Source organism: Anas acuta, chromosome Z (assembly GCF_963932015.1).
Source record: "Anas acuta chromosome Z, bAnaAcu1.1, whole genome shotgun sequence".
Lineage (NCBI taxonomy): Eukaryota > Metazoa > Chordata > Aves > Anseriformes > Anatidae > Anas > Anas acuta.
Window position 1 is genome coordinate 63428650 of NC_089017.1, and position 284006 is coordinate 63712655.

Consider the following 284006-nt stretch of genomic DNA (forward strand, 5'->3'; position numbering starts at 1 on the left):
TAACAAATAAATGACAGAAAGGCAGCCGGGGCCAACAACGCCAGATGTGAGCTCTGCCTCGCAGAGCGGGGCTGCTGGCAGGCCGAGGCGTGCCCGTGGGCAGCACCACGAGCTGGTTGTGCGGCAGCTGCTGGGGATAAGGCAACCACAGATGTGAGCAGGGGGGGGACGACACTCAAACAGAGGGATCCTGCTTCTGTGCACTTCTGCTCGGGGGCACACTGCAGCAAAAGGGGCGGCTCAGCCCTGTCCCTCAGTCCTTCAGGCAGCCAGGTCCCTGCTTTGCTCCTTTTTTTTTTTTGTGCCTGACACTGGGCATGTCTTTGGGGATGTGCTATCGACAGCTTTGCAGGTAACTTTGGCAGCTCTGTGTTGAGACAGTCTGTAAACTAAAATCAAAAATTTGCTGTTTTAAGCCCTGGCACCCATTTTACCAGGGCAGAGGGTGCCGAGGGAGCTTGGCTGGGCAGTGAGATACACGTAAAACGTCCGGCATGCAGGATGCTCGAGCAGCGCAGGGCGGGCATGAGCTGGGACGGAGCTTGTCCTCTGGGCAGATAGTTTCAGCCCAAAGGACTCACCCCTGTCCTTGTTAATCTCATCTGCCAGCTCTCCATGCTCAGGGCATCCCCCCATTTCTGGGTGCTCGCCCGGTGTGTGTCCGGGACACCCGGCTGGATGCCACATCGCAGGCCTCAGGGGAGGCAGCCCCAGCCTGGGAAGTGGAAGCAGGCAGGCATCTGGCTTTCCCAAACCAGTTCTTCCTGAACTCCCAGCCTGAAGCTCAGCTGCTTTTTCCCCCTCTCCCTGGGAGGAAGGGAACAGACCCCATGAGCACCTCGGACATTTTCCAGCAGGACATTTACGCAAGGCCCTCCGCAGCCTGCCAGGGCCGCGCCACGTGGCCGGAGAGATGCTGAACAGAGCGGGTCCCTGGGGACACGGGGGATCTTGGCAGCCCGGGGTGGGGAGAAAGGCAGATAAGCCCCCAAAATGCCTGCTGGGCTGGGAGGAAGGCAGGACAGCTGAGGGGCTTTTGGGGCAGATGCCCGAGAGACTGTGAAACATGAGGCTGGTGGGAAGCCCCCCGGCTGGCCCCCGGCAGGAGGAGCTGGCACACAGAGCAGCTGGGGAGTGGGAACGGAGCCACCCCAGCCCCACTGTGCTGCTGCTGCCCCCACATCTGCCCCACAGCCCCCCTCAGGGCACGGGGCCAGCAGGCTGCTGCGTCCCATCCCCAGCCGGCCGCCCGGAGCCACAGCCGGAGCTTGCAGGGCGCAGTTGTCAAGCCCTTATCTCTGTGGTGATTATTCTCCCCACCACCACCTCCCCTCCGCATTCCTCAAATAGCAACATTTGTTTTGGAAATTCCTCTCCTGAGCGGTTTCGGGCTTGAAATCTGGGAGGGAGCTGGTGCGGGATGGGGTCAGAGGTTGCGCTTGCCGTGGTGCTGCACGGCAGAGTCCCGGTGATGGCTGGTGCCCGCTGGGGTGGCTGAGGGACCAAAGGACGTTGCCGTACTGTGCCCCAGCCCCACAGCCACCAAGCACATGATGTACATTGAGTGTCTAGAGCCGAGCGGGGAGGGGGCTGCTGCCTGCTCGCACATCTTTCACCCCCAGGCAGCTGCGCGGTGTCATCGGCCCCGGAGAGACGGCTGCAAACGAGGCACGCAGGGAACGTCCTGACCCGAAGCAGACGCGGCGGGGGAAAGGGTTTTTGGCACGGGACTGAGCAGCTGTGCTCCTATCCCCAGCCTGATGGCAGCTTGTGGGGCTGGGGAGCCCACCAGGGAGGTCTGTAGGGTACATTTCTGGGTGCTTTCCCCCCGGTCTGTTGCACGTGGCAGGAGCCCAGGCACAGCCGGGTGGTGGCGGAGTGTGGTGGAAGGAAACGATACCCTGCACAGCGGGGAAATCCTAGGGCAGAGGAAGCCCGAGTTGAGACATTTCTTGGGCAACATCCAGGAAGTAAATCTGCCTCGCTTCACTGCAAACAGGGAGTTTTAACAAAAATGTGGCCAGGCGGCTGACAAGGCCAGGGGGTGGTGGTCGTGCTGGAGAGAGGGTCCTGGGACGTGCAAGCCCCAAGCACGGGCTCTGCCATCATTTGGGATGGCGGGCAGTGATGCCTTGGAGGACAGACACAGGGCAGGCTTGTGGTCACTTCAGCCTGAGAGCAGCCCTGTGATGCGCCCTGAGGAGGAGCAGGACCTCCCTCGGAGGAGGCTCCTGTTCCAAGCACACCAGTATTTACACAGCACTTACTGGTGGTGAAACAGAGCACTTAGAGAAGCACCGGGGGACTTCCCCACTCCCCAGCAGTGTCATTTGTCACCCAGACCTGCTGCCCAGGTGGGTGATTGGAAGCTGTTCACACAGCCTGTGTGAACTGAAACGTTCCGGCAGGAAACCCATTTTGCTGCATGTGTGGCTTTTCTTCCAAGCTGCGGGCTGCTTTGAATGCCAGAGAGGTTGACAGAGTTCGTGCTGCCGGTGCCACTGCGCCGTTTCTTGCTCCAGGCAGGGGCACAGCCTCTCTGCCTGCCTGGCTTTTGCTGCCTGTGCACAAGGAGGAACGGCGCCCAATCCCGTACAGAAGCAGCGGGGAGGGCTTGCGCCCCTGCTCCCCACCATGTCCTCCAGGTGGGTTTCCTGCAGGCACTCCCCATTTTGCAAAAAGGGATTCCCACATTTAGCTGGCAAAATAAAATAAAATAAAATAAAATAAAAGCTGATTCAATTCCCTCTTGGGCAGGCAGGCTGCACGCTCCCAGGCCTGCTGCGTGCCCCCCACCCTGGGCAGCAGAGCCGAGGGGTCTGCGGGCTCCCCGCGCAGCGCAGCGCAGAGCAGCACAGCAGCAGGGCGCTGCTGACTCACGCCTGCGGGTTGCTGGGGAAACTGCAGTCATCACCACTGGAATATGCTGTCGCACGCTCACTTCTGCAAACCCTGCACTGCCAGGCCCAGAAAAAGGGAAAAAAAAAAAAAAAAAAAAAAAAAAAAAAAGCCAGCCGCAAGAGTCCAAGCTCTTCAGTGGGAAGCGGTGCTCAGTCCCGCAGCGGTGCTGCAGGGAGAGACCCCTCCTGGCAGTGCTGTCTGCAAGATGGGGGCTCTGTCCCCACCGCCACCCCCGGTGAGGGCCCTGCAGGGTGGGAGAGCAGAATCTGTGTGGATCTGACCTTCAGGAGGACGTTGTTCTCTGTTGGAGGACATTGGTTCTGCTCCAGGGCAGACGGATCTGGGGTTGGGGTTAGCGTGCATCGAGCAGGGGGTGTGTTAGGGGCCTCCAGGGCTCCCTGCTCCCCTCATTCCCTGCTGGTATTGCCAGCTGGTTGTGTCGCCCTCACCGAACATCCAAAGGACTCGCCCTGCGGCAGGTCCCCCTGGGCCTGTGACTTGCCCAGCTGAGTCATCCCCGCTGCTGGAGCACGGCGGTGACCACAGGCAGTGAGTCACCTGCGCCCTTCCACCGAGATGCAGGGCACGTCCCAGCAAGGGACAACCCCTTGGTCACCTCTCAGGGCAAACCTACCAGGGCAGAGGGCCCCAGAGGGGCGTTGGTTCACCCTGGCGGTGTTCCCTTGAGAAACAAGCGTGGGGACGTGGCCACGGAGGAGAAGTGGCTGGAGAGGGCAAGCAGAGAGCAGGGCTGGCTCCTCACCCTGGGAGGCTAAGCTGTCCCCACGAGTGGCTGCTCCAGCATCTCCACGGGGGCGTCTCCAACATTCCCCTCCCCTTTGCTCTCCCATGTGCGTGTTTCTGGGTGCCCACCCCAAGCAGGAGCCTCACCATGCCCCTCCGCACCCCACCGCGGGCCCACCTCGACCCCCGTGGGGACAGAGACCCAGCCCCTACAGCCACCCTCCGGACCCTCTCAGCCACCAGGCACAGCACCAGCATTTCTCCCTGCCACGTCTCCTGTCCTCCAGCTGAGCTCTGACTCATCAGAGCTTCCTTCCTCCCCAAAATTATTTATTGCATAAATAATGGCTGCTTTGGAGCAAGGCTAACAATGCACCGGGCAAGCCTGCCCCTCGGGGTGTGGAAGAGGGCCACGTATTTCTATCCCTCTTCCTCAAAAGCATCACCTGAAAACCTTGGTGTTTCTGATGGGGGGGGGACGATTCCCACCTGTCCCGCCCCTGCTTTGGGCTCTGTTTTGTGGGAGTCCTGGCTCAGTTCACCTCAGGCTCCCCAAGCTCTGCGCAAGCAGATGCTGAGGCTGGATGTAAGTCATTCCTCACGCTGGCTGCAAACCCCTGGTTGACTGAAATCCCTGAAAACAAATGCACATCTGTGTTCACATCCAAAGACAGAAACACTTTTCAGACTTCGTGCTAATAAGGGTCACAGATCTGTGTTTGGGAGAAGAAGAGGAAAATGAAAGAGGAGAAAAGCAGAGGCGGCTCTCGAATAAGTGGATCTTTTAGTCATAAAATGCCTGGATAGCTCTTGAGTCCTCTTGGCTCTTCGAGCAGAGAGGAGACAGATGTTGCCGATGCTCCGCTGCTTTAGCTGCTGGTCCAAAATCTGTGCCTGGACCTGATTAAGCTGAAATCCTTCTCTTATATCTTCTCCAAAGTATTCCATCTATGGTCATGTGAATGCGCTACACAAAGGAGACCAAAGAAGAAAAATCTTCCCCATTGTAACATTTCTGGATGAGGAACAAGTACCTATGGGAAAGAAATCAGGCCAAGGTCCTTGTTCTAAGACCAGGGTCTCCTATCTTCCATCCCCTCACCAGGCTGCTCATAACGGAGAGCAAATGCAAAAACCAGAACACAGGGAGAAATGTAATTGATTTGTTTTGGGATTTTGGGCTGGAAAAACAAAAACAGAAAGGGGTTCCTTTGTTAGCAAAGGCTGTGGCTTCCATGTGGTCGCTGGTTGCACATGAGTAAGTGATTATCCTGTTTCAAGTAACATCCAGGAAACTGAAAAAGCACCAGACATAATGGCATTGCAATGTCCTAACAAATCAAATTTCTAACCCCTGCTGTCAGAGTTTTAGCATTGCTGGGGCGACAGCACAAAATAAGGGCAGAGATCCTCCTTCGGGGGAGATGAGTGACTTCTGCTAACGTGTAAGCCTGCGGGCTGCTGTAGCAGCAGCAGGGCTGCCCCATCCCAACGCTGGCCCTTCGCATGTGCTGGGGGCGGGGGTCCTCAGAGGGAGCAGGAGAGGCGGTGCTGTCTGCACCGTGCACCTCAGGTTCCCTGGCAAAGGAAAGATTTTACTGAAAGCAATAAAAAAAAAAAAAATATTCAGGCTCAATCTACAACCACAGGAGTCAACGGGAGTCAGATTATTTTTTTGCCTGTAGATCCCTTGTGATGCTTATCAATAATAATTTGACTGGGGAGTAGCACTTCACACAGCAGGGGTATCCCTGAGACACGATGCTGATGGAGATTTGGGCCAGCAATGGAGAAGCAACAGGGCTAATTCTTTGTGAAATACTTACCATAGGCATTCCTCCTGGCCTGTAACTGAGGCATGCCATCACTGGATGCATTCCTTGAGCCCTGGGCAGGGTTTGTGAGAGGGGTGGTGGGGTGGAGCCCATGTGGCCCAGTGGGGCTGGCAGTGCGGGCAGGCTCTCCTCAGCACACGCATCACACCAGGGGCACAAAACACTTCTTTAAAGCCAGCAGTGGGTCTCAGGAACCATCCCCAGACCCTTGGCTGAGCCCCTGGGGTGGAGCCTGGCCAACAAGCCCGAGCAGCTCGTGGTGGTTGAGAGGCTGAGAGACTGGCTGTGGTGGGCGACCTGCCCTGTCAGCGTGAGCCACGGCAGCACTTAGAGTCCACAGGTGACAAAGGGTCACCACAGGCGGATGCTGAGCACACGCCCAGGCAATTTTTGGGATACCAGCAGCACCAACCGGCCTGCTGAAGAGCACTGTCTCAGGGGCTGGTGGCTCAAGAAGGACAGCTGAAGGACACGGCCACCCGCAGGGTGCTCCTCGCGACTGGCCAGCAGAGGAACAGCCCCCCTCGGGGCAGCTGAGGCAGAGACCTAGGTACCATGGGGAACAGCACGCCACGAGCTTCAAAATCCTTGGCACCCGACGTCTGGAGATCCCTAGGATGAAGAAAAGAAGATGGCCAACGCAGTGCTTCCTCACGGCTTTGGGAAAATCTCCACTGAGATCTCGTTTAGAGAAACGAGAACAAAAGCCAAGCACACCCGCAGCATCGCAGGGAAACTCAGGTTGAAAGGGACCTCTGGTGGTGCCTGTCTCCAAACCCTGCTCACGGAAAGGATCGCTTCGACAGCCTCCCAGCTCTCCAGCAGGACTCCTTTCTTCGTAGCACCGACACCAGACCCACGACCAGGGTGAGGCGGAGGAAGGCTGCCACCTGCCCACGCACCTGTGCCCCTCCTCGGCTACCTCTCACGTCACCCTGCCTTGCCCTGTCCGTAAAAACATCCCCAGATCACGACTTGGAAATACACAACGGGCTGCAAGATGATCAACCCCACTCCACGTCCCCCAAAGAGTGTCGTTGTTCATTATTAGTCTCCAGTTACACAGAAAGTCACCTTCTCACTGCATGCAGCCCTTAAAAGCGAAACACACATGTCAAATCTAACGCTGCCTGCGAACAACAGCCCCTTCAGCCCGATTTCTGATTTCACTTCTAACCCTGAAGTGGTTTTGACGTGAGTCAGATGTTAAAGTCACTCAGGCTGGCTGCGAGGGACGGCTTTGGACCTAAAGCTGTGGTGTAGCCTTCCCCTCCAGCAGCACACCGTGCCACGTCCTGCTTTTAGACGGCCTCCCCTGCCCTGTATGCACCCAGAGAAGCGCCTGGCTGTCCCTATGCCACAAATCATTTAGGACTTTGGAAAGCAGGCAGCTAAAGAAAATTGTGCGGGGGTGCCCAAGAGGCTGGTTTCGTGTGCCCCAGGGCCCTACACTGGTGAACAATTGCACGGGTAGCTCCTGCAAACACGTTTCTCATGAGGAAACATTCCTCCTGGTGGGAGCAAGGCAGGGCTTTGGGAGAAAACAAGTGCATCAGCACACGCCACAAGCTCCAGGCAAGCCAGGGGTGCCAGCACCCAATGTTCATGTGAACCAGAGCCCAGGCCCCATCGCAGTGAGATCCGGGCCCTGTCCCTGCAGCACGTGGCTAGATTTGGTCTGAAGGAGGATGTGAAACCTCCAGCTCAAGGGCTGCAGGTGGCCCATGAGCTAACGGAGGTGCAGAAAATCTCTGACCGCACTTGGGTTGTCCTTTCACCTCTCAAAAGCAGAAGTAAGAGTGGCTCCAGCTCCGACCAGGCTTTCACAGCAAAGCCACCTTCCAGGGAAGCAGCAGTTCCCACGGCTCTCCTGGGATGTCTGGAAAGCGTGGGGGCAATGCTGGGCAGCTCTTGGGACACCTCCAACAGCCTCCCCCATCCGCAGAGCGCTGGCACTCTGCACAGCTGCCTGTCGGGAAGGTGGGTCCCATCAAAGGAAAACGTGAAAAAAATAATAAATGAAATGAAATGAAATGAAATGAAATGAAATGAAATAAAATAAAATAAAATAAAATAAAATAAAATAAAATAAAATAAAATAAAATAAAATAAAATAAAATAAAATAAAATAAAATAAAATGAAAATAAAAACATTTGCAGTTAATGTCTAACTGCAGGAGTGGCCACTTAGCGTTACCTTCCAGGCAGTCTGGAGGAATGGGCCAGAAGAAACTCTGCCAGAAGAAAAGGCAAATGCAAAGGCCTGTCCCCGGGGCAACATATCCCCATAAAGCAGTGCAGGCTCTGCTCAGAGGTGCAGGAGAAGAGGACACGCTGGGGGAAGCAGGTAGATGCTGCAGAAAGGGGAATTGCCAGCTGTACCTGGGCTGGGAGCTGGGAGTTGGACTGCAGTTGGAGCTGCAGAGCTTTGGAGGTGCCTCCCCAGCGAGGCCTCTCCGCAGCCCTGTGTTACGGAGGGAGGGAATGCAGTTGCCTCCCTTTGGAGATTTCGGCTGTGCTCCAGTCTGAGACATCCCAAATGCCTGGGGCAGATCCGAGACACTACGTGCCTCCTTCACCCCTCCCGGCCTGCTCTCCGGTGCTGGGTGTCGTTCCTCCACGGGCTGGCCGAGCTGTGTGTCCCAGCAGGCTCGTCTGGAAGAAAGGTCGGAGATCCCAGGGCTGAGCTGGAGCTGGCCTCCTCGCACCATGCAGCGCTGTGGAGCAAGGACTGGCCACCATCTCCTTCCCAGCCAGCTGGGGAATTAATATGAGTGCTGCAACTCACACCCCCCTTAAGACTCTTTCGGAGGTTTTCTCTGCTGCCTCTTCAAGTGCTATTTCTGCTGGCGCATTCATGATTTTATTGATGCAGAGCAGTGACTGAGCAGGCAGAGGAACCTGATGAGAGAGGAAAATGACTGCAGGCATGTACTAAAGCATTCAGCTCTTCCAGCTGAAAGAGATTTCTGCCAAGCGATTTTATAAGGAATGAGGCATTTTACAGGAAAAGCAGGGCCTCTGCTCTCATTTCCTTTCCCCTCTTCTCCATGCACTTCAAAGAAAAGAGGGGTCAAAACAGAGGCCAGGCAACTGGAACCGAGTTCCTGAGCCCTACAGCCTAATTAGTCCAAGCTATGTTTCATTGGCTCACTCTCAGAGACAGGCCTGAACTACAAATCCTCCCCACAGTGTCACCAAAGTTCAGCCAGAGCCCTCCCTGATGCCCAGCAGAGGGGATAACACCGTCCCCCTGATCTGCTGGCCACGCACCCCTCACGCAGCCCAGCCTGCAGCTTGCCTCACCAGCCGTGAGAAGCAAAGCTTGTTTCTATACAAATTTAATGAGCGCTTAGGACCGCATGCCAGTTTCGAGTCACAAGCCTCTCCCTGCAAGATGCAGGTCTCAGGGTTTTCTTTTTTTGGACCCATTAAAAATATTCTCAAGAACAGAGAGCCAGAAATGACACAGCCCGTCCCCCCTGCACAGTCACTCTCAAGACACTGGCCTCAGCAGGGTGCATCTTATTTTGAGACCACAGTAAGTGCACTTTGGCGGAAGGACTCATTTCCGGCCCTGTGGTCTGAAAGCTGAGAAAAGCAAAACCCCCACCAGATCGTAACTTGGAAAGCAGAGAAAGGACATCATTGTCGCAGCAAGTTCATGCGGCCCTCTGATGCTACAGCACTGCTGTAGGGAACCAAGCCCTGCAGCTTGCGGGCTCACAAAACCAGGGCTGCAGGGAAAGCGAAGCCCTCCTGCTCCCCAGCCATCAGCGATCAGCGCAGGCTGGGACCAGCCAAAGACACAGCTCACTGCTGGCTCGGCCCTCAAGCTGTTCTCCCAGGGAAGTGAGAGCAGGAGGAGTGCCGCAGAGGGCTGCACAGAGCACGGTACCGCCACCAAATCCCCCAGCTTACACGACTTGCAAGAAATGGCAGTGTTTGTCAAAGACATTGTTTGCAGACAAACCGTGACTGAGCTCTTATTTGCTGAGGAAAGCTGGCTACTTTAGAATCAGGAAGGATCTGCATGTTATTTTTTCAATCCTTCTGCCAAGAGTAGAGGTAAAGTTCTCGCTGTAATATTTCTGACTCCATGTCACATGCTCAGCTTTCACTTGAAAGAGCCATTCTGGGGCTGACGATGTCTGGGTTCACCTCCCAGTTTTACTGGGAGTCATTTGCACTGCCTGACTGCAGCAAGACTGTTTACCTCCTTTCGCATCTGTTTCTCAAGCCAGACGATAAATTCTGGATATTTTCTTTTCTCAAGTAACACGCTGCAAGAGCTGGCAGCCGGCGCCTGCTGCCTGCAAGGACTTCTGGAGGTCTCCAGACGAGCCTCTCTCAGCGCAGCCCCGCTGCCAGCTCGAGATCAGGCTGGCTGCAATGGCGTCTTGCCACAAAGCCTGCGTCAGGGAGCCCACGCAGCCCGAGGTGCACGGGGACCTCTTGCCAGACGAAGTTTGCCGAGAGCTGTGACCCGCCTCGCAGAGAGGTTTAGCTGCAGTGTCCATCCCCGTCTGCCGCCACCGCGGAAGGCAGGCCAGATGGCGCGCACACCACCACCACCACCCAGCCTGATAGCACGCTCCTGTGCCGGCCTCACCGTTCAGAAAGACGTCGGCTGGAGGGCTGTGGCAGCTAGGGATTAGGCAGCCTGTCTGTCTGTCTGTCTGTCTTTTTCTGCTCTGGGGCAGTAACGCACGAGGGAGGGAGGGAGGGCAGGAAAGCATCAGCCATTCCAGCTGAATTCACCTACAGAATTGAGTCAGGCTTCTGTGTGCTGCCAGCACAGAAATAGCTGCCATGTTTGGATTTTACAGCCTGATGTAATTCAGCGTGGCTGAACCACTGACAGACAACTGGCTTTGCTTTGTTACAGCCTCGACCAGGGCTGTTTTCAAAACAACTTTAAGCAGATATACATTCACCTGTCACTGAACACAAACATGCCTGGCATGGTTAGCTGATAGCTCTCCACAGTAATCCCCACACCTCTGTAACAGCAGCTACGACAAAAGAGCCGGGATAGCTGAAAGGAAACAGCAGCATGCAAAACGTTCACCCTGTGCCTCGCTCAGTATTTCTTCAACTTTATGCTATTGGATTACTTTCTTAAGCACTCTGGGGACAGAGACAGTGGAGAACAGCTTTCATTGGCAAAGGCAGACAATTTCTCACACTGTTCTGTTTTCCATGGCTCATCCAGCAAATTGTGCACCAAGCCTAAACAAACAGCAAGGGACAAGCCTGTCTGAGAGGGGCTGACTACAGCAGATTTCACAAGTTCTTGTGCTGGCAGCCTGGTGCTGGTATCAGGCCCTTGCTGTGAGCGGGTGGGATGTGCCCCACGCCAGGCAGATATGAGCGGCGAGACCCTCGGTGTGGCCAGCCACCCATGCGAGGAGCTTCCTTCCTGGCAACTCCACCTAAGCCTACATGCAGCGAGGAGGGCAGAGTCAGCTTTGTTTGCCTTTTAGCATTAACTGGGGCTTTGGGACTTCTGGCCTTGGTCACAGTCCAAGCGAGCAGCATGGATGGACGCCCAGCCACCCTTTGTGTGTTTAGCTCGGGCGCCTCATGTTCCCTCTCACCACTGGAGGGCTCTGCCCGGCACAGCAGCAGCATTTGTCAGCCCTTACAGTACTCCATAATTAAAGCAGTCAGGATATGCTAATAAGTCCCTTGCTAATGAAATGCTGCCTTATGCAGCATCATAGTTTAGTGCAGCCTTAGCGGGTGACATTGGCGGTAGGGCGATGGTTGGACCAGATGATCTTGGAGATCTTTTCCAACCTTAACATTCGGGAAACAAGCTCTCGCTTGGTCGTCTCTAGGTTTGCAAACAGCGAGATCCTTGGTCTGGCATCCCCAAGCCTGCACATGCACCCAGGTTGGGGCTGACTCTGCCATTTCTGAGTGGCACCATGGGGAAACCCCACAGAGGGAAGGTGCGCGGCTCGGTGGGAATGACAGAACCGTAGGATCATTGGGGTTGGAAGAGACCTCCAAGATCACCTGGTCCGAGCATTGCCCTGCTACCAGTGTCACCACTAACCCATGTCCCCAAGCACCACGTCCAGCCTCCTTGAGCACCCCCATGGACAGTGACCCCACCACCTCCCTGGGCAACCTGTCCCAGTGCCTGATGGCTCTTTCTGACAGAAACGTCTCCTCATTTCCAGCCTGAACCCCCCTGGCACAACTTGGGGCCATTCCCTCTGGTTCTGCGTGTGGTTATGTGTACGGAGGGCCCGACCCCAGCTCCCCACAGCTTCCCCTCTGGTAGCAGCGAGCTCAGCCCTGAGGAGGCGCTAAAATGGCCGCGGGGGGGGGGGGGGCTGTGCGTGGGGAGCGGGCGGCCACGGGAGGCAGCACAACTTCTAGCAGCCCTCCCCGGGTGCCTGCAGTGCGTATCACGCTGTGCTCTGAGAGGCAAGAAAATAAAACGAGACAGTCCCAGACCAGCCTTTATTGCACAGCAAAGCTCCCCCCCTCCCACCGCCCGCCCACCCGCCGCCATGACAGGCCGCCAGGGGGCGCGCGCCCGCCGCCGCTGTTGCCAGGAGACGCCGCCCTGCCCCCCGTCACGTGACGCCGCTCCCCCGTCACGTGGGAAGGGGCGGGCGGGTGGGCGGCGGGAGGCGTCGGCGGGGCTTGGCGGAAGCGGCGTCACGCGAGGCCGGAAGCGACGTAGGCGGCGCGGGGCTTCCGGTGCTGGCGGTGGCGGCGGAGGAGCAAAGATGTCGATCGAGATCGAGTCCTCAGAGTGCGTGAGGCCGGGGCGGGGCGGTCCTGAGGGGGCTCTGAGGGGGTTTTGGGGGGCCCTGAGGGGGCTCTGAGGGCGCCTGGAGGGTCCTGAGGGGGTCCTGAAGGGGGTCCTAAGGGGCTCTGAGGAGATCCTCGCGGCCATGAGGGGGTCCTGGGGGGTCGTGAGGGGGCTCTGAAGGGGTCCTGGGGGGGCTCCGAGGGGGTCCTGAGGAAGCTCTGAGGGGATTTTGGGGGGGCTCTGAGGGGATTTTGGGGGGGCTCTGAGGGGTCCTGGGAGGCTCTGAGGGGGTCTGATAGCATCCTGAGTGGGTTCTGAGAGGCCCTGAAGGGATCCTGGGGGGGCTCTGAAGGGGTCCTGGGGGAGCTCGGGGGGCCCCTGAGGGGGTCCTGGTGGGGTGAGGGGTCTCTGAGGGGATCCTGGGGGGCCATGAGGGAGGTCCTGGGTGGGCGGACTCTGAGGATGTCCTGGGGGGTTGTGAGGGGGCTCTGAGGGCTCTTGGAGGGTCATGAGGGGCTCCTAAGGGGCTCTGAGGGGATCCTGGGGGGAGTCCTGGGGAGGCTATGAAGGGGCCCGGGGGAGGCTGGGGGGGCTCTGAGGGGGACCTGAGGGGGCTCTGAGAGGGTCCCAGGGGGTTCTGGGGGGGTTCTGGGGGAGTGTGGGGTCAGGGGTACAGCCCTGGAGGTGCGGGAGCCCCTTTGCCGATCCTCCCCTTTGATGCTGTGTGTTTTCCCTGCAGTGTGATCCGCCTGATCATGCAGTACCTGAAGGAGAACAGCCTGCACCGCGCCCTCGCCACGCTGCAGGAGGAGACCACCGTGTCGCTCAACACCGTGGACAGCATCGAGAGCTTCGTGGCCGACATCAACAGCGGGCACTGGGACACGGTGCTGCAGGCCATACAGTCGCTGAAGCTGCCCGACAAGACCCTCATTGACCTCTACGAGCAGGTGAGGCAGAGCAGGGACTGCAACAGGGCCCTGTGGAGGCATGCTGTGCTGTCCTGAGCTCACCCCATGCTTGTCGCCCTGCTGCAGGTCGTGCTGGAGCTGATCGAGCTGCGGGAGCTGGGTGCTGCCCGCTCCCTGCTGAGGCAGACGGATCCCATGATCATGCTGAAGCAGACACAGCCAGAGCGGTACATCCACCTGGAAAACCTTCTGGCCAGGTCTTACTTTGATCCCCGTGAGGTAGGCTGTGTGCTTCTGACACCGTGCTGTCTTGTGTGACTTCCTAGCCTTGCTCCAGGTTATTAAGGCTGTACAGCATCTTTTCCTTCTGGGAGCAAGAACAGGCAGCTTCACAGTTCTAGGTGTCTTAAAAAGTGCCTGGGAAATAATGGGTAATTCCTGGCCACAAGGCAACAGAACAGTAATTTTGAAGTATATTGAAGGCGGGATTTTAGGGAGTTGCTCCACTGTCGTGCCACAGGACGATGTTGTGCTCATCATTTGACATCTAGCTCGCTTTTCCTGTCTTATGTGTGCAGAAGAACATGTTTACTTTGTTTACAAAGCTGCTGTTTTATAATAGGAATGGTAAGGATTTATCTGATTATGAAGAACTGAAATTCTTAATGAAAGCATATCAGGAATGTCTGAAGGGTTGAAGATAGAGATGGGCTGTTTTGAAGGGCCTAGTAGAAAATTAATCCAGAAGGGGATTCAGATAAGAGCAGTTTAAAATTTTTATGGAAAACATATTTACTGCAATATTTTGAAGTACGTTTTTTTGAAAACTTTTTGAAGAGGATAAGATTTTTTGAAGAGAATTTACTTCATAAAGGTAACTTCTCCCTAGGCATACCCAGATGGAAGCAGCAAAGAAAAGCGGAGAGCTGCTATTGCACAAGCTTTAGCTGGAGAAGTCAGCGTGGTACCTCCGTCTCGTCTTATGGCATTGTTGGGGCAGGTAATTCTTGGAAAATTCTTCAGTCCTGACTGAAGGTAGCTGTTTTCTAAAGGGCTTGTATAAGACTCTGTCTTTTGAACAAAGTTCATCTATGTATTACAAGAAGGCTTTGGGGCCAATTTTAATTTATGAAGTTCTAGGCAAATAAACAATAGGTCAGGCAGTTCAAATGAACAAAAGATCAAACTTGTCACACTATTCATGTACTGTATCCTGCTTACTGATGATCTGAGCAGGGTGGGTGTGAAGTCATTCACACCTTCAAAAACACTTGGGGATAGCATTCTCTTCTGTTTGTGGTCATGACTTGGGAAGCATAATCTTGATAAGACTTGTTTGCTCTGGTCTTGAGTAAATTCTAGCAGTGTAATTCCCTTAGACTATAATAAAATTAAAAGACTATAATAAAATTAAAGTAATTCCCTTAGACAGGTGTAACAATTCCTGAGGGTACACTAAAATACTGCTGTATCACACTCATTGTAACAAAGTTTTGATAAAGAAGGTAGATATTAACTGATAAACTGATCAAGTATTGCTTTCAACTCCTGAAAAGGCGCTGAAGTGGCAACAGCATCAGGGCCTGCTTCCTCCTGGTATGACAATTGACTTGTTCAGAGGCAAAGCAGCTGTGAAAGATGTAGAAGAAGAGAAGTTCCCCACACAGCTGAGCAGGCATATTAAGGTGATGTTTTATTTGGTTTGTGTATTTATTACCAGTGTTTCTTCTTTCCTGTGCTTTACTTTGGAAGCTAAAAGTAAATGCTCTGAATTCTCTATTAAGTAATATCTCTTCCTTTCTTCCCCTCTCCCCTTCTTCTCCATGCTTTGCCTCATCAGGAGTCTTTCCTTGAGAGCCTGAAATGAGGTCCCTTAACAGTACTGGGTGCTTGTAATACTTGTGGATGTGATTAATTTGACTCCACAGTTCAGAATCATTCACCCTTAAGAAGTGATTTCCTTAGTCCTCTTCTTTGTTTCTGGAGGGAAATACCTTCCAGAAGTGTCTTAAGCTAATATGCTTGCACAAAATGTCAGTAAATGACTGAAGATAAGATCATGAACTCTACCATGTCTACTAGTGGATTCAGTATCTTCTTTTTAAGGATTTTGCCATGCAAATTTCAGAAGAGAAAGAAAAGTGTGCTGTAAGGACACTGTTGTCCTGCAGCACTTAGTATGGAATAGGCAGTTTCCTCCTGTGAGGGTTTTCAGCTTCACCACGCAGTTCTGTGCAGTGAGGAATTTCAGTTCACTGCAGTGTCTCTACTAGTTCTCACGGTGAACAGAAGGTACTGTTTTTCAGAAGTTGTTCAGTGGCAGCTTGCTAACGCTTTATTAGAACTTGCTTTCTTTTCCAGCACTGGTATTTGACTTCTGTAGTGAGCAAAAACATATTTTTATACTTGGTTGTTGTGCTCACACATGTTCCTTTTTCCACAAAAGTGGAAAAGCAAAGTATAAAAAACAAAGTACCAAACAAACATTCTCCATGAAAGCTTCATTAGAGAAACATCATTCCAAGTGAAGCAACTTGTACTACTTTGGAAGTCTCCAAAACCTGCCAAGGATACATATGCAATGATATACACATTGAGAACAGGGAAGGTGTTTGTTAACATTCACAGTTCACTGAGGAAGAACAAGCCAACCGGCCCTGCTTCTTCTGCAAGCAAGAAGTGTTTGGCTTAAGCTCAAGAGATATTACCAGATCAAAATGAATGCTTTTTTTAAATTTTTTATTCGTGTAAGTAGGTACTGACAGGTTGGTTTTTTTTGTACCTTAATATTAAATACGTGAATGTGTATCTCTAAGGAAGCCTTTTTTTTATTGTTGTTGCTGAAATGAGGCTACAGTTTTGTTTCAACTTGAATAGCTTATTTTAATTTAGGTTTCTTGCTAAGCTAAATTTCTATTCTTCTGTAAAACAGTTTGGGCAGAAGTCGCATGTGGAGTGTGCTCGGTTTTCACCAGACGGTCAGTATCTGGTCACTGGCTCTGTGGATGGTTTCATTGAAGTATGGAACTTCACCACTGGAAAGATCAGGAAGGTAAGTTGCTCCTTATGCTAAATGGGTAGTGGCCAGGGTACATGGATTTATTCTTTCTGGTTAGTCTGCATGTTTGTTTTCATTTCCCAGGGACTGAAGGATGTCCTCCTGGTGATTTGAGTGTTGGTCTGGAATCGTGATACGTGCTTAATTCTCTGTTCTGTCATAAACTTCCGTCTGCAATAACACCTTCACCACCACCACCCCCCTCTTTCCGTGTCGTTGCCTATAAAGCCACGACAACAGCACTTCCCTATTTTTATAAGACTGTGAGATCTGCTTGATGATAGGCTGTAAAATATAGCTGAAGTTAAAACTGCTAGTACCTTGGCCTAAAATTAAATTAATTTTCATGTAATTCACTGTTTTGACTGGTGTGTTTTCTGCTTTCGTTTAGGATCTGAAATACCAGGCGCAAGATAATTTTATGATGATGGATGATGCAGTGTTGTGCATGTGCTTCAGCAGAGACACAGAAATGCTAGCAACCGGAGCACAAGACGGAAAGATCAAGGTAGGATCTTTTTGTAGAACCCTGTGTGGGAAGGGGTGGTGACCAGAAAGAGTCATTTAACATTGCAATAGTGTTTCTGTTGTACATGGTAACAAAGTAAGTTTAGCATGGCCCTGAAACAGATACATAGTGAGGTCTGATGTGTCAGATCTCATAACAAAGTAACCACCTCTATTTTATTTGCTGTTTCTTTTTCAGGTGTGGAAAATCCAGAGTGGCCAGTGCCTGAGGAGGTTTGAACGAGCACACAGTAAAGGTGTTACGTGCCTCAGTTTTTCTAAAGACAGCAGCCAAATTCTTAGTGCTTCTTTTGATCAGACAATCAGGTAAACTGAGAGGTGTCACATATTGTTTAGGAGAAAAGAAAAGAGTGTTCACATTAGGGAGTTAAACTTTGGTCTGGAGCTTGATCCTTTTGCGTTGAGTTTTACTACTAATAGGAGAGCTTATTGCTGAGAGTTGGAGAGGAGCGGTTTGAAAGTTTGATCTTTCTTTAACTTGTTTTATCATAGAATCATAGAGTGAATCATCGAATGGCTTGGGTTGGAAGCGACCTCAAAGATCATCTAGTTCCAGCCCCCCTGCTATAGCCAGGGACACCACCCACTAGATCAGGTTGCTCAGGGCCTCATCCAACCTGGTCATGAAGGCTTTTTTCCTGCTTCAGGGGCAGAGTATTTCATCTGCCCTGTTGGTGTTGAAATTGGCCTTGAATGTTTCCTTCTGGGAGGTTCCTAGGCTAAGAAACTATTGTATCAACCTCCAGATACAACAGTTTTTGTAGTAAGCTTAGAGTAAGAAAGATCCAAGGATAATAGCATGATAATGTTATTTTTTGAAACAACCTAAATGGCCTAATCACAAACACTCATTAGCTCCAAAAGAAGTGAAAATAGTTGGTTCCATCCAGATTATTTTTCTTCACTCAGCAGTACAATGGGCTCTTTTTTTCTGCTGCTTAAAGAAATCCTCTGAGAGCACCTTTAAGTCTTTTGCTGCATCTTCTCTGCTTCCCCTCATAGTTGCTGAAGAGAGTAAAATTTCCCAAAGTGGTGGGAATATTTGGGAATCTCAACTGGCAATACTCTTGGCTCTCCTTTGGTCTGTGAATGAGGGCGTTTGTCTCTCCATGAGGTGCACGTGCATGAGGGAAGATACGGCTCATTCCAGTGCAGTCAGGGACAGTAATTTTTGCTGCTCTCTGTCTCAGTCGCGCAATACCAGTCCTCATCCTAAAAGGGTTCTTGTCCCAGTTTACTGCCCGAATCCGTATTATTCTTAAGTATCCTCAAGTTCAGGCCCTTAGATCCATCCCCCTTATCTCTTTTGGATCCAGAGGCCTCCTTTTGGAATGGGAACAAGAGGAAGGAGGACCCAAATGACCAGGCTGATGGACCCTGAGAGCTACAAGGGCAGGAGTTGGAATTTGTATCTGGAAGAGCCAGTACAGCCTTTCTGGTGCTTTTGCTCTCTCGCCAAAAGCACATGATGCACAAGTAAAGGCTGGCCCTGATCAACCTGGAAAACAGAAGGCTGAGGGGTGCCTAGCTGTCTTATCTAGAACTAGTCATACATGTAGATAAGGTGATGCCAGGCTTTTCTCAGAAGTGCACAGTTCTTAAAAAGGGTGAACAGCAGAAAAGGAAATTCAGATATATAAGGAAACACTTTTTTTTTTTTTTTTTTGAGAAAAACTACTGCTTGGACGATGTGGAGAGAGCTGGGTAAGATTGGGCGGGATCTCAACCCTTATTGAGACCTGATTGGACTTGGAAGTTGACATCGCTTTGAGGAGAGCATTGGAATATATTTTTCCCAGGGTTCCTTCCAACCTAAGTTGTCTTGTGATTCTCAGACGTGTACAGCAGTCTTGGAATCCCTGTTACAGGAGAGTCACGTGGCCGGATGGTTTATATGTTTGTGATCACAAGGTAGTAAAACTTATCTCAGTGATGAAAAAGAGCTATAGAGACAGAATCATTTCACTCCCCAAAAGTACTTCCCATTTATCCATGTTGTCTCTGCAGCTCCTGTGTTGGGCATGGGAGATTTTCCTTTCTTGTCCAAACCATAGAGCAGATCTGCTCCTGCACCTATCTGGGGTCTTCTGTGCTGTTCTTGTTGCTGAGTAGAATTTGGCCACTGCTGGGTAGATTTTGTTGGCAACAAAACTCTTTTGTTTATGCACAGCCACTTCGTTTCTGTTGACAGAACTGATCCAAGCTGCTTTCTGTGTCAGTTATTTTTCTTCTTTGGAATTATTCTGAGTTATACTTGATAATATTTTGTTTTCACATCTTTTGTCTATATGGAGGACAGCTGTCAGATGCCCCTTCTGTGATATGGCCGAGCCTTCTGGCCCCTGGATTCTCCAGCCTGTCCGTCTCTTTTTATAGCAGGGGCCCTGCACTGGGCATGGTACTCTAGAGGTGGCCTCAGCTCTGCCAGATAGGAAGGAGCCTTAATCTGTAGGCTGTGGCTCTCCTGATGAATCCTGGTATGTGGATGGGTCTCCCTACTGCCACAGCATGCTGATGGCTCTCAGTTTGTTCTTCACAAGGAGTGCCAGGTCTCTTTCTGAAGACTTCCTTGCCATCCAGTCAGTCCTTAGTCGATTCTGAAGCCTGAGATTGTTCTGCATTTTGCATTAATCAATTTTCAGCATCGGGAGGTTTTTCTTAGCCCAGCTGTCCAGCTTGTCAAGGTTTCCAGTCTCCTCATCTGTGTCTCTCAATCCTGAATTACAGGATATAAGACTTATAATATGAATTAGATTGATTCAGTGCTTGACAATTCTATACATACAACATTTAATTTAATGAGATTATGTAACTTTTAATAGATTTAGCCTCTTGCCTGTGCTGTAAACCGTAATGGTACTGCTGTAGATGGAAGAAAGGTACTGTTACAGATCTGGAAGCAACTTGACAACGAACAGGCACAACAAAACAACGAGAAACATTAATCTGTTTAAATCCTAGTATAGATGAACTATAGCATAAGCATTTTAATCGAGATTATGTAAGGATGGATGTTGAATCAATGCCAGCAAGCTTCAAACAAAATTAGGAATTTTATTGCCAATTATTCAAACTACTGCTTGAAAACTCTATTTCCGTAAGCAATGGGTATTGTAATTTAGGGGTTAAATAGATTGGCAATATCAATTTCTCATAAATAACTAAGCACATACATCATGAATTTGCACAGCAGAAAAGGTAAGAGGCAATGGGTACAGGTTGCAAAAGAGAAAATTCTGCTTGGGTATAAGGGAAGATGCTTTTCACTGAAAAATAGTGAGTTTCACACAGTCCTGGGGTAGATCCCAGAGAAAACCTGCATCTGTGGAGATTTTCTTAACTGGCCAAGGCCTTGCTCAAGGCCCAGAGCAAACTGACCTCGCTTAAAGGTCAGCTTGGCTTTGAGGAGTCTGAGTGAGAGACCTGCAGAGGTCAGTTCCAAACTTAAATCGTTTTGTAACTTTCATTTTGTCAGCATCATAATTTCTCATTCGTGCTCCTGTCGTCTAGTATGTGTAGGATATATTAAGAGTCCTTGAAGCTGAAAGTTGATGGCATTTCTGTAAGCTTTTTACAGAAACACATACTGCCTTTGATGAAAGGGGATTGTGGTAAAGAATTATGGTTTGGAGATTTAGCACTTCCTATTGTTGCCTGTTAGCTCAGATTTAAAATACAGTGAAGCCAAGGGGTGTTTCAGACTACTTCAGCTGCTCACTCAGTTGTGACCTCTCTTGTGTGACAGGATTCATGGTTTAAAATCCGGCAAAACTCTAAAGGAATTCCGTGGTCACTCCTCTTTTGTCAATGAAGCTACCTTTACGCAGGATGGTCACTATATTATCAGTGCATCTTCTGATGGCACAGTGAAGGTAAGATAGTGCTTATCTTTTGTAAGTAACGCATTCAAACTCTTTGCACGTTCTATATGGCGTGTTAACAACTACTGCAGACCTCATAGTTGTTCTGTTTGTTTGTTTGTTTTTGCTTAATATATCTTACTGCTTGTGCTCTTTGCTGTAGCTTGCTGTAAGTGAGAACTGATGGTGGTTCATAGTTCCCTCAGAGACTGCTGCAGAGCTCCTTTCTGCTGTATATATGAAAGGACAACATAAGTGCATAGTAACCTGCTGGTTACTGCTTTGATCTAGAAAAAGAATGGTCTGTGACACCTCTTTTCCTAGAACGTGGAAATTTGCCTGTCTGAAATAATGGCATTTTCTACCTTACTCTGTTGGACACCTGCTTATTTCTTGGTGCTTAGGAGTCCTTTGGAGTATAAAGGAGTGTTAATGAAACTGATTGTAGGAGTGAAAGGTTTGGCTTCTAGTCTCCGCAAAGACCATAACTATGCTGTGTAATAGGTAGGAGTAGTAAAATATTGTTCTGTACACTGCCCTAACAACACCAACAAAAATATGTGTGTATAAATAGAAAAAGCTACATTATGGAGTGTTTGAGGGTAAGTAAAGGTAAATGGTTTATAGACGGGGGAAAGGGGAGTGTGATAGATCTTGTTCATATTAAATGGGGTGTTGCTGCAAACTTGCACTCCTTGCCAGACTGCTCCTAATAATGGGAATAGTATAAGAAGGTGAGTCTCCCATTTTGGTTGTACTAGTACGTAAACTGCAAAAATATTCCACAGGTGGTGAGTTAATGCTTCATTTTGTATGCTTCATTTCATTTTTAAATGTAGGCTACACATATATTTACAGATGCCAGCTAAAACCATAAAGCAGGTGCATGTGCGAACTCGCCCCTAAGGGCAAATGCTTAATGAAAGGGCGCCAGGCTGAATTTGGGTAGTGGAAATTCACTTTCAGGTCAGTCATACTGCAGTTGTTCATGGTATCCACATGGTGTTCAGAATGGATCTGGTAATTTTCCTTTTAGTTTTTTACAATATGCTTCTATTCATATTTCACTTCGGGAGTTCTTAAAAGATTATCTGAATCCTATACCATGAGTTATCCCCGAAACCAGTCAATTTTGTTTACTGTTTTTTATAAAGCTAATTTTGTTCCTTGTTCTAGGTTTGGAATGTGAAGACAACAGAGTGCTCAAACACCTTCAAGTCTCTCGGCAGCACTGCTGGGACAGACATTACTGTGAATAGTGTCATTCTGCTGCCTAAAAACCCAGAACACTTTGTGGTTTGCAACAGATCGAATACCGTCGTTATTATGAACATGCAGGGTCAAGTATGTGATCTTACTGTCCTTTCAAGTCTCTCAGTCATTTTAAGAATGTCAGAAACCTAGTTAATAATCTAGTTAATTAGCTAGCCTGGGCTTAAACTTGATTTCTCCAGTTCGCTGTCATGGCAATTTCTCTGCACACAGTTTCATTCTTGTGTTGCAGAGAGTAAGTATAGATATGGAGAGATCCTGTTTTCTAAACAGGCCTAGTACTGCCTAAATATTTTTTACTCTGAAGATGGTGATTATGTACACACCTAAATCCTGTGAAATGTGTTCTGGGGGATGTTCTGTTACAGATTGTAAGAAGTTTCAGCTCTGGTAAGAGAGAAGGTGGTGACTTTGTCTGCTGTGCACTTTCACCTCGTGGTGAATGGATCTACTGCGTTGGTGAAGATTTTGTGCTCTATTGCTTTAGCACAGTGACTGGCAAGCTGGAGAGAACTCTGACAGTAAGTTCTTAGCTGGAGCTGTTGCAGAGTTTTAAACAGAGGGATGATATTAATGCTTGTTTTTTGTTTTGTTTTGTTTTGTTTTATGACGTCTGTAAGGAGAAATTTTGTACCAATGTGGCTTTCATTTCCAGCAGCCCTGATTGGTAACAAACGTGTTCCTTTTATGTTCCAAAATGTGGAACACTTGGCTGTGGAATGTTCTCAGACTTTTTATTAGAGCCATTTTAATCTTAGAAGTTACGAAAATATTTGTCACCAAGACAGGAATTCTTGGCTGAAACTATGACATGAACTTGAGCACATTTTAACCTAGGCTGCAGCTAGTGCAGAATTTGACCAAGCTGTCAGATTTCAAGGTGTCAGGCTTAAATTTGTCTTGGATTAAACTAAAGAGAGATGCCAGCTTCAATGTCTAAAGTGGGGAGTATTTCAATATAGTGGATTTCTGTTGGTGTAGGTGACAAAACTGTCTGTCTCCCCCAATAAAAAGTAACTGCTGTGTCACAAAAATTGGAACTTAATACTGTTGGGGTTATATTTCTGCTTCTGCTGTATGCACAAAGCATGTTAAGTCCCCTTCAAGTACTGAAGGGAAGATAATATTTGGCTTGCGTCACTGTGAAAGGAAAGTTATCCTGATGGTTCTTTCTGCTTTTTCTCTAGGTTCATGAAAAAGATGTCATTGGCATTGCTCATCACCCGCACCAGAACCTGATTGCCACCTACAGTGAGGACGGCCTCCTCAAGCTCTGGAAGCCATAGCTTGATTTGACTTTAAGCTATGAAGTATGCCTGTTGGTTGCAGGGTGTTGGTGTTTGTGCTTTTACAAGGTCGAAGTACATGGAGTGCGATAATGTGTTCAATTTTCAGTTCAGTTTTCCAGAAGGTATCATTTTTAATTCCTGGTCGAAAGTCAGCTAGGTTTATGCTAGGTGTAGCATCACTTAATTTCAAATACTTTTATTTTTACTAGAGTGGCCAACTCCTATGGGAGTGGCTGTTCTGTCTCCTGAAGCGTATACTCCTCTTGCGCCATTTATAAAAAGTGAATGAGATACAAACTGTACATACAACGGGCTACTGGCTTCATATAATATAGTCAGTTTTTGTTGTTTTGAGTAAACGATGCGGGATAAGAAGACTCTCTTCTCCACAGCTGGAGTGAAGGCACAGTTTTTTGGGAATGCAAATGAAGCTACGCTTTCCTCAGTGGGAAGGCAGAAGCTTTTCTAGTCCGGTGTGTTTTGCTGTGTTTGATTTTTCATTATACTTTCTCCAGTTATTTGTATTAAGCATTGTCACACAGCTTTCTCAGAATGAAACACTTTTTTCTTCCCCATTTCCCAGGACTTCCCTCTCTAAGTCAGCCTAGCGTGGCAGTGAGAGGGGGGTAGGTTTTTGTTTCCAATTTTTTTGTTGTTTGTTTTCATCTGCTTCCAGGCTAAAAGGAATAAGATGGGCTCGCTTGCTACTAATGCATAATGTCTTCAAACCAGTTTTAACTGAAACAAGCCTCAGGGGATCAATGTTTTAAAACAGGGAAAAGCCTGTTTTGCACACACCGTGTTCTTAGTGCGATAATGTTGTACATTAATACCTTGAATTTCATCTTACCTTCCTCTCTTTTTAAAAGGGCATGGCGCACTCAGATGGGTCTAATTAATCATAACAGTGATGCCTAGGTTCCGCACTATGACAGGAAAGATTCTAGACTTTCAGTTTGGAACAGATGATGATTCTGTCTGAGATCCTGCCTAGGCCAAACTGTTGTGAATGATCACCAGAATCTTCTAAAATCCGACTGTAGTTTTTTCTAGGATGTAGCTAAAATGGAAGCTTTGTCTGTAATGATGGGGACAAACACATGCATGTAGATTTGAGTCTGCCTCGCTTCTAGTTTTCATCTCTTGTAGAATGCTTTCTTTCAAACAGTAATAACATTTCTGTGACTCAATAAATTAGTTCCAGTTCCAGTAACCTCAGTCTTTTTCAGCTGGTGGGCTTGATCCTAGTGCGATTATTGGTTGTCAGCCAGTGACAAAACCCTTTTGGCACTGACCTGTGTATTTGACTGGTCTGTGCTCCTGTTGGTTTAAAGAAATGTGAGCAATTTTAGCATGATTTCTCCCAAAGCATTGTTTGTTCACTACAACTCTAGAATTCATTCTCTGTTATCCTCAATGTTTTAATTCCTAAATTGTTTTTTTACTTCCTTAGATACAGCAATAAAGTTATTTTTCAGATAGCAAGAAGTGATTATTTTTCCTGCCTGAAAATACACTGTTGTAGTGGAAGCTTCTGGCAATAAAACATATGACAAGCTCCATCTGACAGTTAACACTTTTGGTAAAGGAGAAGATCCTGACAAAATATTTTCAATATTACTTAACTTGTGATTCACTTCACTTTCAGGTTACACGGAAGTACTAATCCTCAATGTAAATGATACCTTACCTTGTGTTTTTTAGAAGAAAAAAACTTGTATCAAATGTAACTGTCTGTCAGAATCCTGAATGTCTAAAGATTTTAAATACATTTTCTAGCTTTAGGACATGAGAGAGAAAATCTGGCATTTCTTATCCTTTTTATTTATGAGTTTTAGAGTTTATTGGCTCAACTCCCCAAGATGAAAGGGCTTTTGAAAGGGTAATGGTAAGACTTACCTCCTTGGCTGAAGCTGTAATTTGTAAAATTGCTGGCATATAACAAAAAAGTAAAATGATAATCTTGAAAATGCTCTTTTTTTTTTTTTTTCCTAATGTCATCTAAGAAGGTATTTTATCTCTGGAGAATCAGACAGTTATTGTGCCATTTTACCTGAACAAGGCAACATTTGGTGCTTTAGTTAGCATTAAAGAAAAAGTGTTTGGTGTTCACCCATGGGCCTTACTTTGTTTTTGAATCATTTTGCTTGGAGTTACCTAGCTCAGTGATGCACAGATGGGCGCAAAATGTTTGGCAGGAGTGTTGTGTGATCAAAGTCTCACAGGTCAGCTCAGATCTGGTAAATCATAGTGATTTAGTCTTCCTGACATGGGGATCAGTGGATTTCCTCCCTGCTTGGGTGGAAGCAGCCACCTTTTCCTACAGCAGGACTGGTGGAAGCAGCCACCCGTACTTACAGAATATATGGGGAAGAGCTACTGCTGCCTCAGCGAAAAATAAGCAAGCTTAGGTTCCTGCTCTGTTCTGCAAGTGTGTGTGTAACTTTTTTATTTAATACATTATTGGGGGTAATAGTTTGTTCAAGTGCCTTCACTTGTCAGGTGCAGTCCTGCTCTGGTACCATTCATTACCAGTATGCCATCCGCAAAGACAAACAAACAAAAAACCAACAGACCCTATTTTGACTTGTCAAGATTTAGAGACCAGCTGAGAACTGACAGTTTGATCATTTCTAATGAAAATTTTCTCATAAGGAAAAGGTCCTTTGTGAGTGTCTAATACAGCAACTAAATTCTCAAAGGGTTAGAAAGACTGAACGATCTCCAGAGGTGGCAGACTGTCGCTGCGAATCTAATTCTGTAAATTGCACAGGATTTTGAACCATGAGCTTGGGTGAGGGGGGCTACCTGCGATTTGGGCAGCTTGGTAACACCTGTGTTCAGTCTGAGGTATGGAAGGAAAACACTTTGCAGAGACCTATGGGGAAGATTATGCTACAAGTCAGTTATAAATGATCAAGTGCTGCCTTTCTTCACTTCCTGCCTAGTGTCTGTGTGGCTTGTGGAGTCCTTTTTAGGCGGGGTTACCTCATCTCCAGTTCCTGTGGGTGATGTGGGCTTCAGGAGCTGTGCCCTGGATGGCAGTACGCAGCCCCGGTGACCTTCTGGATCACGGCAGCTGATGGGGGACAGGCTGAGTCAAATTTTGAATGTCCAGGGGGACAGCCCAGCTTTTAGGGAAGCTTTCAAGGAGAAAAGTGGCTGTGCGCTCTATTTCTGGCGTAGAGTAGGAATCATTTGTGGGCATTCTTCAGCTACCTGTGGAGCAAGGTACAAGGAGCTGGCATTAAGGGAGCATAACAATGTTTTATTTATAGCGTGCTGTTCACACTGTGAGACTGGGAGCTTCATAATGCAAACAGTTTGAAGCCCTCTCCAGCTTCATTTTGTCAGCCTTTAAAATTGCTCCCAGTGTAGCAACAAATTCCTCTGATACCACCGGCTCTTTGTTGGGCATGAAATGTCTGGGAGCTGGCATGTGCTGTTGCGAACTTGTTAAGCTCTTCCCATCTTTCCAAAATGGGAGCTTTGTAAACAAAACAACAAAGAGCTCTTTCAGGCTTTATCCACAGAGTGGCTGTGGCTGGAAGGGCCCTTTGGAGGTCGTCTGGGCTGACCCCCTGCTTTTCTTCAGGCTGAACAGGTGCAGCTCTCTCAGCCTTTCCTAATACCACCTAATTCCTTGTCTCGTGCAGCCATGGCACAGGCAGCTTTGTGGCAACGCCCGCTGCTCCTAACAGTTCCACGTCATCCGCAACCTTGCTGAGGGTATGCTGTGCCACTGATAGCCCTTTGTGGGGATAGGGGTTGGTCTGGTCCTGAGGATGAGTTCACACATCCCTGTGCAGTTCAGGCTTGGGACAGTTCTGCGGAAGCCTCTTGGCAGTGGCAGGATTAGTTTCTACTCCCCCCCTGACGAAGCAAAGGCTCCTGCTGGTTAGATGTAGGGGTAGAGCTGACTAATGAGCTCGAGTGCAATTCACAAACACACCTCGCCTACGGAATCTGATTCCTGCTGAGACAGATGAAGGGAAAAAGTGTGGGCAAGACCCAGGTTGTCTGTTCTGTGTGTGCCTGAAAGGGAGCTCTATCTGAGGCTCAAGGAACACTTCATGAGCTGTCCTTATAACAAAACCCACCTCTAAGTCAAGGTCAAGAGGTACTGCATAACCTGCTTCCAGAAATACAACACAGACTGTCCTCACAGCAGCCATTTTCTGGAGGAAACGTGACAATTCTCTCCCTGCTTTTGCTTCAAAGTAGGGCAGAAAACATGAGCTGTGTCCTAAGCCAGATGGTAAAACAAGACCATGCTAGAGGTTAAATCCAGACCTGTCTGCTCAGCATGTTCTGTGAAAGATGTGTTTTGCTAGGAATTTTCTGTGAATAGCTGCCTAAAAAGAGGGGTGTGGTATCTTTAAACCAACATCTGGTCTCAGAAAAGAGGCAATGAACGATTTTGTAATTATATTGGAAATGCTTCATCTACAATAATTAGAACATTCATACATAATTTTCAAGAGTCAGCTCAAAATAATGCACACAATACATTAATTTCAGAACATCCTAGATGTGTCAGTCGGGATACTCACTGACAGTAAGTTTCTTTTTTTTCTGCAGGCTCACATATAAACACCAGTAGGGACCATACTGCTTTCCACGACATACCCTGTAGGGTATCTGATTTCAGTAATCAAGGGCAAAGTCAAGCTTCACATGCCAGCAGGGTGATAAGACTCAAACCGCATGTGTGCTGATAAGGCCTGGAGGTTTTTTGTTTTTTTTTTTCACTCATGCACAGTAGCGGATGAAGCTCCGGCAGCAGCAGCCAAGCAACCACTGGCTCTATACACAGTATCATGCAGAACAGCAGCCAAAGAGCAGCCAGCATGAACTGAACAAAGCTTCACATCTAGCTCCAAGGTCAAGACCGAAGCTGGCATAAGGACTACTTGACCTTATGTGCAGAAACTTGAGAGAAGTCATGGATCATGTGGCTTCAACAGGCCTGTGAAGATTGACCACATCCTTGTCAGCTTCATGTGTTAGGAGGCCGTGTTAGAGCCAGTCCCTACTGATAATCCCCAGCGCAAGCCCAGAACATTAACATGATATCCTAACAGGTACAAAGATTAGCTATATCTTACCGTGATTTAAAAGTACTTGTGCATACTTTATCAGAGTATAAGATGAAAATACCAAAAAAGACCACCACAGAATCTTAGTCTAAGCCTCAGCAATTGCACACGTACAGGAATTACAAGGCTTGAAATAAAAGACAAGCAGGTGAAGGAGTTTTCTGGATCAACAGGCAAGGGTGAAGTGCAATCAACTTGGTTTGAGCTTGCATCCTGGAGCTGTATACAAGTTTCCAAGTCAGTTTCATTAGTTTATTTCCTTATGCTTTTAAGAAACAACTATGGCTGGATATAACAACAAATAGCAGGAAGTGAGGGTGAACCGCTTGTAGTCCTTCACTCATCCACTAATGCATACAAAACAAGCATCACAAGTTATTCACTGGCCCTTTTACGATGTCTGACATTGAACGCCACCTCTAGGGTGGTGCTCATCATCTTCGTAGACTTCTCCATTATAGTGATGTTTTCTTTTTTGAGATGGATCAAAGTCCACTAAATCCACTTGCTCCATTTCCTCAGTTTCTTCTATTTCCTGCCTCGTAGGTAGCAGCTTTTCGAGTAAGGACAGCTTATCTGAGGAGAGGAAGCCACTCTCTGGGAAGTTCACCTGAAATCATCAAGAGCCGGAGTTACTCAGGTGTTCCTGAACTTACCTTTCCCCATCCAGCCACTGGTCAATGATCTGCCAAAACCTGCTACATCACTGCAGGTGACATCAGCCCTGTGCTTGTGTGTAGCATGACAGACAGGGCGGAATCTCCTCTGAACTGGTGGCGCACAGAGCCTGCTGTCAGAGCTCCCAGCACCAGGTGCAGGGACATGATGCAGTGCTGAGCTGCGCCCTGCAGTCACGCTGACCCACTTACTCTGAACTCGATGATAAGACGTCCTTTCTCATACGGTCTGCGATAAATTGGCATGCCTTCATTCAACACACACTTAATAGCCCCGTGCTTGACAACCTGGCCTAAGAAAGGACAAAACAAGAAAAGCAATAAAGGAACGGAATTCAGGCAGGCAGCAGAAGCAGCTTTAGTTCTAACTCCCTTGAGTGTCTATGTAGCCTTCTACATTTTCTTTTAGACAGCTACACTGGTACGCAGCAGTGTAACAGGGACTTACTGCCTGGTAACTCCTGAGTAGGAAAGCAGGCTGACATCTACATTACATTCTTGTAGCCTTGTTATGCTTCCCAAAAGAAGCATAATTACAAGTACATTAAGTGCTCCATCACTTCCAAGGCTGAAAGTCATTTTCAGAGACCCACCGCCTTCAGCTCTAAGGTCAAGTACCCCCAGGATATAACCATGTCCATGAGGTAAGGTCTGTTACCATATCACATGGTTGTTTCTGTTCCTTCCAGCTTGGACTGTTAGCAGGAAGCAAGCCAGCACTCACCAGGATGGGAGGTAATAATAATGGTTCGGTTATCCAGCGTTGTGATGGGCTTTTGAAAGCCGCACAGTGCTTCAACCAGCTGTATATCCATAGACAGAAGAAGGTCTTCATCTCGTCTGTGGAAGAACCGATCAAAAACAGTCACGGAAAGGAGGAAGCAGTAAGAGCATCGTGCCCAACTTTATTAAAGGACAAGCTTTAATAGAGAAGTCTGGGCAATTAAGTAGTGTTGAGTATTGATGCAGCATCTCAGGACAGCATTATGGGAACAGGACCCACGCTGAGAGCTGTTGCTCATCAAATCTAGCTATTCAAAGTGGTGAAGTGTTTACTGGAAAGAAATAAATATGGTAAGGCTCATCTGCATTCAGTTTTACTTCACCACGCCTTCCCAATTCTAGGGAAGAGCTGGGACAATTAATCCCTTCCTTTTAGGTATATTAATACTTTCTCTGGTGTATCAGCCAGCTAAAAGTTATTTTGTTAGTCCTGCCTTCTGACAGCCTGGTGCTAGGGAATTGTAAGCAGGCCACAGCCACGATGTGTTCTGATGAAGGTACAATGAATCACAAAGCGCCTGGACATTACAAAGCAGTCATTTTAATCGCCCATTCTGGCTTCAGTATGGCAGCACAAGTGATGTCCAGACGCACTGCATGTCCAAGGGCTATGAAATCCTCAAGCCTATTTAAAGAACTTAGTTACTTCACTCACCCTATTTTAAAGGTCTCTGGAATTAGACTTGCCTGAAAAGTTAATTTTAGACTACGAAGGGAGAGGAGGAACATTCCAGTTGTCCCAGAAGCGGCATGAGCTCAGCAAAACACCGCAAAACCAGTAATATCAAGGGTTATCTGAGGACACCAGGACTGAAGGCAGTGGGCAGAAGGATGGACAAAAATAAGCCATCTGAGTTCAGGTCCCAGGTAACCACTCGTGCACAGTCTGACACTCAAAACCGTGGCTCTGGCTAACTGCACCGGGGTTTCTGCACACATCAGGACTCACAGGTGACTTCCAGCCACCGGATCCTGTCTACTCACATTTCCAGGAGCTAGGAAGTCAGCAGTAACCAAGGAAGCATGCAAACAAGCAAATCAAGAGCGAACACTAAGGATTCTGAAGTTCTTACCTTGTAAATACAGAGTGGTCTTTTTGATCCAAGACAATAATAATATCCCCTGGTTCTAGTCCTGGCTCTTGGTCCCCTTCACCATGGAATGTTATTTTCTGACCATCCTTCATTCCTGTCGTAGAAAGGCAAAAGCATTTTCCAGCTTTTTAATTGAAAGGCAGCAACAAGAAATACTTGTATAGGCACAAGCTGATACTGGGAAATCACTGAATCTTGATACTAGAACATTACGAACTTCTTCCCTCAACATTACTTCTCCCCTCAAATCAGCTCACACGTCCAGCAGATCTTACTGCTGCCAACCTGAGCTACAGCTCAAAATCATTAAGCCTAACTGTAGCTCATAGTAGCCACCTGCCAAGATAAAATCTTTAAATGTAACACTGTATGAGCAAGCACTGCAAAGATAACAAACGGTACATACAAAATTCATTTTGAGAATAGCCAATCAATCCAAGTTCTATAAATACATGTGGCAGAGAGACTAATGAAACACGATCTCAGTGACTGCATGGTGCAAGAATCGCTTTCCCTAGGACCGGAGGGCAACCAAGATGGTGAAGGTTCTGGAGGGGAAGACATATGAGGAGCAGCTGAGATCCCTTGGTTTGTTCAGCCCTGAGCAGAGCAGGCTGAGGGGAGGCCTGATGGCAGCCTGCAGCTCCCTCACGAGGGGAGCGGAGGGGCAGGCGCTGAGCTCTGCTCTCTGGGGACAGTGACAGGACCCAAGGGGATGGCATGGAGCTGGGACAGGGGAGGGTCAGGCTGGGGGTTAGGGAAAGGGTCTGCACCCAGAGGGTGGTCGGGCATTGGGACAGGCTGCCCAGGGCAGTGGTCACAGCCCTGAGCCTGTCAGAGTGCAAGAATCATGGGGACAACGCTCTCAGACATAATGCTCTGATTTTTTTTTTTGGGTGGTCCTTTGGGGACCCAGGATTTGGACTCAATGATCCTTGTGGGTCGCTTCCAACTCAGATGATTCTATGATCTCAGACACCCACAATCACCGACACAGAAGTCATGATACATAAATTCTTGCTGCCTCATTCTAGCTCAGTCTTTTTCTATGAGGAAAAGAAAAAGCTCTTTTCAATGGGTCTCCTTGTTTGAAGTGCCAGTAGTATTTCCCTCCTGACCTTCAAGTTTAGCATTACTGTAGGATTTTCCCAGGGGAAACTAAAGCAGGGCAGTGTGTAGGCTGTGGTTATACATACATGTAAAATAGTTACAGATCTGCAACAAATTATCTTCTGTATGAGCCATGTGCTTGTCAGCACAGCTTATCTTACAAGCTGCTCTGGTTCCAAGACTTCTCCCATTACCTTTTGAAGAACTTCCTCAAGTATTTGTCACTCAACATGGCATTCTCTGAGCCCTGTGAGGGTTTGTGAATTGCACTTGGCCACGCCAAGAGCACCTGTGCTAAGCAGCACTGTCAGGGTTACGCAGCGAGCAGTTCTAAGCATTAGGGGCTTAGCACCGTCTTGGCACCCTGTTACTGTAGCAGACCTGGTTCCCCTTCTCACTGAAACACAGTAGAAGTGATCGGAGTCTGCATGGTTTCCCTACGCACAAAAAGTCATGAGGGCAGCTGGACCAACAAGGGATGGATTTTAACTAGTCCCATTACCTGATCAAGACCAGCGTTTACACAACTGCTCTAAATAAAAACAATTCACTGCTGACAGCACAGCACGTTTCAGGATTCATTCTCAGCTATGTGCACAGAAATTAAGATGCTAACACAGAAGTGATCAATCTTCCCTAAAAACAGATCTCCTCCTTTTGGAGCCAGCAACAAGTGACTTCATTATGTATTCGAGGGCGTTACTCACCAAATCAACACCGTGTACTTGTTAAAGCTTCTATTTCAGTGCTGCAAAGGCAGTGTGAGTACAAGCAAGCTTAATGCTTCATCTTAGAGCAGGACACCTCACCTTTGTCGATGTGAACTTCTAGTATTTTCTTCTCTCTAACGATTTTTCTGCCAGTGCAGCTCTTACACCGGTCCTTGGGGCTGATGCGCTCCCCGTGCCCCTGGCACTCCATGCACACGGACTGGATCTGCTGCACCATGCCCGGCCCGATCTGGTGAATTCGGATTTGCATGCCCGTCCCCCTGCAGTTCGGACAGCACTCCACCGCGCCCTTCTTTCCTCCACGTCCTGGCGGGAGAATCAGGGATGGATGGTTACACATTGCCAGAAGAAACAAGGAAGCAGAGATTACTTCTGCAGCTTTAGAAACAAAGGCTACAGTGTTTCAACTTCACAGCTACCTTCACATTTGTCACAGATAACGTTCTTCTGCAGCGCCAGTTTCCTCGTTGCACCATTATACATATCCTCCAAACTGACTGATAACTGGTGGACCACATTTTTGCCTGTAAAAGAAAATGTGTAACTACTTGAGCGTCTGGACTCAAAGTAATGGTAACACCACTGCCCTCCCCAATCACAATAAAAAACCTCTAAGTTTTAGCATCTTGCTTAGCTGTGTTGCTGGTATTAGCCAATTGCTATTTTCCATTTGCAATTATAATTAAGTAACAGTTCTAATAGCATTGTCCATAATGCTTCTCTATTAGGTTAAGCCAGAGACCTTTCTCTGGAGGCACAAATTAAACAAACAAAACATTAAAAAAAAATAAAAGCTTTATATTTAAGTCTCAGATGCAAGATTTCAATTTTAACTGCGACTAAGGAAGAAGTTCTGCCTGCCACAGGGAAGCGTGAGGCACTGCTGAAAGACCGCATGGTTCTTTTTTCCTCTCAGGAGGGAACTTCTCGGAACTGAACCAAGGAACAGCCCGGTAACTGATCACAACTGTAGCAACTGCGGGGTTCTTTCTGTGGAGTGTAGCCAGTCCTGCCTGGTACAGGACTGTGATACAAAAGTGATACTCTGATACAAAAATGTAACATTTTGACATGCAGCCTTTTCAATTCTTTATCCCTTTGGAGATCACACCTAGGAAGTGCTGCGGCCAGCGCTGCTCTGAAGCAGTTTAATTCATGTTATACTCTCCCAACGTGACCCATCCGGACTTTAATTTTTGAGCATCGTTTCACCGCAGCTTCAGCCCGATTCCAACCAACACCACAAGGAAACAAAAGTTTCACGGACTGGAAATGATGTGGCTACCACACTTTGATACATTTAACTCTAAGTAAAGGAGAAATTAATGGTTACGGGCTAACTTCTACAGCAGGCTCCCGAAAAGACCGCTTCAAGGCACGTTACCGTTTCTTACTCAGCCTCAGGCTGTCCGCGCACAGGGTCGGGTTAGCCATTAACACGAGATAGCGCTCAGCAGACCCAGCACGTGAACCACGCGCTCTAACTTTGCCTCGCCGCCCTTTCGGGGCTTTGCTGCCGCGGGAACACCCCCCCGACAGCCACCCCCGGCGGGCGGTACCTCGCCTCTCCCTCTGCATCCTGCCGCCGCCGCCGAAGAACATGTCGAAGATGTCCATGGGCGACCCGAAGCCGCCGCCCGAGCCGCCCTCCTTGATGGCCTGCTCGCCGCCTTTGTCGTACAGCTCCCGCTTCTTGGGGTCCGACAGCACCTCGTAGGCCTGCGAGATCTGCTTGAACTGCGGGACGGACACACAGACAGACACGGACAGACACACAGCGCCTCAGCCAGCCGCCCTGACGGCACCGGGACTCCCCCAGCCCCTTCCCACGCCCCCCCAGCCACCTTCTCGCCCTCGTTGGGGTTCTTGTCGGGGTGATACTTGAGCGCCAGCTTGCGGTACGCCTTCTTCAGCTCCTCCGCCGAGGCGTTGGGCTTCACGCCCAGCACGTCGTAGTACGTCGTCTCCTTCACCATGGTGCCGCCGGGCCGGGCCCCGAGCCCCCGTCACGATGCCGGCGGCGCCCCCTTCTTCCCTTCCCGCTCCGCTCCGCTCGCCTCAGCGCTCGCGACCCTTCTGGAAAGTTCCGAGCCGGGCCCGCATCCGCCCGCTTTTGAGCCGGCGCCGCCCCGCCCCGGAAGCCGCTGCTTGGCGGGCAGCGCGGCCAATCACAGCGAGGGGCGGGAAGAGCGGCGAGCCAGTCAGCGCCGCCCGCCCCGCCTCCTACAGCCAGGGGGGTCACGTGGCGCGCGCGGCGGGAGCCCATTGGTGGAGCCGCGTTGCCATGGCAACCGGGCCAACCCGCCGCGGCCTAGCGCGGCCTAGCGGGGCCCAGCGGGGCCTGGCGGGCCGCGGGGGGGCCGGGGGCAGCCCCGCAGCGCCGGCGCCATGCGGGCGTGCTGGCTGGTGCCGGGGGACGGCGGCGGCGGCCGGCGGGTGCCGCTGGCTCACGCGGCTGCCGTGGTGCTGGGGCGCGGCCCCGAGACGGGGATAACGGACAGGAGGTGCTCGCGGCGGCAAGGTGCGGCCGGCGGGGGGGCAAAACGCGGGAGCGAGGAGCGGGGCGGGGCGGCGCTGCCCCCGCGCGGTTTGCGCGTTTTCTGACGCTTTTTGTTCTTTTTTTCTTTCTTTTTTTTTTCCAGTTCAGCTCCAAGCCGACTGCAGCAAGGGGTACGTCACGGTGAGGCAGGTATGCTGCTGCACCAGCTCTGTGTGGTACTGTGCAGGTAGGGTGCTCAATGAGCCCTAAATAGCGTAGGGGGCAATCCTCGCCGCCGTGCCTGGAGCTTCTCACACAGTTTTTTCACCCAGAAGAACACAACGCATGGCCCCCACTGCTGTGGACCCTCGGCCTGTTCTTCCCAGCTCCATGCCTTGCAGATTTTGTAGTTCATCCCCTAAACTTGCCGATCTTCCTGAGCGTTCGTCTTGCCTTTCTGAAGCTGAGGCAGCTCTTCAGCAGGGGTCAGAGCGCGCCCCGTACTCACGGGTCCAGGCAGCTGTGGAGGGTTTTTGTTGCAAGCGACAGGCAGGCAAAGATGTGGGTGCCACAAAGGTGGGATGTGCTGTCAGACATCAGCAAAGGCATCCTCGTGTTACATACTGGGTGGGCATAGGCCTCCTCTCATACTCACAAAGTGTCCCCAGGGTAGTGTGAAAGGAAAGCTCCTTGTCCTCAGGTGCAGGTGTCCACAGCAGCAGCATCCACGTGGACAACACATCAGCCCTCTTATCCTCCATCAAAATGTCTTCCTGAGCTCAGCAAGCCCCGAGCCCCTGCTGGTCTGTGGCGAATCCTGCAGAAATCTCGCAGACGCTCTCACAGGAGTCGGTCCTAGCCATGATTTGAATGCAGCGCTGCTGGTATTTCAGGGCCAGGAGGACCCCCTGGCAGGGGATGTTAGCCCATTTACGCTGCCAGCTCTGGAGTTTTCTCCCTGTACAGGGTTGCGGTGGTCAGTTAAACAGCCCAGTTGGCCAGGGGTGTGAGAAATGTACTTAATTTCAGTGAAACTCTGTGTAAGTGTAGGCTGAAAAGGTGCTGCCTGGGATCAGGCAGGCGCTTCGTAAAAGCAGACAGCGGGCAGGGAGAGGCACGGTACCATCCTGTGAAACAAACGGGTTCCCTAGGACAAAACTGAAGAAACACTGTCAGAGTTTATCAGTCACAAGCAAGAGCTGGTTTCCTACAACTTATTTATAAGCATTTGCTGAAACCAGGCACTCCTGGCTACCCTCAGGTCACCCTCTTGATTAGGCCAAACCTGTCTTCAGCCAGTCACCGTTAGATTGCGCACACAACCGTGTTGTTGGCTAAGGCTGAGACAAAGGAAAAAAATGCTGCTTTTCAGTTATCAGATGGACTTAGGTAACTTCTCAGTCTTTAAAGCACCGTTTTGGGTGGAAAATCATTTTAGAGTTGTGTAGATCCATAAAATGATGAAACGAGAAGAGCAAGTACATTTTGATTGTGCTGTCCTGAGCTTCTGCTAGAGGAAAGTCAATAGCAGAACTGGTTTAGTGAAAGCATAGCATGCAAAATGAAAACAAAAGCTTTAAAACACAGATAGACCTGTGCATGTTTTGCACAAGCTGAGGTGGGCTGAGAGATTTTGTCTCTCTTAAAGCAACAGGCAAGTGTTCTCACTGTGTGAACACAGTCCTCTGTGGAGTGGGGAAAAGTTACTACATCTGCCTTGGGACCCAAAAAAAGCCAGGACAAAGGAGCTTATCCCTGCGTAGTTGAGCTCTCTGAGGGCTCAAATAACCTGCTTCCTGGCTTTTCTTTCGTTCTTTTGGTTACACAGGGGAGTGTTGAAAGCCTTAGCGGAGTGCTTAGTGAGCCTCAGCTCTTTTGAAAGGAACCAAAGAGTGAGATTACGCATTTGAAGGTGGATGCGTTGATGGGACAGAGTTTGGTAGGTGCTGGGCAGGAAACAAAACATAGTAAAAAAGAGAAGAAAGAGGAAATAAAGTAATCTGAACTCAGGAGGCTTTCTGGCGGGTATTGGACTGAAATAATTTCTTAAAACCACTGTTTTGTTTTTTTTTTTCCAGAAATAATTGTTACTAACTTTGTTACTATTTTTGCAGTAGGTTGTGTATATTTTGAAAAGCCAGGCACAGGTCTTCCTGTAGCTCTGTAGCCAGCTGCAGTAGAGCTGCTGGGTCCTTTCCACAGGGAGCCAAGGGCTGTGATTGCAAGACAGGCAGCAAGGTGCCTCCAGCTTTCAGCTTTCCTGATTCTGGGAGTGAGTCGCTGTGGGGCAGGCAGGGGGTGAAGACAAAGCACATTTCCTTTACTGGATAGTGGTGTTCCAGGGCTACTGAGCAGCAGTTGCTGGTGATTTCAGTTGCATCTTCTGCATTTTTTTCTTTCTTTTTTTTTTTTTTACTTCCTTTAATCTTTTTCTCTCTGCCAAAGATAGGAGTCAACCCAACTAGTGTTGATTTAGTGGATGTTGGCAAGGATGAAGAGGTGAAAATGAGGCCAGGCCAAGTTCTGCACATCGTGAATAAGCTTTACCCCTACACCGTGCAATTTGCTGAAGAATCGGGGAAAGATGTTACAGAAGCAGAAGAGAAAGTACAAGCTGAAAAGAGGCCATGTGAGGACTCCTCTGAGAACGATGATATAGAAAATGTGCCCAGGAAGGCAAAGAAAACGGAGGTGGTGGATACACAAGGCAGTTCTGCAGAGCTCAAGCTAAGCAAGACCAGTGTGTTTCCACAGGAGGGGACTTCGAGCAAAAAGGCAAGTCTCATGGTGTTAGTACTTCTGCTGTTCCCCCTGGAGTTTCCTCCTCCATCAGAGGGCTTTGATCATCACTTTTGTGGGTGCTGCCTGTGGGACAGCTTGTCAGCTGGACGTGTTGAGAGCACACAGGCTGCCCCGTGCTGAGGCAGAGACTCTGCTCCTGAGATCACGCGGCTCCCGAGAAAGCTGCTCGTGTCCATGCTCACCTCAGCTGGTGAGTGTGTGTGAAGGGGCCTGCTGTAGCAAGCGAGGGTTCGTTCTCTGCTTCCTGCTGCAGTTTGTGCTCGAAGGGCAGATCTCCTCGAGGCTCTGCGCAGCGGGAGTTACGCAAGGATATTGTGCTGGCTCTTGAGATGAAATCTGCTCTCTTACAGGCAGAGCAGTGGTTATCAAGAAGCTTGTGCACAGAGAACAGAACATCTTGACCCCTTTTCTTCCTGTGCCTTCTGCACCTGCCTCCCGGTTTTGGTCATTCCTTAAGGTAGAACCGGGTTTACGTTGACGTTATCAGCCAAAATCTTCTGAAAGGAACTTTTTAACCCTGCTGACATGCACAAAATAATAATAATAAAAAAGAGCCATGGACGTCTTAGTGCTTCTGGAACAGCAAAATTGCAGTTGCTGGAGAAGGCATAAAAACAAAACCCTGAAGAAAGTTTCAATCTCATGGGTTCTTTATTTCTTTGGTGGCCTGAGGCTAGTTATGTTAGGGCCGTATTGGTGGCAAGGGCAAAGAAAAATGACAATTTGTTGGTTCTCTGTCAGCGCTGGAATAATGTTTGAACATCAGCCTCCATGAGAGTGTGATGATGGCCTGGGCCCAAACCTGCATGGCAGTGACTAAGCTCAAGCAGGTACAGAGCTCCCTGCTGTTACATTTCCAGCTTTGAGTCCTAACAGCATCTTGTTTTCAAGAACTAGCTTTGTGGGGACGTTTGGAGTGCCTGTGTTGGTGTTCGTGGAAAGGAAATAATTCAGGTGTCAATCAGCTTTTGTTTTTCATGTTACTTTGTTCGTTCTGTTGTTTCGTTGCTATAGTTCCAATGAAAGCACATAACAAAATGCTTTAAAATGTGTCATTATATTCTTAATTCTCTTACAAAAATGTTTTTTTTTTTTTTTTTCTTTTTTTCCATCTGTTTTTTAGGAACATTTAGGACACTGGAGTCAGGGTCTGAAGAGTTCCATGCAAGATCCAAAAATGCAGGTGAGAACTGTACACTTGTACTTCGCAGCAGCTCTTGTCTGACAAAGTTAAACGAGGTTTTTCCTTTCATGCCGCAGTTTAATGATCAGATTAGCTGGGGGCGTACCTCACAAGGGCTGAATTGCACTTTCATCTCTGTCCGTAGCAGCATTAATCTGGGGGTCTTTACAGTCCCTTTGGGAGCCTGCAGAACGTCAGAACTTCATTATCCTGGAGCTCCCTACGCTGTCAAGTTTGGCCAGCAGTTACAAAAAGGTTGTTGGGAGAGCAGGTGAGCAGCGTGGCTGCTTTGTTTTCTCAGGGAAACTGACAAAAACAGGGCTGCGATTTGAAGTGAGCACGGAATGGAGACCCCTGCTTTCTGGCAGTCAGCACTGTCTTATCTCCAAGTGCGACGCAGCTTCCTGGTTTCTAGTAAACTTTAACTTTGCTACACCTGTGCAGCAGCTGGCAGGATGTGACCCCTGGCTCCAGCTCCACACTATTTCCTCATGCCAGTAGGGATTTCCTGGGTGGCTTCCTTTAACCTTCTGCAGAGGCTCCCAACGCACCTCCCTTCCTCTGCTTCCCCGGGGCTGCATCGTGCTTTTCCTTGGGCTGACTTTGCTGAAAGAAAGCAACAATCTGACAGCATCTTCTGTGGCTTCAGCCTGTACGCTTTCTCATCATTGTGTCCTGACAGCCTGAAGGGAATATTCCCTATCCCTAAGTAAAAAGCAGACTTTCGTTTTATTTCAGAGTTTTGCAAGTATATAGAAACTCCTTCCTGAAAACAAGATTAATAGCTTATCTCCAAAAGAGGCAGCATAATCTGCATCAAACAGCACTTGCAGTGGAATTTTTGCCTTGAGAGAATTAGACACGAGAGTAATCCAGAAATTAATATTTCTCCAAGCTGTGTACACGTTCCAACCATTTGTAAACATGTGAAAAGCAGGAATTTCTCTCCACATTCCCTGAGCTTGAGAAAAGCAGAGAGTTGGGCTCCAGTATGGCTACTTGTTCCTCCAGTTTTCTTATTTCTGTTCTTGGAAGGTTAGAACACAAATAATTGTTCGTGGCTTACTGTTAGTTTGTTAGTTGTGGTTTGGAGTTAAACACACAAGCCACAGAACCTTTGCTTCTTAATCACTATTAAAGACACGACAAGGTGTCTTTTTCTGGAAACACCTTGTCACAATTGTCTGTTCTCCCTGGTTGTGTATACAAACACTGATGTGTGTATATAAAGACAGGACAGCAGTCTTGCTGCTGAAAGAATTAGTCTTATGATTTGTGTGCTGACAGAATTTTAATCTTCCTGCCCAGAGAGCATGACTGATTAGCTCTTTATATAAACATATGAAAATAATTAGCAAAGATGACAAAGACACCATCCATCTCTCACCAACAGACTTGCTGCTAAGAGATCAGAGAGACAGCTCACAGTTTCTGCTTCAGAACCTGACACATTTTTACTGCCACGGACGTGCTGTCCCGCCCTGCTCTCCACATGCTTTGCTTCTGTTTCTCCCGATGAGCTGCATGGAGTTGAAGCAGAGGGCAAAACAAAAGGAAAACACGGGAAAGGAGGGCATGAGAGACAGAAATCGCTTCTCCTTTATATGAATGAACGCTCTTGCAAAGTAGTATGAAATGAAATAGCTCAGATTTGAAGGTTCTGGCCTTTTAATGCGGGAGCAGGTCTACAGTGCTGAGCACTCTGTTTGTAGCACGCCTGAGACTTGTGTTTCACTCCAGAAACCTTCAAAGTGTGAGGCTGTCCAGTGCATTCCTACGTGCTCTGTATTCAGCACAGGGCCCTGAGTATTGTTCGGTGACCACATGGCCCGAATGCAGCCCGGTGGAAGCAGGGTTTCTTGGACCTCACTGCTGTGAGCCCTGCTGATGTTCAAGAGTTTTCACATCCTCTTGTAGCAATGGCCACTGTACTCCTTGCTGCATAGGAACAGAAGGCTTTTTCCTTGAAGCGTGTAAAGAAGGATGCGGGATTGTCTCTCTCCGTAGCTGCCTGGTGTGGAAGAAGGGACGTGCTGGGCCAGCATGGTTACAGTCACGGTCCTCTTTGAGGTGGAATGCCCTGCTGCTTGGTATTTCTTGCTGTATAGTATTTTTTTTTCCTGGCTTTTTTTTCCTGGCAGGCCCAGTTCTACTAGCAACACAAATACGTACTTAAGGACTTCTGCAACCGTGATGGGACGTGCAGATGGCTAATGGCCCAAAATTCACTCAAAATTCACTGCAGTGGTTTTGGGGATAAAGAATTTAGCTTCCAATCAGCATCTAATCAAGTTTCTTGTTTTGCTAGGTTTACAAAGACGAGAAGACTGTAGTCATCAAAGACAAATACCCTAAAGCACGCTACCACTGGCTTATTTTGCCATGGGAATCCATTCCAAGCCTGAAGACGGTCACCAGGGAGCATCTTGGGCTCCTGGAACACATGCATGCAGTTGGGGAAAAAATGATCGACCAGTGCCCTGCTCGAGGCAGCCTGGAGTTCCGGCTGGGCTACCACGCTATCCCCAGCATGAGGTAAGGCCTGGGGGAGCCCTCAGGTGGAGGCCCTGCTCTGGATTTACAGGCTTGGGGCTAAATCTGTAACGGTCTGGCATTGCTGAAGGATAACCAGTCCTCCTAAATGCTAAAAACTGACCGGTGTCCAAGGCGTTTGGGTGCAGCTGTGAGCGTGCTGCTGCTGCATAGGTGCTGGTGGGCTCCACGCGTGTCTGGAAGCAGGTGGGCAGTGCCCGCCGGGCCCCAGCAGGGTTGTGGGGCTGGGGCGTGGTACACTGTGCCCGGCCAGTGGAAGGGGTGGCACGGCCATCGTGCATGCCATCCCCGCCTCCCAGGGCGCTTATCCGGGATCAGAGTGACTCTTAAGCCAGCCAAGTGCAGCCTGACACAGAGCAAGGATTTTAATCTCGTGTGTAAATAAGTCCAGGCAGTGCAGTGCCCGAGTGCCTGCAGAGGATCCTGAGTTTCCTCTGATTCTTGGAGTGGGCATCAAGTCACCGGTAAAGTCCCATTGAGACACTCTACGAAGTTTAATCCTTTTGTTTATTAAAACCACCGTCTCTGCCTTTCTGGAGACCCGCAGGAATACAGACTGTAGTTACGTGCTAGTGGGATGTGCAGGGTGGCGACTCTGCCTAAGCGGAACGCTTGGCATGAGACAGTATTTGAACACACGGACTGTGTTTCTTCTGTGGCAGAACTATGGGTCAAACGTGATGAAATAAGACTGATCCATAAGTCTGACAGCCCTACTCAACTGGACCGTGCTTTACCTGATACTGCTGCAAAAGTACTTTGTGCACTAACACATTTCTTCTCTCTTATCTGTATATTTGTTTTAGTCACCTGCATTTGCATGTAATCAGCCAGGATTTTGATTCTGCTGCCCTGAAAACCAAAAAGCACTGGAACTCTTTTACTACAGAATACTTCTTAAACTCCCAAGGTAACGATTAAAAAAGTATTTCATAACATAACCACGTTTGTGCGTTCTAGATGTGTTTTTTTTTCCCAACAGAAGCATAAGCCATACATTTAATCACAGTAAGTAAAAGGTCTTGTGTGATTTCAGATATTGGGGAACAGCATTAACTAAAAGTTAACCAAATTGTGTGGATGGCTTAAAATAAAACGTAATAATGACTTGCTGTGCGTGTGAAGTGGCGTTCAGATTTCTGCAGTGTCACGCTTTTCTTGTTGTTACGCAGTCACAATATCTCCCGTCTCTGGTTTTATTTCAGATGTGATAGAGATGGTAAGAAGCAAGGGAAAGGTAACAGTGAAAGATCATGCCTCTGAACTTCTCAAATTGCCCCTCAGATGCCATATTTGCAAACAGCAGCTATCCACTATCCCACAGCTAAAGGAGCACCTCAGGAAACACTGGCCAAAATGACGCTGCAGGAAATCACCTGACAACCTGTGCGTTCGGATTTCAGGCTAAAGCAACAACCTCGAAATGTTAAGGGACATGTACGCGTTTTGTTAATTGTGTTGAGAAATGTTAAAGGGAAAATGGAGCCTGCAAACAGCAGCATGATAACTTTGTCAAAGCTTAGACAAAAATTTAATAAAGTGACCTCTGAAATGAAGGGTGCTTGCAGCTCTGTCACGACGCTGCCATGCTGATCCATATGTGAATGGAAGCGTGGGAGCAGTGTTTTGTTTGGATGAACAGATTTATTTTATTTCAGAAGTTGAGGTGTTAAGACCAGATGTGGGTTTCAGTAGTGAAGGGGGAGAAGCAATGATTTAGTGGTCTTTCTCTCGATGTATCCTGCCTGTCAAAGGCTTTTCTGAAGACACAATGTTGGAGGGGCTGGTGTGGCTGGCAACAAAACTGTCACAGGAGTGTACCGAGAATATACAGGGAAAAAGCATCAGCTGCAGCACCCCAGCCACACTGCCCCAGCTCTGCTCAAAGGCTGCAGTGCTGCTGAATTGCCACCTACTGCTCAGACTTCAGGAGGGGCAGGTCTGACTTCTTTATGCACAAAGGCATATTTAACCATTTACATGTAAAATACACGTACAGCACACAACACAGCTCTGCTGTCCCCCAGAGCAGTACGCTCTCAAGGCTCACAGACATTGCAGTGTGGTCCAACGCTGCCATCGTTCTCCAGGCCTGCTTTTTGGTGAGTCTTTATCCTCCGATTGTTGCTAAGGTGTGAGCTCCTGGCTAGGCAGCACAACAGTAGCAATGGAAATCTGTTCAGAGGCCCAGAACCAGTTTGTAGGGTCGAATTTAATGCTAAGCACAGCTTGGACTTGTTAAGTAAGATGCCCTCTGGGTGAAATGACTGTCAGTAAAAGAGCACACAGACCTCTCACACAAGGAAAATGTTGTTTGTAAAATCTTGATTGTATTACTCCAGGAGAGAGCGTCCTTTGCTTCCACGCTGCTGCTGCATACACTGATGGGGCAGAGTGGCCTGTTGCTGCTGGAAAAGAATGAAGAACCTAGTGTGAAATGGAGGACAGTAACGGTGAGGGGGTGGCTGTGTCCTAATTTCAAACACTGCTCACGTTTTCTTTAGTTCTTGCTTGCACTTGTGTTAATATACCTTCACCTAGAAAACACGATTTAAAAAAAGGGAATTACACAGTGTGAGGGTTCACTTTTGGCATGGTCAAACCGGGCTCCTGAAGTGAAATAGCGCTAAAGCTTAGCAGTAGGAGCTGCTTTGGAACAGCAGCAGTTGTAAATGCTGGAGAACGCCGGTCTTACGTGCCAGAGCACCCAGAAAGGAAAGCCACCTGCTTTCACAGTTCAGCCCACGCCTGATGTCACAAGTCTGTGACATCGCAACCGCTGCCACCAGGCCCCTGGGTGGGCATCCCTCTGTCCCTCTGTCCACTCGTGCTGAGCCCGGGAGGAGTGGAGGCAGAGCGATGCTGCTGAGGAGCACTTCCAGTCCCAGCTGCACCCACGCCATGGCTGTGCAGAACAGGCCCACAGCAAAGGCAGCGCCAGAGAAAAGCCACTCGAAACCAGTCAGGGACAGGCACGCGTCAAAGACCAAGGGTTACCTAGAGGTGGTGAAGCAAACTGAAGCTGTAGTCGTGGACATGGGCACGGGTTACTTCAAGTGTGGCTTCGCAGGGGAGCCGTGGCCTTCCCATATCGTTTCCTCGGTTGGTAACCACCCACAGGAAGCCAAGGGCAAACCAGAAGAAACCTTCATTGGCAGAGTGCTCCAGGACACCTGTGTGCCCTTAAATCTCATCAGCCCGTTAACGCACGGCGTGGTGGTGGACTGGCAGTCTGTCCAGGATATTCTGCAGTATATTTTCCAGACGGAGATGCAGATCTGCCTGGAGGACCACGCCGTCCTGCTGTCAGTGCCTCCCCTGTGCTCCATGGCTGACAAGAAGAAATACGCGGAGCTGATGTTTGAAGGCTTCCACGTGCCCGCCGTGCACCTCGCCTACCAGTCCCAGCTGTCCATGTACTCTTACGGGAAAACCTCGGGTCTGGTGGTGGAGAGTGGCCACGGTGCTTCGCACGTGGTTCCCATCTACGAGGGCTACGTGCTGCGCAGCGTTACGGGCAGCGTCGATTACGCTGGCCTGGACATCACAAACTACCTCATGCAGCTACTAAACGAGTCCGGGTACACGTTCACGGAGAACCAGCGGAGCATCATTGAAGACCTCAAAGAGAGGTGTTGCTACACTTCTCTGGACCTCATGCAGGACTTGAATCTGCCTCTGAAGAAACAACAAGCTGACTACGAGCTGCCGGACGGGCACCTCATCACGGTCGGCAAAGAGAGATTCCTGTGTGCCGAAGCGCTCTTCAAACCATCCCTGCTGGGGTCGCAGCAACCCGGGCTGCCACAGCTGACGCTCGGCTGCCTCGAGAAGTGCGACACTGACATCAACAAGAAGCTGGTGAGGAACGTCCTGCTGTGTGGCGGCAGCACCATGATGGAAGGCTTTCCTGACCGCTTCCAGAGTGAACTCAGCAAGATGTGGCCCAGCGACAACGTCCTCATCACGGCATCACCTCAGAGGAAGTCTTCTGTCTGGGTTGGTGGGTCCATCCTGGCCTCGCTCCGCTCCTTCCAGAAGCTTTGGGTTTACAGGAAGGAGTATGAAGAGTGGGGTCCTTCCTGCATTTTTAAGAAGTGCTTCTGACGGGGGCACTGGGTATCTTAAAACTATTTTTGAAAAGGGGACGTGATTCAGTTCAAGAGCATCTCCCCTCTACCCCTTGCTGTGGTTACATTAAAAGATTTTTGCTACAGCTACACTAGTTTTGACAGTGTCTGTTTTTTTTTTTTTTTTCTTTTGTATTTAATGAAGCAGGACAGCAGACTAGTGGCAAACTACTGCCTGACGAGAGAAGCAGGCTTCCAGCATCACATTTACTCAGAAACTGGGACAGTTCTTATATTAACTCTATTTTTGCTTTAATGACTTACTTCAGCTGCATCTGTTTGCAAGAGCCTCTACAAACGTTAAGAGCAAATTCAGTGTACCTGCAAAGACAGTAGCTAAGGCACAGTATGTTTTGAAGCGAGATGCACTGCAACGGAGGCAAAAGAACATCCAAAGAGAAACCCAGGGCAAGGAAACTCCTGGTTGCTGCTGAAGCAGAAGCAAAGGTTCAGGGACTGTAGCAGCAGGATGCAGGACCTCCCCTCTGGAGGCACACTGGCAGTAGGTGCTGGTTCCAGCTCTATCGCTCCTTTGTAGGAGTTCACCCAGGGCAGAGCAGGTAGGGCGAGACAACCACCTCATATCTGAGTTATGATATGAATGATTAAGAAGATTGCTCTTCCTCCTGCATGGCAAACTTGAATTGATTTTGCCTTGATGGAAGAACAGGAGAACATGTCTAAGAAAAGGGTCTCCAGCTCTGACTAGCACCATGATGGAAAAACAAAAGAACCAACGCAGACTTTAAAGGAACTTGTGTGTTTGGCACAAGGAAATTACCATCAAGCTAGCAGAAGTTTTGCCTTTTCTTGGGATCTTTAAGAAGCAAATCTTTTTCTAGGCAATAGATAAGGCTGAACAAGACCTAAGCACTTCCTAGCATCAGATTGAAGTGTCAGGCATCAGCAGTGTCAATGCCACATTTCAGTTGCAGGGCCAGAACTGGAGAGGACCGCAGACTTCATCACTTATTTCCCTGATCAGAAAGTGGTTTCCGTGTCACTTTGGACTAGATTTTGCTACCAGCTTGAAGACCCAAGCCCAGTAAAAAGCTGCTATCCACTGCAGCTGTCCATGTGTTTTGCTGCCTTCAGGCTTTGTGTTCGTACAACCTCCTTTCCAGCCTCATCACAATGCTCGAAAACAGGCTCGAGCCATCCCCACACCACCCAAAGAGGCCATGTAACTCAGAACAGATGGAAGTAAAACCGCTCCAAAGCTTATATAACGCTGACAAAGGATTGCTTTTCCACTGCACTCCAACCATCCCAAGCCAGCACAGTGCAGGCTCATGCGGCCACCCCAACATGACGGAGCTCCCACACCAAGGAAACAACAACCTGCAGCACCAGACACATTAATGCCATGCATGCAGAACGCAGCAGATACAATAGACAGTCATTACGTTGGTGCTGGCATTCTTCCCATGGTGCATTGAACTGCATTGAACACAAAGCTGCCAGGCCAAAATTAACTGAGAGGAAGGGCTGGGGTGGGTGGAGCAATGCTGCTTCCACTGAAAGCACCAGCCTCATCCGCAGAGCTTGTCCCCTTCCTCTGCTCCCCACACCGGTGCTGTTACTTCTCGGGCCAGATTGCAGAAGTATTCTGTAGGAAAGTTTAATCCTCAGGTATGAATTTACACATCAGTTTCCATCTGAAACTGTTCTGCAACAGCACAGAGGGCACAGCTGCTCACCTGCCAGTGCCACACAGCAGCATCAAGCACAGATAACTGGGGTAGCATTACCCAGCAGCGTGCAACACCAACACAAGTATCCCTCCCCAGCTTTTTTTCCCATGTTTTCACGTACCCAAGATGTCCCTGGTGCACGATCAGCAGGGCAGTAATGGCTGTCAGTAATGCGGGGTTCACTCTAATGCAACAAAGTGATTCTGATGAAAATCTGCTATTACCAACACTCAACTTCAGCAGAGGAAACATAACTTACTTGGTTACCAGCTGCAGTTTGACACTAGTACAGGCTTACTGGTGAGATCTCTAAGCCAGGCTGAGCAGCTTAAGACGTGACCTGCCCTCACGGTAGGTACTGTACCAGCCACGGGAGGAAGTGTGATGAAGAGAAAAGCACCCGCTGGGCACTCGTGGGTTTGCTTCACCTGGAAGTGAGGGCACAGTGGTGGCATGTGTTGGGTTCAGTCAGCAGCCTTCAGATCTGCACAGCCTGCTACTCCCCACCCCTGCACACAAGCTCTGCTGTGGGATGCAAGCGGCTGTCACAACTAGCACGATGCAGTATGGGTCACAGGCACAGCTTAATCGCCTGCAGGGACAGCCCCATGAGCAACAGAGCAGGAACGGCAGGACAACAATGGTTTTATATAAGGGTGTAATGAAATAATAATGAAAAGTAACAGTTCAGAGTCCTCTAGGATTCCTTGGCTTTTAGTTACTGCAGAAGATGCAGTTTCCACTGTAGATTTTTATTGAGTTTTGGTGGAATGAGTAGCTCTGGATCTGAAAGGCAAAGAGAAGAAATGTCAGAGCACAGGGTACCAGCAATGCAGTTTCTCTGGGACCTGTCAACTAATTAATTTGCTTTCTTTTCCATCAGATAACACTGAGAAGTCCTTAACATTGTGTTCACAGCCAGGAGTCTGCTGGAGGACTTTTTCCTGGCAGTTCCAGGAGTAGTAAAGGAAGATGGGAAGAGAACTGAGGACTAATGGGGAAGAGGGCAATTCAGGCAGTAGTTTTAATGCAGGACTTCAGAGAAAATAAAACCTTGTTAAGAAGACTGCTCACTTGTCGTGAGGAAGATGACACCGTAAGGTAAAGCAATAAACTCCTACAGCTGAAGAAACGCCGCGGCTGTTGGCAGGTGTCAATGCTTGAAGAGCCTCAGTGCTCGCTGGCCTTGCTGACATCTCACACCCACACCTAACCCAGAGCCAGAACTAACCTTGTACAACAGGAGCCAGCATCCTCTTCTGCTGATAGGCAGCCATAATGCTGTTAGCAGTTGAATTGGGACCCAGGACCTGTATGGAGAAGTAATACCCATGTTCCAACCTGTACAGAGGAAGGCTGAGAGCACGGCTGCCTACAAAGAAAACTGCTGATAGGCTAGACTCCAGGAGCAAAAGCAGCTGGCTGCAGGAGACCCCACCGCTCAAAGCGATCAGGAATACAGGATCAAAGCCCAGAAATGTCTCAGAAAAGCAGACAGAGAGGCAGAAAGAACTGCTTTGGGTCAACATTCGGAATACAGAACTTTCATCTCAGCACTTACTTCTTTGCAGCACTTCAAGTGATAGAGTCACTGTGCCTGGAGGCGTTCAAGGAAGGGTTGGGCGTGGTGCTTAGGGACATGGTTTAGTGGGTGACATCGGTGGCAGGGGGATGGTTGGACCTGATGATCTTGGAGGGCTTTTCCAACATTAATGATTCTGTGATTCTAAGTGTCATGAATCGGCAGGACTACTTTCATTACAGAATCAGCAACATTTGAAGTTCATTGGGGAGCCTCAGCTCCTACAACCACATTCAGCAGTTTTAATCTCCCCTTAAATGGACAGATTAATCAGTGGCAAGGGAAAAGATACTGGGGGACATCTTGTGTTCACCTTGAATGCTCAGAAACTACTCATTACAGAGAAAGACTTTTACTTTGGACAGGACCTAGTATAGTCCTCATGATTTCCTGGTTCTGTGTTAAGCTGAAGCTTAGGAGCTTGATAAAACTCACCTTTTTGCAGTATACTTTTTATGATACTCTGGTTCAGATCAAATTGACCAATCTGTTTGCTTTTCATCTCACAATAATGGTATGGACAACCACTATTTCACTACATAAAAGCTATGCTAACACTTCAACCAACAGGGCTGGAAAAGAAAAGAGTGTTCCTTTGTTCTGGAAATTGCTTAAGGAAGAGCTTATGAAAAGAAGTCATGAGGACAAATTAACACATGCCCTATAGGATATGATCATGTCCAACACGGTATTCAGTGGGACAGACACAGCAGGCTGTATCTGTCACACGTATCTAGGGCGTACTGATTCAGAAGTTGCAGCACTTCTATAATGTACTACACATTGCATCTACTTAAAGTCTGTAGAAAAAGGGGCAGAACTGGAGTGCCAGGGAAAGATTCTGTGTTCTTTGCTGGAGAATGCAAAGCACTACCAATTACTTGGTATTGTACAGCAGGCATCAAAAGTATTGCAGATGAGCACGGACCGGGTTGAGAGAACTCTGCTGCACATCTGGAGTCCAGATTTCTGGGATCGAGGTTTCCATCAGCTGCAAAACCTCTTCGAGGACTTGCTGCAGTCCCACAGCTTGCTCATCAAAACCAAACAGTACAAGCTGCTTCAGAAGGATGTGTACATCTCCTGGAGAGTGAACAGAATACCAAGCAATGATATTTAACATAGGAATGTGAAATAAACAGCTGTATTGCTCTGGTATCGAGATACAGGACAGGGAGCAACAAATCAGAACTGGTTCCTTGTCCCCACCCAACTGCTAGAGCGCCTGAGTACAAAATGTGAGCTAAACCTCTCATGGCACTGACAGGTCCTCACTTACCTGCTCCCAAAATTTCAAATGAGGAGAGCTCACACTATTAGTTATTCCACCTGGCAGAGGAAGATGAACTGAATAAAAGTCCACCACAGACAGTTTTATTCACTGTGAAGCTCCTCTCCTCAGCATACCTATGAAGAGCAGGAGGTTGGCCGCGCTCACAAGCTGGAGAGTGGATTAAGATCACTGCCATCCTACCTTTCACATTCTCAACAGCATGGATGCTTTCTCCCAGGACTTCCAGAAGGGCCACATCTTCAAAAGGACTCCCCTCCTTCAAGCTGTATCTCTTGCGTTCAGCCTTGCGCCGGTTCTTTGAGGATCGCCTGGAAAAGAAGGATGCTTAATTCTGCTGTGTGCAACAGGATTAGCTGTAACAGGGTGAATTTGAAGATATGTCAACAGCACGCATGCAACTTGTTACCTAAGCCCTTAGTCTCTCCAGTAAAAAGGGTCTGTCTGTATGTTAGCTGATGCATCTTTGCATCAGTATTGAAACACAAGTTGGTAGCTGGGCTGGGAAGCTGTGCTACAGTTTCTCTTCTACAAACACAACTGCTTTGTGTTCCAGCAAGGTCAAAGCATCATTCTAAGCACAAAGTAGGGTAAATTGGTTGACAACAGTCGCTAGCAGGCAAAAGTGAACTGCACTTGGAACAGTTCGGTGCCATCGTCTGTGCTTGCCTGTGCACATTTTAATTTCTGCTATCTCCACAAGCCGTGCACTAACACAGCCCAGCTCCTGGCCCATTTCCACGGGGAAACAACTTCTAATCAGAGGCCAATATTAGTTACCTAATGACCCAAAATGATCAGCACACTCTGACACAGATATGCTGAATACTATGGTTGCATTCTCTTTTCACCTGAGGCACAGAAAGTGACCTGAAAAAAAACATCTTTTTTCCACAGCTCTATCTTTTCAAGATTTCAACTAGGGAGTCCAGAAGTGGCCCCACAAACTACACCAACCTTTAACACAGCCCGCCCCACACCGCAGCTTATATTATGAAGAGCACTCAAAAGCAACACAGAAGCTCACTGTGGGAAGAGAACAGGTATGAAATTATATAATGAGCCCCAACTATTAAAATGCAAAGCTTAAGACAAAGAGCACAAGCTGTTAATGTTTGAGAAACTCTGCCTACTTCCTGTGTCAAAACTCCCACAGCCAGCTATTCTGGCAACGTGCCAGCTGCCTACAGAGCCAGCTCCTGCACAGAGCCTGTGCTCACAGCTCCTCTGCTGGGCATTCAGTTCCTGCTGCACTACTAGCTTCTGGCATTTTCTGCTCTCTCCCCTCCAACAAGAGTTAAATAACCAAGAAATGCTTGTAATTAAAACAGTTTCAAGGCATGTAGAGCTGCTAGGAAGAGCATGCCAAACATGAGCAAACTGCCCTCCCAAATAAAGGCTGATGCCAGGGCAGCCACCATCTAATTTGGAAGCAGATACCTACGCTGATATTCTTGAATTGCTGTGTGAGTATTTGCTGTTCATGTCGCTAGCTGTCACAACACTGCTGGTTTCAGAGAAAAGATCCAATTCTGGGCAATTTGGCATTTCATAATCTGCAAAACACATTAACAACTGTCACAGCATGGAAAAAGGTCACAGTTATTCCAAGCCTTCTCTCTGGGTAACCTATGTGGCTTTCTGCAAAAGCAGCCTGGGCAGATTCGTTCTACCTGTCGGTGCACCAGGGCCCTGCGGCTCTCAGCCACTCAGCCTGCACACAAGAAGAAAGAGAAATTGTGAGAAGAGCGCAGCTCCTCTGCCTTGGCAGGGACTGTGATTATTCAATGGCACACTCAGAGGGATGACAATCTCAGTGCAGCAGATCTGGACCAGGACAGAATGTTCTGCTTTCAGAAAACTTTCCCGAAGCCAGTGTGTTCTTGCAGGTGAGTATGCCTAGGAGGTACTCAGCACAAAGGATGTGCTGAGCACGGTCTGACCCAGGCAAGCTGCCATTGTGGAGACAGTGCCGTCTCATTCTGAAGTGCTCTCAGTTGTGTTTAGCATTCTTATCCCAGGAAAGCTGTGACACAGATAGCAGCGAAAATAAAGCTCTTAATGGAATGGGTCAAGGTCAAACAATTGCACCTCAACTATGGTGCAAGGGGTGAGGTGAGAAGAATGCTGTTTCTGGGGTGGTAGATACCACTGGAGCTACAAGAGGGTACACCGCAGCTCCATCAGGGTAAATGAGAACCACAAAATTAAAAAAAGGGGATGATCACAGTTACTTATGCAGAAGAAAGTCATATGCATTTCAATACAAACCATGCAGGCTCTCGCTAGCCTTCTCCTTCAGCTCTCGGACTACCTGCAGGCGACTCTTATGGCGAAGAAATGCTGTTTTCTGAGAATCTAGGAACATCAGCTGACTTTTCTGGGCTGCTCAATAACAAAAAAAGATCAGATCCAAGGTAAGAACATGAACATTTGTACAAGGGAGTCAGAAGAGCATTCTTACACAAGAAGCTTGAAGAAACACAGTCCTTCAAGCACCTTGGAAGTCAGGTGTAAAGCACCCAAAAGGACTCAAGCAGAAGGAAATTCAAAGCTAGTAGTACAAGAGCACACCAAACTTAAATGTAGCTGGGTGCAGAAAGAACCAACTGGCTAGACAAGCATCTCTGGAACAGGAGTCTGTTTCAAATACAGGAAGAGAAGAAAGCTCTGTGAACGCATCTCTTTACATTAATTAGGTTCAAGCTAAACAAAAATATCGCTGAACTCACATAGCCTATTGCCCATAGCATGAGAACAAAGAACATCTGACAGCTATCAAACATCTTCCGGGGCTGAAGAGAGAATACTGGTATCAAATAATATTTTCAAAAGAGCTTCTTTAACAAACAGCAGTTTTCATAGCCCATAAATCTGCCACCACACATTTATGTGCTAGAACAAGGGCTGTTTTCCTTGTTCATAGACATGTAAACACCTACTCCTTTGCAGTCTGTGACTGTGAAGTCTGAAAAAGCTCAAAAGCTTAACTAAACTGAAAAGAGCCTACGGCAACTGCAGAGCTTCAAATATTCAGTAGAATGCTGCCAAATGCAGCTAACTGGCCAACATCAGCTGGGCAGAATCAAAGCATCCTTCCATACAGCTTCCAGTACGAGTGTGCTATGGCTTCCCACAGGCCCAGCGAAGACCTCCTTCCACCTCCACAGCACAGTAAAGTTTCAGGTTTGTGCACAGATTTACCTTCCAGGACGGCAGGTTTGAAGTTGGTCTCCAAGATATCCAGCCTATCATACTTGTGAATCTGAATCAGGAAAAGGAAACAAGATATTATTTGGAGATCTAACCTGGACTCCATCCCTGTTCTTGCACTCTTAAAAAAAATAGTTATATCCACTTCTTGCTATCCAGACAGTATTTCTGGTTCTTGAGATTTGAAATTCCTTACCAGTCTTAAAGCTTCTTCCCACAAAGCCCCTTCTAGAAGGAGGAGAACAGCCTCTTCATAGTCCTGGAAAGACAGAGCACCTGCTGCTACTGATGCTAGTAGTACGCATTTGGGTAGCACCTACATGATGCGTGCTTCTACTCAGGAACATCAGTCACAAGAATAGTACAAGGTACTGTGCCCAGTACCTTGGAGTGCTGACACAAACAAAAAGCTCTCATTAAAAGTAAACAAAACAAAACAAACACACACAACAAAAGCCCCTTTTGAAGGGAAAGTCCCTCTGGAACTCATACTTCTTTATTCCAGCACTCATACTTCAGCTTTCTGAACCTTTTCATACCAAAGCAGAAGTAACTTCATGAGTAGAAAACCTGGGGACACAGCATTCATCTACTCTGATTGCTGCATCACCCAGACCTTCTCTGCCATTCCGAAACGAACTCATGGCACAGACTGTCCTGTAGTCAGCCCATACGGAGTCACATGCAGCCCAGGAGAACAGAGAAAATAAAAGATGGAGTGTATCTTGGACAGAGGATATTGCTGGGGCACAGACAGGAGAGGCACATTACCTGAGCGTACTGCTCCAGGAGCATGGCTGCCTCCGCATGCCTTCTCTGTTCAACCAGTTTTCCTATGAGAAAAGGTGGAGTTCAGCTTTTCAGGAGCAGCTGGATTTTCGACTACAAAACAATAAAGTACAGGAACATCCCACTCACTGTAGCACCTTCTACCTGCTCAGACACTTATTTAATCTGCATGATAAAAAGAAGGGCTGCCTGATGTCGAGAATTCATTAACCTGTATCATCATCAGCCAGTTGCTTGTGAAATTGATGATTCTTGTCTCTCATAGGCACTTGAAGAACCTCTCCCCTACAGTTTTAGACAGAAATTGTGAAGAGTCCCCTAAGTGGAGGAAGGCAGGATGTAAACAGGAAATCTCTCTTTAAAGCTTCAGTGTATCACAGTCTCAGTATCTGCTGGGAGAATTATGTCTGTTGCTCTCTGTGGTATAACCAGGAAGCATCAAACCTATGGGATTCAGGACTTATGGTCTCTTAAAACTTAGGACCAGCTTTAGCACTGGCTTTTCTGCTAAGGTATAAGTGAGAAAATGATACACAGGGCCAAGAAAAAAAAAAAAAAGGAAGAAATTACCTAAGCAAATTGCATTGAAGACAGCTTATCTGTGCTCATCCTGCTAAACTACAGTTGTGATTTAAGAGGGGCACTAGAAAAAGCGTTAAAGGCAAGTCATGAAGGATCCAAACTGCATTAAGTGATAGAAAAAGAAAATACTGGAATATAAGACTACTCCCAGAAGCCATTCCCACTGTTTAAGGGGTTCTTCATAAACTCTGCCTCTAAGTACAGCAAAACCCAGGATTATGCTCCATTTTCTTGCTGAAATACGTGCCAGGCTCACGACACATCTCATGCATGAAGCCTCATGTTTCTTAGTGAGCACAAACTTTTAAGACAACCCATCTTTTTTTTCAGCAGTAGGACCACACGTAGCTTTATGTGTACCTGCCTGTCCTGACCGCTAGCAGGCATTACGGAGAAAACATGAAGATGGAGCACCAAATTCTGCAACAGCCTTTACAGTCTGTGACTAGGCAATATCTGTGTGAACAACATCTGAAGGACTCAGTCATGTCAGATGCTTTAAAAAATCTCCATTCCCTGAGGTTAACCACGGAAACAATCTGGAACAGCAGTTAAGCAACAGGTTGCAAGGAAAATGCAAGAACCAGTCAGCCCCGGGTAGCCAAGGCCACAACTAGCTCAGCAACTCTGGGGTGCCAACCAGCTCAGCCCCAGCATCTTTTGGTTCCTGTGAGAAACAAAGGTGATGTGCAATCACACAAACCCATGGGAATTACAGTCCTTTAAGAAAAACACTGAAGACCAAAGTTTTCTCTGATTTTAATGAAAAATCAGAACGAACGAGAAATAAAAGCAGCCAGTTTTGGTCTGCTCACCTCCACCCTCTCAAAGCCTACCTGCCATGCTCTGTGCCAGGCTGGACAGCTTATCCGTTGTGTAACCAAGCCGTGAAGCCATGCACAGGGCTTGCTGCCAGCTGCCACTGCTCAGAAATGCATCGAGTGCTTTTGCAAAGATGCCAGCCCGAGCAAATATCAGTGCAGCCTGTTCATAAAGCTGTTTCTGAATCAAATACTCCCCATATGCATCGCTGATATCCTGCAAGACAGGGACAAAAGAGAAGTAAGAAATCAGCTGTGGAGTCAGCAGCAGTCCTACACTAGTGAGAATTAAATGGACATCATCCCCTGAGGAACCTCCAAGCACAATATTCTACCTCATTTCAAACTTTTTATCAGCTGAAGGATTTTGATCAGCACACAGACTTTTCATACAGTACTAAAGTAAGAGACATAAGGAAATACCTAACTTCTGAAGCTGGGTAACCTACAAACTGCAGGAAATCAGCCCCTTCTTCCCTACTCCAACTAGTAATTTTTATTAGGTCTCCCTGAACCATGTCACCCTAGGAGTCAAAGACTGGGGCAAGGGAGGGTGCAGGCCTTCAAACTCTGTAGGCACAGGCTGTTCAAAATCAATACGTGCAGCTTCTCCAGACTATTCAAAGCTCACAATCTATATCAAGAAGGGGATGATATATTTGACTGGAGTAATACAGAAAGAAGAAAAGACTCCATATTAAGCCAGAAATAAATCTCTCTTGAGAGAGACCTTTCTACGTTTACTTTGCTGCAGAAAGGCAAGTTTCTGCATCGCCCTTCTTACTTCTTCACCAACTTCTTTTACAAAGGCTTGTTTGTTGTGTACTTAAAAAAAAAATCTAAATTAAATGCATTCATTTACATTTGACAATAGCCTTGGGCAAGCTACAGTTCTTCAGTATTGAAATCTGCAAGGGACCCTACATACTAGAAAAGGGCACACCTAAGAGTGCCTCAAGCTCTCTAACGCTCTCCAGAATACTTTACAGACAACAAAATGTCCCCATGCAACCTGCAAGTGCTACACAGAAAACCTATATCACAAACATCAAGATGAGTACACCACAAGACAGCGCAGCAGAAACCAAACTCCCAGGTGCTCTCTTGGACATGAGATCAAAGAAGTAACAGCCACTCTTTCAATGACCAGACCTAGCAGGCTCAGTGCTAAGAGTAATTCCAGGTATGTTGGAGAAAGGTCTCAGACAACACAGGAGGAGCAACGCCCTACAAAACCTGAATGCAAGTGACTGTTGTCTCACTCCTGCCCTCACTCAAGGTGCGGGGGATATGCAAACAACTATGTGAGAGAATTAAAAACCTGCATGCTACACATGCTTACACACCTTGTACTCCTGAGTGCTGGAGGCGTACAGCTTCAAGGCTTCACAATACAGATTCTGATCTTTCACCAAGTTCAGAAACTCAGAAAAGTGTTCAGGACCTGCAGAGATATTTTATTTTTTGTAGCAACAAAAGAGAAAGTACATGACTCTCACGGACCCCCGCCAGTCTGGGTTCATTTTATTAAGAAGCTTTTTTTTTATAGCATTTTTTTTTTTAGCATTTTATTAAGAACCTTTTATTAAGAGGTGCTTTAGTGCAAAGTCGTAAGTGCACCTACTCTATCACTCTAAACCCAAGGGATTCACTTTCTTAAGGTTTGCTTCACTTTTGCCAGCAGAGTTAACTGGGGAAAAGTCAACAGCAACTGGAAGAAAACAAAGGCTTATGCTTCACGATCACAGGACAGTAAACACATGCCCACCTTTCTCCCTGCACCAAGCTACACTACAAAAACTATGGAGAAAAAGTTAGCCAAGCATTACCGGGAGAGAAGATGACCTTGTGAAATTCTCCTTCTTCAGCTATTTCCCCCCAAAGATTCTTTGAAACAAAAATGTTCTACTACAGAATTTCTTAGAGATGCTGCATGTGCAGGACACCTACCACATTTGCTGAGGTGTCCAAGAGCTTTTGCATATCTCTTCAAATGTTTGTCTATGGTGTACCGCTGATAATTGGTCTCCATCTTCTGGAGAGTATTTAAGAAGGGTAAGTATTCTTTTGGGTCCTGTGAAGAATAATAAAAACAGCAGCTTAGTTAGTCTGATAAGATTCACCCCCCATCTTCAACAGCTGACAGCCTCAAATTTTAAACTATAACACACTAAAGAAAATTTCTCATTAAAATGTAAGTCATCCTGGAGAATCAATTCTGTGTATGTACTCTTGCCTGGTAACTTAAATTACCAGGCTCACCCACAAACTTCAGCAGTATCCAGATACTATTGATACTTAAAAGTCCCACGTATTTGATATGCATCACACCGAATATTGTTTACTATTAGCTATTATCATATGTAAATTTGCCTTTATACAGCTGCCTCGTATCTTCCACACCAGAAGTCATGAAAATCACATTCCTGTGTTTTAAGCCCGTTAACACAAAGAGGATGTTTTAATTGACAGGCAACAGGCTCTGCTGTAACACCAGGAAACTCTATGAAGATCCCGACGGGGATTTTCATTGAAACTTCAAGTTACAGATGCTGGAAGATACACACTATTGTTGTAGCCACCACCAACTAAGCAAAAACTGAAAGAGTACAGAACTAGAATGCAGCCACAATGCTGTAGACAACAGTCCTCCCCTACTCTGCAGTGCTGCTCTAGAACAGACCTGTATCACTCTGAGCACAAACAAGTTCCCTAAATTGTGCTCAGAAAGTACTAATAGATGCAGAGGCATGCCATGTTCCTCGCATCACCCCAAACACACAGAGGACCTGAGCAACTGGAATCCTGCCTGTGCAGAGAACCACGACTAATAAAACATGTGGGCTGACTCACAAACTACAAGGAACCTTTGGGAAAGAAAAACTGTTCACTGAAACTATAAACCAAGACCTTTTGAGACTTTTCTGCCACCATGATGACTAAATCAAAGTCATATGTGCCCAGGGAGTAATCATACAATTCATTGACATCCACAAGGAAAAGCAGGTATTTTAGTGCTTCCTCTGCACTCACGGCTGTGACATTTGGAGAAATGCTCTCTGTAATGAAAGAAACACAACATCAGTCACATCATTAGCAGTGGAACACTGGTCTGAGGGATGGATGCAGTATCTAGCACAACCTTAAACACCACATAAAGACCACTAAACTGATGGCTCACTCCACCTTGCAGGAGGGGTTACTTGGCTGTTTGCAGAATCTTTCCCACACAGCTTCAAAAAACATCCCAAGCACAGTAATTTATGCAGTGTGCTATGGTGACAAGTCAGAAGTATCAGCACAGAATAAAAGCACAGTCTAACAGTTTGAGGCACCAGGACCTAGAACAGAAACCTCCTACTCCATGCTGGGAGAAACTCGGTTCTGAGCTGAAAGACAAAACAGCTCCAGTTCTTGCCTGTCTGCTGACATACCTAGACAAAGAATGAGCAAAGGGTAAGCACAAAACCTAAGAAGGGTAAGTACAAAACTACTCGTCTTAGCTGACAAACTGCTGTTCTATTAACAGCAGTTTCAAGTTTCATAGTTAGTTTCAGGAACATTTCCTTTTTCTGACAACCTCCACAAACAGCCACCTTAAAATAATTTTCAGGGTAAACCATGCTAACAATGAAAGCTTCAAACTCCACATATTTTCAACTCTTGTGTTCCTGATACAACACCTCGAAGATCATGAACCTTCTGGAGAGCAATTTCCAGTTCTGGAGGATTTTTCTTTACATGTGCTGTCAGTATTGATAGGCAGTATCTAAAAAAACAGAAGCAGTAGATGAAAAAATGAGACAACACTTTCTTTAAAGAAAAGACCATCTTTAAAGGTCCCTTCCAACCCAAACCATTCTACAGTTCTGTGAAAGAAAAAAACTACTCAAGCTTTTTCAATGAAAACAGAGAACAAGAGGAGAACCAAATATACCAAAGAGGTTTAGTTTTTTTTTTTTTTAATTTAAATTAGACTAGATTAAATTAAATTTATTTATTTATTTATTTTTAATTTAAATTAAATTTTCCCAAACGTATTGCAAGACTGGAGGTGTGTTTTGAGTAGAATGAGCTTTCTTGCTATGCCAGCCAGTATGAATGGAGAGGTAACACCCATCAAAAAGCTCAGATTGCTGGGTGTAATTTTCCAGATTAAATTTGGCTTTTTTATTTTTTTTAAATAAAAATGAAAGCTTTCTAGGAGGTTATTTCCACTTTCATATTATTCACATGTACTATTTCAAAACAGGTTTCCCGTGTAAGGAAATGCTTTGATTACCAACACAGTTTGCTGTAAAGTGTCTTAGTTTTTAAGGTACAGCAACAACCCACTGTTGGCTGCTGCTGTATCCACTGTTTCACACGTGAGTTGCCCAGGATTTAACACTGCTTCACCAACCACTGATATTATCCTATTTTCCCACCCTTTAATTTTTGTCTAGTCTTAATTCATCCAAGGAGGATGGTGACAAAAAGGTAACCATTCAGAAATACAGCTGAAGATTTACAAAAATAATTCAGTCTCAGACAGAACAGCTGAGGTTTTTCTGAAATGCCATCTGCTCCATAAAGCCAGCACTTCCCTGGGATGACAATCTTGCTCATCTCCCTCCATCCCCCATGTCACACAGTGTTCCTAAATTGTGTGGTTTTCAAACCCTCGTAGGCGTCCTGCCTCTATTTCTTTAATACTTCAGGGAAAAGATATTTTGCTATCTCTGGAATTATTAGATGCTGTGCTTTTCAGAAGAGTATCCTCAGCAGATAGAAGGTACAGCGATACAGGCTTTGCAGAGCACAGGTTCACCTCAGGGGATCCAAAGCAAAATAACTGACATTAAGGACAGCTTCGCTTTTCTGCTAGTGATTTAACAGAAATCTCTCTAGTAGTTCCTTCACCATAAGCAAATGCTCACTTTTCAGGGTCAATACGCTCCATGGCAACTCTCATCATATCACATACAAGGTTTACTTTCTTCTGATCGAGATGCTGACGTGGTTGAGCATTACTGCTACCATTCGGAGTCGGGTACATGCTCTTTGTGAAATCTTCCTCTCTAAATAAAAAGACACAAATACCAGTCTGGTCCATCACATAGTTCAGCACAAAGACAGTAACATTAAAACACAGAAATGTACGCAGAAACAAAATAGCTCATATGTCATTCAGTGCAGACAAACAATCTGCCACACTACCAGAAAGCTCTCTAACATCTCTTATCCATCCCAATTGATTCTTAGCCAAATGAGGTACTGAAAAAAAACGAGAACTGGTCAGAGCTGCTGTAGTTACAAAAAACTTTGAAGGTAATATTTTCAAGATACAGCTGCATTCTACTAAATCCACTGTGGAGGCATTGAGCAAAGAACACTTCTGAAAATTACGTAATTTGATTTTACTTCTAGACAAAGATTTAAGGTCAGGTCAAAACTGAAAATAAACACAGAGAAGACGAGTGTTAGCTCTAGTTCCCAAACAAATTACTTCAGCAAGCCTGAGAAGTCTTGAAGCTTCCAGTGCTTTAAAACCTCTTTGTCACTCAACCTCAGAAAGAAACCAGGATGTCTGATTTGGGAATCTAAACAAGTATCTTGGCTTCAGGTCTCAGACAAACAGGGCTGTCATGCCTTTCTTTATAGGGGTACAAAACCTTTTCTGTCAACATTTGTCCTTCTACAGAAAGCCAGCAGACAAGTCAAAGCAGGCAGATGGTGTCCTAACAATCCCTTAGTGGAGAAATGTAATGATTGACTCCAAGTTGAAATTCTCCAAAAGATACACTTACTGTCCTTGAAACAACCGAGCTCACTTGAGTTTTTATGACCCAGCACATGAGATTTCTGTTTGAGTCCTTCCACTGAAACTGAACAGCTGCCAATACTTTGTCAAAACAATCCACCACCAATTACATGCATACTTCCATTTGCAGAATTATACTCACTTCAGTTCTGTGAAAAACAAGTTGATATGGTTCACAGAATCTATTTGCTTGATAAAGGTTTCTACGTTTTCCAGAAATACCTGAAATGAACAAGAGTATTACTACTGTTATTCTGACAAGTACAGGAACTACAGGAGCAAGTTCAAAGACCTTCTTTGAATGTACAAGATGAAGGAATCTAACCAGACTAGATGGATATGGAAAAGGACACAACAGAACTGAGCATACTTGCCTTGGGATTGTGGTCATAGAGAAGATTGAGGTTGATCCTCAGCTTCCTCATACACTGAAATGCTTCCCTGAACATAAGCCTGGGGGAATGAGTCAAGAGGGATAGTTTACATATTGGATAGGTATAGTATCCACAAACAGATGCAGCTCACTAGAGGTAACTGCAGACCCAGCTGGAGGAGAACAACAGCCTAGGCAACAAGCCACGTAGACTGCCTTCCAGAAAAACCGTGTGAGGTCAATCCTCTACACTGCCAGCCTCTGCAGTTGAGCGGACCAGTAGATCAGGTTGCAGTAGGTCAGGGACAGGCTTTGAGTTTTTATATTCCTCTCTTAGAGAACTACACTTAAGTCTAATGGAACAACTTCTCTTTCAGAGAACTTGAACAGAATTATTTAGCAAATACAACATGAAAAATAGCAAGCAAGTCATGAAGAGATTAAAATGTCTGGAGAACGGAGCAGACCAAGATCTCTCCCACCCACTCAGTCTTAGTACATAAATAAGCACCTCAATGGTGAAATGTGAGTCAGGTAGGACTGCCGAAATTTGGATTTCTAGGTGGTAGACCCAGAAACAGTTTCATTCCTACCTAGAAAGCCAGTTTCTTTGAGTCCAGCCTCCCGTCCTTCTGCAGCACTATGAGAGATGGGCTCTAAACAGCTCAGCATGGGGGAGGGAAGACCAGAATATGCCGGCACCATTTACCTGTCTAGCCACTTTCGAATCTGGGCAAGAACCAGAGCTCGGTGGTGAACGGTCTCCAGATTTCCTCTTGGCATCTATAGCATAAGATCCACATAATTATTTCTTGTAGCTACTTAGCCTACATAGAAGACAAAGTGAGGATAGGCTAACTCTTCTAGGCTTGTCTGCTATTTGCAGTTTTATGTGCTTGTTTGTTCACTTTAAAGAACAATTTCACTTAACCTGAATCATCTGAAAATTCTCTCAGCTCAGGAACATTCCTTCCTCAGGAGGCTAGACTCCACACAACAGGACAAAACACAGAGCAAACTGATCTAGCTATCAGCTTCTTGCTGCTCTGAAGAGGATGTTAGGCTACAGACCTCCAGAGGTTCATTACAGATGAATCCTTCTACGTCCTGTGAGCCTCTGCTGGTTCTCAAGAACGAGCACAGCACTCCAAAATTTGGACAAATTTGATGCCGAATCTAATGGAGGGTTGCTAGAACATACCGCAAGTACTAAGAGGCGGGTCTGAGATTCACAGGAGAGGCCACAATACGAAACATTAATCTGCCTCAGCCAGTAGGAATTTGAACAACACCCCCAGTTTGGTATGAACACAATTGCCTGTGCTCCAACTAACTCCCAGAGACATGCTCAAAATCACTCCATATCTAGCCTAGAGATTGGAAGTGCTGTGCTGCAGCAGCACAGGAGATCAGCTTTGTAGTGCTGTGTGCATTATTTGCAGATTAATCAGCTACCTACCGAGACATTGCCCTCTACACCCCCACAGCAAACCTCAGCAGACATGTGCAGAGCACTGACCTGTAGCACAACCTTTGTGTCCTGGGGCACAACGGTGACAATACGCGAGCCTCGCTCCACCTTGCGCAGCGTCTCGCTGTTAGGGACTGCAGCACTGCTCAGGCCAGCCTGAAGGGCTGAAGACAGCAGTTATTAGCAGACACACACACACCCCTGCACAGTGCCACCTGGACAGCTTTCCTGTGTAGCTCTGCAAGGGCTCCTACTTCCCCAGCTCAGTCAACAACACATCAATGGTCCTTAATGGCTGCAAGCAGGTCGAGAACCTTTTAGCGCTGAGCAGTGCTGTACAAAGTAGAGGTGTGCCCTCTATACACCGGGAACATAAAGCTTAATGCACCAGAGAGAGGAGCACTGAAAGCTGTAGAGCGCCAATAACCTGTCATCCTGACCCTCATGAGGGCCTCATCTCCCTAATGGACAGAAACTCTTCCTGTTGGGATCCCTTCTCAGCCACATGCCCTTGAATACCAGAGCGCCTTTTCTGGTTTTGGACATGCAGGGAAGGAGAGAATGCAGAGATAAGCTGTTGAAAATATGGAAGGAACAACCATAGGACAAATCCTGCTCCCTGAGAGGAATGTATAATATCCAGAGTTCCCATGCTCCTTCCTCTCTTGCAGATTTTTGCAAGCAGCTCTCTTCCTCTGTCTTGAAGTAGCTGCTTTGAAATGACCCAAATACAGCAGGTTTGGATGTGGAAAAATGGGGACACATCGCAGGTCCAAGACAATGGCCATGGCAGAACTAGCATTTACCTTTCACTGTTAGGTCCTTCAAACAGAAGCACTGACAGGTGTGGGAGTTGGTTGTCACCAACAAAAATTCATTGTATGTTGCAAATGAGGTGATGTTGGAAGCAACCTGTAGAAAAATTACTATGTTTATTGCTGTACAGAGCACAAAAGGAAATCTGCCTTTGGCAGAGGAAAAGGGGACAGAGTAAGGGGAAAATGCTTTGGTACCTCAGCGTCATTAACAAAAAAACGGCATCGATCAGTGAGGCCCAAGATCACCTCCTGTAAATGAAAAGGATGACAAGTGTAAGGAATCGGTGTCTCAATCTCCAGTGTTTCACCACAGTGACTGGTAATGGATTCAAGTGCTTTACAACTGAGTATCAACTACCTCATGTGAATGATCTAGAAAAGCTGGACAGGAAGTCAGGCAATCTCTATTCCAGGAGGGCTTACCTAAGTGTCTTTAAATACTTCTGGATGGAAAACTAGCTTGGTTTACCTTGTCACAGAAACATAAAAGCAGAAGCCACACCAGACCATTTCGTTTATTTTATTTAGCAGCTTTAGGTGCAAAATAACAGAGGATAGACACTAGTACAGAGGAGAAGAGCTTAAAGCAACTCCATACCGCACTCACCTGGATACCCACTGAAGGAAAGAAACCCTGAAAATAGCAGCAAAATAGCTAGTCATTCCTTAAGCTGTTGTTGGCGATGGTTTCTTGTGATAGGTACAGGAAACACTACTAGCAGTAGATCTGCAGTAACTCAGAGCAGATGTATTTGCTAAAAGGATAGCTTCAGATAAAACAGAGCAAAATGCTGTTTTCACAGAGAGCACAGCAGTGACTGATGAAAATCTTAGAATTGAAATTTCTTGCTTTTCAATTAGATTATTCATGAAATTAACAGGAAGGGGAGATTGGATGTTACCTACAAGCCATCAGAAATGCTCTAGAAGACAAGGAAAGATGTGCTGTCAGATCTGCATAGGGCCTTACATAGAACCCAGTTAAGTATCACTGGAACCTGGGCAGAAAATTATGGTGCACGTTTGACACAGAGAACAAGTAAGTCAGGAGTTCAAACTGCTCACAGTCTTACTTACTTCACCACCGATCCTCGTAAGAGCCGTCTGCACACAAAGCTGGGGGAACTGGACAGCACAGCCACTGCTACTCTGCCAGGGCTCAAGGACTGGAGGAGAAGCCTCTGAAGAGCAAAGAAGATCAGACTGTTTTCCAGCCTAAGATTCAGACATTACAGCCACATAATATAAATCCCAAGAAACCACAGCTGCAAGTATCTGACATTATCTGACATGGAGAGGAGGAATATTAAAATGTAAGTCCAGCACATGGCAAAATAGAAGGTGGTAACTTCTAGAGGCTCAGAAGCAACTTTATTCCACTACAGAACAAGAAGCACCAAGGATGTGGCATTCAGTCACCACTTCTGAAGCCTCTAAACCTGTCATCTTTTCAAATGACAAAGTCAGAGCTATCATTCTCAACAACATTAACTGCTTTCAGTTGAAAATCATTGATTTTAGTCAATTTGTGGGGCTAGAAGGAGCATGAAATGCAGCACCAACCGCTATCAAGGGTCACCCATGTTCCTGCAAGTCAAATCATCATTAAATGTTTTAAGATTTTATTTATTTTTTTTAAAACAACTATACCTCAGGCCAGGGGGCCTTAAAAGGGTCCAGCTTACCCCAGAGGTACTTCAGGATCCGTCCATCGGCCAGCTGTAGAGCTACAGTTTTGGTCACTGGGCTGCAGCACAGGCTTATCACTTCTCCATCTACAGGCACAGACAACCTGGAGCAAGGTACAGAAAACACAGAGCATCAGTCATGGTGGATACATTTAAAACGCCAATCCTCCATTTCCTGGGGCCAGAGTGAAGGGTGTAGATCTCCAGCCCGGACCCATATCTTTGTCAAGTAAATCCTTATATCCTTCACACTTACATGAGCTGACACTGGTAAAAAAAAAGAGCACCAACAACTTGTGTCAATTAGTGTTTGCCTCGCTGTGCTAGTCACTGTCTGCACACTTACAGCACTCTGCAAAACCCACACTTCTTTTGTTCTAATCTACAGTTCACATGCAAATTACCCTGCCTTTGCCTTGTAAGTGCTGCAGAAAGTGACTCTCAGGATCTCTCTGTGAAGCAGGTTTTTGTAGCCCACTTGGCTTCCTTTCATGCTGACTGCACAAAGACCAGCAGTTAGTTGGAGGAGGAAGACAGGAATAACAACAGCTACCAGTCCTCTCTGGACTTTAGTAATGTGGACAAAGGGTAGAACTGAGAAACTTGCTCCAAGGGCCTGGACTTCAGAGAAGGTAATAGAGATATCCTGCACTGACACAGGCATGCTGGCATACTACGTCTTGTTAGGCTGGGCGTAGGCATTAGGACTACATGCAGGCAGCTTCATGAGCTGTTTTGTTCTCCTGCAGGAAGACAGCCAAATCCCCCAAGGCCAGTCCCCCAACAGCCTCCAGGATGCACGAGAGAATTCTTTCTAAGCCCCAAGGCACTCTCAGACCTCACCCACAATTGCAATCTCTTGTACCGTAAATTCAGGTGCTCTTCTTCAGCTCCAGTCACATAAGGTGCTGCAGTCAGGTGGTGAAGGACAGACTGAGAAGCATGCTGATCCTGACCGACCACCAGGAAGCTGTCATCTGGCAGCCAGGTCAGGCATCGGAGCCCAAGAGGATGCATCATCTCATCAGCGCTGCTGCCCAAATCAACCCTATCATGAAATAAGAAAGACTGTGAAGAAAATAGAACTCGATTTTAGTTTTCGCATCAAAAACCTCACTGCAGAAAGCCAAGATCCTCCTAGGCACAGCCTGGCTGTAGAGACACACAGCATGGCTAGGAATTCACTCTGCAGTTGCACTAGTTCTGTATTACCTGTATGTTTTACCCAGGTGTGGCGTTTCCACATTGGCTTTAAATCCATTTCCACCCACAGCTCCTAACCTGATAGCGGGGTCCTGCACTGTCCTTTGTCCTAACAAACACAGAACAAAATAGAGTTCAGACATTCTGCCAACAGAGTCCCTTCCATTTTCATCCTTACAAAAAAAAAAAACATAGATGCTACAGAAAGTGATTATGAAAATATAAAATATACCACCCCTACATGTACAACTGGCACATCCTCCTCCTTATTAACATTCACCCTGAGGAACAGAACTACCTTGTAATGTCACAACGCATAACTGAGAGGCTGCGGCAATGGTCTGTTGTCCAGCAGCACACTGAGTATTACCCTGTTCATAGGAGTGCTTCGGGAAGTGATGGGCAGCTCAGACAGACCCTGTACAGCTAATCACAGATTGATTCCAAGTGTCAGGGACAGGGCTTCTGTTAAAAAACAATAGTGAAACATACTCTCACCATATCTGTATACAGTGATCTTGTTATCAGCATCCAGGACAGCCATGTCTCCACTATGTTTAGGATCTGTGTGAAATGTGACCTGATTAACTGCTTGTTTGAGCTGAAGCTCATAGGTACACATGGGTGGAGGCACCACAGCATGCTGGAATGCCGTGACAAGCACTTTATCTGTGGAAGAAAGCAGAAAGAAACCAAGCTGTAACAGCTTTCAAATGTCAGAAAGGCTCTTATTAGGTTCTTTACTGAAAGCAGGAGTCTTACCTCCATCTATGACAGCCACATTTGCCACGTGCTGGCTGTTCTGCCCCATCCCATGGTCTGTGGTCCAGTGCCAGTCATAGCAGAGGTACTGCCAGCCCTGGCAGAGCACATGCAGCCTATATGGGACCACTGGGTCCCACAGCAGTGACACCAGCTTATTTTTTTCCATGTTGCCAAAATGCAGACTTTGCTTCAAGTACCAGTGATAGTTCCCTGTGGTCCATAGCTGAACTATAGATAAAAAAAAAATAAAATAAGGTTACCAGAGATTACTACTTGAAACCCATCTCAAACCCTCCCCACTGCTTTTCTGCAGGTGATTTAACAGTTTCACCCTCCAGACCATGGGCTCTGTCATACAACACCCAGCACAAGAAAATTTTAACCCCTGATTTTGATCAAAGGAGTCAATCTTAGAATTCCTCTATCTCCCCTCTCTGAGAAGGGAAGGGATCACACCCTAAGCATTCCATGTAATACCACCTTCAGATACAGCAACCTGGGAGATGCTTTGAGCTCAAGCTAGCTAGCGTTTCCTCCTGACCTGCAGAGGGATCTCAAAGCTGTAGATAAGCCATCCCAAAGTCTCCTCTCCTGCAGAGGGATATCCACTGCTGACCACATTCACAGGCAAGCGTAAAATCCAGAGCTTCACAAAGCACTCTCACCGTAACTGCTTGGGCTGGAGTTTTCAGTCTTCAGCTCTTCCAGCCATATAGCCAGGACCGTGGAATCTGCATTCCAAAGCAGTTCATTAACCTGCAGAAACAAAAGATGGCTCTTACTGGATACTGCTGCCTCTGCCAAGACTAGGTATATTTCAGATCAGTTTTCAAGACCATAAGTTACTCCTTATGTTCAACAAGGTAAGGTACATGCCTTAATGTACTAACACAGTACTTGCATACTGCAAAGCTCCTGACAGCTGGAGCAAAACACCCTGAAGCAGAACCCATCACAGCGGCTGTACACAGCTGAAGAGGTTATACACGAATGGGACAGCAGAATTCTCTTTGTTGACCTTGGCACTGAGAAATGGTCTGCCAAAAGACCTCTCAGCATCCAAAGGCAGAAGTTGAAACAATGCCTTAGTAGCAGATTTTCACTTACATTATTTGGGACAATGTGAGTTATTTCACCTCACTCCTGGATGAGCTGGCATCCTAAATGGCATTTCTGAAGCATTTGCCTAATATCAAGTATACAGAGGCCAGCAGTACCCTAGGGGTACAACACCCCAGTTTTGCTCTGTACTGAAAGCTGCAGAAGGCATTGTATCTTGACTGTTCTCTCTTCCACTAGGACCAGCACTAAGTGCAAAGTCAAAAACTTCCTCTTAGAATCTGGATAGAGATCTCGTCTTCCTCTCCACTACAGTCTAATGAAAGAAGCCCAGACCCAGCACTCACTTTGACCTGCCCTTTCCGGAACGGGAGGGTGAACTCCCCATGAAGAAGTCCATTCTTCTCCAAGAAAACCACATCATGTCTGTTGGGTTTTTCTTGCGTGGATGCTATCAAGTTTCCAGAGGGCCTTAAAAAAAAAACAAAAAACAGTGGTTGCTCACACAATCACTGACTGTCATTTTAAACACCAATCATCTCCCCTCTCTCCAGAGAGGAAGCTTTCACATGAGAAATGAAGAAAAGGGCAGCAGGAGATCTGTTTTCCTCATCTGTTCTCCTCAGCACTGTTCAGATGAAGTCATAGGTGCAGCACAAATGTTTCACAGGGTCCCTAACATCCTCAGGTGAGCAGGTAAGTGTCAGCACAGGCAAAGGCACCTGTAATATTCCTTTTCACACAGTTAAATCCCAAACCACCTGATACTGAGACAGCGCAGAGAATCTATCCCTTCTTCCCACATGTAATGCAAGTTTTTCAGGTCTTATGGGGCTACCCTTCCACATAATGGATCAGAAGATGGCTTTCTTCAAGTTTTGAGAAAAATAAACATGGGAGAATGAAATTAATGCTAAGCAAAAAGCAGTGGCTAGGAAATAAAAACAAGCACTCTGCAGCCCTTACACAGGTTCATTGCTACTCACTTCCAGGCCAGTGCTTGTTCTAATCCCGAGATGGGCTCACTTGTTGACTGCAGCACAAGCTCCCTGTTCCACACCCGGACCTTTCGAGCACCTAGAAGTTGAGAAGGCAGGGAGAAAGAGGTGTAAGAAAATACCGGGAAGAGAACCTTAATTTTCATGAGGGTGGGAGAGCAAATTTGGATGTTCGTGAATAGAAAGGATATTGCTTTTGTACACCTTATGGGTAACAACAGCACATCAAAACTTCTGTCTCAGGAAGTTCTTTCATAGTAATTGAGTGACTCTACTCAAATAAGTAGGAATTTCAGTTCAAAATAGCTCAGTGGTAGCTGTTTTGCTCTTCAGCAAAACATTTAAATTGTCTTGTATTATTCAAAATCTTCCTGATCCGAAGTACTAAGGGTCAAAACCCAAACTAGTGGAAAAATAGGTCTTTGGTACAGTTCAATATACTGGCCAAACACATTTAAACTGCTCAGGAATATCAATCATGGAAGACAATTACAAAACCCGGAGAAAAGCATTATCAATACATAAAGGCTGCAAGGCCAAATTCTTACTATGAGGGACTGTGGGTACTGCAACACCCAGACACATTCACTTGGTATTAGGAACCTGAAAGAGATTGCTTAGAGCTCAAGCAGTGGCTTAGAGATGGTGAAAAAAAACAGTTCACTTAGTAACTATTCAGTAGTAAACTCTTCAGACCTCTCACTGGACTGAAAACCAAACTGAGAGAAAGCATTCAAAAGACCACATTTACAAAATGTCTTTCTGAACCCTTGAATCAAAATAGAGGAAGGAGCAATTAATTAGCTCAAATCCCCAGTTTTAAGTGGCCAAAGTGACCACGGACACTAGCCAGTTCTTGCCTTTCTTAATTCCACTTAAGAAGCCTTTTAAACAAGTTGATATTTCAGTGGAATTTGGTACCATACCTGTCTCTGGACAGACAGCACTCACGGCAACAAACTGCCCATCTCCTCTCCATGTCACCCGAGGCCTGCTGTCATCCCAGGTTGAAGTAGGTGATACTTCCTGAAGTCGTACAAAAGAAAGTTGCATCAACACTTAAGAAGGAAACTGCTGGCTTTATCTAAGCAGACTGCATTGCTAAGACAGCTCTTTCAAGAAGCTTGGCATGAAAACAACCCATTAAACAATCGTGAGACTGAAGTTTAGAATTCACTACTCAGAATGTTATTTTAGGAAATGCTAGAATTAAAACTGTCTGTCAATTCAACCTGTTCCTCCTGCATGTCCATATGACCATCTATTCTATGATCACACGATACGCTTCCCTTTCACCTCAGTCTCTCCTTACAGACCAGCTGTGCCCAAGCTGGACATGCTGCAAGGGTGAGTCAAGGTTTGTTCACAACCACTACTTAAGAGTCAACATCCCCTGGAAGGAGGGAAAGGCATGCTGCCACACTGTATGGCACACAAAAGTTGGGATGAGAAGTAGCATTTTTCAAGGCAAAGAGGTTCTTCACAAAACAAAACAGGAAAAAAAAATCTCAACAGAATACATATAAAAAAGGCAGCTGTTCAGAGGTTTAACTTGGCCAAACTAGGCATATTTTTCTAGATACGGCCAAACATTATCCTGGTCCATCCTTCCTAATAGTAAAGCTATTGCAGGACACATTTCATCTCTTTTAGTGGTAGCCTACCATATTTCAGCAGGACTGTTTTAATCTGGGCCACACATTTTCCCATAAGTTTTCATTTCCAATTGGAGTTTATTAGCTACCTGAATTTTCATTAAAAAAAAAAAAGATGTAAATGAAGAAGAGTCAAACAACGGAACAAAGACCTAAAACTTACAGGCACAGAGAGAATCACCTCACGTGACTGGTGGCAGTCAGTAGCCCAAGTCCTTAAACTCTTGCCTTCGTGGAGCAAGCTGAACTACGTGCTACAGCTTTTGGATATATAAATATTTTGATACAGAGAACACATTCAGTAACATCTGTCATGCTGATTCAAGGGTGGCTTTACATCAGCAAGCCCTAGCACTTACAAATCTTGCTTTGAGCTCCATATGAACCAGCCTTAAGTACTTCCAGCTGCTGGCCTGATATAGGAAGAGGATAAAAATGCTGAATCCCAAATAACAGAAACAATCAGAAAGAGACTATGAAGACAGCTACCTGGAAAGGCAGTGTCAAACTAGCAGAGCTGAAACAACAGAAACTTTCTTTATACATATCTTCCCTCTGGGGAGTATGGACCTAATGTAAGAAAAATAACCTAATACCGTTTGCTTGCGATGTGCTGCCTGTTTTCCCTCTGATCCATGGAATTGCGTCTCCTTTTTACCCCAGCCAAGAGCAACAAACTTTCCTGAGGAAGAAATAATCATTGTAGTAGAAGATTTACAGAGTTATGTTGCACATTGTGGTTAACAACTACAGCATCACGCCACATACTCCATCCATCCAAGTTTAATTCTAAAAAAAATTGGAGGAAATTGACATAACCCAGAAAGTTTTCCAGTACAAGAAGCTTGTTTGAATTTCCTCTGACAAATACAATATTGGTATTCCCTTCCAGCTGCCCAGAAGAACTACAGTCCAAAATGTTTCCTAGGGTCTAGTAAGCGCTCCATTTCTTTATACGTGCTTACAACACACCAACAAAAACAGCCCAAGAAACTTTATTTCATGTACCTCTTACCTTCTCCAAACTCATTTTGGTGGATTTGCTTTTCAGCAATTGGCTCAAAATCTCTTGTCATCATGATAAGAGTTTGCTGACCTGCAGGTTAGGTATCAAATACAGCGTTAGTACTGAGATCTCCAGCAGATCAAAATGTTTTCCTCTATTATCCTACTATTTTGTAATGGACTTGAGTATAAGAGTATTTCTAATGGTAGCACAATACAAAAGAGAATGCATCCTTCGAAGCAGAAAATCTCAAACTGGAACAGAAGGACACCTTAAAGTCTCTCTCTTCAGAAACATAATTCCTGAACTAGCCTTAAAGATTTCTTTCCACTTTTGAAGTAAGCACTTGGCACTTCATCAACATTTTTACTCAAGGTGTGAAGGTGACTGACAGTAGTCAGTGTAGATTTATGGAGGGGAAATCATATCAGACCTATCTGATTGCTTTTCACAGTGAAATAATGGTTTGTGGATATTTGGAGAGACCAGTGGTTGTTATCTTGACTCCGAGGAGGCTTTTGACACCGTCTGCCATACATCACAGACAAACTCATGGAAGACAGGATGGATCAATGAACAGTGAATGTGGACTGAGAACTGGCTGAACAGACAAGTCCTAAGCTTGTTAGTGGTGAAAAATCTAGCTTGAGTCTGGTCACAAGTGATACTTCACCACCAGTGGACCTAGAGCCAATGCTGGTTAACATCTTCATAAGTGACCTGGATGACAGGACCCTCGGTGTGTTTGCAGATGACACAAAACTGGGAGAAGAGGCAGGTACAGCAGAGTGTTGTGCTTCCATCTAGAGGACCTTGTTATGTGGAAGAGACAGGCTGACAGACACCTCTTGAAGCTTAACACGGACAAAAGCCAAGTGCCACACCTGGGAAGTGATAATCTCAGGCAGTAGGACAGACCTGGGGGACAACAAGCTGGAAAGCGTCTTGGCAGAAAATGCCCTGTGTGTCCTGAGGCATGCACATGAACTGGCAATATGCCTCTGCTGCACAGGATGCCAACAACAGCATGAGCTGCACTGGAAGCAGTGCCGTAACACAATGGCAGCGATCCTTTTTACTTTTTATTTTTTTACTGTGTGGGTGGTCAAAGACTGGAACATACCACCCACAGTGGCTGTAGGGTCTTCATCCTTAGACATATTCAAAACCTGACTGAGAACAGTTCCCAGAAATGTTTTCTAGGTAACCCACTTGGAACAGAATGGCTGGAATAGATGATCTCCAGTTTGCCTCCAGCATGTGATACTTTGTGTTTCTGTTTTGCCTGAGGTTAACTTTGTTGTCAAGGAGAGATATATTGGTAGAAAAGCTTGTAATAGATGTTTCTTACCAGAGGACAAGAAGCAATATTTATTAAGCAATCTAATGGGCTTATAATACAGGAATATTTACATTTTAATGCAAAATCAAAAAATATACCTCCCTGGAAGACCCAAAAGACTAGTGAAATATTTTCTATAGAAGTCAGCTTTTTGGGTCTGAACAGCTTCAGGTGGGATCACTAAAGCTCCTTATGGATTATAAAATGAAACAATATATAGGATCAGGTGGTCTTTTTTCTCTTCTTCAGAGTCTTAATCCCAGTTTCATGACTTTGTATCTTGTTTTCCTTATCTTAAAATTATCTGTATTTTACACTTTGGTCATCGTGAATTCCACTCCTTTGGCAGAAAGCTTACAGGTGGTTGTTAATACCTGTTGCAAGCAAAACAAGCTCTTGGTCGGGACTCCAGCTCATGACACTCAGGCCGCTGTCCACACTTCCAACACATTCCACCTGTAAGACAAAAGCAGTATCACAGGTGAGCAGCAACACCAATGCAACATCATCCAAGCATCACTCACTGGCTGAAGGAAATCCTCACATACCTAGAGAAGTCACAGGAGTTATTTCACCCTTGGTGTTGAATGAAACAAAAGAAGTACTTCTATTTATGTATGTGAGCCCAAATAACCTACAGATCAGCATTTTCTGCCACACAGTTTTTCCAAGAGTTTTATTTTGCAGCTCTCAGTCCTACATTAGCATGTAATAGTCTTAACAGTAATTAATACTGCCACAGATTGGGTCTGTGGTTCTACTGGTAGACAGTCTGATGTCACACAACAGAAATAACTGTTCTTTCCTAGAAAATTCTAATGTGCACTGAAGTGGCACTATATCCATTCAAAACCTGACCCCAAAAGCTGTTTGTAAACGCCAAATGTGATAGCTGAACTACCTTCAAAGAAGGGTATGAAAAACTAAGCCATTCTACTGAGACATTATGGGTGTATAAACAATACCATGACAGTAGTTCTCTGCCCACTGCATTGTTACCCTGATTTGCAAGGAACAAAAAATCGGCCACGGGACAGAACTGCAAGATAATTTGATTCAAGAAATTAAGCTTGGATATATTTTTTTTCCCCCCCCAGGTAAGAAGAATAGGACTATACGCTGTTGTACAGTAAGTATCACCCACATATAACAGGTTTCAGAACAAGCAGAGTAACATCCAAGGCTTCTTGGTGCCCAGACTGTACCAAAAGTATACAACTTTATAGCTCAGAAAGTAAGGCCTAAAGCCTTGAAATAAAAGATTTGAAGTTAAATATGAGCTCTGACCCATATACCAGTGCAAGAAGAGTCCCATGTATCAGATCTTTTATCTTTATTCCCTTTATGACACACACTGAGTTGCAATGAAGGGCCTGCTTTTCAGATATAGATAGTTGTTTTTATATTTAAGTGGTATTTGCAAATCAAACCCAAACAAGAACCCAAAGAGGTGAGCTGCAAATAACCACAAACTGGCAGCCAGCCCGGACAGACCACAGTCATCTCATACACCTGCACTGTTGGGCCGATACTGTCAGAGGTGAGGCAGACTTCAGAAGATGCTACTGTGGTGTTTAAGCATTTTACTGAAGACAGTACAAACTGGATAACAAGGAGGGTACAGAAAGTAAGCGTCTCAGTTCCTGCCTATTTAATCAGCTGGTATATACTGGTCTTTCCTCGGTCTTTTCTAGTTTGTTTGTTTGTTTTCATATTTTATTCCAAACAATTTTAAAATCTTAACATACAATTGTTTCTTCTCTCTCCACTTAACTCACGTCTGCACAATTTGCTAAGCACAAAGTTCTGTAGTGACTGATAATAAAACATTAACAAACCTGTGAGTTATGGATTACATTATTCTGTATGGAGTTTCAGCAATATCCTATTTCTGTGATGCTGTTTGTCCAATGGATCCAGTGCTGCTGACCATATGCCATTAGCCCCCTGAGCAAGCATACAGAACTGAGGCTGTGGACATGCAAGCTGCAGGTTAGATTCTGGTTCATTTATGGAACGTATACTTTGTACTTGATTCTGCACAAGGCTTCCACAGAAATCAGCCTATCTATCCAAGAAATGAAGGCTAACTGCAGCTCAATGTAATAAACATGCAACTGTCCCCCAAACTGTCACCTTCCTCTTGAAAGCTCTCTATACTGTTCTCTCTTTCCTGCCACGATACCTGCTTTGTTCTGAGATTGCACAGCAGGATGTCTCCAGCTGCTGTGGCAACACACACACATTCTTGCTCTGGAATATCTTCGATACCGACGATGGAGCCACTTTCATCCTCTGGCATAAAACCCTCTGCAGTCAAAGAAACTTCTCTTGTCACCTGGACATGGAGAGGCCAATAGCTTAACAACTGCACATCACCAGACATTTTTACAAAAATGACAGAGTAACAATTAAGAGAGTATTTCATCTACCGCAGTTACACAAAGCACTGCTTGTCAGCAGCTAGCACGTGGATGTATCAGAGAAAAGCCAACATGCAAACGCTTCTCTTCCATAGGAAACCGTGAAAGTTCTCGTGTTATAACATTAAAAGGTGCACACGTAGCTGCTTAAAGCGGCCCTCTATTTTTAAGGGATCATTCAGACTTTACAGAGACACAGCACAGAAAATTTCAGATGAACAAAAACATTTGGGCGTGCATTCAGGTCCAGCAAAACAAGGATGAGATTTACAACTGTTAGATAGTCCAGTTCCTTCTATTTAATTGCACACGTGTTTTGCACATCGAAAACATCATGGAAATAAAAATAATTTAATTAGAATCACATATATTGGAAATAAAAAGCCCTCAAAACGAATAATAATAGAAGAATATGATGTATTAAGTGGGCTTCTGGGTAGTTTTTTGAGTTCTGAAGGTATTTTAGAGTTGAAAGCACTCACAACGCGGATTTCTAGAAAGCGCCCTTCTTTAAAAACGTTAAAAGGAGAAGCCCCCAGGAAAGCCCCAAACCCCTGCGCAAGTTAGCTTCAGAACTGAACCCACGGGAAGAATTTGACGCCTCAGAGATATCAGAGCACGGTTTAATAGGATTTTTTTCCTCAGAGATGTTCCCCGTTCCCCCCCCCCTTTCACCCGGAGCTTCTCCCCCCTCCATTTTCCACCCTCCCCAGCCTAACACCGCCCCGACCCGCGGCGCTCACCGGCTGCCCGCCGGCGCCCAGCTCCACCAGGCCATTTGGGGAGCCCACCAGCACCACACCGGGCTCGGCGCCGAGGCAGAAGCGCTGCGGGGCGGCGGGGGGGATGGCGGCGGGGCGGCGCCCGGCGGCGCGGAGCAGCCGCAGGTTCCTCATGGCCAACGGCCGCTCACGGCGCCGCCATCTTACCGCGGCGCGGCGGGGCCAGGGCGCATGCGCCGCCAGCAGGCGGGGCCCCCGCCGAGCGCCACCTGCCCGGGGCCGGCGGTGGCGGCCATCTTGTGGGTGGCACCCGTTCCTCCCCTCCCTCCTTGGTGCCTCGGGACAAATAAATTTTAATTGGGAATGCGCTCGTTTTGCGTCGTCAGCTCGCTGTTGCTACAGCATGGGAGGTTAGGCTGTTGAAAGGCTGTCCCGCCCATGCATCTGGATGATTTTGCTCCTTGTTCAAGTGTTAAACTTGGTTAATGTCTGCAATAAACTAATTCAATAAACGTCTTGACACCGATTAGGGTCATACCAGCAAGGCTTAGCTATCACTGCACGTGGAAAAAGTGAAAACAATCAGGCTTGCTACCCTGTGGTGTGGAGAAGGGTGTACATCACGCCTTCCCGGGCCAGCACAGGTCTGACAGTGCTGGCAGGAGGAGCAGTGCCCGTGAGGGTGGCCAGACACTGCAACAAGCACCCAGAGGGGTGGTAGGGGCACCAAGCCTAATGGTGTTCAAGGGACATTTGGATAATGTCCTCGGCAACGTGCATTAACTTTTGGGTACTCCTCGAGAGGCCAGGCAGCTGGACTTGATCTTTGAAAGACCCTTCCAACTGAATGAATCAGTTTTGTTCTAGCCCATTTCACCTCTTCCTGAGGCTTCTTGAGGGGTTGGTCTAGACTCTTTAGCCTAGCATCCAGCCTCCCATGGCACCAAGTTCCATGCTTTTTACCTCTTTTTTTTTTTTTTTAATTAAATTAAATTAAATTTTATGCTTTACCCAATTCCTCATGGTTCTCACAGCCATTCTCACACTGGGGCTGGCGGAGCAGCAGCCCCATACCGCCTGCCCCCACAGCGGAGCAGGGGGACAGAAGCTCACCCGACCCTGATTTTCAGGACGCACGCAGACCATGAAAGCAGGGTCTCACCATCCTTCTGACTTTTGGGGTTTCGCCAGCTCGAAGTGGCCCCGTTTTTTAGTGCCCCTGGATGATATTTCAGGTGTCCCACCTGCTCCAAACCCCTCTCCTGTGCTGAGGTGAACCCCCCCGCACCAGCAGGCTGTCGCGGCGAATCTCTTTACTTCCGCCACCCGCAACACAAAAGACACTTCGGACTTTTTAATTTAATTATTTTTTTCTGTCTATTATTTGTCACTTTTCCCCAGGTCGAGAACTCAAGCTCCGCACCGCCCACAGCCGCCGCCGCCTCCCGGCCGCTCCCTGCCCGCCCCGTCCCGCCCCTCGCAGCCGAGCCGTGACACCGTCGTGACACTATCGCGACAGCGGCCGCTGGCATCGTGCAGGCGGAGCAGGTACCCCCCCGGAGCATATCGTGCCCCTTTCCCAACCTATATGTGTGTGTGTGTGTGTGTGTGTGTGCCACCCCGTGCCCCCCACCCCACCGGCCGTGCAGACACCCGGGTGCCCCCCAGCCTGTCGCCGATGTCCCCCCCACCCCATGCCGGGCTGTGCCATCTCCAGCATCTCCAGCATCTCCAGCATCTCCATCTCCGTATCTCCCCTCCGTGCCAGGCAGTGCTGCCCGGTGCCAGGCACCAGCACTGGGGGCGGGGGGGGGGGGGGGGGAAGGCTGGCAGCCGCAGCTCTGCCAACATCTGGGCAGGGTCCGCGCTGATCCTTCCCTTTTCATGGGTGAGTCAGTGCCAGCGCCGCTAAGGATCTCCTGCAGACGGTTCCCAGGCGGCGAGCGGGCTGAAGGAAGCTTGAGAAGCCCCTCTCTTGCTGTGGTGGTGTTTACCCGTCTGGTGGTGCCCGCAGCAGCAGCCCTGTGCTTGGCAGACGGTGGCTTCCCCGGGACGTCGCCCCCGCTTCTCTCAAGGAGGTGAGATCTCCTCTAGAGTGCTTTGCAGTGCAGGTCTAACCAGATCTCTTACAACAGGGCGCCTCAAACCGTGGTGTGGACCCGTGGAGCGTCACACTGGCAGGAGGAAGAAGGGTGCTGGAGTCTCCAGGCAATGCAGGTCCCTGCGCTGATACTGACCCTGAAAGCCCTGGGGTCTGTTAGGGAAATTAGAGACTGTTTCTTCCTCCTGATAATGATTCCTTTGTGCCAGGCAAAAATAGCTCGGAAATGAAGTTTCCAGTTGCTTCAAAAGCTTTCCTGCAGTGGCACCTCCATGACGGGAGCTTGTTCCTGGCTCTTGTGAATGTTTTCAGCAGCAGGGGAGTGGACTGAAAGAAGTTTGCTGTCTTTAAAAAAAAAAAAAAGAAAAGAAAAAAAAAAGTGAGCATTATCTGTAGTTTTCTAAAAAGTTTCCTCATTTCTAAAAATGAGGGAACAGCAGGAGGCAGCAGTAATCACGATGGGGCATAACCAGTGCTAACACATGCAAGCATTCTTTCAGTCATGAGGGTAAGTTGTTCCTAAAAGTGTGAGCTTGGGCAATGCCTCTTTGTGCTTCATGGTATTAATCACCACTGACCTGTTGTCGTCGCGGTGCTGGCTGCTGTGTCTGGTGGTTTTGTGGCTGCAATTGGATTTCCACTAACTTAACAGTGTATCAGTTTATTTGTTTACATATTTGCTTCAGATACCATAGTAACTAAACCAAAGCCTCTAGTAGTCCTTTCACTAGTTGCGGTATAAACCATGCTTTTAGGCAAGGAAAACAAACAAACAAACAAACAAACAAAAAAACTTGCAAAATATTCATAGGTATTCTCAGGAGTATTGTTATTTTTCTTTATACAAGGGCCATTGTTGTGTGCAGCTGGCAAAAAAATCACACTGGCCTTACAGTTAAGCTCTCCAACGAGTGTCCAGAAATGCAGCAGAGTTGCCATCCTTGCATGAGATCAAAATTTACGTGAATAAATTTCAGTGAGACACAGCTTTGAAGTCAGCACCTTCTCTGAGAGGGTGGCTAGACTACCTCTACAAATTCCTTCCAGCCTTATTTTTCTGTTTTCTCTTGTACGTTGTGTTCCTCCCAGGAACCCAGCAGGGCACTTTGGCCGCTGAGCCACCTAGTCCATTCTGCAGGGATCACAGCATTTCTTTCTCTGGTGCATAATCCATCAGGTAAGGCCTGCTGGATGGAGACCTGGCACACGATATGCGGGCTATTTAACAGCAGTCCTCAGCTGGCACAGTGTAAAAGGATGCTGCATAAGGTGGGATTTTTCTCCAGACACTGTGATTTAACGTATCAGTATCTGTTGGACACACAGTGGAAAGATTACCTGAAATCTCTTGACCTGAATACACGTTCCTTCAGAGCTTGTAACCACGTTTTCTGCAGCTGATACTTAACATTATTGTCTGGGGCTTCAGATCCCCCAGTTATTGCTATTGATTTGAAATGCCCACAGGCTTACTTTTCACCTGAGAGATTGTGGTACTGCTTCTTAGCTGCTACTCTGGGCTGGTTTAGGAATTGAGCAGAGAAAACAGATCTGTAGACATCATCTGAGCATAGGAAGGGACAGAGTGATGGCTAAAAGTAGAAGCCTGGGACCTTAGCTGGGTAGTTGGAAAGCTTGGGAGTGTTTTTTGTCAGATGCTAGACCTGAACTCATTCCTCATTTTTTTCATCATCTGCAGGTTGAGGTATTTGGGATCTGCTGTGGCTTACTTACCTAGAGAATTTACTGTTTCAATTTGATACTGTGTATATTTCCTGAAAGAGATGAAAAAAGGACCAGAAAGTGGAACTTGGCCCCTTGCTGGAGTCCCAGGCAAGCTAGCAGAGTCAAACCCAGACAACAGCAGGAGCGGTGGAGCCTCAGCAAAGGAGAAGGCCGTGCTTTCCTCCCCTGGAGAAGCAGAAAATGTACAGCTGAAACCCAGCAGAGAAACACCTAGAAAAAAACTCTGTGGTTATTTAAATAAGCTGGGCATCAAGGGTCCCATCAAGACTTGGAAGTCTCGTTGGTTCATCTATGATGAAAATAAATGTCACTTACTGTACTACAGAACTGCACAGGATGTGAACCCTTTGGGGTCTATCGATCTCTCCAGCGCCAGCTTTGACTGCAAGGTGGAAAATGGTGAAGGGGTTTTTGAGATCAGAACACCAAGCAGAGTTTTTACGTTGAAGGTAAGGGTCAGCATCTTCTTCTGGGGGCAGGTGCAGAACGTTCCCTGTTGGGACAGACACATCTCTGCTAACATACCTCAGCGTGAGTTTCACTTTAGTCCTCAGCCTGCGCTGTTGCCTTTTGGACCTAAATTGTTTGCACTGTTTTTGCGAGGCTGGGATTCCACTGCCTGTGAGATGACTTTTCTTTAAAAGAATAGGAGTAGAAGTCAAATTGGGTGCTGAATTAAAGTTACTAGAGAGCCCTGCAGTCCACTTGGTAACTTACTGAACAGAAATGAGCTCCCCTGTATAAAGTGGCTCCTCCAGCAAAGAACTTTGTTAGATTCTTACCTCTGTGAAAATCTCTATTGAGAGAACTCCATGAGCGATCCCCAGTTAAAAGAACTGGAGCATTTCTGCTTAGCTTTGGAACACAGTAAACAAAAAGGGCTTAAAATAAGGTCAGCTGTCCTCTGAGGTTCTGCTGCTAAGGCCATGCTGCGGGTTTATTCAGTCCTTCCAAACCAGAGGCTGTAGCGTAGGCATGACACAGCTGGCCTTGATTTCTGCAGGCATGGTGAGAGCCGTGGTGGTCATCCCTACAGGGTGCTGATGATCTTATGCTGATGAGATTGCCCTCTTCCTTCCTGTTCTGTGTTCTCTTAGGCAATCAGCAAGCAGGCCATGATGTACTGGCTGCAGCAGCTACAAGTGAGACGTTGGGAATTTTGCAATGCTCCGAGCAGATTTCCTGTGGGCAGCTCCCAGCTTGTGAATGAACCCCTGGCTGACAGAACAAGTAGGTGTTGCGTGTGTCAGCCCTTCCTCTGCTTTCAGCTCTCCAGCGATGAATGGTCCTCCTCACCTCTAAGCAGACAGAGGCACTGGCCGGGTTTTCAAACAGCAGCTGCTAGCTATCACTGCTTGGATCGATGCTACCTGCACATTAAAACTATCAAACGCAGTGCTGGGAGGAAAGAACAGCAACAGCTCTGTTCCTCCTTCCTTCAGGAGGTTAAAGGTTGATTGCTTAGAGTTAGTCATTCTCAGGTACTGATGGCTGAAGGCACTTGGTAGTCCCTGAGCAGATAATGTACTGAACCTTCTGTAATTTGATCTTAAATAGAGGAAGCCTGCTCTGCTGCCTTTGTTCTGCCTGGCAGGTTGTGCACAGAAGGTCTAGCTGTAAGAAAATGTGGCTCTTAAGTGACACGAAGGAGCCGAAGACCAATGCAGGTCTGTCTTGCTCACTTGCCTCTTGTCTTCTGGTTTGTTTTTACGTAGATGTTGTCGACAGTGAGGCCTTTATGCCTCCAGTCAAAACGCCAACAGAAGTGGTGGGTTTAAAGGCAGCCTCTCTGCCTGCACCCCAGACATCTACTGCTTTGCAGAACATCTCCCTGAAGCACCCTTGGACAGAGATACAGTAAGTGCACGAGGGGAGCTGCAGTGCAAGCTACTTTTTTCCTTCCTCACCTGTTGGGTATTGTGTGAAACGGGACCCTAGGCAAACCATGAAGCAGCTTTATGGAGGATATTCCCTGCAGAAACAAACTTCCTGCTGGAAGCTCCTTCACATCCCTCTGTTCCAGTGCATTCCACATCATCCAGCTGTCCTGGCTGGTCACTAGGTTTTTCCTAGAGCTTGGCTTAGCTTTCCTCTGCAGCTGGTTGTTAGCATGCCTGCCGTGGTGCAGCCGAGCATCACTCCTGGAAAGGTGTGTGAGCAGGTTGAGCTGTACTCTGTAGGCTAGCGACAGGAGACTGTTCTGGTGGTTTCAAAGGACCGTGGATACTCTGCAAAGCAGGAACTCCAAGCACAAGGCATTTGAGCCTGTAAAATGGCCCTCAGGCTGCGCGGCTTGCTGCCCCTGGCTGAGTTTCAAGAATGTGAGTAGTCACACCACCTTCACTGACACTGTGGTTGCCACTGTGAGGTGTGGCTCCATCAGGGCTACAAATTACAAGCCTTGGGCAGCTGCTGTTGCTCCAAACCAACCCCCACCAACCTCTCCTTAACTGTAGTGTCCTGGTCACTTACAGATAACTGAAAGCATGTGAGTGGTTGCAGGTGCAGCAGGTAGCCTGGCGCTTGCCAAATGTTTCTGCTGGGGAGGTTGGCTGTAGTTTTGTACCACCACTACTCTGGCTACCATCTGATGCTGTTAGGAGGAAAGACCTTCCATGAGACCAAAGAGTACTAGTCTCAGCTGTGCTTTTTGCAGGCTATACTTTCGTTCTTCCCCACTCTAATTAAAAGTACTGTAATCATAACCCATCACCAGCCTTATCTTTGTCTAGCTTGCAGGCTCTGTCGCTGGATCTTCATGAGTGTAGTGTTTGTGATTTCAGCCAAGCTTGTCGGATCCCGAAATTGCTCCTGTTTCATGGGAAAAGCACAGGGTAGTGTGAGATAGAGATAGGCAAGTGCCTCACGCTCTTGTATAGATTTTGCAGAAAACACTAGCACGTTGCTGGTTCTGCCTGGTCCTGTAGAGTCATCTCCTAGCTCTCCTGGCAAAATCTGAAAGCAGCAGCTGTAACAGTCTGTGATGGACTGGTTCTGGGTCTGATTGCAATTTTGTTCCTGAAACTTTACTGTATCAAAGGTGTAGTGAATTGAGCTTCTGTTGGCACCTGGGGGTTTCTGCAGTGAGCGAAGGAAAGGGTAGGAGGTCAGAGGGATTGAGTATGCTTGCTCTACAGTTGGCTTTGATCCTTCCCTCCAGCCTGATGCCTTTATGTGCAGGGCTCAAGGACACGGGGAAGATCCCCACCTGATTCACACCGCTGTGCTGGTACCGATATTGGGGCACCTTGCTAATATCCACCACTTTCACCCCTCTTCCCCTTAGATCCACTGGTGCCATCAAAAGTTCATTTTCTTTAGCACATGGTGGAGACAGGTTCTTGGAGGAGGGGTGGGATGTGAGTAAGTCTGAGATACGAGGAGGGGTGAGGCACTTGGCAGTTTGCATATGCACTGGCTGCAGTGTTCGTGACTTCTATTCACAAGGCTGTTTTGATCTCTTCTTGTTTCAGAAACACTGTCTACAATATCTGTGTCTCCAAGCAGCTCCGGGGGAACAATGGGAATATCTTTAACTTCAGTGAATTCCAGGAGCACCCTGAGAGCCTGGATGAGGAGCAAGAGGCCGAAGTGGAGGCAGAGTGTGCAGGTGCCTGTTACTGAACTGTGTGAGCTGGTGCGAGTACGACACCATTTACCAGAGGGTCAGACTTGGCAGGAGAGGGAAGGACAGAGTGGCAAATAGTCCTGGGACATGAGAACTCGTCACATTGTCTTAGGGTCCTTCCATTGTTTCTAGCACAAGAATGACACTTTCTGCTCCGCTTCAGGCTGAATCTGCCTATCTCCTACTTCTGGAATCTTCTGCAGAGGCAAAAATACCACCCGTGATGCCAGTCCGTACTAGTATTTCTTTGAGTTGGAAGTCAAACCGCTGCACAATCACATTCCTTTTCAACCCTTCCCAAACATGTGGTGGAGCTGTGGAGTTTAGACTGTGCTCTCCACAGATGCTAACTTGCATTTGCTGTCTGCAGGGGGGGTGGGGTGCAAGGAGAGCTGGCAAGTACCATAAAGCACCGTGGCTTTGTTTTGGATGTAGCTGTGGTTGATCCCTACTGTCTGTGCTTCAACCCTGTGGATCCCAGCAGGTCGATTTTTTCTGTCCTGTGTGTCAGTCCTCTGGGCGGAGCTGCGGTGTGTCCCCCAGTAGCAAGACACCAGAGTTCATAGCAGCAACGCCGTTCTGTGTAAGTGAATTCTGTTTCCCTTCAGTTAAGGAGGAGATCCCGGAGGACGGGAGGCTGGAGTCTCGGATGAACTGGGTCCGGAAAGCCAAGTGGATGAACAGTGGCTTCCTAGGCTTGGCTGAGGAGCTGTCCAGGGAGAGGAGCTCAATGGATAAAGTGAGTGTGCTGCAGCAACAGATCCTGACGCTCACGGAGGAAGTCAAGTCACAGAAGGTGAGTGTGATGAAGAGTCTGCTACTTTTTTAGGGCAGGACCCTGAAACTGGCCACAGGGACTCCCTTGGCCTTGGTGTTAGGCTGAGGAGTGCTCAGCAGGCACTCAGCTCAATTTCCTGGTGTTACCCCTTTCTATGTAGCCTGACTGTGCCCAGCACAAGGGGAAAAGGGATGTCCTGCAGCTACTGCTAGGAAGCACATCTAGCAGAGAGGCTGGAAAAGGGAGGTTGAACAAATCCAGGTGTGTTCTGCAGGTATCAGTCATGCTGGCGTGTCTGTACATGAATCACAGTCCTGGGTAAGGTACCACGATGCTGGCAGGAACTGCAGGGCTGAGTTGTGCTTTTTACAGCTAACACTTTCTTGAACGATGATCCACAATTAAGAAGTGACTTGACTGGAGAAGCCCAGTACTTGAGGCACTGCAAGGGCTGTCTCTCCTGAGTGATTCTCTTCTCCACATGCATGGAGCAATGCTGGGCTCCCCACTAATGATGCTGGTAGCTCTTCCAGCAGAAGAGCCAGGAGAGCCAGGTCCCATAGGGGGCAATCAAGTTACACCCTTGATTTGCCTCCTTAAATGTCTGAGACAGCAGAGCCTGAATCAGCAGCACGGTGCTGGGGCAAGCTTTTGTGCCTTGGTGTGGGATGGAGCGAGGGAGGACTCTGGTAGAGGGCAAGTTGAAATGTGTACATTAATTTCCATCTGGTAGCAGAGAGAGATGTGTACTGCATTATTTCCTTTGCTTACATTTTACCACACTGCTGAGCTGACCTCCAGCTACTCTGGTTTCTGCTGGGCCTCCCAGGAAGGGTGAGTTGCTGAAAGCTGGAGCAGCAGGTCCCTTACTAGCAATGCACCTAAAGTCAAGTTGCCTGTGGTCTGCTGCAAAGACGTTTCAGGCCTAGCTCTGAGAGCAGAGCACCTCTGCTAGGGGGATGCTGTGATGCCAAGGTTGCTGCATTCACTTTTGCTTCTGAAAGGAGGCAGCTCTGAGATCCTGAGAATCTTTTGCTGTTCACTCATTTCTGCTGGGGTCTGTAGTGTCCGTGCTGCCGGTACCCTGGGCTGTGATGCGATGGCTTTGCACTCCTTTTCCAGGAGCTGGTTAAACTTCTCCACAAAGCCCTGGAGGCGGCCCAGCAGGAGAAGCGAGTATCTAGCATGTATCTCACTGCAGCAGAAGATAAGGACAGGCTGGAGCTGGTGCGCCACAAAGTGCGACAGATTGCTGACCTCACCAGTCGGCTGGAAGCTCTTGAGAAGGAGAAGAAAGAGCTCGAGCAGATGCTTGCGCTGAGAGACAGCCACATTCAAGAGCTCAAAGAACACGTGCAGCATCTGATGGAGAAGAACCATGCCAAACAAGAAGTCATCATGGCCTTGACAGAGCAGATGGCCCGAGAGCTCTCTGATCCCCTGCAGGAAGCCAACACAATCACGGCCGAGACGTTGTATAAGCAGCAGGAGGAGATTGAGCATCTGAAGGTGTGTGGAGATGATACAAGTCATTTGGAAGCTCCCATTTCTCTACCCTCTGGTTCAGCAGGAGGCTGTTCCTCGTGGAAACCAGAGAACGTGTTTCTCTAGGTGTTCTGTCTGTCTCCACATCAGAGGCAGGGTGGGCTCATCTGGTTCTAATAGGGTTCTTAAAAGCATCCAGGTTAGTTTCAGCTTCAGCCCTCTGTCTGCTTTCTTTGACTTCATGTCCCCATTGAGTGCCCACCTCTTTGTTCACTCTTCTGTTCCCCTTGCTGCAGTCTCACTAGCTGTGATCACTGGCTCTGTTGATGTGCGTTTCCCTCTTGCCAACGTTTTCCTGACACATCCTGGTTCTTTCAAATCCAGCCTGTTGTATTGTCACCATTTGCACTGTTGTAACGAACTGCTAGCATGTGGTGGAGGATTTCTAGAAGAGCCACTTACTTGGTTGTGGGAGAGTGTTTTGCTGCCACCCATGGGGCTAAGATCTTTATCCTTTTTATTTATTTATTTATTTATTTATTTATTTATTTATTTATTTATTTATATTTTTAAAGAGTACAAAACATCTATATTCTTCATCTCATTTAGGTGTTTCTCTAGCTTTATATCACCCAGCTGTATCTGTGTTTTCTAGGCACATACGTACAGTGCACTTGGGATTTTCCAGGTGTCTTCTCTATGTATGACATTTCTATTTAATGTTGGGCCTTGATTTCCTCCATAGCTAGTATTTGTCCTGGGAAGTCCTGTCTTCTTCCCAGAACATGGTATTTTTGAGATATTTTTGTGTCCCTAACACACTCCACACCTCAGTTCCCTCTTGGGACACTCAAGAGCTGTCCCTTTGTGACTGTTTTGCTTTGTGGCAGGACGATATTGATGCATACAAAACCCAGAACCAGTTTCTCAACTCGGAGATCCACCAGGTTACCCGGCTGTGGACAAGCGCTGCTGAGAATGAAAAAGCGCTTCTGATGAAGGTGAGGCAAAATAACTTTTTTCTTGGGGAGAGCTTTTTCTTATTTCTTTCCAGAACGGACACTGGAATGGATATTGATACAAAACACACCAAGAAGCAGCTTTCTTCCTAACATGCTTTTTTTTTTTTTAGCATAATGTTTTCTCTGCTTTGTGTTGTTCCCAAATTAGATATTATAATTATTTTTTTTTTCAGTCAAAGTAAAATACTTGCAAAACTCAGTCTTAGGTATGCTGAAACGTAACCCAGATTCCTGCATTTCAGCTATGCTTTTGGAAGCAAATAAAGAAATTACAGTATGCTCAGGTGTCGTGGTTTAACCGGCCGGCAGCTAAACACCACACAGCCGTTCGCTCACCCTCCCCCTCCCTCTCTGGGATGGGGGAGAGAAATGGAAAGTAAAGCCTGGGAGTTGAGATAAAGACAGTTTAATAAGACAGGAAAATAATAATAATAATAATAATAATAATAATAATAATAATAATAATAATAATAATAATAATAATAATAATAATAATAATAATAATAATACAATGATGATAATAGTACTAATACTAATAATACTACTAATATGTACAAACAAGTGATGCACAATGCAATTGCTCACCACCCGCTGACTGATGCCCAGCCTAACCCCGAGCAGTCCGGCCTCCTTCCCCCGGCTAGCCACCCCTATATATTGTTTAGCATGACGTCAGATGGTATGGAATACCCCTTTGGCTAGTTTGGGTCACCTGTCCTGGGTCTGTCCCCTCCCAGCTCTTACTGCACCCCCAGCCTGCGTGTTGGCAGGACAGAGCAAAAGGCTGAGATGTCCTTGGCTTGGTATAAGCACTGCTCTGCAACAATTAAAACATCGGGGTGTTATCAGCACTCTTCTCATCCCAAGCCAAAACACAGCATTCCACCAGCTACTAGGAAGAAAATCAACTCCATTCTAACTGAAACCAGGACATCAGGGAATGAGGAAAGTTTCCTGAGAGCTGGCAGGCTGACTGCACGCTGCCTCCATCTAGTTTTGATTTCTCTAGGAGGCCTGGCACTGTCAGGTGTCAGGACTCTCAGATCCTGCAGCTAGTTCAGAGTTCATCTTAAGCTTGAGCTTTATTGCATAACCTGGTTACTCTCAGACAAACCTACCTGCTGGTTCTGAACCAATTTCTGAGTCTGGCGTTTGTTCCTTGGGTTTTCCTTCCTGGGTTTCAAGGGATGTCTCCACAGTCTTGGATTCTAGTACAGGGCAAACAGCTGCCTTTGGGGTGTTATTGTCATGCTTGTATCTGTTTGCTTCCTAGTCTTTTGAAATCCTGTCTACCTCAGTTTACTGCCTTCCTCTGATCCTGCACCTGCTGTAACCTTCAGAAGGAAAGTAATCAGACTGATGTGTTCGATTTGAGGCAAAAGGCTGGTTAAAGTGGTAGCATGACGGTATCCTACACTCATTTATTTCCCCCCTATATGCAGCCTAATTCTTTCTATGATTTTTTTCTTGTTTTGTTTTCAACTGCTGCTTCCCACTGAGCAGGAATCTTCACTGTGGTTCCTGTGAAACACTAATTGGGTGAGTCTTGTCACCTTTGTGGCCTTAGTTTCTCAGTTGTGAGTTAACAATCACAATAACAGTAACAACGGATAACAATCCTCATTTCTACCTCTTTCTCTCTCTCTCTGTCTCTCTGTGCCCTGGAGTATGATGGCAGCAGGGACTGTCTTGCTCTGTTTGAACTCGGTTGAGCTTGAGAAACCTGCATCAGTGTGATGGGACTGGGGTTGCTGTGGGGCATGTGTTCACCTTGTCTGTGTCCTGCAAATCGCATGGTCCCAGCTCAGTCCCTTGAGTGGTGTATTTTGTCATGGTACACCTCAGTGTGGGGTAGAGAACTTGTCTAAGAAGGAGGGGAAAAGCCTGCGGAGAGCTCAGCTGCAGTGGTGTCTCTGAGCTGAGCTGCCTGGGATATGGCCACCCACTGGTGCAATTCATGAGGTAAGTAGGTGGTGCTGTATTGGGTCTCCCACTCGAAAAGCCTCAAAAAGCAACTGCTGATGTGTGCTCGCTAATGAGGCTTGTGCTTGTTCATTGACCACAGCGGTCCATTCATGCCTGCAATTTCTGTGAAAACTTCTGGATGTGTTCTCAGGGGCCTTGCTGTTCAGGAGTCTTTGCTTGATGTGTGGACAAGACCAGCAGAGAGCAGAGGCAGTACAGGAAGAACATCAGTGAGGCAGCTCATTCCCTCTTCTTTTCCCATCAGTGTGCCTGCCTGCAAGCCCGAAACTGCCAGATGGAGAGCAAATACCTGACGGTCTTGCGGAAGCTGCAGGAGACCGTGCCTGGCCTGCCCAGCTCCGACGCTGAGCTGGTGAGGAACCTCATCCAGGAAGCGCTCCAGTGGGATGTGAAGGAGGGAGCAGAAGAAGGTCTGAACCTGAACCCTGTGAGGTAATAGGCAAGAGCACGGGGGCGTTTCCACCCTCACAAGTGTCCAGCACTGGAGGGGAATGCGCGGGCAAGAAGGATCTGGGGGCAGCTCTACAGCATGGACTTGGAGCCATGACCTGTGAGGAGAGGTAGAGGAAGCTCATTTGGTGAGGTGATGTGGAAATAGTGGATATCTGATCAATATAATGATACCTTGCAAGTATCCCAGCATGTGGCCTGACTAGAACACAACAGAACAGAATAATTCAGTCGGAAGGGACCTTCAAAGACCACCACGTCCAACTGTCTGACCTCTTCAGGGCCAAGCAAAAGTTAAGGCAGGTGTTTGAGGGCATTGTCCAAATAACTTTTGATCACTGAGAGGCATGGGGCACCAGCCACCTCACTAGGAAGCCTGTTCCCACTGTTTAACTGCCCTCCCAGTACAGAAATCACAGAATCACAGAATCACAGAATTTCTAGGTTGGAAGAGACCTCAAGATCATAGAGTCCAACCTCTAACCTAACACTAACAGTCCCCACTAAACCATATCCCTAAGCTCTACAAATGTTTCCTCATGGCCAGTTTGAACCTCCCCTGGCATGGTTTTGTGTTGTTCTCTCACGTACTGTCATCACTTGCCAGGGATGATGCACAAACGCTCAGCAAGCCTTACTATCATCACTCTTGGGGTTTTCTGGTTAGTAAGAGATTTGCATGGTGCACAGGGAGACATCTGAAAGGGCTGTGGATCTCTGCTCTTTGTTCTGATGCCCTGAGGCCTTTGCAGTCCCTTCCTGGAGAACTCCCTCTGCACTAGCATGTGGTAAGGAGAAGGTACACAGGTTAAGCAAGGTAGGTAGGAGATCAGACAGGGTGAGAGAGGTCTGGTGGGGTCAGGCTGTAGCTCAGAGCAAAGCTACACCTGAGTTCATACGTCTGTGCTGTTGCTCTGCCTTCATGGCCCTGAGGCAGCAGGCTCTTCCACCTAGCTGCCAGAGAAGCAAGGGAGGATGCTTGAGCTCTGGCGTGGGTGACAGGAACCTGGCAGGGAACTGGCCTTTGAACTAACCTCAGCCCTGTGCCTTTCCAGCGAGTACGATGAGTATGGGTTTATGACTGTGCCTGACTACGAAGTCGAGGACTGGAAACTTCTGGCCAAAATCCAAGCCCTGGAGATCAAGTCCAACAACCTGCGGAGCCAGGAGGTGGTGGAGAAGCCCCTCCGTGACAGGTGGAACGGCGTAGGGGAGCTGAGCCCCTCTGCAGAGCTGAAGGGCCTCATTCGCAGCGGCATTCCTGTGGAGCATCGGCAGCGGGTCTGGAGGTGGATCGTCAGCCGGCACTGCAGCCGCCTGCCAGACCACTACCAGCGGCTGCTGAGGCAGAGCAAGAGCACCGAGCACCCTGCCTGCAGGCAGATTGAGCTTGACCTGCCCCGGACACTGACCAACAACAAATATTTCTCCTCTCCCACCTCCCAGCTCATCCCCAAGCTCCGGAGGGTGCTGCTGGCATTCTCCTGGCACAATCCTGCCATCGGGTACTGCCAGGGATTGAACAGGTGAGGAACAAGGTGTGCTGCTTCTTCGTGGGAGAGCACTGAGAAGGTGTAGACACCTGGGCTAAGCTCTGATTTATGCAGTCCCAGACTCATCTCTCTCTCTAGATCCGTACTGGCTCTAGGTATTTTCCTGCAGAGTTCTGCATCTGGTGTCATTTTCCAGCCAGTGTTGTTGCTGGGATATAGCACACAGCAGGATGCACTTGTTTGGCTCCTCCATAGCTCCAGAATAGGAAGGAACAGCTTTGGGAGACGGAGTGAGGCAGTCCCAAAATAACAGCTGGAGGGTAGAACTGAATTTCTGACTCGTAATGTGCTCAGCAGAGCACCCTGGTGTTCCCTTTTTCTGAGAAGAGTTGAAGGAAATGGGAAGCATTAGGAATGAGAGGGTTGGGGCACATGACACCTGAGGAGGAGCTGAGAAAATTGGGCTTGTTCTGTCTGGTGAAGGGAAGGCTCAGGGGATCTTCCACTTTTACTTAACAAATTCTGGCTACCGAAAAGATAAAAATAGAGTTCTTAAAAGTGTGTGGCTGAGGAAGAAGGATATCAGACAATAGCTGCAGGAAAGGAATTCCTGGTTGGATCTTCACACATGAGGAAAGTCTGTTTAAGCTATTCCTGTTGCTCTTTGGGTGGTCTTCAGAATGACACTTGCCACTCTAGAGGTCCCCTGATATTAGCTGTCACAGAACTATAAAATGATTTAGGTTAGAAAGGACCCTTAAGATCATCTAGTCCAGCCCCCCTTCCATGGGCAGGGACATGTTCCAGAAGAGCAGTTTACTCAGAACCTCATCCAGCCTGGCCTTGAACGTTTCCCATCTGGCTAAAACTGGAGCTAAAGTCAGTCTGGCTAAAAGTCAGAGCTAAAGGGGGTTAGGGAGGATGGATAGGAGGGGAGGGGTGAGCCATGTCATGGAATATCTCTGCGTGAGCCGTTTCCCACACTGACATAGCCATGATCAGCACACCTTGCCAACTCTGAGGGTCTGCAGGACATCCTCTTAGCTGGGGATTCTCATTTTGTCACAGCAGCCCTGTATTTGCTGCATGTTTGCTGACAGAGGCACACAGGAAAGAAAGTCACTAACCCTTGGCTTCCTCAGAAACCCGCAGAACAGATCACTGTCTGACCTACTCTCCTCCTACGTCTGATGTTTTGGATTCTCACGGAGCTAGAGACAAGCCAAGAGGATTCTTGGATTCCCCTCTACCTGTGCTGACCTGTGTCTCGTCCTGCAGTGCTGCACTGCCTCACCATGTCCTGTCCATCACAGGTTGGCAGCTGTTGCCCTGCTGGTCCTGGAAGATGAGGAAAGTGCTTTCTGGTGCCTCGTCCACATTGTGGAGAACCTGATGCCAGCAGACTACTACAGCGACACACTGATAACATCACAGGTGAGCTGGGTGCTCTCACTTCTGCCATGATTTACACTAGAGGTTTAAAGGCCATCAACCGACTTGTTTCACCTGGGCACCAGCAATGCAGCCAGGAGCAGTCTGAAGAGGAGGGGAGCCTCAGTCCGTGCTGCTCCTCCCAGCTTGATACCCAGAGCCTGCAGTGACAGGACAAGAAGTAATGGCTTTAAACCAAAAGAGGGGAGATGTAGATTAGATATTCAGAAGAAATTCTTCACTGTGAGGGTGGTGAGGCCCTGGCACAGTCTGCCCAGAGAAGCTGTGGATGAGCCATCCCTGTCTGGCTGGGGCCTTGGACAACCTGGACTAGCAGGAGGGGTCCCTGCCCGTGGCCAGAGGCTGTGTAAGAAAAATCTTAACAATTTTCTTCAGACAGGATCTTCTGTGAAGCTATTTTATTTGCAATTGCAATGGCGGGTGTCCTGCAAGCAGGAGCACAGAGTAAAAGTTTACCATAACTTTATGTTCCCTATTACCAGACACCTGATTTCTCCTCTGTTTCCTCATTGTCTGAGTACTGCAGGTTCACAGCCTACTCAACACACTTCTACACCACAAATGTACAATTTAATTTGACCAACCATTAATTTTTTTCCTTTTTTTTTTTTCCCCTTTCTTCTCTCCTGACTAGAGAGCCCGTGATTTTTGTTTTTACTGATTTTTGTACTGCTCATCCTGTTTTTCTTAGCTATCCTCCTTATTTTGGGACAGTGGGACCTTCCCCTTATCTGCTTAACATACTCCACACTGCTGTGCCACACAAGCACTTTTGAATATGCAAGGTTAGGGGAATTTTCCACTGCAAAAACACCTCCTAGTGCAAAAACACAACTTTGTTTCTCACAGCTGGAACTGGATGGTCTTTAAGGCCCCTTCCAACCCAAACCCTTTCACAAGTCTATGATGCTGTGAGCTTGCAATGTGTTTGATTTCTCACAGGACAGCTGACATCACCTTCCATTACAGAGATACAGAGTAGTTAAGAAACTGAGTAGCACTCCTGAATAACAGCCTGGAGGCCAGGTTAGTCAGAAGGAAGAATTTATTGTAAGGAGGGCCCAGTAAAAGCGAAAAAGTGAAGTGGCAAATTCTGACAGATGTAGAACCAAACATGAAGAAAATGCCATTCTGGAGCCCATCGCATTTTTCTTTAGAAACCTCACCCTATCTTTTGGAGTGCCCTGTGCTTCTGGTATTTTTATATACTGTTATTTTTATATTCACTCTGCTTCAGTTCATGATCAAATGCAGTGTTAATTCTGGCTTTGGGGCTGCATGTCAGTTTTTTGTTTTTTGTTTTTTCTTTTTTTCCTGCATATCAAAAGCTCTGTGGCCATTTGATATAAAAAGTTTTATAAGTAACTCATCCTTCTGGTTCAAAGTTCCTGGATTTCAAGGTTTTCAAGGTGTGTTGTCTTGTATCAGATGTACAGTGTCCTCCCAGATGTGCGCAGAGCCAGGATAAATTCCATTTAGCTCCGTGGAAGTGTAATTGTGTGACCCTACCACCCACACCCAGCAGTGCCCAGCCTGGCGCGCCTGGCCATCACCTCGGTCTCGTTACTGTGTGTGGTCCTTTCACAGAGAAACGGGTTTCTGCTGTGGGCTCGCAGTGGAGGAGGCTGCAAGCATCAGTAGTGGAGAGTGAGTGATTCTGCTACTGAATTGATGGTGTTTACTGGTACATTGGTGTGCCGGTGAAGAGGCCAGCCCACAGAGACTTGGGAAGCAGCCAAATCATTGTGCAGACAGCAAGATGTCTGTGCTGCAGTGATCTGGAGCAGGTAGGGTTAGCAGTGAGATTTTAATAGACAGCACTTGACACTCAGCACAGTGATTGCCAGGGAAAACAGCAGCAGGGTGGAGGACACAGAAGCTCCTCTACATTTGGTGATAAAAGACCGTCAGCTGAGGGAGCCTTTTTTTTGGTAAGACTTCCTGGGCTCATGTTTGGCCTCTGTAAGTCTATCCAAGAAGAAAGTGAAGAGGAGGGTCTAGGGTGATGCTTTGTGGGTTGGCTTGATAAAGTGAAAGCTGGTTGAGAAAATCAAAATTTAGTTCTTGTGGGTTTTAAAGACCAAAGCATATTACCTTGTCTGGTTTGTACTACGGGCTCAAAGGTAACTGGGCTGACAGAGCTGGGGCAGTGGTATGATGTGGTACAGGGAAAGACCTAACCCTGTTCTTGCTCTGTAGCACTTCCGCTCACGAAACCATAACTTCCTTGAGATGAAGCCTTTATAAACATGAGTCAAGGACCTCGCTGACTGCATTTCTGTGTCTTGGCTCATGCAATTGGCTCATTGTCCTGCTGCGTTGTTCCTCTCCTTCAGCACCAGGACTGCTTTTAACAGATAATTCATTGTTTTCTTTTTTGTCAACTTCAGGTAGATCAGAGAGTCTTCAAAGACTTCCTGGCAGAGAAGCTGCCTCGCCTCACGGCTCATTTCGAGCAGCATCAGATTGATGTCTCCCTCATCACCTTCAACTGGTTTCTGGTGGCCTTTGTGGACAGCCTGGTCAGCGACATCCTCCTGCGAGTGTGGGATGCCTTCTTGTATGAAGGAACTAAGGTAAAACCCTGAATCTAGGCCTCCCTTCCTTCTGCACTACTTCTGTGATGTGACAGCAGAGCGAAGGATGTCCACATGTGTCAGAGAGATGGGGGGTTGAGCCTCTTGTCCTACCTTGACTGTTTGGTGGAGTGCCTTGGTGCCTCCCTGCCATCCATCTGTGTAGTTGCTGCCTGCAGGCAGTCCTAGTCCCTGATACCATGTGTGTAGTGCCCCTCATGTTTTTTAGCATGTAGTCATGCTAGAAACAGTTTTCTGAAAGGCCACGGTGTCTTCTACTCTGCAACCCAGACCTAGCTGAGAGGGGACAGATACAGGGAGCAGAAGACGGGCAGAGATTTAGCACTTGTGAAAAAATGTGAGTCTTGTGTTGCACCAGTGCGTAGGGAGAATGGGAGAACCCTTGTGAGATCCCTGTGGGGTCCTTTTGGAGCATCAGGTGTGCTCTGGAGTTGTAAATTAGCAAACAGAGGGTCATTCCTGTGAGATCAGCTCTGTTTTTTTTTAGGCCCACCCTAAAGCAGCCTGTAGAGTACAGCAGGAGCCCAGCAACCAGCATGAACTGCAGTGGTGTCTTCCTCACCCCGTGTTTTAAGCCATGTTATAAGCTGATCCCTCAGCTGCCTAAGACTTTGTCAACTGAAATGCTTTTCAACCTTCCAGGTGATTTTCCGCTATGCTCTCGCAATCTTTAAATACAACGAGGAGGAAATCCTGAGGATTCATGACAATGTGGAGATTTACCAGTACCTGCGTTTTTTCACAAGGATGATCGTGGATGGCAGGTAGGACTGTGGGGTATAGTCAGCCTCTTACTCTGGGCCTGTGCTTGCTTGCCTCTTAGGTCAGCCTGAAAGGAGTTGTGACCAGTCTGTTAAGAGAGATGCATGCACTGGCAGGTCACCAGGACATTGACAACGTGCCTCCTTTCTGACTTTTTCTGCATGCTGTTACTTAAAGCCTGTTGGGCTAGGGTGAAGGCATGCTGCTGCAGACCAGGCCACAAAGTCTGGGCCGGCCTTCTTTTTCCAGCAGCAGGAACTTTCTCTGTTCCCTGCTGGGTTTCTCTCAGGTGTAGCAGTCGGGGTTTTTGGGAGCAGAGAGCTACTCACAACCTGTGGTGACAACGCGTGCATGAGAGGAACATTTATTTAATCAGACGAGCTGAACAGAGCAGCCTGTTCCTACTCCAGGGGCCATCAGAGATGGCTTCTGATAGCCCAGCTCCTTGCTGACTGCTGCATGCTGGTACCCAAAAAGTTACGCCTGGGCTGGTGCTGTGCTAGAAGCAGCGCCTGTGATTCAGTCGTGGTTCTGCGGCTCAGTGGCTGTTGACCCCAGAGCTGAAATATGAGGCTGTGCTCTCTGCAGCCTCCTGGGGCAGCCAAGTGCAATCTGCGGCAGAGGTAGATGGTCTGGAAAAGCCTCCCTCTCTTAAAACTCTTGGGTATCTGTTAACATCTCAGGCAGTAACTGTGGTCACCAGGCCTCTCTTCATTGCAGGAAGCTGATGAACATTGCCTTCAATGAGTTAAACCCCTTCCCCATGAAGCTGCTGAGGAACCGGCGGACAATGCACCGGGAAGAGCTGGAGACAGAGCTGTGCGAGCTGGAACAGATCAAGGCAGCCTACGTCAAAGAGAGAGCAGAGCAGGGGCCTCAGGACCTGCAGGACGCTGTCAGCGAAGAGGAAGAAGAGATTTAGCAGAAACAGAGTTTGTCTCCGAAAGCAGCTGTCGGTAAGAGATGGAGGCAGCACAGGTGATCACAGCAGGAGTTCGTCTGCCCCAGGAAGCAAGGCTATAGGTACAGGACCATTTGGGGATTGACCCAGGCTTTGTGATGATGGAGGTGGTAGAGGAGCTTCATCCTCTCCTGTACTTCTCCCCCTCCTGCCCGTCCTGTGCCGTGCAATGCTGGACTGCAGCTGGAGATCTGCAGGAGGTACCAGCAGTACCAGCACCCTGACGGGCGCTGGCATGATGCAAGTGACCCAGCCAGGCAGGGCTTTTCCACCTTTTCTGATGGAGGCTTGAAAGAGATCTTTCTGTACACGTAAAATCACCAGAAAAAACAAACAAACAAACAAAAAAAACCACAAACAAACAAAACAAAACAAAACAAACAAACAAAAAAACACATAATCTGAGAACAGTCCCTCACTGGTACCCAAAGCTGCTTAGTTGGTGAGGAGGGGACCTGCTCTTTGAACACATCAGAGGCTATCCTGCCAGGAGAGCACGCCTTTAACGTTGCAGCCGCTGGGTCACGCCACGCTCCCTGGGTGACTGCTGGGGCTGAGGAAGGCCTGGGAGCTGGAGGACGTCTTCCTGTGGGGCTCAGACTGGGACAAGTGAAATGAGGTGTGGGAGGGTGGAGCCGCCTCTCCAGTTCATTTCAGTTCCTGCGGGAGCCCACGGGAGCACAAGGTGTGTCCTCTGCCCGACTGGGAAATTCTGGGAGGCGCTTCTACTCTCTGTTGGGATCTGAGCAGAGCCATCCGTGGTTTCTGGTGGCCTTTGGCTGGACCCCTGCACTGATGTCCCTGTCTCTGTGTTCATAATCCACATGATTATGTTCCTTCTGACTTGAACGCTGCAAGGTTTTGAAGGGGATCCCTCTTTTCTCTTTGCTGTGCCCGAATTTCCAGTGCTGGTGGTGCTCTGACCCCATGGGGTACAGCACTCTGCAGGTGGAACCTTTCGGACAAGGTCACAAAAGTAAAAAACATTAATATTTCCTGAACAAGCAGCTGGCCTCCATGTGTCAAGTGCATGGAGACGCCCTGCCTGAGCGAATTACACCCCACTTACCCCTCCTGTGCTGCAAGACACCTGTGCTGGAGGAGGAAGGGGAAGGAGGCACTCACAGCCCTGGCCTCTGCTCATGCTCACCTGAGACAGGTTGCTTGCCTCAGCTCTACCCCAGACACTGCTGGGCCAATCAGCCAGGCTCAAAAATGATAAAGCCTGAGTTTGCGGAGACCTCTAGAGGTCGATCGCACCGTGTGGACGTAACCCAAGTGGAGATGAGGCTCTGGGGAGACTGGGAGCCCTGCAGCAGGTTAGAGGGGCAGGAGTGGGGTAAATCCACCGTGTGGCATCAACATCTGCTCACACTGAGAGCTTGGGGTGAGAAGAAAATGTTACTCGAGTCCTTCCACAGTATCTCAAACAGAAACACTGCTTTCAAAAGGATGCCGTGTAGCTAGAGAAGCTCAGAAGGTTTTTCTTTACAGGTTGTACTGCTAATCCAATTAATGCATACTGCTGTGTGTATGCATGCGCACACATACAGGGTGCTGTTACAGAGTTTTGAGAGGCATTCTCTCTTAAATCAAGACATGGAAATTAGGACCACACTTACAACTGTATTTTTTTCAAGAGCCTTTTGCAGCAGCTGATTTTTTTCTTTTCCTTCCATCCTGTCCCTACATTCTTTAAAAAAGGCACTTAAAACATGCATTGTCAGACCAAACCCTAGTCTGACATGTCTGTGTGGTGTATGAATGCGCACTGGTCTATTTGTGTTACATAATGACCTATAAAAAATAAATTAAACTTTTCTAAAGAAGATGTAAGCACCAATGTGTTCGAGCGGAGCTTGTCCCTGATGGGAAAAACTGGAAGTGATTTTTAGTTGAACTCAGAAGGGAAGGACGCTCCAGCGCTGTTAGCAGTTTCTCTTCTGTTTTGTCTCAGCCTTGCTCCACGTGTGCATTCACTGAGGGTCACACTGCCAGCCAAGCGTTTGTGGTGTTTCCTGCCTGAGCTCTGGGGGAAGCAGGAATATCTGCACAGCCTCTGCAGACCTGCACCCCAGAGCTGGCTTATCCTCACAGGCGCTGTGCCACTTCCCTTCTGCTCCACAGACTTTGGGGCTCTTCAACCTACGCACTCTGGTCACAAAATGCCAGCTGGGCCCAGAGGTAAGCACCAGTAAATCCTGTGCTGTTCTGAGCAGAGGTTACTTCTGCACCGTGCCTGAGTATAATTTGTGCTGCCACAGCCAACTGTTGTGGCTGGAAACAAGAGTTTGACCTGCTTGCACAGCCCAGTAACTCCATCTGCCCGTGCTGGCACCTGTGAACAGAATGGGTTTCTTTCCACACCACAGTTAGCTGTACACACATCACTACTTCTTAAATGAAGCCTCCTAAAACAGGAGATACCAGCTCCAGCCTCGAAAATAACTGTTCAGATTTTTATTTATTTATTGTCCCAGAACGTGCAGTTAATCTGTAGATCCGTTGCAGGACCTTAGGGCCACCACATTTATATGTTTTTGAGGGTACCAACTGTTGGGAGGGTGGCCAAATGCACAGAAATCCATTGCTGGCTCCAAAAAGTCCCTGAGTAGACATTGGGAAGCTTCCCTTCTCCCCCCCCTCGCTGGCCCTGATGGCATTGGGCTGGAAGGATCTGTGGCCTGAGCCACCATTACCTTCGTGTGCTGCAGCTGAAGCCCGTGACCGCAGAAGTGTTGGTGCAGAGCAAAGCCACTCAATCCACTCCTGTGTCCCAGCCTGCTGCCCGGGAGAGAGGCAAGCCCAGGAGGTTGTTCTGTGCTGGGTTAATGTTTATCCCAAGCTCGGGCTTCTTTTCAGGGGGAGGACGGAGCAGAGGGACAAGGCATTGCCCGTGAGGGAGCAACAACGCCCTGCTGCAGGAGCTGCCCTCAGTGCGCTGGGCTCTCTGCCCCCTTCCCTTCCCTTCCCTTCCCTTCCCTTCCCTTCCCTTCCCTTCCCTTCCCTTCCCTTCCCTTCCCTTCCCTTCCCTTCCCTTCCCTTCCCTTCCCTTCCCTTCCCTTCCCTTCCCATTTCCCACTGCTCTGGCCTCCCTTGCAGAACATCAGCTCACCCTGGCCTGGGGAAGTGTCAGGTGCCAGAAGACAAACCTCTTTCCCACAGCGGGGCCACAGTGGTGGAGCTGACGTAACTTAATCCCCTCAGAGGTAATTTCAGCCCTTTCCTGGAGTTCAGTCACAGGCTGTGGGCCACGCTTCAAGGCTCAGTCATGAAACCACCCCTGTGCACTGCCCGCCCAGCCCCAGGAGCTCTGCAGAGAGGGAAGCAGTACAGCCAGCCACTTTTGGGGTGAGGGGTCCCCTGTCCCACCGCAGCCAGCGAGACAAAGTTCCCATTTCTCCTTGTTATTCACCAGCGGCTTCCTGCCAGCTGCGAAGGCTCACCTTGAGCTCCCCAAAAGTTCCCTGGTGAGTCAGTATCTGCTCAGGTGTTAGGCTTTAATTTAGTAACACAAACCTCCTTGTTGATGCCTTCTGGTGCCAAGGGGGTAGGAAGCTTTGAGATAGTGGTAAGGTCCAAGGACGTTACAAGAGGACAACAAGTGCTGTCCGAGGGTGCTCTTTGCCACCAGCCACCTCTGTCAGTGGCCAGGTCCTTGCTGACAGCCTGCTGAGAAGTCCCAGGACAGAAGACGGAGAGCAAGGACACCGCTGTACAGTCCCTGCTGTGCAGGCACAGGCTGCAAAGGGGAGGGGGCTGCAAAACCCTTCCCTTTGTCAGCACCCAAACTAGCTCTGAGGAATCAGAGGAGGTAAAAGCATGAGAGCTCGTGGGTTTGGGTAAAGACAGCTCGACAGGTAAAGCAGAATCTGTGCGTGCAAGGAAAGCAAAGCGAGGAATCTGTTCACTGCTTCCCCTGGCAGGCAGGTGTCAGCCCCTCCCAGGAGAGCACGGCCCGTTCCCTTCCAGCCTAGACAATCCGGTGGTTCTGTAAGCAGCAGTGTGGCCAGCAGGGCTAGGGAGGTGATCGTCCCCCTGTACTCGGCTCTGGTGAGGCCGCACCTCGAGTAGTGTGTTCAGTTTTGGGCTCCTCACTACAAGAAGGACATCGAGTGCTTGAGCGGGTCCAGAGAAGGGCGACGAAGCTGGTGAGGGGCCTGGAGAACAAGTCCTACGAGGAGCGGCTGAGGGAGCTGGGCTTGTTCAGCCTGGAGAAGAGGAGGCTCAGGGGTGACCTCATTGCTCTTTACAGATACCTTAAAGGAGGCTGGAGTGAGGTGGGGGTTGGCCTGTTCTCCCACGTGCCTGGTGACAGGGCTAAAGTTGTGCCAGGGGAGGTTTAGGTTGGATGTTAGGAAGAATTTCTTTACTGAAAGGGTTGTTAGACACTGGAACAGGCTGCCCAGGGAAGTGGTGGAGTCACCATCCCTGGAAGTCTTTAAAAGATGTTTAGATGTAGAGCTTAGGGATATGGTTTAGTGGGGACTGTTAGTGTTAGGTTAGAGGTTGGACCCGATGATCTTGAGGTCTCTTCCAACCTAGAAATTCTGTGATTCTGTGATGGCTCCTGACAGCTCCTGGGGCAGACAAACACCGCCAGCCCGTGCCCCCCCCCCCCCCCCCTCCTTCTTTTACCCCAGTTTCCTTGTTAACCACGACACCCCACGGCACAGGACATCCCCGCGGCCCATTTGGGCCAGCCGCCCTGGCCGTGTCCCCTGCAGCCTCAGACACAGCAGGTCCTCGGCTGGCTGAAGCCCTGAGCTTCGACAGGGAGCGGTGGGGAAGCCGAGCACCCCAGGCACTGCTGCGAGGATGCTGCGGGGCTCCGGCTGCCCCCCCGTGCCCCTGCCCTGCCCTGCCCGGTGCTTCCCCAGCACCCCCGGGGGAGCTGCCCCAGCCCTGGCTCCGCCGGGCACCCAGGGGTGCGGCGCGGGGGGCGGGCCGGGGCGGGACTGCTCGGCTCGGCACAGCTCGGCACGGCTCGGCACGGCTCCCATGTGCACAGCCTGCGGGCTGCCCGACCCCCGGCCGACAGCAGCAAGGTAGGACACCCGGCTGGGGTGTGCTGGGGTGGGCTGTGGGGCCGGGACACGCGTGGGGAGGGCGCGCCGCGGCACCTGCAGCATCCCCCCGGCTCCCCCCGCCCCGGCACCCACACGGGGGGAACGGGGACACGGGTGTGGGGAGCATCGCGTGGGGTTGAGGGGGGGGTTTTGGGGAGGGTGCGGCCCCACCCAGCTTTGTGCGGAGCCGTGGCTTTGTGCTGGGGTCGGGGGGTTTGGGGTGGGAGCCCGCAGGGCAGGGTGACAGCCGGGCTGCCGGCGCTGGGGGCTGCCCCCTGCCGTGGGGAGGGTTTTGGTGGCGAGGCTGAACTGGAAGAGGGAGGAGGAGGAGAAGGAGGAGGCAGGCTGGGGTGTGCAGCGCCCTGCAAACAGGTCCCCCCCGCCGGGCAGCGCCTCGCCGAGCATCCCCCGCGGGGAACGGTGCCCTCCCGGCTGTGCCCGGCCCCCTGACAGCCCCCTGCAGCCCCCATAAAGGGGGCTCCCCGGGGCACCCAGCGCTGGGTGCTGTAGGGAAGGGGTTTCTGCAGAGGTCTCAGGCAGCCCTTGCGAGGGTGGGTTGGGTGTTGGTCGCCTTTTGCCTTCCCCAGGCAGGCTCCCCGGAGGGTTAACAAAGGATGGGATCATCCTGCGTAGCCCTGTTGTTCCCTTTGTTCTGCCACCGGCTGTGCCCTCTTTGGAGAGCCCTGATCCCTTGCGGTTTGATCGGAGATAGGGAGTGACTCATGGAGACACGCAGGGTGTTCATGTTTTCGTGTCTGCCTTTCAGGAAACTAAAGCAAGGCTTCAGGAGGCGAGATAGAGGTGTGAGCTGATCGCCCCGGAGAGACAAGGCGAGAAGGAGGTGCTTCCTTCGGTGCCGAGGCTGTTTGCTGGCTTAGCATCATTGCAGACGAGCTGTTACTCCACCAGCGAGGGGTGTTTCACCTTCGTTCAACCCATCAGGCCACCGCAGCAATTCAAGCCCCATCATCTGCCTCTGCCCGGGGAAACTGGAGGCGCAGGTACCCACGGGCATTTGGTCACAGAGCCAGACAGCCCCGCCGCCTGCGCCAGGGCTCTGCCTCGGGCTCCTCCTGCCCTCCCCTCCCGGCAGGCAGAGCAGCCCCGTGTGCCTGTCCCTGTTGGTTTGCCCCCCTGCGAGCAGATTTATTGGGGGACATCGGACAGCATTGCAAACTTCTCTGCGCCTGTTAAATTTGTTAGTGGCTGGATAATGAGTGGAGGGGGTTGTCTGGCTCCGTGGTGGGTTTCTGGGGGCTTGCCTCCCTGTGAGTCTTGGCATGGGGGCTACTGCTGGATCATGGGGGCTGCACCGGGGCCACTGTCACTTCCCTGTGGGATTTCGGGGCTGCCCGGTGCCTGGGGCTGCAGGGGGGTGTAGGCAGAGACCTGAAGGCCTTGGGAAACGCCTGGAAGGGAAGGTGATGCTCAGCAGTGAGGCAAAGCTGCCTCACTAAGGTGGATTTTGTGCTGTGTGTTGCATTGTGTGCTCCTCTGTTGTTTTTGTGTCACCTGCCCAGCCTGGTGGGCCCTGCTTTCCCCAGCAGGGACTTTGTGAGGGGGGGACGACCCTCATGGGATGTGGCATGGTGACAGAAGTGTGCCTTGTACAAGAAACGGGGTGGAAGGAGACCATCCCAGCACGGCTGCCCCCGGCAGCCCAGGCCCGATGCTCCACTTGAGCACCTCAGGGCACAAGGCAGGGCTGCAGGCAGCCTGCTGTTCCTCTGCCATGCCACGGAGAGGCTGTGGCGAGGAGATTTCTCCTCTTTCTGGCTTCCCGCAGGTGCAGCGTGGCTGCAGAGAGCTGGCTGGGGCAGGCAATTAGGCTGGCGCACCTTCTGCCCCTCCACGGATGAAACAATAAAGACCTCGAGATCATCCGGGAGGCTGCGAGGGCCGGGGGGGTGCTGACACACACTGGGCTACGCAGGCTCGCGAGCGGGAGCCAAACTGGCCTAGTATTTCCAGGGATTTCCCCTGTGCGGTATGACAGGCTTGCCAGCAGTTCTTCGTTTGGAAAATATGCCCTGCAGGGCTGTCTCTGGGTGATGCTGACGCTTGCTGTTCCCAAGGCGCTTTGAATAGGACTTTCTGACCCTCAGCCAGGCACAGCTCTTTCTAAAGGGCCAGGACGTGCCCGCAGCAGGAACACCTTGCAGCTCCCAGCCCTGTTCCCCCTCTCCCTCATGAACAGCTTTATTTCACACCGCACAGCCCAGAGCCGGGCCTCTCGGTCCATCCCTCTCCCCCTGCAGCATCCTTTGTGCCCTGGTTTGGTTTCTCTCAGGGCCAGAGGGTTGCCGTGCTCTTTGTCTCTGTGCCAGGAAGCACGGAAGCTCCCAGGTGCAAGGAGGTGTCCTTCTGCTCAGCGCCATGTCTGCACTGCCTCCCTCCCCTTGGTGGGACAAAGTCACGGAGGGGGGATTATAAGGAAGGAGAAGCAGCAGAAACTCGCGGCGTCTGTGGTATTTTTATGGCAGACTTCGAGGCAAAGTCCAGGGAACCCGATTAGATAACTCCCAGGGAAGCAGGGGAGGCCGAACTCCGTCCTGCTCCTGCCGCAGGAGGCAGCACCAGGGGAGAGGCTCTCCCAGGAAGAGGAGGCGAGCCAAGGCTGCTGGGTCAGGGTTACACCTGTGAAAGTGAATACGAGACCAGCCTCCTGGCTGACAGTTGGAAAAAAGAGCACAGGCAGGAGCCAAGTACAGGGCCTGGTCCTGAGAGCAGAAATTAGGCAGTCCTGGCTCTACACACACCGTGGTTTTTACCCTCCATGCTCCATGTCATGGTGCAGAGGGCTGAAACCCTCCCTGGCAGGCTCGGAGAGCTTTGGATGCCATCGTGGCTTTTAGGTGAGCCAGGGGCAGTGTTGGTAGATGAGCACCTTTTTTTTCTGACCTTGCCCTCGCTGTGGGTTGGCACATGGTTGATGCAGCAGGTGAATTTGGAGCATCTCCAGACATGGGACAGGTGTGGCAGATCTCCCCTGAAGCTGCCTGTCCTGCTCCAGCCACACCCGGGGCTAATGTGGCCATGGAGCATGTTTGCCCATCTGCCCAAAGCACCCTTGAACCGCTGCTTCCCGTGAGTCAAACCTGAAAAAAACACAAACCCTTAGGAAAGTGTAGCTGCCTTTGTGCCTGAGCTGCTGGCACGGCTGCTGCGCTCCTTTCTAAGGAACCTCGTATTGATGTTGTTGGAAACGCTGTCTGGTGACACGGAAGATGTCAGGAAGGACCGATATTCCCTGTCATCCTCTGGTTTCTTCCATTCTATCTGCCCCCTGAAAGGAGCCTGTGCTGGCAACAAAATTGCAGGGTAATAGGCACAGAAAACCCAGACGGCTCTTTAATTGCAGTAGACGGATAGAAGAAGTCAAAGATTGTCTTGCTAACGTCTACTTAAATGTAATTAGTTTGCATTATTTTCCTCTGCCATTTTCTCTAATTTAATTTGAATACCAAAATACATACACAGAGGAACACAAACAAAATCAGAATAGCATTGCTTCAAGTTCCTGTTCTCATAACATCTGGCTCCTCCTATGCATAGAGGCTTTTTTCCTTACAGTCAGGGAGGATCATAGCCTCTCACCTCACCCCTCCCACTCCGGTGGTGGTGGTGGCTCATGTTTCTCTTCGAATTTGCAGAGGTCTTGATGTCAGTAATTGATGCCTGAAGTCTTAATTGAAAAGATTGATTTTGCTAATGATAGCCTGGCATCTGACGTCTTCCACAGAAATCAATAGGAGTTTCAGTGCCTCACAGTTTTAGAAATCATGGCACTTGTTTAAAGGCTTAGCCGGGGTCTGAAGGGCTTGGCTTTATGGCCCCTCGCATCTATTTGAGACTTGTGCCACCTGCCATACATTAAGCCTTGTGCAATAGCTATGGGTCTGGTGCAGCCTGCCAAGCAAACAAATCCCCCAAATGAGCAATCCCAGCCCAACCCCCCACTGAGAGGGGTAAATCCTCAGGTGGAAAGTCAACACTTTCCTCTTCATTGGCATCCAGGTTGTGTTTTGGTGAGCTCTGGGTTTGTGTGGAGAGTAAAAGACCTCAGAAATCTCATGTATCTTTTTAGATAACAGATTCTTCAATCTGATTGACAAACCAGAACAAGATCCAGTAGCTGGAGGCAGAAGTTATTATTCGGAAAAAACGAGAGCTAGTTGTGTTTTCAGCAGCAGAGGTGGCGAATCACAGGGAGAGCTTTACAGGATGATAGATAGCTAGCAACTTGAACAAGGTGATTTTCTAAATAATGCCATCCAGCACAGACAGCAGCGTTCTCTGGAAGTAGGCGACATCCTGCAGAGGTCACACTCAGGCCAGAGTTATTAGCTGGACAGGAATGGCTACAAGGGTATTTTGCTTGCTTGTAGCACCTCCACCTTTTGAGATTTTCAGAACACACCTGGATATAGCCCTGAGCAAGGGGCTTAGAGCTGGGCTAGGGACCCTCAGAAGTCCCTAGCAGCCTAAATTTGTCTGTGGCTCTGTGAGGACAGTAAAATAAATAAATAAAAAAAAAATAAAAAAAATGAAAATGCCATTAGGAAGCAAAGTTCCAAGGAGTTAAATCAGGAAAACCCATACTGGGTCCCTATCTCCCATGCATCTTTCTAAGTGTATTGCTGTGTGTTGAACTTGAGAGAGTGGCTGCAATCCCTAAATTTCTGCCACAGCACATGCATCTGCTTGTGGGTCTGTCCGCTGGATGGAGGCAAAAATATCAAAGGGTGTCTGTCCTTGGGAACATTGTGGTCATCCATTCTTTGAAATATTTCAAAGAATGTTTCAATAAACCTCTTCTTGCTGCTAGTTTGGGGAGTCTCTTAGTGCTGAGCACTTGCTTTTAGTGCCCAGCCCTTTGTGGGCTGTTAGTGGAAGAGGACTTCTTAAGCTTAATCAAGATCAGGTCTTTTTGAAGTGTAAAGAGGGAACTGAAGCAGCAATTTCTTTACCTTCTCTTTCTTCCCATTCTGAGAAGTCAGTGAAACTGAAGTCATTATCTTGTGCACAGTTTTGTCTATTTCTGAGGAGTTTTCATGTATCATACCTGTTCTTCCTTCCCTGAAATTATGACTTGCAACATGAACTCTTTTTTTTTGTAACTTCAAGACAGCTTGTGACTTATGTATTTAAATAGTATAGCAGTGTTTATACTCTTGTTCCTGCCTGTCTTGCAGTCAGGCTCAACTGTGAGGGTTTGGAAGTTGTGGTCTCTGCCTGCCTGTGCTGTGGGGCTCTGCTGTCACTGGCCACCGACAGCACGGGCAGATGATTGCATGGTGTCTTTTGGTATGTATGTCTGGAAATGTGCAAGCACCTTAAACTCCTGAAGAAAAACAAGTCTTCCAAAGGAATTTTGGAATTTCTTTCTAAATTTTGAGCTCTTCCTGAAATCCTGCCCCTTTCTTTACTGCCATATCTGCCTGTGTCATTGCCTGCTCTCCCACCTGTGCCTGGAGTTCCCTGGCATTGCAGGGCACCCTGCGTGTCCCACCTGCAGCCCTCAGGCCTGCTCAGGTACCTCTCTATGGGGCTGTTCCTGCTTGGTGTTGTCTCTCTCTGAGCAGACGTGGGGACTGGACTCTCTTCTGGCTTTGAGCAGCCTGCAGAAGTTTCCTGGAGCCTGAAGACTTTCTGTGGTGCTGAATAGCCTGAGAACACAGACACAGTTCCATGAGTGCATTTAAGTCGCCCAGGGAACACTGCATACCCTGTCAGGTGCAGCGTTGCCCAGTGTGTCCTACCCAGTGTTTTTCTTCTCACTCTTCTTTACACAGACAGTCTTTGTTTCTGCTGCCTAGGGAAGCAAAATGGAATGGAAATGACATTCCAAGCTGCCTGGTCTGCATTATATCAGAAGTTCAAATGCTGCTTTAATTCACAGCCAGACTTCAAGGGCTGTGCAACCTTTCCTTTCCTTTCCTTTTTTTTTTTTTTTTTTTTTTTTTCCTTTTTTTTTTTTTCCTGCTGGCACTTTGAAATGATCAAATGATCAAATACTGTCTGGATACACCTACTGTGCAGCTGTGTCATGAATGCCTCATGCAACGCTAGCTTTCTGCAAGCTCATTGAGGACGGAGTAGTGCAGGAGAAAAGGCAGCACTGGGACAGCTGTTTACCTTGGAAAAGGTATGCCTGAGGAGGGATATGAGATGTGGCCTTTGACATATGGTAGGATGATGGGATGGAGAGTTCAGATAGGGAGCGATTGTTCCTCTGTTTATCACTGCCCAGGAACTACAGGATACAGATAAACACTGGGACTCATTGACACAGGATGTTGAGGATGTGGTTCAAGAAAAGCCATTAGATGAATCTGCAGGCGGAAAATCCATTAGGGCTGGCTAAACAGACAGATAAGCCTTTGGCTCAAAAAATCCCTAAGGCACAGATGCCCAGAGCTGACTCAAAGGCAGAGAAAAGATTGTTGGTATGGATATCAGTTAAGCTGGAGAAATAGTCTGGTTTCGAAAGCAACAGCAGTAGAGAGAGAGAGAGGAAGCCTGTAGGGTGGAGCTCAGCTGGAGTGTGGACATTGTGCTCGGGGTGCTCCTCAGCTGGGAGGGCTGGAGAAAGGTGGTGCAGGAGGACAGAGCTGGAAAATGGTTAGAACTGGTGCCAGGGGAGATGTTCAAAGAGCTGGGCACAGGCAGGAGTGAAGCACGTAGGAAATAAACTGCTATATGGGAAGAGAGGCTGGTCTTCACTGCTGATAGATGGGAGCTGTGGAGAGGGGACTGGTCACAGAGGAGAGCAGTGGCTGGGTGGTGATGCTGAAGGAAGTGATCAGAGGTGGAGTTACACCCAAAAACAACGTCAAAGAGAGCATTACCTGGAGGAGAGGAGGTCAAGAAAACAGTCACATCTGAAGATGGGCACGGCTGAAGGGCAAACAGAGAGGTGTGTGTGGAAAAGCGTGCAGTGACTGAGCTCACCTCGGTCATCTCCGTGTTAACTACAGCCACGTGTACAGTGCAAGAGAAGTAGACCTGTGGCATGAAACAGGTGGTTCCAGGACTTCATACCCATAGGAACTTTGAAAGCTTTAATTTTAACAGTTTACCCCATCAACAGATGGAGTTGTGATCCTGGAACACCCTTAGTTTCATCCAGAGTGCATCTTCTCTGCATGCTGCAAGACTGCTTTGCAATGCAAGCTGGAGCGTGGTAAATGGCAATGATGAGGAGATTTGCTTCAAATGTGTGCTCTTGGTCTGAACCAAACGCTGCTCCTGCACCTGCTCTGATGGATCAAGCTCAGAGTAATGCCCCTGATTTCCCAGGCACTGTGCATTTGCCAAGCCCAGTGGGTGAGTGAATGGGCACAGCATCTCATTTCTCTGGCAGGGAAAACATAGGTAGCCCTCATACTTAGCCAGCATAAATCAAAGCTGGAGTAAGAGCTGAAAAGAGTTAAAATGGACTGGCTACTTCTGCTCCCGATGGTGAATTGATTTTCAGACTTGAGATGTGGCAGAAGAGAGCCTTTGCGTCTGTTACACCCGCCTTTGCCACGCACTCTTGCTGGCTTGCCATGCCTCAGATAAATGGGTCCTACTGTTAGGGAGCTCAAAAGTGGGTGAGGAATTTTCCAGAGAACAGAGAGATGTCAATTTTGATTTAATCAGTCAAAGAGAAAAGCCTCAACTGAATGATATATGTTTATATATATATATACACATAAAAAAAATACCCTATATATAAAATGTATATGATTTATTTTATGGCTATATACATATATAAATATATAAAATATATAAATAATTATATAAAATAAATATATATAAACATATATATTATATTTCAATCTATTCAGACAACAAAGAGAGAAGCCTCAACTGGAATAATAAATCAATTCCACAGGTACTATGTGTGTGTGGGAGAGCTCCCCCCACTTCTTTTTTCTTTGGCACCCTGAATGTTTTTCTATGCAGATGATGCTGTAAGGAAGGGGGAAGAACTCTGCACCTCTGGGCTTCAGAGAAGACCTCTGATGCTGCTGGCTGCCTTTCAAAGAACAAGATCCTGCTGTCATCGTTCCCAGAGGGGCAGGGAATGTTTCCCTTTGCTGCTGGCTTATGACTTGGAAATCTATGGCAGGTTTTATTTTTTTCTATTCCACTAGGTACCTGTGTTTGTTGCTGCCAAAAACTGATTTACCAATAGTAGAATATAGTAGTATACAACTCCTGGAAGAGTTACAGAGCCAAACTGTTCTTGGCAGTGACCGTGTAACAAGAAGAAAAGGATGCTGGCTGCAGCTGGAGGGAAGTAGGTCAGACATTTGAGAAGGCTTATTTCTCAGGATGATGGTGCAGCCTTGGGACCAGGCAGGTGGGACCCTTTGTCCTTGGACGGTTTCACATCTGCCCTAATTTAGGGCTGTGGGCAGGTTTGCTGTGAGGCTGGACTGGGGACTCCCAGAGGGCAGGCCCTGTAGGCTGTCCCCTTGCCTCTCAGCTTGTGCTTTCCTTGTGTGCCAGGCTGCAGTAACTCTCCTGAGCCCTCCTGCCTTCCAGTAAGGGCTGCGTTTTCAGACATTCATCTGAAGTATGTAGCCTCCGAGCCCCCCCAGAACTCAGGAGAAACATCTGCACTTGCATTTCCCCTGCCTCACCATCCCGCTGGCCGCTTCATGCTTCCTCACCCATCCCGGCCCTAGTGGCACCCACAGCTCTTTGGCTAGGCAGAAAAGATTTGGGAAGGTCTGTAACCTCTGGGACTCCTTTAGGCACTAACCAAGGCCTTGGGATTCCCTGAAGGTGGCCAAATCCCCCAAACCAGTGATAGCTTTGCTGCTCAGACAAGGTGGCAGGCTCCTGACACCCGGCTGTGGCTTTTCAATGGGGAACTGAGCTGTGGCTCCTGAAGCTCAGAGGCTGTCCTGGCCTTGGACAGCAGGAAGCTTCTTCCTGTGAAACAGAAGAGCAAGGGCACAGTGTTCGGGTTTCAGGAGAAACTGCTGAGCTTGCAGAAGGTCAGGTGATGAGTTTTTCAAGGCTGCCTTTCTGCCAAGAAATGTGGCAATGTCTCTTAAAGTTCGTGCGTTTCATCACTTCCTCTTTACGCTGAGTTTTTCTTTTTGGTGGGGGTGAGGGGGCTTGGAGTTTTTATTGCTCTTCGAAACGGGGTTGTTGTATTTGCTTTTCTTTCGTAACAGAGCAGGTTCTTGCCAGGGTAGAAAAGCTCTGTGAGGTGGAATTTGCCCTCTCATTGAATTCAGCAGCACATTAGTACTCACAAGGAAGTTGATAAGCAATAATATTTTCTTTGCTGCCCAGGTAACCAGCAAAGTGAAAGAGGGTATTGTCTCTGGAGAATGCAGGCAAGTTGGCTTTATCTTTCTGGTGGAGTACACAGGCTATCTTGGTGGATGGAGCTAAACCAGGGGAAGGAGGGGCTCCCTCTCCCAAGAGGCCGGGCTGGCCCCCTCCTCTGCCTCACTCAGCTCACCTCCTGCCCTTCCTGGGAGCTCCGATAAGCGCAGTGAAAAGGAGCTGAGTTTCAGGGTCACTGTGGTTCTTAGGGAACATGTTCACCGGCCCGATTTGTCTCCTCAGTGCCTCATCTTTCCTGTCAGAGCTTTCAGGGTAGGGGCACCACGTGCAGCAAACGTGGGACATCTGGTGAAGGGGGAGGTCGATCAACGGAGCAAAAGTGTCCTCTTGCTCTTCAGAGGGTGGGCCCTGCTCTTCAGCATGGTTTCTGACTGACATTGGCTTACAAACATCCGTGAAACAACTTCTCCCATGGCCTGGGGGAATTCATGTGCAGTTCCCCGTGCCTGGGTGCGAGGAGCGAGCTGCTGGGGCGTGGAGCTCCAGGCACTGCTGGCAGCAGGGTGGCAGCGACGGGGCCACCGGGTGAATCATATTATTGCTCAGGCTAGAAGAGATGCTTGTCTGTAGTCATTTCTGGGAAGTCCAGGACCTGTCAACAGTCCCTCTGTGGCAATTCCCAGCCCTGTGGCCTCCCGTGCAAGCTGCAGGCCGCATGGCCTGCCCTGTGCCTCTCTGTGTCCTTGAGGTGAACACAGCCCCTCATGGACCTGGGCGAAGACAAATGTCGACTTCTGCACCTGGTTTGCAGCAGCTCCCTGAAGCAGTGGGGGCTGTTCTTCATGATACGGCTTCTCTTTACAATGTGCTGGGGCATCCTACCCAAAACAGCCTGAGCTTTCTTGTGGCAGCCTCCTGCTGGCTGCCTGAGGCTGTGGTTGCCCCGGCAGTTCTCCTTTTTTTTTTTTGGATTTTCTTCTTGCTCCTGGCCTCTGCTGCTAGCTGTGCTGGGATGACCCAGTTAAAAATAACCTGGCTGAGCTATTTCTGTGAGGCACATGTGCTCCCTTGCCCATCTCCCTGCTCTGCCAGCCTGATGGATGAGCACAGCCACGGAGTAATACCAGGTGGTGGGGATGTGGAAGTGCTGTGCCACCTTCGGGGAGCTCTTATCCTCGACCTTGCTGCGCATTTCTGGCTGCCCTGGGGAGTCCATTGGGGTTTCCACCGTGACTGCATATAAATGCAGCTGAAAGCTCACCCAGGAAGGCTGTGCTTGGGATTTTGCTGTCTCTACAGTGCATTATAGAGAATGGGTTTGTTTCACTCTTGGCAGCTCTAGCCCATCCCTGGCCATATGTGCTTAAAATTATTTTGAAGTCTGCAGTACTTGCTGTACCTCCTACCACGAATAAAATTTGCTCAGTGTGTATTTTGCTGAGTCTGAGGCTTTGGTTATGTCCCTGGCCCTTGGCAGGCTGCCTGGGGCCCCTCGCTGGAAAGATGCTCCGAGGTGAGGTGGTACCAGCCCTGACTGTGTGTGCAGGGCTGCAGCGTGCTGCTGCTCTCCTCCTGTTCAGTATGAGCCAAGCCTCTGTGAAATGTTTTCCTTCCCTGGTTCAAATGGATATTTTAGCTGGGGAAAGGGGCAAGGAAAATTGTTGGAACCCCCTTCTGCTTGTGGTCCATGCAGATGATGCCTCCTCCCAGGGACACGTGTGAGAGCTGGTGTCCAGCCCTGGCCAGCAGGCACCAGAAGCACGGGGCAGGAGGGCTGTGCTCAGCTGGAGGAGGGCTCAGGCCTCACTGTTTTGTGAATGAGGAAACAGCTCACTTCCTTCTTGAGTAACTTCTTCACCCTCCACTTCATGGCCTCTGTGTTTGTGCAATGTTTATACTACAGGCAGAAGTGTTTTTTTCAGACCCAGGTTTCCAGGGCACTATACTTAAGTATTTTTTTGCCACACGGCAGAGCTGCTAATATTTTTGCAGGGTTATTTGGAGCTGGATTTTCCAAAGAAAGATCTCCATCTCTGGCGTACAGTTTCCTCTGGGATCTTGCTAGCTGTTGTCCCTTTGTCCCACCACCACCACCTCCACAGACCCTAACCCACCCACACCAGCATTAAGTCCTCCCCTTAGCCTGCAGGCTGGAGGTGACAGAAGCAGGTCGCATGGCTCCTGGTGTGCTCCTGGGGAGAAGGGACCCTTGTGCTCCCACAGAAGACCGATGCTCAAGCTGGTGCTAGGGATGGACATGTACAAAGCACTGCTTTCTGTAGCCTGCTTTCCCTCTGACAATCCAGGGGTTTGCACAGATGGCTGAGGGGTGCTTTGGAGATGTTTTTTTTTGCCTGCGTCCCCAGTGTCAGGGAAGGGTATTTTGATCCTGGGGCTGCTTTACAGTGTCAGGAGAGGCATGATGTGCATGCACTGTGCGGCTGGCAGGGATGGAGAAGGAGCTCGGGCAGGCTGCAGCCAGTGAGCTGCTGCATTTTGAGGCAGTGGGGAGCATGGGTGGTTCTCCAAAAGTGCACCGAACCCTTAATCTGAGCCCTCTAACAGTGGGTGTGGATCCTGTAGGAACAAAAGGCAAAGAAGGGCAAGGCAATTGATAAAATCAGGGCCCCTCAGGATGGCTGATTTAGCGGCTGGTTCCCAGCTGGCTGGTTTAAAAGGCTTCCAGCTAGTGTGGCAGATAGGGTTGTTTTTCCTAGAGTATGCCTCTGAGCAGCTGTAAAAGGGTCCTGCTGCCTGACAGAAAGGCGTGCTGAAAGGTTTTTATTTGCTGCTGTGGATGGATTGGAGTACAGATGCTCTGGAGGATGTCCTGCATTATTCATGTGGTAGATACCTTTGCTAAAAGCTAATGCACAGCCCGGAGGCTGTGGGAAGTGGTACAGTCCTTTGTGTGGTTTTGTTGATTCACTGGAGAGCCTGGACTACTCTTGAATATTTTTTATTTTTTTTTTTCCTGAATACCGAGATTGATAAAGCAAATCGAGGAATGTGAGATCACTTAGCTAATGGCTCTTCTCCTCCTTTCTTGTATACAAACAATTGCCATCCAATATAGCTTTTTTTTTTTTTTTTTTTTTAATGCATTATTCATACAAAACTGCCTGCCAGACTGGTCCTGTTTGTGAGACTTCACCCGTAACTTGGTTTTCTTGTGGCACAGAACTTAAACTGCTTCCCCGAAGGGGCTCAAGTGTCTGAGGTGAGGTCTGCATGCCAAGACACGCTTTGAAAACCGAGCACTGCAGTGACGGAGCCCCACGCGGCGCTCTCTGCCAATGCAGATGCATGTTTCATCTGTGAAGGCTCCTGCTGGTGGGCCTGGATGCTGGGACACCCACCTCCAGCCACAGGACACAGCGTCTGCATTTCTATGCTGGGGTGGAGGGACCTCAGGCAGGCCATGGTCCTCCTTGTTGTAGGAAAAGGCACATCTGTGGCCATGAACCAGGAGGCGAGGGCCTTTCTGTCTGTGCCACGTACTGCTCTCAGAGCAATAAATCCACAGCCCCTCAGCTTGCGGCTGTGTCCGAAGTGACACATACAGCTGGCATTTAAAGCTTTGGGGCTGCTGCGTCACCATGTTGTTGTCTGGTCGACTTTGGAACCAAAGCCATTTCTTCCCGATACTTTCTCCGTGATAGCGCTCTGACTCAGCGGAGGTGGAATTTGGACGGCGAGGTGCGCCGGGGTGTGTGACCTGCCTGCCCAGCTGGGAGGGGGGCCCAGCGTCAGCTCCACGGCTCGCAGAGCCCTGGTGCAGCAGGGCTGAGATGTGCTGGGCCAGGAGCAGGAGGGCCCGTGCCTACCGAGCACCCGATTCAGGAGATGTGGGCAGCACGAGCTCTGGGTTTGTCTCGGAGCAGTGGTTTGACACGAGCCTTGATAAAACACCTGCAAAGGCAGGAGGCTCTTTCATGTGTGTGTCTCTTACAAATTGTAGATAGCGCTGGCATTTTCGGTTTGCCTGCAGGGTTCCCTTTCTGAGGGGTGTACTCATTGTACCTTTTAAAACTGGGAGGCTGGAAGCCTGTGGGCGGGCTTTTAGCAAAAAAAAAAAAAATAAAAAAAAATGCAAGCTCTGAAAGGTAAACCTGAGCGCCTCGAATCAGTCAGGTTAGCAAAAAACATTGCTCGGGTGAGGGTGGGGGACTGGAAGCCAGCCAGTAACGTGCCTGCAGTAAGTCCACGTACAGGGGCAAGCGAGCTGCCTAGCGCAGACCAGCAGGACCATACGGCTTGGCTGCTGTGTGCAGATGGCCAGGCACCGACTGCATGGTCAGCTGCAGGGAAATAACCAGCAGACACGCTGGACCTAAGCAGTGGATGATAAATTACTTTCTAAAGCAATCAAATTGGCAGAAATGCTGAAGTTTTCCATGCTTGAACAGAGTCCCCTCTAGTAGCTATTCCCACCCTTCCATTCCTGTGCAGGAAGAGAGAATTTATGTTTTGAAATTAAAGGGGGGAAAAAAATTTGATTGATGGTGAATAGTGTTATCTGTTGAGATGCAAAATGTGATCTGCGATAGCTCTCTGGGTTTCTAGAGCTTTCCATGCACTGCAGGGCACTATTACTTGTCCTGCTATTACCACTGGGCTTTCCAGGCCTGTCCATGTGGGAATACTGTTTCAGCAGAGGCTAAAGCATGTCCTCAAACTAATACAACCACACTGGTGTTGGTGGTCAGGTTAGGCTCCATCCTGGCATGCAGAAATAATCCAGGCGGGGTCCGAGTACGTCTGCACTTGTTGGTGTGCTGAGCAAAACCCAGCGCAGACAGCGGTGTAATGCAGCCTGTCCTCTGCATCGCTGCAGCCTCAACTTTCCGCAGGAGGAGCAGCTCGGTGCTGTGTGGCCTGAGAGGATGTGTCACGACAGGAGGCTCGCTGGTTTGTAATCAGGACGCCTGGGTGTTGCTCCAGATCCCCAAGTCACAGGCAAGACAGGAGCTCTCCTCCTGCTGCAGATGAGATTTTACATGAACGATCTGCTGTTTTGAAACTGCTGGTGACACAGCCAGGAGGACAGTGAGTAGCAGGACGTGGCATTTATCTTGACTTCAGACAAACGCTCAGTGCTGCCCCACTGGGAGCACGCACTGGATGCACCTGTCTGCAGTAAGGTGCAGGTACACCTGGCGAGGGAACCATCCAGGAAGCTTTATGCGACCACACAATTATCAAAACGAGATAATTGTGAAATTGAGAAATTATTGAGAAAAGTTTTGCAGGGTTCTCCCTGACATCTGAGGCTGTTTGGTATTTTAGCTATCAATTAGGATGAAGGAAAAAATAATAAACAGGAACCAGGAGGAGCAGGAAGCTTGCAGAAGGCAGGGTTCTGGCTTGAAATTGCCTTGATGAGCTGCAGGCATGGCACAGGAAAAACAGGATGCAGTTCAGCAGTGACAGGCCCTGGTCTTTGGGTGACACAGCACAGGCAGACCTGGAGCAGTCCTGCAGAAAAGCATCCAGGGGCTGCAATTCGCCCCACAACCCAGTGGCACGCTGCAGCAATAAACCTATAAATAAGAACAGGAAAGGATCTGATAAATTATAAGGGATGCACCTGTTTGTCCATGCTTGTGAAGCAGAAATATGCCAGTTCCAGGTGCTGAAGAAGACTGAAAAGCTGTGCATCAGCTGTGTAGGAAAGCTTGCTGAATGGAGAAGGGAGCAGCCTTCTTCCTGTGATCTGGCTGAATAGGATAAGAAGGAGGGGATGTGATTGCACGAAAGGAGATTTAGTTTTGAAAGCAGGGAAAAGCTCTGTAAGGGTACGGGCAACTGAGAACTGGGTGAGACTTGTAGGAAGCTGGTGCCCTGTCTGTCACTGGAGGATTTTAGACGAAGATCTTTGGGTAAGCATGTAAAGAAATGAATGAGAGGAATAGGGAAAAGATGGACTCCCAAGATCCGTGAAGATCTGCCTCTCTTGCATGAATTTATCCTTCCTGGGAGACACGTAGGCGTGTAAAGAGGGTGGTGAGAGTCTATTTAGATCTCAAGCCTGCAGCACTCAAAAAGTAGAAATTTCCCACTTTTCTCAAATCGCATCCATTTAAGGACCTTCTTGCTAACCCCACGCTTTTGTGAGGAGCTGTGCTGAGTACTGGAAAACCGAGCACGCCGTACCAGGGGGATTCTGGTGTGTGAGACCTGGCTAGGATCTACACAACTTGCGCTGGCTCTCCCTCTATCTGACTTCTTCCTGCGTGTCTGCCAGCTTTGTTCCACTTTTTATTCATTTGCCCTCGTTTTCCTCCTCCCAGCCTTCCCAGAGAACCTTCTAACACTGCTTTCCTGCTCACCTCATAAAGTTGGATTTAAGGGAGAGGCAGCACACTGCCACTTGGCTATTTTTGCTGCTTGCAGTCAGCTGGTGAAGCTTTGCAGCTCGTTTTCCTTCCCCCCGAGGGTGGCCTGCCTGATGAGTCCCTTTTGGGCAGTGTTCTGCGACGGGAGCTTCTCCCATCTTCACGGTGAGCACACAGAGAAAATTCTGGTCTGTTTTCACTGTGCTTCCTCAGGACACTCTCCCTAGAGGTCCCCGGGCAGGTCTCAAAGCGTCATGGTATGGCTGAGGGTGGCGGCACCTCAGGAGACCACCTGGTTCAAACCAGGACCACCTACAGCAGGTTGCTCAGGACATGGTCTGAGTTTTGAGGCTGGGATGCAGACTCCACGGCCTCTCCTGGCAACCTGTTTGACTGTTTGACAGCCCTCGCAGTCAAAAATTTTCTCCTGCTGTCTGACCGCCTGAAGTCAGGCTGAAGGGCCCGTGACCCCCTGGATCCTTTTTGCCCTTTCTGAAGATGAGTGACATTTGTTCTCTTGCAGCCCTCAGGGACATCCTGGGATAGCCATGACCTTCTGAAAAAAACAGTGCTGGTCTCGATCAACGTGGGCCAGTTCCCTCAGTTCCTGCGGGTGCGTCCCTTCAGGCCCTCGTGCATGTCCACTCTGTTCAATTGTTCCTCAACCTGATCCTTCTCCATCGAGGATAAGTCTTCCTTGCTCCTGACATACTCCTCAGTCCCAGGGGCCTTGGGCTCGCTGGGCTTTTGCTGTTGACATACCTGTAGACATTTTCCTTTTTGCCCTCACCAAATTCAGCTCTGGGTGGGCTTTTGGCTTTCATAAGCCCAGCCCTGCATGTCTGGACATTGTCTCTGTGTTCCTCCCAGGTTGCTTGTTCCTGCTTCCACTTTCTGTGTGTATCCTTTTTTTTTTTTTTTGGCTGATATTGTGTTTTTTTGTTTTTTTTTTTTTTGAGGATTTTCTTGTTCATGCATGCAGGTCTTTGCTTCTTCTCCTGCGTTTTGCTTCATTCGGGGACAGACTGTTCTTGAATCTGGAGGAGGTGATCCCTGAAAGTCCTGCTTGAGTTGTGCTTGAGAAAGAATTCAGTAGTTTTTTTTAGACATTATTCCTTATATACTGAAACGTATTTTTGTATTATCCTTTATATTTTATTGACTTGACTACAATTTCAAACTCCCTTGTTACCAGTGCAGTGTTTTTGAATATTTCCATGCAACCTGCACAAACTTTACTGTTTTATCTGCCTTGTTTACCACTCCTTTGCAAAAACTCATCACTTGTGCTTGGATCTACTTTCTGAGTGAAAACAGAGTCGCAGTGAATGGTTGGGTTCTCTGTCTTTCCCTGGGCGAAATAAAAGGTTTGCATTTTCTCTAAGGGGGGAGCCGAAGTTCTGGAGATCTGCCATGGCACCTGCATCCACGTGTGTGCGGAGACCTTCACCATGGGGAAGCAAGAGCAGCTGGTGGGGTGTGAGCAGGATGGTCACAAATCGATGGGGCAAAGGAGTGCCTCGGCAAAGCCTCCGCCTGGTTTTACACTTCCCTGGCATTTTGAGGGGTCTCCTCCAGTTTCCATGCAGTCTGCAGAGCAGGGACAGCCTCTCCATCTGCCTGGCGGCCTGCGGGACGTGGTGTTTACGAGCACACCTCTATCATTAGTGACCCTTTCATTAAGCAGCTTACAAGCACAACCCAGGAGGCTGTCCCCAGGCTGCTGGCGAGGCGTCCCGTCCCTCGGGGCTGGAGGTGGGTGGCTCTGGCAGTGCTCCCTGCTCTGCCTGTTCTCGGGCTGTGCTGCAGGAGGCCGCAGCCACCCTTGTCTGTCCCTGGGGACAGCCTTGCTGCGAGCAGGGGGGCTGCTCGATGGTGTTTTGTCCCCTGCTTCTTACAGAAGGGGGGCAGGAGGCAGGGGAGGGGGCGAGGTGTGAGGAGCTGGCTGCTCTGGTGAAATCTCCTGAGAGCAATGTTTGTGCTGGGCAGGACAAAGGTTGCAGGACCAGCTCGTGCTCCGAGGGGCTGTCTGCTCATGCCTGAACCTGATCTGTGCTTGCGTGAAGGATTCTGCCCCGTCTTCCAAAACCCTCCGGGAAACAGCATGTGCTTTTGGCAGAGAACCGTGCCTCAGCTTAACAAGAGGGACACGTTCGCACACTGCGGCTCCTACCAGAGCCGTTTCCATTGTCCTGAGAGCTGGTGGCAAGCAAGGACGTGAGGGATGGGAAACTGAAACCCAGCGCTATTTGCATGCGGCTAGAAACTGGCACCCCAGACTAGAGTGAGCAGCCACCTTTCTCGCTGACTGCCTGGTCTGTGATCGCTCTGCTCCCACCAGAGCTGCAGCCGACAGCCTTTTCTCTGCTGAAGGCCAGAATACGGGGTGAGAAGTGCATGCGGAGCAGTGTGAGGCTGGAAGTTTTGAAGCTGTCGAGAGGCGAGACGTTCCTCCAGCGTCTGTCACTCCCAATGCTCCTGCTCTCCTGCAGGGGCCGGGCGTATTGCAGCCCCTGCGCTGCTCTGCCAGCACTCGGCAGGGATCTTTGCCCTGTGGGAGAAGCACTGATAGCATTACTCAGAGCAAACATAATGATCCGATGCTTTGCCTTTGCAGAAACTGTCCCAGTTCAGCGGGCTAGGGCGGGGACGTGGTCAGCTCGTTTGGTCAGACCGAGCATCTCCTCGAAGTGTGCTTCGGCATGAGTCTTGGTGGTGGCCGGGGAGCCAAAACCTGCGTGAAGACTGCACAAACCTGGTTTGAGAGCGGGTAGCAGGCACCTTTCGGCTCCATCATAAGCCTGCTGTGGGGCTGGGGCAGAGCTGGGTGCTGTTGTGGAGCTCTTTGCAGCCTGCTCTGCGCAGAGCCAGGCCATGAAATTTACAGCGCCTGTAGCCTGTAGCTCAGGCAGAAACCCAGCAATATTTCACGATACATTAATTGCTTTATTTAAGGGCACATATTTAACTGCTGCCCTTCTGCAGTCCCTGGAGTACTCGGAATGGCCGTGTCTCTCCCGCTGCCTGTGGCCAGCTGGGTGTGCAGCGGTGAAGCTGACTTCAGGCACATCCTGATCTTGTCATCCAAGCGCTAAAGGATTGCCATTAGCTAATTGCCCTTGGCAGAGGCAAGGCTGTTGAAGGGCGCTTTTTTGAGTCTCCCAGACTGACTCCTCTTGTCTTTTGGCAGCAGTTAGGTTACTCATTTTTTGGATGAGGAGGGGTGGATTTTGAAAGGATCAGCTGTGGGGAAGAAACGGATGGGAAAGGGAGGGGAGAGGATTTGGCAGGAGAGGATGAAGGTAAATGGAATGAAACTGAGCTGAAGGCTGTAGGAGGGAAAACAAGGACCCAGGCAGATTTGGGGAAGGTCAGTGTTTTTTGCTCTGTTTGTTTTCTAATTCCTGGAAATGTACAGATTTTACTTTATGGATGAGAAGTGTGTGTGTGTTTTCTCTGGAGCCTTTTAGTCAAAACACCTCGTGCCAGCTTCAGTCTGCTTATTTGCATGCAGTCGGAAGTTTGATTCTCTGGAGGCACTCTCCTTGGATACTCGTGAACTGTGCTCTCAGGAGGCTAGCAAGGCTGCCCAAAGTGTTTTTTTTTTTTACCGTAGAAACATTCCCTAGAAATGATGAGGTTGAAAGGGAAAAGACATTGCCTGTGCAATACAAGTTAAGCATTCCAAAGGAGAAGATGAAAAGGGAAATGAAAAGTTTCCATGGTGCTGCAAACTGAAATATTCATAGTAGCTTTCCAAGGCCCCCTTATCAGCATTTGTACTTCCTAATTTCTCCCCATGTTATCTCTTTTTGAGCCTCTGTGCAAGAGAAGGAATGAAAGTTTTTTTTTTTTTTTTTTTTTTAATGGTCTTTCTGCTGTTCAAATTATTGCTAACTTTCAAGAGATTAGGACCTTTAAAAAAATCATGCAGAACTGTAAATTCTCATCCGATTTATCAGGCTGGATTGCCTGGACGTACGATGCTTTTCAGAGAGGATGCCGAGGTAAAGGTAGAGCTTGGAAACCTGCCAAGGAACAAAAGGAAACCGCACTTAAAAGTGTTTTGGAAGGTTGTCACATCCTACGCTCTCCCCAGGGGTGCCGTGGGGTGAGGTCCCCAGGGGTCTGGCAGGATTTCAGCCGGTGCCTCCTGGTGCCAGGGCAGCTTTCACGCCAGAGAGCAAAACAGACCGTGCAGAGCGCAGGTCTGAAGGGAAGGGGGGCTTGCTGAGGTGCAGCTGGGGAGTGTGGAGGAAACACAGCCATTAATTCACGTACCTCAGGCACCACTGGTGTGCATCTGTACCCTGCAGATCAACAAAACAGCTATTTGACAAGGGGGGTGCGCTGTCCACCTTTTGCAGAGCAGCCTGGAAGGCTGTCAGCCCGGGGGCGAGGTGTACTGAGGAGTGTGAGCATCTCCGAGAAGGGGCTGGTGCATGTAGAAGTGGGCATTTTGGGGCCGGAGGGAGGAAGAGCTCAAAAAGCCAGTGAGGTTTTGATGGTGGTAATAAAACAAAGTCTGTGTGCCTTCTCATGGCAACCACACAGCGCTCTGAGCCCGGGCAGGCAGACCTGAGATAACATCTGGTTATCAGCAGCAACACCCTTTTCCCAGACGTGTGTCTCACCCCGTTCAGGAAAAGCCTTTTTTGTGCCTGGAGGCCCTGGAAAGCACCCGCAGGGCCCAGAGGGAGTTCCTGCGCCAAACAGCTCCGAAACATTAAACATTTTCTGTGCCTGGGGGCTTCAAGGCTTTTTGGGGCAGCTTGGAGCCAAACTGCCCCGAAAAGCTTCTCTCGGCCATTTGTCTCTCAGCCAGTGGGACCTCAGAGGCGGTCTCCAGCCTAGTGAACTTGAAAGATTTGGGGTGAAAAATCCCTGAAGGAACTCCAGGTGGTCCAAGCAAAAGGAGAAGTCTCTTGTGCCCTCTGGACTTGCTCATCTCATGTGAGTTCTCTGTGTGCCGTTCTGTGCCACTTTGCTGCAGCGCCTCTGTTTCTTCTCTTCCTTTTTCACGATGCTTTGTGATCTCTGCTTCTGAAGGTCTGATTGTCTCAGACCCGCTTCTCTCACCACCACCTCCAGCTCCATACCCGGATGGTGTTTTCCCTCTACACGTCCATTTTGCAGTCCTTCCCGCGCAGCTGTCAAGGTTAACCTCAAGGAAATGGGGCTTGTTTTCCTGAGGGCGGCAGAGAACCGTCTCAGGCTCAAATCCTACATCAAACAAACAAGCTCACGTTATACTTCTGGCTTTTGCAGGTCCTCATGTGGAGGTGAAGTCCTGCAATTGTAAGAAATGCAGGCGCTGGGGGGTGCCCTGCTGAGGGGTGGTGCAGGTGCTGGTGGTGCAGGGTCAGCTCTGCCACTCTCCGGACGTTGGAGGCTTGCTGCACATGCGAGGGCAGCATTACTTGGTTGCTCTGCCTCCTGTCCAAATCAGGGCCAGCTGTGGCTCTGTGGTCTTTGCTCAATTTCAGCCAACTTTGCCTGGGAAACGCCTGCGGTGGGGATTTCCCTTTGCCACTGCTGTGGCTGTCAGAGATTAGTGCTGCCTAATTGGAAGCTGCTATGGTATGGCTAAGGCATGGGCCTTTTAACTCTCTCCCCTGGACCGTGGAAGCAGGTGATTTGAACGCTCCTTGTAGCAACTTTTTCTGTGTTTGAAGCCTGTTATCATAGCTTCCATCCCTCATCTCCACCCTGGAGCTTTTCGGGTTCCTTAGCAGGCCACACGGCCCTAATTTCTGGTCCCCAACACACTGGGCTGAGTTATCCTCGAATCGTCTGGCGCCTGTTCTCAGCACAGTGCTCACATCTTTGCCTGGTGTTTGTTGGGAAACACGAGCTGAGCTGAGCAATGCGGAGCCTGGAACCTGCCTGGGTTGGAAGAAAATACACAGAGAGCACCTCGAGGAGTAAATGCCAGGACTGCTCAGCCTTTCCCCCACATAAAAATAGGGGAAAATTGTTGGGATCAGCCCGTGATGGTGCTTCCAGGGCAGCTTCTCTTGCTGTGGATGCCCCATCCCTGGAGGTGCTCAAGGCCTTTGGGCAGCCTGGTCTGGTGGGAGGTGTCCCTGTCAGTTCTTCAGAGGTCAGGTAAGCATTTCCACATTCACGTCTGGCAAGGTCAGAAGGGCTGAGGAAGCTGTGTTTGAGGATATCAAAGTACCCCGATAGTTTTCTGAGCAACTTATCAACTAGAAAATGAGTCCACCCACTGGGCTGAGGATCACTTCTGCTTCACTGCTTCCTCTTAAAACATACCAGACCCAGGAAAGCCAGGGACAATATGGCTGTGTCTTTAACAACAACAACAAAATAATTAAAAAATGAACCAAAGGTTTTGCAAAACAGCAGACGTACTGATCAATTCCAGGTCCTGCATGAGCTGCTGGTGACTGTGCTCACTGCATCCGTGACTCAACTTGTGCATACCCAGAAACAGCAGGGCCAGGTGCACACCTATTTTTTCATTGAAGCCTGCACAGGACATGCCCAGAGGTTTCTCTGCTGACCTGCTGGTCACCGTCGTGCTGGGCCAGTGGTCCCTTGCTTGCAAGGGGCCAGCCCTTGGAGCAGAGAAAGCTGTCACAGTCAGGTTGTTTTCTAACAAGACCTTTGCTCTCCGCAGATGTGAGAAATTGCAGCTATGACCCCACTTTCTCTGCCTCCTTCTGCTGTATTCCAGACCTTGGAGAAGAGATGAGGATCTTCTCACCCCTGCAGGGAAGCTCTGCTCTGCTCTGTAGTTAGGGTTCAGATCAGATCTTCATCTCAAACTGGTCCCTGCTGTTCAGCGCAGAGCCCAGAAAGGCCTGTTGTGAGGGCCTTCAGGGAATCTTTTAAAACTGCTTGCATGTCCTTGCTATGTCTCTTGTGGTTGCGTTGTCCTTCTAGTAGAGGCAGAGGAGCTGCTTCCCCTGTTTATGCCAGCAGCACAGAGCTGTGAAGCAAATGGATGTATTTTACTCTTTTATTTAGAGCGCTGTGTATTTTTTAATGAGGTGGTAGTGCTTCCAGTGGTAGGGCTGCACAGCTTAATTGGCAAAAGCCATGAAGGAAACATTGCTCGGCCTTGAGAGGCTTGTGCTGATTGCCTGCTGCATCCTAGTGAGCAGAGCTCTCTGTAGCCCTACTCCAGTACCTTCAGAAAAAAATCTCCTTAATGCTTCCTTCTTGGAAGAGACAGGAGAACATCCACAAGATCCCAGGTCTAGGTCCTTGCTCAGATGGGAGGACCTAGCCCCCAGCTCCAGCTGCTTCTCAAGTTAGGGATGTGCTGCCCATGGGCACGGTGTCACAGAAGTGACTCAGGACATTCCGCAGCCAAGGAGGAAACAGGCCCCAAGGGCAGATTTACGAAGCTTTTCTGAAGTTGAGTCATGATCATGAGATCCCTCCTCCGTTAAGGAAATGAAGGAGGCCGTGGTCTCGGAGCCCAGGTTAGAACGGGACTTTTGGTGCTCCTGTCACGCAGTCAGGAGCTCCGATTAATTTAATTATGGAGCTCTTCAAAATGCTTTTTTTTTATTTATTTATTTTTAGGGGGAGGTGCAATTTTTTCCAATAAGAAGGCCTACTGTGCTGCCAAAATGTTGGTATATTTCCCCCCATTTTCTCCCATCCCCTTCACCAGCTGCTGTTTGACGCTGTTGTGAAAATGATGCCCACTCCAAGCAGCAGTTTCCCTGAAATGGGGAAGAAATGTGCTGTCACCACTCCCTGCTGGAGGAGCTGAGGCTGCAAGACAAACTTTGGGTTTATGGGGCTGAAAGTCCACGCCATATGTGTGCACCTTGGTGTGCTGCCAGGGGCATTTTCAGGAAGGGACAACACACGCAGGGACCCTACAATCACGGAATAGTTGCTGTAGGAAAGGACCGACTCCGTGGGTCACGCTGCCTTGATAGCTGAGATCTGCCAGCTGTTCCCATAGCTGTTCCCACAGCCCTGCTGTTCTCACGAATTTGGGAGATTGTCTCCTGCTGAGGAACTACATCTTGTCCCCGTAGGACAGGCTGTGCTCACAGGGGCTGGGATGTGGCCTTGGGCTTTGCCAGGGCTTGGGGCCGTTTCTGTACACAGGTCTGTACCCCGATGAGCACGGAGGCTGTCACTTCTGTCTCTAATCCCCTCTTATTCTGAGAGCGCCCCTGGAGATGCCCTCTGAGGATTTCTTCTGGGTCACACAGGGACTTTCCAGCACTGGAGTGAGACCCTTTCCAGGTGCTGCACCAACCAACCCTCTCAGACTATCTCTGTGTGCTGCCTTGTTTGGATGCAAAGGAATGGTTTGAGCAACAAGGTGCAGCTCTCCTGGTGGTAGCTCCAAATGTCCTTCATCCTTCCTAGAACATTTTCAGCTCCAGAATAATTTCAGGCCAACAAAGCACAATAATGTTTTCAGCTTCCCACCATGTTCACTTTCACTCTGGCTGTTTATTTATTTCTGGCATACCTTTCCCACATTGACTTCTTCCTGGGCAGTACCTCTTGGATCTCACCCCATTTCTACAGTAACGTGAGGCCCTGTGGGTGATTCTGGAGCTCTGCTTTAGCTTGTAGACAGCATTTTTGACATGGACGTCCCCCTGAACGTTGAATTGTCTCACCAGCCATGGGGTATACATTTTCTGCATCTTGGAATTTCACTGCCTGACCTTGGTCTGCAAATGCATCATCTAAATCTCCTGCTGCTGGGAGCACATCACTCCTTAAGTAATGTTTCGGGATTTTACATGCAAAGGTTCATGTTGGTCACAGATCTGTCTCTCTCTTCTGGTAAGGTTGCAGGCAGACCAATAGGTGGTGGCTTGTGTGGCTGGATGCTGAAACATCTCTGTTCAGGCACTTTCCCGTTCTTGAAGAAGCACTTGGCAGCACACTCATCTTTTCTGCATTTTGTTTTCACCTGTTTGCCTGAATTTCATCCAAGGATCATCATTTGATCCTTATTTTGACTCTTGCTTATATGAATCCTAGGACTGTGAATAGAGATCTCTGCTGCAAGCTGTGTGGTTTTGGCTTGGTTTGGTGGTCCTTGCTTTTCTCCAGTCCATCCACCTGCTCAGAACAGGACTATTACCCACATTAGATAAAGGAGGACATTGTTTTTTATAACGAAGTCGTGAAAGGATTATCTCCAGGGGTGGAGACTTCCATCACCACTTGAGCAACCTGTTGCAGAGCTCCCCTCCACACTCTTCACAGCCAAATTTTTCCTAACGTCCATATATTTGCTTAATTTGGGATCAGCTTCTTCCATCATTCCAGCCTACTGATGCTGCACTGATCCAGGCTGTTTTCCCCCATACTTTTATTTTAATGCTGAGCTTTCTGCTGTGGCTGCAATAGCGTTGAGAGGGTCACTATTCCTCTAGGACCATCTTTGTCAATTTTCTGGTATTCCCAGCCACATCTTGCCTTTCTGTCTCTGGCAGATTTGGAGGTCCTATGAAACCCACTCCAGTGGCAGCAGAGCCTTAGTTCTACAAACTGCAGTAGCAAAAGGCTTTTGTTTCCAAACCTGGGCAATTGTTCCCAAGGCACAGTCCAAACTTGAGCATTTAGCTCCTCTTGTTTCCTTTGTTCCTTGTTTGCCATCAAAACCTTACAGGCAGTCTGTGCAGGATCTCAGTATCTTGCTGTGTGTTCCTGCTCTCTGTCGGAATGACGGCCCAACCACGAATGTCTGTCTGTGCTTGGTGACTCTTTTCTGAGTTGAGATCATTGCTGCTGAGGAACCTCGTACCTCCAGACCACAAACTTGCTTCTACCTGAAGAGCAGTTTAGCTAGAAGTTCCCTGGAGCATGGCAGCTAATTTCCCTTTGGAAAGCTAATGTTCCTGCTATAAGAGGGACTTGCTACGTACAGAAAACCTGTTGATTTTTTTTCTCGGTGTGAGTAAACCAAACCACTAGACCTGTAATGAATGTGAAGGTGTTTGAAAACACTGCCCCTCTAGGGCTGTTCAAAGATCTTGACAGTTGCTAGATTTTTTTAATGCTAGATCAGCTGTTTTTTTTACCTGTGAACATCCCTTCTCCTGAGATTAGTTTTCCAGGATCACTGCTTTATTTTTTAAGTAATTTGCATTTACTTACCTTTTTTTTGGGCTGAAGGTAGCCCTCACTGTGCCAGACCCTTTGCACCTCGTGTTTTCTGCACAAGAAATTTAATCAGCTACAAATACAGACTAATGCAGGTTTAATACAGGTAGAACATGCCAGGTTTCAGGTAGGGAACAAAAAGGACTGTAAAAGCTAACTACGATCTACCAGGACTGTTTTTTTTTTTTTTTTTTTTTTTCCCAGGTGTGAGTATTTGGCCAAGGTGGGGTTGGGTTGGCTGTGAGCTGTGCCAGTGGACGGGGAGGAGGCAGAGAACGGGACAGAACTGGTGTCCTAGCGTGATTCACAGACCAAATATTCCCGTGTAGCATGGGATGCAGGCTCACGGGGTCTTGTGAAGCTCCAGTTTGACTGCCCAGGATCGAGCAGTACAGGCTCACAGCGTTTAACATGGTTCCTGTGAGGAAGCTGAGTGTCAGTTTGCAATATCGTGCCAGGTGCAAGGACACTTTGGTTTAGGATTGCTTGGGCCCCTACTTGTCAAGTGGTGAGGACTGGTGGTGATGCATCTGCCCTCCTGGCACTGAGTGCTTTCTTTCCTGCAGACACTCACCCACATGAGCAAGCAGTGTGAATCTTGGTGTAACTCGAAAGCTGCTTGGCTGGGTTCCCTCTCAAACTGTAGTATCACCGATCCAGCACCACTGGTTAAGCTGTTTGCCAAATGCATGTTAAACAGACCGAAAATGGGCAAAAACAAGCCTTGCCCCAGCTTTCGCCCACATTCCTAGTTGATTGTGTGGGGCTCTCTTTCACCTGTAACTTGCTTGCCAGACCTGGGTTTCCTTTTCTCTGGGCAGCAGGAGCTTATCACTGCCCCCTCCACTGCCTGGGTCTCGTGGAAAGAGCGCGAGTTAAGAGCCAGAATCGCTCTTTGCTGACCAACACCGCCAGCTTCCTATTTAAAATCAGTCGTGCCAGCTTCATAGAGCTTCAGTGCTCTCTGTGGGAAGGGATTCTTGTGCTGAGCGTGCTTTGTGCATCTCGTTTAAACACCATTCAGAGTGCTGCCTGTGGTGCGGCTACACACCAGGTGCGCAGAATGTCATTGTCAGTGGGGAGGGAAACCAACAGGTGCCTGCCACCTTTCCTGTGATCTGTCAAACTTATTTTCTTCCCTTCATGCAAGCAAAATTTCGACTCCTTCTTGGTCCCAAACCACCTGAGGGCTAAATGAAGTATGCATCCAGACTGGCTCTTTCACTCCCCATCTCTCTCTCAGGCTTTCCTCGCCTGGGATGTTTTACCTTCCCTGCATCCTGGGTGCTGTGCTACCCGGGGTCATCTCCCCTTCAACCTGCTGCTGCCTGGCCCTGCTCCAGTGGTGTAGGGATGGCCTGGGGCTGGGGAGAGATCTCTTTTCTCTCCTCTCACCCACAGAGAGGAGCGAGGGGGTCACGCCAAAGGGGAAAAACACGTCCTGGGGGGGTCCCCTCCATCTCACGTCCCTCTGTCTCTCCGCCCCTACAGATGTCGTGGCACCCGCAGTACCGCAGCTCCAAGTTCCGCCACGTGTACGGCAAGGCCGCCAGCAAGGACAAGTGCTACGACTGTGTGCCCATCACCCACAGCGTCCACGACAACCACTTCTGCGCCGTCAACCCGCACTTCGTGGCGGTGGTGACCGAGTGCGCAGGCGGAGGGGCCTTCCTCGTCATCCCCATCCACCAGGTGAGCGCCGCCGGGGCAGGATGGCCTTCGTGGTGCTGGTGGGGGTCCGGGCTCTGCAGGGAGGTCGATCCCACAGGCGATATTCAGCCAGTGCTGCTCCTGGAGTTGCAAAATGCACGGAAGGGGCCCCAGATTGCCTGGCACATGGGTACCTATGCGTCCTAGGTGGCTGCTCGCAGGTTCTCGGCACCTTCCTTCCTTTCGTACCCCGGTTGCCTGTCTTGTGTAATCAACGGGAGCTGTGCTGTTCAGATGTTTGTCTCCCAGGAAAGACTGCAAATCAAAAAGCAATTAGTAGATATGAAAGGTAAGAACTGAAAGGTGCTTTAGTGCCTTGGCTTCATCTGCCACCGGAGCAGAGCATGGTGTATTTTGCTCTAACTACCTTCTCCTTTGTGAAAGAATGGAGACACAGTTATGAGACAATGAAGCTCTTTAGCTTCAAACACCGATGCTGGAAAAACTTCCCTTTCGGAAACAAATCCCATGTTTGTGGGTTCTGATGACTTGGAGATCTGATGAGAGGGAGAAGCTGGCTGTCTGGCATTTATTGCTGCAGAAGAATTAGGCATGCACTAATGTGGATTAACTTTGGTATGAGATTATGGGCTCCCTGGAATCAGGGCAGAACAGATGAAAGGCAAAAGTTCAGCCTTTAATTAAAAGTTAATTGATGGTGTTATTGTAATGCCACTTTTTCAATATATATTTGCTAAGGATGAAAGTGAACTGGGTGTGCTTGAAGAGCCTAGTGCAGTTCCCGGCTCTTCTAGACTTTGTTTATTCAACTCATTAACCACTGGTGCTGTTCAGAGACAGTCCTAAAATTAACCACTACCCTGTTTTTCTTGACTGAGTCACTTCTGCCCCCTCGACCACGATCTGTTGGGGCTGAAGAACTTGTCTTTATCACAGACCTGCATCTCTGAGCAGGCAGCTGGGACTGTGGGATGTGGGGTGGGACCCAGCTCTCAAAGTGTTGGCAAAAAGAGCTCAAGATGCTTGCACGGCTTACTATTAATTCTTCTGTCTTGAAACCTCTTCTCAACTTAGCTCATCCTTAGTAGCAGTCCCTCTATTCTTAACACCTGCTTCAATGCTCCACCCAGGTCTGAAAGACTGCCTGCAGAAGTGAAAGGCACAGCAGAACTAGAAGAGATAACTAGAGAAGGATAATTAAAGTATGTCAATGAAAATGTGAAATTACTTTCATTTGAGGAGTTGAGACTTTGAAGGTTAGGCCTCCATTAGTCCCGGGAAAAAGGACAAATGAGCGAGACACATCAAACTGTGAACGGGGTGGGGGAAGAAGTGTAGGGAGAATTCCCGATTTGGGTAGTGAAGGGGAGGGACAGCAGCGATCAGATCGGCAGCAGGCATGGGTGGACGCTTCTGCAGTTCAACTGTGGAGCTCACAGCCCTGGATACCGAAGAGCCTGGAAGAATTAAGGGGTTCAAAACAGGACAGAGTTATGGACCTGTATGCGTTGTGCTTCTTCCAGCTGCTCTCCCAATACCTGTTTCTGACACAAGCTGTGGGGGAGAGTGGCCTTGGCCACCCACAGAAGGGGGTTCTCTGAGCCTGGGGGCTGTGGTACCAGTTACTTTTATTTCAAGCTATGCTTCTGAACTGGTGCCACCTGGTGAAGAGCAGCAGCTTTTGGCTTGTGCTCCCAGTGGTGGTATTTGTGGCTGCCAGCTCCTACAGCGGCGGTGACCCGCAGCACTCCGGGCTCTTGGCTTGTGCCCCTGGCTGCCAGGGAGACGAAGGCAGCCTGGTCTGGAGGCTTGTGTCTGGCATTGAATTGCCCTCTCATGACTGGTAGCCAATCTTTTTTTTTTTTTTTTTTTGGATGGATTTGCAGCTCTTGTCTCTGGTTTAATGGTGTCTCTTTTCTTCTCTCCTGCTGACTCATGGAAGCTGAGCTCTCTCGTCCCTTGAAGAAATCCCACTTCTTGCCTCCTGCACCATTCTTCCTCGCTTTCCCAGAGCTTGGCAGTAAGGCAGGGGTGGAGAGCAGCAGGGCTTAACAAAAGAAAGAGCTCTTAGCCACAGATACCCCATCCAGCAGGCCTAGAAACACATTGCCTACTACCTGAAGAGGAATGAGTTGAACATGTGCCACTGCTTGGAAAACAGTCTTCTGTTGCAGAACATATCGCTTAGATCCTGACGAAGATCAGTCAGGTCCTCGCTGAAGCTGGCTGGGTGGAACAGCTTTCCATCTCAGCAGGAAAGCAGCTGTGGGCACAGGGGCTGTCTGGGGCCTGGCACAGAGCGAGTGCCTTTGTAAATCTCACGAGTCCAGGGACACGCATGCCTTCCTTTTGCCTTCTCCCATGACCAGACCTGAGACAAAGAGGCAGCAGGATGCAAACAAAGTCCTGAGAGACAGGATGGGTGGGTTGCAGGGGGGTAGGTGAAGAGTAGGAGAAGCTTCAGGATGGGGCTCGGCATGGCATGGTGGCAGTTTGGCCGGGTGGCCTGGGAGCCTCCCAGACAGAGCAGACAGGCAGCCAGCTTTGGGAGGGGACGGAGCTCCCATAGGGATCAAGGGACCCCTGTGGAGCTGGCTGCCCAGCCCTCTGAGTTGTGAGCTTGAAACCAAGCCCTGAAGCCCGCAAAAGGACACCGTGGGTGGGGGAACTCTTATTAAAGGCCTTTTATCTCTTTTCTGCTGCCTTCCCAAGTCACTTTGTATTGTTGCTGTCATAAAACTGATTTGTTTTAAAGTGGAGTCTAAAAAAGCAGTCTTTTACATTTCAAAGCCTGCTGGGTGTTCAGTTTGAAGCAGGTTAGTCCCAGTCGATGAGACAAACTTTCTTGTGAAGCCAGAGTGGTTGCATGCTGTGTCCTGTTCTACACCAAAAAACGACCATTCAGCAGGACTTTGAGGCTGGGACATGGCAAATGACATGGCCACATCCAGGTTAGGATCAGCACTGATGCCCCTCCACTGCATGCTCTCAAGTCTCCTCCAGAGCGGTGTGGGGAGCACACCCACAGCAGCGTCTGCTTTCCAGAAGGGCATGCAGTTGCATTCATCTTGATTTATGATTTGGAAGAAATCCCTCACTCAGAGGGAGGTGAGGCCCTGGCACAGGCTGCCCAGAGGAGCTGTGGCTGCCCCATCCCTGGAGGTGCTCAAGGCCAGGCTGGACGGGGCTGTGGGCAGCCTGGGCTGGTGGGAGGTGTCCCTGCCCATGGCAGGGGGCTGGAACTGGGTGGGCTTTAAGGTCCCTTCCAGCCCAAACCATTCTGTGATTCTTCCAGCTGGGATAAAAGTGGGCAGGTAGGCATGACCGGCTTGCAACCATGTCTGCCTCCTCAGGTGAGCGACATTTGCTCTCGCACAGAAGTCTGCGTTCCTGGAGCACCTCCTGCTCCTCCTGCTTCTGACAGGAAGGAGCAAGTGTTGCTCTGATGTTAATCAAATCCCCAGCACCCTCTCTATCACGTAGTAGACAAATTGACATGACTGTAGCAGAGGCTGTCTGCAGCGTGGGTTTATCCTGATGCAACACAGCCCCCTTTCGGCACAAGCTCCTCAGCACTCAGTGTGCTGCTTCGTGCATGACAGCAGTGAGTATGCTGCCCAAACGTGGCTTATTCTGGGAGAGAGTCCTGAGTCTGATTTAATGCGGTGAATGGCTGGATTTGAAAGCCATCAGAGAGAAATGCATAGCTTGTTGAAGGAAAAACTGCGTTTGTAATTTGTGTTGTTGCTTAAAAAATAAATAAAATAAAATAAATAAAATAAAATAAATAAAATAAATAAAATAAAATAAATAAAATAAAATAAATAAAAAAATAAATAAAAAATAAAATAAAATAAAATAAAATAAATAATAAAATAAAATAAAACAAAATAAAATAATAAAATAAAATGAAAGCTAGTTGAAGAGGCTAAAAATGATCAGCAAAACCATTTTTCCTGCTTAACAGAAATTTATTCTCAAGGAACAGATAAGAGATTTTCTCTCCCCCCAAATCTTTAAGAAATGTGGAAGATTCAACTGATTCCTAAGTGTTTCCACTCTAAGTTTTATTCTGGTGTCTGAATCAAATAATAGCTTATGTAACCTCTGCTGTATGTGTACAGATTTCTCAGTAGCACTGTGAAGTCCTGCACAGCACCACGTTACTTTCCTGTCTGTGATATCGTCAGGATTTGCCTTACAGGGACAGCAAAACCCCATTCCCAACAGAAGGAGGCCACCCAGGGCATTTGGAGCATAACAATCAGAAAGAGGTTACTTGGTGGAGCTGGATGGGTCTTACTTGAAAATGTCCTGTAATTCCATGGCTCCCCTAAGGTTTCATGATATATATATACATATTTTTTTATTTTTTTCCAGACAGGGAAGCTCGACCCACATTATCCCAGAATATGTGGGCACAAAGGAAACGTTCTGGACATCAAGTGGAACCCATTCAATGACTTTGTAATAGCCTCGTGTTCAGAAGATGCCACTGTAAGTTTCCCAGCTTATACTCAATGTTATTGCCTGGCTAATGTGCTTTTGGGGGAAAGCAATAGGAAAAGAACCAAGAGGCCCAGGGATTAGATGTGAAAATGCATGTAATCTTCAAGAACAGCCATGTAAGATCCCTGTATTTCTCTATGTGATCCCTTCCAAATGATGTATCAAAATCATGATAGGAAGAAGATCTGTTTGTGTGTGGGCTTCCATCTTTAGAGGTTTGTTTGCGTGAGAAAGAAGTAAATGTAAAATTGGTTCAAGGTTAATCACTGTGAAACTCCTCCTTTACTACAAAATAAAACTTTCAACGCAATGTAATCTGTGACAGATGTTTCAGATCATTTCTCCACACAGCAAGTTTGAACTTGTTTCTCTCTGAGTTACTCTGTAAAGTCATGCTGGATCAGCTACGGGGTAGTTAAGGAGTCTGTGTCGTACTTTATTCCAACCACAGCATCAACGAAATGAGTATTTTCCAACTGAACACAGAGAAAGGCTCCAGGGATGCAAAGGGTAATGCTAATACAAACCTATAAAAAGGTATCAAATTCTTAAGTCAGGTTTATGTTTTATGCCAGTTGGGCTGAGACTGATGTAAGTAAGATGCAGTCACACAGTTTAGCTCAGCGTAGGTGCAGTCTGGTTATTAGGAACTGGAAAATGCAATTAATTTGTGTAAGGGACAGTCTAGCCTATATCTGCCCATGGGAAAATTGCTTTCTGTGGCTTATCAAAAGTGCGGTGTTGGCTCTTATGACAGTAAGAACATCTAACTACTATGGTCTTTCTCAGAGATCCTGTGTGTATTTTCTCCCACTGGGTATATTTGCCCTTTGCCACACAGAATCAGGGAGGTTCCCTTTGTCATTTCCTCCAGCCCTGACTTGGTGGTTTATCTTCTGCCATTTCAGCTCTGTCGGAAACCTCTCTTGAGTTGGGAATATATGATCTTTGAATTTTCCTTCCCGTTTAGTGACTTACTTTTCTTTGCCTTTTTTTTTTTTTTTTTTTTTTTTTTTTTAGGATCTTTGTGTCTTTTTTGACAATGTTTTTCAATTTCTGGGCTGCCTGGGGGGGGTTATATTTTATCTTCCAACTGGAATGCCAGGTGTTCATGCTGTCTCAGAAAGGACTTGTGGCAGGAACGCACCACCACGACCTCTCTTTTAAGTCTCAGATGACAAAAGAGCACAAGCTTCAAAGCTTCCTGCTGCAGTTGCAGAATATATTCAAATAACACAATTACAGAATCATTCAGGGTTAAAGGGAGCTTGGGAGCTTTAGTCTGTGGAGCTGAGTCTTGAAAACCTGCAAGGATGCAAACTTCACCACCTTTTCTGTTTTTTCTTATACGCAGCTAGAATCTTCCCAGTGTAGTTAATGGCCACCGTATCCAATCGTCCTACTCTGCACTTCAGTAGCATGCATGGCTCTATTTTCTCCGTTATCTTGTTAGTACCAAGGGCTTTTATCAGGTTCTTCTCAAGATGTCTTCTCCAAGCCAAGCAAGCCCATCTCCCCTCCTCACAGGACAAGTGCTGTGGCCTCCTGAACATCCTGGTGGTTTCCACTGGACTCACTGAAGTTTATCAGTAACTTTCTTGTGCTAGGACATGCAAAAGTGGGTGCAGCACTCCAGTGGTTGTTTAAAGATTGCTGAGTAAAGTGAAAAATCATTTCCCTTGATCCAGGAGCTCTCTTCCTGTTTTTTCCAGACCATGATGTTGCTAGCTTTCACTGCTGCCAGGGCATGCTGCCAGGTCTTATTTATTCTCTTGTCTACCAGGACTCATTCCATGGAGTCAAGATCTGTCTTACCTGTCCTGTCCTGTCCTGCAGAGCTCAGACTGGATAGCTATTGGGACACTGCTGCAGCAACACCTTCTCTGTCCTGACCCAATAAGTATGAGAAGTTTTAGGGTCCCAGAGATGCCCACCACTTCCATTGGGCTGGACATTTGAGCCAAACCCTTCTTTCCTCTCTGTTGTTTAAGGCCTGGTGCTCCCTGCCATTTTTCAGCATCAGCATGAGGCACTGCTCTGGCTTGTGTGTGAGGATATATCTGATTGCTCCTACTGCACTGGTTTTCCCTGAAAATGTTGAGGTGGGCCACAAGCTTGTGTGAAGATGGTGAACATTTCCCACCACCCATGTTCCTAAAAGGTTTCTTGGTCATTAGCCAGCCTTTCTGGAGCGTGCCATTGTGATAACACAACTAAATTTTGTGGCCTACAGCTGAAGCATGCAGAGTGGTGCTTTAGGGCATGGGAGGGGATGGACAGTCTGTAAATGTCCAATGCCCTTCCCAGGTCCTACTGCTGCCTTGGACTGGGGCTAAGAAAAGTGGCCTGGGGCTGAGAGCTTGAGCTTAGAGCAGGAAGCAAGCTCATCCTCCTGCCCCTTCTGTTCCTTCTGGCAAATCATCAGGCATGTATGAATTCATCCTGATGAAGACCTTCTCCCCTGTGGTTGGAGAGTCAACTCTGTGTCCTTAACTTTGCTTTGTCAGGTTTCCTTCAAGATGCTGTGGAGCAGACTGCTGGTGAGCTAGGTTGCTCATGCTTGGCCTTGGCAGTTCTTGTTCCAAGACCTGCTTCTCCTACCCACTAAGGAATGAGAATTGCTGCCATTTCATGAACCCTGAAACTCCAGTCAGGGTCTTACCACCAAACATTTCATAGCATGGTTCGTTCTAGGCAGTTCTTCATAGTGTGAACACACACCATTTCCCTCTTCCCTCCTCTCTCAGCGCCATTCATTTAGTGGTTATAGCTGTTGAAACTGTAGGGTGTGATGCTTCCTCTTGCTGCTGTGGAAGTTCATTAGAGGCTACAGGCCCCCACAGTCCTAATGTTTCTGAGGGACTTGATTCTTTAATGAGATAAGCACTGGTGAGAAGGAGGGTGCTTGTGATCCTTCCTAGCAGGTCCCTGAATTTGCGCCTCTCCTTCTTTGGCGTAGAATATTGTGATTCTCATCAGCCAAGCACTGGGAGACTCAGGCAGCTGTAGCTAATTTCCACAAGCTTTCTCATTCAAAGAGCATTTCCATCTGGCTTCAGGTTAAGTCCTAGAGAATTTCCCAGAAGTAGAATCACTTTCCTTGAGCCAAAGGGTTAATCTGTTGTCGTCCTAAAGGCTTGTGCTTCTAAGATCAGTGTGAGAAAGACTCTTTCCTTTTACCTGCACAGGTTCAGCTGCTTTTGCAGGCCACCTCTATTGTCTCCTTCCACATCAAGAGGACAGAATTTATTCTTGTCTTCATGCAGCACCTTCCAGATGAATCCAGATGAATCCAGTAGTCCTGTCATGAGACAGCAAACTCCCCTTGTGTTATACTGCCCAGGCTGCTCAGGACATCCACCCTGTGGCCACCTGAGTGGGCTTCTGTGTCCTTTGACCGTGCTGTTTGCAAAATATTTAGCATTTGTGCAGTTTTCAGGGGACAAATAGTACTATAGTTATTATCTGACCGGGGCACTGTCAGTTCTTCTACCAGGTAGCACTGAGTGGATGGCTGCTTGCATCAGCCACTGCTATAATATTTTCTGGGACTCTTTGCTGAAGTCTATCTCATATTTGCCCATTCCTGCTCAAAGTTTGGTAGAAGACAAGGTAGAAAGAAGAACTTCTTTACCGAAAGGGTTGTTAGACATTGGAACAGGCTGCCCAGGGAAGTGGTGGAGTCACCATCCCTGGAAGTCTTTAAAAGATGTTTAGATGTAGAGCTTAGGGATATGGTTTAGTGGGGATTGTTAGCGTTAGGTCAGAGGTTGGACTCGATGATCTTGAGGTCTCTTCCAACCTAGAAATTCTGTGATTCTGTGAAAACTGCAGGTGCTGTGGTTTGGTGTCTGTAAGATCTGTGGCGTACTTCTTCCCCTTGAGAGCAGTTCTCCATAAGTGCTCTAACAGCATGGCCAACAACAATAATTACTGTTAAATTCTGAGTCAGCACCCTACACGCTAATCTCACAAAGACCCATCCTCTGCCATCCAGGTTAAGATCTGGGACATCCCCAAGCACTTGCTAACAAGAAACATCACCAATCCGAAGAAGGAACTTCTTGGGCATGCTCGAAGGGTGGGCCTCATTGAGTGGCATCCTACTGCCGAAAACATCCTCTTCAGCTCCGGCTATGACTACAAGGTGGGTCTGTTTTCTTTGAAGCCCTCCCCTTGGGACTTAGGGTTTGGATTTGTTTTCATTTCAAGCTGTAAGTTAATGATAAAGACTTCAGAAGCCTTCCTGAGGAGGAAATCCCTGAGCAACCCAGAAGGCAGGAGTTCATTGTCATGGGTTTCAAAAAGCCTGGATAATTTTCCAGTCTTCTGATGAACTTCAGTCTGCTCTTCTTTTCCATGGCAATATCAAACGCCATAGATGACCTTTGGCTTCATTCTTGTGCTAATGCCTATATCTGCCATGATGTTAGTCATTTTTCTGTATAAAATGTGATCCTAAAGGAAATGAGAATATCGGAGATTCTGAACAGACCCTATGTCCCTGATATACTTATCTAAGTACCAGGGATTATTTCAAATACTGGAGACTTGCAGCTCATGATAGTAAGATGTACACATGTGGAGAAGAAAGGAAGAAATAAAGAGGGTACACAAAGTCCCCACTTTGTTAGGCAGCAAATATTTGATTATTTTTTTTTTGTTCTTTTGCCCAGATAATGATCTGGAACATTGACACGAGGGAGGCTGTCATCTCGAACCCAGTGAAGATCCTCGACGCTCACAAGGATGTGATACTCTCCATGTCATTCAACACAGATGGTAGCCTCCTTGCCACAGCCTGCCGGGACAGAAAGATCCGTGTCATAGAACCTCGTTCAGGAACAGTCCTACAGGTAGGTGGTATTCAGTGGTTTGTGGTCCAGCTGATCTCACCCATGGATTGTTTCCTCTTCTGGGTAGACTCACTGCCATTAGAGAAGACAGATCTGTGCCCAGTGTTGTCTGAGACATCAGAGAGTAGAATTGTCTTCTACTTTTCATGAAAGAATTGCTGCTGTTGACAACAGGTTCTCTGCATATTGCTAAGCTCTTCTCTCCCTAAAACCCTTCCTGAAGTGCACTGCTTTCATAGCTCCCTCCTGCAGTCCTCTAGGGGTACTGCTGTGGGATTCGTTGGGGTGACCAGTAGAGATCAGGTGGCCATGTGGATGCAAGTGTACATTTGTCTGTACTTTGCATTTCTTGGTAAGGTGACTGCCTTTAGGAGGTATGTGCACACATTTGTGTATTTGTGTACACAGAAAGGTCAACAGTACCACTAATAGGGATTGCCCTCTTGTGAATTGACTGGGTTTTTGGGTGTGGGCTTGAAGAATTTAGGCTGCCTCTCTCAGATGGCTTTGAAATCCTGCTCACTGTAGTTTCAGCCAGGCTGGGGAGATATTTCAGGTGTGACTGACTTTCCCACATGGAAGTTCTGGGCTAAATGTTTTGTTGGGAGGTGCTTTCGTTCTTGGCCTTGCATGGCTTCTGGGGCTTAGAAGTGTCATGTAACATGAAATGTAGCTGCACAAAGATGGCCTGATGTGCCTTAGCCAGCCCAGATAAGCTTCATGGGCAGGGGAAGGTGGTTTCTTGCCTTGATGTGATTTCTCCTTCCATTTTTTTAATGGAGGAAGGGAAGAGGCTGTCTCTTACTCTTGCAGTGTGTTTTCTCTTCCTAGGAAGCCAGCAACAAGTCTCACAGAGTCAATAAAGTCTTGTTCCTTGGAAACATGAAAAAGCTGCTCTCTACTGGAACATCTCGGTGGAATAATAGGCAAATTGCATTGTGGGATCAAGTGAGTTGAACCAGCAATTGTTACCATAGAATCTTCATTTTTCTTTCTTTTGCTGTCACTTTAACTTTTGCACCTGCCAAATACCCAAGGATTGGTTTATAACAGCAATTCAGAAGTGACTGTCAAGTTCTTAATGGGTGATAAGTTCTATTGTTATGATGCTATTAACTGAGCATAAATTTTGAAGAAGCTCTCAAAGCTTTGCACATAGAAATCCACCAGAGCAAGGATAATGCTGTGCCTACTGCAGAAAAAAAAATAATAAAAAATTCAAGGGACCTTTGGATGGTCCCTGTAGTTCCCAGTTAAAAGTAGCTCTTAGTGCTCTTACTGGCAAAATTGTTACTGGTACTGGAAGATAAATGAATTCTAGGCAAACATACTCCAACAAAGACCTCAAGGAAGGAAAATATGTTGTTGTTTTATGTTTTATTTTTTATATTTTATTTCCAATGATTCCTTACATTAAAGTATTGAGGTGGCACTTGTCAGTTCCAAGACATGCTTCTCTATTATGATGGTTGCAAGCCTCATGAAACTCTCCTCTGCCCCCCTAATATGCAGTGAGATGCTTTTCCTCTGTTTGCCATATCACTTTGTCCTCTGTACCAGCTACTTTGCAGCACAGCCTTCTGCCTCTTTCTCTCAGTGTCACCCTTTGTACCAGACGAAGCTGGTAGACCAAGTCTCTGATTTTCCATTTGATTGTGTTTGGACGTGGCTTCTTTGTGTATGGGGGGCAGAGCGCTGTGCTGCCATCCAGAGGCTTTCCACAAAGCTGAGCACAGGGGTAATGCCATGGATTCACATCAGGGTTTCACTGTTCTGTTCTGCACTGCTGGTCTTACTCGAATTGCCCCCTTCAGCAGTGCCGGGTTGGCTTTGTACAGGACGTAGCAGACTTGTGCACGCAGCGGTATGCTGTGTCCAGGCTTAGCTGCAAAAGGCTGATGGGGACTTTTGCCCTTGCAGTGCACATCTTCTCACCGTGCAGTGCTGAGACTTGTCAGCTACTGTAGGCTGTTTTTGTTCTTGTGGTGCATTATCATCAAGGTATCATCTTAACCAGAGACAGTAAGGGAACCCGAATAATTCGGTATGCAGTGCAGACATGCCCTTCATCCTCCTGAGTCTGGCAGCCCATATGGCCTTCACGTAGAAGCAAGCAGTTTTTTGTATTATATCTACCCCTGAAACATGACCAAGTACCCAGTGATGTCTTGACATGCTGCACTCTGTTGAGAGCTCGCTAGCTTCCCTCCTGTGGAGCTTTGAGGAAGTCTGTATTACTCCAAGGTGGGGTTCAAGTAAGGTGTCCCTGACTTGAGGTGACCCACGGGTGATTCTAGCTGTTTGTTTTTCTTGTGTCCTGCCCAGAATGACCTTTCTGTGCCTTTAGTGGAGGAGGATCTGGATGGCTCCTCGGGGCTCCTGTTTCCCTTCTATGACTCAGACACGAACATGCTTTACGTTGTTGGAAAGGTAAGCGCCTTTTGAGTCAGCAAATGCTGGTCTGATTCTCCTCTTAGCCTGTGTTGTGTCACCAGCATTGTTCAGACCGAAGTCATGGGTGCTCCTAAGGCACATCAGCCTGAGGACTGATGGGGTGGGGTCTGAGGATGCTGCGGTGTCAGGCCATGTTTTCTACTGCGGACAAGCTGTGTTTGTTGTGGGAAGGCACGCTGCAGATTCCCACACAGCAATTTGGGGGTAAATATTTACATGGGAGGTGCTTATGTTCCTGACCTTGCATGGCTTCTGGGGCCATACATTCTTCTCAGAGCCTCATGCTGGATAGCAGAACCTGGGTCATGTTCATTTCCTTTGTGTTTAGGGTGATGGAAATATACGGTACTATGAGATAAGCCCTGAGAAGCCATATCTGAACTACCTGACGGAATATCATTCTCATTTACCACAGAAAGGAATTGGTGAGTGTCACCGTGTATGTCTAACACCACATTTAGAGGTACAGGGTGTTCCTTGCCCTTTGGGACTCTGCCCCAAGATTTCCAGCATTGAACTCCTGTTGCCAGTGTTTCCCTCCAGTGTACAGCGTCCTGATTTTATTGTCATAACCTTTTTTAAAATCAGTTCATGAAACGGAAATGTGACATCACCTGTGACATCACCTGCCAGGTCTGCTCAGTTCTGGTCACTCTATTTCTAGTTCATGAGAAGGAATAATGAACAGGAGGTTCAGCACAAGAACCACAAATCCTGTGTGTAACCATGTGGTCTGACAGAAAAAAAAAAAAAAAAAAAAGAAAAAAAAAAGATTGACTTTACTCGTAATTTGTGACACTGAGACAGTTTTGGGTCACAATTTCAGACCACACTGCTGTTGAGTTGGCAGTCCAGCTCCTGTTGTTCAGTGGTCCTTTGTTTGGTGGTCCTTTTTCCATGATAGATGACACTAACTTTCTTCAGGAGATTTATACCTCGTTTCTTTTATGCTATCCCGCCAGGAATGATGCCAAAAAGAGGCCTTGAAGTGTCGGCTTGTGAGATTTTCCGTTTCTACAAACTGATCCCAACTAAAAGCTTGATAGAGCCCGTCTCCATGATTGTGCCCCGACGGGTAAGTGAGCCTCAGGTCATGCCTGTGTCAGGGACAAGTATCAGTGAATAAGAGGGCAGTGCCTCCTCTCTGTGCCTGCTGGGTGGCAGGAGAGCTGGTAGAACAAGGGATTTTCTTTTTTCCTGTCTGAGGCACAAAGCTGGTCAGCTAGTAGGGCAGTCCTGCCAACTGTCCTTGGTTGGGTAACTCAGATCTCCATGTAGTGGCCAAATTTCCTGTGCAGGACACACTCAGCAATCTCTGCTCATGTGTCTCGCTGTCAGGTCAACTGGCTGTACACGGCAGTGAGTGCTCTTAGCATACTCCCTGAGCTGACGTGAAACAAGCTTCTTTCTCCACCACATTCCAGTATGATCCTTCTGAAACAAAACCTTTCTGATGTAGCGACTCCTTTGTTTGCTTGCAGTCGGAGACATACCAGGAAGACATCTACCCCTTGACCACTGGAGCCCAGCCAGCACTGACAGCGCAGGAGTGGCTGAACGGTATTAACAAAGGTCAGCACACGGAGAGCTCCCCAACCCTTCAGCTCCCCAGGGCTTGGGTAAGATGCCGCTGGCCCTCTGGCCTTAGAAATTGGAAAGAGGAAGAGGAGAGATGTAACAAATGTTGCTGTAGACTAAAATAAATTAGTGGCTGAAATGTTCACTGCTGTGAACTCTGGAAAGCTTTCCTGTCAAGTGCTTCCATGTTCATCCCTGCAGGTTTGTTGAAAGAATTGCTTACTGCTGATTTCTGAATGTGCTTTGTGAGTGCTAACCAGTCACCTGCCTCCCTCCCTAGGACCTCTCTTGGTGTCCTTGAGACCAGGCTCTGGAAATGTGGATTCCTTACCACAATATCTCGAGCCTGAGCCACGGCTGAAAACTACTGACCATTACCAAGGCCGGGGAGAAGCAACGGCACCAGCGGAGACGCAGAAGAAAAGTGAAATCCAAGACAGTGGAAAGCAGCTGGAAGTGAGGGAGAGGTTGCCAAAAAAGGACCAAACGCATCTTTCCAATGGCTTTGACGTATTTGAGTGCCCACCACCAAAAACTGAAAATGAGGTATGAAGGCCTGGGTTGAAGGGTTGGGGCTGGGTGAGGTGAGACCCAGAGTCAGCTGGCTAAAAGGTGCCATTCACAATGTGGCAGAATCCAGAGAGGGTTTATTCTGCAGAGCCTGGACCAGTGTGAGGTCTTTGTGGTGACTGGAAAGCCCACAGTAATTGGCGGCTCAGGGACATTTTTGAGTAGATGCAGCTTGTTTTCATTTAGGAGCCCTGGAAGGCTTTTCTTCCTGCAGCCATGCTCAGACACCCATTTTAGCTATGCAAGATTTTAACATCTGCAGCTTGACAGGGTAGGAATTTACAGAGCTGAATTTCCCTGTGGTGTGAAAATGATATTATTCTGTGCATCTCCTAACCTGCCCCCTGAGGTTACAGAAGCAACCCTTTCAGAGCTGGGTGCTCTGCTGCATGCACAGTGAAAGGCCGCGCTCGTCTCACCCACTGAGGAAAGAGCATGATCAGAAGGAAGAAGGATAAGGTCCTAAGGTCAGAGTAGGAGATGTGGCAGATCCAGGAATCTAGAGTCCAAATACTCTCCTCTGTTTCATCAGCATTAGGAAGGCTGTATTTTCTGTTGATTTAAGCAGAAGTAGCATTGCCAAATGTTTCTGAGAAAGAATTATGTTCACAGCCCAAGCTAGCAGGAGACTGCTGATGACCATTTTTTTGGTTGAAAGCCCCCTCCTTAGATGTCATTTTTCTCAGAAATGATGTGGCAGGACTGGTAGCCGTTGACAGGATCAGTCTGTGCTTCGTTAGTGTAAAGGAAGCAAAATGTGTCTTTTCTTCCAGCTTCTGCACATGTTTTACCGACAACAGGAAGAAATACGTAGACTGCGTGAGGTGGTAAACCAGAGAGATGTCCAAATTAAACAGATGGAGCTGGAGCTCAGAAACCTCCACATGGTCATTGGCATGTACTGAGGGTGCTGGCCTTGCAGCTCTTTGCACCTCCACAGCTGCAGCAGACTCCACTTCCTACAGAGAACTTCTAGATTTTTTGTCTGGGGGAAAAACTGATGCTTCAGGCAGCATGGACTTTCTTGGCTTGTGATGGTCACATTTTCCCATTCGACACCACACAGTTATTGATGGACTTGATGAGCTTCTTCAGAGTCCTCTTGCTTGTCACTCACTCATGTCAGAAGATCATGCACTAATGGTAGTAAGACTTTGGAAAATCTTGCTCTTCTCATCCTGGAGGAACCACCTGTCAAGCTCTAGGACCACAACCTGTTTTGCTGCCCCTACGACAGGCAGCTGCTGGCTTCTTTTCCCACCCCCAGACACAACAGCGTGGCTCCCGTGACTGCTGTCCTCCTGCCCTGGGAGACAGCTCTGCAGCTGACTCCAAAGCAATCCTTACGGCCCTCTCTTGCCTCACAACTTGGCCCTGCAGCTTGTGGCTTGCCAAAGCTGCAGCTACCTTGACCTGGTGCTGGGGATAATCCTGCTCGATGCAGGAGGTTGCACTGGGGCTGCCAAGGGCCAGCACTTCGGTGATACGTGAAGGAGGATTGTCTGTTTGGAGTTCCCACTCTAACGGGGCAATGATGCGGGCTGTTTCCCACCAGAGAAGCTGCAGGTCTCTGGGCCCTTTCAGCCAGTGGCTTCTTCCCCTCCTTCTACCAAAGACGCCCAGCCTGCTGCATACCCTTCAGCAACAGCGCTGGAAGTGCAGTCTCGACGATGGGTGGATCATGGGACCATGGCCAGCCACGAACAGCCCTTCCTGATTGATGAATTGTTGCATGTCCTTGTGCCCACAGCTGCTGCTTCCTTAGCTCCCGGGTGCCAGCACCTCGTCCCGTGTCTGCAGACACCTGTGGCTCTGCGATCCCCCTTCCAGACTGTGCTGCTCCATCCCCTGCACCTCTCTCTTTCACCTTGGGCAAGACCAGCTGCAGGCTGCAGGTCCCATCCTCAGTTTCAGAGCTGGCACCTGCGAACACATTTATGCAGGCTGTCCCCGTTGTGCAGAGCTGGGTCAGCAGCTGCACAGAGGAAGAGCATGGACACCCCCGTGCCTTGCTGGTGTCTGGGGGTCTCCTCTCATTTACTCCTGAGGGCTGCGGGCTGATGGGGCAGATTATGAAGAGAACATGCTGTCAGCAGCCGCGGGGTCTGAGTGCAGCAGCAGCTCCCGAGGGGGGAATGATTCTCCTTGCCCCAAATGCAGAGCTGAGGCAGACATCCTTGTCCCAGACAGAGCAAGCAAATACTGTTTAATCTGTAACTGTGCACATCTGTTGTGGCACATATAGGAGTGAATAGTATTGCCTGCTGGTTCCCTGAAGCCTGATTTTTTTTTTTTTTTTCCGAAGTTAAAAATAAAAAATCTGTATAATCAGAAGTTCCTGCAAACATAACTCCCCCTATGAAGGGGATTAAAGGCTGTGCACTGCCTGTGCTCATGTGAGATGCTCTTCTGGCTACCACTGAAAGCAGTAGTCAGGAGGGAACTCATGGGCACTAAATGCTCACATATCAGAATCATACAAAGACTTCGGCATCTCATTTTCTCCACAGCAAAATCTTTACCCAGCTTTCAAAAATATTTAATTCATTTCTAACACAGCAGCAACAGATGTGGGTGCTAAAACATCATCAACATTTTTTGTCTCTGAAACATTACAGAGGGGATCGATGTTATTTTTCTTTCAGGAAAAGCCCTTTAGCATCGGTCACTTATTTAACACTACTCTTTTTGTAAAAAAAATAAATATATATATATATATTTGCAACAACATTGCTGAACCAAACTTCAGCTCATTTCAAGTCTTCTAGAGTGGACTTTCCTGCACCCTGTGTACACTCTACAGCATGCAGATGTATGCGAAAACAGCTCACCCCAGACACAGCTTTAAATCCAACGTGAATCTTACCCTAGAAGTGATCAGGCTTTTTCTCACCAAAGAGATCAGCTAGATAAGAAATCTCGTAGCTCACAGTTTTTCAGCCATGTCAAGCAGGCCTGACAGCTTCAGACTTCAAAGCCATTTTCACCGAGTTTAGTCCAGGAATATGACACTGTTTTTCAAGCTATTGCCATAGCAGGTATGAAGAAGTGCTTGACACAACCCCAGCACTCCATGTGATATGACACTTTCCCTGCCACCATGTTGGGTTTTGTTCGCTGGAAATTTTTTGCTTATTTTTCATACAGAATAAATTATTTAAATTATTTCCAAGTTAGAGTAATTTTTTTTTTTTTTTTCAGGGGACTTTAATGTCCCCTTGAGGACTGCTTTATTGTCATGCTATATCTGGATAGCATAAAAATTGGTCAGCCACTATGGTTCTTATCTTAGGGTTGTGTTGATTTCAGCATTTCTGGAAAAGGAGTAGCTTTCATTTAGGCTTTGCTGGAGACCTTTGATAAGGCAAGACTACTTAATCAAACCTTGTTTTTTAGACAGGATGCCCATAAAAGTGTAGACTGTGAAATGTGTTTCAATTTGGAGCTCAAATGCAACCATAAATTTTTCAGAGAGAAATAAGTGGAAGAAATGTAGTTGCGTTTTAATGAACTGTGCCTAAATTGACTTACATGATCATTTTAACAGTTTCTAAAACTCCTAACAGCTTTTTTTAAAAAAAAAATGTAAAACATGGGGATAAAGAAAAAAAATTGTGCAATGAAAAGCAAATGTAACTGAATAATAAATATATTTAGAATTTTTAATACAAGGTTGTTGGCTTCTCATTGTCAGGAAGGAGTATCACCTGCTGTCTCGTTCGCTTGTGTGAAGGCAGGGCCTTATGTTAGCAGGCAGGCTGCGCCCAGCCGTATGCACATAGCTCTGTTGTTGTCTATCTTTCCCATCTGCCCCTGATGCTACAAGAGGGTGGCCATTTCAAAGGGTTCTGCATTACATAGCTCTGTGCGTCGTTTTGAGTAAACCATGTCCCCAAGCACCACGTCCAGCCTCTCCTTGAACACCCCCAGGGATGGTGACTCCACCACCTCCCTGGGCAACCCGTCCCAGTGCCTGATTGCTCTTTCTGAGAATAAATGTCTCCTCACTGCCAACCTGAACCTCCCCTGGCACAACTTGAGGCCATTCCTTCTAGTTCTATCACTGGTTATCTGTGAGAAGAAGCCAACCCCCAGCTCCTCACATTTTGGTTACTGTCAACCTTCTGGAATATCTTCACTGCTGTCGTAGTCCTATTTCACAACCTGTCTGTAGCAGCTTATGTGTGCCATAGTTAACAAACACTTCATGTAGGCACGAATCAAGACATCTGCAGTCCCTTAGGTCTGGTTCCTTATCTAGCCCACGCACCTATGGGGAATGCAGCTGTCTGGAGACAAGAGGGGACAATTGCCCCCTACCCAACTGGCAGCTCCAGGGCTGGGCAACCTTTCCCAGAACCTTGGACAGATGGACAGTTGCAGAGCCATTAGCCTTCACGACAGATTTTGAAACCTAAAAGGAGAATCCATTTAAAAAAAATAGAAAATCTTTCTGAAAAGATTTGCACTCATTAGTTCTGGGTAACTAGACAAAAGTCTTTGGACCAAGTCCCAAAGGAGTCTTTGGTTTTCTCAGGGGAGATCTTGGGCCTCTGCAGTGGCATGAGGAAGGTGGGAAATTGAGGACAGCTGCCAGGCAAAGCGTTGTGTGTACACCAGAGCAGGTTGTGAGGCTCCTCTCCAAACAACACGGATGCAAGAATTATGGCTCTCACCCACGTCCTATGAGCCACCCCTCCGATATGTTTTCCCCAGCCTGTCACGGTGGGACTTTGGTCAACCTACCCAGTGCAGCAATGCAAGTCGTGACATACCCAGGAATTCTGCCCTTTGAAGACACCCCAAAGGCAGCCCCTTCACCATGGGCCATGCCTTCCTGAATCCTGCCCTTGCCTGTGATTGCACATGGAGGCCAGTGATGCAAGAGTTAGAGTGTGAAATCCCCCTTATATACCATTGCAGTGGGGGGCATGGGAGTCATCTTAGGTGACTAAAGCTGCAGGTGCAATTTAATTGGATGTATACATGTAGTGTTTCACAGATTTAGTACAAGTCCACGAGTGCACATCTACTTTAAAACTTCTGGTCAGTTATTAGAAACCTTTATGTATGTTGACTGCTTGATCTAGTCTTTGATCTTATAATCAATACATTCTCTGGTCCAAAAGCACAAGACCTTTAATTAAAAAAAATAATTAAAAATACCTTTACTAACACCTATCAGTGCCTTCAGCTGAAATTGAATGCCAAGCTCTTTTCACATGAGTGAAACTGTTCTCCTCTGCATTCAAACCATTCCTCTTGGCACCAGGCAGGTCTGAGTGCTGCTGGAAAAGCAAGGTGAGATACCTACACATAACCTCCTGCCGCTGGAAAAGGGAGCTCTGTCCCTCTTCAAACAGGACAGATCCAGGGGAGGTGTGTCTCAAAAAATGGTGAGGCACCAAAGGGCTCATTGACTTGTGACCCTTACTGACTGGCCTGACAGCACCTTGGGCTCTGAAAATGGTGCCAGTGAGGTTGCAGCAAGGGCAAAAACCAGAGATGGGTCACACTGTGCTTTGAAGTAATGGCCCTATGTAGCAAGGACAGGGCTGCAGGACACTTCTGCTCCCAGACCAATGGAAGTTTGCTGTTAAGCAGGGTAGAGGGCCAAGAAAGTGTTGCTGGGGCCACAGCCAGCCCGGGGCCAGGTGTGCATCACCCTTATGTGGCACCCCTGGCCACACATTTCCAGGTGCCCCCTGGTGCCTCCTGGCCAGAGTCACAATGAGGATGGCCACAGTCACAATAGGGGTGGCCACAACGAAGGTTGTGCTGGTGCTGCTGCAGTCCGTGACAGCCTGAAGCTCCCTGCAGCTGCCAGCAGGATGATACATGGCCAGAAGTTGAAGTCAGGCCTTGCTGCGGGCAGCACAGACAGGACTCTGCCCCTGCAGCCCCCCAGGCAGGAGAGGCATGGGCTGCACACGTTAGCTCAGTGCCCGGCACCTCCCCTGCTGCGTGCTGCTGACCACCGCACCATGGAGCTGGTCACGCAGCACAAGAGGAGAGCAGCTGCCCAGGACGTGTGAGTGGTGCTGCCACTACACTGCTGGGCATGGGGGCTGCTGCCCGGCAGCTGCAGCACCTCATGGCTCTCTCGTATCCTCAGGCATGACACGTTCTCCCGGATCTTCAACCGGGAAAGAGAGCCATACAATGTCTTCAGGGTTGAGAGACAGCGGCCAGAGCCACCAGGGAGGCTCCTGGAGCTGCGACACACCCCCCACCCTCGTCACATCCAGAGAATCGATGGCATTGCGCTGGGGGGTACACAGCATTTGTTTGTGGTGCAGACGAAAGGCAGCGAGTCGGAGGAGGTAGGAAGTGCTGCCTCCCTTGGCTGTGGGCAAGCAAGGACTGTGGGGATGAAGACTGTGGTGGGGATGCTTTTTTTGCGTGCAGGAGCCATCTGCACTGTGACAGCACCACAGCAGCTCAGATGTCAGCAGAAGAGTGGTGTTTGATAGCTTCCTCTTCACCTTTGCAGGCTTGCTGGTGGGACTGGTCAGGGAGCAACCATCTCCCAGAGCGCTGCAGGAGGCCAGTCTGTAAGTGAACATGCCCCAAAGCCCTGCCGAGACCACTTTGACACCTTGGGGAGGCAAGTCTGTTTGGGGAGCAGAGCCCCATGGCCTCCTGGGCCAGCTGAAGACCCAGCCCCACTGGGGACACCACCATGGTGAGGTCCTTGGGCTCGTGGCCAGCCTGCCTCCTGGTGTCTGGATGCTTGGCCTCTACTCAGGCAACACTCACCATATCGCCACAGCACCTCCTGTGTGGCAAGCAGACCTGCATGACCATGCTTGCTGAGCAGGAGCTTGGGCTGAGACAAGGCTGCACAATGGACATGGTGGCACCTCACACGTCTTCCTTTCTGCTTTTCCCAGGGCCTGAGGAAACCTCCATGGAGGCCATCAGTTTTCCCAGGCAATCTGCGAACATCTGTTGCAGACACCTTCCATTGGAAGAGGCATGGCGAACTGAAAGGCAAGGAGCTCAGTGAATTAACCAACTCTGGCCTAAATGGATCTATTTTTTTTCAGTCAGGGAACTGGTCTCTGTAACATTTGCCATCCTTCTTTTGTTTCCCATCCTGTGTGCCTACCATTGGTGTAGAGGAGCTGCAAGTAGAGATGAGGAGAGATGATGCTCGGTCACTGTGATAAATGAAGTCTGAACTCTGAATTTAGTAACATAAAAGAATATTTATAAAAGGCAAGTAAACAGCACAGGGTGCGCGGGGAGTCTCTGCTCTACCAACACGCACACACAAACATCAAACATTCTAAATATACAGAACATTGCTTTACATACTAAACACAAGTATACCTATACATACATACAATCAGAAAAGGTAACAAACAATCCTCCAAGTTCCACAATTCGTCTCCATTTTCCACTCCTCTTCTTGATTACATACATGTCTCCATTTTCCATTCCCTTTGAACAATATGTCTCACTTTAAGTTGTCAAGCAACTCGGTCTTCAGGCCTTATGTATCCCGTTCTTCCCGGATCGAAGAAAAGCATATCCATCTCTTTTTCAAGGCCAATAGGGCCTGGGTCAAAAGGCACGTCCAGGTCAGCAGGGGGTGGAACAGCAAAAGCCTTCGATGGCTGTAGCAGCAGAGGGGCCCATGGCGTAGCAGTCGGATCAGTAAAGGAGCCCGCAGCTCCCTCACTATTTGGCAAACCACACGTGTCTGACTGTGGGCCCACAGGGCTTGTTAAGGCCTCAGAGGCTGCTCGCCAGGTGCCGAGCAATCCCGCTGCAACCTTGCCATTTTTAGTTGCAGAGTCCCACACCTTGACCTCAGTTTGGTCCCGTATTTCAGGCTCATAAACTGTCCGATTGTTAATAAGGAGAATAAGCTGTAAGGTTACCAGGACAGTCTTTGTTCCTAAGGATGTATGATTCCCCATAATGTGCATCTGCTGACCAGTGAGAGGCCGTTGTGTGCATGGCTCCGCTTCTCTCAGCTTGAGCTTCTCTCCAGCTCCAGTGTGCCATTTCCAGCGACTTTCTGTACGAGCTTCTCTGAGCAGTTTGCTGAGTCTGGCCGAACCTATCTTCATGAGGCAATCAATGTGCCTGTTCCTGTCCTGGTCTCCATTCTGCCAGCCTGTTCCTCTTCACTTCTTTTTTGCTTCTTTATTGATGACGTAACTTCATCGTGTTGCCTTTTTTTTTTTTTTTTTTTTATCTTGAGGGCAGGCTCCCCTCTTATACCCTTCTCTCCACAGCAGTTCTTTTCAAAACTACTTTTCATTGGTCAAACAACTGTGAATGTAACAACAACAGCAAACACACAGAAACATCCATGCCTTAATGGCTGGAGAACAAGAAACCCGAGACTGCACGGAGTCTCCTAACTCTAAACTCTTTTATATTCCTGAGGGCCTCGTCGTTAAGAGTCTAATGTTATCTCAACCACGGGGCTTTCCAACCCCCATGGCCACACTCCCAAATCTTCCCCCTTCTTTATTAATATTGACCATTTTCTCGACACGAATTACCACTCCATATATAACATTCACCATGCAGGGAGAAGAAGAGGTCACTCTTCTTGATGCTAGGCTGGCCCTGTGTTGGTCCGTTAGAGCAGGGGATGCGGGAACTGCAGGGGGGCACTGGAGCAAAGCCCCAGTACCTAGCATTGCCTCTTGGGTGTGCTGCAACAGCAGCATATCAGAGCTGGCCCTCCAATCATGTGCTGCACTGACTTCAATGTGTCTACAGTTTGCATATACTGGAGAACCCAGAACAACACACAGGACCCCACCAGTGTAATGATCTCGTTGCAATCATGGACACGTGGTGGGATAGCTCACATGACTGGCATGCTGTCTTGGGAGGCTATGTGCTTTTTAGAAAAGACTGGCCAGGAAGACAAGGTGGTGGAATTACTCTTTATGTGAGCAAGCAACTAAAATGCATGGAGCTCTGCCTAGGGGTGGATGAAGAGTGATTTGAGAGCTTATGGGTAACGATTTAAGGACAGGCTACCACGGCTGATACTGTTGTGGGTGTTTGCTACAAGCCAGCTGATCAGGAAGAGGAAGTAGATGAAGCCTTCTTCAGACAGCTGGAAGTAACCCCTCAATCATAAGCCCTGGTTCCCATGGGGGACTTCAACCACCCTGATACCTGCTGGAAAGACCACACAGCTTGGCACAAACAGCCCAGGAGGTTCCAGATGTGAAGGTCAGGGGCAGCCTTGGCTGCAGTGACCATGATATTGTGGAGCTCAGGTTTTTGCAAGGGGGAAGCAGAGCAGAAAGTATGATTGTGACTCTGGACTTCATGGGAGCAAACTCTGACTTCTTCAGGGATCTGCTTGGAAGAATCCCATGGGTTAGGGCCCTAGAAGGAAGGGGGGTGGGTGGGGGTGGGTGGTGTCCAAACAGGTGGTCAGTATTCAAGCATCACTTCCTCCAAGCTTAAGATCAGTTCATCTCTGAGTAAGTGTGGTGGTTTTACCCAACTGGGCAGCTGAGATCCCCCGCAATCGATTTCTCACTCCTCCTCCTCAAAGGGAAAGGGGACAAAATGTGATGTAAAGGGCTCAAGGGTAGAGATAAGGTCAGGTAGATCACTCAATGATTATCTCCATGGGCAAAACAGGCTCAGTGAGATTAGAGAAATTTATTGCCTATTATTAACAAGTAACAACAGTGAGAAACAAAGAAAAGAAACTGCAAACTTCTTCCCCCCATCCACCCTCTTCTACCTCCTCCTCCTGAACAACGCAGGGGAACAAAGAATGGGGGCTGTGGTCAGTTACTAATGCTTTGGCTCCGCAGCTCCTTCTTGGTCCCTCTCTGCCCCTGTTCCACGTGGGGTCCCTCCCAGGGATGCCGTCCTTCCCCAACAGCCTGCTGGGGCTGCCCACAGGCAGCAGCTCCTCAAGCTGCTTCCACACGGCTCCATCTCACGGGGTCCATCCATCCCCCAGGAGCAAACTGCTCAGCACGGATCCCCCACGGGTGGGGGCAGCTCTCCCCAGACCCCCTGCTCCTGCGGGGGCTCTCCATAGGCCGCAGCCTCCTCCAGGCCACATCCACCTGCTCCACTGGGGGCTCCTCCACCCACTGGGGGGCTGCAGCGTGGAGATCTGCTCCATGTGGGACCCATGGGATGGAGCCATGTGGGAGCAGTGCTTGAGGAGCTGTTGCCTGTGGGCAGCCCCTGCAGGCTCAGTTCGGGAAGGACGGCATCTCGTGGGCAGAGAGTGACCGTGAAGGAGCGGTGGAGACGAAGTGCTATAGACTGACCACAACCCCCATGCCCCCCTTCCATTGTGCTGCCTGGGGGGAGGAGGTGGAAGAGGGTGGATGGGGCAAAGGTGTTTTTGGTTTCTTTCCTTTATTTCTCATTTCTCTAGCTTGTTAGTAATAGGCAATAAATCTTATTGTCTCCCTACTCTGAGTCTGTTTTGCCCGTTATGATAATTGTTGAGTGATGTCCCTGTCCTTATCTCAAACCTCGAACTCTTTGTGTTGTATTTTCTTCCCCTTTTCTCTTTGAGGAGGGGGAGTGAGAGAGTGGCCTTGGTGGAACTCGGCTGCTCACCCAAGTTAAACCACCACAGATGTCAAGGACAACAAGAAGGGTTTCTTCAAATACATCAGTAGAAAAAGGAATACCGGGGAAAATGTCAGCCAGCTGCTGAACGGGGTGCGTGCCCTGGTGACAAAGGATATGGAATAGGCAGAGTTGCTGAATGCCTTTTTTGCTTTAGTCTTTACCGACAAGACCAGCCCTCAGGAAACAGCTTTGCATTTTCCCTTCAGAAATCCAGGCTAACTACTCCTGAGCACTTTCTGGCCCTCACTTTGTTTGGAAATGCTCTGCAGGAGGATTTTCTCCAGTACCTTTCCAGGGACTAAGGGAGGCTGACCTGCCTATAGTTCTCCACATCCTCCTTCTTGCCCTTTTTGAAGACAGGATTGGTGGCTGGTTGTCAGGACCCTTTCCTAGGTCACCACCACCTCCTTTCCCAGCCCCTCCTTCCCCACTACTTTTCTAGTTGCAAGCACTCCCTGCCAGCTTGGACAGCCTTTGAGCAACATTACTTTGACCTCCTCTACTCAAATGGATCCTCTCTCTTCTAAACACCTGTAGACTTTCAGCCAGGCTCCCATTATTTGTGGAAAGTAAATAATAATAATAATAAAAAAATATGTATTTAACAAAGACTCTGCTTTGTCATAACTTGTGAGCACATCAGGGCAGGTCGTGAGGTGGGAAAATGGCCTGGGAGGGTTTCAAAACTGGTGTTTCTAGAGGAGCCAGGGAAACCTGGTGTTGCAAGAGCCTGGTCATTTCAAATCCTTTCCCTGGGGTGGATGGCCAGCTTGAAAACAGTGCACAGCACGCCTGAGAATGTGTCAAGACCTGCGGCTTAAGTGACTGTATCCTCCTGGTTGCCCGTAGCCGGAGAGCATCTGACCATACCTCTGGCACCCCTGGCACCAGCTGGAAGGAGCTGGGCAGCAACTGGGGACATGCCTTGGGCATTGGGGTAGTCCTCCTGGCTCGGGGCAGGCCTGGGCAGGGAGGAAGATGGGTGGCAGGGCTGGCACAGCCTGTGGGCCAGGCCCCAGGCACAGATGAGGGAAGGGTGGGCATGCTTTGAAGCCTGGGTGCCAGATCCCTAGTGCTGGACCAAGGCAGGGTGGTCGTGGTCAAGGACTGCATGACCTATGGGTCAGATTGGGTGTTGCTTCAGCAGGGAGGAGTGTTGGGGAAGAATTGGGCTTTGCACAACATGTGAAGACTGATTAGGCGTGGTACAACAGGGACCAGTCTGCATTGTGTGACAGCCATGTCATCTGGTGGTGGGGGAACAGGGAAGAAGGCAGGATCATTCAAGGAAAGGACAGACCCTGGCTTCTCAGCTAGGCTGGGCTCATCAGGCTCAGGAGTGTGGCAGGAAGGACAGGCGGAGGAGGTGGGCTCCAAGGTGGCCTTGGCCATAGGAGCCACCTGCACTGGGGCAGCACAAAGGAGTGCAGGAGCAACTGTCAGCAGAGGAGCTTCTTCTCACATCTACATCCCCTGCCAGCGCCTCCTGGCTGTGATCAAAATGAGGATGGCCGTAGCCTCAACGGGGACTGCTGCAGCTGTGCTGAGGGAGCTCTGCCATCGCTGCCAGCCTGAAGCAACTTGCACACACCAGCAGGATGCCACATGCCCAGAGGCCTTGCTGTGGGCAGTGCAGGGAGGCCTTTGCCACCCCCAGGCAGGAGAGGCATGTGCCACACATGGTGCTCGGTGTGTAGGCGCCTGACTAGAAACATTGGAGCCGCTCAGTCAGAACAGGAAGAAGGCAGGCTTCCAGGACATGTGAGGGAGCCATAGTCCTCTGGCACACTACAGATGGCCACACCGTAACTGTGTGGATCCCAAAGCTTTGCCAGGCTGCAATGGGAGGTGAGGTTATTTGGGAGCAGAGCCCCTTCACATCATGGCCCGTCTGGAGAGCCTGCCCTGCTGTGGCTGTCAGCCTGCCCCTGCCCTGGAGGCTGAGGACTGCCAGGCTGAGGACTTTGGGATCCTGGCTGACATTTCTCCTCGGGTCTGGATGCTTGAGCTCTGCACTTGGGTATGAAACGGAAGAAGAGGGTATCTGTCTTCCTGCCTAGGTAGAAAGACATACTGGACTCTGCCTAGCCTGTGGGCAGGTTTTATAATGCATTGTGGTTGAACAGGGACCTGTGGAAACAGAGGGGAAGCTGCTTTGAGTGCAGAAGCCATCCATACTGTGCCAACACAGATATCTGCAGAGAAGCAGTGTTTGATGGCCTTCCCTTCTCCTTTGTGGGACTGATGGTGGGACTGTTCAGGGAGCCAGAGTCTCCAGGAGTCCCGAAGGAGGCCAGCCTGCAAGCATGTGTATCCCAAAGACCCTTTATACCACCTTTATACCTCCTGGCTGGCCTATCTCTGTGAGTGTGAAGGATAGACTCAGCCAGTGTGCCCTGTCCTGCATGGACTCTTGGAGGTTGCTCAGCTGCAGGAGAGCAGGCAGAGGCAAGGCAGCACTACGGGCATGGTGTCAGCTCTCAGGCTTTCTCTGCCCTGCTTTTTGCAGGACCTGAGGAGAGATCCGTGAAGGCCATCAGGTTTGTCAGGCACTCCTGAGAGCATGTTCTGCAGCCACCGCTCAAGGGAACAGGTATTTGCTTTGCAAATCTCCTGTATGTGTCATGTCAGAGGGGACATTGGATACCATCTGTTTGCAAATTTGCCACTCTCTCTGCCATTGCTTTTCATCTGCAGGTGCCTTCAGATGTTTGTACTGTTAATTGCGGTCTGCTTTTCTCCTCTGGGCTGGATTTCCCAAACAGAAGGCTGGCACTTCTAAAAGACCAAAATGCAGCCTTGTATAGAGGTTCTCCTTTGCAGCCAGTTGCCTTCTGCTTTGCTGCAGGTGGCTAACAGGATTGGAGTCCCTGCAGCACCAGTTTCTTTTACGAAATACGGGCCCTGGAGATTTTTCTGACTGTCTTCCTTTGCCGAGAGCGTTTGTGTGTGGTGGGTGGTTGTTTCTAATCTAGTCTGTAGCAGCTTTAGTTTTCGGGAACTCTGGAGGTCAGTCAAAACTCTTTTAGGTGACTGAAGCAATAGATAGAAGTTAATTGTCTGCTGAACGTTTTGCAGATATCACACAAATCTGTGAGTGCACTTCTGCTCTTAAGTAGAAACTTGTGGTTTCTACAACTTCTACTTGTGGTTGGTTATTGGAAACCTTTCTGTGCGTACATCCACTGTTAGATGTGGTCATTTGTCATAGAATCCATGCTCAGGTCCAAAAGCATGAGAACTTTAATTAAACACTTGTTTGAAAATACACATTCCAGCCTTTTCAGTTTGGTTAATTGAACATTTTTAAAGAAATGCTGAGAGTCTGGGAGTCAATGAGGACCAGATCATTCCTATTTGACTATGGAGACGGTGACAGATCCTTACTTGTCGTTGTAGTAGCTATCAGTGCCCTCAGCTGACATTGAATGCAAAACCCCACAGTCCAATACCTTATTGATTTCTCCAGCCCTCTTTCTTTACTTGCTTGTCTTCTTTGTGTGTAGGCCTTAAGGCTCTTCTTGTTCCGGTCAGGTAGTTTAATTACGGAAAACTCGCAGTAAACATTAATGGGAGTTTGTTCTGTTCTTCTGCAGTGGTTTCTCCACAAACAAGTGCAGCTTTGCCGTAGCCCAGAAGGGGGGGGCGTTGTTTCATGTATAGTGAGTGCAAGCAGGTAGTTGAGAGAACATTGTCAGATTTGTGTGGAAGATGAAAAAGGGCTTATCTAATGATACTAAAAGATGAGCTGTGAAGACAGATTTATTTATAAAGATTTTAACAAAAGACTGAAGACTGGATCACAAGAAATGGAACGTGTCTTTGTGTTTAGTGTAGTCTTACATTGATGATTTGTATAAAAATACATAGTTGAAATTGAGTTGTGTTTATCATAAAGCAGGGCCACCTGAGATCCTTCTTGGTTTCTGAAACGTCAAACGAATTGTGTTAATTAGGTTACTTTAGTACCATAGCTGATTTTCTATTAATTTCTTGTGCAATTATGGTCTCACAGCATAGGTGTGGGGTGGCTATACAGGACATGTGAGAGCTGCCACTGGCAGATCGAAGGAGAATGGGGGCTTGCCACTGGGGCACCTGCAGCATGCTATGGTTCTCTCTCATCTCCCCCAGTACAGCACCTTCTGCATTACTCAGTTTGAGTGCTGTGCAACTTTTTTTTTTTGCACTTAAGGTGGGCATTGCAGAAGACCATCTCTGCCATATCTTGAGGATCAGCATTTTGGGCAGGAAGAAACTTTGGGCAGGAAGAAACCAAACCAACTGATGTTTAACAAGAGCCAGTGTGGAGTCCTGCACCTGGGAAGGAACAAGTGCATGTATCAGTACAGGCTGGGGGATGACCTGCTGGAGAGGAGCTCTGAGGAGAAGGACCTGGGGGTCCTGGTGGACAACAGGTTGACCGTGAGCCATCAGTGTGCCCTGGTGGCCAAGAGGGCCAATGGGATCCTGGTGTGCATTAAGAGGAGCGTGGCCAGCAGGTCAAGGGAGGTGATCCTCCCCCTCTACTCTGCCCTGGTCAAGCCTCACCCGGAGTACCGTGTCCAGTTCTGGGCTCCCCGGTACAAAAAAGACAGGGATCTCCTGGACAGAATACCTGGGGGAGTACCTGTTTTCCTGATGAGATGCACCCAGTTGGAACAGGTAGGAACTGCTGCCTTGGGTAATCGAGGGCTTTGTGTGTGGAGGAGGACTGTGGTCAGGGCCCAGGAGGGCAAGGAGAGGGGGTGGGCTTGCATGGTTTCCCCATGCAATTGGGTATTCTGCTTTGGGTGCAGGAGCCATGCTGTGGGTCACCATGGATGTCAGAAGAGGAGCGGTGTCTGACAGCCTCCCCTTCTCCTTTGCAGGACTGCTGGTGGGACTGGTCAGGGAGCCAGAGTCCCCAGCAGCCCTCTGGGAGGCCAGGCTGTTTGGGGAACAGAGCCTCTTCAGCCCCTGGCCCATCTGGAGAGCCTTCCCCACTGTGGCTGGACAGTCCAACCCTGCCTTGGGGGCCACTGCAAGGTTGATGCTATTGTGTCCCTGGTCTGCTTTTCTCCTGGGGTCTGGGCGCTTGGCCTCTCTACTTCGGTAGCCTCTGCCAGAGCAATGTCTCCAGAGTGGCCTCTCACAGCTTGCTGTGACGGAGCTTAGATTGCATCAAGGCTGCACAATGGGCATTGCAGCATTTCCCATGCCTCCTTTTTCTTGGCTTTTCCCAGGGCCTGAGGAAACTTCCATGCAAGTTCTTTTATTTCCCAAGCTCTTCAGAGAACGCTGCAAAGGTTGCAGTGAAGGAACCATGCCAAACCAAGCAGATGCCCCAACATATGTGGATACATATTTCAGTCAGGGAACTGGAGATGCTTTTCATGGGGTGTTGAAAAGCCTGTTCAACCAGGCCAGATCTCACCTGCAAATAAACCTAAGTTATACCCATGCAATACTCGTCATTGTCCTTTTGTTGGTGGAAGGAAGGGGAGCCTGGTGGAGGAAGGGTCGTTTGGGGAACAGAGCCCCTTCACCACAGGGCCCAGCTGGAGATCCTGCCCCACTGTGGCTGGACTACCTGCCTATGCCTTGGGGGCCACTTAAAGCTCTTTGAGCTTCTGGCTGTTCTTTCTCATGGGTTCAGATGCTTGACCTCTGCACTGGGGCGGGCTCCACTAGATCACCTTCTCCTGCATAGCGAGGCTCAACGATGGGCAAAGATTACCCTCATGCCCTCTGTATATCACCTTTTCTTATGGCCAGAGAAGAGATCCATGAAGGCCATCAGGTTTCCCAGGCTCTCCAGAGAGCATGTTCTGCTCTCTGTTCCAAAGGAAGTTCCATGGAGATTTGTGAAGCAAGACTTGCAGTGAAGCAACTAACCCAAAACCAAGCGGACACCCCAACATATATGGATATATTATTCTGCCTGGTAACTGGATATGCCTGTCATGAGAGTGTTGAGAAGACTTCCCCAACCAGGCCAGCTCCCAGCTGCAAATAAAGGTGAGTTGTGCCTACACAATATTCCTTACCATTTTGTTCACCACCTCATTGGTCTGTACCATTGGTGTGCTCAAGGAGTTCTGAGAATGGCTAAATATAATGTCCCCTCGTTAGCCCTGCAGGGCAAAGAGGAGGTCGCTCTTTTTTTTTTGCCCTGGGCTGGCACCTTGTTGCTACCTGGGAGCTGGGTATCTGTGAGTTAGTGTTTTCCTCAGGAGCATTTCAGAGTAGGCTTTCTCAGCCTGTGCTGGACTCACTGCAGTATGTCCAGAATTTGTTGAATGTGGGATGCCTGGAAGTGGACTCTGCACTCTGCATGCAGCCTCACCAGTGCTGAGGAGAGAGGAAGGATGACCTCCCTTGACAGGCTGGCAGTGCTCAGAAAGATCTGTTGACCTACTTTACTCAAATGGATTTTTTTTTATTCTTCCAAGAGCCTGTAGATCTTCAAAGAGACTTCCATGGCCACAGAAATCACAGGTGTGCTATCAACACTGGCTGCACAAAAAGCTGTTAACTTGGAGAATTTACTGAGCCCTCCTCAGGCCCTTTCCCCCTACCATTAGGATGGGGAAGACCACAGTGTAGGCACCCATAACCTTTACTGCTGCCTGTAGAATCCTGCAGTCACCTCTGATACTTCCCAGATTAGTCCTGATAGCATTGTTGGTGCCTCCGTGGAAAAGCACCTGCAAGTAGTAGCTGGAGGGCCGGTTAAGTGTTGGTAGCCTCAACAACCTGAATGTAAGCCCCATGCAAGCAGAGACCTCCCTATATGACAAATGAGATCTTGCTGATAAGCGTCTTCCATTCCTTGTACTAGGCAGCAGTCTGCTACCAATATCACCTCTTCCTTCAAGTGGTCTTGAATGGCTCCCATGACCCCACAAATTCTCCTTCATTGGCTCTGGTGGGCCGGGGACCTAGCTCATGTGGCCAGAGCCACCACACTTAAAATCACACTCCTCTTAATGTCATGGAAGTGACTTTGGATGTTCCTGTCAGCAAGAAAAGCTCTCCCAAATAAGCTTGTAGCATAGAAGTTGAGTTACAATGTTTCTGAATTACTTTTTTTTCAGAATTCACATGCATCTAATGACAGTACACCCACATCCCCTGCTCCTGCGGGGGCTCTCCATGGGCCACAACCTCCTCCAGGCCACATCCACCTGCTCCACCAGGGGCTCCTCCACCCATGGGGGGGGCTGCAGCGTGGAGATCTGCTCCATGTGGGACCCATGGGCTGCAGGGGGACAGCCTGCTCCACCAGGGGCCTCTCCCTGCGCAGGCCACAGGGGAACTGCTGCTGTGTGCCTGGAGCACCTCCTGCCCTCCTGCTGCACTGCCCGTGGGGGCTGCAGGGCTGGCTCTCACCCCTCTCTCCCGGCTGCTGTTGCCCAGCATTTTTCCCCCCTTTCTTAAATCTGCTCTCACGGATATGCAGACATTGCTTATTAGCACACTGATGGCCAGAGGTGGGTCCCTTTGTGAGCAGCTGGAGCTGGCTCTGCTCTGACATGGGGCAGCTGCTGGTCTCTGCTCACAGAGGCCACCCTTGCAGCCCGCTACTGGTGGGCCTTGCCACACAAACCTGATACATGTTTGTGAGGATTAGAGCCCTAGCTAGAATTAGTATAACTTTTATTGACTTTAATAGGAGAGAGCTTGGGCCTTCATTGTCTGTAAAATACTGTCTGCCTGCTACATGCTTGTAGCAGGATTCAGTGGATTCACTTCATGCCTTACTCTTTCATTGAGTTCTGTCTTAAGGAAAAGAAGCATTTCCTTGTTGGCAGTGAGATGTGGTCCTTCTTTGTGAAGCTTTGCAAGTCTCCAGAAAATAGGAGGATTGGCTGGAGAAATTGCGAAAAGCCACTATGAAAATCACTGGATGCAGTCAATGGAAGTGCCAGGAATACAGGATGGAGAAAATCTGAATTTTGATTGCATGACTAATTGGAAAAGAGCAAAAATAGAAATAGGCTGTGACTCATCTGCCACTGTACCCCCAGGATCCATTTTTGACCTGGGATTCCTGCATAGGTCAAAAGACATGTTGGAGCCTGTCCAGTCTGTGGGCAGGTTTTCTACTACGCTGTGATCAAATTTCACAGAACAACAAATGAAAATTTCCAGTACTGAAGAAAGATGGCGCTTTGCTGGATCATAGTCTTTAGTGCTGGACTTGGATTTACAGCTTTCACTCTCCTCAGGTCTAGGTGAGACTCCTCAGATTCTCACTATTTCCTGTTAATATGGCACTTTTATTTCACAGAGGGGTTTCTTCTTCATGGCCTTTCACCAGTCTCTCTTGAGGAACTTTTTGGTCAGGTGTAACACTTGCTGCAGTCCTTACCACAGCCCACGCTGGCATTCAGTGCCCTTCGTGTTCTGCAGAGCAAGAGGAGCATGCTGCCATGTCGTGGCAGCATCAACCCTTCAGGCCCTCTTGCTGGCTTGGGGCTGAGTAGGCAAGGCGGCCAAGGGGGCTTGGCTGCAGGCAGGTCCAGCTGGCTCCTGACCACCACCGTGGAGCTGCACTCCAGATGTCTGGGGAGCCACTGCTGCCAGGCCAGCTCCAAGCAAAGGGGAGCAGCTCCTCCTGCCAACAGGGCCAGCCAGCGGGGATGGGTGGAGGCGCAGCCATGAGGCATGGTTGGGTATTTGTCCTGGCAGCAGGCACCTGCAGCACACAATGGCTTCTCCCACTTGGAAAGAGAGAGACGCAAAGTCCTCAGGGGTGCCTGTACTTCTGGTACTGCCAAAAGGGACCCAGTTGAAGGTGGGTAGGGAGTGCTGACTTGAGTAAGAGACAGGCGTGGAGAGGAAGAGTGTGGTCAGGGCTGGGATGGGAACCAGATCCAGGCTACTATGCAAATAGAGGGGGTGCTGCTTTGGGTGCAGAAGCAGTCCATACTGTGCCAGCACAGATGCCTGCAGACGAGTGGTGTTTGATGGCCTCATCTTCTTGTTTGTAGGACTGATGGTGGGCCTGGTAGGGAGCTGGTATCCCCAGAAGCCTCGAGGGAGGCCAGCCCGTAAGCATGTGTATCCCAAAGGCCTGGTATACCATCCGGGGGGGAAAGGGCTCTTTTGGGAAGCTGAACCCTCGGCTCCTTGGCCCATCTGGAGAGCTTGCCCTACTGTGGTTGGACAACCTGCCAGTGCCTTGTGGGTCTCTTCAAGGGTGAGCTTTGGACCCCTGGCTGGCTTATCTCTGTGAGTGTGAAGGATAGACTCAGCCAGTGTGCCCTGTCCTGCATGGACTCTTGGAGGTTGCTCAGCTGCAGGAGAGCAGGCAGAGGCAAGGCAGCACTACGGGCATGGTGTCAGCTCTCAGGCTTTCTCTGCCCTGCTTTTTGCAGGACCTGAGGAGAGATCCGTGAAGGCCATCAGGTTTGTCAGGCACTCCTGAGAGCATGTTCTGCAGCCACCGCTCAAGGGAACAGGTATTTGCTTTGCAAATCTCCTGTATGTGTCATGTCAGAGGGGACATTGGATACCATCTGTTTGCAAATTTGCCACTCTCTCTGCCATTGCTTTTCATCTGCAGGTGCCTTCAGATGTTTGTACTGTTAATTGCGGTCTGCTTTTCTCCTCTGGGCTGGATTTCCCAAACAGAAGGCTGGCACTTCTAAAAGACCAAAATGCAGCCTTGTATAGAGGTTCTCCTTTGCAGCCAGTTGCCTTCCGCTTTGCTGCAGGTGGCTAACAGGATTGGAGTCCCTGCAGCACCAGTTTCTTTTACGAAATACGGGCCCTGGAGATTTTTCTGACTGTCTTCCTTTGCCGAGAGCGTTTGTGTGTGGTGGGTGGTTGTTTCTAATCTAGTCTGTAGCAGCTTTAGTTTTCGGGAACTCTGGAGGTCAGTCAAAACTCTTTTAGGTGACTGAAGCAATAGATAGAAGTTAATTGTCTGCTGAACGTTTTGCAGATATCACACAAATCTGTGAGTGCACTTCTGCTCTTAAGTAGAAACTTGTGGTTTCTACAACTTCTACTTGTGGTTGGTTATTGGAAACCTTTCTGTGCGTACATCCACTGTTAGATGTGGTCATTTGTCATAGAATCCATGCTCAGGTCCAAAAGCATGAGAACTTTAATTAAACACTTGTTTGAAAATACACATTCCAGCCTTTTCAGTTTGGTTAATTGAACATTTTTAAAGAAATGCTGAGAGTCTGGGAGTCAATGAGGACCAGATCATTCCTATTTGACTATGGAGACGGTGACAGATCCTTACTTGTCGTTGTAGTAGCTATCAGTGCCCTCAGCTGACATTGAATGCAAAACCCCACAGTCCAATACCTTATTGATTTCTCCAGCCCTCTTTCTTTACTTGCTTGTCTTCTTTGTGTGTAGGCCTTAAGGCTCTTCTTGTTCCGGTCAGGTAGTTTAATTACGGAAAACTCGCAGTAAACATTAATGGGAGTTTGTTCTGTTCTTCTGCAGTGGTTTCTCCACAAACAAGTGCAGCTTTGCCGTAGCCCAGAAGGGGGGGGCGTTGTTTCATGTATAGTGAGTGCAAGCAGGTAGTTGAGAGAACATTGTCAGATTTGTGTGGAAGATGAAAAAGGGCTTATCTAATGATACTAAAAGATGAGCTGTGAAGACAGATTTATTTATAAAGATTTTAACAAAAGACTGAAGACTGGATCACAAGAAATGGAACGTGTCTTTGTGTTTAGTGTAGTCTTACATTGATGATTTGTATAAAAATACGTAGTTGAAATTGAGTTGTGTTTATCATAAAGCAGGGCCACCTGAGATCCTTCTTGGTTTCTGGAATGTCAAACGAATTGTGTTAATTAGGTTACTTCGGTACCATAGCTGGTACTAATGTGATTTTCTATTCAGTGCATTTGAATTTCTGTGAAACAATAAGTGCATGTATAACTAATGAATTTTTGTTTTTGCAGCTTTTTGCTGTAAGCCATTGCCAGGAATAAAAAAGGAGGTGTGTTCTCACAGGGATTCTTTCAAGTGAACGCTGTGGTTCTCTGGATTTTGGCTTTATAAGTGTCTGACTTTCTTTAAGAAAAGCTCACTGTGAGTGAATTTCTTTACTATTATTATTCAGTCATGAGAATGTGCTAAGAAAATTTAGCTGTTATTTCTTTTGTAGCTTTTATTTGTCTTTGGAGAAAGGGCTTCTTTCTCATACCTGTTTGGTGATCATGGTTTGTCTCCATCTCTCACTCCGCTGTTTTTATCCTCTATACTGAACAGAAAATGACGTATATGCATTGTGACTTTCTCTGTGCTTTCCTGTCACTGTCCATGAAAACGTGCAAATGAGTGCCAAGTTGCAAGTGAAGGCTTAGCATGAAACAATCTAACTACTATCAGTTTGTGTGAAGTTTGGGAGTGGGCATATAGTCTGAGGTTGAGAACAGGAATGAAAAGTATTTTACCTGTTTTAAAGACAAAGTGTGGGCAGTATGTCCTAAATATGGTGTTCCTACTACTACCACATACAAGAAAACAATTTTGCTGAACTGTTAACACTGATGCTAGAATGTGAGATTGGATTTGAAAAGAGAACCAAGGGCTACCATGAACCTGCAATTTATGGCTTGTCAGTTAAATCACTCCATTATCCTCATTGCTGCTGCTAACCAGTAAGGCAGTATATTCAGACCAATAAAACCAGCCTTGTGGCTTTGTCTTAAGTCCTAATGATTTTATTGTCAGATGTTAGCAGCTGTTTTGTGTGGTCTTCTCTACTTTCTCCCTTATTCATCACCAGTTCACCTTACTGACAAAAGCTAAAACTGATGAAACATTAACAAGTGCGGTTATCTGGGAGATGTTCCTGTACAATCACTTCTGGTTAACACCAATGGGCTGACTAGTTTCTTGGGTGACTCCAGATAAGAACAGTGGGAGAAGTTTCCAGCCACCTTAAACCAACACTGCAATTTGCAGTGGAGCTGTACCAGTTCTTACAGTCTGTGGCTGGGAAAAAATATGTATGGTCACTTGAAATGAGTTTGTTGTCTTTCTGTGTTCTCTAAGTAATAGTAGCTTTTTTAATCATTTTAATCTTTTTTTTTTTTTCTTCCTCTTATTCAGCAATTCTTGTGTCTTCCCATTCATTTTGTGAAATTTATTTTCCTTAAAGACAGTGGTACAATGGCAACCCACCATAATGGGTTGCTTGATACAATGACTAGCCAACTGTAGTGGTTTGCCATGTGAACCATCAAAAAATGATGTTAAAATTTGAAATCTTGACTGTTAATGATTGACGGTGATATTCCAAATAGAAAGAATGCAGCTTAGTTTGCAGGTAACAACTTAGTTTGCAAGTAAGATGGTTAGAATTTGGCAGTTTAAAGTCGCTCATCTTTTGTGATAAGCTAAGCAGATAGTACTCCAGATGATACCTTGAGGCTATATTATAATCTTTCTCCAAACATTACTTGTATTAGCATTTACAGCGGTAATTTGCCATAATGTGAAAAGCTTTATAAAAGAAGTATTAAAGATTTTAGCTATGCATGCAAACAAATGTATTTCAATCTTTAAAACCAAAACAACAAGAACAAAACCAAAGAAGTAGGTCTGATCTGAAACTCACTAGGGGAGAATAAGTATGGTTGAGTCAGGTGTCACTTCCTTATTAGCTTTTTCTGAGCTGCAGAAAATGTACAGAGCAAAACTGAAAAGGACTAGTGGGGTCACCAGTCATCCCTCTGCCTGAGGCAGGATTAACTGCATCCGTGCCATTCCTTGCAGATGTTTTCCAGCCTACTAAGAACTTCTGGTGACGGAAATGTGTCTTCTCCTCAGGCGATCTGTGCTGGTCTGTTTGTATCTTTATCTTCAGCAGGCTTTGCACTAACGTGTTACCTGGCTCTTCTTTTCTGTAGTTTGAAGCTGTTACTTTTTGTTGGATTGTTGCAGGTGAATTATTGAAAAAAGTTGTCCTGAGGTTAACCACAGGATCTTATTATTGAACGGCTGACAGATGTCAAATACTCTACTATTTACTACAAGACTAATAATTAGACTAGCTTGATGTGTACAAAATAGTGCTCTAGCTTGACATACATAAATGTATGCATGCACATACAAGTGTTGCTTACATTGCTGTGAGCATGAGATGCTAGGTAAGGGATCTCTCAACCTTGAGGTGTCCCTTTTCAAGGGGAGTTTGCTTCTGTGTAGCCTGCTGCCTTGCAGGGGAGCTCAGTGGGCTTCAGTGAATGCAAATGGTTACAGCATAAAGTTGTTGTCTTGTAGTCAAACTTGTTCCTTTTACAGTTATGCTGTACCTAGTTTTTTTTTTTTTTTTTTTTTTTTTTTTTTTTTTTTTTTTCACGAGTAGTTTTTCAGCCATACCAACTCTACATAGGAATTCAGGTCCTTGACTCTGTACAATTTTACAATATTAGCATCCAGTTAGGCCTGCTTATCAGCAAAACCTGAGCCAGAGTGCTGCCAGCATGAGAGAGTGCATCTGTCACACCTATTTTATCCTGTTTTGTGAAACTGTGAACAAGGCTTTATGCCTTCTTGAAGACCACTAAGTTCTTTCTCTGTATGTGAAACTAGCCTTAGTTCTTTCACCTCTTTCTCACTGCAGTAATCGTCTCAATGATCCCCAAATGGTCCATTGCGACACAAATCCCAAAGGACAAGGATGAATTCACTTCACCTTGTCTATCGTCCTGTTTCTGTATCCCTCTATGATGCTTGCTTTCCTACAGAAAAGAATGAAATCTTCGATATATTTATTCTCATTCTGACCTTCCTTCTTGTAGAAATGATAAATGCTTTCCTATTTGTCTTTTTCTACTATAGAACTACAAACATACTAAAATATTGGGGAAATAACAGAGAGAAAGTGCTGGCAGAAAGTGAACGTAGGAAAGAAGAAAACGAGATTAAGCCTTCCTTTTCAGTTCTAAAATACTGAGACCCAAAGGACACTAACACAAAAAGTCTGTGATGAACTTTTTGTCCTGTGATGTCCTCTCATTACACTGAGGTGCCTATTGGATCATGTTTTAGCTAACTATGAGTCACTGGGCTCATTGTGAAAGAACCTGGGTAGGTTTTTTGGACTGGGTCATGTAGGAGATCAGTTTAGATGATTTAACAGTCCCTTCAGACTTAAAAACATTGAATTAGGAAATGATCAGTGAGAATGAAGATTGTTAACAATACGAAGGGCAAGTAATGTGAAATGGAGGCTAAAAAGGAACATAGAAGATGAAGCATACTCTGTACTAGCAGGGAATACAGCTTCTAAAAAGGAAAAAATAAAAGGAACAGTGTTTTAAAGATGTGCTGGATCTGGATGAAATACTACTGCATAATTAAAAACTCTATGGGCTGGGCTCTTAAGCTGTCCATAACTCATATATTACTGTGTGTATATATGTATTGGTACATGTATACACATGTGCATATAAAGTAGTTGGGGTGAATTTGTTTTGATTTAAATTATTTAAAGGAGATACCTGGCGGACCTTGAAAATGGGGTTGTCTACAGCCCATGACAGAAAGACGACACGGTGCATTCCACACTACCGAGTGTGGTGATAATGGTGAGCTATTTTCTACCCAGTTGTAGTTTTCATAAAGCATATATATATATATGTATATTTAATTTAAACAAAACAAAAAAAATCCTCATCCCACTGTGTCATCTTCATATTTCAAAGAAAAGCCAGATTTTAGGTTTGGGAACAGAGAAAGCAGAAGTTGTGCAACTCATTGCAAAGAGAACCTATAAACTTTCTTGGTTAGGGTGTTAGAGTCACTTCACTTGTGCTCTGCTCGTTAATGTGCAGGACCATTCTTTCTATTGGCATAGGACAGAATATTTCAACTGAGCTGTCAGATGAAAGCACAAAGATCTTTTCCAAAAATGAGAATACCAGACAGCTTTGATAGAGCTTGATTTTACTTCTGACCTTTGAATTGGGGATGTGGAGGAAAGGCATGAGGGAACGATTTTGGTGGCAATACGTCTCTATTAAACATGTTCAATGTTCTGGGTCAAAAAGAGTGTCCATCAATATTGCAAGATTGCTCAGTGGAGCAGCTGCGGTGGTCCAGCATATGCAGGTTACAAACCATTGCCACATATTAGCCACCTGGGGATGATTGGAAATGCCTGCTATTATCTGCCTAAGGCAGCAATTTGTAGGAGCCATAGTGCATTATGATGGATTAGCTCTGCAGCTGAAGATGTCATGACCCATTTCTCTGCATCTTCTTTGGAATAACATTGCAAAGCTGCGGCTTTTATTGTTGCAGTTTTGGGGGCAGGAATCTAATTTGTAATGATGCTGTAGGACAGAAGGGATGAAATGCTTAAATAGCCACTATGCCTGAAAACTTGCACTTCTGTGCTTGACTGCTATCACACTTACCTGCTTCAGGGCACTCCTTATTCAGGAATTGCTTGCATACTTCTGTAAACTCAGGAGCTGAGCCATTAACACCAAAATGGGACTTGTTTTCTAGGATACTTTTCCAAGGCTTACACACCAGCCCTCTCACTTCCATGTGTCCATCTCCGACTTTCCATGCTCTTGCTGACCTTGTCAATTGCCATCAGACTTAAGCTACTCTAGTAGTCCAGAGCAGCTCAGCAAATCTGGGCTCTGTGCCTGACAAGATGATGGAGCAGATCCTCCCAGAAACTATGCTAAGGCCCATGGAAAACAAGGAGGTGATTGGTGACAACCAGCATAGCTTCACTGAGGACAGATTGTTCCTGACAAATCCAGTGGCCGTCTATGATGGGGTTCCAGCACTGGTGGACAGGGGAAGGGCAACTGACATCATCTACCTGGACCTATCACTGTCCTACCTGATATCCTTGTCTCTAGTTTGGAGAAACATGGATTTGATGGCTGGACCCATTGGTGGGTAAGGAATTGTCTGAATGGTCTTACTCAGAAACAGAAATCTGTTTGTTGGGTTGACTTCCTGGACTACTGATGCCTGTTGGTTGATCTGTCATGCGCCCAGCTCAAGGAAATGGCTACAGCAGACCTTTTCAGTAAAAATCTTTTGAGTTGGCTTAATTGCATGTAAGAGATGAGGAAAAAAGCAATCTAAAACATCAAATAGGGGGTTACTAAACTTGCTTTATTTGGGTCAGGTGGCTGAGCTTTTTCTACAGCAGTGTAGAACATTGGTGGGGGAAAGGTGGATGCTCTCTCAGTCTCAGAAACTCCAGCTTCTGATCATCTGGCAGGTTTTGTCCTTGTGCCAGCACACACAGAAATGATTATTTCTGCTTTCTGGATTAGATGCCCCTTTAACTCCTTTCACTGGTATTTGAATCCAAGTTTGAACACTGGTTAGTGTGCATTGTTTTCCAGTACAGGAAGGCAACTTCTTGGCTGTGCTATCTCATAGCACCTCTACTCACTCTCTCATGCTGACACTGGCACGAGTGAATGCATGTCTTCAGCCCTTACTGATCTCTGTAGCCATGGATACCCGGTCACATGCAAAACCATCAGCATTAGCAACAGGACAGGTTATTTCAGTGGAGACGGCTGGCATGGGTACAGGGAACTTGCTGTCTGGATGATTCTGTGAGAGTCTGCATGACATTGTTTGCCCCATAAGACACAGAAAACTCTTTTAAAAACTGCAAATTCCCCGCGACAGGAAGATAGATCTTTTGTGGAAATGCTCTTTGAAATGTGAAGCATAAGCTACAATTAAAACTATTTATGCAACCCCATTCAGTTACCACCTTACAGTACTCTTTCACAAACCTTTTTAGAGGCTAATGGTTGAAAGACATACAAAGTGCAATATGGATACCAGCCAAAGACATCCATTAGTTGCTCCTGAGTGCTCCACAATTAATTGGAGTTGTGGGGCTGGGATGGGAGGTTCACCGGGAGTCTGATCCATGCATTAGGCAGGCATATTATGCAGGGGCTGGGAGACGAATCTTGTGCTTGGGAAGCGGAGGGATGGCTCCTACAGCACGTACAAGCAGACAGGGTACAGGAGAAAACATTTTGTCACTGAAAAGAGGCAGATCTAGCAGCAGCCTTCCTTAGTGGAGGCTAAACTGGAAACATGCTGTTTATGTAAGTCAGAGGCAGGTAGCCCCAGAGAGATGGAATCAGCACAGTTGGATGGAAAAGCAGCCCTTCTTTAGCTTTTTCTTCTTGTTTGAACAGTTAGTGCCTGGAACAAGTCTGTTTAACAATCTCCTGGTGAATAGTGCTCTTTACCAGACTCACAGCTGCACGAAGGGAAGAAGGGAATGGTTAAAAGAAGCAAGGCAACTAAAAATTCAGCGAACCTGCATCTGCTGAGCACTGAAGAGAGTGTCAGCTCCTTGATTTATGGAGTGGCTGAGAAACTCATCCCCTTTGCTGAGAAAGGGGAAAGGAAGATACGTTATTGTGTTATATAGGTTTATCATTACTTTTTTGTCTGATAACTTGACATCCAATGTGCCGCTGAGGGCTGGAAAGTCTCAGAGAACAACAATTGAACATTTTACAGAGATCTTGTAGTGGACCAGCAGAACAATGGGAATTTCCACTAGAAAAAAAAAGGAAAAGAGGTTACCTGCCAGGGTTTTAATTCAGAGCCTGTCACCCAGGATGATGGTGGTTTGCATACTAACTGTGGAAGAGGTACCACGTAAGGGACAGCAATCAGTGCAGGCTTGTGAAATGCAAGTGGAAGGCAGGCAAACTCAGGGGAGAAAAGAGTAGGAGTAATCCTAAGAGTGAAAAACAAGAAAGTTTGTTAAAAATGTTATTTAAAAAGCACAGTTCTCAAAAGATCTTTGAACAAAGTGCCAAGGCACTTTGACAGGGAGAACAGGGGATGCTGGTAGCCCCTGTCATTGCTCTGAAGGAACACCAGAGCAGGGGACTTGTGTGAAAGCTAGGGCTGAAGGGAAAGGACTCAAGAAAGGACTGCCAATGTCCTCTCCTTGGGATCTATAAAAGAGACAGCACCTGAACAAGCTGGGACTTACATCCAGGAGCTCTAGTCGTGCTGGTGATTTTCAGACTGTGTTGAGGTGATAGACGTGAAGTGGGAAAAGCAAAATGTCTGCAAGAGCAGGCCCGTAGTGCTTGCCACGGTGTAGAGATGGGTGAGGTACGTAAGGTGATTGTCAGGCTCAGAGGATTAAGAAAAATACTGGGTATTTAGTATATTGTTATCTGGAAAATTATGTAAGTATTCTGCAGATAAATCAGTCTCCTGCCTGTGGGAAGAGACCTTACATGACTCTCCTGAGGGTTTATTCTGGAGCACTGGCAGGCTGTTTGCTGGGGTGGAATCAAGTGAATGAAAAGGTAGGATCGTGCCATACTACTGCTCTTTGCTCCGTTAACCCAACGGATATATGACGCTGGGCCATCTTCCTGCAGAGAGTGCCAGCTATGGAGTTAACAGGGGAACTGTGTGCTTCCAAAGGAGGAGGCTTTTGCCTTGGGTAGGAAAAAGCGAGTTTCTGGCAATGGTGAAGTCTGTGCGCATGGTGCAGGGATCCCTGATACTGCTTCCTAAGGTTGTTAAGAAATTTGTGAAGGGTGCCGTTTAGATAGATCAATTTCAGCCCCGATCTGAGTTTCACAAGTCGAGAAGCTTCTTTTCCTTACCTCAAAGGAAGTTAGTGAGGACAAAGACACTGTTGGTGTTCAGCAATCACAGTACGGCACAGATCTGCAAAAACCCATGAAAAGATCCAGACAGCACTAATTGGCTTTTGTTATTTCTTTAGAACACCTTCTGTGGCATTATTCCCGTGGCCTCATTTCAGCTGCATGGCAGGCATTCATCATTAGCGCATCTTTGCCTGCTAAATCAGTTTTTTCTTAATATTTTGAAGAGACCTAAGTTATTGTCCTAGGGATGCCTCTGGAGAAGTTCTGGCAATTCAAGAGCTGCTTCAGATTTTGTGACCTTCAGCTGTCAGCAGCAGTTGAAGAGGTGGGAGAAGAGGCAGCATTATCTTCCACCTGTTTGCTGGGGCCATGGATGGATGTATTATGGGAAATTGAAACAAAAATGACAATGGTACAAACCTGAACAGAGACAATCTCATATACAAGAAAACAGTCTTTTTTTTCTTTTTTCTTTTTTTAAAATTATATCTGCTCATAGGCCTCTCTCATATCCTCCCAGAGATGAAAAAAAAAAAAAAGGCAAAAAAGCTGATCCCTTTTTCTTCTTTGTCCATGCAGGATAGATCCACACCTTTTCCTGCTTCCATACAGATGGTTCAGTTCATCTTGGGCCAAGATATGGATGCAGCCTGAAGTATGACGGGAAGATATTCTGTAAAGATAAGCTTGAACAAAGACGAATTAAGGAACAGTCACCCTCTTCTCTCCTTTCCAGACTCAGAAAAAAATTTTGAACAAGGTACTCAGTGCTGTCATTCAGGGGTGCACAGGATTTAGGGATATCCCTTCGAAAACCAAATGTGAGCAGTAGTGAAGGTTGGCTACTGCTATTTTTATCTTCTGTTCAACCATTTCCTGTTTTCCTCTCTCTTTTTTAACCACCACAAAGACAGAATCACTTAACATTTTGTACTTGCTGATTAATGGCTGCATTCAAAGGCAAGTGTGGAAGATCATTACAAGGGAGTTGGGGGATCTGGGATCTGGCATTGTGCTCCTAGGAATATGCAGTGTAGTATAATCCTGTAGATGGAATTACATTATTATATGGTTTCAGCTTTGTATCTCAAGCTGTCTACTTATAAATTGGAGCAATAAATATGTGCTTACTGTGCTTACCTGAACAAAATATCTTACAACAAAAATTCAGGGACCAACATGTACAGAAATTTATTTTGTAAGGCTTTTACTGAAAAAAAATCCTTTCAGGCAAACCTGAAACTATTCATCATCTCAGCCTTGCTGATTAGTTTATCAGCCCATCAGAGTGTGACTAGATAATGACATAAAACCTTGTTTTGAACAGTTTGCTGTTCCAGCTTACTACGCTCCTTACAAGGAGACACAGAAGAGAACACTGGGTGATAACCTAGTGGGAGTGCTTTAAGAGTGTCCTGCTGTGAAGGCAATGCTCTATTAAATCACACAACCTGATTCTATAGCTGCGAGTGACTTCAGAAAGCTTGGCCTTTTATGATTAACATGTTTTACAGAGAAAAGTGTGATTACAGCCAAAAGCAGTTAAAATACTTGTTGCAGTGGGTAATATGGCTGAGTATCTGGTCTCCTGAGTGCTTTTGTATAGAAGTGAAGACTGCTCCAAATGCTTATGCCTATGTTCTTACCTATGAGCCATTCCCTGTATTTCTGATCATGAAGTGTTTACTCAAGTGTTCCCCCAGCGATTTCAAACAAACAAAGGCAACTGGTAAAGTGGTGGCTGCCCAGGAGCATCTTGGGGGAAGGCTCTCATAAAGGCTGACAATAGATGGGGTCAATACATTGTTTGAGAAAGTTGTAGCTAGTGGCTTCATTCATCATCATGACAGCAGTACTGACAGCTCTCTGCAGTGGTTCATCTGCGAAATGAAGGATCAGCAGTGAGGGCTAGCTGGCAGGAGATCCAGAACTTTTGAAGTCTGCCTTCTCTGTCGTGCTTTACTCATGCTGTGTAATGGCAAGGTTTGGACCTTGGCATCCTGACCAGTGATAATTTGCCTAAATCTACACTTTTTTTTTTTTTTTTTCCTTTTCCCATGCATGTAGTAGCAAAGACAGTGGCAGAAGGGGAGAAGAGACCTCTTCGGGTAGGCCTGGCTTCTCAGAGCTGTTCAAAGTTACTGCATTTACAGGCACGCAGAGGAATTATCTAGGACAGAAGGAAAGGTCAGAGTTCTTTGTGAGTTGCTTCTGGGATAAAATTGACCCAGATGCTTATGACCAGAAATTATTTTAAAGCTTTAAGTCAGCCTATGAGCTATATGCACAGAGGCAAATTAATGATGACATAAATCTAATGGCTTGTGTAGCTCAAGAGCAAGTGAAGTTATAAGGCTATGACAACAGCAGATGTGTTCAGAGAGGAGGTGAAGCAGACTTTAAAATTTGGCAAAGATAGGTTGAATAAAAATAATATGTGGTGAACATGAGTGAAATGTTCCTTGACAGCACCCTGAGACTTGGCTTTTTCTTCTTTATTGCTGTGAAGCTGATAGGAGACTTGTTAAGGCAGAGCAGTAGCAGCATCTAAAGCTGCGTTTTAGTTAAGGGTCAGTGTCAGTGCTTTCATTATAAAACTTGTTCCTCCAGAGAATATAGTACTGCAATAAAAACACTCACTCTGGCCTGAAAGGTGCTGCATGACAGTTTGGTCCGGGAACACAAACAGAGCAGTGAAACAGCCCAGCTGAATGTCTCCTGAAGTCAAGGGCAAGGCTTTGGTCTGCTTTTTGATCAGGCCCCATGTACGCTGCTTGGCTGTGAGATGAATTAACAATGCTGAATTTCCATCGTCAGCAGAGCATGAACAGTGGAAGTGCGTGTTTCTCTGCAGCAGCTACTGATCGAGCACTCTGGTTTTATAAGATGCATATTAAATGAGGACACTGCTGACATGACACGGATCTTGGTCAGTTAATAATTTCACCCTCCTCTTTCCTCAAAATACACACCTATGGTGTGGTCAGGGACCTGTCAGCACAGCTGCAGTTCTGGGGCATGGATCACACCTTGCTTGTGTCCTTCGCTGCTAAAATGAGGAAATCTAAGGTCTGACTTAGGGTGTAAGTCTGTGTACTACTTCTGATGTCTGTGCAAAGAGAAAGTGTCAAAGGTGATGTGAAGGTATATGGCCCCATATTTGACACCTCAGTCCAGTGGCTGACAAGAGATGGGGAGCAGGGACTTTCATATGGTCACACAGGAGTTTTTGGTAAGGCTGTGAACAGCCATCATTCTGCTGACGTCCTTCCCACATCAGGTCCATCATGGTTTCTTACAGGGGAGTACAGCTGGGACAGGTCTGGGTACCCTGTGGAAGAAGTTTTCCTCCGTAATTTGAGGCTTGGGCATCACACATATTCAGTGTATGGACGTCAGAGAGGGTATTCACAGCTTTCTGTGAATAAAGGTACTCTAACAACGTGTGAAAGGTACTTCAACTCAAGGAAAGATTCTTGTAAGGCAAGGACATGTGGGGGTGCTTCAGTCAATCAAAGCTTCCTTACAAAGTGCAGTCAGGGACTCTAAAGCAATGGCTTTGAACTGTTTTTCAGTTTGTAGATGCTTGAAGTGTGTGGAGATTGGAGATGCAGACAACTGTATACTGATTTCGAGCCAACAGATAACAGCTTGCTTCTCTTAATTACCTTTTTCAGATGCATTAGGTATAGTCTGTGGGCCTCAAAGGGTGTGCAGATCACAGACAGAAAATCAGCTCCTTGAAATGCGTATTTTAAAAGGAGTGAATTATTCTTGTGTGTCATAATACCCTATTTATGCTAAAGCTTAATCAGGGTGAAGTAAATGTCAGCATTAGCTCTCTTCCTAATAAATAAAGCATACAAAGAATTACCTGGTTGCGAAGATCTGCATTGTCTTAGAATCGGAGTCTGGTTTTTCTGTTTTATAAGAGCAAGAATTCATGTGTGAGTGGTCCTCGACAGGGTGACAAGTACCCTGTCCTGGTGCAGGTGCAGAAGAGCTGCTCGATGCCACTGAGCTGGCAACCTCGGCCAGGAGAGGCACTGGAAGAAAGGCTCCTCTCCTCACATTTTGTTGTTTCATTTGAAACTAACATTGTGTAACAGGGCTTTGGAAACAACAACAGAGGCTGGGTTACCCTGTGAAACTCCCTGAGCTGAACTGACATGGAGTTCAACCTGCTATCTCCTGTGTCAGAAGCGGCTGCTCATGCTCGATCGAGAGTGAGGTACGGTGTGTCACACTGCCGTGTGAAGCTTCTTCATGCTTTGGCATGTGGGAAGATTAGTTCTGCTGGCCATTTCATCCTTTTCCTGGATCTAACAACGCTTGTTTCTATGACAACCAATTTGGCAGCAGGGGTGTATTTTCATTCATTTGGATTGCATGGTGTGTTTTTTCAAACTGAGTTCTGGGACTTCAGGGGAAAAAAAAGTTCTGTCTGAAGCATTTTAAGTTAGGACATTCAAGTTTATAACCTAAAATGAGAAAATATCTCCATGAAATTAAGCATTTTAGTTGTAAGCTCATTTTCAACCATTATGTCTTGGTACTTTTAGAGCTACTGAGGATTTGGGTATTTTAAAGTGACAGATGCTTTTTGTGGCATTAGATTCATATAGTTCTGTTACATCTTTGTTTGCATAAAAACAATGCTACTTTGTGTCTTGCGTTTTTATTTCCAGAAGATACACATTTCCAGAAGATACTCTCTGAGTAAATCTGGTAGTTGGAGGTTTGCTTATTGCTTCCTCATGGTACTGTTAGAATGGGAAAGAGCAATTACAAAATTAATACTGTTTATACACTCATTTTCTAAACTGGTCACCTAAACCTGACCTGATTAAGTCCCCTGACATTTTCTAAAATGTGCTCTTTGTCCTTTAGTATGTTCAGGATTCCTCCAGTGTCCAGAAAAGCTGGGAGTAGGACACTACGTACCACTGGGAAACCTTAAGACCACACTTACCTTCTAAATACACTGCTATGACTGTTATATGTTGGCATTATGAGTACCTTCTTGCTGGGATCAGAGTTCTGTCATCAACACAGCTGGAAACTCAACAGAAATAAAGAATCTCTGAAGAGAAGAATCGGACCCAGTACTGTGAATCGGAGCACCTTCCATAGAGAACTGAGAGTCCTGGAGCTGAAATTTGTGTTTTTCTTCTCTAAATAAAGTCATTGAGCCAGATGAGAGGCCCAAGTATACTACTTTAGAAGCACTCTTAGAAGTAAACCACCTGGTCAGTGCCTAGAAACTAGTGCAATTTGACATTTGGTGCAATCAAACTCAAAGTCTAATCATTATTTCAAAACAAAACATTTACTTCTTCACACAAAGGTTATATACTCAATGCCATGTAAAGAATTGCAATGCAATTAATAGAGATTTGGCCAATGTAGAGTTACTTGTGACTGGACATATGGACTTCATGACTCTTTTCTGGTATGTCCTCATGACGCAAAAAGCAACACAGGATACATCAAAAGCATGCTTATCAGTGGCATCAGCTTCTTGCATCTTACCTTCTAGTCATTGTGCACTAAGTTCTATAAGCTGTAAAATGTGGCAGCGATATAAAAAAGGGGCTAAAATTGTATCTTGAAAATGTTAAGATTTCAGGAATAGGGAACTGAGAAATCGTGAAGAAACCAGAAGCCTAGCTGCATAAAGAACCCAAATCCATTATTTGTAAGCATGCTTTGATCTTGAATCAGAAACCCACTACTAAACACACTGTTCTCTCAGCAGCACCGCTATAAACAATGTGTATTCATTAACTTGTCCTCATATGAAAACTTTTGGGAACTGTTTTTAACAGTTCAGTACATGGAGGAAGACTCTTTGCCAGAAGCCTTGAAAGAAAATCCCGTGTGGCGATGCACTACGCCCATCTATGCCGTATCCCCACCAACTTGAAGCCACAGAGCTGCAGTCACCCGACACATCATAGGGTCTTTCTGATGTCTGCCAGCACCACAGGGAAAGCAGGTGTGTCCCAGCTTTGCAAAGCTTGTAGGTCTTCACCCATGCTCCATATCAACTCTGCATAGGACTGAGGGGGTCAGCAGGACTCATAATGCTGTACTGGGGAGCCACAATTTTCAAATTCCTTGTAAAACAGTGAGTGCTGGGGTTTAATGCAGGGGCTTAAGCTGCTGAACCCTTTTGGGGAATCCTTATGTGCTTTGGGGAGTGCCAGTGCAGGGACACTTCCCTAAGCTATCCTGAGGAGAATCCTGTTGTGCTTGCCAGAGAGGTGAGAGAGAAGTGTCAATATTCACATTCACATTTTTGAGAATGCCTGAAATAACCTCTGCAGTATAGTAACTTGCATAAAATCATAGGGAGACAGCTCTTTTGATACGATGGTATTTGTGAGAAGTGCTTTAGCTTATATGCCTGTGCATTTGCTGCTACAGCATTTGCACAATCCACATACGCAAAAAGTTATTTTGGTTCCTGTGCATATTACAATACACAGTTAGTGTGTTTATGACCAAATGATATTTCACTGGAAAATGCTATTTCATGGTAAGGCAAGGAAGGAAAAAAGACTGGGAAATACTGCCTCTTAACGACATTGCAGTAAGAATGCAAATATTACACACATGAAATAGGAAACTCATCTACGTCCCTCATATATCTCATTTAGAGCTATCTAGCATGAAAAATTCAGACAGAGCGCATTGCTCTGCCTGGAATTTTTCCAAGTTTGGCCCATCAATGACATGTGTACTTGAACTGGAAAGCCTAAGAATCTGTTTATAAAATACTATATTTTGACACATTTCTATGTTTGTGAAAGATTCTGAGTGATCTTTTTTCCATCTGGTAAAGAAACTCTCGTTCCAAAATTGCTGTTGCCACAGGATAGAATTGTTATGCAGGGGTCAATCCTATTGCATGCCTTTATTTACTTTCGGGATGATTTTCAGTTGTTATAGGCTTAAGCCTTTGGGACATGAAAAGTAATACAGTGGGTGTTTATGAGGACTACTGGACAATAAATTATACATCCCCAAAGGTCTGTCCAAGGAGACAGTATCTGAACATGACTACTCAAATGCATTGGGTTTATGTGGCAAGGTTTTGGTAGCAGGGAGCTGCAGGGGTGGCCTCTGTGAGCAGAGACCAGCAGCTGCCCCATGTCAGAGCAGAGCCAGCTCCAGCTGCTCCAAAAGAGACCCACCTCTGGCCATCACTGAGCTAATAAGCAATGTCTGCATATCCGTGAGAGCAGATTTAAGAAAGAGGGGAAAAATGCTGGGCAACAGCAGCTGGGAGAGGGGGGTGCAGCACCCAGCCCTGCAGCCCCCATGGGCAGTGCAGCAGGAAGGCAGGAGGTGCTGCAGGCAGGCAGCAGCACCTCCCCTGTGGCCTGTGCAGGGAGAGGCCCCTGGTGGAGCAGGCTGTCCCCCTGCAGCCCATGGGTCCCCCATGGAGCAGATCTCCACGCTGCAGCCCCCCCATGGGTGGAGGAGCCCCCGGTGGAGCAGGTGGATGTGGCCTGGAGGAGGCTGCGGCCCATGGAGAGCCCCCGCAGGAGCAGGCCCCAGGCCGGAGCTGCAGCCCATGGAGAGCCCCTGCAGGAGCAGGGGTTCTGGGGGGAGCTGCCCCCACCCGTGGGGGACCCGTGCTGAGCAGGTTGCTCCTGGGGCATGGATGGACCCCGTGGGACGGAGCCGTGTGGGAGCAGTGCTTGAAGAGCTGCTGCCTGTGGGCAGCCCGTGTGGGATCAGCTGGGGAAGGACGGCATCCCTGGGAGGGACCCCACGTGGAGCAGGGGCAGAGAGGGACCGAGAAGGAGCGGTGGAGACAAAGCATGGGGGGCTGACCACAGCACTCATTCCCCTGAACTGCTTGGGAGGAGGAGGTAGGGAAGGGTGAATGGTGGGGAAGGTATTTTTCATTTTCTTTTAGTTTTTCTCACTGGTCTAGTCTGATACTGATAGGCAATTACAATAATTTCCATATGCTGAGTCTGTTTTGCCCATGATGGTAACAGGTGAGTGTCCTCCCTGTCTCTATCTCAACCCTTGAGCCTTTTTCTGTTTATTTTCTCCCTCTGTTTCTTTGTGGAGAGGGAGTGAGAGAGCAGTTGTGGTGGAGTTTAGCAAACCATCAGCATGAAATCACCGCGTCAAAAAGTGAATAAATTTTTCTTTTCATGGAATGGTCCAAACCATGGACTGGAACTCTGAAGTGCTGAATAAAGGTTTGAGAGATTTGGAGTCAGTTTGCCACGTGTCTATGCCAGTTCCATCTCCATGAGTGTACACTACAGACGTATTTGATAGGATTGTATGGCTTTAGCCTGCTGTCACCTGAATAAGGGGAAGACACCTCTGTACTACCATAATGGCAGCAATAAAAAATTGAATGCTGCTGTGTCCTCTGTCAGAGCATTTTCTGTATGCATACACCTCCATTTCCTCTTGGAGCTATTCATCTTGACACTGGGTCTTGCCATGTAGATACCTTGGTGACTGCAAAGAGCAGAGTACCATTTATAACCTTCCCTAAAACAGATGCTGTACTTTCCACTGCTTTAAATTAGAAGCTTCTGCAGCTGCACATTTCAGGGATGCAGAAAGCTGGTTGTGTTCACAGTATTTCTTTTGATGTTAGGCAACTCAGGATAAGATAAAATTGTGAACGCTCCTTGGGTTATAACTTGAATTTACAGTCTTGACAGCTCTGTTCAGGCACAGTGCCAAAAAGCTCTCTGTACATTTAAACAACGATAGGACGAAGTGATATTGTCTCCTAAGGGACAATAGGAAACAACTTGGCCTTTCAAAAATGTTACATTGATGTGCATTCCTAGGAACATCAAGTCTAAGTATGGCAATCTCCTGGTAAAGTATCTCCAGGGATCTCAATTGAAAGAAAGCTATGATATGATAAAACTGCTGGATAGAATGAAAATAAGGAAAAAGAATGGAAATGGGAAAGCTGATTCTGTATAAATAAACCTTAAATCTACAGAAGTAATTTCTCCATAGGAAAGGGGATTCTTTGTTCATTAAATAATAGTTTGTAGGGGCACTTCTGTGGTAATTGTTGCATGATAAAATTGCATGATGGACTCTCAGTATAATCTAAAACTCTGCATTGTCAGATAATAGCAATGAGTTTGTCATTCTCTATTTTTATAGTAATCAATTCTCTTCCATCTTGGGTGAAATGATTATCAAAATCCAATCTTGTAAGTCATACTTCTGCCTCAACAGTGAAACACTAACAGAGAAAAATGTGGGCTGAATAGGCTGAACAATTTAAATGAAGAGAGGCCCAGATAACCTTGAGGTGCTATCCTGTTATCCATGGTGCTCAGTGCTGTCTTTACCTTAGTCTTCCCTGATGGTCTCCCTAGAGGAAGGGTTCAAGGAGAAGGAGAACAACCAGAAAGAGGGTGGGGGTTGAGTCAGGGGTTACTTGTACAAACATGATGCATTCAAAGCCATGGGACTCCAGGGGCTGCACCCAAAGCTGCCGAGAGAGTTGGCCAGTGGCTGTGTAATGCCACCCTCAAGCATCTTTGAAAGGCCGTGGAAAAAGGGGGAGGTCCCCAGCACCTGGAGAAAGGACCATATCACATGTGTCCTCAGAAAGGAGAAGAATGATGATTAGGAGGACTTCAGGTCAGCCAGTCTCACATTCATCCCTGTGACTATCATGGAGCATATCCCTGGGCACATGAGGGAGAAGAAGGTGATCAAGACAATCAGCAAGGCAGACAAAGGACAAATTGAGTCCGAACCATAAAATTACCTTGTATGATCAATCAGGTTTATGGACAACTGGTGAGCAGGGGATGCTATTTACATTGATTTCAGCAAGGCTTCCAACACACCCCACAGTGTCTTTGATTCTGAGCCAGATGTTAGGGTCTGGGTTGGTGCCCCATCCTGTGGGTGAATTACCTGGCTGGGTGGTTGGGTTCAGGGCTGGTGGCTACTGGTTTGGATCTGCCTGGAGGCCAGTTCCCCATGGGATGCCACAGGTGCTGCCCTGGGGCCTGTCCTGTTTAACATCTCCAGTGGAGAGCTGGGGAGGTCACAAAGGGAGCTATGTCAGATTTGCAGATGAATCCAAGGTTGTGGGGCCGGGGTTGATTCAGCTTGGAGCGGAGGGAACTTCAGGGTATTATGAGAGGCACAGGGACAACACAGTGCCTGACTGCGCTTAAGAAACTGCTTTTGTTTTTCAAAGGCAATAAACAAACCCTAGAGGAGCTGCCCAGAGGGGTGTGGGGTTTCAACCTTGGGGGTTTCAAGCCCAGAGCTGAGATCATGTTCTGTGCAGCTGGTGGGAAAGGGGTTTCATGGGGACCCTGCCTCCCACAGCATCTCTGGGAAGCAACTCAGTGTAAATTTGTGAAGCAGAGAACAATAGACCATTGTTTTTTTAAAGTGTAATTGAAGGTTTCACATAAGCACAGTCCCGATTAAGCAGTAGATAGAATTTTCACAGTCTTTGCTTTACTATAACATTTTATCATTTTAGACAATAAATGGGATGAATCAAATCTGCTATCAAAACGCTGTGACTTTGCAGTAGCGAAGACAAGGGCAGCCTGCTCCCATATCCTCACAGCTAGCTGCGGTCAGGTGGTGAGGTCTCTGCCTAGACTCATTTACACCTCTGCAAAGCCACTGTAAAAGTGTTATCATCCTGATCGCTTAGTGTTTTGAATCTACTCTGAGTGGAAATTACTACTTAAAACTGGAGTCCCACTCTGTTCGCTGGCAACTGTGAAATTTTAGCAATTTCCAGACAAAAGAAAAAAACTTGACAATTTTATTTACTTGCTTGACTATAAAGCTGGAAGACGTATGGGTGTATAACCCTTTATGTGCCTATCTGAAACTAGTCCCTCCACCCCTTTCAGACTTTGCTGAAGGTGCCATAACCATTACTCTGATTTCTGAGTCATTTCCATGTTGATTTTGTGTATGAGCTATCAGTCTTGTCATGACACACATGATAGGTCTGTATATGGCTGTGTTTAGACAGTCTTGCCTATACCGTGAGGTATATCAGTTTGGGTATACCTGGGAGCAGTACCTATCGTGCTAGGGAGCAAACAGAGGCCAGATTGATTTGCTATGGCAATAGCAAGGAATCTGATACCTGCAGGCCTAGCTGAAGGCTCATGTTTCACCCAGCAGGCTTTGGAAGACTGCATTGTTTTTTCATTTTTTGGCTTGGAATAATGTGATAAATGACCTCTTGTCGTGCTTTGTAGTCTCTCTTTGCTCCATTTATTTGTTGCCATCATGCTCCCATGAATATTTCATCATTATTTCTACAAAACATCACCCAGCAGGTTACATGCACGTTAGTGTTTGAGAAAGCAGAATCTGTCAGTACCCAGCTTTTGAAGAGGTTTTCCATTTATTCATAGCAGAGGGGTGGGAAGGGTCACAGGAAGCTTACTGACTTAATGAAGGGATAGAGGAGAAGGTAGTGAAAGAAAATGGAGAGAACTGATCGTTCTGCAAGCTGTTGTAGGCGAAGTAACACAGACACGCACACATCCTTTTTTCCTGATTACTGTAATTGTGACACTGTGCTATGTCTTTACAAACACTCAGGAAAGACACTGCGGATTCATTGACTTCACTGCCCATGGCCAAAAGGAATAAGGATTATGGAAAGAAATCAGCAGCGGGCCCTGTGCATACAGCTCATTCAAGCTGGCCGGAAGCACTGTGCATGGTGGGGCAGAGCAGATCTTCCGGAGAGAGAGAAATATGGCTTGGATAAGGATCTTGATGAGATCCTTCAGTTAGATCCACAAGGTGCTAAGTGTAAGGAGACGCACCTGAAATGCTTCTACACGAACGCACGCAGTATGAGGAATAAAATGGATGAGCTAGAAGTCCTGGCCCAGTCCCACAACTACGACATCATCGGCATAAGCGAAACCTGGTGGGATGAGTCCTGTGACTGGGGTGTTGCGATAGATGGTTACAGGCTCTTCAGGAGGGACAGGCAGGGTAGGCGAGGTGGTGGGGTGGTGATGTATGTGAAGCAGGGGCTGGACTGTGTGGAACTTCAGGTCGGCGATGGCAAAGTTGAGAGCCTCTGGGTAAGAATCAAGGGACGAACGAATAAAGGGGATGTCATTGTGGGAGTCTATTACAGACTGCCTGGCCAGGACGATAGCGCCGATAACTTATTCGTTACAGAACTAAGAGAGGCCTCGAGATTAACTCCCCTTGTCCTTATGGGGGACTTCAACCTGCCAGACGTTAACTGGGAGTGCCACACGGCTGACACGAGCAAGTCCAGGAGGTTCATGAAGCACCTAAACGATAACTTCTTGGTGCAGGTGCTAACGGAGCCAACTAGGAAAGGTGCCCTCCTAGACCTGTTGCTAGAAAACAGAGAGGGTCTGGTGGGAGATGTGGTGATTGGTGGCCGCCTCGGTCATAGCGACCATGAAGTGGTTGAGTTCAAAATTTACGGTGACAGAAGGACAAGTGCCACCAAAACCTCATCCCTAGATATGGGGAAAGCGGACTTCAGGCTGCTCAGGGAACTAGTCAGCAAGGTCCCCTGGGAAGCTGCTCTTGAAGGCCTCGATGTCCACCAGTGCTGGTCATTCTTTAAGCGATGCCTCCTAGAAGCACAAGATCAGGCAATTCCTAAATATCACAAGTCAGGCAGGCGGGGCAGGAGGCCGGCGTGGCTGACCAGGAACATTCTGATGGAGATTAGGCGGAAACAGAGAGTGTTTCGCTACTGGAAAGAGGGCCGGGTGTCATGGAAAGAATACAGGGATGCTGTTCGTGTTTGTAGGGAGAAAATTCGTGTGGCTAAAGCACACCTAGAGTTGAAGCTGGCTGTGTCTGTGAGAGAAAATAAAAAGGGTTTTTTTAGATATGTGAATGGAAAAAGGAGAACTAAAGAATACATAGGGCCGCTCCTTGATAGGGAAGGACTCCTCACAGACAATGACATAGGCAAAGCAGAGACGCTTAACGCCTTCTTTGCCTCTGTCTTCAATGCCGATGATGGGCTTTGGGACCCAGGGTGCCCTGAGCTGGAGGACCGGGACGGTGGGGATGACAAACTCCCAACCGACCCTGAACGTGTGCGCGATTTGCTACTCCACCTGGATCCCTACAAGTCCATGGGTCCGGATGGGATTCATCCCCGGGTGCTGAAAGAGCTGGCGGACGTCATCGTGGAACCTCTCTCAATTATTTTTCAACGATCCTGGGAGTCTGGAGAGGTCCCGGTAGACTGGAAGCTGGCAAATGTTGTGCCGATTTTCAAGAAGGGTCAGAAAGAAGACCCTAGCAATTACAGGCCTGTCAGTCTCACGTCAGTGCCTGGTAAAATCATGGAGAAGATGGTTCTCGAACTTACTGAGGCGCACCTGGGGGACAAAGCAGTCATTGGTCCCAGCCAGCATGGGTTTGTGAAGGGTAGGTCCTGCCTAACTAACCTGATTTCCTTTTATGATAAGATCACCTGTATGGTGGACCAAGGGAAACCAGCTGATGTGATTTTTTTGGACTTCAGCAAGGCTTTTGACATGGTTTCCCACAGGATCCTACTGGACAAAATGTCCAGCATACAGCTAAATAAAAACATCATACGATGGGTGAGCAATTGGCTAACGGGCAGGGCCCAAAGGGTTATGGTAAATGGGGCTGCGTCAGGCTGGCGGGCGGTCACCAGTGGGGTCCCTCAAGGCTCCATTTTAGGGCCGGTACTTTTCAATATTTTTATAAACGATCTGGATGAAGGAATAGAAGGTATTTTGAGCAAGTTTGCTGATGACACCAAACTTGGAGGAGTTGTGGACTTTGTTGAGGGTGGAAAGGCCTTGCAGAGGGATCTGGATAGGTTGGAGAGCTGGGCGATCACCAACCGCATGAAGTTCAATAAGAGCAAGTGCCGGGTTCTGCACCTGGGACGGGGAAACCCTGGCTGCACGTACAGACTGGGCGATGAGACGCTGGAGAGCAGCCTAGAAGAGAGGGATCTGGGGGTCGTGGTAGACAGCCAGTTGAATATGAGCCAGCAGTGTGCCCTGGCAGCCAGGAGGGCCAACCGTGTCCTGGGGTGCATCAAGCACGGCATCGCTAGCAGGTCAAGGGAGGTGATTGTCCCGCTCTACTCTGCGCTGGTGCGGCACCACCTCGAGTACTGTGTGCAGTTCTGAGCACCACAGTATAAAAAGGACATGAAACTGTTGGAGAGTGTCCAGAGGAGGGCTACGAAGATGGTGAAAGGCCTGGAGGGGAAGACGTATGAGGAACGGCTGAGGGCACTGGGCCTGTTCAGCCTGGAGAAGAGGAGGCTGAGGGGAGACCTCATCGCAGTCTACAACTTCCTCGTAAGGGGGTGTCGAGAGGCAGGAGACCTTTTCTCCATTAACACCAGCGACAGGACCCGCGGGAATGGGGTTAAGCTGAGGCAGGGGAAATTTAGGCTTGACATCATGAGGGGGTTCTTCACAGAGAGGGTGGTTGCACACTGGAACGGGCTCCCCAGGGAAGTGGTCACTGCACCGAGCCTGTCTGAATTTAAGAAGAGATTGGACTGTGCACTTAGTCACATGGTCTGAACTTTTGGGTAGACCTGTGCGGTGTCAAGAGTTGGACTTGATGATCCTTAAGGGTCCCTTCCAACTCAGGATATTCTATGATTCTATGATTCTATGATCTGTGCTGTATCATTCTGGGAGAGGTCACTTGCATGTACTTATACCGTAGGGACTGACTGCAGCGGTTGGCCCTGAACAATTCCTAGGTCTGCTATTTCCCAGCTCTCATACTCCCTAGGTGGTCTGGGGGATGAATATTAAAGTGCATTACTGAAAAACATACTTTTTTTTAGTTCAGCCCTATATGTTTTTCAAAATACTTTGTATGCTGTAGAGGTTATGCATATTTCTATATTCTGTGGCTATAAACTCTTTGGCTCATGCTAAAACAACTCAGATATAAAGTGGAAAGAAAAGGTAGAACATATTATAAGGGATTGCAAAATGGAAGATTTGAGTTTTGGACAGAATAGTCACTAGGTAGCTGAAACCAGCTTTTATTATTATTATTATTATTATTATTATTATTATTATTATTATTATTATTATTATTATTATTATTTCCCCAAATGGTTGCTGGTTGGTCACATTAGCCCAAAGTGACATGCTAGGAACTCTAGTTCTTCTTAAGTGCAGGAGGTTTTTTTTGCAAGCTTATTTGGGATGAGACCTGGTTCTTCCCAGTCCTGGTGCCTATATCCTATTTCCTATTCCTAACTCACCAGGTGGCATGTTCTCACACATTTCTCCTGGGTTAGAGCCAGCCCCAGTGACTGCACCTCAGCTTGCCAGTCCCTCTGTCAGGCCTATGAAGTGTGCATCCTCTCAACTTGCAAAGTAACCACAGGAAAACCTCAAATTGCATGAACATAAACAGGTACACAACCTCACAACCCCCCTGTGTATAAAAGTCAAACCATGTGCACTGTTCTGTCTACAGCACAACCCTCTCCTGCAGTCAAGAAAAGTAAAGACTACACACGGTTTCTTAGGGCAATTCAAATAGAATTTGATCTAGGGAAGCTAATGCCACTTTTAGAAATGGTTCATGCCTCCTGTGACAAAGGCTCACCTTCCCAGGTTAGCGTTGACAAAAAACATTTGTCCCTACTTCGCTCTGGTGCAGCTGACACCACCTCGGGTGAGAATGCTGCTGGCTTGTTGCCAGTACAGGCTTTCATTACATGCATGCTCTTATGAAATAAATTGCTAAGGTTCACAAAATACCACTATTCAGCAGTACCCTTCATGATTAATGAGTAATTCCTCACAGTGGGGCCCATGATAACGGAAGAGAGCTGCTTTCTCACCCAGTTTTCACGGAGCTTTGTCTTACATCAACCAGTGAATAGCAAAGAACCCTCCAGATGCACTTATTACACTCTCCAATTTTCCCTGGTTTTGAGAAGTTGTCTCAGATGTCAGTGTTTTGCCCTTCAGCCGTGATGAACAGCATTTTATTAATACTATAGAACCCCACTGTTTATATTGCCATATTATGTCCAGCACCTTATTTGCTGCATCTTGGAAATACAAGAAGAAAATGATTATAATAATTTAGTTGAGTTCCCTCTTTATTTCTTGTGCTTTCCATCTACAGTGCATTAATTTACTTGCTGCCTATCAGCAGGAAGCAAATTCTGAACCTTCACAGAAATGCATCAAAACACCTGGGATCTATAACCTCTGCTGAGGAAAGATCTGAAATTTGTTGCCAACTCCCTAACAGGCCTATTTGTGGGTTAGGTAGAGATAATGAAAAGAGCAGATTCATATATCCATTCTTCAAGATCAAACCTAGGACCAGGGAGCGATTTATGGTTTATTGCACAACAGTGGAAACCAGTACCTGCATCCAGGAAAACAGATCCTTGAATGAATTAAATCCGAGCATTCCTTATGGCATGTAAGTGCGTATTTTAGACAGTTTCTAACACAGGATTCATAACTGGTAGTGTTAAATGGAGCATCAGAGAGCATGGAAAAATTTAATCTGTACCTCAGCTTCATCACTTTTCTTAGAATCAGAGAATCTTTTGGGTTGGAAGGGACCTTAAAGACCATCCAGTTGCAATCCCCCTGCCACGGACAGGGACATCTCCCACCAGACCATGCTGCTCAGAGCCCCATCCAGCCTGGCCTTAAGGATGGTCCACAGGGATGGCACATCCACTTCCAGGGATGGGGCACCCACAGTTTCTCCGGGCAACCTGGTCCAGTGCCTCACCACACTCACCGTAAAGAGTTTCTTCCTTAGATCTGATCTAAATCTCCCCTCTTTTAGTTTAAAGCCATCACTCCTCGCCCTATCACTGCACTGCCTGACACAGAGACCTTCCCCACCTTTCCTGTAGGCCCCTTTAGGTACTGGAATGCTGCTGTAAGGTCTCCCTGGAGCCTTCCTTTCTCCAGGCTGAACAACCCTAACTCTCTTGAGCTGTCTTCAGAGGAGACGTGCTCCAGCCTGTAACCTCTCAAGCCTGTCAGGGTCCCTCTGGATTGCATCCCTTCCCTCTACAGCATCAGCTACACAACACCCCTAGAACTGAAAAACCATTGACTTGCATGTTGTCCATTTAGTCAGGTGGACAACCCTTATTTTAACCTTTCAAATTCCTGGGAGCAATTTGATACCAATCTACTCACCTGCACCTCCTGGGGCAGCTTGGCTTGAATTGCTGTGGCAATCCTCCTCACCTGGCTTTTGGAGACTGGCTGCTCCAGGGACACTGCAGCATGTTTAAAATGGGGTGGTCTCCTCATCGTCTGATCTCCAGTTTTTTTATAGGGAAGCAGGGAATAAGATTTGGAATGGTTCCTGGAATACCTAGGAAGGAGATGGTGTAAGGGACTGCAGCTGTGCAGCTGAGAGAGGAGATAAATAAGACGAAGTAGAAATAACACAGGAAAAGGTGCAAGCATTCTCATTGCACATATTTCCCTATTTTCCTCCAAAGGGAATCTGGATATATGGGACGTTCCGTGGAGGTGGCCACAACATATTTGAAATGAGCAGAAAGATACAGTTTATTTTTGAATGATAACTCTAAATTATAGCTTATGAATTCAAGGAGCTCTCAAAAGGTTAGTGGTTTTTGTTTACGCTTCATGGACAGAGCATTGGCAGCTGCTCTGTTGAAATACTTGAAGTGTAGAAAGTGAGTTAAAGGTTAACCAGACGGAGTTTAAAAACCTTCTTTTAATGGCAAATTATTTTATCACAGCGTATGTTAGAAGTTTGTTCATTAACATTCATCTGAAATCTACAGTGGTGAGCAGGATACACGTCTAAACAGGCCCGAGGTCACAGCCAGGATAACAACTTCTATAAAATTGTCCTTTTGATAAGTTTGCTGGTCCTGAGACTGCAAGATGAGCATTTTCTCTTTTTAACTGTCCGTTTTTAATTTCTGGATAAAAGAAGCATTTAGAAACTCACTTGCACAGCAAAATGAAATGCATTTATCTTGTGCCTATTCTCTCCACTGCTCTTACCGAGGAAGAGGACTGAGTAATTCTGCGGCAGAGCAATACCACTGGAAATACATTTCTCAGACAGAAGCCCTGCATTTCTCAAGTCACACCACAATAACACGATGTCAACAACACCTTCATGTTTGACATTTGGTAAGGCCATTGTCCCTGCTGTTTCTACATTGCTATTATCTGCCTTTATTAGTAAAAAAAGAAAAAGTCAGACACACAGGTTACAGGTGCTATAGCACAAAGATTCAAAAGAAAAATGCTATAGAGCCATGTCAAGGCTAACAAGGCTTCTCTTGTTCCCAGATTCCCAGCAGAATTAGACATCCCGGATGGCAGATGCTGGTTTGAACATTGGCTATAAATTAGCCTCTATTCAAACAGCATCTGAAGACCATACTGCATCTCTGAACTAAAACACATTTTGGAGTTGTAAGCTCCTTTTTTTTTGCTCTGCTTTTTGTTTACCTTTTTGTTTTGGGATCTGCCTTGGGTAAATACAATCTCTTGAGCTTTCTGAACTGATGGCAGGGAAAGAGTTTTCCAACCCAGAGGGAGGATGATTGTGGTTGGGTCCCTTTTATGGCCATGTTGGACTTCTTTGGGACAGCCTTGCTTCCCCTAAACACAGGCCTGACTGAAGGGGTTAAGCCTCTACCTGGCAAGTCCTGTCTCCCTCCTGCCCAGCCTCTGGTTTGAACCCCAGCCCAACAAATCCTCCTCACAGCCTTGTTCCTGGAATCATGTATAGGAAAACAAATAAATGAACACAAGGTCCAAAGCCCCGAAATATGGAGACCAAGTTGTTCTCTCTGAAAAAGCATATAAGCCCAGTAGGAGGGAAAGAAGAGACTTTATGCAGTTTGATTGATTTCTTCTCTGAATTGTAACATTACTGAATGTCTTTCATTACAGAAGTATTTTGCAGAACACAGGTTGGTGTCATACTTCAAAAGGGCTTCTCTGCATGCGTCTCTGTACCGTTTGTCTATTTGTATTTTGGTGGAGATAATTACCCTGGCACTAATGTGAGCAGTTGGAGAGGAATTGGAAGGATGAGGAGACTGAAGGGGGTCAACTCGTAAGTATTACTGTAAATCTTGAGGAAAGACTGCTGAAATGGAGGTAGGCATGAAAGAAGAGCTCACATTGTACAGGCAGTTCATGTCAATGTGTTCAGCAAAGTGCTGGCTCCCTGTGGATTTCAGCTGATTCTCTTCCCTTTGTGAAACTTGTTCCTGAGCCACCTCCTCGGGAAGAATCCATGGGATGCTCTGGGAAATGCTTGTGGCATCGCTGTTCCCCTCTCACTCTGTCCCAATGGCACATGTTCACTAATCATTTCTGCCTTGTGGCAAAACCCACTCAAGAAAAAGGACAGACACTTGTCCACTTCAAAAGGCGGACTTTTTACCAAGCCTTCACTTCAGAAGTGATTGATTATACCATAGGGGTGTACAAAAGCACCCTGTGTATTTTCTGTGCACATTTTTTTTTCCTTTTTGTGTTTGTTTCTTATGAAATATGTTTATAATGAGATTTTAGATGATGAAGTGAAAGAGTAAAGAGGAAGAAAGTGAATAGGAGCAAAATCAGAATTCCTGACAGGTAATAAGGGATGAGAGACTTCCCAAGATCTCTGGGTTACCTGAAAAGACTGCTGTCTCCAGTGCTCTTGAAGAAACAGAATGATGCAGGATCCAGCAAATAAAATTGTTGTAACTCCATAACTGCATCTTTCACAACTTTGGTTTCACACTGAGCCCTGCTGGACTTGGCAGGAAGCCCAGCAACAGATGTCTTGCACCACATTGACATATAGTGTGGTGAAAACCAGGACAGAAGTGTAATTTTGCAGCAGGCATACAAAATAATTTTTTGTGAACTCATTTTCTGCAATCCAGAGGACTATATTTTGGAAGCAGGAATAGAGCTGCTCTGACACCTGTGAGCACAAATGACTTTGGATGAAGGTCAGTGCTGGGCTGCAGCATTCTGTGTCCAAGCCCCGTACGGAGAATCCTGTATGCAGGGACTGCTGATAAGCAGCCCTAGCAGGCAAAGGGATTTCTGCAAATAACTCCTCCCTACCTTGTTCTTTTCTTGGATTGCAGACCTCCTCCTGGTGATTTTAAGGACAGTGTCCTCGCAGGAAGACATACTGATTATGGACAACTGGTACTTCTTACTGGTGAGTGTTTTGGTGACACCCGGCAGTAACAGAGCACTTGTGCAGAGACACTGTGGCCACTGTACAGGGGGAATGACCACCTGTGTTCATTCTGGTAGTAGGCACTCCATTTTCAAGATTATCAGGAGCCTGCATAGTCATGTGGGCGGTTGCACTGAACTGTGTGGTTTTGCATCTGTTAGTACTTCATCTGCACAGATCCAAGGTGGCTTAAGTTTGCCTTGTCACGCTGCAGTCACACCAGGAGGACAAGGCAGAATTTATGCTCCTTTGCATTAGAAAGTTTGTCTCTTGGCTCAGGAAGCAGACCAGACAATTCAAAGCAGGATGGCCATGGCCACAAACCAGCATAAGTTAGTGCTGCCTCTAGAAAACACAATTTTGCCTGTGGTGTCTTGTTCCCTCTCTTCCCTTATGACAGTGGAAGCAATTGAATGGTTGCTTGGTGAGCCTCCCCAGTGCGGCATCCCAGACTACACATCTTTTTGACATTTGGGGAGTTTTATCCCAGACTTCCCTGAATCTGTGGCGCAAAAAATACTTGTGTTGTCATGCGGAGGTGAGGGGTTGAAGTGCTATCTGTCCATACAGCCATTGTTAGGGGGAGGGTAGGCATAAGGCTGTTTGTGGCAGTGGTAAAGGACATTGCCCACTTGAAACAAGGGCAGGATTCTGGCTCGGGTTCATTCTTCAGTTCTGCCATGAGCTGCATTACCTGGGAACAGTGGCTTCTGTGATACAGGGATGGGGATGCTTTCCCTTTTTCTTGTAAGTATGCAGTTCAGGTTTTGAGATTCAGAGGGCAGAAGTTGCCTCCTGTGAGGTATTTGTACACAAAGCAATCTGATCTAGGCTGGGCTTTTGCAGGCTCCCATAAAGCAAAGAGCAGCAGCTAATAAAAAAGAGGGGAGGGGAAGAGGAGAGCTGTATTAGTATAGCTGTCCACACTGCAGTCATGCTGTGTCTGTGGAAAGATCATTTGTGTAGGCACATGCACTTTTGCTTTAGGAACTGGTGGTTTTCCCACTACCAGTCAGGAAACAAAGGTGTGCCGTATGACCAATGACTGTGTGTCCAAAGAAGACAGCAAGAAGTTTGCCTAAGAAGCATCCAGAGAGAAGTGGTTTGGTAAAACACACACTGGGTGCACCTAGGAGCCTAGCCACTGGTTCACAGACAGCTCACAAGCAGATGTGTATTGCATTAATGAGCCACCAATAATTGCTCATCTCTTTCCAGTACAGGAAAGTGATTCCAAAAAGCTTTGTGTACCATGCACAGGATCTAGACTGCCCAATCTTTAAGGACTGGGTCACCATCTTCACCACACAGGCTGCCAGCAAACTTCTCCCATTCCTGAGCAGTTTTCCACTGTGGAAATAATTCTAACATCACATCAGGTCTCATAAGCTCATGAAATCTGTTGTTTAAAAAAGTCTGAATTCATAAAGTAATGAAAACACGAAGGATTGGGAAAAGAGGAGCCCCTGGTAATTGCTTATTTATTCAGTTTTAATGTGATAGTTCAGGCCACAAATAGGAGAAAGCAAAACTAAACTTATCTGTATTACTGTTGGTGCATAAATAATGACATTATACTTGAGAATAATTGAGACCTGAAGGGAAAGGGTGAGAGAGGGAGAGAAAGAGATGTGATAGGAAAAGTGACACTGAAAAAAAATCTTGAATAAGATTGACAAGCAATAACGTTTAATTATTTTAAGGGAAAAGTGAGAAATGACTTTAATACCATTTTAAAAGAAAAAAAGAAACAAAGCTCGTTTACACAGATCAATCTCTTCAGGCAGGAATTTTACCTGCTAAAAGCTGGGAATTTGAACTGGCGATTGTTGTGGCTTCCAGCAAAAGCCTGATTTTGAAAAAGCTGAATTAATGTTCTTTCTCAGTTGTTAATTTGATTTTACTGCTGGTGAGCTGGCAAAATGTACAAGTTGCTCTGCTGTGGTGTTCTGCAAAACAGCTATGTGTCTGCCAGGGAATCATAGAGCCCACAAGCACAGAATGGATGTAGAGAGGTCTGCCTGTGCTTGGGCGTCAGGTCCTACGCAAGCCCTGTTCTTTGCATCCACAAGAAGGGGTAAATTAATTAATCTGCAGCCTCCACATCTCACGAGCTGCTCAGGTGGAGCAGAAGCCTGGGTGAGGGACAAGCAGTCAAGTGAGTGATCTGTGTAAGCATGGTCAGTATAAGTGTGGTCTGTATAAGTATTCCCACTGCATTTCTTGTGAGTGGGGCATGCAGAGCCCACCCTGAACTTCAGAGGTGGGGGGAAACTGCATGCAGGTTTGATCAGTCTCAGGCTAATGTTGGATTACCAGCACCAGCTTCCTCCAGTGTCCCTTCTGCAGATGTGTCCAGCCTCGAAAAGCATTGCCTCTCATGGAGCAGGCCAACATCCAGGCTGGAGATGTGCTGCAGACCGTGGGCTGTCATGTACCCCTGCCTGCCTGCGGTGCTGTGAAGGCCAATCCACCACATCCCACAGGTTTATTGGTTCCTGAGACATCTGGTTTCCACCCGGGTGAATGAGACAAAGCTGCCAGTGCATCTCCAAGCAAGGCTGTCCTGGTGTTAAACAGGGAGGAGGGCAGTGCAGTCGGGTAGTGCTGCCTGTGCCCTGCCTCCCGGCTGGAGGAGATGCTCCCACTTACTGCTGCTCACCTCCAGGCTCAGTTGGCAGGGATCAGAAGCAAGCAGAGTGTTTTGGTTTGATGCTTGTTTGCTTTGCGCTGTCATAAACATATTTTGACCTTTAACATGACAGCAGTGTGCCTGCTTACAGGGGGCCAGTGACACAGAAGTGCTGTTATTTATGTCAGCCATAAATTGAAATGAATACTGTATAAAGGCAGCCTTTTGGTCATTACTGCTCTCATCTTCAAATCCTCTATTCACATAACTCACATCCACCCCTTAGGCACCCTGGCAGGCAAATCTTATGCTGTGTGTGGCAGTCCTCAGCAGGGCACCCGGACGAGCAGGCATTTCAGCATCTTTTCTTCCATGATGACCTGTGAGCTGGTGACACCAACACAAACGGAGGCATACTTGTGGCAGCAGGAGTGACAAAAAAAGGAAAAAATATCCAGAAAGGTGTGTGGCTCAGCAGGCGCCCATCCCTTTTTGCTCTGTTGCTTGATGCATTTTGTGGAGATAGATGCCAAATAAGACTGCTAAGAGTTGCTGCAGAGGGGAGGAATTGACAGGGTGGTAAATAAAATGGGAGAAAACATGTGAGGGCTGTGTAAGTCCTGCAATGACTTCTGCACAGCAAGTCTGTTAAGACAACATCAGAGGGTCTAACAAACCAGAAACCAGAGTTTCTGCAGCCTGGACTGAAGAAGCAAACCCTGCAAATGGCATTGAGCTGAGTCTTGCATGGACTGGAAGGAAGAGACTATGTGACAGGAAAGTTAAATAAGCCAGTGCTGCCAATGCCAATGGGGTATTGCTGTCATGTCGGGCTGATGCTTGAACCCCTCGCTGTCCAAGAGGCTGGCTTCAGCAGGCTGCCTTCTTGCACAAGTGTACAGCACATAGAAACATGAGCTTGGAAATATATTTTAGCTTCTGCTGCGAAGGGCTGAGAGATGCAACCCCTACTAACAGGCTACACGCTGCCAGAGAACTTCTCAATAAAAGGAATTATATACCAGGTAACCAAAATCCTGCCCACTTAATCTCAGAAAGTGGTAATTTCTTCCCAGCTAGTACTGTTAGGAAAGGACCACATGCTCTTAGCCAGCCTTTGGGCTAGGGATGACCAGCATGGTCAGAGGCCCATGGCCCCAGCTACATTCACGAGGGCTGGCCTGCAGCTCCAGACATGCAGGGACTGATGGAGGAGCTGCTGGGAGGGTGCATGGCCTAAATTGTGGTCTGTGCTTGTGAAATGAAAGCTCATGGTGCTGCTCTCTTGCCTATCAGCATCAGTCAGTGAATGCTGAGAACAGCACTGTGGGGACCAAACGAAAGGAGAAGCCCTTCACCATTTAAGGGCCTGATGATAACAGATCTCAAGCTGTGCAGGAATTTTACATGACCTAAAAGTCCAGGCAATGACCTCCCTCAGAGCAGAGCAATTTCCTTGTTTGTTTTCACTCCTGCAGTTTTGTTATATCAGGCAAGTCCTCACGAAGTCTGTAGACTCTCTTGACCTTCAGGTCTTTTTTTAGGGCAGAGGTGGTGAGGAACAGGTGAAGACTGTCTTTTGACTGGCACAGGACAGGTGTAGAAGTGGACTTCAGTAAAACAACTGGAAATAAGGAAGGATCGATTACTGCACAAAACCATCTTGTTTGCTTGTTTGTTTTCCAGCTGTTAGAAGGCAATTAAGGACACAGTACAACTATCCCCATATATCTTTTTTTTTTTTCTTTTTTCTTTTTTCGCCCCCAATCTATTTGTACTTTGATTTCCTTTGAAGCCTTCCTAAGAAAGTAGTCTCTTCTGGTCTGGTTATTGCCTTTGTTCACCGCTTGCGTTTCTCCTACATACCCTGAGGCCACTTCTGATCATTGCTTTTCACTTTCAAGTGATAGCTGTGGTGCAGAGGGCAGAGCTGATAAGTCACAATCTCTAGCATCACTCTCCAAACATGATCACGGTAATCCACTGCAGACAGCACCACTTGGCATCTAAACAAGCACTAGCATCTCAGGCAGCACGGGCAGGGTCCGTAGATGACGTTTCAGTTGCTGAAACCAAGGTCTCAGTGTCCACCATTTGCATGTCTGGATCTGACGTTTTTGTGCACAAAGCTGCTAAATATAACCTGTTCCAGCTTTTCCTCCATGACATATATGGCAAGGGAAACAGCAGAGGCTTGCTTTTAGCGAGAGGTTACTGACTTTGAGTAAGATTATTTCCTCAGGTTACATGGATGTTTGCAGAGGCATTTGAGTTGCACCTGGACTGAACACACAGAATCAAGAAGTAGATTTCCCTGTTTCATTTTGCTGTATGTACAGTAGCCCTCTGTGGTGAGTATAAAAGTACTCCTGGTAAATACCTAGGAGTAGAAATAATCTTCTTGATTGACAGATGCTGTTGTTTAACTAGGCGCGATGATATATACGGAATAATTTTAGCCCATGCACTAGAACAAACGTACACATTCCTGATTAATTTCAGAACTAGACTTAATGAGACCGTCCTTTGCAGTGTTCATTCTCAGAATCAATTTAGTTGTCTCTGTACTCCAATTAATCTCAAAATCATTACTCTCACTCACAAAACTCCCTCCCGGCTAACAGTGCCAAAGTCTTCCAGTTCCAGGGGATTTTCTGCTGAGATTGTTGCTAGGTGGTAAGAAGAAGCAAGCACAGGCCTCAACACAGAGTGTTTCCCCTCTGTAAGGAAGAAAAGTTTGCCACAAGAGAATTTAGACCAAGTCATTTTGGTGTCAGATTATTTTTTCTGTAGTTGCAGGATACGTTAAGGGAGCAAGAATGTCTTTCTGAAAATTAAGAGATAGGAAACTTGGAAATAGCCAGCCTCTGGACCATTATTCAAATAGTACTTCTTTTTGATCTGTAATACCAAGGCAAATCTGGGGAAATGGCTAAATATTCAAATGACTCAGTGAGGTTATAAGCAACTTGTTGTATAGATTGAACTCCTATTTAGACCCCAGGGATCCTGACCCATGTGAAAAGTCTCCTTTTCTCTTTTTGGCCTTTTCTAAATAAAAGATTTTGCCGCTTGTGCTCAGCTCAGTTCTACAGTTTACAAAAGTTTAAAGCATCTCCTCACTTCCAGTGTCTTCACTGCTTTCTCCCCTGAGTCTGATAAGCTGGTCCAAGATGCCTGATATCTCTGATTTCCAGAGACTCAGGCCTCCTGAGGAGCAGGATTGTGAGGAACAGAGGAATCCTCTCTGGAGCTGTTGTGCATCAGGACACACTGAGTGAGTAACAGTCTCTGCAACCCCCCCTGCTCTGATTTCTGATGGATTTGGCTGCCTGCCATGGCTCAGGGCCATCTCCGAGGTTGGATTGGTCTCCTGATCTTCTGAAAAGAGCTATGTGGAAAAAAGCAGGGAGAAGCTGTGCTGGGGGTTTCCCTCCTCTTTGCCTGGGACATGTATTTAAGCTCAGGCCCTTGCCTGCAGTGCCTGCCTCTGCTGTGCTGCATACAGCCTTGCCTGTGCCTGGCCCCACTGATCTGGACCCTGACTTTCCCTTGGGCTTTCCCTTGGCCTGGTTCATCATTATGGACATGCGTGGTGATCTGTCCTACTGTCTGGTCCTCATTTATCATTCCTGGGCTTGCCCTTTTCTTTTTCCTCAGCTCCTGTAGGGCTGCACAGGGATGGAGAGAAGGCAATACCATGCTTCGTACTTAAGGAACAGAGTCCATGTTGCTGTAAAGCCATTTCCTGCTATGCATGGGGAGCTGACAGGGAGTTTTTGGGTCAGGATTAATGGAAGGACAGGGACAGGTGACATTATAGTGGCACTCTACTACAGACCACCTGATCAGGGAGACCAAATAGATGAGACCCTCTACAGACAGATAGAAACAGCCTCAAGTTCACAAGTCCTGTTCTTCATGGGGGACTTCAACCACCCTGATATCTGTATCAGCACAGCAGGGAACAGTCAATCCAGGAGGTTCCTGGAATGCACTGGTGATAACTTCCTTCTCCAGTAATAGAGGAGCCAACAAGGAGAGGTGCTGTGCTGGACCTTGTTCTCACCAGCAAGGAGGGGCTGGTGGGGAAGATAAAGCTCAAGGTCAGCCTTGGCTGGAGTGACCATAAAATGGTATAATTTAGGATCCAGAGGGCAGAGAAGAGGCAGCACAGCAAGCTCCATACCCTGGACTTGAGGAGAGGAGACTTTGGCCTCTTCAGAGACCTGCTAGGTAGAGTACCATGGGACAAAGCCCTGTAGGGGAGAGAGGCTGAAGAAAAAGATGGGTAATATTCAATGATCACCTGTGCCAGGCTCAGGAGTGATGCATCCCAACAAAGATGAAGTCAGGCAAAAACACCAGGAGGCATGCATAGAGGAACAAGGAGCCCCTGGACAAACTCAGACAGGAAAAGGAGGCCTACAGAGGGTGGAAGCAAGGACAAATAGCCTGGGAGGAATACAGAGACTTTGTATGAGCAGCCAGGGATCGGGTGAGGAAAGCCAAAGCCCTGTTAAAATTAAATCTGGTCAGAGATATCAAGGACAAAAAGAAAGACTTTTATAGGTGCATTGGTGATTAAAGGAAGACTTAGGGAAAGTATGGGCCTTCTCTGGAAAGAAATGTGAGACCTGTTCACCTGGGATGTGGAGAAGGCTGAGGTACCCAATGACTTTCTTGGCTCAGTCTTCACTGGCAAGAGCTCTAGCCACATAGCCCAGGCCCCAGAAGCAAAAGGCAGGGACTGGGTGACTGAAAAGCTGCCTACTGTAGGACAAGATCAGCTTTGAGGAACCTGAAGGTGCAGATGAGATGCATCTGCAGGTCCTGAGGGAACTGGTGGGTGTAAATGCTAAGCTACTTTCCATCATACTCGAGCAGCTGTGGCAGTCGGGTGAAGTTCCCACTGACTGGAAGAGGGGAAACATAACCCCTCTTTTAAAAAGGGGAAAGAGGAAGACCTGGGAAAATACAGGCCAGTCAATCTCATCTGTGTGCCTGGCAAGATGATGGAGCAGCTCCTCCCAGAAACTATGCTAAGGCCCATGGAAAATAAGGTGATCGGTGACAGGCAACATGGCTTCACTAAGGGCAGATCATGCCTGACAAATCTGGTGGCCTTCTATGATGGGGTTACAGCATTGGTGGATAGGGGAAGAGCAACTGACATCATCTCCCTGGAGCTATGCAAAGCATTTGACACTGTCCTGCATGATATCCTTGTCTCTACATTGGAGAGACATGTGTTTGACAGATGGACCTCCTGGTGGGTAAGGAATTGTCTGGATGGTCTTAGTCAAAGAGTAGTGGTCAATGGCTCAATGTCCAGATGGAGTAACAAGCATTCCTTTTATGTCCCTTAGGAGCCATCAGTTATTAGGAAGCAATCCTTTGCCTTGGCTTCATACTTATTTCATCTTCCATAAATACTATGTCACTTTGCTGTTCATTGATGGTTTTCACTTGGGTAAAATATGTTGGAGATGCCTGTTACTGCCAGCCTAACACAAAAAGAGAAGGATCCATTAGGCAACACAGCCTTCTAACCATCCTGCTCGTGTGTGTATTGCAATCTTCTGCCCGTGGGTCATCTGGGCTGTGGGGTTATCAGGAGCAACATCCTGGTGGTTGTGACAAAAACAGTAAAAAATTTCCTTCAATTTTGTTGCTGGGAGTGGTGTCTGGGGAGCTGTTTCTTCTGGTAGGCACACATACATTGCTACCCATTTTTCTTTCACACCTTCCTCAATATTTTTGGCACAAGCATCTTACAAGCTTATATTCTGTATAACCAAGTGGTTCTGCTGTGCTCAGGGATATTTTAGTGATGGATACGGACTTCAAATGTATTTTTTTAGTGGTCCCCAAGGGAAAGGGCCTAAGAAAAACACCATTTATGGTCTTCCCTAAATCTTGCTGAAATTGGCTCCACCAAAACTTTTATTGACTTCCAATGATACTCTAATTCCTTTCTGGAATCTACAATGCTGCTTCCCTAAGAAGTAAATAAGGACAGGTGAATGCTGCTAATCAGAGGACAGGATGGGTAACATTGAATATCCTTATAACTCTATCCACATGCAAGGTAAAGAAAAAATGATCAGAAAAATGCCCCATGTTTTCAGAGACAGAAAGTGGCTAAAGTTCTCTCCTCAAATGACCTCAGCCAAAGTTAAATTATTTTTAGGCTCACAGTTGTTTGAACAGAACAAAACAGGGAAACAAAAATCAATGATGAGCTTGTTCTGCATCATGTTCTTTAGGAAAATACATCATACCAGTCTAAGTATCTTTTAAGAGGGATCTAAGAAATCTCCAAAAAAATGGTCTTTTCAAAAAGATGAAATAGGTAAATATTATTGGTGAGTATAATTATACACTCACAGCCTGCAAGTAGGTCAGAGTCTTTACAAGATTAGTATTGACGTTCTTGCTCCTTCTCCTCCACTGCTGAACACCCTCAGTATTGCAGCTTTTAACCCATCTTTCCACTCCATTGGTTACCAGCAATCTGGCTGAAAAGCATGGGTGGAGAAGGAAAGGGCAAGTGTGAGTAAAAAGGCTCGTGGAGCTTTGTTCACATCTATGTTGTTTTTCAGCAATTACAGCCTTAGCTGATGCAGTTAGTATGCATGCGGTTGTTTGCTTAAGAAAAAAAAAGAAAAAGCAACACACCACAGATTTCTAATGAGAGCTAAAATCTTTCTACTTGTCTGTAGTATAAACAAGCCTTCTCAGAATTCTAACACTTACAGCACTTCTGTTCACAAAATCATTATGAGGAAGACTCAATAAAATACACTTGAGTGATAAGGTGTTATTCTGTTCTTTCACAGTTGCACAGCAAATATTTCCAGGGTTAAGACTGTAGTCTGTAGTCTGGGCTGAATTCTTGGCAATATGACTGAAGACCTGTGTGGCCTGCAGGAAATTTGGGTTCAGTCCTGATGTCTGGGTTCCTCTACGAAGGGTTGTCAAGCACTATCAAGAATATTTGTGTTGTGTCTAGACCTGTCTTTGGTGCTGATGTTGGTGCACCCAGTTGTTAAGCAGGCTTTCTGGTAGGTTGTAGCAGTGTTGATCTACAACCGTAAGAGAAGTTTGCAGGGAGAAATGTTGTCATTTGTTAGACTGACTCATGTAATTGGAAAAATCATGTAAACCTACAGATGAAGTACCCTTTATTTAATGCTGAGATGAACATGGAACATTTTGAACTAGAGACTGGAAAAAGTCATTTTAGATTTAACAATGTTAGTTGGATGAGTGGAAGGCAGTTACAGCCACTAAAAGAAAATTTGTAATTATGGAAGGAAGAGGTTACCAGCTCCTAGAGGGAGGAGAGGAAGAGAAAGTAACCATCTGGCAGAGGATCATACCTTTCCTTCTGCTAACTCACATGCTGGTTAATTCTGGGGTGACATTTACTTTTACATTTCTTAATTTTTTCCATCCATAAAATAAAAATAGTAAGAATGTGGTAAAGTACTGCAAATTAAAAAAGATACAGAAGAGCATTTTTTTTTTCTTCAGAAATTTATTCATTATTGAAATTACAGATTCTGTTATGCAAATCTAGAAATGATGGGTAATGTCCTCCTCTAACATGGAGAACTCAATCATTTTTGTTGTGAAAAAACATGCCCTACTGTTGAGTTGCAAATGAGTTTTTATACTGTTTTGTTAAATTTGAAGAAAATAGGGTTTACATGCTCATGTTGCTGAATGAACTTGTATGAACCTGTGTGGCTCAGCACTATCTTAAGAGTTTTTGGTTAACTTGGAGGTGTAATGATTTAAAAAATATACATCTTCAATAATAAATAAAACAGACCAAAACTCTTCTGTTCCTCTTCGGTTTACTTACATGTTTGTAACCAAAGACACCGAATTCCTACAAGTTTTATGGAAGCAGATTAGTTTAGTAGATGAAAAGATGCCATCAATTCTCTCGTGGAAGGAAAGAAGGGATAAAATTTGAACTCAGCGTCTATTACCCATCAGAGTACATGCACTGGAAACACACATGGGGCAATTACGCAAGCTATTGGGGACCTCATTCCTCAGTGACTGTTTCTCCCTTCTAGAGAGACTCTGCTGCTTAATGAAGGGTAAACTTCATTCAGAGCATTTCCTTGGTATATTTCAGATAAAAGTCAGCCATCCAGAGCAATCAGATTCACTGGAAATCAGTCCCTGGGTTGTTCACAGAACTGATGTTACTTCTGCATATGTCCAGATGATTTTCAGAATAGCTGGTGCTCAGTGGGAGGTGCTCCCCGTCATTAAGGGGTTTGCAGAGGGTGGTGAGGAGGTGCTGGAAGTCAAAGGCAGGGCTTGTGTGGGCGTCTCATCACTCACCTTTCCCCTGTTTATGCTATGTTTTTTTCAGACAGGGCTGTGCTGGGTGCCTGCCAGCTCTGCTTAGCCATGAAAAGCCCTGGCATCAGCGCACAGCATTATGCATCCCAAACGACTCAGCCCTCCTACTCTCACTGATAATTCCCAATCACTGCTCTGGGTATGAGTTCTGCAGGACCGATCCCAACCTTTGCTCCCATTGCTTCAGACCGCATCTCCACAGCTCAGAGAGAGCATTTTGCCCCGCATTCACTATCGTGCATATAATGCAGATGATTGCTGACTCCTTACGATGCGAACAAGATTATTCCAGGGTAATTAGATCTGGAGAGAGCAAAACCAGTTTTCTACAGCAACCTGGCAATTTCTCAGTGTTCCCACATGGATTTTGGATTGTGCACTATTATGCTGTTATTTACCTGGCCAAAAACCGGGAGGGCAGTATAATTACATTGATTCAAGACTACATTATAGGAAATGGGGATAACTCCAGTGTGACAAATCATCTCCAGAGCCAGACAAGCACATAAGAGCTATTGCAGCCTGTAACAATTTCAATAAGAAAAAAATTCACTATTTCATTCTAGGTAGCTTGATAATGTATAGTTGCTGCTCAGGACAACCTCTAAACTGTGCTTACATAGACGAGATCCTATTAAAAGCCATGATGGTCATGAAGATATGCTGAGATGTCTAACATAAAATGCTGTTTAATAAAGATAAGTATACAAAACATGCCTATTCTGAAAGAAAAGTTGTTTTATCTGTGAGAATTAAGACCAGAGATTTATCATCCATGTATTACTTGGAGGAGAGTTTATGTTACTTGCACTTCATCTTTCTGCTTGGAGAAACAGCCAGAGCAAATTCTGTTAATCCTGACACTTGAGATAACTCTCTGGATTGTAACAGAGTGGCTGAAGGGGAAAAAGATGGATTTACATTATCATACCAAATCCTCACGTCATGTGATGACTCCCTGCTTCTTCGAGTGATGGGGGATAGAAGCACTTTTCCTGAGAGGTGAAACATTTGTCATACGCAGGTTTGATCACAAAAATCTGTAAAAGCCATATAAACCTTGAAAGGATGGGAGGCATTTATTTTTCATATATGAAGAGCCACAGCAGCCATGTAACCTGGCTGAAGTGGTGCTACCTGACCTTACACTCAGGAACACTTTAAAGTAAAATGTTATGTGCTACTGGAGACAAGTAAATTCTAGGAGATTCAGTGGCTCTCTTACAGTTAAACCTTACAGTTTTAGGCAGGATTTCAAAATAATGGTTATTGGAAGTGAGTGTGTTAGTTGACATGGGAGCTGCTGAGTGTCTGAGCAATTCAGAAATGTGAGCTGAGGTAGGAGCCTAATGTGGGTATAAATATCTAACTGCAAGTGTATCAGGTAAAATGTGAACCATGCTTAGCTGCATCAAGGAGGAAGAAGAGGGGGGGAAGAAAAAATACCACCTTCACTTTTGATTTTTGGCTTTAGACTATTTCATGTTAGATTATTCAGTCCTCCGAGGGAGCCTCAGACTATATCTAGCCCATTACATTTTATGCCTTTTTTTTTTCTTTTTTTTTTTTTTTTTTTCTCTTCTCCTGTCTAACAAGACTTGCAATGCTATGTCATCCAGGGATTTCTCTCTATTATGATGTGACAGATTAGACTATATATTGTGAAGCATAGGCTAAAATTTCTTCCACATTGACAGTCACCATGACACGTTTTGAACCTGAGCTGTAATTAAATTTTAACTTGGTTTCATTGTTAAACAGTTGTGGAAGCCGCTAAATAAGACCGATTGGGAGAGTGTAAATACCTGAGCTAAGCAACAGAGTTACAAAGTTAACCATATAAAATATTGCAGAAAACATAATCTGTTAGGGCAATAAGAACACATAGAAATTGCTGCGTTTCCACCAATCCTAAATGTTAAAGAATAACTGAAAGTTAAAAAATGTATATTGGAAGATTGGGTAGTGTTAGAGATAATGCATATACAAAGCATTGAAAGAAGGCAATAGTTTGATTCTCTTCTAAGGGGCATGCATCTTTGGGTGCTGCCTGTACCACAGCACTTACTGCAGATGGGTTTAGGCAGACTAATATGTGGGTGGTGGCCCTGGTGCAGTGTGCTGAATCTCTTGTTACTCTTGGTGTAGCAGGCATCAGATTTACTTAGTGTGGGTAGCCTGTTGGGTGAATTCAGGAACACATTTAAGAGGAAAACATATGGGCATGGGTCATTAGGGTAAATATGACTTTGACTCTAGAGAGAATCTTACAGTTCTGTTAGAGAAAGAAAGAGAGAAAAAGAGAAGGAGAGGAGAGAAGGAGAGAAGGAGAGAAGGAGAACTGCTTTATTTTAAGGTTAATTCTTTCTTTTTCTTGGAAATTATTGGTAGGTATACAGTTTGAACCATTGCTTTGTTATTGGAGATAGCTGTCCTGGACCATGCTGAATTACTGAATAAGATTCACTTGCTGCTTTTAAGGCACCTTTTCCCTAAAGGAACTTTTTTAAGATAAGTCCTGTAATACTTGCTCCCATTTTCTCTCACTTCTGCTGATGGAATTCTCTGTCTTCATTTGTTCTTTCTAAAAGGATTCATTTAATCCTGATAATCTCCTTTTAATTTTTAAGCTGCATTGCAGTTTTATTTTCTGGACATGGCAAAGCTATCATCACCTGCAATTAATTTATTCCATCAGGTGGCTTTGCATATTATCTGCCAAAGATCATGTCAAAAGGCTCCAGAAACTTTTACAATTAACAGTTGTAGCTGTTTAGCAAGTGGCTATCATTAGTAGCCTCTGTGTTCAGCTTACTTAATTGGTTACAACCAATTACCAGTAGGTTGTTCTCTTCTGTGCAATTTGTCATGGAGTCAAACAGCTTTTCCCTCACCCATTTAAAAGTCTAATGTGGATTGTTGTGCTTGATTGATTAATAGCTGCCTGGTATTAAGGTATTAATCTGCAGCAGGCACTTGGTCCTGGATTCATGAGCAGGGTTTCTGCAAGGCTGGGTATCCCAGGGTTGGTGTGACTCACTTCACATGCAGATCAGAGGGTGAGGCTCAATGTGATGTACAGAGGCACCGATGGTAGAGGCATCTTTTCCCCTTGAACCACATAGATTTATGATAAAGCTGAGACCTTTGTTGTCCTCTGCTTTTGCCATAAAAATGACTTTAAAACTGCTCATTAAAATGTGCTATGACAGGAGCCCCAGTTTTTTCCTGGGCAGATTGGAAAGATCAGACTCAACAGATCTGGGCAGGGGATGTAAAGAGAGCAGACTGATGCCTACATGCTGTGCTCCTCCATGCTTCAGACAGCCCGTCAGACAGAGGAGCAAAAGGGGACGTCATTTTCCTCTCTAATATCTTCTGAGCCTCATCAGAAATTTCTCTGCTGGCTTGAGAAGGCTGTTATGACCACATAAGCCTCTTCCCAACAATGACTATTGGACCTCCCAGATTTATTTCTTGTAGGAAGCCTGAAATTGAAGTTGAAATTGCTTTAAGAGGATGATATGCTTGCCTGAAGATGCCTAGTTCCTATCTGCCCATTTGGATTACTGAACAAGCCTTCGACCATCCTGTGAAACACTGATTTCTTCACAAAGCTGAATTTTTACTGGTTTGAGTTTAACCAAGTATTTAGCGTGTAAACCTAGAAAATCATTTCCTTGTGACAGAAAATTGCTGTGCAGCTATTTGGTGGGACTCTGTGATCTGGAAGTCTTTTTTTTTCCAGGGAATGCTGCACAGTAATGAATACCAAATAGAATTTATTGAGTGCAGGTAAATTTTTAATGGGTAGCATTTGTGTGCTGAACATATGTTGAAATGAATGCATAATTAAAAAAAATTTGTTTATGAAAGTTCACCTGAGATTTCAACAGTAGCAATTTAAACTGAACATTGCTGTTCTTGATGTGTGCCAATTTGTCAAGTTTTCTGAACACAGAGTAAGAACAGCAAGGGAAGCTTGCTATTCCTGCAGAATACTAGTTGTATTAACCTGTACTAGAACCAATCAATCTTTAAAGCAAAATGAAGATAATTATTCTCTCTCTGGATACTGAAATAAAAATTTTAGCAAATTCTACTTGGTTTAAAAAAAAAAAAAAAAGGAAGCTGCCATTGTTTTCTGCCCATTTTTCTGTCATTCACACTAATGCTATGAGAAGACTGGAATGGCAATAGTCTTTTTATGTGTCATGCTCATAGAAATACTAGATGACACTGAAGTATGAGCATTTCCTAGTGAAAGAGGCTCAGTACTTGACTAAAAAGACAGAGAGACGTTGCTACTTTACATGAGATGGCTTCCCAAATCCCAGATTGTTAACATATATGTGGCTTCATAAATCATGTCTTTGTGTTTCCCAGCACCTTATTTACACGGTATCTGCCTTGCCTCAACTATTCATTACAAAAGTAATTTTTACATCATACCCTGGATGCAGTGCATGCACAAACTATCCATGAAGCAAGTGGTGATATTTTAAACTAATTATTGAGCCAAGCAACCAAGTAAAACGTGAACATATCTTTCTGGAGACTGAAATCATGGTATGGATTGTGGTTAAATTCTCCTTTTTCACCCATTTAGTTTTAAAACAAAAATAGTTCACTGAAAGCATTCATTAAGTCTATTTTAGTCTCACTTTGGAGCAGTTTTGAGTGCTGAATCTGAACTGAGATCAGCACTTTCCATGCTCTGGAAGTGCAGTAACAGCAGCAATTACTCCATGCTGTATATGATTTAAGCTTCTGGGTTTCTGGAATTATTCTTTAGCAGGATAGCTGCCTCTACATGTAATGATGCTTGCCTGTATTTTCCCAAGTGGTATTTTTCAGACACATTTACTGATAACTCTAAATCTGTCCTATATGAATTAATTATGATGGTGTTTGTGTTTCCGTCTCCCTCAGGGAATAATATAAATGATTTGTATTATGCTTAAAGCATTATCATTGAGTTGTCTTGAAAATCTCAGTTTGAGAATGTGAATATAGTAAATTCTAGTCAAGAAATGGAATAATTTTAAATCCTTTTACTACTAAATATATGCTGCATTTTTAAAAGAACTGCTTGAAAATCTCTCAATGTAACAGGAAAGAGTAAAACATTAGAGAGAAAAGTGTATCATATTCCCTATAGACGTGTGTCTTTAAATTTTAGGCTACATAGGTAAGCACACCAAAAATCACGGAATCTGAAAACTGTTGTTGGGTATATGGATTAACTTTTCACTTTGTACTATGGTGCAAAGCCAGATTCTTCCATGGGGTCCTGGTTACCTGCAAAAATGTGTGCTAATGGCATGTAAAGGCTCCATCTGAAATAGAAAGCATGAAGTGGCACAGAAGCTGAAAATTCCTGTAATGTTAGCCAGATGTAGTTATGAGATCCTTCATACTTTAGTTTTTTCATTTTCTGTCCAGAGTTCTCAGGCTTCTGAGATCTTCATTTCTGTGCATCTTTCAGCTGCTTAGCACTCAGTTAAAACAAAATGGGTAATGATTTATTGAAAGAGGATGAAGCACTGCCATTCTTAGTCCAGCATTATACAAAGTGTTGTTTTCTTACTAGATTCAGTATAGTGATTTTAAAAGCCCAGTAGCCTTGATATTGGGACTGAATCAACTGTTTATGGATTTGCAAATATGCTGTCAATCATTATCAAGTGATCAGTAATATAAGCCTCTTCAATTGCACTCTTTTTCATCCCAGCATGCTCAAATGCTTCATCTGTGGCTGGGTATACTGTTGATTCTAAAGAGAAAAAAAAATGAGACAGCGAGTGACTGGAATCTGTTTCCCAGGTAAACTGGGATTACTCAGGTTGCCATTCAGCTATCCTGAGGGTGCAGGCATTAGAAGGTCCTGCTGGTGTACTGCATCTGTCAGCCTCTTCTGACGTTCTAGGATTGGTAAGGTTTGAAAATCAAAAGGCACTTTTAAACATCTGGGTTACGGTGGCCTGCCTAGATGCATCAGCAATTTACCGGCAAAACCTAGTTTTCTTGTCTCAGGCTCTGACTATTTAGCTGTGTTCCAAAAAAAGGGCATGTAATTATCTGTTTGTTTGTAAGACCTAGGTTGTCCCCCCCTCTTCCCTTCCCCCCTGCCCCATATATATATTGATGCAGAAATGCACTCATATTTCTTCTTTTGATTTTGTTTCTAAAATAAATCAGTTGCTTTTAAAAATCTGAATACCTGTATGACAGGCAACATCTTAGTCTGACCCAAATTCACTGTTGTTTTGGAGCTGCTTTGCTGGAACAAGATGAACAAATGTCAATTCTCATTTTCTGTTTTTATGGGAATAGACCAGAGTGAACATATTTCTACCAATAAGATACGGAGGGCGATGTGAAATGTTACATGCAAATTAGGTTGAGATGATGTTTCTATCGGGGGAAATAAAAACTCTTCCCTGAAATTCCCTCATCATTCCTTTCATTTTCTGCATATAAGCTGTATGTAAAGCTGTCAGGCTGATAATTAGGCAAATTATAGGGACCTTCTCATAAGAAAACTAACGCAATTTCCAGAGAGAATTTCAAATGAAGATGCCCACAAGGAAGGCAGAAGTCTGAGCTCGTTTTCTTTTATTGAGACTGATTCATAAATACCCAGGTTTTCCCTTGTCTCCCCTTGACTGCAGCAAGAGGATTTAGAGAAGGACTTTGTTGCAATCAATAGGTCTCTGAAAAATACTTGGCTTCCAGATAGTAGCATATTTTAATGCAATTTCATTTCTTTGAAAATATTGCTGCTAGCTCTGGCAAAATTGTGCAAGCTGTCTGCATATTGCATGATTTTCATGCGAAGTCATGAACTGGTGAAAGCTTATGCCAAAATCAGCATGGATTTGTGAAGCTTTTCAGAAATCTTTCCCAAGAGGGAATTTGTGGGGGAAGCCAATTATAAACTAGGTTTCATAATTTGTCACAGAATCTCCATGCAGAGTTCTACAGAGAAATAAAAGAATTTATCGCTTTTCAGGAGATGGCAAGGCACTACAAAAGTGTGTGATCACCAGCCTTTGTTGTTTTGAAAGAAACAAATAGCATTCATTAAACAGTGAAGAGTGTGCTCAGGAAAGGTAAATATAATAATCTAAATAGATTGCAGGCACGTCTCAAAGTGATCAGGGGAAAAGTTTTGTGAAGGCGTAGTCAACAAGGAATAAACAGATGGCAATATGTACGCGCTCAGCTAATTCTTGTGGTGAGAATTATGTAGCTGTAACACATAAACATTTGACATTTTGCCTGTGTACACGCGTGTGTACGTGCATGTGAGCTCCTACGGGGAGGATCAGGCAGCCCTGCTCCAGCCTGGGCCCAGGGCCTGCCAGGGAACGCCTGGGATCTGGTGGCCGGCCTGGCCTGGCCTGGCTGGGCCCAGGTGGGCTGGGATGCACATTGCAGCCCCGGCTACTCTTAGCAGCTATTAAATCGTGTCTGCCAAAGTTTGTATCTCACATGGATGACACGTTTTGAGCCAGCTAAGGGCTTCGCAGTGTGACTGTGAGGCACTTTAGGAAGTCTGAGGGTACATGCTGATGTCTGTGTACACACAGTCTAAGGTTACTCTTATCATAAATAAGGGGACAGGCGTTTGGGGTATAGGTCTCCCCTGATGCTGGGTGGCTGCTCAGAGTCACTGGCATACCCTAGAGGAATAAAAAACAGCTGAGGCTGAAGTCCTGAGGAGGAACATCCATCCCTCAGTTATGCTGTGTTCATGGAAATCGAATTGATTGAGCAACCTGTCTACTGGAGGTTGGAGCAAGATGATCTTTAAGGTCCCTTCCAACCCCAACCATTCTGTGATTCTATGACAGATGATTAATTGAGGAATACATAAATTTCATTCACCTCATCTGCTTCTCTTGCCCATCTGATCCCCAGATTCTAATTTTACTTCTGCAAGTACTTCTGCTGATTCTTTTCAGCCTGTTTATCTCTGACTGTATGTCTGATAACTGCGTTTAGTCCACCACCTCCTCTCCTGGAGTGGAACCTGAAAATGAAAAGATTATGTTTCCAAACAGTGGTTCCTCCGAGCAGGCTGGAAACATCTCTGGTGCTGAGTGGCAGATTGCCGTTTGTGTTTAGAATGTTGCAACTAAATCTTTTAAGGGTGATTATGGAAAATGAGAAATCATTTCCTAATAACACTGCTTGGAGCCATTGCTGGAGGTACAGTATATTCTCCTATGTGTATTCATGGTATCAAGCATGCCATGAATCTTGCTGTTTTTAAAGTTTAGTTAAGCTTCAAACAAAATATCTACTGACATGATGGATTCTCCATTTCTGTGTTGCTTGAAGGGTTAATCTCAGACCTGTCTGCAAAGTGTGTGGTGGTCCACATGAAAGCTTTGGACTAGTGGCAGGGATCAGTGCAAGAAACAGTGTAATCCAGAGGGTAGAAAGATATATATATATATTTTTCTTCTTTAACCTGATGTAAATCCATGCATTTCACAGGTGATTTCTATTTATATTGATCATTTGCATTTTGAAGATTGGTTCAATTACCTCCACTATTAATGACCATGTTTCAGTTTCTGACAACTGAGCCAACAGAGATAGGATGTATAAAGTAATGCAGTCATAATTTTATGTAACATTTTCATTATTAAGGTATTCGGTTTGGTGGTTCTTGTATATAATAAAGTAGAATTTAATATCCACCCACAGCAGGGAAAAACTTAATATTTTTATATCTGCACTGCTGCAAGTATATGACACCTCCACCCCACCCCACTCTTTAATTCTGTTATCTTAACAGCCAAATAGGAAAGCACTCTAGGAATAGTAATCCTATAAGCTTATGGTGGTGAAGTGCTACTTTTTATATTACAGCTATACTACCCTCTCTAGATATTTTTATCCATTCAGCTGCTGAGGAATCTTGCTGCTTTACCACACGTTTTCGAAGAACCGCCCCCGATTTCCTGGAAATCTGTATCAGTAATAATCTGCTGGTGTTACTGATATGTGTGACCCACCATGGGACACTTAACTGTGCAGTGGGTGGAGTAGGTGTGCTGCCAACAGGTCTGCACGTGTACTGACTGAGGCAATGGAGAAGTTAGCATTGACATTGTTGAGAGACTATGCTGAAGTCATGGTTATGCTGTTTTGTTTGAGACCATTGCTATAAGAGATAGGACATAATTAGGGAACCTTGTGGTAAGCTGCACAAGACCTCTCCAAGGTTCTGGTGCTGCAAAAATTGCAAAAAGATAAAAAATGTGTGTGGGTCTTTCCTTTGCAATGTTGGGTGCCCATGGGGTACGGGTACAGAGCATACAGGGTGGTGTCTGTAGCTCCTGGCTAGTGTGCTGTGCACAGTGGTCACTAGAGACACGTGCCTGCCCCTCCGTCGGCTGATGGACTGAACCTGCTTCTCTCCCTTTTTCTATTCTGTCTTCAAATCTGACTTAACAGGGTCAGACTGGGACTCCTGCTGTAAATGCTGTCTTCCACACAGCTTCTCCAGCCCGCTCCACTCTGCCCATCAAGGTCTGTCTCCTTTGTGGTAAACAACCTTCAAGATAATCATCAGTCAGACCTCATTAATGAAAGGGGATAAGGGGGCTCTGAGGATAACTAATCTATCAGCACGCTGCTTGCTGGTGAATTCCCAGCTGCTGGCTGCATGCAAGTTTTCCCCCAACAACTAAGCCGACCAAACTCAGCATCCACAGCTGTGTCTAAGTAATTTGTTTTGTATATAGCAGCACTGTGTGCCAGGTGGGGAAGGAGAAAAAAAATATTTTTTTTCCCCTGCCAGATAGTTTGGGAGGAACAAGAGAAGAGTTCTTACCTGCAAAATCTCTTGCTGTTTTAAATAATTAAAACTGTTCTTTTCCCACGCAGGTTTACCTCCTCGCCTTTCATGTGTGCCTGGGACTGGGAACCCCCCTGCGCTCTGCAGCGGGTAATTATCCTGCCGTGCTCAGCAAAAGTTCTGATGAGTGGCAATCAGATGGAAACAAGGAATGATTACAAATGACAGTGTAGGCTAAATGCGGTAGAGATGAGAAGTCTTTAGAAATCTGAAACAATAAAAGTGATCACTCAGTAAATATAAGTGACACAATTAATTAGTAATCATTATGTTTATTTTACTTGCCTGGGATGGTCTTCAAGATCTAAATAATTTGTTTCATTTTAAATATTTCATTTACTTGTATGACTTCACACAATTTTCCCCTTCTGATGTGCTTTCTTATCATATCATTGCAGAGAACTACCTTCACTCTCCCCCGTCCTCTTCCTGCTTGCTTTTGCATAATTTTAAAGACATACTTGCTATTGCTACTTAGAACAGTTCTTCAATGTATTCAGACCATGTTTGACTCCATAAAGAGTTTCTTTTGCCTCTGTGATTTAAGAGAGCCTGAACTTGTAACAGAATATCATATACATACATATAAAATTAAGATGGGAAACTGTAGGGAGAAAGCTCTTTGAACTGTCATGCTAATGTAATTTTATTTTTAAAGCACATTTGGATACCCAGTGCTCATCACTTTAATGCATTAGCTTTGCATTTGTCGCTCCAGACTCGGAAATGGAGGCGTGGGTGGAAGCTGTTGCACGCTTGGTGTCACAGCGGCCTCGCTCTGGAGTCGGCAGATGTAGAAGCCAGATCTAGAGCTGACTCCAGCACTGCACGCTCAGATGAGAAGGGAGTTGCTGCTTCCAGCTCCCACTCTCAGCTGCTTAATTCAAAAGAGCTGTCAGGTTCAAAGGTGCATGCAAACCTGTAATGGGTGTAAATGGAGGTAGCCTTTAACTGGCAACATCTGCCACATGATCAGTAAGAGCAGTGGGGAAGGGGGTAAGCACAGGTCAAACAGAATCATCATGATGCACTCTGAGCATATTCTCAGCTACAAGAAGGGCATGCAGGTGCATGTCTGCATTTCCTCTCTGTGCATCTCAAAGATGGATCATATTGCCAGTCATTGTGGCAATACTCTTCTGAGCTCTGAAGAGGGAGGAGACTCTCAGACTTATTTTTCAAAGCATGTCTGGCTGTTGCCAGGATGGAGACAGCCTTGGAAGAGCAAGAGACTTAAAAGCAGTGGAGTTCTGCCTGTTTCTGGCTTCCCTGTGTTCTAACACTGCCCCTGAAGCTAGGCTGGTGAAGCCTGCTGGCAACATGAGGATAAGAACAGAACAGATTTGCCTGGGGGAGTAGGGGTTACCCTGTGGGTTGCTTGGGAGTCCTGTGACATGTTCCCAGAGGTGTTGCAGAAGTAATTATAGTAACATCATTGGTGCTGAAGACTATATGGGGTTTTTCTATTGTTATCTTTACGTTGTTTGCATACCTTAATTCAAGCATTGATTTTAGGTTTCTGCATTTTAACATATGCTTGGCACCACTTCTTTGCTCCATTTTCTATAACAAAATACTTGATGTACCATGAAAAGGAGTAGAGGCTAAAAAAGTACACAGACAGCAGTGGGATTTCTCTCATTTGAGAAAAGTCATGTGCCAGAACCCTACTGCAAATTCCCCTAGGTGTCTCATTTACTCCAAAACACTTATGCTTTGTGAGATCTAATCTTCAAGAATGAAAGTTAGGTGTCCTTGACAAGTTCACTTAAAATTTTAAATCTGGATACCATGATGCTGTTATCACATTTCCACTTCACTTGTGTAAGAATTTTCCTAGTATAATTATCCAGCTTATCATTCTGGAGAGCTGTAAGATTGCTTTTAGCAATTATTCGTAAATCTATACCTAATTCCGTTATCTATTTCAGTTTAAAAACATTCATATTTCAGTGCATTTCCATTAATTTCAAAGAGTTTTGGCTCTCTGTCTCCAATAATTCCTGATTCACACAGCCTGAAAAATCAACCTAGGCTCTGCAACAATGCAATGGAAAATCAAAAGTCAGTAGCACTCTCATTGTTTCCATCAAGAGTATATAGCAAAACTTTAAAACATGTTGCTGTTATAGAAGATGAGGGACAAATGTGGCTTGCAGTTTTAAGATTAAATCTCCATTCTGTCAACACTGTTACGTAAGTCACACTTCCTGTTCCCATTTCTTCCCAGTGGTATGAAGAGGCAAAAGGCTATTAAACATCATCATTTCTTCTTTAATAAAGGAGAAGGAAAAAAGCCTCATGAATTCAAATCTGCTTTTTGTGTTAGTTTTGAAATCAGACCTTGGCATATTGACCATGCTTTGATAATTGTAAATAGTCTGAAGGAAACTGAGGAAAAGACAATCTGTACAGGATACCTGGGTAGTACATTTTATGTGCTCTTTTTGCAGGATGAAGAACAGCAATTAAAAGATGGCCATATTCCCTCAGCAGTTCCATAACCTGCTTTTTTGAAGCAGCTGCCTCAAGGAACTAGGTCCATGACTAGTGCAGTCAAAATCCATATGAAGGATCTGCTCTTTCCTTTTTTCCTTTTCCTTCTCTCATTCCCTTCTTCCCCTCGCCCCCCCCCCCCCCTTCCTTTTTCCCTCCCTTTCTCCCTAACTCCCTCCTTCCTTTCTTTTTTTTCTCTTTCTCCCTCTCCCTCTCATGCTCTTTTTTTTTTTTTTTTTTCCCCACTTTTACAGTGAATAATCTAGTTGGCTGGTAGGAAGCCTTATGAAGGGCTAATTCAAGGATAAAGCAAGAGTGTTTATATTTATCCTGTGTTTGGTCACAAGAGATTCTCTTTCATTTCATTTGAAATCATAAAACATAGTTAGCTTATACACCATAAATAATGTTAGCTTTCAAAAAATCTATGAAAGAATGGCAGTGTGTCTTTGCTGAGGGCAATTTAAAACCTCTTGTGTGAGCTGATCAAATTAAATAAAGCTTCTGTGCTGTCAAGGTTCAAAATCTACTGATGTGCCAACATTCATTCTTCAGCTCTGTATTTAGCTTTCCAGGCAGACAAGGTCAGCCGTGCCTGATTGATCTGGCTTCTGTCTTGTAGGAAGACCAGGCGGTTGTTTCTGTAAGAAAGAGGGTGTTTCCCCCCATTTTCCTCCTAGAATGGAGCAGCAGAGCTGGTCTCACTCCACCAGGTGGCATTCTTTAACCAGGCAAAAAAATCACTTTTTTTTTTTTTTTTTTTTAAACTATCCGTTCACCTTGGTGGAGAGGGGGAAGCAGGCTTGGCTCATAGGTTATTATTATTATTATTATTTTCTTTCTGGTTTAAAGAAATGTTTTTACTTTAACAGGCTCCCATCCATCTTCTGGCATGATTTGTAATGTTTAAAAAATAAATCAATAAGATAGCATTTGCTGTCAGCTATTGAGTAACTGACACGTGCCACAAAGGGAAGGAAAAATGGGCTGGAATATACAATCCATCCCCGCGTCTCACTGAATAAAGGCAGAGTCAGTGCCCCTAAACAAACAAATAAGTGTGCTGGCTCCACTCAAAAGAGAGAAGATGTTTCCAAGCTGCTAGTGCTGCATAACGGAGCCTCTGTTCTGGCTGTCCCAAAGCCACACGAATCCTCACCTCTGACTCTTGGGGATGAGCTGCTGTGACGTATATTTCTGCCACCACAACCTGTCAGCAGTGTCTGGATGATGCATGGAGCAGAGGACAACTGCACTGGTTCTGTCGAAGTTAAATTATATCTTCAGTCCAGGGTAGTCCAGAGGGTTTCGGAGATCCTGGGATTTGAGTTGAAGTCTGCTCCTCCTACCTTCTACCCCCCCCCCCCCCCCAAAAAAAAAAAAAAAAAAACCAAACCAAGTAGTTGGCTACTTTGATTCAGATATGAAGATTTCCCCACCACAACATGTACCCCAGTCCCATTCCCAGTCCAGTATTTTGGGGCACTAAGCATCAACCACCTTCTCCACGGAAACATATCCTGGCAGAAAAGGGTCAGGTGCACCCACACCACCGCTGACCCTTTGAAAAACCATGCTGGAAGGATCAAGTGTCTGACGGATTGATGCCTCTGCCCTTGGCAAGGCCCTGGAGACACAGACTCCTCTCCGGGGCAGGGAAGGCTTCTGTGGCAGGAGAGAAATGCTGTGGGCAGTCTGCAGTCACAGGGCTAGAAAGCCTGGCGTGTAAAAGCCAAGCTCCTAGTTCCTTTCCCTTTTGCTGTTTTTCCCAGCATTTCCCTCCTCCTGGCCACGGGGCCATCCCCACTTTTTACCTGGGATCTGGGTGAGGGTTGTGAAGGGTCTGCTGTGCCCATTCCTGCCAAGCTGAAAACATCATATAAGACTTTGAAAAGTGGGGACAATCAAACACTCATTATCTCATTTTCAGACCTAATGACCGGAGAAAAGCAGTTCCCATTTTATTTTATTTATTTATTTATTTATTTTTCTGGAGGTTGCTTCTAAGTAATCTATTAGCCTTCCATTATGAACACCTGTATGAATTTGAAAATAGCTTTACCTCTGCTTTTATTCCTATTTCTTAGCTCTTCTTAAAAATAAACTTCTGAGAGCTAAATGAGTGCCATAGACTTTCATAGAATTATGGCAGATTAGCCTGAGGGAAATCTGTGCAACAAACGCAATTATATGGCAAATTGAATGTAGTCAAAACTCAGGAGCCTCAGTTCTGAGATTGAAAAATAAATATATACATTTCAGCTATTTTTACTGGTTTGTGTTTTCATTTCTTTTTATTTTATTTTTCTCAGCATCAAGGGAGGTTGGAAACCTTTGTTCTCCCCAAACCAGAAAGTTATTCTGCTGTTATCACACGACTCCAAGAACTGGGGGTTTACAAAAGGCTCCCGAGTGATAACACTGTAAAGCCCGAAGAGCTGCCTCAGCGCAGGCTGCGGTGAAGTGGTGCGGCTGGTTAATACAGGTGACAGGCTGTGGGTGTCTGTCAGCAGAGCCATGCCCTGAGGACTTACCTCACGCTTCATTTCTCTCAGGGAGAGGATTATGGGCTTTGGAGTTCTGCACTGTGCTTGGAGGGTGTTTATATATATGTGTGTGTGTGTGTGTGTGTATTTTTTTTCTCCTTTGGGATAAACTGCTGCAAAATCCTGCAGTGCCTCTGCCAGAGCCCCAGGCATGCCCAGGGAAGTGGTGAATGCCCTCCATAACTCCAGCATCCCTGCCTCACAGCCTCCTCGCTCTGGAAATGCACAATGTTCCCCCAGATTCCTGGCCATCAGCATGGCTCACCTCACCTTGTGCAGGCTTCTGAGTGAGGTGAGCTGCTGAAAGCATTCCCCCTGGGAGCAGCAGCTCCTGCTGGTGAAGCCAGGCAGTGACTGCCTAGTGTCTCCTGACACTGGTGCCCTACCCAGGCTGTTCACAACGGAGAAGGAGTGTGCCAGGCTGGCACGCATAGCAGTGTAAGGATGGCGAGGTGATTTCACCCTGAGCTTCCCTCCTCGGCTGCTACTGGGAAGTGTGACTGTGGTGGTGGTGCAGTCATGAGAAGATTTCCTTTCTTCCTACTTTGGCTGGGGGCTTCAGCTCTCGATTTTGCTTTGGTTTCCCAAGTCAAAGTTAAATGAGAGTTGACTTGGTTTTGTGATAGAATGCAAGGGAGCAGACCGATCTGCTGGTTTTGGCACAAGACTACTAAAACCAGGCCAGTTTCCCCAGCCAGACAAGAATTTTTCATTTGTTTTGTTTCATCCAGTAAATGTTCATAATAAAAAGTGGATGCTCAGGAAAGTCTTGAATTTATTCATGTCTTTTAACTCATCTCACCTAGCTTTAATTTTCGTATTGGTCTAACATGTGAAACTGCTCCCTCTGAATTTCTCCTCTTGGTTTATGGTTCAATTGTTGGATGCACAAGCCAAAATAAAATCTGATCCCTTTTCCATATTCAAGATAGCTCTGCAGTAGTGACAAAACTAAACCATAATAAACCAAAGCAAACAAACTTTTTGCTGCTAAGAAAATTCTGTAATAAAACTTCAACTAAAGGTAAAGTATTTCACATCCGCATAACAACTTTTCAAGGGCAGGAATGGATTTTAAAGTCATGCATCTCAGAAAGAAAAATGCTTTCAGTTCCTCTCTGAACAATGCTTTCCTCAATGGTGTTCTGCAGTCTGTAGGATTTGTTTAAGCACTAATCCGTCAAACACAGAGAGAGCTGAGATCACTGATCTGAGTCATTTGTGGAGAGGAGACAACCCTTATACCCTAAGCCAATCTGAGCCTGCATTGAGGGAACTGTTTGCATCAGAAGCATAGGGGCTGGTGGGAGGCTGCAGCTAGATGCGGGTTCATATCTATAAACCATGAGAAAAATCTTACTGAGCATGGTGCAGATGCACCAAGTGCATACCCACAGGTGTATCAGCATCTAGATCAGGAATATTCCTGAGCTGCAAATACTTGGATGTGGCAGAGTTTCTGAGGTACTGCTGGGGGGACTTGTCTTATCCACGTTCTGCTTTGGGCTTCAGCCATGCTAGAGGCAGGATGCTGAACTGAATGGACATTCAGTCTGCAGTGTATGGCTGCTCTGGTGTTACTTAGGTTCATATTTTTTCTTTGCTGTTATCTATTGATGATATTAAGCTCTCTTGTTATACCTAATAAGATAAAAAAACCTTTTTCTACTATGCAAGCTTCTATTGAATCCTCCTCAAATAAATGTTGTGTTTTATTGTTACTGTCTCTCTCTGCAACAGCTAAAATAAATCAGAAACCCCATCTTAATGCCTGAAGAGACAGGAACATTTAATTTATAGCAATTTCCTTTTCTTTTCATGGTTTCTACTAAACAGAACATGCTGGGTCTCAACCTGCATTTGCATTTATGCTAAATTACAAGCAGAACAATCAATACAAGTCTCAGCTCATGCTGCCCACAGCTGAACAGCAGCAAGGAAAGCAAACTGCCAGGGAAATCTTTCCCACCCAGCCAGCTTGTTAGTACACAGCGGCGTTCAGCCATCCATTTATTTATCGCAGTAGCCTTGGAGTGCCTCCCAAGTGTTGTGGAGAGGAAAAGAGAGGCTCATCCTCTCAGCTCTCACAAGACACCTCCAGACAGCTCTGGTGGGACAGGCAGAGAAGGGGAATCGGCAGGATTTCTTCCCTGAAAAGCCAAAGGGGAGCAGACAGGGCCTCACTTCAGCCTGCAGTGCTCCTGAGGTGGGACCTCCATGGAGGTGGCCATCATGCGCACCTGGTCCCTAAGGCCAACTTCTTTCTTCCCCTAGGACTTTGTGTACACCCTCTTTCCTGTCTCTTCCATGCAATTCCCTGTCCCACCCATTCTCCTCCCTATTTGTTTCCCTCTCTTCTGCATTAGTCGGCGGCCTGAGATCAGCCTGAGGTGCTAGAGACTTCTGGTGGAGACTGCAGCCTTAACCTAGGTGCTGCTATCTGCTCCTTCATGCTGTAAAGTGCTTTAAAGCTTGATGGAAACTTCCTTGGGAGAAAACCTACAGGCTTTTTTGTATCCTTTTGCTTTAGCACAGTGCACTTCCAGGCCTAGACTGACAGGCGAGATCTCCCTGAGCACGGGCATGCCTTGTGCTGTCCCAGCACCTCCCCATCCAAGCGGGTCAAGCTGTGGGAGCAGGCTGGCATGCTGTTGAGCCTGCAGGTGACCTATCAGGTCCCACCAGCACAGCACAGGCAGGGAGGGGTTTGCTTCCTCCACCCCCAGACTTGCATGGAGCTCGAAACGACAAGGAGAGCATCTCTGTGATCCTGCAGTCAGCAGCTGCACCCTGCAGGGACGCAGCGACAGCCTGAATTAACAGGATTAATGTGGCTCCAGGGGTCTCCCTCAGCTAATCAGGAGTTGCTGGTCCTAATGAATGAAGAACTGAGGAGAGAGCTGGTAACGTTAAAGGCAGCAAGTGTCCCCTTTATTGTAGTTAAAATGTTAATGATTAAAATGTAACTCTGTGGGATGCAGCTAGCTCTCAAGCTGATTCTTCAATAGGAAACACTGGCCCGTGAAGTGTCAACTTCAAATGTTATGGAAATCACCACCCAGGACTTTCATATTTTTTTTTTGTCAAGGGTTGTACTATTATTAACTCAGGTGTGGAGGGCTGGGGCTCCAGCTCTTGTCTCCATGCAGCTTCAACTAAGGAGCCTGTTCTGCAGCCCAGAAACAAGAAGGTTCAACAGAAATGCAATAAGCTAATAATTTCCCCTCCATAAACTGATGCTTATAATCCTGGCTGTGATTCTCTGTTATGCCTTTTCTGGTGCAGAGGACTTGATTCCCTACTGCGATGAAATAAAATGAACCAAACAATTGTCAAAACAATTCAAAGCGCTCTGTGCCTCCAGGCAGAGGAATCAGCTCTACAGCCTGCTTTGCCTTTTAGCTCCTCAAACTGCTGAAGAAGCAAGTGCAGGAAAAATGATAGACTGGCTAATATTATTTTGTTAAATTCAAGTGCTGTGTTTGTTTTATCAGGAACACAACATAGCATGCAATACCGCCTTCTGTCCTGGCAGGTCCCCCACATTAAAAGAATAAATCAAAATCTGTGGCTACCTGTAAGCTATTGGTTAGCATGCAGATGAGCATTGCATTATGAATATGCATGAAACATCATATGAAAGACACACAAAAATTAGCAGCTGTGAAGAATGGGCCCTTGGTCCCTGTTCTGTCATGTTGTTAGGCTGGAGAAGCTGTTGGCGAAATCAATGCTCATTGCACTAAGCATGCAGTGCAGCTTCCACATGGCATGAGCTTGGGGCACTTCTGTGCTCTGATGGTGCAAAGAACTTTTTTTTTCTTTGACGTCTCATTAATTGGTCTTACTGTCTGCTTGGGAGGCAAAACCAACAGTCCCTCGTAGCGTACCTTGACACACCATGTAGCTAACCAGGCAGGGCCCTTAGTCAAAGCTAGAACCGTAACAACTTCATGGCTGCCAAGTTTGGTGCTGCTTGCTCCTCTGCTGTGAAATCAATCTACAATGGGAAGGAGGGAAAACAAATTGGGGTGATATTCTGACTGTTATTTTTTTTTTACCAGCTCAAATATAAGCATTTGACCTCACTGCTAAACCTTTCTTTCTCTGAGCTTTTGTTGCAACTCACTGCAGTTTTGGCTTTTCTGCTGCCTAGAAAAGTAGGAGCCTCTGCAGGAACTGGGGCATCTGTGCTCTGTGAAAGAGAGATCCATCTGTCTGATAGCGGCTGAAGTATACACGATGACAAGCAGCAGTCACAGGATCAGTGAGACTTCTTTCTTTCACATAGAAAGTCTTTCTTATTGTAGGTGCTCACAGAACTCTGACAACAGCTAATCCCCATGCACCTTCCCCCACAAATCCTGAAAATCTACATGTGAAAAAAAAAGTTCACATTTCCACTTTAATTTTGAAAAATGGAAAGAATACGATGGCCAAGAATATGCTTTGTGTTTGAGCAGAGAAGAAAATATTAACCATACTGTCCTTGGCAAGGCCTACTGTCTCCACCTCCTGTCCTGTATTTCTAGGGTTTCTTTTACCCATTATCTTTGTTATGGTAATTAAGTTCTAACTTCTACTTTCTCTCTTTCCCTCTCTCCTATTTAATTAACTTGGTGGATGTTGTCTTTTGTCTCATGGTTACAATGAACAAGGCTCCTGTGAAAACTAACATTTTTGAAAACACTTTTAATTGAAATGGCATGAATTCAAAGATTGTCAGCCAGTTCTAGTCATTTTGTCACATGAAAGTTGCTCTGGAGACTCTTCCCCCAACACACAATGTAAAAAAAAAAAAAAAAAAGAAAGCTAGCTTTTAGCTTAGACAGTAACTGCTATGCAACTGAAAAATAAAAATAACATATGGGAGGTTTAAAAATAATTAAATATTTTCTAAATGTAGACAGTTGCACTTAAGTAGCTGCACTCAAGCCTGGACTCTCTCTAATTTCTGGTAATTGTCCTCTGTCTTAGGTAGAGAAGAAGCCACAGATGTAGATGCTGCCTTTAAAGATTGACTCTGGACACCTGTGCGTGGTGTGGTAAAGACATCTCCATTCTTCATCTCACTGTGTGATGAAGTCCTTCTCCTGGGTAGCATGAGCACAGGGGGTGAAATGCTCAGTGTGCTTCCTTCGGTGTGCACTGCTAAAGCAGGTGGGATCGACCGTGAGAGAGGTCCTGGGTGAACCTCCTCAAATGGAGCCTTCCATTTGTGCTTGGCTGGTGCTAACACAGTGTTTTCTTTCACAGTGTTTGCTAAAGCCAGGTACAACTTCCCCAGTCTGTGTCATTTCTCCTTTCCAGAACACGAACTGGCAATACGAGCAGCTCCAGGCAGACCTCTCGGGGTGCAAGGGGTCTGATTCATGAGGGGTCTGATCTTTGCACCTCGAGCAGTCATTTTTTTCCAAGTGCAAAACTGAGTGTGAAACCCTCTCATTATAACTGACTAGCATTTATAAACCTCCTGGGTCCTGGCGCCGATACCTATGTAATAGAATAATAACAGAGATCATGGCCTTAGTCCATACTTCATTATCACAGTCACTCCCATTCTTAAAAAGCGTAACATCATGAATATACATAGTGATTTTTATCATACAAAAATCCACGGTATTTTTCCACTGCGGGGACCCTTTGTAGTTAGTCTAAGATCTGCTCCAGCCTTGTTTTTACTGCAGACATGTGGATATGACTTGATTTGATTCACTAATAGTCATGCCGATTATAAAGAAAAAGATATTTAATTACAGTGCCTGCAGCTTGTAAGACCTGATTCAAAGCCCACCAAAGTCAAAGGATGCTTTAAAGCAGAATGAAAAGAGTTTGAAGGACACTGAGGAATCCAGAGTAAGATGTGACTAGTGAATGTCATGTACATCTTCGAAAACAGGAAAAATTATCTATAAAACAGTGCTTAAGGTTTAAAACTGCTTTCTATTCTGTTTTATTTTATGGGCTTCCCTTTTCTCAGCACTGTTTTTCTATTACAATACTTGGTCTTTAGATCTGAAATGCTAGCACTTTGAACTTACTCAAAAGCTGGAATGGGCACCAATGTTCTGCAGTGGGTATCAGTAGATATCACGAACTTCTGAATTAAAAGAAGTTGATGTTAATGACTGAAAATCTAATTTCACATATATTCTAACTGAGTTACGTTGGCTCAGCAGTGAAACACAGTGCATATTTAAGCTCTGCCCTACTGCAAATTCTGTTCATGTTTTAAGCTTTATCCAGGTTAAGATTTACATTTATCATATTTCAATAATACAGTACAACAATACAGCAGATTAAAATGTGTCATAAGCCATTGCACTTTGCTCTTTTCAGCAAATCACCAAGATGTTAGCGAGCATGTACCAACATAGCCCCTGTGAAATCAGTGGCAGAAGAGCATTTTGTAGAAACTGAACACTACTAGCTCACACCTGTGAGATGTAACAAGGCTGGACATGCTTCTCAGTTGCCCCTTGCCTTCTGTAACCATTTAAACTAAGGAAAAATGAACTCAGAATTTCTGCAAGCTGCTGCTCTTCTGGCTTGGTAGCACATTTATTTCTTCCTGCCAAATTTTAACTCCTTTTCTTTTTTTTTAACTCCTGTTAGTAGACTTAAAGGGTGAAAGGGGGCTTTAAGTAGATTAGCTTTGGCATCAAAGCACTGTCATCCCAGTCAGTTTTCCAAATCTTTCTTCTGACCTATAGGTAAACAGGATAATAATGTCTAAAATGTCACTTTACAGGTGTGGGAATTCTTACTTTTGATGAATACTCTTGGGCCAGTCACCCGTAATTAGGATAAGTAAGTGTGTGAAGAGCTGGGCAGTATAACTGTAGAAATATTGGTTTCAGTCAAGAGATTGGCTTGGTTCCCTGAAATGCTACATCTACTGTTGAAGCAGTTTTAGGGAAAGCATGTGTGATTGATATTGTGTTTGCCCAGCAAGGGAGCCACAAGAGGAAGAGTCTTCATGGTTTTCCATGTTAGAAGTCTGCCCATTTTTTTCCTTAGAGAAAGATGTAGCTTGGCTTTGTAGGCAAGAGGTCTCTGGTGACCCTTCAACTAATTAATGTGAGCATTGTTAATGCAACATTATCAATGATAGTGACATTTATTGAATCATGCACTGTATTAGTTTATTGCTAATGTGAAGTATAGAATTCATTAAATAACCCAAGTTTCTTTTAAACCACATGCCACTTCTTAATGCAACAAGAGTAAGCAACCAAGAACATTGCACCTTGGAGCATGGACATCAGGGTCCATGGTTTAAGGTCCACAAAGGTAGAAAGCACCTAATTTAATGACAATTTAAAACAACTGAAATTATTTTTATTTTATTTTTTACCTCCATGTTATTAATATCAGACAAGTTCCTATTATTTAAGAAGACTGAACCCTAGCAAAGATTCATTAAACAAGCTTGTGCTCCAGCTCAGACAATGTAAGCTTACATTTTGCTTTGTGCAATGCACTTTTGCACACCATTGCAAAAAGCCTGAAAGACTTCCATATTTAGTACCTGTTTTTCCCATGATCTTCCTTTGCTCTGAGTGGGGAAGGTGAGCTTCTAAAAACAGGTGACAACATCTACCATCCTTCATCATATCCATAGCTAGTGTACTCTCCTGGGAGTGTTAGGACATGCTTCCTGAAGCTAAAGTTGCTACATTTCTGTTCAGAGAGCTTCCCATGTTCTTGTACAAGTTATCTGCATTTCCAAGTGTTCCTGAAGTAGTTCTGCTACTTTCACATATAAAGCTTGAGTGATTGTACCGTGTTCAATTCCTGCAACTTAGACCATGGCAGAGAGATTATGAATTATCACTTGCTAAAGAAAAACTGAAGTTAGCTATTTTATATAGAAATCTAAGGTAAAATTTAGTTTACATTTGGTTGCCACTATCTTTTAGACAATCTGTCTCATAGGTATTTGAACACTTTGCATTTGGCTGTCATTGTGGTCCTGTTCCTCAAAGTGTTAAAGTATGTACTTAGTATGCGTGAGATAATAGTGCCGTGAGCTTTCACTTCAAACCACTAACTTATGGTAATTTTTTTCCTATGCTGCCAAGGATAGGACAGACTTCAGTGAGCTGCGGTGAGTTGAGTATCAACAGAGCTGTGTTTCTCAGAGCATGTTCCTGGAGGAGCTCTTTTTTTTGGATGTGGGAGCACAGGGATGTTGTGCCTAGCCTGCTTTCAGCAAAAGAGCATCTGATCATGGTCTGGACCTCGAGCCATTTTGACAGGTGTGACTGCAGCTCAGACAATCTGGCCATGGAGGTATCAGGGCTGTGAAATTAGATTCCACCTATTGATTGAGATCATTCTGAACGCCATCAGCAGTGTTAGGATAAATGACTTTTCTAATACTGTGAAGAAAGGGGAGAAACATTGCTCTCAAATATTTAATAGCTATTGATGTTTTCCAATGTTCATATCATTGACTCACAGAACAGATTGTCAAGAAAGAAGAAACATTTAAAAAGAGACATTAGCCTCAATGCAATGAACAGCTATCTAAGAAGTGCAGAAGTGTTACACTATAACACCCCACCTATTATCCGCTACAAGAGACATATGAAAGGTATGAAAATACTGCAGTGCAGTTTGCCTCAGATGTTGAGGTGGTTCTCTTCATATAGAATTTGAGTGAAATTACAAGGATTATTGTACCTTTAGCTGTAGTTAATCAAAGCTCTGAAGCTCATTTATAATAGTTCTGGGACTACCTTCTTTGGGACCAGCTTGTGTCTGGTAAGTAGTTTTGACTGAATTTAACTAGTGTTCAGGTTTGTAATAAAAATAAGAAAATTTTCTCTCTTGGCTGCACATCAAAATGCTTTTTAAATGTACAAATGTTGCACCATGTCCTAGTATGTGAGCTTTAAGAGGTAGACCAGGCTGGAATGTTTAAGAGAGAAATGGAGTAGTATAAACAACAAAATTGGATAATTGCAATCCAGGGAAATAAGTTCCCTGTAAAACGAGACCTGCATTCAGTCAGGCAAAGCAAACGACATCTTCATACAAAGCCCTGGTGTCAGGTATGAGCTGGTGATAGAAAGCCGAAAATCTGTGTCCTGTTTCCTGAGCTGGACTGCTGCAGTGCAGCAGCAATGCAGAAGTATGTCCTTGGTGCAAGCGCATGCACACCTCTGTCCTTGTGCAGACAAGTCCTGTGACATTTTATTTTTTTTTTCCTGCCAGTTTTTTCACTTGCTTAAAATGTTAGGATGAGCATGTAGGAGTGTGGAGGGTAAGGAAAAGCTGTGTTATTCACACTTGCCTTTCCACAGATCTAGGTTTGCAGTAATCAACAGGAATTTTTTAAACATGCTTTTCAACATTGTCTGTTCATGGAGGAAATGACAGACAGGCTTAATCACTGAAAGGGAAAATGGAAAGGTGTGAGGAAGTGTGTGGTGTGCATGTAGACAAGTCGGTTCACTGATGATACTGTATGGCTGAGATGCTGGGATGCAGGGTTTGCATCTCTGGAGAGGAAATCTGAAGGTCTGAAGTGCAAGGGCCACTTACTGACCCCAGCACCATCAGAAGCAGGATGATAATGATAATGATGAGGCTTACCTCCCCCTCCTTGTATAACATCAAAGTGCCCTCAAGCCCTCATGTTCTGATGGTCACTGCTACCACTGCTAGTAGCAAGATATGGCCTTTAGTGACAGCAGGGGTGAGAAAGAAACAGACATTGCTGCCTGATAGCTGTACCTGAGGATGAAGGGAATTTTTGCTGTTGTTTTTTTTTTTTTTTTTTCTCCAACCCTTTCCTACACACAGCCCACTGCACGCTAGGCTCATTTGGAAACATGCTCTGATGCTGAATATAGAGGGTGCGAAAATCTGGCCCTGTGCTCTCTGTCATCTGTGCAGAAAGATTTCTTTCAAGTGCTTGGTTACTACACAGGCCATTCAGCAGTGCTGGGCTGATTCAGGTACTCTGGGTTAGGCAACATGGGAAAAAGTTCTTGACCAGGTTCTTCTTCTGCTTCCTCTGAAGAGGAGCAGCTGCAATGGTGATGCCCCTTACTTCTTACCTGCTGGCATGATGCTGGGATGTTAAACTGGTCTAAATGCAGATCAAGCCCCACAGAGTGAAGACAGCTTCAGAATGTTCTGGGTGAACGTGTAGGGACACGAGCTGTTTGCTCAGGCAAAGCACTCACAGCTTTCAGCCTATGGACTCTCCTTCAGACAGACTGGAATGGGAATTTGCATGAGTAGAAACAGCTGGATCAAGCTCTCTGTAAGTAATTAACACACAGGAGAGACAGTTGTGCTTGCACTTTATCAAGCCTCTTGGTAAGATTATGTACTCCAGATAATTAATCATTACATTTCCCTATACGCATAATTACATCCACTTTCTTGCTCTCCCACCTCCACACATATAAACAATTCATATGCATGTATTTACAGAGTAATTACAGAGTGCGTATGCTGTGATTAAAGGCAATATAAACTGTGTTACCCTAATTAGAAGAGAAAAAACAACAAAAAAAACAAATACCCCAAACAAATGAAAGCACAAGCAGGAAATAGCAAAACTTCTTTAACTGAATCCAAAAACCTTTCTTTCCGGAACATTAAAAAGAAGAAAAGGAACTCAAACAATCTATGCTATGTGCCTGGCACAAAAACTAAGAATGCCAGCCAGCCCAGCAGGTCTCCTGTTTGTAAATTATTTAATATATGGGACATAAATCAGAAAGCAATGTTTCTTGAGACAAGATGAAAGAAATTCCGCATCTCAAAGTTAGAGCACATTCTGCACCATTTGGGCTCTCCCACTGGGTAAGAGAAGCTCCCATAGACCGAGCTTCAGTGGAAAATACCTGTATCCCACATGGGGTGAGTGAGGGCATGTTTGCCTTTGAAACGCCTTGCTGGCTTTGTTTACACAAGGTGGTCTGGAGAGGCTTTTGCACAAGCAGCAGCACTGCTCCCTCGTTCGTAAGCCTTGCATCACCCTGCAATGTTTTGACATATGAGCCATGTGTTTTGTATGGCAGGCTGCTCTGATAATTTCCTTCAGAGATTTTTGGCTCAGTGCTCTCCAGACTACTGGCAAATTAAGTAATTCTGTGGGATGGGGAGAGTAGGATCAAACAGAGTAATTCTGTGTTTCCTTCTGTTTTCTTCTTGTGATTCATCTTTTTGTTTGGGCTTCATGAGACAGCATAGTAAGTGTAGTCAACAAAGAGAAGAAAGGTGACATTGAAAGGGCACATTTCCTAGATTTGTTTCATCTGGCACCAAACTGCTTAGCAAGTTGCTGCTTCATTTTTGCCAGCTAAGGTGAGACCAGCCTTGCAGCTTTAGACTGGCAAACACTGCTAAGAGACAATATCCTTCTTTACATATGAGTGGCCATACACTGGTGATTGTTTGCAGTTTTTAATTGTTACTGGGGCAACCAAGAGAGCCTGTACCTGCCTATGTACCCCAACATGGCCCATGGGGTTCCAGCAGAAAGGGCTATTGCTTTCATAGCTCTGCAATATCTTAATCCTCTAAGGTCTGCTAGAAGAGGTCCTGAGCACCAGCTTTAGGAGTGGGTCTGAGCTGCCTTCTGCTTGCTACAAGTTGGTCTCTCGGGTCCATCGCCTGCATGGATGTCAATGGTGTTTTCCTCTGCAGTTCATACAGGGAGACCCTGCTTCTTGTGTTGGGCAGGCTCTGGATATGTCTTGTATTGTCTTGTGCTTTGAGATGCTCCATGATTTAATATCTGCAAAAAATTTGGCGTGCTTCATGAGAATCTTAATACTGAGAAAAGAAATCAGGAAAAGTGGGAAATGGCAGTGGAGGGACAGATATACAAAACTCTAGGGACACTGGGGATGTGTATGTCCTGGCAAAAGACTGATGGAGAATAGAGGGAAGATACTAAACAGAGAAAGTACAGGAATTAAGATAAAAAGAAAGATGCTGGTGACAGAGGAGAAGGAGTGGTCCTGAGCTTCTATAATGCACTTACTGGTAGAAATTAGACAGAAACTCAGAGTCCAGGCATCCCTGTAGTGCAGAACAAGTTGGAGACCAACAGTCTGGCATCTTGCAGTTGGCTGACAGAGACGGTGGAGCCCGCTATGGGGAGATGCCCGTGTTGTTATCAGTGTGCCTGTGTACTAGTCCTCCAGACCTCCATCCTGCTTGTCACACTGCTGGGGTCCTGTGCAGGTCTCCAGTATATGACCGTGAGATTAAATTCCATTTTGTACTGCTTGCCAGAATAGTGTGGGGCTGTTGGCAGGAAGTTAGCGGTGAGTAAATGGCCTTATTCTGGCATTTACTTTTGCCTCTGCAGCCTTCCAAGATATGTTAATATAGGCATTGCAACACAATTTCCTGGTTGATTAAGAACACAAAATTGTCTTTTTTCCTGGTCACCTGAAATTTGGAGGCTGGCTTGAGCTTCCCACAGACCACACAGCTTTAGATCATCACAGTGCCAAACCTAACCCTTCTGTATCTGGGCTGAGTAACCAGTAGAAGGTGTCTTAATTAATAAAGAAGACATGAAATGGGAACAGCATGAGGTGGCTTTAAATTTAGCTGCCTTTGAGGCGAAATGCTGTGTTATTTAAAGCTGAACATGCTGATGCCATTTGGCCCAGCGGTACAGAAAGAAAAGGTGGACAATTGAAACTATGTCTGGAATGGACACTCTGTCCTGTTCGAGCTGGAGAGGCAGTACAATGCCATTATCTTAGTGTAGTTTCGCCAGGACACAAACCTGCACTTACAAAAAGCACTTGAAGATCTTTAATTATCACAGCAGGTTGGGACCTCAGTTTTAAATCTCATCGGGAAAGCATTTGCCCTCTGACATCAGGCTGAGTCACTGGCTCTGGTAAGAGCTTGGAGGAAAGAGCAAGTGTGCCGTTTGTCAGATGATGGGGCCTCTTCTTGCAGAGATGGTTCGTCCGGAGGGAGGAAGGTGTGACTCGTGATTAGTGCTCTGCATTACCTGAAAGCAAATATGCTGGTCAGATAAGTTTGTAATGCTTCCAAAGTGTTTGATAATTATTTGTTCTTCAAGATTATACACATCAGGCATTGCACGTGTTTTTCTCTCTGTCTTTTCTCTGCCAAGTATGGATTTATTTACAGTGCAGATTTCTACTTGACAAATGAGGTAATTCCTCAAGAGAGATAATTTGCTTTCTTTGGTGCACAGGGGCAGTTGTCTGTGCTCGCATACCAATGCCCTGTGTAACAAGTTCGTTACGAGTGAATTAGAAAGGAAGCAAGACCTTTCACAATATCAGGAATGAATGTCACGCACAGCTGATATTGCGTGAGTTTTGTGCAGGGAGCATGATATTTTACCAAGAGGGCAACGGAGTGGCAAAGGCCCAGGCTTCTTTCAATGCATTCAGCATGAGTTTTGCTGGGGGAATAGTGCAGGCTCATGCCCAGCAGACTCGATATGCCAGGAGAGCAAAGGCCCCAGGCATAAGCCTGGGCCGATGATAGATGGCTTGTGCTCAGTTGTCCTCGTGGCCTAAATTACACATGCATTTCTCACAAGTGTGCGTACTAACCAGGAATTATTTCAGCTGTAGACAAAGCAATTAAGCTAATTTTCTCACTGTGTAGAGTGTGCCAGCAGCTGGCAAACGGTTTGCAGGAGGGCTCCTAAAAGTGCTAGCATTAGCCAAATTATTGTCACGGATAATCAGCAATAAGTTTCCTCACATTGCCAGTGAAATGCACAGTTCAGTTAGGCTTTGGGAGGGAGGAACTCATTGCAGCAAGAAATGCTTTTCTTTTATAAGGCTCCTACAATGAAATAGTTTTCCTTTGATTGGTGAGTGACTTCCTTATCAGTGTTGTATCTGGCATCTGGAAATAATAGCTAAAATTTATTTTATTGTTAGCAGTGGGCTAATCCCTTCATTTCTTCTGCAGCTGGAAAATACAATTTGTTCACTACTTTGTCACATAAGCTGCACAGCTAATGTTGAATTAAAAAGGCTGCTCTGTTGCTCTAGCAGCCAAAAAGTCCATCATGTTTATAAGTCTAATCCTAGAGGACTGCAGGTGAAAACATCCCTTTTAAACACACCTTTTACCCCGCATCCCACCAGGATTTCCAGTCCACGAGGATCAGATCCCATACGACAAACAGCACTTGGCTGATCCCAAGAGAAACAAAGCATAGGGGAAGGACCAAGGTGAGAAACTCAGGTGCAAGGCACAGCTGCTTGGTAAGTTCTGTGTGTGCTGTGCTGTTAGGTCTGAAAGGCACTACTGTGGAAAAGAAAGAGTTTTGTGGGTTTAGCAGCATAAAGTCTCGGTCAATTAACTCTGAATATGCCTGGGGTGAGTGGACACCTTAATGGTGGCAATCGCAGTGCTGATATTAGGCTCTGTGAGAAAACAGCTGGAGCCTTTTGCAAGCTCTGAAAAAGATGGCAAAAGCTCCTGAAGCCTCTCCGGTGAGCAGAATACGCTGCTTGAGGATGGGTGGGGTGGCAGAAATGCAATTGTCATAATTTCCTTGTTTGGCACTCACTTACAGGGTCTAGTGCCGCATCCAGGCCTCAGCCCGAGCAGCGAAGGGTTTGTGCCTGGCACTGGGTGGTGGTAGCAAGGTTTGCAGGCCTGGGCACTACGACGGCAGAGCAGAGAGCTCCTTGTTGGGCTTTTGGTGGTGTGGCACGTTGTGTGTTTCAGGGGTAGCTCGCCCATTGCATTGCCTCCTCCTCTCCCATGGCATTGGGCATTTGGACAGTGAGAGCCCACGGAAGAAGGCTGCATACTTTAAAGCCAGGCAGGGAGAGATCATAAAACACGAGCTCAAAAACTTAAGGTTTAAGGCTGTGCCTGCAAGGGCAAGATAACATTGATAGAATAGGATTTTCACATTGTTTCAAAGGACTTATCCAGGAATTTACGCACAGGGGCAGGCTCATCTCTGTTGCAGTGCCATTGATCTCAGTGGCGCTGCTATATGGTAATGGTTGCCAGGACTCCTTGAAATGGATTTGGGGAGGAAAATAAAAATGCCACCAGGTCCAACAAGTGTACCTTCAGTTGCAACACTGCATTTGAAAAGGTCTGTTTGTCATACCAGCCCTTTAGTTTTCTTATGGCTTTTTTTGATCTTCAAAGGACTTTATGGGTATTGATTAATCTCAGAGCAGACCTGTAAGGTAGATGCAGTGAGTAAATATCACCTCTGCCTCAGAGGCTGGGAAATTGAAACAGAGGAGTTTTGGCCACACAAGAAGCTGAATTAGCCCACGTGAGCACCTGGCTGTTCACCCCAGCCTCAGACCTCTCGATCATTCCTCTGTCAAATAAATGAAGTATTGTCCTACATTCTGCTCTTCACTACCCTAGCAAGCACTTCTTTTGAATTAATGTCTGATCCTGTGGGACACTGAACTCAATATCAATCCATTTTTTTAATAGAAAAAAAACCTTGCTGGAGTTATCCCAGAGAAACTGGCTAGAGTTGTCTGAGCGAGCTTGCATTGCTCCTTCCCTTTATACTCACAAGGAGAAGGGGCATGGGAGAGCACATCTGCAATCAAATAGAAGCTGGTAGGGCTTAGATGGGTTGCCATTTAAAAACCTCACTGGCCAGCACTGTCTTTACCAGATATAAAATCAAACTGACTGTACTAAAGTGTGAAATATGCACTGGATGACCTATGTCTACACATTTCACCCTGAACTGTGCAAGTACTAATGTAATAGATAATGAGAAACACACTGCAGTTCATGTGGGATCATGGTAAAGAACCGGAGAAAAATTTGCAGACAGCTGGTTTTAGCTGAGAAGCAGTTTTGCAGTGAGCTAAACTAGTTATGAAGTGTCATGGAATTAAGCAAAATTATTTTATGTGTATGAAGGTGGGGGGATTGAGGGGGTAGGAGAGCAGAAGAAGGAAAAGGAGTAGAAAAGTCAGCATTTAGTTTTCCTATTCCAGAAGAGTTTTTTGCTTTAAAACATAGCTGGATTTTATCTGAAAGAGGAAAAATCAGTCAAAATGCTTGATCTGTGGCATTTTGGTTGTCTCCTGGAGAACTACTTCATAGCTGTTAGCCTTACTGGTAAAGACAGAAGGGCAGACATTAGGTCACTTTGCTTTGAAAGTCATAAGATGTTACAGAATGGACAACTTGATGATGCCAGGGGTTATCTTCCAAGCAGCAATTTTTGCTGCTAGCTCACCAACAAAGTATTGCAAAGTTTCTGCTTGTGCCCCAGGGAACAACAGTTCAAAGGTAGCTGGCATTTAAAAATGATGTTTCTTAACCTGAGGCACCTTGCAAATATTTTCAATTTCATCCTGCACCTAAATTAATGCTTAGAGACAGCCAGTGCAAATATTCCCTTTGACTTCTCGTTTCAAGACTTAGATGAGCAGTTTTCATTTGTTGAGACCGAGTGCTCTTCTGCAGCCTATATACCATGTTATGTGCTTTTCAGGGATCTGGGGATAATTATGAAGCTAAAGTATTATTTGAAACTAGTTTCAAACAAACAAAAAATAATTATTGTAAATACAGAATGCTCTGATGGTGGAGTAGAGATCTCTATTTTTACGAAGTATTAAGGACAACCCTTCTCTATATTCCATGCAAGACTTTGAAGTCAGGTCCACTGAAAACGTAGGTTTAAGCTACAAGTAATCCTATAACAGTGTTTTCTGGTTTTATAATCCACAATAGTCTGTGGGGTTTTGACCATATTTACAGTAACTGAATACATTTATTGGCATATTGTACATCCAACTGTATTTAAAGATGGCAATGTAATCCATTCCTTCATTCACATATGGTGATAAGATCTGTGAATTTTATAATCATATTGCCAGTAATCACAATTATGAAAGTTATACTCAGAAATAACCATGTAAGGCAGAAATAATTTCCTGTTGTTAACTGAATTTCAACGGGATCTGCATCACTAAAGTTGAAAAACAATAATTAAATACCTTTTCCTAACATTAGTTTCCCTGAATCTCCCTGCTTTCTCTCTCCCCCCTCCCCTTCTCTTTTTGGGAAGTACTAAACGAAATGTATTAATATATGCAGAAACAGGTGTTTTATTAAAGGTATTAGGTATGGAGAGTAGAGTTGAATGCTAGATCAGAGGAATGCCCACGACAAAGTATAACCTCGGTATAAAGAAGTCCATTCATTCTGGAATGAACGCTGTGAGGAAGGAGAAAAAAAAAAAGAATGAAAAAAAAAAAAAGAATTTTCCTTCAGGGAAAAAAATCTTAATAATGTTAAAGAGGCCATGAATTAAAATGACCTTTCAGATTATGAAAGGGAAGAAATTACTCAGAGAACTGCTTAAAGAAGATGGTGAGGATATCTTAGTAAAACTGAATTAAAGGTGCCTTTTTTTAGTGGCCATCTTCCTGTTTCATAACACAGAGTAAGAGATATGTGTATCTTCAAAAACAGTGTTGAATATTTGAATCAGAGCACACTGATTTGGCTCTCTTCCAAGGGCTTGTTGAATTAGAGGGTGGCTATGAAGTAAATACCATCTTTTATTTTTGGCAGGGCTGATGTTTGATTCATCTAGGGTCTCTGAAAGAGACAGTGCCAAAGTGAAACAAACAAACAACAAAAAAACAAAAACACCTTGCTGTAACCATTTGAAGGCAATCTGGAAAGTGTAAATATGCAGCATTTTTAAATAACCTTTCAGCATGATTGAACAACCTCCGATGTTCCGGCCCTCTTCAGGGCAGTGTCACTCACATCCTTCGCCTGATATTGTATGAATTGCCCATTCAGGAAATTTAAGTGGGGAGAGACATTAGCAAACCACTAGACCAGGGCTGCAGAGAGGAACGGAGGGGTGAAGAAGCCCTGTATCTCCAGAAGCTCACAGGAGATCCTCCAGTGGACCTCTTGCTTTTTCAATGTGACTTTTTTTTTGTCGTGTTTTTTTTTTTTTTTTTTTTTTTTTTGTTCCCCAAGCAGTGGCTTGTGAGCCTGAACTGTCAAGGTTAAGAATACCCTGCTGGAACTCTCAGAAAGAACATAACCCCAACTCCCCAGCGATCAAACCAACAGAAATCCCGTGTTAGCACAGAACACTCTTTCTCTCAGATGTGCATTTTCTTCTTCCTGCTGGGACTCATTTCAGAGTCTAACACTAGTTTAAAGAAAAGACGAAATAGGAAAAATACCCTTTTCCCTCTTTCATCTCAGGAACACATTGTAACAATTGTAATCCAAGCTGCACCAATTTTGAAAGGATCTTTCTCTCCATGTTCCTTCTACAACTCCTGATCTTTGGTCCCAGATGAAGACTGATGCTGTGCTCAGTACTTTGTTGCTAAGTGACCCACACAAAATGTCTGTGCTGGTTTTCCTTCTCTTCAGTGTTTGACCATGATCAAGAAAACCAGGCAGTTAGAAGATGTATTTCATTCACATGCAAAATTTTTCTAAAAGCATAAGATGATTTTTTTTTTTTTTTCACTTTTAGGTCCAGGAATGAAATAATTTCCATTATTATAATCTCCAGCTTCTGGACAGAGAATTCAGGAGAGTGGGAGCCTAGCTGCAAAGTGGGAGTACTATGTGGCAAAGGGAAGCAGAACCTAAATACTGACTCAGCGAGCTTTTTGTTATCCTTACCCCCAGAGGTCTAGCTCAATTTTCGTGGAAAGACAAGATCATAAAACTGGGAGGATAGTCAAAGCCCTAATTTCCTTTTCTCGAGGGACTGCTGGTTGATGGATGGCTGCTGAATTTGCCTGTGAATGTCCTCATTTTTTAAAAAAAGCCTTGCACCAGGAATAGCTACTGAGGCAAGGGAGCTAAGTCAGCTTAACTAATGATTTAATGAATTGGTCCAAGGCAGAAAGACTGGGTGATGAAATCAACCCATAGTGTATAATTGTGTATTTTTCTTTAAAGTGGCCTTGACCTTCTTCCTTAAGAATTTCACCTGAGGGGGAATATCGGCTGACATGCCATGGATGAGGCTTAAGTCTGTATCGCAGTATGCTGAGCAGGAGCACTGCTGTGTGACCATCACAGGCTTCCTGCCGACCCCAGCGGGAGACAAGTCTGCGGTTCAGCAGGGGAGAGTTACCGAGTGCAGGCTGCAGGTCTTCGCTCGTGTTGTTTGAAGGAGGGAGCACTCTGACAGTGCCTCAGGTGCCAAAGAGGCAGCGACATGGAGCTGGCGTGGCAGAGGGGCAGCAGCCTGCGGGCATGCTTGTAGCTGGGAGATGATGTGTGCGCACAGCCTTAAATTATGCTGAACAGCCGTGCCTCTACCAAGCCAGCTGTAAGCAGTGCTATGCTCCAGGAGGACCTGAGGATTAAAGGATCATCCGCAATGCAGATCAGATTGTCTTTCACGGAACCAGAGAAGTCACAGGTGAAGTAGGAGCAAATGCAAGGTCCAGTGGTCAATGGGACTTTTCTGTGGTCTATATAAGAGAAACAGAACTGATACCTGGGTTAATTCCCTAAGCAAATTTATCATTACTATCCCCCCTCCCCCCCATTTTATTAAAAAAGGCAGTGAAGCAAAGCACTGCCAAAATGCATTGTATTACCAGAACATTGTCACAGCATTGCCTTATAATGGGAATTGACATCTGAGCCAAAGCACTATGATTTTCTTCAATAATGCATAGCCATAAGTACTTCTCCCTGAGGAGGAGCTGCATCCCCATGATCCCATGACAAAGGAGAGAATCTGGCACATAGACAGTGTCATCCTGTCTCTGAATCATACGGACCCTTTTAACTAGCAGTAAAAAAAATAATATATGTATATATATATATATATATATATATATATATATATATATATATATATAAAATCTGGATTTCTTTGTTTTCCTTCTTTTTAGGTGTGGGGCACAGCTGTGCAGACTGTAGGCAACAACCACTTGCTCTGATGTGGCATCCCACGCAGCAGGGAAACCGAGCATGGCCACAAGCACACAACTTCTCTCCTTCACTCAGAGCTTTGTCTTGTGCACGGGGAGCACCAGTGTGTGTCTGTCCTGTCGTGAATCACTGGCTCACGACGCTGGTCAGGCACAAGCACTGCAGAACAGCTTGGGTGAGTGATTGATTCACAGCTGATGCATTTCACTGCTGATTCCCTGCCCTGTCAAATTCCCAAGGTCTCCCAAACGCCAGAGTGAAGGAGAGGTAACTTTTCAGAAGTAAAGTTTTATTGCCACACCGCCTTTAATGATGCTGTCTGGCAGCACATAAGCACCCCAACTGCATGGTGATGACTGTAGATTATGATGAGCCAGTAAATATCCAACAGGAGCAGGTGTCTTAGTGCTGACATCCCCGTGAGGACTGGAGATAGAGGCAGCACTTTGGGGTGGGAGGTCTGGAATCCATTCATGTCCCAGAAAAAGCTTGCAGGTGATTTTGGCAGTCAACAGTCTAAAAAGAAAACTCTTTCCTGTCGAAAAGCCATTTCTGGGAAGTATAGAAAGAGGGTTTTTTTTTTTTGTTTGTTTGTTTTTTCTTTCCTTTTTTTTTTTTTTTTTTTTTTTTTTTCCCCTAGTTTTATGCCCACAAGTTCACCAAAGGGGTTTGAAGTTGTACATAACCCAGTGAAAATGGAGCCTTGACCCTTACCAGAAACAGAGACAAGATAACAGCCCTGTGCTCAGAGGGAAACATTTTTTTTACATGCTTCTCCCAACAAGAGTTAGCAACAGTTTCTAGAAAAATGGGAAGGCAGTGTTTTTTATATCAGCACGGTGTGCTTCCTTACATATCAGTTCTGTTTTATATTTAAATTGAAATAATGGTTTTTTTTTTTTTTTTTTTTTTTTTTTATTATGATATCAGACATTTCCTCATAAGCATTAACAAATCTTATTTATAACTTTCTCATTATATTTTTTTGAAATGTACCCTTATATGTCTGAACCAACTCGTATGATTTTTCTGCTCTACCAGCTAGATCCAACAAAAACCATGATAAAGGTATGGAAATACTGTGAGGTGAATATGGGTGTTCTTGTAGTGACTAAGGCCTCAATGGAAAGCCTGCAGGAGATCCTGCACAAATGATATTTTTAAATTCACTTTGGCAGGTCTGAGAAATTTGAGCAAACTTTGCAAGTCCCTTGCATTCATCCAGCCTGTATTTGAGATGTGTTCATAGTTCTTTAGCTTATAGTAAAAAAATAGAAGGAAAAGTCTGTTCTGAACTACTAGAAAATTAGACTAGAATCAAGTTTGTATGGTGAGAAGCAGCCTGCCAGAGTATTAATGACCTATTTTCCAAAGAAATCAATGAAAGTGAAGTACCTACATATCACCAACGTTCTGGGTATTAGATTTTGTCTTATAGTGCCTTGTACTAATGCTAACACAGGTGTGGAACATCTAATTCTTTTCAGAGAGAAACAGGCTGATCTTGGGCTAATTTTCATTGCAGCGTAAGCGACAGCAATAAACAAGGGAAAAAAACAACACAACAATTCATTACTGATCGATTTATTTAGAGACATACCAAGTCCAGGGTTGGTAAACAGTGGCAAAAGTATATGATATGTCAAATACAAAGTTCAGCACCTGGCAAAATGCATGAGAGATTTCAGCACTCAGTTGATGTTTCAAACACATAGATAAATAAATAAAGATAAAAAAAAAAAAAAAAAAAAAGCAAAAAAAAACCCACAACACCTGCTGATTCCCACATTTCACATTCAGGCTATTTAACAAAGTAGTTGTTATAATTAAAAGAATATTACACACACATGTATATACATGTATAAATCATTGTGTTTTCTCTCTCAGATTGTTTGCATAATCTCCTCTGCAGGCAGAACTGTGGCACTCATGGGAGGGGGCTGGGAGGTGGCTGGGTCGAATGCCCAGCGTGAGTAGGTGTTTGTTTGGTCTAGGTCGCTGAAGGACAGCTATGTGGTGATGCTCCACTGTGGTGCTGCTGAGTATGAACTGAGGGCACCAGACATGGCAGCAGGGACTGGGAGGTGGGAAGGGGACCGGGCAGTTGTAACACTGCTTTCTCCTGTTTCAGCAGTAGGCCGAGGGATGGGAACAGTTGTTTGCATCCCCTCTAGAAGTCCTCCATTCCCAGTGCAGGTATCAGAGGTACCTTACCTGAAGAGTAGAGGAGCTCCTCCACTATGCAGGAGAGGAGGGTGACTGGATGAAAAGCTGCCACAGCAATGCTCCATGGCATAGGGACTGTTATCCTGGAAAGCTCCGACAGAAGTCCTTTACTGCTGCTGGGTGTTTACTTGGCAGGAGGCTGTGGAGCAATCTGTTAAGCAATCACTGCTGTGCATATATGCAATACAAATACTGAGCATTCATAGTGCTGCCTGTGATGCCAGATGTTCACAGCTCTTCTCTTAACTTTTCAGTAAGGGTTTCCCACGCTGTGCAACTGTTTATGGACTTTGCTCACTTGGTGTTTGGTGACTCCTGCTGTGCAGAACTTCTGCTAGGGTCTGAATAGGCATCAGGACAACAGCAGTGTCTTGAGGCTAGCAAATATCCTCCTGGTGCTTATACTGAGAGAGAAAAAGTTAAATAAATAAATAAAAACAAACCAGGCCCTTTCAAAAAAAAAAAAAAAAAAAAAAAAAATCAGTAAGAAATCTGAGATTCTGTGGAATTAAAACGAATTATTTTAAAAGGGAGCAAAAAAACCCCACAACACTGTGGCACTGCCTGTGACTGAGAACAGGGATTCTGATTCTCCTGGCACAGGGTTTGCTTTGTGCAGAGCAGCATGGATGCTGCTTCAGTGTTGTTTCTGCAGCTTCCCACCCACCAAGTTGCTTCTGCCGGTTCACGGACCTCTTTTGCCTTGTCAGACCTCAAGAAATCCCAAAGGGGGGTGAGCTGGGGAGGCTGACGTTGTTTTTGTAGGAACTGCAGCCAACACAAAGCCTTACTACTTACTGCATTCTGCTGGATGTCAGATTTGTGTCAGCTTCAAAGGCAGCTTTAGCTGGAATGGAGTGTCCAGCTGGTGGGAAAGATGGTGGGAGGGTGTGGGTGTGAGCCATTTGTGCTGCATTCGTAATTAGCTGAACAAATTTTCCGGTGTTAATTAAGCCTGTGAATCTGTTTGTGTGGCAGGAAGTGACAGCCATTCCCACTCCATGCTGGGGTTAGAAAAGTGGGGAGGGGAGAGGACCAGGTCATGGGCCTGCTGAAGAGAGAGCCTTGATTTAACCCAGGCTATTCTTCCATGCCTTTCTGCACTTATTATGCTATTCATTTGCATATATATGTATCTATCTATCTAGCTATATATACACACTTTTTTTTTCTGGCAGTTTTGAAAACCCAGCCTGGGATATGAAATTCAAGCCTGGTAGAATGTGTCCTGCGTTACATGTGTCTTCTCATGGGACATCATATCAGGAATGGATAGATTACAAATACGATGCCAAGCCAAAGCTAGGCTGATCCTTTTTTAACAGCTAGAATCATCACAAAATCATCGAACATCTGAGTTGGAAGGCACACACAAGGATCATAGAGTCCAACTCCTGGGTCCCCAAAGAACCACCCAAAAAATTAGACCATTATGTCTGAGAGTGTTGTCCACATGATTCTTGAACTCCAGCAGGCTCAGTGCCATGACCACAGCCCCGGGGAGCCTGTCCCAGTGCCCGACCACCCTCTGGGTGCAGACCCTTTCCCTAACCCCCAGCCTGACCCTCCCCTGTCCCAGCTCCATGCCATCCCCTCGGCTCCTGTCGCTGTCCCCAGAGAGCAGAGCTCAGCGCCTGCCCCTCCGCTCCCCTCGTGAGGGAGCTGCAGGCTGCCATCAGGCCTCCCCTCAGCCTGCTCTGCTCGGGGCTGAGCAAACCAAGGGACCTCAGCCACTCCTCATATGTCTTCCCCTCCAGACCTTTTATCATCTCTGTTGTCTTTCTTTGGATACTCTAATGGTTTTTTATCTTATACCGTGGTGCCCAGAACTGCACAAAGTAATCAAGGTGAGGCCGCACCAGCACAGAGCAGAGCGGGACAGTCACTTACTTCCCTTGCCCGACTAGCAATGCTGTTCTTGATGCACCCCAGGGTACATTTGGCTCTCTTGGCTGCCAAGGCACACACTGGTGGATCATGTTGAGCTTGCTATCAACCAAAAACCCCAGATATCTCTCTCCGGGCTGCTCTCCAGCACCTCGTCCCTCGGTCTGTACGTATAGCCAGGGTTGCCCCTTCCCACGTGCTGAATCCAGCACTTGCTCTTGTTAACTCCACATGGCTGGTGACTGCCCAGCTCTGTAATTTGTTCAGATCCCTCTGCAAGGCCTCTCTACCCTAAACTGAGTCAACAGCTCCACCCAATTTGGTATTGTCTGCGAACTTGCTCAAAAAACTTTCAAGTCCTTCATTCAAATAAAGGACAATTCAACAATTTTCATTGGTTTTAAATCATTGAAGAGGACAGGTCCTAAAGTGGAGCCCTGGGGAACCCCACTAGTGACAGGTTGCCAGCCTGATGTAACCCCATTTACACGAACCCTCTGGGCCTGACTTGTCAGCCAATTGGTCACCCATCTTTTTAGTCTTTTATCTAACTGTATTCTGGTCATTTTGTCTAGAAGGGTACTGTGAGAGACAGTATTGAAAGAGTTATGAAATCCAGAAAGTTTACATTGACTGGCTTCCTATGGCCAATTAGCTGGGTGATCTTTTAGTAGAGGGAGATTAAGTTTGTTAGACATGACTTTCCCCTAGTGAACTCATGTTGGCTCTGATCAGGTGTTTTGCAATAACTCCCAAAATAATCTTCCCCATAATTTTATCAGGCATAAATTTATCAGTTCTCTGGCTTCCACAGATTATATTTATTTAATATCTAGAACGTTTTGTCAATATTGTGAATTTGATTTTAAATAGCTTTGTACAATCTGATGGCAAAGTTTTAATATGAGAATATTTTTCTATCTCTACATCTTGAGTGTTTAACAAATAAATTCTGTTCTTAGTAAATAAATACGTATCTCAGCAATTCAGGGCGGTTTGGGCTTGTCAAAGGTATCTTGAGTCAAATAAAAGGCCTAGAATGTAATGGAGCTGGGAATGTCCCAGTTATGTGCTACAAAACTGTGCCGAATTCAAATCATCAGCTTTTATGAAAACTCTGGGGATCATTAGCACTTATGACATTGTAAGACAGGATTAACTCTGTTGCAGCCAGTCAGATCTCATCGAGATAAAATGGATGTATTGGGCCATATACACAGACAAACAACAGAACTTGGCTTGAGATGACATTGTTATTGCTTGCTTAGTTTCATCTCCGGTCAGTAAAGACTGCTCATTCTTATTAAGGCAAGAACTCATATTTCTCATGGCCTGTAAACAAATAAGTCTGCTGGCTGTGTACACTGTTATATGAGAGATGTTATGGCAGCTACATATCATATTTCTGCAGTTCTGCTATTCCTGGTCAAGAATAGTGTTTATTACAGCTGTACCTGCAACAAACCTCAACCCTCTCATGTGTTGTAATGAGTGAAGCAGATCTGGAGCCAGTGGAAAAAGGTGAAAACAGTGTCCTTGTGTTCCCATAGCACCTCATCTCCTGCTTGTTGCAGGTGTTAATGGCACAGGGAAGGAGGTAGAATGGAAGCACACCTCGAAAGGCAGCTGAGAGACCTAAACACATCTGGAAACACTTATCCATTCTCCTTCTTCCTTTTCTTATTTCTCCCCCCATATGCTCCAATAAAACATTTATTTTCTGCCTGCAGTGAGTACTGTCAGCCAGAGAACTGCAGGAAAATCGGTAATTGCCTGGTTAAATTGTCTGAAGCCAGAGTCATGGTGCAGTGCTGTCCCAGAGATTGTCTGGAGGCATTAAATAAAAGGGAAATATAAGAATAATATACTTCCTTCTGCTTACAAGATATAAAATAGCTGAAGACTCTGGCTTTCAGGAGCAGAAGTCAAACAAACCTAGCTTAGCGTAGAAAGCTCGTTATTTAGGGTAAAAGGATTTAGTTTAAAGTTCCAGAGGTTGTGATGGTTTTGCTCTCTGATCCCTTAATCTTCTTCAAAAGGATGTTGGAATGAGATACCTTTCAGGAGGAACTCTTGCAGAATGCTGGAAATGAGATTTTGAGATTTCCTTTCAGAGATGCAGTACCCCAATTTAGCAGAACAACAAATATCTTTGTAGTAATGGGCGTTGTGCTGAACTTTAATATCATATTCAGACTTCATTCCTGATGTTTCTCTTATTCAGCTTGAGCTGTGGCTGGCTGCTCTGTTCTTTTGCCCCTGCCCCCCCCCCCCCCCTTTTTTTTTTATATATTAATTTTTAATTAAGGAAAATCTCAAGGAGTAAATCAGTCCAAATTCATAATTGGAACTGATATCATGCTTTTCAATGGTGAAGGGACTAAAACAGACTTTTATGTTAGCTTATGTAACTGCAATAGAGGAAACTTCAAGAGTTGTTACTTGGACATCATTTAGTATAAAGGACTGCATCCAGCTTCAAGGATAGAGGTTTGTCAATGCTGTCTTTGTAAACATTGGGACTTTGCTTTGGTATTGAAAAGGGCATATCATTTTGATATTTGACAATTAGATGTCAAGCTGAGAAAAAGTACTGATTGCTAAATGAACATTTCTTTACTTATTTATTTAAGAGGAAGCCTATGATTGAGAGAAAGAGAATTAAGTTCACTTTTGCTTTTGCTGAGATCCTTCCATTGTTCCTATAGATACTGAAGGCACTTAATTTAGGGACAGCCAAGGACATAGCTATCAGTACCCAGTGGAACATTTCATCATTGGAGAAACAAGGTAAAATTTCACCATGGACAGCCCTGTAGAGCAAGGAAACCTGCAGAAGTTACCCTATAAAGTACTAACTGTAATTTTCAATGATACTTAGAGGCTGAGATAATATTCCCATTTTCTCCTGTACAACTGAACCTCATTCCTTCCTGTTATATAGTTTATACAAAAAATAGTAAAAAAAAAAGTCCTCCCTGGAACTGACACTTCAATTAAGAAAAAAAATACACAACACAGAACAAAATAGGAAGAGCCATAAATCTGAAATTCAAATACCTCAGCCTGCCAGGAAATGTGATCGGCTGCATACAAGGGTTGCATCTGCTCTGCTTTATTCCCACCGACAGCAGGCTGCCCACAGAGACTGCACCACCTCCCACTCCTCCTCTTGTTAAGTTGCTGAAATGCTGCCCAAATCCAGCAACACAAAATTGTCACTAACACGCTTTTTCAGTGGGGCCCTGTTACCCACTTCAGAAGGGATATTTGTTGCTTCCTGGTTCGGCGTTGCAAGGCATTTGAGGCAGTGGCTTTGGCTGTTTTAACTAGTTTGTTGACTGGCCAGTGCATTCTCAAGGCAGTTGGCAGCACCATCACAGACCTCTGCTGTGGTTTGATCCATCCCATCCCTGTGATGAATGAAGATGAGAAAGGAATTAAAGAACTCCTGTCTGGGAAAGAAAATAGCTCCTGTTTCTAGGGGGCTTGTTTTCATTGGTTCTGAAAAATCTATTACTTCTCTCTTTTAAGTAATTCCTCTGTAGAGATGCTATTTTAATAAAGCTCTGCAAAATGGCTGCAGCTAGAGGGAAAAGCATGTATGTGATGGTGGCTTCAAAGGGATATGCTTTTATTATGAGCCTTCCCTGCTCTCCCTCTGATTTCATTTTCTTTTGTGCTCTGTCTCACTCTTGGTTTGTTTCTAAATTTATTGTCTCCCCCTTCTCCCCAATGGAAAAGAGATGTAATGCAGCATCCAATTTATTTGGAAACCCATTGTCTCGAGGGAAATCTGAGCACAAATATCTTGATACTTTATACCAGAGCTTGTTCTGTGAAGGAAGGTGAATGTACTGTGCATGTGGGATGTAACTCTTCCCGTGTGGAGTGTATCCGACAGGCTGCAAGGTTTGTTCTCCTCTTGTAACTGCCTTCTTTAATAAAGTTAATACCTGTCTGTGGTGAGGATTGGGTGTATCTTTCAAAGGAGGCCCCGCTGTGCAGCTGTGAGTCAGACAACGAACAACTGTGAAAGACATCATCCTTGGCAGCTGGCTGGAGTGGGAGTGAGCCATAAACCCAATGTGAGGCTGATCTTCTATGTGTTGCGCACGGTGGGACTGCAGGATCTTGGGTTACTGTGGTCCTATGGCTTGCCTTGCTGGCTCGGTTTGTTGCTGTTGGCTCACAAGCTTTTCATGTGTAACCAACTGTGCAAAGCAACTGGGGTGCGAGTGGAGGGAGAAGCAATGGCAAAATCTCATCTGCTGCTCTGTGTCTCCTTATGGTTCTCTCCTGGTGCCTGCTTCTGAATGTGGAGGGCCTGGAGAGCAGTGGGTGCAGCAGGACTTAGCGTCCCTGCTGGAGTTTCTGGTCCTCTGACACCCTGCACAGATCCCCACCAGATCTTTGGGGTCCCTGCCTCATTCCCCTGGTATCCATGAAGCTGTGACCAATCTCTCCCTTGGCCAGAAACCCATCCCCACTGGGGAGGATGTTGGAAGCCTTTAATCTATGGTGGGGAGTGATGGGAGGGATTAGCTGCAGGGAAATTCTCTGTTTTGCTGAGCATTTTGAGTTGAGCATCCAGGAGAAATCAAAATGACAGCATTTGCTCTGCCCACGTGGAGGGCTCTTAGCCATTTCTTTTGCTGCCTGCAGGGAGAAAGAGGCTGTGGAAAGAGAGCCAAAAAATCTGGTCTGGTTCTCCTGCTGATCTTCCATTCTCCCTTAAGGGAGAGAGGATTTCACAGATATTAGAAAAAAACAAAATCCCTTCCCAAATTGTGAGAGAAGTGGGAATGACAATGTTTATCCTTGTGAAACAACTACCAGGCTTAACTGCTGTCTGCAGTCAGCATGCCACACCTGCTGAGCCCTGTGCTGCCCATTTCCAGGAGGTCCCAGGGCAGGCTGAGGGGCAGGACACAGCCCGAGGGAAGCAAATGCACCTTGCACACAGCTGGAGCAGTTTAGTGAGCTGATTATTGTGGTATGCTGATGTGCTGCAAAGGCCTGATGTGCCTAGGCACACAAGTGTTAAGGCAGAATGGTGTGGAATTGACAGTTCTATATATTTACTTGCATCTTGATCAGCCCCCTATTTTTTCTCCCCTTTGCTTTCTATTTTTATATGCATAGTTCATTCTTGAGAAATAGCATCTTCAATGCAAATAAAAATCTAAATCAGAGACAACAGGCTGCTTTGTGTGAATCTGTAATTCAAATTGCTGCTAGGGCATGGAAATGTCACGGGTTCTTTTTGACAGACTGCATCTGCTTTGTGTTAGTCCTATCAAGATCCATCTATCCATAAAACAGGTCTCCCTCCACTGCTGGAGGAATGCAACAAAGGCTGACAAAAATAAGGGAAGGGTCATCTGCAGAATTGTACTTTAAGGGATTTGGGATTTCTGCTTGCTTTCTAACCAACTAACATGAGATGTTTCGGAGAAGTGGTGGTTAGTAGGATTTTTCAATGCACATTGTTGGGACCAGCACTTAATAACCATGCATCAGGTTCCCTATAAATAGGATTGGGATAAACATCCTCCACAGTGCCTCCCAGAAGTTGCAAAAAAAAAAAAAAAAAAAAAAAAAAAGGCTTAGTTTCTGAGATTTTAATATATATATTATAATGAAAGATTCATATTTTTCTTTTCCAACCAGGAATATCAGCCTGTTCACACATGCAGTAGGTCAGAAATACCTCAGGATGTAACACTGTGCCATCCTCACATGTCTATGCAATATACAGGCTGGGCAGGAAAATTTTAGGGGTAGGCAATCCAGTGAGAGGTAGAGGTTGACCGAGAAGGTGGCTTTGGATGATGATGGCAGGAGCCTGAGGAAGAGACTCTGGGAGGTAAAGTGAGTGGTGTACTGGTCAGAGGTTTAATGGTGAAGGTAGTTAATAAAAGATCAGTCATGGAGCTGCTCTGGTAGAAAAGATGTTGTGGATTTGTCCCATATAACAACATGTCATTTGAGTCTGGTGTTCTAAAGCTTGGAAATGTAAGCATGTTTTCATTCTCCAGACAAATCTGGGCCTTCTCATCTTCCCCTGTCTTCTGTTTCTTTTCTCCAGAAGAAAACCACCTCACAGCACCCTCAAGCATCCCTTTCTTGTGACAGAAAGTGTTTGTGTCAGTGTACATGTGTATGGGACAGTAATCTGTAGATAACTGACTTTGGAAAGTCATACGAAACAAGCTGAATTCTTTGTCCATTCGTGTTTGCTATTATTCAGTATGTTCTCCAAGAAATCCATAAAGAGGCCTTTTCCTAGTTTCCAATTTAGTAATCTGTGTCCTACAAAACAAATAAAGCAGAACTAGACATTCTTTACAGCAATTTATGCCCTGAGAAATATTCATGACAAAATATATTGAGCAGACATACAAACATCTGTCTTCTTTCTTACATTTGTCTACTGTGTAAAAATACATAATTATCACTGTTTCTTTCCCCTCCCCTTCTTTCTAATTTTCAGCATGTATTCATACATAAATGAATGCATATGCTTTTTTTTATTTTTTATTTTTTTATATATATATATATATATATATATATATATATATATATTTTTTTTTTTTTCCTAGGCATCCTTCTATTCTCCTTCTGTAAGCATCCTTCCATGTTTTCCTCCCAGGTAATTAGGAACTTTTCCCTAAGCTTTCACCACTTTTTCACAGAACGATATCTCTGTTCCAGAGCTGCTTCTTTCAGTCAAGATAAGCCAAGTCCTTTGCAGGTCTACAGGTCTCTGCTGGCCTGGCTCACCTGAGCTGGTCTGGGAGGCATTCATGTTATCCTATCAGGAGGCACACTTTAGTTTGCAAAGCTGTATCCACAGGGACATCCTTCATGGATTTTGAACCCTGAACCTTCACACCTTTCTCTCTTTCACAAGTCTGTTTTCTTATTAGCATTCTGCATTATGCTCAGCATTATTCTTTGCTAAACCCATCAAGGTGCCCCACTGGGAAGAGAAGAAAACTACACGGGCATCAGCTACTCCTGTAACAGGACCTCAGTGCCAATTTAAAGATAATTACCTTCATACAGATGCATACAAATAAATTCTGAAGCAGTTTGTTGAAATTTCTATGTCCAACTTCTCAGTATCACTTCAATGCATTAGAGCCAGTGTAATCAATTTTCCTGTGCAGATTGTCTGCATGTTTTTTAGCACCAGGTTGTTATCTTATTATTTTGCATTTGTAACTGCTATTCAACATAAAACTCATTCAGAGTGATCTCAACTGCCTTTAGGAAATCAGCTATATGCCCCTTTTTATTTATATATTTTGGTGAAAGTGCATAGAAGGTCAGCATTCTTTTTCCTTAGCTGCCTGAGAGCACAGACATTTTCCTCTTTAGCTATGAACGTGGCGTCTCTTAAAAATATACATAGACCTAATTAAATTATGCTTCCCTTAGGCTATTCAGACAATGCAAAATGAATATTAATCCCCTTTCTCCATCTTCAGCCCGCCTACCCAGTCTAATCAAACAGTTATTTTGCTCTAACACCAGGTTTGTATTCTCTCAACAAGATACATGTACGTCCTAACACCCTGGGAGTCATTAAAGCTTCTTGCAAAATGCAAAAATGTGAAGCCCTCCTTCTAATGTTTTTTAATTATCTCTTGTGCCATCTGATCTTGCTCAACATTTAGCTCTATCAAAGCTCCAAACCCAGATTAAACTGGGTGATCCTGCTTCCCCTCACAGTCGTAGTCACGGGGCGATTGTTGTCTCCCATTGACTTTGTATTTTAATTGGTATCTTGTTATTAACAACTGAGAGTGCAACACACTGAAAGCAGTATAACTGGATGACTAATATTTATTCATGCAAGAGGGGGAAGGAAAACAACTTAATCCCCAGACTTCCTGGCATTCCTGTTATCTCACAGTTTCTAATGTTTTTTACCAAAAGGATATAGAAATTAGCCTCTAAAAGGAGAATAGTTTTGGATGTCTGAATCTGTAAACTTCGCTTTCTTACTTTGGTTTTATTTAGAAGCCCCTTTTAAAAATAAGACTAGGAAAATGAGGTTGAACAAATATGCCAGAGTCTTGGGTTTTTGCAGATTGTATTTTCATTAAGTTAAATACTTCTTAGTAGTCCTGGAGAAAAGGAAACCAATTTCTTTGTCTTAGCAAATGCCAAAGGCTTCTATGTGCAGACAACAACCACTTGGTTTCACTTTTAAGAACCATACACATTGAAAAAATCATTAGCATACTTGCAATACATTTCTACAGACATGGTGGTGTCTGCAGAAAGATTGTTATTAATAATCGTGAACATCATTAATCAAGAAATTTATCAAACAGTGTATATGTAAGTTAGTGGTCCTATCTGACCCTAATGATTTCATGCTGAACCTAAAAGACCTCCTTATTGTATTGAATTTCTACCTGACTAGGAATAAACTATGCTGTGGGTGAGGGCACCCTTCTCTGTAACACTTCAAGAAAATAGTAGCATCAGTAATACACTAGGGAAAATTTATTCGTTTTGAATAACCATAGTTTTTCATCTCATGTAAACAATTATAATGAGTTCTTTGTCTTTATATTTGTACATTCTTCCATCTGTCATCCCCCAGTAAATTTGCAGAATTTTTATCTAAGTTCATAGACACCAACCGGTATCAAAGAAAATAAATTCCTGCCAAATGAAGGGGAATAGGCCAGCAGCACATGCTCCACTGAGAAAGGGCACAGGTAAACTCTATCCTTATGGGGGAAACGGTATGAAAGAACTACACAAAAGGCCTGAAGCAGAGATTTCATCTGAAGGCCCAACAGCCAGATGGAAATCCACAGGTTTAGTCAGGACCTCTACTCATCAAACCATTCATAGGTCTGCTGAGGACTGCTACAAGCCCTGAGGGAGCCTTGCTTTGGCCCTGTGTGTGGAAGGCACCCAGCCCTAAAGGATGCAGCTGCCTATCTGTGTCTCTTTGCTTTAAGCACTCAGCTTCCCAATTCTGCTCTGCTTTGTGTGATGAATCTGGAATACAAATAGAAATCTTGGGCTCTGGCTGCCTTTGAGAGGTGGTGCATTAAATGGCACACCAGAGGCACCCATGAAGCTACACCATGCCAGAGGGAGACAACAGCAGTGGGGCATCAGGGAAAGTCAGGAGCTGTTTCCAGAAGCTGCCCATTATTAACAGAAGTGCTACTGCAGAATTGTATTTGAGAATGAGAGCATCTGAGGTGGGAACCAGAAGGATTCTGCCCGCATGGCTGCGAGGCCAGAGGTTACAGGTTGGTGTCAGAAGATATGAGCCAATAAAAAGTTTAGTGTTAGCTGAGATTGTTTTTGCCTTCTTGTAAGCTTTTTGTTTCCTAGGGGTCTGTCTAGGAATATGAGGTGAGCTTTCTCCTGGTATTCATTGTGTATATCTCTCCTTACACTTTTTTTCTTCAGAGCTTTTTTTTTTTTTTTTTTTTTTTTTTAAAAAAAAAAAAAAACAAACCCTCTCTCCTCTCTTTCTTCCTTCCTCTTCCTTGGATGTGTTCTTCCTTGGACAGCTGACCCTGCTTTGAGAGGGGGATAAACCAGACACCTTCCAGAGTTCCTTTCCCATCCACCTTGTTTGATGGCTCTGTTATTTTGTGTTGAAAGACTTTTTGCTGTTCTGAGGTCAGAAATGGGCTGGAAACATTGGAAAGAAAGCTAGAAGTGGAAATGGCCATTGAGCACCAGACAGCTGCTCATGCTAGTGCAGCATGCTGAGAGTTTTTCATGTAGACATAAAGTAGAGGACAGTTTTCTGGCAGTGGTAGGAAAGGTATGTCCTACCTGAAATAATAACTTTTTCCAGGTGGGGGAGAGCTCTTGGGAAGAGTATTGTAGTGAGGGCCCCAAAACATGAGCCACATCATGGCTAATCTCATGTGCATCCTGGGACCTCTCAACAGATGATGGAGGCCAGGCTGCAACCAAGTAACATGGGAGATGGCCACCACACTTGAGATCAATATTGGTAAATTTTCAGCTTTTCCCACAGCATCCAGACTAGAAATGTCACAGAGCGGTTTGTGACCAAAGAAGGCTTCTTTTTACTCTGCAGATAGTGGGACAACTGCTGTTTCCATAAGAGAAAATTGGGGTTAAAGCAATTGAGAACAGGAGAAAAGTGTTATGAGTGAGCAGCAGGAGGGATTGTGTCTGCAGTGTCACATAAACGGTGGTAATGCCAGTTATAAAGAATTGACCAACTCCTTATAAGCTATTGGAAATTTGTTGTAGGGATCCCAGGGGGATTGTAAAGCAAAGGGACCCTTACCCTTGATTATATTAAAACATGCACTAAAATCCATATTGGATGGAGTCCCTCGTGAAGGCCTTAATAATGGGTTGCAAAGCACACATTAAAAAAAATAAAAAAAATAAAACCCAGTCATTACTTTTGGAACATAAAAGGATAGAAGTAGAAAAAGGAGACCTAGACAGTTGGACTTATGCACACATGCTAACAGACATCACAATGCAGATTTTTGAGGTTTTATTATTTTCTTCGTGAGTTTTATTAAAACTCATTGGCACATTTCAGCATTGCCACTGACAGGGAATGATAGTTACATTTCTGTGTTGAATACTACCTTTCAAACAGCAACTTCATTGGTTTAAAAACATAGAAACTTCTTTATTTCTTTTCCATGCTAGTGTAATTAGCAGTGTATGAATCAGGTTGCTGACTGTATTCTCTTCAGAGAAGCTATGGAATATTTCAGTGGGAACAGAACCAGTCCTGGCATCTGTGAAATTTTCCCTGCATCCCACTGCAATGATTTTCCTCCCGCAACTAATTCAGGGAAGAATTGTTCCTGCACAGAAAGCTAATGCTTTCTTACTGATGTCATTGATACATACAGGAAGGTTCTCTGAGGCACCAACAAGAGTTTTATTTTGAAAACAATAAGAGAAAACCCCATCCCTTGATCTTAAGAAAATGCTGCACTCTGAAATTTCACAGTTATGGTGCAGAACATTGCAGGCAAAATCTCCCCATTCATTCTAGCTGTACAAAAGACTGGAAAACAGGACTTAATCCCCCTGACTCACAAGTAACCCAATTGAGCCCTTGCAGCCCCATTAGAGTGTGAGAGGACATCTAGAAGGCAAATAGATAGCTCTCTGCTGTACTCTGGCATATGAACAGGCATTGAAGAAATGATCAGAAGGAGCGATGAAATGGAGGAGCAGTTGGGTGGTGCACAGTGGATTAGCTGCCAGCCTAGGTGGCACATCCCTGCAGCTGGAGCTGTCACCCAGAGCTGCTGCATCTCCTCGGCTGTGCTCAGGGGACACCAGTCCTAGCTGGGGCTGGGCTGTGGAGGTTGGGCTCCCCAGTTCCATGTGAAGGCATGATGCCCTCCTGTGCATTAAGCCCATACAGACGGCAGGTGGTACTCTATAGACGCCATCCTTTGTGCCTTCCCTTCCCATCTCCCCATAAATCTGCTGACAATTCATACTGATATGCTATCGAGGAAAGTGGAAAAGAGAAAAATACATCAAATTACTTAATAATAAAAAAAAAGTATTTTCAGGCTGCAGCAAACAAACTCATGGATGGCTCTGCAGTTGCAAGCACTTTTGCCTGCTCACTTGTAAGGGCACCCTGGAGACTGCAGAGTGCTTTCCACAAGTAGTTGAACATATGCCTGCTCAGACCTGGGCTCCTGCAAGGAAGGGAGGGAGAAAGGAGGAGAAACAGGGAAGTCTAAGTCTCAAACTGCGTAATCGCTAGTCTTTGGTAGTGTGTGTGTGTGTGTGTGTGTGTAAATCCACAAAACCATCTGAATTTATCTGCCTCAGTCCATTTTTTTGGGGGGCAAAGTGTAAGACAGAGATGAATTTCAGCTTAAATTTTGCATTCAGGCATGTGATATGTCAGGATCTGTGCCTTGAGCCCTGACTTTGGTTGCTCCCTGAGGTGCTGGGGACCATCCTCATGATGGGCAGAGGCCTTGGAGGTGGTTGCCAGACATCCTGAAGCACGCTGTGGAGTCTGAGACGGAGTGAGCCTGTCTGCTTACCTGCAGCCACAGTTTGCCATCCCAGTATGAATCACGGCCAGGCTGGTGAGTCTGGTTTGGAAAAGCACTGCTACTATGTCTTTCTGCTCATGCACAGACCTGGCTGAACTGAGGCAGGGGATGATCCTGTGCACAGCTCTGAGGGGCAGTAGTCCTTGGTGTGTAGAAGTGCTGAGCAGCTGGGCAGAAACTGCCTTACCTGGGACGGCTGTGCCAGGAGCAGTACGTCTGGCTGTGGCTATCAGCTCTTCCAGGGGTGGCTCGGAACCTCTTAGGGAAGTCTTGTCATTCTGACAGCAGCTTCTGCTATGCAGAAAGCTAGGACTGTGCTTTTTATCCAGCTTGCTTAAAAAAAAAAAAAAAAAAAAAAAAAAAGAAAAAAGACAAAAACACACACTCCTGCTCATTCATTGATGTGTTCTCACCTGCTCCTCTCCCTGCCTGGGAGTGTGTGTCAGTGACTGGGTGGATATGAGGAGAAACCTCATTGTATCGGCAGGAGTGGTGACATGGAGCCTTTCTGGAGGGGCAGAATCATGTTTGTTGATTCCAAGTTTGTCCTTTCCAGCTACAAAATAAATCAATCTCATGCTGTGTAGCTGTTGAGGTGAGACACTTCATTGTAATACATGAATGCAACTTTATATATGAAAATAGCATACCTTGAAAATCAATTTCATGCCAAAATGGGGTGTTGATCATTTTTACCTATTATATTTGTACTTAAGGCACTAAAGGCCAAACCGCACTATGTAATTTGGCAGACATCGGTCTACTGCATGTGCATATAGCCAGTTAATTATACATTGTAGTTTGCAATGCTAAATGTACTGTTCAGGTTACGTAAGTGCTGATAGCCTTTGTAACGGGCTGCAGGATGGCATTTGTATTACAAGATTAAGATTAATCCACAAAATTAAGACAGGTTCACAACTGCGGCAATTGGTTTTGAAATGATTTATGGAGAACGTATTATGTCATTTCCCCCGGTAATGATATTGTACCTCCTTCCTTTGTACTGCATAAAACATTTCAGGGCAGGGTGTGTGAAGGGGGTTGTACCATTACTGTGTAGCATATCTTCAACAAGAGTGAGAAAATAATGGCGAAACTAATAGGCCCATGGTTGTCGAGCTGGGAAGCTGTCTTGCATGCAAGAAGAAAAGGAGCCCATATGTGGCATTCTTGACTAAGAGGACAAGTCTGAACATTTAACCCTTCACTGCTTTATCAACAGTTCGCTGTCTCTTCAAACTTTGCTCTCTGCTCCTTAAAAGGAGTTAAAAGCATACACTTTAGAGGTATATGCCGTCCATCACTGCAGTGCCTTCTTCCTTCTTGCCTGCAGGTATTCATCATTTTACAAAGCTACAAGCCTCAAACTAATGACTTTGGAATATTAATGTGAGAAAACTCCAGAGACCTCCTCGGAATTAAACGAGTTCTCCGGGATGATCAATCTGCAGGTTTCTATTTCCGTCTGTTCTTATTCTCTGTGGTGAATTTCATTTGGCCCCGGTGACTTACCTTTCTATGATTACTGTGTGTACTTTGCCAAGCGTGAGGTTGTTTAGGAAGCCTGGCTGTGCTGCTAATACCTGAAGGCGTGGTAGTGTGCAACAGCAGCATACCTGGTTGTGCCTCTCACTCTATTCCTCATCACTCTGACCTCCTTCCTACAGTGACTTTGTTCCTTTTAAGAGTTGGAAAATTGTTTTTCTGTCTCTTCCCTATTACTAGATAACTTGCTGATGGCCTGAGAGAATTGATGCGTGGTTTCTCTGGGTAAATCAAAGCCAATACTGTTTATAAAACCCAGAGATCCCACAGAGCATGAAATCCTCCTTCTCCATTGCTTTGTGAATGTCATCTGCAAGCCTGGTGCTGAGTTTCACAAACAGTACTGCACTTGGGGAAATGTTTTTTTTTTTTCTTCTTCTTTTTTTTTTTTTTTTCTTTTTTTTTCTTGTTTTTCTTTATGCCTATTAGGATGGAAGACACTTTGAAAGCAGACAAAGCTTTGATACACTTTATTATGCGCTTTACTGTACAGTCACATATGGCCCCGTTCCTGCACAGGCAAGATCATAGCAGGTCTTCTTTCAGCCCCTAAAAATTTAAGAACCTGCTGATTTTTCACCTAGTCATCGTTATCCTCTTTCTGATCCCTCCAAGTAGTTTAATAAACTCTCAACATCAGAGTCTCTCACCTTAAAAAATATTGCACCAGAATACAAAAGACACAGAGTTAGTAAGCAAAAAGTAGTGGGCAACTGTGTCTTTTTCCTCTAGCCAGAAAACCAATGACAAGGTCCTAGACAGCTCCTCTGTCAGCTCACATTGTTGTTTTAAGCCAGAATGCTTGGTACCTCCTTGACTGCTGCTCTGTCTCTTGCTTCAGGGGGTTAAACTTTGAAGCAGACATTGCAAATAAAGACTTAGTAATACAGAGTAGATGGCCTTCCTAAACCTAGGTGTAACACTTGTAGGTCAGGGCTGAGACATGATAGCAAGTCCTGCAGTAAATACAGCATGGTCTTGTAGCTATCATCTGTGGCTACAGGCATTTGGATACTCATCTCCTGCATGTGAATTAATCAATACCTTTCATGATTACAAAATTATCTCTTTAAGTGCTGGGATGCTTCTAGCCTAAAAAGGTTTGGAATCTCAATTCCTGTTTTCTTTTACTTTATCCAGCCTATATCAGTGTGGTGTAACTGCCTGAAGTAACCAGGAAAATAAAACTAACATTCACATTTTTAAGGAAAAGGTACAGCATTGAAGAGGCTTTCAGGGTAGGGCATAACTGCATTACCTGAGTGTTCCCTAGGCTCCCAACCTTAGATGCTATCGCGCTGGGGAAACTTGGTGTGCTAGCCCTAGGGAACACCACGGAGCGTGGAGTGGAGTGGAGACACCACGGCTAGGCTCTGTAATCAGGTGGGGCCTCGATTGTTCTTGTGCACAAAGCTGCACTTTTTGCCACCCTAAGCCAAAGACCTGTCATGTTTTGACAAATGCTGTACCCTAGTGTACTTTTTGCTCATTATAATACCAAAACACACCTCCATCCCAAAAGCTACCCACCTCCAAGGTGCGACCACCCCTCACTGAGCATGCGCCCTGAATTTCTCGGAGCCTATTACTTTAAACGGAGACGGGAAAACTTTACACCAATCATAACTAAGATATGCTTGACTAGAGCCACTCAAGCTCCACCTAAAAGATAGAAAATAATATAAATTGGCCCGAGAGAGAGGGGATGTTAGGGAAGATACCACTGTCAGGGGAGATACCATCCCGAGGACATACAACATCCTTAGGACCTCCTGACTCCTGGGATCAGTCGACGGGCTGAGCCTCTCTTCCCCCCCCATTGGGACGCCTTTGGGTGAGATCTGAATACTTGCTTATAAATCTCTATAGAGTCTTTGATCCTTTTAACGCGTTTATTTCTAGGCTGCGCACCTGTAACACCTACAACACCTATAACATCTGTAACATCTATAACATCTAACACACCTGTAACATCTATAACATCTATAACATCTGTAACACCCACAACACCTATAACACCTGTATAACATCTGTAACACCTACAACACCTGTGTATTTCATGCATACTAGCTTGCTTTTGCAGACAGTCACTATCGCTGGCAATCCAAAAGAACCTGATTATCTGTTGCTGTAATAAACCATACTTGATTGCATTGTGATAGCTCTCATTAATGCAACTAGGGTGAGGGTGGTTATCCGTGATAGTTCAGTGTTCTGAATCTAACCAGACCCCCAGACGGTTAATGCATTTTTGGTGAATGTCTGAACGGACCCCCAGGTGGTTAATACGTTTTTGGTGAATGTCTGAGCGGACCCCCAGGCGGTTATTACATTTTTGGTGAATGTCCGAATGGACCCCCAGACCGTTAATGCGTTTTTGGTGAATGTCTGACTGGACCCCCAGGCGGTTAATGTGTTTTTGGTGAATGTCCGACTGGTTCAGTACTCTGAATCCAACCAGGCCCATAACGGTTAATCAGCTACACCCCTTTAACGAGACAATCAGTAAATAAACCTCACAACAACAGCATCCCTCCTGCGCCTTGCCCTTTCTCCTACCACAGTCCTGTTCCTTCTGGGAGTACAAACTCTCCCTGTGGGCTTCTCTCTAAGCTCCTCTAGGGAGCTTGTTGGAGTCAACCACAAGTGACATATTTTGCCTGATTTGTTCTGTTTCCCAGCACAATGGCTCGGGCTGCAGTGTGTTAAAAGCTGAAAGGAAGCTGGGCATAAACAGAGGGAAGTCAGAATTAAGAGGATTATGAAGTTCACTGGCTTTCTGAAATGAAATTGGCAGGTTGGTATGTTTCCTGACAAAATTGCAATACATTACTTAAGTCATAGCAGACTTCTGCAGCTTTCAAATGTTCCTTATTAACTGTTTGCTTAGGTCTAAATTTAACTCTCTGGTCTGTCATGCTCTGCATGCCTTCGGAAAGTGCCAGTCACTGTAACACTGATGGTGGTACCAGTATGCTCTTGAGCAGTGACTCTGTGTGGGTTGCATTAGTACCGATGACATCCTTAAGGACAGGGCAGAGCTGAAAGGTAGAACATAAACACAATACATCAACTGCAAAAGGCACCTGGAGTACTTCATGTCATCTACTTCATAGACTCCCTTCACGAGCAGAAGGATACTTAGAGAATTAATGTAGGTCTGAGTCATCCTGTGAGATCCATTGCTGGCTTCTTGTTTGACCCTGGGCAGGTCACAAAGCTCATTACCAAGTTATGGGACATTTGCCTGTCCACAGTAATTTCCTGTCTGTGAATGTGAGTCAATTCGAGCAAGATTGATTTTTCTCCATTAAGGGATGGTTGAAACTAAAAGGCCTCCTGGTTTCCACACACTTAAAGCAAACACTCGACTTGTGATTACCATGGAATAGCAGAAGCACGTTCAGGCGCTGGAGTCCTTAATCTGCCTGCTCACCCAACAGTAAGAAAACGATAACAGCATTGCACCTTAAAAATGTGTTGTGGGCTGATGGGGAAGAAGGCAATTTACAGTTACTTTTACGTGCATAAATATGTAAGAATGCCATATGCAACCCACATAACAATTTCTCTCCTATGCCCTATTTCACATAGTGACTGCTACCTGGGGTTCTGGTCTAATTTACCTGGAGAGGAATTCTCTTCCTAAATTCACAGTGGTTCACACAATTTGAAGGAGTTTGAATAGCAAAGTGGCCAAACCTGCTGTTGAAAAGACTACTGCAGGTAGCTCGAGACAGTTGGGCAACATGACAGTAAATTACATTCATTGTTGATGGCTGCAAGGGAATACAAATCGGATGGAACAAATTAATCTCCTTATATACATCAATGGCTTCTGAATTAGTTGTCACCTCCTAGGGAAAAAATAAACTATGGTCTGCATTGTGGAAGCTCAATGAAGATGTCTGCTCAATTTGCAGCATCAGTCAGAAATTAATAAGATGCTGAGCAGCTTTAAACTGAGGCTAGGGAATGCTGCAGCAGAGATGTTCTGTCAATGGTGCCCTGCTGCTTTGGGTGCAGCCCTGTTTTTGGTCCCTCTCATTGACCTCCTTAAAAACCAAAAAGTCGAACTCCTTAGCAGAAATCAAAGAGGGATCCCTGGATGTAGATGCGGACATGTGCATGGTTTAATGGTGGGCTTTGTAGTTTTAAGTTGATGGTTAGACTTGATGGTCTTCAGGGCCTTTTCCAACTTAAATGGTTGTAGGATTCTATGACTCTATGGAGAGTAATAAAAACAAGCAGAATTGTTTGTAGGCTCAAAGAAACAGTTGTGCAGAGGCCATTTCTTCACAACCAGTCTATGAAGGACCTGCAGCTCCAGTCTGCAGCCAGCTTTGCAGTGACACCACCTCCCTGTGACTGTTAGCAGCAAAATAGACTGACTCATGGCTGAGGTGCACAGGTATGCCCTCATGCAACCTCATCAGCTATGTGAGGCCAGCTTGTCTGGGGGATAATATCTGAGAAAAGGGGTGCCAAAAACAAGATGTTATTTATTTATTTATTTATTTATTGGTAAGTGCTTGTTTCTATCTGTTTGCATTTTTTTTTTATACTGTTCTTGTTTTATGGAAGCATGCAGTGACCACTGGTTAGGTGAGGAACTAGCTTGTTCCTTGCGATAGCACATATAACTGTGTATTGTGTTGTAATGTAATGTTTCTTTTCCTCTGAAGCAGCATTCTTTGGTTCTTACAGGGTTTAGGATGCTAGCGAGAGGCATTTTGACAATTCATATCTTCTTATGGTTCTGTGTACAGCAACTTAATTACAGTCCTTTTGGGAAACCTACAGACTTTGATACTAGATGATTTCTCCCTGTGTTCAGTCTTCAGCTATTTCCTGGCTGTCAATCAAAAGGATAGATTAATCTTATATATGTATTTTTTTTTTCTGTTTCATTTTATTTAAATACAGAGAACATAAGGTATCAGGTAAGAAATAATATGAAACTTAAAACTTAAAGGTTGAAATATTCCCACACTGGATTAAAGATTACAATGTAATGCCAGCACAATGGCAAGCTAGGAAGGGGGAAAGTTAACGGACTGTGAAATTAAATTATGCTGTTAGAGAGTGCTCAATCTATTACTGACAGCTCCTGATTGCAGAAATAATTGTCCATTTCTAAAGGTGTTCCGTTGCTTTCTACTGAATAGATCAGGTCCCTGGAAGTATCCATTTAAGGCTGCCAGATTGAGTCACTTTTTTAGCTATTGAAGACTATTGGCATAACAAGTTAAGATGGTTGGTTTTCATGGATTTTTAGTTAACATAGTTGAAGGAGGAGAGCAGCTTTGCTGGCTGACACAGTTTGAGTGGGTTATGCTAAATAAACCCTGAATTTCCTGTCTGATATGAAAAGGTCTGAATACTATGAAATCCATGGAATTTTAGTATGCTTGGCCACCACTTTTCAGGGAGAAGGTTGTGGCCTTTTTCTTAAAATCAGAGAAATGGTGGTGGGAAGGAACTGTAGAATAGCCTTCTTCTCAAAGCCAGACTGGTGCCGTCATGATGCCTGTGTCTTTAGCTGAGCCTTCAAAGCCTCCATCTCTGTGTTACATATTCTAGTGCTGCACTGATTGTTGTACTCTGTTTTTTTTTTTTTTTTTTTTTTTTTTGGTTAGGACTCAGCAAAATCAGTTTTTTGCATTTAAAAAAGTGGACTTTGTAATTTTACTCTTCTTTAGCTCATTTAGTATATGCAGAACCACTTCCTCTCCTTACATATCAACCTATCTAGTTCAATTGCTTCTCTTTAGATATGATTCCTGTTCCTTGAGCCTGCATTATTGTCACATTATGCACCAGTACTTTTCAATAAGACTTTTGGGTTCATAGATAACATAGAAATCAGGCACCTGTTTACTATGAAGCTGGTACCTGGACTATGGCCTTCATTTCTGTGTCTGTGGTTTGTGGAAAATACAGACACAAAAACCACAAAAGTCCTGCTCCCTATGGAGATCCACAATGATGCTGACTCATAGCAGGCAAAAAGACCTGCAGTAAACTTGTCTCTTCATTTCACTGCAATCTCTAGCTTACCTTGACCAAGCCACAGAGGTTTGTTCTCATCCTTTGAACTGATCTGACCATTGAAAGAGCCCAGGAAGATGTCTGTGGTACAAGGTGATTGTAGGGAGATATCTAAGAGGCTGCTCTGGGCTGATATTTTGGGACAGGTTTTGCCCCTTCCAGAGGAGATTGTGCTTCAGGACCACAGTCCTTTTCCACTGCTGTATTAGCAGCCTGAGACAGAGAGGAAAAAACAAGCCCATGCTCTGCAGAGCTGCTGCGCTGTCTCTTTCCTGCTGGCTGTTGAAAGGGAGACTTTGTAGTCCTCTCCGTTTTGCATTGCTTTCTCCTGGTTTCACACCAGATGTATGTAGCCCCACTGTCCACTTTGACACTCTTTCCTCCCACCCTCTCCATCTTCCTGCTGCTTCCTCATCCTCTCAAGGCCCTGGCTGTGACCACATCACTTAATTGGTGCAAGGCACAAAACCCGGGCAATTAACATGAGCTGGAAAACAGCAAAGCAGGCAAGGAGGTGCATTTCTTCTGCACCCTCCTGGCGCCTGCCTGAGGACAGCAACCCGCAGCTGTGTCAGAAAGGGCTGTGGCAGATGCAGCGTGCTTGGGTGCACTCCAGGAAGGCAGGGAGGGGAGCAGCGGGGAGCGAGGGGAAGCGCTGCAGCTGTATTTACTGTAGCTTGCTCTCGGTATTAGTTTTATGACTTGAAATTACAGGGCAATACCGCTGTGAGGAAGAGCTGTCTGAAAAGCAAAGTGGGGATCTTTTCAAAAACAGCTAACAGCAGGGGATGTTCATTGCTCTGTGCCTCTGTGTGTTTGCTCTGAAGAGGAATTAGATATGCTGAACCTCTCAGACTTAGCGATGCGGTTGCATTTTTAATAATAATAATTTTATACATCCAAACACACCCACCCACACATATACATAAAGTTATACATACATAAATATACATGCACCTAAAGCTTTGCTTCTGCTCTTGAGAGTGACAGACACCAGAGTGACAGCGATGCGGAAAGGCATGTGAAGGCCAGAGGGCAAAATTCCCTGCAATTAAGCTGTGCTAACAGTGCTGTCACCTCTCCTTTCCTCCAGCTCCCCCATTAGATTTTTATAGCTTTTCTGCTTGAGAACTCAATTACAATCGTACCTCCTGGTGGAGGGTGACTCCGGTTAGATCTGACAAGAGCAGGTCTTGGGGAGGAGACCGCAAGGCGCCTCGCAGGGGCAAGGTTTCTCTCCTCCCCAGGTGTACTGGTACATTGCTGCATGTTAGTGTTTGGTGATATTGGTGTGTCACTGTCATGCTCTGTGTCTGGAATGCCCGTGGCCTCGTTCCCCCTGGAAGCAGCCATGCCCAGCCCAGTCCCTGTGTGCCTCCCTGTGGTCTGCAGGCTGGCTCAGGGGCATTTCTGGCATTTCAGTAGCGTTGGCCCTGGTAAGATGCTGAGAAACAGCACAGGTTCAGGTTGCACAGCCCAAACAGAAGAGGACAGCATTACATTCACCATGGCCATGGCACCTTTCCATTGGCCTCTGCTGGAGAAGACTGAGAAAAATGCGTGCCATGTGGAAAACAGGTTGGCAGACAGACATCTTAGTCTAAACTTCCACGTCTAAAAACATTTCTTGTGGAGGTTCAAAAGGGTGATTTTTTCTTATCAAAAATTTAAGGTGACTTTGTGTCCAAATACACTCTTGCACCATTAGCTTCAGATGATAAAATATTGTCGATCCTTGCACTTTTGAATCCGTATTTGTGGAACAAAGTGGTAATTTCATGAATAGATCTTGTCTTCCATCTGGATTTTCTCTGATGTGGTACAGGGAGGTAAGCCCAAATGTAAAACTATCTGAGATATTGAAACATTTCCCCAACATCCTTGCAAGGATTCTATGGAGAACTCTACAAGTTCACCTCTGTACTGCTGTCCTTATTACATATTGAAACTATGGCACTACCACTACTGGCTCCAGTGATAAAGATCTGGACAAACAGCCAGATTTGGCTCTGCCAAACAGATTATTTATTTACTTATTTACAATATTGCATTCTTTTTCCATTGGACAGAGCATCTTGTGGTTTTTGCATACCTCTGTTTCTAGGCTTGAATATCTGAAAAAGGGCATGAGTTTCAGAAATCACTTTAAAACCAGGATCTTATGAGACAAGGGACACATCTTCGTTCTTTTCTTACGGGCAGAAAAGTGAGAGACACAAGGTGGGTGAACTGTCCTCTTTAGAGTGCTCTCAGTGGCAGTAAAAGGTTTGGGACTCATCTCTCCCATGTTACAGTATTATTTTATATTATCGTTAAGCCTTCCACAGGGAGGGTTGATGCACTCCTTACCCCTCTCTTTTGTTGGGCAGAATTGTTCTTTGGAAAATGGTATATGGTGAAAGCTCAGTAAGGGAGCACAAGAGAGGCACTTCCAAGAAACAGAAGTAGAAGAAAGTCAAGAGCCAGTGTTTGGGCTACATGGAGAGATGCACTTAATGTAAAAGTTATGGAGAACTTTTTGCTTTCCTCATTCCTCCACCAAAGAAGGAGATTTTTACGCAAAGAACATGCTCTAAGAAGTTAGGCTGTTTGTCCCGGCAGGTTTTGATATATTTACATTTTATTTTCTTATAATTATTTTATTTTATTTTTTCCCCAGCAATGAGTTGTCTTACATTGAGAGGTGGAACCATCTGGCACACACCCAGGGTTTTACAGCAGGGCACAGTCTCAGCATGAGCCATCTCCGCACAGTAAATTGCAGACTTGTCTCCCTGGGACTCTAGGCAGGCCTGGGTAGGATGGTGTGCCTAAGACAAGCGTGAAATGGAACAGCTTGCAACTTTCCACTCATTCCTCTCCTTACAAGAAACAATTTCATTCTGGAACAATGAAAGTCAAGAGGAAAACAAACATGAAAAATACACAGTGTCAAAGTCAAGCACTCAGCAATGTCAATACTCTCAAGCTGCAGTGATCCTGGTACTCTTCTGATTTGTTTTATGTCACTGGATTTCTACTGATTTTCATGTCATTAACCCTGATTTATAGCACTAGGGTAGGGACAGAGAATGGCATTATTAGTTTGTAATATCAGGCTGCTCAGTGCATTCTCACTTGTAATTATGTTTTTAGAAGCAAGTTAAAGTTTCCTATTATATCCACAGCAAGATCTATTTAAGAGATAGCAATTGCACATCCCAAGACAATTTATACCACTGAGGAGTGAGTCAGGTTAGGAAAAAAATTAGAGAAGATCTCTATCTTCTTCCCTCACAACTTCCAGAGAGGCTATTTTTCAGGTTGTAGCAATGCAGAGTGCTTGCTTATTTTGTTTACACTTCCCAAAATTCCTTTCTTTTGGTCAGCAGCGCAATGCTGAAATGTGGTGCCTTGGGGCCTGATGTTCCACCTGCCTCTCAGAAACACAGTGGACCTATTCTTACCTGTTTTACAGGTAAAATTTTCATTTTTTTTCCATTGGAACCCTGCGTCAGAGCAGAAGCAAATGAAGCAGAAAGGAGTGTGAGTTTGTGTATTATTATTATTATTATTATTATTATTATTATTATTATTATTATTATTATTATTATTATTATTATTATTATTATTATTATTATTTTTGGCACAAGCTTGCATATTATGAGAATTCCTGCTGACAGAGGATCAGGTGTAAAGTGCAGCCTGATGTTCCCTATACCTGATAAATCTGTGTTGGAAAGGCTGTTCCACATGATCTTGAAAGTAACCTATCTCACCAAAACTCCAGATAACTGGTTTATCGATGGGAAAAAACAGTTACGATGTTTCTCTGATAACTTTTCAAGATTTTATTTATTTATTTATTTCTGGAGAAATAAATTTAGAAAGTTAATGTTATCTGATGTATTTTCCCATTTTTTTCCCATGATTAATCTTTTTCACTGCACCTTCTATTTTGTAGGAAATTCTTAAGCCTTTTTTGGAAGTTATATATAATGAAACTGTAGCTTGGAAGTATTGTATTGAAACAATCCATGTAATTCCTAATGCATCTTGTAGAATAAATTCTTTTCAGTTTATTTCAGCTGTTAAAGCCGGGAAGTTGCTGAGTGCATTACAACCTTTGTTGCATTGTCCAAATACTCTTGAACTGCATTGGCAACAATGTCAAAAAACACATTTTTTTTTCCTGAAAGCAAAGGGACATGGCGAGAAGAGGGTTCATAGATGAGGGTAGCTTTTCCAAAGGCTCCAGGTACTGAAATATCACTATGTAACCTAAGAGTCTGACATAGTCCAGGGGACAATTTGTTCTTCTGTCTGATCATGCAGTAATGCTGAATGTAACTTATGAGTCTAGGAAAGTTTCTGTATCACGTAAAACTGTAGAGATTAAGTCCCAGGTTGAGCAACATATGGCAAAGGGGTGCTCTTCTTGCTAGAGTAATTCACCTAACCTGTGTTCTCCGTGCCCCTACCAGGAAGGACAGTCTCTACTTTGGTGACAAGGGCTGTCTGAACAGCACGACCCATCTCTGCCCATCCCAGAGTATGCAAGGCTTGCAGACATCTGCATGCACAGCCTGGCTGTAGCACAGTGGTGGCTGGTGGTGTCAGAGGGTCTGCAACCCTGTGCCAGCCTCCTCGGCTCCTGCAGATGTGCTGTGTAAGGGCTGGGTATGGGACCCATGGCTGGCTTGTACTGTTAGCTTTGTAGAGACATCACAGGATCAGCCAGGAAGGCTTTTCTCTGCTGCAGTTCTTAATATTCAAAAGAAAACTGATGATTAGCGGATCCTTTTTTTTTTTTGATGTTCACTCATGGGATACATATCAGCTCACAACAGGGACTATCTTCATGTGCTTTTATCCCTTGGTTGATGCTCAAGGGATTTCAATCTGAATCTGTCTACATATAAAAGCAGGAAGGCAGAGAGACTGTGAGAGTCCCCAGCTCCCACCACAGATGGCTGATAATTAGTGCACTGCTTCCATCTCCTTCACAGCACAGCAAAGATAGTTTTCTAGTGACAAAGTGATGACTTTTAGCTGCTTTGCACCTCAGTAACATTCTTGCAAAAATGTGGAAATGCTTACCTCTGAACAGGTGGAAGTTTATTTTCACTTGTTTTCTCTGGGTCAAATATAACATGTCCTTCACCTTTACCGAATGGGAAATTTTGTCTGAGTGGGAACTGCAGGCTTGTGGGAATGGAGTGTAGTTGCCAAAACCTTTCAGACATGAAAAGCAAAATAGATCTTGAAAGGAAATATATATTCTGTTAGAAGGCATAGATGGCTGAACCATCATCCCATCACAGTTTCTGGTTTAACCCCCTACTCCTCACAGAGATGCCTGCTATCAGTATGGCATCACATTCTGCCATAGAGTCTCTTTATTCAGCTGGTTTAGGCTGGTGGCTCCAGATCTGCATGGAGAGTCTGTCCCAGAACTGCCGTCCTCATCCAGATGTGCATGGAGAGGCTGTCTTTCCATAGCCCAGCAGTACACTCACAAGCAATGTAGGGTGTGCCATCTCCTAATGAACAAACTCTGTGGTTGGCAGTTAGCAATTCTCCTTTTTTTTTCCCCTCCATCCTCCCAAGACCTTCCAAACAAGTGAAAATTTTCAAACAAAGACTCTAGATTTTAAATAATTTTGTCAATAACGCTTTAAATTTTCCAACAAGGCAGGTCATGGGACCTCATTGCATGGAGCCCTATTTTTCTTTGTAATGCTAATCTCAGCGACTTCCTTCACCTGCCTGTTATTTACAACTCCCTTCATTTTAGGCATAATATGAAGTAACTGATTTTCTTCTTCACATCCTGTATCATGCTTAAGCTCCGGGGAGAAGGGGAACTTCTATTGCCTGCATCTCTAATGCATTATGAAGTTACAGCCAGACCATGCAGGATGTCTATAGCAATCTAAGACTTTGATCACTTCTTAAGCCAGCATCTGGCTGTTGGGAAATTCTCCCTTTCCTCACTGGCTGCTGCAGTTCAGTCAGAGAAGTTGAACAAAACAGTGCAACCACTACAACAAAAACAATCTTATGAATGCTTGACTCAGAAAGTGTGCTGGAGAATTATCCAGACATTTCCACAACTATAAATAAAATCTGATGTTTGCTGAGATAGATTAACTTTAGTAAGTGTCCATGGGACAGATTCTGACTTCATTTCTATCGGGAAATCAACTAATGCCAAGTGAGATCAAAAATATTCAGACTGCTCTTCCTCTGAGACCTATGAATGAATCTTGCAATGGCAGCAATGCAGATGTATACTGGTGCTGTGTTCTGCACAGACAATGCCAGACAAAGTCTGACCTTGTCCTGAGCAGCCCTGGATGTGACCTTGTTTCCAAAAACTGGTCTGTGTTGCCTGTCTTTGTCCTTTGGCTTCGATTTTAATGCATCTCCTCAACAGCTGTATGCCAAATATGAAAGCAAACTCATTCTGAGGGTCAAGTTACACATTTTGACCCTGCACTTTTGTTGAGTGGGTACAAGGTGAGATTAGGTTTCCCAGATGAAAGCACTACTGCCATAACAATTTCCTGCCATTTGCTATAATGAAATGCAGTGTTTTCTTCCTTTCACTCTTTTATTGTTTGTGACAAGTGCCACTAATGTCAATGCAGAGGCTCCTTTTTATTGACTTAATATTGTTCTAAAGTCCCTCTAACTCATTCTTTTCTCATTTATAAAACCTTTCTGGTATGAAGACAACATAAGGAGTACAGTCCATGTCATTAACTTTTAGAACTGAAAGTCTCTGTGCAGTTCAGAGAGAAGTTAGTGATTTCACAGAGTATATTCCCAGACATTATTCCATTTGCTTCCATGAACTTATGTTGATTTACATCAAACTATTGAGTAGAAACAAGATACAGGTGATTACTACTCTGGTAAAAGACAGGAATGACTGTGAATAATGAGAAAAGTTTATCTCTCTCCACCTATAAAGCAGCTTGCTGATAGTCTAAAGGCTTTTTTTTTTTTCTTTTATCTTTTTTCTTTTTTTCTCTTTTGTTCACGCATCTAAAATTGTTCAGCTCTTCTTATTTTGGTTTGATAATGTGTCTGGCCACTTTTTTTTTTTTTGGTAAATTACCATGTGCTAAAAATGTGTATGTGTGGGAAAAACTATTTAAGTTGGGCTGAATTCACCGAATGTTGTCAAAACAAGAACTAGACAACAAAAGCAGTGCTTGGAAAAGACTGGGGGACTAATTTCTAAAGTGTTCAGATTTTTGGTGATTTTAATGAGGCAGTGGGCTGAAGCAAGAGAACTACTGGAGGAGATATTTTCTCAGTGTGAGTGTGCGTGGCTGTTGTTTTTCCAGATCAGTCAGTGTTTAGAAATCCACCTCCAGGTGGATTTCCACATAGAACCATGGTGACAGTATTCTTTTGGAAGCTTGAAAGTATTGGTTCAGATCACATTCTGTGAGCAGAGTGAACACTGAGCTTGTTGGATATAAAAAGGCATTTCACTGGCTTTGAGCTCTTTTGGACACATGAAGAAAAAGTGTCATCTTGAAAGTTTTCTTTTTCTTTTAGTTATTTATTTTTTAAATTTTATTGTTGTACTTGGTTATTTTTAATGTTTCTGGCAAATGAATTAAAAAAGCCCATTTGCATACACATTATGAGTGAGGGTGATTACTTGATAGTATGAAAGTGATGTCTGTGCTGTCAGTGCAGTTTAGAAACAAAAAAATGAATGTTCACCAACACAGACATTAGATTCCCCCACTCTTTAACTAAGAAATCCCATAAGACACCTCTTGTGTATCTTTATCATTGACAACTTATACTTACTGCATTGGACAGAAACTAAATACATTAAAATAATGATAAGATCTCTCAGTGTCCCTCTCCATCTCTCTCAGTTTAGGGACCTGTCTGTTTCTGAAGACATCACATGTGCTTGTGAATGAGCATCCTGAAGCTCCCCTCCACCATGCAGTCTCATGCAGATAATTTCAGGCTGGCCCCAAATCTTTTTACTGTGCAGTGACTCTGCTCACTGGTCTAACATGGCTCTTGGAAAAGAGCTCGTTCATCTCCTGCTGGATCCGAGCCTCTGCAGAGTGAGCTCTCCACTCGTTGCATCAGGAGGCATGATCAGAGCAGCTTTCAAGCTGACAGCAGAGGTTTTTGTCATCACTTAGTGCCTCACAGAAGGGTTGCAATGCCTCCTCATTTTCCTTACATACCTGCTCCTCAAGGTCTATCCAGCCTGTGTGCCTCCAGCATACAAAGTCTGAGACTGAAGTGCAGTTCTCCTGTCAGACCTCTCAGGGGCATAGTCCCACCATTAAGACCTCTACTCTGTATTTAAATTTTTCTTCTGTAATAGAAAGAAAGGTAAGAGTCACCTTTAGCTGACTTGAAAGGAACAGATGAAAACTGGCTCAGTTTTAAAAAAACTGTAATTGTGACACCCTGCATGGAAAGCTCCACTTGCAAAGACGAATGTTTCATTAATTTTTAAGGATGTGAAACTGTACTGGAACATTAACTAGAGCATTTGCTATCTAGCTGACACACTAAAACCACACGACAGTCATATTATTTTATTCTGTTATAATAGTTATCAGAAAGCTAGCTAAACTTAAAATGGTGAAACTTCAAAGTGGGGATTTTATTCTTATGAATGATTACTTTGAAGAAATTACTAGTTTTCCTACTGAAAAATTATTATGAACTCTACCTCAAAAAACCTTGAATAATGTAAATCTCAATCTAAAATGCTGTCTGAGAGAGATGGGGCAAATTCTATTATTCATAAAGAGCGTGCCACCCCTGGAAATTAATTATCTCTAAATCCTATTTTTCTCTATTGCTATTCAATACCCTGGTAGCAGACAAACAGCACCCAGAGGCTTTATCTGACCATTGTGTCAAATCAGTGATGTTCCCTCTCCTTCCTTAAAACAAGTTTCTCAGATGATATTGGAAATAACAAGAGGAAGGAGGACTGATTGCCTTCTCTGTTACTTAAGGTCTTCAGTAGTTATTCATGTTACTCCAAAAAAGGCTTTAATTTGCCTGGCCTGAGGGAAAGTTTTATATAAAGCAGGAATCAGTGAAAAATGAGCATTATTTGTAAAGTTGGCTTCATTTTATAGGGAATAGGAAATACTGGAGAAAAAAACAAAACAAAACAAAACTTTTTTTTTTTTTCTTTAATTGGCAAAAAAAGGCATGAGATATTTTCAGTTTGTAGTGAACGTATCTGGTTTCACTAAAAACAATTTTCCTGGACTTAGTCTGTAGCTTTCTTTTTTTTCAGTTGAATCAACACCTCAGAAAGTAACTGTTATTAATTTACCCAAACAAAACATCTAGGTAAAATAACGCCTTGCAAATGTTATGAGTGGTGAGAGATTGCACCTAAGTAAGGGACTCTGTGTGAAGGGTCATATTCATGTTGTAAAGAACAAAGACTTATATTTGGTGTAAAGTGCAGAGGGAAAGGCTTTTGGCAAAAAATGTTAACCTCCAAAGGGTCCAGATTGCAGACTAGAATTGATATATGAGGAGAAAAGGTCATTAAAAAATCAGAAAAAAAAACAAAATCAAAATCAATCAAAAAGCTTTGTACTTTCCAGTTGGAAAATTTCTATTTTAAAGCAAAACGTGTATGTTTTTGATTGTGGTATTCAGTACTTAAGTCCTAGAAGGAAAGAATCACACAGCATTCCCATAAGGATATGTAAAGTAGGAGAGAAACAGCATATTTCTAAAAGAGACTGTTTTTATTCTGGTGTGTATAGCACTTTGGGTTCATGATATACACCAATATATTGGTTGCTTCTGAGACCCAAGGAAAGGATTAACTCATTCTGTTAAGTGTAGAGAACAAAAACCAAACCAAACCAGACAAAGAAAGAACAATGACAAAATACAAAGCAAAACAAAACAACTCAGATGCCATTCAACTCCAGGATTGAAGAATCCAGGTGGGACACACTGCATGTTGTAATCATAGTATGAGAATAAGAAATATCTCTGGAGCAAGATGAGAGGAGAATGGGCTTCATGTGTGCTGAGGAATAGTAGTGGAAGTGTTCTGTTGAAACTTATATTTGAGAGTGTTTTTCACATTTGAAAAGATGACAGAAGTGACACCAGCTTCTCTGCCATCTGAAGAAATTTGCTTTCAAGCAATCTGTGGTATTCTCAGCACAATGTAAAATATTTTGTGACGGATGCTGCATTCCCTGAATATATTCAGTTGTTTAATTGTGCCATTATACGTTATTCTCTTTTGTCATTACAGATAGTACACAAATAATATTAGACCTTCACCCAAATCTTGAAGTTTAATTCTGTTTATCCTTTAGCAAATAGAGGAGTCCAGGCTGTGTAGAAGAGAGTAAAGCTGCAGTGCAGGAAGAAATGGAATATACTTAAGAAATGTATAACACTACTTCCACCAAATCTTATTTTTCTGCCTTCCTATTACTTTCTCCATATTACGTATACATTATCCTTTTGCAAGAAGAATATTCTGGTAGAAATCTGCAATCCTTTCTTACTGAAACAGAAGTCTTGTGAGAAATCTTTGTTGCTGAAACACATTTTCTGGTTGGCTTACGATATTATAAATTTTTCTGACCTCTAGTATAAGCATTGCAAATTCTCCTAAATAGATTCTGCCACTGAAAAGTTGCTAAGCAACTAATCCTGTCTGATCTATTGTAGTTCAAGTAAATGAAACAGACAGATAAAAGGGAGTTTATAAACCTAATGGGTTGTAAAAAATAAGCAAGCATAAACCCATAAACAAATAGATATATAATGTATTTTATCTCAAAATGAATAATTCTACAAGAAAAACAACAACAGCAACAAAAAATAAATAAATAATAATAATAAAAAAACAAGACAGAAGAAGTACTTGAAGGGACATTAAGAAGAAACAAAAGCAAAAAAGGTCAGTGGTGCCATTTCACAGGCCTAGTTTGGCTGTCACTTGTTTACTACTTGGAGATTTTAATGGTGACTTATGTGTACTTTTTGTTGGGTATTTTACCTTGGATGATCTAATATGTCACATTTAAGTAGTAAAAAAGAAGCTGTAAATCATCTTTCAGAAGAGATGTGATTTTTTTTTTTTTTTTAACGTAACTTTTCCTCTGGATTCAGGGGAGAGCTGTTCTTCCACATATGGCTTCCTGTTATAGCTCACATTATCTTGTTGTTGCAGTCTGCTTTTCTGAGGTGGGTAGTTAAAAACAAAAGAAGAAGCTGGAGCTTCTTGCTGAGACTCAGGGGAGGCACTGCTGACCCAGGGTAGCCCCCCAGGCACCAATCACCTTTACAACCATAGAGTTTTTCCTGTCAGAAGTAAGCTGTGAAGGGCTTTTGTCCCCACAATTGACTGGGAGGGTTTCTTTTTCCATTCTCTTTTGTCTCCCAGGGAACTGACTTGTCTTTTATTTCTAGGCCAGGGCTCTGACAGCTTCAGTGGCTTCCACAGGTTTTTTCTGGTCACCCCTGCCTGGGATTCTGAGGCTTGAGTTTCTGTGATTTGTATTCACCTCTGTAAGGTCGTCCTTATCATAGGTCCCTAATGATCCCTTGGATGCCTTCACCTCTACAAGACAAAGTACTTTCTTCCCTTCCACAGAATCATAGAACTATTTAAGTTGGAAAAGACCCATAAGATCAAAAAGTTCAACCAGCACCTAACGCTACCAAGTCCACAACTAAACCACATTCTTCAGTGCCACAGGACTTCAGCACAAAATTAGTGTCAAAAACTTAATGCATGCTCTTATGGAGGAGGAAGATGATTTTATTATCCAAAATCTTTAAGGAGTTTGATTTTATCCCTCAGGCTCTCACACTCACAGGTGCCAAGATGTATATATTCAGTTTGTCTGGCAGGAGTACTTGTGCGAAACTGGAAGAGGAGGGATGATGGCTGCATCTCTTAGGTGCCTCTTGGCTGGTAACAACAAGACAGTTTTTGGTAAAATCTCTTATATCCCATAGGAACCATCAGTTGCAATGAGGTAATTCTTTGGCTTGGTTTTTGCTTATTTCACCTTTCATAAACCTTGGGTCAGGTTGCTGTCTATTGACTCTTCTCCATTGTTGGAAATATATATGCTTGAGACACGTCTGTGGCCTTTTCCCATTGTTCCAAGAGTAAAAAGAAAAGAGGTATAAAAGAGATGTAGAGATGTACATAATATGTTGTATCCTTCTAGCTGTCTTGTAGGTATGAGGATTACAGAATCTTCTGCTAATGGGTTTTCTGGGCTGTAGGGCCACCAAAAGCACTGGCCTGGCAGCAACAACATTCATACTAACTCTAATACTACATATTGTTACTAATTTCTGCACTGACTTATGAACAATTATGAACAATTCTTTATTGATAGCCTGTAAGCCTGAGAGGCATCTCATTTGAGATGAGACACTAATAGTTTGAAAATAGAAAGTAAGTTTTCTCAATAATACTGCCTAGTTGAATATTTGTATGCTGCAACACTACAACTGAGGTCTTTAAAGTCATTACTAGAAAGACAAAGAAAACTTTAAAGTGAAAACAGTGATTGTAAGAAAAGTTAATGAAATACAAAAGAAGCAGCAGCTTTTTTCCCATCATTCCCAGTAAAAGGTTGGTACTTTTAAGACCCAACCCAAAGCTAAGACATTTCCACTGACTTGTTTGGGCCAAGCCTCTGATTTATTTTAGTGTAAAAGCTGCCTTATCCGAAGAGAAGGCCAATGTATAGCTCAAAATTAAATAGGCACTTCAATACACACTCTTTTCTCATTATTATTCACTTGAAGAGCAACTTCTGGTCCAGCTTTGTTAAGCTGTTGACAGAGAAATCAGTCACTCCTCAGAAATAAAGGAATGGAAATGAGTTATTTCTATTTTCTCCTGGTGTTTATGTGAGCTTCCCCTTAAGCACTTACCAGAATGAAAGCTTTTCGTATAACACTTTAATTCTGTACACCTTTTCCCTGGGACTGAGAAAATAAAATAGTAGTGGCACTTAATGAAAGGAAAAAAGGAAGCACTGGAGAGGAAACACTCCAGGAACACATAAGACTCATGATTTACTGAATACAGTCAGCATAATGATTAGACCTTTTTAATGACTGCTGTTGTATGTGAATGCTAATCATGGAAATTCCAGGTGTTCATCTGGAAGGCTGATTGTCTCATGGAATGGGGAGGAGAAATAAAGATTTGAAAAGCTAGCTCTTCCCCAGGCATTTTTTGCAAAACAGGTTTTCTCTCAGCATTCCATATTTTGTCCCCCTCTGTCTTTTTAAGGAGATCTTGGGAGTGAAAAGCCTGACTGAGACTCAGATTTATGTGAAATTCTTCTCTTTTGCAGATGTTCTGCAATGCCTTAAAGAATCTTTTCAGTCTGTCTGGTATTCCACTTACCAAATAGGTACAACACTCTCTGGGCAATTCAGTTTGCCACCACTACAAGGAAGAACGTGTTACTATTCTGATAAAAAATCTAATCACAGCCGACACCTCCAGATCCTGTCCTACATAATATACTTTAAGGACCACAGAGAGGAAACAGGACCTGCTGGGGAAGCATCTGGGCGAGGCTCTGTAGGAAGCAAAAACACATAGTAGGGATGGTATGGTTGATTTACACACCAACCCTCATTCTAAGTTTGCAAAACAGTGCCACTCTACTCCTTACTAGCAGTGCTCACAAGGATTGTTCTTCCAGTATGGGGAGACCACAGGCTGTTTGAAAAGTGATCTGTGGAAAACAAATGGGCTGCACACATATGCAGATTTCCCTTTGCTTTTCTCTCCCATTGTCTAGCTCTTCTTTTCTCTCTTTTCATGATCTCTGCTGTGTGTTATTTTCTTAGACCCACTTACCTACAACTACTGGAAAGTGCCTAGTCTGACCCTGCAGTAAAGAAGTACATTATATTTTCTGTTAGCCTTTACATTAGCAAGCTACATTTATCACAGGTAAGTTGTCTTTCTTTCTTTCTTTCTTTCTTTCTTTCTTTCTTTCTTTCTTTCTTTCTTTCTTTCTTTCTTTCTTTCTTTCTTTCTCTCTCTCTCTCTCTCTCTCTCTCTCTCTCTCTCTCTCTCTCTCTCTCTCTCTCTCTCTCCCTCTCTTTCTCTCTCTCTCTCTCTCTCTCTTTCTCTCTTTCTCTCTTCCTTTCCTTCCTTCCTTCCTTCCTTCCTTCCTTCCTTCCTTCCTTCCTTCCTTCCTTCCTTCCTTCCTTCCTTCCTTCCTTCCTTCCTTCCTTCCTTCCTTCCTTCCTTCCTTCCTTCCTTCCTTCCTTCCTTCCTTCCTTCCTTCCTTCCTTCCTTCCTTCCTTCCTTCCTTCCTTTCCTTCCTTCCTTCCTTCCTTCCTTCCTTCCTTCCTTCCTTCCTTCCTTCCTTCCTTCCTTCCTTCCTTCCTTCCTTCCTTCCTTCCTTCCTTCCTTCCTTCCTTCCTTCCTTCCTTCCTTCCTTCCTTCCTTCCTTCCTTCCTTCCTTCCTTCCTTCCTTCCTCTGTCTCTCTTTTTTCTCTTTTTCTTCCCCCCTCACCTTCTTCCATTTTTCTTTCATGAAGACCACCACATTTTTGCAGAGTCCAGATTCATTTTGCTGTGGCAAATAGGAGATATCACTGACAAACTTTCGTTCTGCTAGCACACCACTATTTAATAACTACAGTTCTTGACTAAAAGACTTGCACAGGATTTCTGCTCATTGGGCAACACTCACATTTTGCTTGGAAAACTGAATATTTAAAATAATATACTAGATTAATAAACCATAATATACTATAAATAATATACTAAAATAATAAACCATATACTGGTTTCTATGCATCTTTTCTTTGATGCATGCACTGTATGTGGACTGTTACTGTGTGATGTTTTTTGGCTCACAAAGCTGAAGTTGATCTGCAGGAAAAGTAAATTTTGAATTTTCATTTCCCCTGCCAGGGTAAAAATTACCTTAGGAAATAGGAACTGTCATTCAGTGCAAATACTTCAAGGAATCTTGCCTTGGCTATAGACCTTACTCTAACAGAGCCAAATGGACAGTGTCGTAGTTATGTCTCCCCTCTCATTTCAGATGCCACTTTATATCTTCTGATGCTGGAATTACATGCACACTTGTTTTTCTCTAAAGTGACCCATGACCATTTGCTGCTTGGTTACGTAAGCAGTTATTTGATTATTTTTTTATTCTATTCTTTATAATATACTCCTCAAACCCTAATGTGAAGATAGATTTTTTTTTTCTCACTTCTGTTTTTAAGGATGTTTATCACTGTAGTGTCTGAGAACCTTAAACTTAAGCCTGCACATATTTCTGTGAATTAAAAAGAGTATTTATACCTGCTCCACTGGTGAAAGCATGATTTTCAGAGGACTAATAAAAGTAAAATGTTTGGTGATATGAGGTGGTTCACCACCATATGCCACATGAAGATGTCAAAGGCCAGTTCTCGTTGCCTCCAGCTGCAGCTCTTGAGGGCTCATCTCTTCTGCATTTCCACTTGCTCAGTGGCACTTGAAAATGGTGTCATGCACTTAGTGATCTGTAAAAACTTGAAGCAACCTGTCTGTTATTGCATGGGAACTCTGAGGTAAATACCAGAGCTGCTTTCTTCAGGGCATTGTTTAGTAGTCTAAATGAGGGAACCTCCCTTTACACCTACAGTCATCCTTCTTGTTGCACAGTCCTCATCTATCAGCCAAGCAGCTCTGAACGCTGAGTTACCAAATTAAGCCTTTCCAGCTGACCTTATTCTGACTCTAATTTCTGTACAGTTGGTTTTCAATCTTAAGCTATCCTCCCTGTTGTTCTCTATTTCACACCTTTTTCCGCATTCAGATCCATTGTCCAAATTATGTCACAAAAGACAGAATTCAAATGAAAGTTGAAATCTGATTGGACTGTGACCAAATTCCTTGAGAAAAATGGGCTCCTCTTTCTTCAGGCTGGCAACAGCAAAGCTGTACAGATAACATCCAGTTGTAAACAACACCAGTTTTGTTTCTGAATCACATTACATATCAACATTACACCAAACATGCCCACTTAATGTCTTAAAATAAATTAGTTTATATAGATTTGAAGATCATCTTTCTTCAGCCGAACACAGGATGTTAGACTTAATCTTCCAAGACTGATTTAATTTCTCAAAACCACATGCTGAGTAGTTCTCTCTTGTTGTGAAGTAATTAATATTTTTCTGATGAGACCCGTTTTCTCCCTCTGCTTTATGATTCTGCTTTGAGAACACTAATTTGACCACCCAGTTATGTTGTTGTTTATTCATTTATTTATTTTTAATAATAATTAAACCCATTAAGGAAATGGGTGCCACAGAGAAATTTGTGTGTCATGGCATTAATTTGTATGTTAACATTTTCAGTTTGTCATTGCAACTGCTGTGTTGTGATCATGCTCTGTATCACTTTTCTATCTTAACAAAGTATAAAATGCACCTGTTTAATTGAATTTCAAAGCATATTTCTATTCTGACCTGATAATACTAGGTACTTAAGAGGAAACTGGAAGTTGTTTGAGATAGTTCATCTGAGTGACATTGGCATTGCCCTTTATATGTGTATATTACATATATATATAGTTATATTTAATATTTTTTATTTTTTCATAGATAGTTATATTACCATATATATTTAGTACAATATGTTGAATTTAATTATAAGATTCAGCATGATCTCAGTCACTTATAAGCAATGTATTTTTAAATAGACTTTCTTGATCTCACTGAATGAGAAAGTTAACTACATCATGCAGGGTTTCCCAATACATTGCGCCTCAGTATGAAAGTGGACATAAGTCCCTTGCTCCTGGCTGCACCAGAGGAAAACATACATGGCTCATCTCTTTTGCTCCCTACCTGGAGATTTGGCACTGAACAAGGATGGACCTTTGTTCTGGCCTAATAAGGCAGATCAGATCTTCCATCTTGGGTTTATAGCCTCATCCTAAATTATTTACTTTCTGGGCAAATAATTTATGCTTCTCTCTTCATCTTATTTGATGCAAATAAAGATGTTGTTTAAACATAAAGTCTCTCTCTCTTTTTTTTTTTTTTCTTTCTACTAGTGAAACATCACTAGCTTCTAGCAAAATCTGGAGAATGGCTCCCCTTTTTTATGATTCATTCTGCTGCTAACTATGCCATATGGTTATTTATCTCATCACAAATGCTAGCATCTAAGAAGTATTTCTCTTTCTTGACAAAAGAGTTAATACATGTGTCTAATTACATTTCATAATGTATTTCCATGAGACTTCTCCCATGCAGAAAGAAACTACTTGTCACGGCTGATAGATTAGATGTGTTCTTTGGTTAGTTATTAAAGTTCCTGGTACTTATTCTGCTTCTTCTGCACTATTTTCAGCATCTAACTTCTGACAAAAATTTATGTTGTTCCCGAATTTCTCATTAAAAATAATGTTTGAAAAGAACAACAGCATATGTATGTACATCTGGTCAGAAATATTTGCATATAAGAAGTACTGAATTGAAAGTTGTCTGGGCGGTTCAGTAATTCTTTAGAAAGTGTACAATAGCAATAGTATTAGCAATTGTAATAGTTATAATAATAGTGAAAAGTAGCAATATTTGTGATAATAATAACAACAGCAGGTATACAGTAGTGTACATATTCTTCTGCCTAGGAGAGCAAACAAACATACACACAACATGCACATAGCCAAAAATACAAAGATTTCAGTTCTTTTCTCTGTCATTTTATCCATGGGATCTTTAACTCAGGGCAAAAGGCTGAGCTGACTATGGTCAGTGAGGTTTTTGTCATTAACTTAGGCGGGGCTAAGATTCCCTCTGGATCTTTTAAGCATTTTTTTCCAATGTTTTTATGTGCTTTTTGAGCCTAATACCCCATTTCAGATTTGGGATAGGAGATTAGGTCCCCCTAAAAGCTTGAAAGCTTGTCAGAGTTCATAAGTTATTTCTGTCTACTGGCTTATTTTATAGACTATTTAGGATGAAAATAAAATAAAGTAATAATTATTAAATTGGAGGGGTGTGCCAGATAATTGATATATGTAAATGCACATTTTTCCTCTCCTACTTGGCAGAATTTTCATCTGTGGTTTGCAGCTGTGAGACTGCTGTGATGTGAACTAAGCTCTGTGCTCTCACAAGAATTTGTAGCAACTACTTCACTACAGCATCAAAGCACTGGAAATAGACACGGTAGAAACTAATGTGTTGAGGAGTTGCACAGTTTCTGGTATCTTCTGTGTGTTTTTTCATAGAGCCCTAGACACTAAGACAGTTGGATGTAATTTCATCCTTGTCTTGCTTCTGTATAAGCTAATTAGGAAGCTCATTATTTATTTGGCACAAATTTAGCTTAACAAATCAATTTAACAGGGCACAAGAGACAAAGTAATTTAAAAAGAAAGTCAGAATCAAGATGAAACAGCAAGATGGAATCTTTTAGTTTCTAATAACACCCTAGCATCCTAGTGGCTTGGTGGGCTTTGGTGGCATTTCTAGGACACATGGGTCAGCACAGTGCTCCCAGGGTAGGGCACGCTTTGCTGACTAATGTTGTGTGTATTCTCTTCCAGGTGGCATCACCTCTCATCTGGTCTCTCCCATATCATCTCACTACACAAGGTCTACCACTGTAAGCCAGACAGGCAATCTCAAAGAGGAAGTGTCTCCAAAATGCATCAAATACTTATGTTTATCAAATAGTTAAGAACTATGGCTAAAGAAGATTTCCAGCTAAGCTCACTGACGACAGGTATTCTAGCAAACTGGCCTAGAAACAGATTTGCTGGGATGATGTGGAGCCCTGGTAAACCAGACAACCTCTCTAGCACTATTTTTTACATGATCATGAAATGTATCACTTTAAGTTAGAAAGAAAGACTGAGATAAAATATTGGTTTTTATTTTTATTTCTATTCCTTTATATAGCTTTAAAACTAATGATTAGCCTAGGTCAAAATGTTCAGTTAGATTAAACATCTTTAAAGTCAACAGGACTACATTAATTTATAGAGGGGGGAAACTGGGGCTTCATCTGGCTGTTTTACAGTTTCACACCATGGATCTAACTGCACTCACTTATTTTGTGAGAACTGGGGATGGTAGTAGCACACATTTTCCAGCCAGTGTGGAAACTGGAAGGTCTCCTTGTCTATTCAGGGTGTAAAGGAGTCGTAAATATTTGAACAGTTTCCAGCATGATCTAAATCACTTTTCCAACTGCTTTGATTTGTATCATAAAAGAGACAGTGAGACTTGTTATAATGACATTGCACTTGAGGGTCGTAATGCTCTGCTTGTGCACAAATCCCAAACAGTTACAGATGTTTTCTTCTTGGCTGCCTGAATAGTTGAAGATTGCTGTGTTGTGTCGTGTATTGGTTTTATGTGGCAAGGTTTTGGTAGTGGGGGCTGAAGGTATGGACTCTGTGAGAAGAGCCCGGCAGCTGCCCCATGTTAGAAAAGGGCCAGTTTCAGCTGGCTCCAAAAGGGGCCATGGCTGGCCAGAGCCGAGCCATGAGCGATGCTGGGTGGGCCTCTGGGAGAGCAGAGTTAAGGAAGGGAAAGAAGTGTTGGGCAACAGCAGCTGGGAGAGAGGGGTGAGAGCCAGCGCTGCACCCCCACGGGCAGTGCAGCAGGAGGGCAGGAGGTGCTCCAGGCAGGCAGCAGCAGTTCCCCTGCGGGCTGTACAGGGAGAGGCCCCTGGTGGAGCAGGCTGTCCCCCTGCAGCCCATGGGTCCCCCATGGAGCAGATCTCCACGCTGCAGCCCCCCCATGGGTGGAGGAGCCCCCGGTGGAGCAGGTGGATGTTGCCTGGAGGAGGCTGCGGCCCATGGAGAGCCCCTGCAGGAGCAGGCCCCGGGCCGGAGCTGCAGCCCGTGGAGAGGAGCCCACGCAGGAGCAGGAGGTCTGGGGGGAGCTGCCCCCACCCGTGGGGGACCTGTGCTGGAGCAGTTTGCTCCTGGGGGATGGATGGACCCCGTGGGACGGAGCCGTGTGGGAGCAGTGCTTGAAGAGCTGCTGCCTGAGGGCAGCCCCCGCAGGCTCAATTTGGGAAGGACGGCATCCCGTGGAGGGACCCCATGGGGAGCAGGGGCAGGGAGTGATGGTGAAGGAGTGGTGGAGACAAAGCATCAGGGGCTGACTGCAGCCCCCATTCCCATTCCTCTGCACTGCTTGGGGGGGAGGAGGTAGAAGAAGGTGGATGGGGGGAAGATGTATTTAGTTTCTCACTGCTTTAGCTTGTTAGTAATAGGTAATAAATTTTATTAATGTCCCAGTGTTGAGTCTGTTTTGCCCATGGCAGTAATTGGTGGGTGAGATCCCCGACTTTATCTCAACCCTTGAGCCCTTGCCATTGTATTTTATTCCTGTTTCCCTGTGAGAAGGGGAAGTGGGACAGAAGCTGTGGTAGAGGTCAGCTGCCCAGCAGGGTAAATCCACCACATGTGGAGACAAAGTTGTCTGATGTTCTTTTCTTCCACTTCCCTGATCAAGACCCAAAAATAATCTGTGGGCCAGATCCAGAGCTGTTGCAAGAGCAGAGAAGATGTATGGAGGTTTACAGCACAGCCATATTGACAAATCTCAGTCTGGGGACAGGTGAATATTAAACAGAAACATCGCAAATGATTGCTGCTCAGTGCCGTATTGTGGTGGCATTATTTTTGCATTGCCATCTGTAGATGGAAACATACCCATTATTGAGGATTTCATGTCCTTAAGCCAGTAAAGAAGTGTGCAGAGGCTTGATTGTCTTTTTCAGCAGAAAACTCTGACTTTAGTGTTGG

The 284006-nt window shown here is 45.8% G+C and overlaps 7 protein-coding genes and 2 long non-coding RNA genes across 20 annotated transcripts; 5 read left to right on the plus strand and 4 right to left on the minus strand.

Annotated features, from left to right (window-relative positions):
* The first annotated feature begins 3437 nt into the window (after positions 1-3437).
* Positions 3438-25143, plus strand: SMU1 (SMU1 DNA replication regulator and spliceosomal factor). 2 transcript variants are annotated; one of them, XM_068667278.1, is made up of 13 exons: positions 3438-3441; positions 12214-12255; positions 12995-13205; positions 13293-13445; positions 14056-14166; positions 14723-14851; positions 16099-16218; positions 16616-16732; positions 16931-17058; positions 20498-20624; positions 21789-21956; positions 22253-22405; positions 23072-25143. In XM_068667278.1, exons 2-13 carry the CDS (start codon positions 12230-12232, stop codon positions 23168-23170), a joined length of 1542 nt encoding a protein of 513 aa, XP_068523379.1. In that variant the 5' UTR covers positions 3438-3441; positions 12214-12229; the 3' UTR covers positions 23171-25143. The 2 variants fall into 2 exon arrangements, with proteins under 2 accessions (XP_068523379.1, XP_068523378.1); XM_068667277.1 differs by lacking the exon at positions 3438-3441 and having other exon boundaries at positions 12107-12255.
* Positions 25144-27586: 2443 nt separating this feature from the next.
* Positions 27587-34779, minus strand: DNAJA1 (DnaJ heat shock protein family (Hsp40) member A1). Its single transcript, XM_068667280.1, has 8 exons — positions 34512-34779; positions 34227-34404; positions 33087-33191; positions 32746-32973; positions 30806-30920; positions 29674-29789; positions 29142-29242; positions 27587-28882 (listed from the first exon to the last, which is right to left on the minus strand). Exons 1-8 carry the CDS (start codon positions 34641-34643, stop codon positions 28664-28666), a joined length of 1194 nt encoding a protein of 397 aa, XP_068523381.1. The 5' UTR covers positions 34644-34779; the 3' UTR covers positions 27587-28663.
* Positions 34780-34951: 172 nt separating this feature from the next.
* On the plus strand, positions 34952-43240 carry APTX (aprataxin). 2 transcript variants are annotated; one of them, XM_068667282.1, is made up of 7 exons: positions 34952-35188; positions 35310-35393; positions 37596-37921; positions 39072-39131; positions 41440-41666; positions 42491-42594; positions 42890-43240. In XM_068667282.1, the coding sequence occupies exons 1-7, from the start codon at positions 35056-35058 to the stop codon at positions 43042-43044; spliced, it is 1089 nt and encodes a 362-aa protein (XP_068523383.1). In that variant the 5' UTR covers positions 34952-35055; the 3' UTR covers positions 43045-43240. The 2 variants fall into 2 exon arrangements, with proteins under 2 accessions (XP_068523383.1, XP_068523384.1); XM_068667283.1 differs by having other exon boundaries at positions 34953-35188; positions 35310-35356; positions 37592-37921.
* A 150-nt stretch (positions 43241-43390) lies between these two features.
* On the plus strand, positions 43391-45904 carry LOC137848263 (actin-like protein 7B). Its single transcript, XM_068667279.1, has one exon. It carries the CDS (start codon positions 44436-44438, stop codon positions 45789-45791), a length of 1356 nt encoding a protein of 451 aa, XP_068523380.1. The 5' UTR covers positions 43391-44435; the 3' UTR covers positions 45792-45904.
* Positions 45905-47419: 1515 nt separating this feature from the next.
* On the minus strand, positions 47420-77351 carry ELP1 (elongator acetyltransferase complex subunit 1). 3 transcript variants are annotated; one of them, XM_068667274.1, is made up of 37 exons: positions 77134-77351; positions 76153-76305; positions 74342-74423; positions 72635-72715; positions 72216-72301; positions 70891-70990; positions 69953-70043; positions 69314-69437; positions 68573-68663; positions 67905-68135; positions 67641-67811; positions 67152-67251; positions 66805-66987; positions 65937-66043; positions 65329-65432; positions 64859-64885; positions 64447-64500; positions 64240-64345; positions 63482-63597; positions 62672-62745; positions 61964-62042; positions 61732-61811; positions 60706-60846; positions 59470-59555; positions 58697-58845; positions 57737-57860; positions 57133-57230; positions 55802-56003; positions 54366-54427; positions 53791-53853; positions 53586-53646; positions 52653-52766; positions 51826-51937; positions 50565-50692; positions 50019-50173; positions 48740-48818; positions 47420-48294 (listed from the first exon to the last, which is right to left on the minus strand). In XM_068667274.1, exons 1-37 carry the CDS (start codon positions 77284-77286, stop codon positions 48227-48229), a joined length of 4035 nt encoding a protein of 1344 aa, XP_068523375.1. In that variant the 5' UTR covers positions 77287-77351; the 3' UTR covers positions 47420-48226. The 3 variants fall into 3 exon arrangements, with proteins under 3 accessions (XP_068523375.1, XP_068523376.1, XP_068523377.1); XM_068667275.1 differs by lacking the exon at positions 64859-64885; XM_068667276.1 differs by lacking the exons at positions 76153-76305; positions 77134-77351 and adding an exon at positions 75806-75939.
* A 1202-nt stretch (positions 77352-78553) lies between these two features.
* TBC1D2 (TBC1 domain family member 2) lies at positions 78554-99402 on the plus strand. Of its 7 annotated transcripts, none has more exons than XM_068666370.1 (16): positions 78554-78660; positions 79010-79721; positions 80303-80390; positions 80913-81408; positions 82057-82189; positions 82675-82816; positions 84433-84569; positions 85196-85383; positions 86488-86874; positions 87741-87851; positions 90103-90290; positions 91364-91834; positions 93115-93235; positions 95644-95829; positions 96493-96614; positions 97333-99402. In XM_068666370.1, exons 4-16 carry the CDS (start codon positions 80998-81000, stop codon positions 97532-97534), a joined length of 2799 nt encoding a protein of 932 aa, XP_068522471.1. In that variant the 5' UTR covers positions 78554-78660; positions 79010-79721; positions 80303-80390; positions 80913-80997; the 3' UTR covers positions 97535-99402. The 7 variants fall into 7 exon arrangements, with proteins under 7 accessions (XP_068522471.1, XP_068522473.1, XP_068522474.1 ...); XM_068666372.1 differs by having other exon boundaries at positions 79010-79190; XM_068666373.1 differs by lacking the exon at positions 80303-80390.
* On the minus strand, positions 95935-100996 carry LOC137847821 (uncharacterized). Its single transcript, XR_011091086.1, has 2 exons — positions 100689-100996; positions 95935-98528 (listed from the first exon to the last, which is right to left on the minus strand). It is a non-coding gene; the product is annotated as an uncharacterized lncRNA (long non-coding RNA).
* A 1469-nt stretch (positions 100997-102465) lies between these two features.
* CORO2A (coronin 2A) lies at positions 102466-147702 on the plus strand. 2 transcript variants are annotated; one of them, XM_068666378.1, is made up of 13 exons: positions 102466-102621; positions 103409-103643; positions 129891-130091; positions 134451-134567; positions 138577-138726; positions 139256-139435; positions 140267-140383; positions 141761-141865; positions 142218-142314; positions 142852-142964; positions 143371-143461; positions 143748-144013; positions 144811-147702. In XM_068666378.1, exons 3-13 carry the CDS (start codon positions 129891-129893, stop codon positions 144940-144942), a joined length of 1569 nt encoding a protein of 522 aa, XP_068522479.1. In that variant the 5' UTR covers positions 102466-102621; positions 103409-103643; the 3' UTR covers positions 144943-147702. The 2 variants fall into 2 exon arrangements, with proteins under 2 accessions (XP_068522479.1, XP_068522480.1); XM_068666379.1 differs by lacking the exons at positions 102466-102621; positions 103409-103643 and adding an exon at positions 122932-123230.
* Positions 147703-240970: 93268 nt separating this feature from the next.
* Positions 240971-246895, minus strand: LOC137848060 (uncharacterized). Its single transcript, XR_011091154.1, has 2 exons — positions 246572-246895; positions 240971-242028 (listed from the first exon to the last, which is right to left on the minus strand). It is a non-coding gene; the product is annotated as an uncharacterized lncRNA (long non-coding RNA).
* Between the last annotated feature and the right edge of the window lie 37111 nt (positions 246896-284006).

Excerpts from the sequence above, each read along its gene's own strand:
- LOC137848263 (XM_068667279.1), top strand. The coding sequence starts at position 44,436 with ATGTCACAAGTCTGTGACATCGCAACCGCTGCCACCAGGCCCCTGGGT.
- DNAJA1 (XM_068667280.1), bottom strand. The coding sequence starts at position 34,643 with ATGGTGAAGGAGACGACGTACTACGACGTGCTGGGCGTGAAGCCCAAC. Across the intron at positions 32,974-33,086 it reads TATCTGTGACAAATGTGAAG|GACGTGGAGGAAAGAAGGGC; the intron begins GTAGCTGTGAAG and ends TTCTCCCGCCAG. Across the intron at positions 30,921-32,745 it reads AGAAGTTCACATCGACAAAG|GAATGAAGGATGGTCAGAAA; the intron begins GTGAGGTGTCCT and ends TTTCTACGACAG.
- APTX (XM_068667282.1), top strand. The coding sequence starts at position 35,056 with ATGCGGGCGTGCTGGCTGGTGCCGGGGGACGGCGGCGGCGGCCGGCGG. Across the intron at positions 35,394-37,595 it reads CTCTGTGTGGTACTGTGCAG|GAGTCAACCCAACTAGTGTT; the intron begins GTAGGGTGCTCA and ends TGCCAAAGATAG. Across the intron at positions 42,595-42,889 it reads ATACTTCTTAAACTCCCAAG|ATGTGATAGAGATGGTAAGA; the intron begins GTAACGATTAAA and ends GTTTTATTTCAG.
- ELP1 (XM_068667274.1), bottom strand. The coding sequence starts at position 77,286 with ATGAGGAACCTGCGGCTGCTCCGCGCCGCCGGGCGCCGCCCCGCCGCC. Across the intron at positions 60,847-61,731 it reads TTGTTTTTCACAGAACTGAA|AGAGGAAGATTTCACAAAGA; the intron begins GTGAGTATAATT and ends CTTTTTATTTAG. Across the intron at positions 48,819-50,018 it reads AGCAGAGTTCTCTCAACCCG|GTCCTGGGTCCCAATTCAAC; the intron begins GTCCGTGCTCAT and ends TTCTCCATACAG.
- TBC1D2 (XM_068666370.1), top strand. The coding sequence starts at position 80,998 with ATGAAAAAAGGACCAGAAAGTGGAACTTGGCCCCTTGCTGGAGTCCCA. Across the intron at positions 82,190-82,674 it reads ACCCCTGGCTGACAGAACAA|ATGTTGTCGACAGTGAGGCC; the intron begins GTAGGTGTTGCG and ends GTTTTTACGTAG. Across the intron at positions 87,852-90,102 it reads AAAAAGCGCTTCTGATGAAG|TGTGCCTGCCTGCAAGCCCG; the intron begins GTGAGGCAAAAT and ends TTTTCCCATCAG.
- CORO2A (XM_068666378.1), top strand. The coding sequence starts at position 129,891 with ATGTCGTGGCACCCGCAGTACCGCAGCTCCAAGTTCCGCCACGTGTAC. Across the intron at positions 130,092-134,450 it reads TCGTCATCCCCATCCACCAG|ACAGGGAAGCTCGACCCACA; the intron begins GTGAGCGCCGCC and ends ATTTTTTTCCAG. Across the intron at positions 142,965-143,370 it reads CCATGATTGTGCCCCGACGG|TCGGAGACATACCAGGAAGA; the intron begins GTAAGTGAGCCT and ends GTTTGCTTGCAG.
- SMU1 (XM_068667278.1), top strand. The coding sequence starts at position 12,230 with ATGTCGATCGAGATCGAGTCCTCAGA. Across the intron at positions 16,219-16,615 it reads CCACTGGAAAGATCAGGAAG|GATCTGAAATACCAGGCGCA; the intron begins GTAAGTTGCTCC and ends GCTTTCGTTTAG. Across the intron at positions 21,957-22,252 it reads TTATGAACATGCAGGGTCAA|ATTGTAAGAAGTTTCAGCTC; the intron begins GTATGTGATCTT and ends GTTCTGTTACAG.